The sequence below is a fragment of the Pholcus phalangioides genome, unplaced genomic scaffold (assembly GCF_987345545.1).
Source record: "Pholcus phalangioides strain wild (caught in Gottingen) unplaced genomic scaffold, Ppha-v1.0 ptg000004l_1, whole genome shotgun sequence".
Classification (NCBI taxonomy): domain Eukaryota; kingdom Metazoa; phylum Arthropoda; class Arachnida; order Araneae; family Pholcidae; genus Pholcus; species Pholcus phalangioides.
This window is the reverse complement of record NW_028301597.1, coordinates 44,400,333-44,688,690: the sequence shown is the minus strand read 5'-3', so window position 1 is coordinate 44,688,690 and position 288,358 is coordinate 44,400,333. Positions and strand designations below refer to the sequence as shown.

Here is a 288,358-nt window from a genome sequence, read left to right as displayed (position 1 = left end):
CGTAGAAACTTTAAAAATTCATAAAAACCGGAAAAATAACCGAAATAAAAAAAAGGCTTGCAGGGTTAGCATCGCTAGGTCACGGAAATTTCTTTAACACAGGGAAAAAACCTCAAAAACAGCCATTGAAACTTTTTCGCCAATTTCGAAAAATGTTAAAAAAAAACATTTTCTTTTTGTTTCGTTTTTGAATTTATTTAAAAAAAAGGAAGCCAAAACTATAAATATTGACAGTAGCCGGAAAAAAGGTAATTAGAAAAATTAATTTATACAGATAATCAATGTACTTGATTACAGAAGAAATAAAATGATTACAGCGAATAAGAAAATGATTATCCAAGAGGGCGCTGGAAGGCAAGTCGTATTGGGGGTGCGGGATGGAAAAAACTTAAGAACCCTTGACCTGAACCATTAAAATAACGTTAAAAAACTTTATGTGCATCGTAATGTACTTCTAGTGGTTATTTATTATGTTCGAATGAGAAAACAGGGCTGTACAAATTGCCCGACATGTCCAGGGCATGTAAAAAATTTTGACCGGGCATACACTTTTTTAGGTCGCTTAGTTCGATGCATAAATTTTTCATATCATACTGTATATTCCCAATTTTTAACGCTAGTAAAATTTCTGGAATGACGAGAGGCACTGATTTCTACTTGGATGACTTTCCAACAAGGACTTCCCGCTTCTTTTCTTTTGGTGTTGTTGTATGCAGTCGATGCCGTTTATAACGTTTTTCTCTATAAGTACGACTTACTTTCGTGGTCCTAAATTTCACTAATGCTCAACGAAATTTCCCGTCGTTTAAAACATTTGCCCCCTTACAACGTTTTTCCATGATGGTTTTTTTTTTTTTTTAAACATTATAAGCCGGATCGACTACGTTATTTGTCTCGAGATTATCTTCCGGCTCGTAATAATGAACCCGATGATTCCGAATCGTAAATTTCTTGTACCATTTTCATCGGCGTGGACTTTTTATTTATATTATTTTCTTATATATTTTCTATACACTTTTTTCTATTTCCACGTCAATTATTATAATCTGTTATTGAAACAATAGATTCAGTGAGTGCAGTCAGTTTTCAGCCAGTTTCGGTTCCTTAATATCGTAGTTTCAGTTTCTTTTCTTTTTTTCCCCATTAATTATAAATGCTTTTTCCTTAATGCCTATTTCAGACATTTTTTTAGTGCCTAAACTTCCGGGCTCTAGTAATTAGCTATGGTCTGATCATACTACCTCTTCGTACACACGCATCGCTCTGAAAGTGTGTTATGGACATTTTTACTTCATTTCTTTCCGCCACCTTTCGTTGGGCAAGTTGCATTTTTGTGACCTTTGTATTTGTAGCTGAATGGATATTTGGTGATCTGCTTGCTCACAGTGACGAAACTTTCTCGAAGTAGATGCCAACTCACTATGACCTGTCGGAATTATAACCGACTATATATAGGCTACGAAGACCCCAATAATTCCAAAGAGCAAAAATGTGTCATATGAGATGGTAGGGTTCATATTGAGCCGTTGAACATGTGGAACAAGTTCCACACCCAGACATGATTTTTTTGTGTCGAAAACAGAGAAGCAGTAATCTCTAAATTTCGACGTAGCAAGTTGGTGACATTCCGCGCTGAAATAGACTGGCACAGAACACTTTCTCAAACCAAAGTACTAGAGCTGGTCCGATTTATCGGTTCGGTTAATCTTTCAATTGGTAATCGCAGTTAAAAATTTTAGTTGAGTTAATCGACTCCATCAATTTGATCAAAATTCGATTCCAATTTTTATGTTTAATAAATTATAAAGTTTATTGACTTGACTAAACCGATTAAACGTCTTAAATTATGTTTCTATACAAAACAATTCCGATAACTGACCATATTTAAAAATAATGAATAAATGTTTTGATCAAATTTTCGACATGAGGAAACACAAGTCGATTCAACGGAAATTAGTGATGATTTCTAAAACCGATTAAAAAAACAAAAAACAAGATCCAAGTTAAGAAATTCTGGGATATGACAAGCATGTTCAGCATATCGTCCTTTTCATACCAGAGAACATGAATGTGCAAGTTTCCACTTTTGGGTTTATCAGCTTGTTGGATCACTTATTTCGTTATCTAAGTTTTACCAGAAATACAAATTAGCATCCCCTATTTTGAAACACATTTTAGGAGAAAAACTTCATTCAAAAGTCGTGGTTTCCTAGTTCTAGAAATTCGTGCATTCATGTTTCTGGTAATGGAGGACGATATTAACTAGATTTTGAAGCGGGCGCAACTTTATTTCTTTATCTATTTCTGTATTTGTTTACATCCATTCAGTAGACAGATGCGTGAAATGAATAAAATATGGTTTTTTTTTTATCATTTGTCTTACCACGGTCATTTTCTGCACATGAGGACTAATTAGACCTTGACCCACAATTTATTGTTGATTCCGAACGGCAGGCTTGTTTTTTTAATATTTATCGAGAGGTTGGTGCGCTGACCGCTCGATGGGGACTCCCTGCGGTAGCAATTTTTTCTGCGGTCATGCAGCCGTTTTTGTTGTACCCCTGTGTCAGGAAATTTTTTTTCTGACAAGGACGAACCAGGTACCGAACTCGCGACCCCCTCTAAACATCCTTTGATACTTTAGGCGAGTATCTTATCGACCAGGGCTACCGAGCCAAATATATTTTTATAGCATCAATTGATATCACACAGTTACCTAGGGCCGTAACTAGGATTTTTGCCGTCTGGGGCAAACATTATTGTGCCCCCCCCCCCACCAGAGCCGTCTTAAGAGTATCATGGGCCCCCGGGCCAATTGATTTTTCTGAGGCCCATCCAAACAACTAAAATTTTTTGTCTGGTAAAAAATTTCAAACAATGGGATGTAATTGAATTTACTAATTTGCAAAAGAAATTAATTTTTTATGCACATTGCATCTACTAGCTATAAACAAGAAAAAAACAATTTATGTGTATCAGTTTATATGAAGACGTGAACCCCAGGGTAAAATTTTATATATAGTGACTAAATTCCCGTTTTTCACTATATTGCTTATTACGGATACAAATCTGCGAGTTTTCTGTTTCTGGGTAATTCTACGGGTGCGGCTTATACGCCGGAGTATTGTCGCTGGTGCGGTCTGCGACGCTGCAGCTGACCATTATGTTGGCTTTTGAAGACTGGGAAGTTGGCCATCCCTGCTCTAAGGGAAGAAACTATTGGTCCTCTGTAGCTTAATGGTAGAGCACTCGCCTGCACTGTGAAAAGTTCGATTTCCCACAGAGGAATGTGAATTTCCTTTCCCAACTTCATATCCGCTTGGTTATCTAGGCTTTCATACTTCATATCATGAAATATCTCGTGGGTGTCCTGTACTTCCTAATGCGTCTTTCATCTCATCAGCCATTCATCGTAGAGGTATATAGTGTGTTCAGAAATCACTCTGTACCAGTTTCGAGAAATAAAATATTGTGTGTCATAAAATAAAAATTTTAAATTTTTATACGGATCCCAAACGGATGTCTTTAAAATCCCAATTAGAAAGTTGTTGCCCTTTCGCTGCTAAGGCCAACAACAAAAAAATCCATGTCCCCAAGTGCACTGAGATATTTGAATTCAAAAATTGGGAAAGAACATATAAACCATAAATACACTGCTGGCCACCGTAAATGCAACACCCTGAAGGAAGCATGCAAATAATATGAAATTTACAACATGCATTAGCGGAGGTGAGATATGCAAATGATTAGAATTTCAGCGCAGACGCACATCACGCGCGCCTGTGGCGCCACTTCAAAGCGCTATTTAAGGCATGGAGATTTCGACGATTTGAAGTACGGCAATTGTGTTTTTCTTGTAGTTTTTTCAAAAAAACGATCAATTATGCCTCGTAGAAAACAGCGATCATCTTTTGATCAAGTATCCGAGTTCGACAGAGGAAGGATAGTGGCCTACCGAGATTGTGGATTATCTTTCAGGGAAATCGGTAGTCGTGTTGGACGAAACCAAACAACTGTAATGCGGATATGTGATCGTTGGATGCAGGAGGGTACGACGGACCGACGTGTTCGATCGCATCCACCTCAGTGCACCACTTCACGTGATGACAGGCGTGTTGTGCGTATGGCAGTGACGGATCGCTCAGCCACATCACGAACCATAGCACCGCACATTCAGTCTGTACCGCATCATCCAGTGTCTGCGCGTACCATTCGACGCCGTTTACAGCAGAGTGGTCTGTCCGCAAGACGCCATTGCTTCGTCTACCCTTGACGCAGAACCACAGACGTCTCCGCCGCCAATGGTGCGATGAAAGAAGGATGTGGACGGCACAATGGAATGAAATTGTCTTTACTGACGAGTCACGCTTCTGTCTGCAACACCACGATGGTCGGATTCGAGTCTGGAGACACCGTGGAGAGAGGATGCTGAACAGCTGCGTTATGCACCGCCACACTGGTCCTGCACCGGGTATTATGGTATGGGGCGGTATTGGATATCACTCTCGCACTCCTCTAGTACGCATTGCCGGTACTTTAAAAAGCCAGCGCTACATCTCCGAGGTGTTGGAGCCAGTTGTCCTTCCTTACCTTCAGGGCTTGCCCACAGCCATATTTCAACAGGATAATGCGCGACCACACGTGGCACGCATTGTCCAAAGGTTCTTCGTCAATCGCCAGATTGAATTGCTTCCCTGGCCAGCTCACTCTCCGGATCTTTCGCCGATAGAAAACATGTGGTCCATGGTTGCTCAACGATTGACCCAGATTACATCCCCAGCTGCCACACCAGATCAACTTTGGCAACGCGTGGAAGCTGCTTGGTCTGCTGTACCCCAAGAACACATCCAAAGTCTCTTTGAATCAATGCCGAGGCGTGTGGCAGCGGTGATCTCCAACAATGGCGGCTACTCTGGCTACTGATTTTGGCAGGAACCACACTTCACAGAAGTCTATAAATTTAATCATTTGATGCTTGGTCAACATGTTATCTACAAAATAAATATTGTTGCGATATCTCTTGTCTTTCTTGGTGTTGCAATTTGGGTGGCCAGCAGTGTATTTCTTTCGTTTTTATGCTATTATATTACAACTTTCCTCAAGTTTTTTTAATTTAAATATCTCAGTGAACATTGCACTTCGAGACATGACATTTTTTTTGTCGGTCTTAGGAAAGACAGGGCAACAGCTTTCTAATCGGATTTTTTAGGTCAGGGCGTGCATATAAAAAATTAGATTTTTTATTTTTTAACACACATTGTTTTCACTCTAACAACTGTCGCGGAATAGTTCTTGAGCACATTTTCAGCATTTTTTAAATTAAAACCACACCTCTACAACGAACGGTTGGTGAGATAATAGACGCATTAGGACTTACAGGACACCCTGTATATTTTTGACGCACCACAAAGTATCAGAGGATCGAGCAAAATCTGCTCATAACGTATTAAAATTGAATACATTACACTATACATTTACATTACATTACACTATAAAAGTTTGATAAACTTTTTTTTATAAATTCATCCAATAAACATATCGTTTACATTCGGAGCAAATGTAACTAATAGGCTTATTGGTTGAGTTTTTCAAGTTTCGTAAAAGATCTTTTATCAAACTTTTATTATGTAATCCCGGCCTAACCACCATGATGCTTACTCAAAATTTGAAATTGCATGAGATAAGGCCGTAAAATCCTGAATTTAACCAATCCGTTTCGATCTCCAATCCTTTCAAGTGCGATTATAGTATAAACTCTACCGGTGAATACGGCTGTTAGTAGTATGTGTAAGTGAAATAATGCATATAATACAGCTATCATACAAGAGCTGAATTCATTTTTTAAATTTGTAGGGCTCTAAAGAATTGCAAGATCAAATTAAATTAATAATAAATAAAATATCATCAAGGAGAAAAAACTAGCAAGTGTAACACAGCATATATTATATATTTTTTATAATAACTCAATAACCATATCAAGACCACATAAACGGGAATAAATCAATAGAAGCTTCGATTGCAAACAAAAAAAAGAGCCCCGGGTGACCGAAAATATGACGTGTGTTAATTATTTGCAAATGCATTTGTACATAAATACATATCAATTTTCTTATTAAATGCTTCACATTAGTGCACTTTTTATTATCACTCACTTTTCATTATCACGCGCGAAAAGAAATCGTATCCAGTTCCCAGTTTTTGCCTCCGCCTTGGCCAAAATCAAGTCGCGAAGTAGTTCGGGCCTCTTCATCAAATCCTCGTATTGTTCGGCATTCTTGAATAATTTCAAATTCTTGCATATGAAAGCTATGGCTTCTTTCCTCACTTCGTTCGCAGAATGAATATCCGCATGAATTAATATATTCAAAGCATTCGATGCGTATATCTCAGAAATAAGACGTTTCTCGCAAGTATATTTCAAGTCGGATACCTGGTATTTGTTGGCCGCTTCCAGTAGAATCAAAGCGGACCGTGGCTTTAATTCGGGAAATTTGAATGTGTACAGGTAGGTGACCAGAGTTTTGACTGTTTCATAATTGAATTCAGTAATCTCGACCTTATTCTCGCAGAAATCGGGTGATTCCAACATTGCAGCGAAATAAGGTGATCTCCAGGACAAGATGCATTTGTGGCAATTGATTTCCTCGCCGTCGACCTTGATGATGAAATCGCTGAAACTGCCATTCTGTAAGAAAGATAGAAGATCCAGGCTTTTCGATCCGGGTAGGATTCCTTTTTCGATCGCGTAATATTTACACCAATTCTGCAAGTGCGTCCATCCCGATTTGAGTTTATCCATTATCACGACAACACTTTCAGAAAATGTTGGAAGTGACTCTAACCAGGACATTTTGCTTATTAAACTTTTCGTACTTGAAATGCTTGAAAAAGTGATATTTCTTCTCAAGACAATGTGTTATGAACAATCTGGTAACTCAGAATATTATCTACCAAGCGAGCGGATAAGTGATAAAAATTAGGGGTTACTTGAAAACAAATTTTATCGCCGAGCTACTCCACATTCTCTTCATGTTCAAAAAAAAAATCCCGAATACATCTTTTTTTTTTATGCCTTATGATATTTTGTGCATTCAATTTTAAACGATAAATTAATGTTTAACAAGAAATAGCTACAGCATAACTAGCAAAAAACACCTGGCGATGAACGGGTTTTCCCAATGGACTGGAAACATAGAAGAATCGGCAAACCATTATACATAAAGGGATAAAAACGTCCGAAACGCATTGTTTTGTGGAACCGCAGTAACCAAAGAAATTTTCTGATCCACAACCATTCTTTCCCGCATCACCTGTTTCCCTCAAATTTGCAACTTACAATTCAATTACCCAATATATTAACTTCCCACATCCCTAATACCACAGCAAATTTTTTCAAGACTATGTAGCATTTCATTCATCAACCATGTTTTTAGAGCCTATCGAAATAGGCGAGGTGGAATCTATTATTTCATCGCTTCCGTCGAAAATGGTTTCTGGAAACGACGATATTTGTCCTTATGTCATCAAACAAACAGCAAAGCAAATTTCTGAACACATCACTTTAATCTTTAACCTCCTGTTTCTTCGGAGACTTATCCCGATCTAATAAAAATTGCACGTATCTCATCAATTTACAAACCTGGCAGTCATTCAGATATTAATAATTATCGTCCCGTTGCAGTTTTACCGTGCTTTAATTCTGTTTTCGAAAAAATTCTTTATAAGAGACTTAACTCGTATTTAAATCACTTTAACTTAATCTCCCACTGTCAACATGGGCTTACAAAAAATCATTCGACGGAAACTACCCCCCTTCACGCCCTAAATTTCATACAGACAAGTTTTGATTGAAATAAGTTTTGCACAGGCATTTTCTTTGACTTAAGTAAAGCTTTCGATACTATCTCTCATAATATCTTGAGAACAAAACTCTATCATCTTGGAATTTGGGAACACCCATTTCAACTATTCGCTAGTTATCTTTCAGGCCGAAAACAATATGTACAAATGAATAACATTAAGTCACCTTTAATGCGTTGTGAAATTGGAGTCCTCCGGGGTGCCTGTTTGGGCCCCCTCTACTCTTTAGCATATATGTAAATGATCTGGTGGCCTCGATGAGTGATATTGAATTTAATCGGGGTGGTCTTGATTCGATTTTGTACGCGGATGACAAGTCTTCTTATATCCTCTTCCACAGTTGAAGAGTTATTTTTGTCACTAACCACTACTCCAACAAAATTTTCGATTGGTGTTGTTGCAATTCTTTAACAATGAACTACATAAAAACCAAAAGTATCTTATTTCGACAAATTAACAAGCCGATTCTTGTCATCCAACCAGTTTCCATAAATAACTTTGAAATTCAATACAATTCTTCAGTAAAATTCCTGGGTGTGATTTTTAATTCTCACTTAAAATGGGATGACCATATACATACCACCCGTATTAAACTGAGACAGGCAACGGGTGTCATTGACAAATTATCTACTATCATTCGTTGAAAATTAAAATTTTTACTGTACAACACTCATCCTACTTCCTACACTTACTGTCACTTGATTTGGGGTCGTACATCGTCCGAAAACCTGAATAATCTAGCCACCATCCAGAGACGCTTCCTGAGAACAATTTCTGATCATTTCCCCCTCCCATACTACTAAGATCCTTCCTGTTCATATACTCCATGATTATCTTCTTTCAATTTTTATGTTCAAAGCAATAAAACTACACATGTTCTCAGATATTATGCAACTGACTTCTATTAACCATGAATATAATACCCGTAGACGTAATGTACTTTACATCGCTGCGGCTCGCACTAATATGCTTTTTCAACAATATAAATACTACGGGCCCACGATGCTGGAATATGCTACCTGCCGCTTTAAGAGAAATCAATAGCCTACGCATGACCCGTCTAAAAATCTATTTAACACAACAGCCATCAGAGATTTAGTATATTTTTCTTTTTCCTGATTATAATAATAGCATCAATCTATGTTTTTTTTTTCCGACTTTTTCATTTTGCTTGTTTTTGCCAACGCTTCTTACCGACCACGGAGCTCGTCAGGACATCTCTATGCCCTTTTCTTCGTGGTGCGACTGTACATGTACAGTTTTTTTTCCTGTTATATTGTACAATGCTCTCACCTGTATCAATAATCATACAAGTTCTACAATGCACTGTATTATTTTCATGTACGGAAATAAATTGAAATTGAATTGAAAGTAAACATTTCACACAAAGGTCATTGTTGAGACCCCCAAGAACCATTTTTGCCCTGCAGTTTTTCTATCATTTCGGTACAACTCTGACGAACTTTTAAAATAGCCTATCGTTGAAGTTGGGTCTTGTTTGGTATATATGCAAAATCTAGGGCCACAACTGGGGGGGGGGGGGGGAAGCAGGCGGGTCTGATGCCCCGGGCGCTGGACCAGACTGCTTCTTCTAAATGGCAAGGGCTGTCAAAATGCTGGTTTGCCCCGGGTCACAAAGTATCTAGTTGCGACCCTGGATAGGTCTAAAATTACAGATTTATATAGAGAACATACACGCGGATAGAAAATCAATTTCATGGGGTGACTCTAAATTCATGGTACAAAATTTTAACTTGTCCAGTGTTTCTGACGTCATATTACGTCGGGAGTTGGAAAGAAGAAATAGAAACCCCATTCCTTCACTGCTATTGTTACGCCGCGTGTGCGCCTAGCACAGCAACGCTAAAACGTCTTGCGTTTGAGAGATTAAAAACACTTTCTTTTTTTTCACTCACAAACATCTTTTTTCTTGCTCGTCTTTGTCTGAGGGAATGTACTTTAAAATAAATTTATGAAGTGCTATATAAAATATATAATTCATTATTTTCTTAAATTATTTGTGTGTGTGTGTGTGTAAGGGTGGTATTACACTGTAAAAGTTTCGTAAAAGTGCTTTGATAAAACTTGAAAAATACAACCAATAAACTGATCGGTTGGATTAGCATGAATGTAACCCATCAGCTTATTCGTTGTGTTTATCAAGTTTTATACAAGCACTTTTATAAAACTTTTATATAGTGTAATACCGGCCTAATGGCAATAACTGTTGTTCATTTTTGTGACGTGATGTTACAATTCCTTCACTTACCTACTTTCATTCGGATCAACTCAATTGATTAGAAGCAGGGCCGGATCAATCATTAAGCACACTAAGCACGTGCTTAGGGCATCAGGAGAAAAGGGCACCACAAAAAAATGATCAAATAGTATATTGTTTTTAAATGTACAATTTTTTCCCCAGCATCAACATTTCAGTAGGAAATGCTAAAATTTTATCGAAAGGTTGACCAGGGTGGCAACTAAAAGAGAGCCGGGTGGGGGGTTCTGTTCCCCCGAGTGAAGAACCAACAAGGGAGTTTACTTTTTATCCATTAGAAATTATGGGGAAGAGGTGTGGAGGTACAGACTCCAGTCGGCAGTAAATTTTCGTTTCTAGTTGCGGCCCTAAGGATGCCACAAAAGCCTAGAAACTAAGTTAATTTCGAACAAGATTGAGATTTTGCTCTATTTCCATAAAGTAAGCCCAGAGCCGTCTCAACAGCATCATAAGCTTCCCCCTCCAGGAAAAACCAATTTTTCTGAGGCCCCCCTACCTAGCTATATATACCTACCTACCACACAATTTTTATAAACTCACTCTCTCCAAAATGTTTTCCCTACTGTTGTCGATTGGCACCATCTACTTTAAATATGTTTCTTTTCCCATTGGCAATTGACAACTTCATGTTTGAGGCATCCATTATTCCCATTTTTCATTTTCATTCGAAAGCCATTGATAGATGGCAGTAAAACACCAATTAAAAAAAAGAAATGTAAATCTTCTGTAACCACACATTATTTTTCTCGGGTTTCTATAGGCTTCATTAATGATGGAAAAAATTATCAGCCCAAAATAAAAGCCACGCATTGTAGGATTATCCATCAAATTGTTACGAGGCATTCCCGACACTCCAGGTTCCCGCCATGACAGGCACCGGGAGAAATGATTCCTCTGACCCCCCCCCCCCCCCATAAAAATACCTGCTTACCAATTTCCATACTTATACTAAAAAATTGTAAACAAACTAATTGTCATGGGGCGCAACAAAATCACTTGAGTGCTTAAGGCCTTCATATGGGTTAATCCGGCCCTGATTAGAAGTTCAGGGACAAAGCAAAAAAATCAAATCATGTAAATGTTTGAATTCGCCGTATAATTTGATATTTTTTCCAGCGTTCAGAGCTTCTTCCCCCCCCCTCCGAGATGGGTTAAAGCCCCACAACAGCACATGCCCCCCCCCCAAGCTCGCGATCACCATGGTGCTCCTTGAAGTATCAAGAGTGATTAATGCACCTCTGTCCGATTTCATGCTCGCGAGCACTTGATCAGAGCTCCGATTGAACACCATGTAAAAATTGCATTCAATGATTACAATTAATGCAGATTTCAGGTATATGAATGTCAAAGTTGCCGTAAGGTGTGCTCTTCGTTTGATGATGGGTATAGGCAGCGCTCGCCATTTGAGAAAGGTTGAAGACTCCCTGATCTAGGACAATGATTATCCAAATCAATAGAGGCCCACGTTATACAAAGAGATCTCTCGCTGAAATACCCCCTCTCACCTTGTCACTGAGAACTTTTATTCCATTACGAAGTGAAATACTATGCATTACAGTGTTTTATCCCCCCCCCCCCCCCCCGTCCACAACCCCAAGAAAGTCCGAAAACGGGGAATGATCGTTATGGGAAGTTTTTCTGTATAAGAAACTAGAGGAAACTATCGTATCTCGGTGGAAGGGGTCCCGCGTCTGATCTATGCCGCTACACAGAGCGCAAGAATTTGAAAGCTCTTATCAAAACTAATTGATCAAAATGAATCGACACTTTTCAATAAAAAAAATCGCATAAATGGTACATAAATATTCAGCCTTTGAATACCAACATCAGGTCTTGATTACAAGTCCCTACTGTGAGCATATTATTCTTTGATTTGTGCGTGCTTACAAAAAACTGATGTTTCATGCCACTCTCTTTCAAAGCTCTGCAGAAAACTATCAAATTCACAAAATATTTATTCATCGACGTCCCCCCCCCCCGTCTCCGAATACTGTAACATGTTATCAATACATCGTCTATTGTTGTGTTATGTCTTAAACTTTCTATTGTTATATATTTATCTTTACACAGAGATAGCATCATGAGAACCAGTTTTGAATACACACACGGCAAAAAAAATCGAACTCTAGACATCGCTTTCTCCCTTCCTTATTACCACGCATTAATGTAATCGTATCTTCCTTTTTTGGCTACGTTCAAGTTTTCCGTGCCATTTTTTTCAAAAACGAAAAATTCGACGGTGCTCACTTACACTTCCTCATTCATATAAGGTCTGCTGGTTACTGACAGCTTCTGCAGGTAGGTAAACATTCAAGCATGCGCTCTAGGATCGCCTACATACGTTCACCAAACCACGCTTTTCTAGCTTCATTAGTTTAAGCACGAAAAATTATGGCAGGATACTTTTCGAACAAACCTTGTACATTTGCACATATTCTTATGCGTATTTGTGGATATACTTTTTCATTCAATCTAATTCATCTTTTGCAAATCTTTCGCATATCTATTCATCTTTTGTATATCTTACGTGCCTTGTAGAGAAGGTCGGTGTCGACCTCCAATCCACCCCAAGAAAGATGGGCTTTTACACATGCAAACAGGACTTGAAAAGGACAAGACTGGTGACTCATCGTCTGTATATCCGTTATCACCAGTGCCGTCTCAACGTAAGGGCACACCCGGGTATGGTACGGGGGCCTCGAATGCTTAGGAGCCGTGATTAAGATTTTCGAGATTGAGCATGTAAATTGTTAAACAGGGATTTTCATTCAGCTATATATATAGCCTATATATATATTCCTAAACTTTTCATTCCATCGCCCCCTTCTTCAGAAATTTTTTTCTCTCATCGTCCCCAACTCAAGTGAACCCACAGGATCCTATGTTAAATCCGTAGCTTCTATCGCCCCCTGGACCATTCCATCGCTCACTTTGGGAAACACTGAGATAGAAGGTCTCAGACAAATGAATTGTGCCGGGAGGTCCAATAATGGCTATTGCTACACTAGCGCACTTTTTTATCATTCACATTCACAGAAACTTTTCAAATGTGGATTTTTTTTCTCAAAGCGATTCGGATAATTGGAGTTCTACTGTATTTTGCGTGTATGTTTTCATCCATCTAGTTGTATTTTTTCTCTCGTCTTGCCTCATCTTTTATGGAGGGAAATTGCTTAAATTGTCCAATGATGGCAGATCCTGTGGGCCGTCTCTTCGGTGTGTTGTGAAAGGTTTTTTTTATTTCCAGGTCAAAAAAATGTTTGCAAATTAATTTCCAAATCGACAAACTTCTGTGAGGACAAGAACCATTCAAGTTTGGATGTTACAGTGGGAAAAAACTCGAGATGTGTAATTTTTTTTCATAAAGTGAATGAAAATTCTCTCACCCTAAAACCAATTTTTTATTCCAACACCTGGTATTTCATACAACTCTTTAAAGCATGACTTTTTGAGCAATTCGATGCTTTATCTATATCAAGTGTTATTTACGCCTTAAATGCCTTATTTTACTACTCAAGACAGTGATCTATCCTTTTAATATACGTTCGATATATTAAAGGAAATCGATGATATGTAAATTAAATATGACAAAGAGATAACTTATCTCTGACAGAAAAAAAGTATATACATGTATGGTGAAATAAAATATACTTATACACAGTCTCTCAATTACATGACACTGCAAATGAAGTTGTGTCGCCATTAGATCGACAATGAAGCGAAGAACCGCCAAGATGTAGATTTTACTGGGTAATGTTTTTTCTCTTCCAATAATTCTCTTTGTGTTTTAGTTTTGATTCTGGTCGTGGAAAGAGATAGAGATAAAAAAAAAAGTACTTTTTTTTCTTCTTTTCTATTACGTCTGGAAGACAAACACGCACAGTATTACACATCTGAAGTGTCTCTAATCTCTTAAAAAACCGTTCGTTTTTGCTTTTTGGTTTTGCACCCTGCCAGTTAGTTTTTCTTTCAAACAAATTCATTTATTCTTGTAGTACAGTATATTCCTTGTTATTTGGGGATTAGAGGAAACATCAGTCCCTGTGCGATCGCGTGGCCGTTGTGGCGGACTCTCATCGCGATGACCCGAAACCGACCATGGCCCCCGCTCTGTCCCCATAGGGGATATAAGCTGGTCACCCAGAGGGTTTGGGCCCATCGCGATGACCTGGATTCGAACCCCACCTGCGGCATAGTCGGTTGTTGGCTGAAGTGTGTTTTCTGTCATTCACAACACTGAGATTCGAATGCAAGCCGATCTCCCCGTTAGAAAAAAGTGTCGCCACAGAGAGCATCAGACCTACAGCGGTGCAAATATTCAATCATTACACTTCACTCGAAGTTTGAAAAACAGATGGCAGCACACACTTTAAAAAAAAAATTCGCACGCAACACTGGGTATCCATTTGAACTCAGTTACACAAGTGCACACTTCCCGCACAACTCATTCGGTAGTAAATTGCCGTGATAGGAGCGGGGTGGCGCTCGGTTTGAAAGGACGACGAAATATAAATCATGAAAAATGTTCGTACTCTACAGTCGAACTCGTAATGAGGGTCCAGGTTCAAACGACACAGGGGTTGTCGACTGAAGTTAGTTTTCTGTGGTTTTCCAACTTCGAGGAGTGAATGCGAGCCGGTCTCCCATTTAAAAAAAAAAACTCTCTCCGCAGAGAGCAGGCAGACTGTCAATATGATGCTTGCATAACATGAAAACTTCAATCATCCACCTTTAATTCAAATTATGGAACACAGATAGCGGCACCAGCAAGAACACGGAAAAGGCACAACTGTAACAACATAAATACGTTAGGGGCATGCATATTCCCATACTCACACAACACATTCCGTCATGTACTGATTTGTTAGAAATTCCGCAGAAAAATGAGTACGAGGTGCATGTAGGTTAAGTAGTAGTAGTAGTTGAACTAGTACTAGATCATGGATATGATACGAGCATTTCTGAAACCATGTTTTGCTTTTAATTAATTTTATTTCAAATTTCGACCTTTTTTTTCACAAGTGATACGTCGGTTGAATTGTTTTGACTTCGTGTGAGTAAACTGAAAAAAGTGCTGAAATTCGAGACATGCTGAAAAACTATTCATATCATAATTCAAAAAGAATAACCTCATGTATAACCAAGCAGGTATCCTCCAGCATGCACTCATTGCACTCATTAAAAAACATCTTAAACTTCTATACAGAGTGATTCAGAAAAGATGGTATAAACTTTAAATGGCGATACTACACACAATTGTCATCAAAGAATGCATGGGTCTCTCCGCAAACGTTAAAACGGCATTTCTGTTGAAATTTATCGGGAGAAAAAGAACATCAATCGTGGAAATGTAACCTGGACAATAAGGATAAACCGTATGCAAATCTGCGTCACAGTGAATAAAAGGCGTGGACTCGGTATTACCAAAGCGCACCATTATCCCCCTACGTTACAACTGTTAGAACTGTTGCACGCTGGAATAAGTTCACAGGGCTGGCGTCCGTGCCTTTTATTCACTGTAACGCAGATTTGCAAACGGTTTCAACAGGAATGCCGGTTTAACGTTTGCGGGGAGGCCGTTTCGAAACGTGCTAGCGCGTTTGCGTTTCGTGTTAGACCATGCATTCTTCGATGACAATTGTTTGCATTGTGTGTACTATCACCTCTTAAAGTTTTCCCCATCTTTTCTGAATCACCCTGTATGATTTTAAACGGAACTGATAGATGATGTGTTTATTACTGTGTTCTATCACGTTTATCCAATTTTTATGACGTCACTTTCGATTTTCTCATTTTTATTAAATAATGGATACAGTGAAACCTGTGTTTAACAATACCGTCTATAACGGTAAACCTGCCTATAACGATATTTTCTTCGGTCCCGGCTGAATTCCTATTCAGTAGGAAATAGCGCAAATACTCAAACTGTATACAACGATAACCTGTCAATAATATTATGTAACAATATTTTTCCTAGGTCCCTACAGTATCGCTATAGACAGGTTCTACTATAAAACGAGCAAAGGTTAAACGATTTTATGTGACGGAAGTCGGTGACGTTTTTTGAGTGATGGAAATCTGTTACGTTTTTGTGTTACGGAAGTCGTTTACGATTTTTGGGTCAAGTTTTCATTTAACTCTTTGCATATATCAGGACCCATTTGACCCATAGGGACCAAGTTATGTGCATGTACCGAGAGGCTCCCGCATCCTACAGCAGGGCTCCTAGGCTGGAATAGGTGGCGAACACCCCATACCAGCTTTTTCACGGGGCCCCTCTGTGGTTAATTTATAGTGTGAAAAAATCAAAAAGTGATAAGAAACGTTCCGACCCCTGTCAGTCCTGCCCTTGTGGGGGTCATGCCGAGAGGTATGTAATATACATATATACATACCTCTGCGCACTGGTAATATACATATATCACCAGTGCTCCCAACACACAGGGTCAGGGTACCCGGGGGGATTGCACATATACCTTCATGGGGAAGTTAAAATGTTTCATTTCCAGGGACCCTTATTGATCCCATTGCTTTCTTGCTGCTTTGACACTGAAAAATTTGCGATAGCGGAAGCTCAAGGTATATCCGGTCTGGGGGGGGGGGGGGCCCATAAAATTTGAGAATTCGGTCACGAGTAATTGCGGGGGGGGGGGGAGGCCTGGATTTTATTCGTTGGAAAAATAAATACAAATGAATATTTGCCGCGGCCCTCACAGGGGTATACCCGATAAGCTTCCGAGTCAGGCGCCCTGTTTCTGTTTCATTTTGGGGGCCCTGGATAAATCTCATTCTTTTCTGTTGTTTAACATTGTAGAATTTTCAACAGCGGAAGCCCGAGGTAAAACCAGTCTGGGTCCCCCACTAAGAATCTGCGTATTGGATCCCCGCTACAGGATGTGGGGGGCCCTCGATTGTATTCGTTGTAAAATTGATAAAAACGAAAAATTTTCGTGGCCCCTCACAGGGGGGATGTCCGACAAGCCTCCAGGTCGGGGCCCCGTGGAAAAGTTGACAGGTTCCATTTCAGGGGGCTCTGGATGAACCCCATTGATTTGTTTTTGTTTAACATTGTAGAATTTGCAACAGTGGAAGCCCGAGATAGAGCCAATCTGGGGGGCCCACTAAAAATATGCAAAATGGTACCCCAGGTAGTTGGTTGGGGGCCCTGGATTTTATTCGTTGGTATAATGAATGCAAATAAAAAACTTGCATGGCACTCGCAGTGGGGGATGTCCGACAAGCTTCCAAGTCTGGGGCCCCATGTTTACAGGTTTCATTTTGGGGGCCCTGGATGAATGTCATTCTTTTCTGTTGTTTAACGTTGTAGAATTTGCAACAGCGGAAACCCAAAATAAATCCAGTCTGGGTCCCCCATTAAAAATCTGCGTATTGGAGCTACTGGGTGTGGGGCCCTCAATTTTATTCGTTGTAAAATTGAAAATGAAGGGGGGTGGCCGCCGAAGGTGGAGCCCCCCCCCCCTTCTCATCTCTCCTGGTATGCATATAAAGACAGTTTCTGCGGAATTTCTATTTTCTGAGGCACCTAACTTCTAACTTTTAGCCATTTCCTGTTTCAGCAGAACAATGCTCTTATACACATTTCAAAGTTCAGAAGGTGATGGTTTGAAGCCAATTCGGGTGGAACCTCTCTAGTGGTCATCGAGAAGTCCTTTTCTTAATCCTGCAGAGCACTTGCGTTGCATTGTGACTCGTGAAGGGAATAGAAATGGTACACAGTAGGAAAACAAACAATCTTATTGCAGTCATCAAACAAGCTTGAAATACGGTCCCACAAATAGTTATTTTTAATTTATCTCTATCAATGACATCACGAATGATGAAAGATTATAAATAAAAAATTCCTTTCTGATTAGAACAAAAAAAAAATTTGCCCATAATTTTCAATTGTCCCTAAAAATTCTTTTTAGATTTCGATCGTTACTGTAATTTAAGCAATTTTTCTGGAGCAGTGCAGCATTCATCAAAATTATTTTCCCTGGAAAACATTGAGTTTCACTTGTGATTATCGCTCTAAAATTTTCACATATCTGCAAACACGAGTTTTCAAGATATGACAGATTTTCCGTTGTTCTCAAACTTTTCCACTACTGTAGAAAAAATGCTGGATTTTTTTCAATGTGGGGGTTTTTTTTTTTCCTTTTCCCAAACAAATGACTTTTTTCTACGCCAGTGATTCCAAAACTTTTTGAAGCCCGACCCCCTTTTGACAAAAAAATTTATCGGTGACTCCTTACGTGAGGTGACCATATGTCCCGATTTTCCGGTTCATTCCAGATTTTTTTTCTAGTAAATATACACCAAAAACACTTTTCGGGACGCCTGTTTTTCTCTGTTTTAATTTATGTATAAATCTTCTATATATATATAAAATTGATTTTGTGTGTGTGTGTGCATTCTCTATACAATTTTAGATCTATCGTCGCCAAATTTTGCATATATATATATATACCAAACGGGACCCGACTTGAACGATAGGCTACTTTAATCGTCAAAGCAGAGCAAATGCCCGAAATGAGCGAAAAGCTGTTGGGCAACAATAGTTTCTCGGGCTCAACAATCACATTCGGAATGTTTACTTTGGTTAATGTGATTCCCTACAATGTGTTTCAGACATGTATTGTATATATGTTACAATGGTTTGCCATTTCTTTAATGCTGTCAGTATTATGAATAATGGTTTACATGCCTTTATAATGGTTTGTCTTTTTTTCAATCCTCTCAGTAATTTATGAAAACCCGGGCAGGTAGTTATGAATAAAATCAAATTATTTTTCAATATTTAGCTAGCGGGATCATTATGAAATTTCAAACTACCCATTACTTTCCATCACCCCCAACGTGGGCGTTAACTACCCCTTGGGGGTGATGGAAAGTTCCAGGGGGCGGTAGAAACTACGGGTATAACATAGGATCCTATGGGTTAGATTGCATTGGGGGGCGATGTGAGAAAAATATTTCTGAAGAAGGGGGCGATGAGACAAAAAAGGTTGGGAAACTATGCATTACACTATATGATAGCCTACATGGTAAGTAGCTGAGTAAAGACTTTTTTTTGTTTTGACATATTTTTATTTACGATGTGAAAAATAAAACTTTCTTATTTTGACATTATTTTGAAGAATTCTTCGCGAACTCCCCCCCCCCCCCTCCCCCTTTTGTTTCCTGGTTCATTGACGCGACCCTGACTTTGAGAATCATTGCTCCACGCTACCTGTTTTTTCATTCCTCTCAAATGTATATCTTTATATATATTTCCACTCTAAAACAATATTCCATTTCATCTGGTATTTTTCACCGTCCAACACTATATAATGATTATTCCTTTTTTCCTCCTACTTGTACGTCATCAACGGGAACCAAAACTAAACATGAGGAAGAAAAAAAAGCAATATCTTCATTTGCATTTTGGCGATTTCTCGCTGAAGCACACTTTGTATCAAGAAGAGAGAGAGAGAGAGCTTCCACTATTTCTCTCTTCTTCACTTTATATATATATTTTTTTCTTTCGTTACAGACTCTGTTGATGAAATTCAAGGACATTAGTTATTGGCGACATTTTGTATTAGATAAAAAACAACTTCGAAGGCAGAGAGGATTGAAATAAACCATTATACTTTTACCTTTTTTTATTCAAAGTACAGTACTTTCCGTGAAATAAGTATTTTATTCTGAAAGAATAAAAAAGAAGGTATCTCTACGCATATGGAATTGTTTTCCCACATGGAAAAGAAAACAGTGCTTTTGTTGAAAGAATTCGAGTACGAATGGACGAAATTGAAAAATGGGAAAATTCCCGGTAATCTGAAACTGAAGAGCGAACGCTTCAGCGACGGCGGGTGTCACTCTTGGTGCCTTGAGCTGGAAACATGTGATCATCCTAAAATGGTGAATGTACAACTTATCAGGATAGAAGGCGCGAAATCGGATATCTTCACCAAGTATACGCTCATTCTCAAGAGAGGTGAACATGAGTTACATAGAAGACATGGATCTCATATTTTTCGTAATGGAGAAAATAAATCCAGACTCCACAATTTTCCGATGCATTTTTTCGATACAAATGACGAGGTAAAAATTTGTGTGATTTTACAAGTTCAAAATAATATACAACCAATGGAAGACTTCGTGAAATCCGTAGATCGTCGTATTCAGAGAACAATGGATATGGAAAAATTACTTGACTTCTTAAGCGGTGGTGATTTTCACGACGTGGTCATAAAAGTCGATGAGGAAGAAATCAAATGCCACAAATGCATCTTGTCCGGAAGATCATCTTTCTTCGCCCCCATGTTCAAAGCTGGCCTCAGTAGGAGTAAAAAAACCGAGATCGAAATCACTGATTTCAGTTACGAGATCATCAACACCATGATAAAATTTCTATACACTTTCTAACGTCCAATATTAACGCTAGAATTAGCCTTGCGTCTCTTGGAAGCCGCCCACAAATACAAAATACATGACTTGAAGGAGGTCTGTGAGAAATATCTCATCTCAAAAATCAATGAGCGGAATGTAGTGGATATTTTATCACAAGCAGACGCGTGTTCTGCGGAGAAAGTCAAGAGAGAAGCCATGGATTTCTTAAAGAATAAAACAGTAATAAAGAGACTGAAGAGTGGTAAAAAAGATGAATCTGGGCCTTCTAAGAGATCAAAGCAAGACTAAATCGAAAATGATACAGTGTACGAACTCAATTAATTAGTCACTGCATTCAAATTAGTCAATTAGTTTGTTTTTTTTTTCGTTTAATGTGGAAGCGAGAGCAGTGTAATACTCAGAGCCGTAGCGTACCTTCTAGGGGCCCGGAGCAGATATTTTCTTATGGCCCCTTAAAAAGGAAAAATTATGCAAAATAAGTGTAAATTTTTTGTGAGGTCCCCATTCGGCTCGGAGCCATGGGGCAGTGCCCCGGTTGCCCCAGCCTAGCCTGGTAATACTCATAGTTTAATGAAGCTCGTTCATAGCGAAAGGTGAGGAAACCGACATTATATTTTACGAATTATACTTAATTTTCAATTTGTTTTGATACGTTCATTTTTTTTTTCTAAGTGTTCTTTGTTTTCGCTTAGTAATGCTAACAGAACGCGAGTTTCTAAGAATCAGAATATGTGTAATGTAAATGCATGGTAACAATATTATCATTTGATAACGATAATCAAATAAATTAATTTAGTTCATCCCACCTTTTTATTTAGATATCAATTTTATTTAATTTTAGTTCATAAACTGTGATGTGATGATTGTTGTATAGCTTTGGCGAATCAATAATTTGTATTACAATCAAGACCATAATGAAAAAATACCTCGACATTTTCTATCAATAATGTCAGTTTTTTTTTTCCGTAATTTTTTTTTTCCTTAGGGGCCATTCAAGTATTACGTAACCAGAGTTTTAGTCATTTTTGATCCCCTCCTCCCTTGTCAGCAAAATTTCGTCAGCAGCTTAGAATATTTCATATCTTTAAAACGGGGTGGTTGATGACGTAAGCAACCTTCAAACCCCACCCCTCCCCACTTGTCATCAGAAGTCAGCAAATCAGAAACCCCTTCCCCCCACCCCCGATGGTGACGTAATACTTGAATGACCCCTTATGGAATATTCATAATTTCTCTCACTTATAAATTATATTTCAATTTTTTTCTTCATTGAAATGAATAGTTTATGATACCAAAAGTACTGATTTTTGTTTTTATTTACTGATTTTGATTCCTCCACACCTTTTTATTCAGATTTGAATTTTATTTAATTTTAGTTCATAAACGTTTGATGAATATCAAATTTTTGATTATTGATGTATCTATTTTCTTAGACCGGGATCACACTGTAAAAGTTTGGTAAAAGTCCTTTTATAAAATTCGAAAAATGCTACCAATAAGATCATCGGTTGCATTTTCTAGAATGTAACCAACAACCTTATTGGTTAGATTTTCCAACTTTTATCAAAGGGATTTTATCAAACTTTTATAGTGTAATACCGGCCTGTCTCTATTTTATATGATTCAAGTTTTTTTTTTTTCCATAGTTTTATGCTCAAATATTTCGTGAAATCATTTCTATTCATTAATTTATATTCTTGTGATTTGAATCATAAGCTGTGTTAATAGTGCAGTAATGACATTCATAATCAAAGGTGAGCAAACCAATATGATATATTCATGGAATAGAACTTACTTTTTAATTTGTTTTTTTGATTATATATTTTTTTCATTTTTAAGTTTTACTTGTTTTAGCTTAATAATATGCTAACAAAACGTTTCTAAGAATCGGAATAAATATAATGTAAATGTATGGTGACGATTTTCTGTAGTGATTTGAAGTAGTGATTTTTTTGTGGTGAATTTTTTATGTTTGGAGTTTTTATATTTGGATTATTTAATAATCAGCGTCATGAAGACGAAATACTTAATTTTCTTTTAATGATATCAGATTTTTTTTTCTCACATCATGTGGATATTCATAATTTCATTTATAAATCGATCGTACTTATAGTTATAAATTATATTTCAATTTTTTTCTTCATTAATTTGAATAATTTCTAATACTGATAATAATGATATTTGTTTTTTCCTTATTTAGTTATTTATTTCAATTCCCCAAATTTTTTACTCAGATTCGAATGTTACTTAGTTTTAGTTCCCAAGCGTTTGATGAAATAAAAAATACTTGATTATTATTTATTTTTTTGCTCATTTATGTTTTTATGATTCAAGTTTTGTTTTTATACTTTTTTGCTCAAGTATTTCGTGAAATTATTTTACTCATGAATTTTTATGTGATTTCATCGAAATTCATGAAATCATGAATTTTTTTTTCAATCATTTTACATTTTTTAGAACAAGTTTGGCTTTTTTTTATATTATTAAATACAGTCAATTCACGATAAGTCGAACTCCAATAGCTGGAATATCTGTTTAAGTTAAAGTTTTCACTCAGCCCTAGAACTTTTTCCGTGCTTTAGTGTTAGAATTTTCCTTATACTCGAAGTTTTCGGGAATGAGAGAAATTTAAAAGGTAGCATTTTAGCAATGTAATTTTTTTTTTTAATATTTTAGCAATAAAATTTAGTATTTTAGCAATAGAATTCAGCATTTAAAAATAAAATTTAGATTTAGCAATAGAATTCAGCATTTAACAATAGAATTTGGTGACAGAATTCAGCATTTAACAATAGAATTTGGTGACAGAATTTAGTATTCAACAATAGAATTCAGCATTTAACAATAGAATTTGGTGACAGAATTTAGTATTCAACAATAGAATTCAGCATTCAACAATAGAATTCAGCATTCAACAATAGAATTCAGCATTCAACAATAGAATTCAGCATTCAACAATAGAATTCAGCATTCAACAATAGAATTCAGCATTTAACAATAGAATTTGGTGACAGAATTTAGTATTCAACAATAGAATTCAGCATTCAACAATAGAATTCAGCATTCAACAATAGAATTCAGCATTCAACAATAGAATTCAGCATTTAACAATAGAATTTGGTGACAGAATTTAGAATTCAACAATAGAATTCAGCATTTAACAATAGAATTTGGTGACAGAATTTAGTATTCAACAATAGATTTTAGCATTTAACAATAGAATTTGTTGACAGAATTTAGTATTCAACAATAGAATTCAACATTTAGCAATAGAATTTAACAGATTCCTCCAGCGGATTTGTTTACCTGCTTAATAAAAAGTGTATGACTTCCTCATGAAAGAAGATCCAAAAAAGAGAGAGACAGTCAAAAATCACTGCATTTTTCGACAGTAAACAATCTTTATTTATAATTCATTTCATTTAATACAGTATAGTTTATTTCTAAATATTCTCATTCAATAATTAAATATGATTAAATTAGACTAATTTTTTCGAATTTTTCCATCTTCAGTAGCTTGACATGTTTTACTGTTACGATATTCGTAATTAGCGCTGTGCTCGTATTTTACAAATCTTTTAAAATCTTTTTAAAATCTTTTTTTTTCCTCCCTTCTGAAATCGGAATTTCCGATAAGTCGAACTAACGATAACTCGAAGTTTTTCGTCTGCCGCTGCACATTCGACTTATCGAGATTTGACTGTACTGACATTGAATACGTGTTTGTATTTAGGCCTATTTATTTTTTTCAATATAATATAGAAATACAAAAAAAAACATTATCTTATTATTTTAAACATATCTCCATGTTTGATGGAGATATGTTTATGATTATATCTATATCACTTGATGTTGATATAGATATAATCTTAATTATTTATGATAATGACGTAACAGAGTGCACATCCGACAGAGAAAAATATGGTACTAAAGACAAAACGTGAATATTCAGTCGTTTTGCTAAAGTCAAATCTAAAATTATTGATCAAGCATTCAAAGTAAACCTTTCAATGAGCTCAAGAGTGCTATCAGATTTAATATGGTATAAAAATATATTTCCCAAATGGCGCCGTAACAGTGAACATATATATGGGAAAAACTTCGGTACAAGAACAAAAAAAATAGTTTTTCATAAGAAAAAAAATTTTTTTTTTCAAAATTTTAGAGTCAGTTTTGTTCATCTATGGCACATATATAAAATGTGATTCCAAGTATTTTGAAAAAAAAATTCCAGAGAGATTTTGCACCAAGTCTCTTTGTTTAACACTTTTTCAAGCTGGGACAGCCCGATTTTGAGGTTTTGCTACAAGCAATGATTTAAAAAAAAAAAATTAGGTACCATCCGAAACAAATTAAGAAACACCATATGACAGACAATTAAATGAAGTACTAGAGAGAACAATTAAAATTACCGCCAGAGTGCTCTGAAATTTTGTAAAAAAAAATTAGTCTCGGAAACAGTTCGTATACGTTTTTTTGGGGAATGACCCATAGGTTGAGAAAATAATTTCGATCAGCAAGGAAAGAATTCAAGTGTCTGTCGAAACTACAAGAAGAAATGTGCCATATATAAGAAAAAAAATCGGGACATCCAAAATTACGTGTGCAAATAGGGAAATGTCTCAGGAAATACGTGTCGTTGGTCATTTTATACAAAATGAATACATATGTTTGAGCGCGGAAGCCCAGGTCGATAAGATACTCGCCTAAAGTACCAAAGAATGTTTAGAGGTGTCGCGACTTCGATACACGGTTCATCCTTGTCAGAAACTTTTCTGACACAGAAGTACAACAGATAGGACGACCTGACCACAGAAAAAGATTGCTTCCTCAGGGAATCCCACGCCTAGGGGTTAGCCACGGCCGACTAGACATTCAAGGCCAGATAACTCCTCCGCGTGACGTCACATATTCCGTCTTTCCCCTTAGCTAAGGCTCTTCTAATAGGAAGGTTTTTCAAGGAGCTCTTTCTTAGGCGATACAAAAAATAAATATCCCTCGTTTCAATTTGAGAAACTCCGTTTAGTTTGGATGAAAATGCCCACATATATATCCAATTTTTTTTAACACTTTATCAAGAAACTATCATATTTTTCCGTTAAAAAAATGTTTTTTTTAAATAAAGTAAGATTTATTAAGGAATGACATCATTTTTGATCCGCAAATATAATTTTGAGCGAAATTAATACGAAAATTATCTACTATGATTACTCGTAAATTTATAACACATTTTAATAAAAATTATCTCTATAGTATTTATTCATGAAGAACAATATGCTGTTAAAGAAAATAAAAACTATTTCGATATATATAAAATTTAATTACTTGATTTTTGAGATTTTTCATCCTAATATCAGAAACTGGCCAACCGAATTTTGTTAACACAATTATTCTTGACCTTGGAAACTAAATTTAGTCCCATTTTATTAATATATTTCAAAATATGTTCATCATCACTCAATTTAAAAAAAAAGCTGCAAAAAACATTCCATGAAAAAAACTGCGGAAAAAAAACTAACACTTTAAAACATCATACTGTTTTTATTTCTTTACATTGAAGAATATATTACACAAAATTTTATTCCAACAATAAATTTTGATGCAAAATAGTGAATGAAATTGGCAAAGTCCACATTTCATTCAGTATATAAACTTCCATTTGCAAATTGGGTTTCTCACTATCATTAGATAATTACTATTTACATATGTGAATACTTAGATACATAAATTCTACATATAGAGATATATAAAATTCTTAATTATAATTAAATATACATATATTTACATGTACACATTTACGTTGTAGATTGATTCCAATCAAGTTTTTTTCACCTACAATCTTTCTTTTCCCAATTGTAAGCTTTCTTACATGCTCGTTAATAAAAACCTTAATTAGATATTACATAAAAATAAAAATTTACCTATATACATTTACAAATAAAAACACATGCACATATTTACTTTGTAGATGAAGTAATTCAGATCAAGTTTCTTTTCCATCTACAATTTTTCTTTCCCAACTTGTGAGCTTGTTCATATGTTCATCAATATTTGTTAATAAAAATTAAAAATTTACATGCATACATATTTACGAATAAAAACTAACTAAATTCTAAATTATCATCAATTAAACATCTTATATTTAATGACATGATTTAATTTTACATATAAACATTTATTACAATGTGCACATGTGGTTATAATTTAATTTTACATAGACACATTTACATTGTAGATGCAGTTCAGATCACGCCCCTTTATGTTGACAATTTTTCTTTTTCAAATTGTAGCTTCCAAATATGTTCAATATTTGTTCATATAAAAATTATAATTAGATATTTACTATATACATATTTACAGATACACATTTGCAGATAAAAACTAACTAAATTCTAAGTTATCATTAACTGTACACATATTTACATATATGCACATGTATATTGTAGAGCAAGTGCATATTACGTTGTAGATGAGGAAATTAAGATCACGTTTCTTTTTGTTTGCAATTTTTTTTTTCCAAATTGTAGCTTGCACACCTGTTCATTAATATTCGTTAATATAAAAATTATGATTAGGTATTCACATATATATATACACATTTGCAGATAAAAACTAACTAAATTCTAAGTTATCATTAACTGTACACATATTTACATATGCACATGTATATTGTAGAGCAAGTGCATATTACGTTGTAGATGAGGAAATTAAGATCACGTTTCTTTTTGTCTACAATTTTTTTTTTCTAAATTGTAGCTTGCACACATGTTCATCAATATTCGTTAATATAAAAATTATAATTAGATATTTACATATATACACATTTGCAGATAAAAAATAACTAAATTCTAAATTATCATTAACTATGGTACATATATTTACAGATGAAAACATTGAAGCTAACTAAATTCTAAACTATAATTAAATATACACATATTTACTGATGCACACCAACGTGATAGATAAAAAACCAAATTCTTGTAAATTTAAATTCATTTAGATCTAAAGTTTTGTCTGTGATCAAAATGTAATCATTAAGTGATCAAGTTTCATATATTTGTATTTTTCTTTTTTGACCTTTTGAGCAAGAAGATGCAGTTGCTTTTCCAGACTTTTTTGCCTTTAACTTATCAAATGTAGCATCATTGTTTTTATTTTTTGTATAGTTATTCAAACAAACATTGGCAAAGCTCTTGATGATTTTAGAAATCCCATCAAAGAAACAAAAATTGCATTCTGGGCAAGTTTCCCCCAAGTCAACAATCAGGCATTCTTTCAAATATAATTCAGTCAATTTGACTAAAACTGAATGCTGTTTGATGTCACATGAAAGAAATGCTTTCTCATATCGGGAAGATATAAGGGTTTCAAAAATTAAATAACAAACAGAAAGAGAAAATACAATATCAGCAGAAGGAATTTTCATTCCTCCTCTATTTATCATGTCTAAGTAACCAGAGTGAATTTCTCTTTCCATGGCGGAAGGCAAAAGTGCCAAATTGAAATCAATACTCAAATCAAAAGAGCCTGAAAAAAATTCCTTGCATGAGTTGCAAGTTAATTTCAATTTGTGAACACAGTAACCAGCAATATATGTTATTATGTCTGATTCACAATTTGTCATATTTTTCATGTCCACTTCTTCAACAACCTGTGAAAAAGAAGAAACGTCAGTTTCATTCATTTTACAATCACTAGTGAATTCACTGAAGAATAATGTCAATGACGTTTCTCCATATTTGTGGGAATGCAATTTCAACATTGACTTCACACGAAGCTTTCTTTCAGATTCCAAGACCTGTTGAAGGGAAACATGGTAATTTGCACCTGACAACTGCCGATATTGGGAAAACCTGAATTCGAGTGCATCAGTGTGGAATTTTGTTGTCAGGACATACTTAGCACCATCTTTTAGCAATCGCTTGGATACATCTATGATTGTTGAAGTGGTGTGAATGAGTGCAAGAAAGGTTTCTTGAGAAAGGCAACCATGTCTGGCTTTCAATTTCATGTTTTGCCATTTTGTGGCCCATTCAGCAAAAGAGGAAAGAAACATGAAATTTTCAGCATCCTCAGCTGTTAGAGGAAAGGAGTTTTCATTTCTTGTATGGGCGCCTTTGTTTTGATGAGATACATTCAAAATATCCCACCATCGCTTCACATATTTCAAGAACTTTATGGTGTCATCTACTTGAAAAATTCCAGAATTAGGTTTCTCTGAAAGTCTTTGCAGAGCAGCACAATTTGATTCATGAAATATGTTCACTGCGGGAAGAACATTTTGTCGCTCCATGCTTGTCGGATACAATGACTTAACATTCAATTTGAATGCATATTTTATAGTGCATGATTTTTCCTCATTATAAATTTTTCTTAATAATCCTAAGCGAGGTTTAATTAGTTCTTTTTCTCCTGAAGGATCTGGACAAACAAATGTTTTGTCAGCATCTAATTGGTTTAGCCAATTGTTTCTTATGCATTTCAGTATATGCACTGCATCAAAAAGTAAGAAGAGGTCAGCTCCATTTATTGGGTTGGCAATAACTGTAGGTGGTATTTTGTTGACATATGTGGAGTTCTCAAGATTGGCCAATGCTGTAAACATCTTTCTATTTACACTGTTGTTATCTGAAACAAGGGCACAGACTTCAAAACCAGCTCTAAAAAGTAATTCCAGAGCTTGTTTAACAAGTAAACAAAGATCTTCTGCAGACATTTTACATACAGGCACAAGAGCTATAATCTCTTTGTAGGAGGAAAAAACTGATGCTATCATGAATGCTTGAACAGAGGTGGCTTCTTTATTTTTTTCATTTTCAGCATAACCCATGATTTTTTTGCCTTTGAAACACACTTTTGGCTTCACGTGAATTTCATCTATTAGTAGGTTCACCAACCTTTCTTCATCTCCAAGCTTTTGACATTTCAATGTGACATAGTCAATATTATCCTTATTAATTGGGGAACCATTCAAACTTAAAACATTCATCAATTTTTTAAGAGAGCTAATGCATGGCAGTGTTAAAACATCAGAATTTAATAGTGCTTTATAGCATGCTGGAGATACAGTGTACAGATTGGAAGCAAAATAATATACATCAGTACTGTACCTGTGGCCGTGTTTATCTTTTGAAAACAACAAGAGCTGTTCATATAGAAACTTGATATGGCGATTTTTTGGATTATCTGTATTCTCAGAAGCTAGGAGTTGGAGACTTTCTAATGCTGCTTCATACCTATTCGGTTCAGCATAGTTCACCTGGCTATTCCTCACAATTGAAAGTAAATTTTCTAATTGACTCCAAAAAGAAAGTTTTCCATCATTTAACAAATGGCAATAAAGTTTGTCATCCAATTTATTTTCCCCGACAAAAACCTGAACATTTAAAGTTGACAATACTTTTAAACTTTTTTTTACTTTTGGTATGTCATTGAAACACATAAACAAAATGCAAACACATGACTCACTGGTTTTGAACACCAAAACATTGTCCGGCACTTGGATCTTGCTGGAGAATGTAGAATTGAAATCTTCAAAGTTCGCAATTTTATCATTACAAACAAATTTGCTGAGATTGGTTTCGTCAGCTTTTCTCAGTTTACTGTCTCTACTTTCTCTAGGTTGAGTAGTAGTGGTAGATAAATACGATGGGCAACCGGGAAAGATGGTCGGCACAGATCCCACTTTTAGTTTTGGTCGACGTCTTTTTAACTTCACCAGTTCACCATTAGAAACGAATTCATCGAAACGTACGATGCATTCTTCTGCGAAATGCCTTTCACATACTACACTACGGTGTGTTGGCAATAAGTCATTCCTAGGAATCTTCTTGATCCAAATCTCTTTCAATTTTTTTTCCTTCGGAAATTGGAACACGGAAAAGTATCCCGTAGTTCCGTCGTAATTGGAATGGCAAGAAGTTACAAAACAACGGTCAGGCATTTTTAAAAAACGAAGGAAAAAACCACGCTGAAACTATCTATTTAGTACTACTATACATGGCGAATGTCTTCTTCCTTCCCACAAGCAGCTACCGGACACTGGGACGGGTAAAATCAGGGGGTGCTGTAAAACCGGTTTTCTAGCTACTCTTTTCGAAAAATCAAGTGACGTCACCCGATTCCTCGCGCGACCGTCTCCCGTTGGAACACTGAATAAAATTACTGTTTTTTGATAATTGTTTTTGCATAGTTCTAATTCACAAAACGCTATCATTTTTTCAGAGTAGATGCCACAAATACCGCTAATTATCAAAATATATTTTTTTTATTTTTTGAAAGTTTTTTTATTTTTGACAGATTTTTTTTTTCGACCCATGTATGCAATGTTAAATCAATGGGAAGTATGCACGTTTGTAAAACCGAAAAGGGAAACGGAAAGGGAATTATCTGAATGGGGGAAAATATTTTCCCCATAAATGATGGCCTTTTGATGTTCAACGTTCAGTGGGAATATATTAATTGGAATAAATTTTCATCTTTTTCTTATAACTCGGCCTTACATTCGGAGCCGCAACTGCGTGAGAGCAGGCGGATTTGGTCTGAGGGGGGGGGGGGCGGCAAATTTCACCTCTCCTTCAATCAACATTACAAGCAGGGCCGCAACTAGATGCTTGGTCACCCAGGGCAAGTGCGCATTTTAGCGCCCCCTTGTAATATTGAAGGAGAGGTTTGGGAAGAAAATTTTCTCCCCCTCTGGTCCAGCGCCCTGGGCCATGGCCCCCACATCCTGGAGTGGGGCCCCTAGGCTGGAATCTTGTGCGGGCCCTTTTATGATGGATTTATAGCGTGAAAAACAAAAAATAATGAAAATCGTCCCAGGGCTGGAGCCTTGCCAGCCCACCTCTTGTGGGAGCATGCCCTGGGCACGACACCCACCAGCCCTCCCCCCCCCCCCCTAGTTGCGACCCTGATTACAAGGGAGCGCCAGAATATGTACTTGCTTCGCTGACCAAGCATCGGTTGCGGTTCTGCCCACATTACTTGTTGAACATAGAACAGGGCCTGATTTCCGCATGGGGAAGTGAAGCATTTTCCCTGGGACAGGACCGCAATTAGATGCTTGGTCAGTCGGAGCAAGCAAGCAAGTATTTTGGCTTGTAATGTCGAAAGAAAGGTCAGAAGATAAAATTTATCCCAGGATCCGGAGCACCAGACCCACCCGTTCCCCTCCCGTTTACGGCCGTACCTACTAGCTCCAAAATTTAAACAACATGCGTTCACTGATTAACAAAACGTCTTTGATCCAGGTCACGGATAACCCCCCATGTCTGATTTGGGCCCCGACATAGATGTTCAAGCTCTTAGGTTTGCGGGCCATATGGCAATGAAAACAGGGATAAAATTAATTTCAAAATGTTTAATTGATGCTCGGATAATTTCTGCATAGTTACTACTGCATCACAATCATTAGTGCATTATATAATATAATTCGATTTTGCATACGTGTTACCCAGGCGTGTACTTTTTAGCTGCGGGCCACAAACTCTCTCTGATACAATTATCGTGTTGTAAGCACTAGGTTCTTTCTTAACAACACTTTTTCGCGAGCCGTATGGAATCTCTTGTCATCCCACCACTATGGGTGGGGGACTGGTAGTCCCATATATACGGGACTCTAGCCCTTATGCGGATGGGGCAGTGGTTGTTGGATTGTATATTTATTAATTATGGGGGAGGGTGCTCAGCCCCTTTGTAAAATTTATTAGGGAGGGGGTCGAACTACCTCAACCCCAGGTTCCAGTGCCTATGGCCCGGGGGCAGGACCGGATTTAGTCATTCAGCGGCCCGGTGCAAGAACAGTTTTGCGGTCCTGGTGATAGGGGTTGGGCCCAGAGGTTAACTAATCTTTGCTCTATAAATCCACCGAAATTTCTTTTAGGGGCGTGGGAGGGTCTTCGAATTTGGATCCGTAAAAAATATTTCCGAGGAGGAGGCCCCAGTAAGTAGGGCCGTTCTAGCGCATGGGCAGACTGGGTATGGGCAGTGCAGGTGGTTACCATGCTTCACGTTTACGAGAAATATGTAAAACAATATAATGTCTAACAGGGCTGCAACTGGGGGAGGGGGTGCAGGCGGATCTGGTGCCCCGGGCGCTGTGCTAGAGGGGGCGCTAATTTCACTCTTTAATCTCTCCTTCAACATTATGAGGGGGCGCCAAAATGCATGCTTGCCCTGGCTGACCAAGCATCTAGTTGCGACCCTGATGTCTAATACTGTGAAATAAGATTTTGAATCGGGATAACTGGCGCTTTAAGTCTGATAGGGTGAGTCCCTTGCCCCGAGGGCTCATCACAGTGGCATGGCCCAAGGGCGTAGCGGGGGGGGGGGGACTTGGGGGTCCCACCCCGAACGAAATTTCTGGCTAAGCCCCTGGCATGGCCAATTTATGGGAAAGACCGGGCCAAATTATTTATCAGACCGGGCTGTAGGGGCTTTAGTTATCGGTCTTATGTTTATAAATATATAAAAATTTCTTGAATTTCAACCAAGAAAGCCAGATAAAAATCTTAGTCTGGGGGTCCTTTCAAAAATTAAGGCCCCCATCCAAGGATGTGGGGTGCTGCAGATTCACTACCATATGTGTGTGTATTTTAATAAATCGACGTATTTTTCATCAATGGATTCAATAAAATTTCAAGTTTTGCAGCTGCCTAATTTCGGCCATGGGGGACCGGAAGTTGTGCACGCTAGGTTTAACCAAACGTAGTATAAAGCAGGGTTCTTCAAAAAATGCACCAGAAGCGATATATGTGTATACATATATTGAGTATAAGTTCTTTGTTTCCTCCCCCCCCACAAAATATTGAAATGACGGGCCTCCCACCCCCATCAGAAAAAAAATGAAACCCAGCCCTTGAGAAAATATTGAGCACGCCTATGTGTAGTAATAAGACAATTTTCAATAAAAGTATCAGAATATTTTCGGTACAAATAGCAATGACATCTCAAGATGATGTGGCTCACCATTCGGGAATCACAGCCCCCCGTCTCACTGTCTTCAATATAATCCCTAACATATCTCGCGGCACTGCCGTGAATTCAACCAAATTATTAAACACTTTCAAATGTATCTAATATTTTTCTTTCCCTGTATGTTTTTTTCTCCGTAAAGACGCGTTCCTGATAATTTCCCTCTCATGGTTTCTAGAATTTCCCTCTCGTGGAAGAGAGAAGCTGCTTCCATTGACTTAACATTGCATACATGAGTTGGGAAAAAAATTCATCAAAAATCAAATAAATTTTTTAAAAATAAAAAAAAAATATCTTGACAATAAGCGGTTTTTGTGGCATCCGCTCAAAAAAAATGATGAAGTTCTGAGCGTAAAGATTATGCGAAAAAATTCATTAAAAACCAACAATTTTACATTATGCTCCCGTTTGAGTGGGTCATGTGAGGAATCGGGTGACGTCAAAACCAGTTTCATTCCGAAGCGCGCGCTTGCTAATACTTAACCTTATATATTCTAGAAACCTTGGGTAAAATGACGTCAGGTCACGTGACGCTCTGAGTTGGAGGGCCTTAATTGTTTAGTGGGCTATGGGTTAGCGCACCAACTTCTCGGTCATAATCGTCTTCGACGTCGTTGGGAACGGACGTGCTATTATCGCGCTCCGCTCACCGACACGCCAGTGCGCCATTTTGTGTCTTTCTTTGTGTTTTTCTTCGTTCTCGTGAGTTTTACTTAGCGTGTGGTTTATTGTTGGGTCATATTCTGCGGTGATTTTCTTTTTTTTTTTTTAGCGCACGTTGGATTGTGAGATAAGTGGTTTTTTTTTTTTTTATATTGCTCTCATTTTTTTTTAAATTTTCGTTGTGTATTTTCGATCGACTTATATTTATTTTTCTCGTTCGCATTTCATTTTCGTTGTTTTTTCGCCAGGTTCGCTCGCTTCTTTGATATAAGTTCGTAGGTTTTGGACGTTAGTGTTAGCAAACAGTGTATACTTTTTCCCGGGTACTCTCAATAACGTTGTTTTCCTTCCATTTGGGCCTATTGTTGTAGTGTTAGTGTTTTGAGATAGTTAGCTAATTCTAATAAGTATAAATTGTACTTCGTAGCTTAATACTTTTTTTAGAGGGTGTTGTATTCTTTATATACATATTTATTTTATTCTTCGTGGTTTAGTGCTGAGCATTCTACTTTACGTAATTTTTTCGTATAATCTCTTACGTATATTTTGCATAGTAATGTATTTTACATTATTTTAATTTCCAGTTAACGTTTCTCATTTTCGTATTGTTAAGTATTATTATTATTATCTAGCTTTAGCAATAGTGTTAGTATGCCTCGACCTCGACTAGTGTTGTGTAGAGCTTGCGACGGGAGGTTTCCCTGGTCTAGGGGTATAGTAGCTGATAGTTTCAATTGTAAAGGGTGCTTGGATAGAAAAAGGCTGGAACACGAGGTCGAAGCTTTACGGGAAAAAGTTAGGGTGCTAGAGGGTCCGGTTATAACGGACCCTCTGGTCGTCGAGCCACCTATTGATGAAGAAGCAATCTCCACGAACAACGACATTTTAGAGGGCGAATGGGTGGTCGTGGATGAGGTAGAGGGGGATAGTGATAGGGGTTTAATCATCGGCGATTCTATGGTTAGGGAACTTGGGAACCGAGTGTGTAGGGATTTTCGGGGTTTCGAGCGCTGTTGTCTTCCTGGGGGGAAGATTGGCAACGTTCGAGACGTTTTTCATCGCCGAAAGTTGCCCTTGCGGGTGATTCTGTGGGTGGGAACAAATCAGGTAGGAGCGAATATTAGTGAGTCTCTGTCAGAATACCGGGATTTACTATTATCCGCTAGGGAGGGGGGTTCAGATGTGGCAGTGATTCCAGTGCTGCCAAGGGGTAGTAGGGGATATAGGAGTAGGATCCACCAATTCAATATAGGCCTGAAGGACATTTGCTCCTCACTTGGGGTCACGTTCTTGGAGCTTCCCGCATTTACCGATAGGTGGCTTCGTTCGGATGGGATCCATCTAAATAAGAGGGGGGGGGGGTCTGGGAGGTTTAGGATAGTCTTAGGTCAGGTTTTTTACTCCCAGACCACGTAGTCGGGAATGCGGGTTAGTTAATGATAATCACAACAGTACTGACGGGGAATTATCCGCCTCTGACTTGGATGGCTTCTCGATTGACAACAAACCACCGGGCAAATTAAAATGTGTGTTAATAAATGCCAGGAGCTTGGGTAACAAGAAAGATTTTTTAGAAACTATGATAGTTGTGGAGGACTTGGATCTTATAGCCATTACAGAATCTTGGGCAAACGATGGGGATGAATCTTTCTTACACATCTCCGGATACGATACTTTTTTGAGAAATAGATCTGATAGGAAAGGGGGTGGAGTGTTGATATACGTGAAATCATGTTTGAAGGCTAGAGAGTGTAACGTGCAGAGAAGTGATATTGAAACCATATGGGTTGAACTTGAGAACAAAAGACGTCATAAGCTTATTGTTGGGGTTTGTTACAATCCACCGAATAGGGATCAAAATTATATCGCCAAAATGCATGATGAAATTTCCTACATGTGTAAGCGAAAGAGGGTTCTCATACTAGGGGATTTCAATTACCCGGGTATTGATTGGGAGAACCTTTCATCTGGAAATCAGTATGAAAGAGACTTTCTTAAGTTGGTGCTCGAAAATTTTTTGTATCAGCATGTATCAGAAGCCACTAGGGGTACTGCTATTTTGGATTTAGTTCTTACTAGTTCTGAGGATCTAGTTGAACATGTTTCGGTGGGGGAAGAGTTTTCTTCCAGTGATCATCGTATCGTCAGATTTCTCTGTAACTTTTCCTCGGGTAAGGTTGATAACAAAAGACTGGTTCCTTGTTTTCGGAGAACTAACTTTGATGTTTTGCGAAGAAGGTTAGCGGAAGTTTTCAAAGACCGGTTGGAATCAGTAGGGGTGGTAAGTCAATGGGAAGAATTTAGTACGAAGCTGTCCTCTGTTTTGCACGACGTCATACCCTTTGTTCGAAAAAAGCGTGTTTGTACATCACACCCTCTATGGTTCACGGATAGCGTGCGGAACCTTTATCTTGAAAAGAAAAGAGCATTCAGAGAGTATAAAAGTGGACGAGGTGACCTATCATTGTTTACTGATAAAAGAAGACTGTTGAAGAAAGCGATAAGGGATAGTAAAAAGCAAGTTGAATCTAGGTTGGCAGATAACATTGGCTCTGACCCAAAAGCATTTTTTCGATACGTCAATAATGGATGTAAGGGGACAGTTGGCCCCCTCTCGATAGGAGGCTCAAAAGTAGAGAGCAATGTAGGCATGTGTAGTGCTTTCAATGACTTTTTCGCGTCGGTTTTTAATGGAGATAATGATATTCGATATACGGGTGTTGCATGGGGTAATAAAACGCTCAACGATATTCAAGTGGAAGACGTGGAGGTCCTAAATCTTCTAAGAAATGTATGTGCAAGCAAAGCACCAGGACCAGATGATATCTATCCCAGGGTTCTCAGGGAAGGTGCTAATGAATTGTTGGGGCCAGTCGCACAGATATACAGGAGTAGTGTTGCTGAGGGTATCGTCCCGAGAGATTGGAAACTGGCTAACGTTGTTCCGATATTTAAGAAGGGTAGTAGAGAAGTGGTGTCTAATTATCGTCCAGTGAGTTTGACGAGCTCCCTCTCGAAAATTTTGGAAATTATCATCAAAAGGCAGTTTGTGAAGTGGATAGACGAGAATAATGTATTGTCGGATAATCAGCATGGGTTCAGGAAGGGGAAGTCATGTGTAACTAACCTCCTTTGCTTCTATGATTACGTGACTAAGGCTTTGGGTAAGAGCAAAAATGTCGACGTGGTTTACCTTGATTTCCAGAAGGCATTCGATCGGGTCCAACATGGCAAACTCTTGAAGCGTTTACACGAGATTGGAATAGGGGGAAACTTGCTGAATTGGATAGAATCGTGGTTAAGAGATAGGTCGCAACGAGTTATGGTGAACGGGGAATTCTCTGGTTGGACAGACGTCACAAGTGGAGTTCCTCAGGGAAGTGTCCTTGGCCCCATACTTTTTTCACTTTTTATCGACAAACTCGATCAGGGTATCGATGGAATTACTAGCAAATTCGCAGATGATGTGAAGCTAATGGGGGTAATCGGGAATGAAAGCGATAGGGAGTTGCTCCAGACCAACTTAAACAAGATTGCAGCATGGGCAAATGAATGGGGCATGACGTTTAGCGTAGATAAGTGCATGGTCGCTCATTTTGGTTCGAACAACCCATGGTTATCTTACGAGTTGAATGGTGTCACTATCCCGGATGCAACTAGAGTCACCGATTTGGGAATTCTCATTGACGAGCGACTTAAGTTTTCTGAACATTGTTCAGCGGTTGTCAAAAAATCGAATAGAATGCTTGGTCTCATTTTCAAAAAGGTCTCTTCGCGTTCTCCTAAAGTCATTCTTCCGCTTTTTCGAGGCTTAGTTCGTCCTGGACTGGAGTATGCTGTAAGGTTTTGGAGACCATACCTACAGAGGGACATAGACTTGGTTGAAGGGGTGCAGAGAAGAGCTACGCGTGTCCTTATTGGCACACAGGGCTTGAGTTATGAAGAAAGACTTCATTTTTTGAATATGTTTACATTGGATGAACGCAGGTGTCGAGGAGATATGATCGAAGTGTTCAAAATTTTCAATGGGATGGATAGGATGGACCATGAACTTTTAGTACACCGCCAATCGACTGCTTTTACAAGGGGACACCAGTATCGATTGGTGAGGGACAATGCAAGGTTATGGTGTCGCAGGGAATTTTTCTCTAATAGGGTTGTTAATAAATGGAATAGCTTACCCCCGGAGGTAGTAAATTGTAACACAATTGACACGTTTAAAAAGAAATACGATAAACATGTTGGGGTAAATCGAGAAGCTATCCATTCTTAGAATAAGACAACCATAAGTATTCTTTATGGGCATTGTATAATATTTTATCATGTGTATATATTGTTTGTAATTTGTGTTAATTGCATTTTTAATTGGGTTGCTGTATTTTTGAAACATATGACAACCATATTTTTATGGGCATCTTTTTATCAGCCACCTCGTTGGGCATTTTGCCTGTTGTGGTGTTGTATTTGTATTTGTATTTGTATAATATTGAAAAAAGGCTGCCGTTCGGAATCGGTAACAAATTGTAGGTCCCGGTCTAATTAGCCATTGTGTGCAGAAAATGACCGTGATGCGACAAAAATGATCAAATACATATTTTTATATTTTACCCATAAGGAGACGTTCAAGTATTACGTCATCATCGATGGGGGGGGGGGGAGGTTTCCGTTTACTGACTTTTGATGACGGGGGGGGGCGTTTGGATAATGCTTACGTCATCAACCACCCTTTATGAAAATATGAGTTAGGATTCAGAGGGGCAGAGCTGATGACGAAATTTTGCTGACAAGGGGAGGGGGGTCAAAAATGGCTAAAAATTTGCTTATGTAATACTTGAACGGCCCCTAATATAATTATCGTAATGTGAAAACTATATTTTTTCTAAAGTTTCAATAAATATTACACTAAAAGAAAAAATTCGCTGAATAATTCTGAAAAAATGTCGAGACGACCACAAGAAAATACTGGAATGTTCGATAAATCATAGGCTATATATAAAATAGTCACGATATAATATGATCGAAAGGCCATTGTAGTTTGTGCTGTCATCTGTCGGTAAGATGATGGAATTTAATGAATGTGTCTGTAAACAGACAGATCCTAAAGAATGGAATGTCTGCTGCCATCTAACATGTATTTATATAAATAACACTTCCTGAATATCGTAATTTTGCGATTAATCTATCCGTATAGTCCGCTCCCCAATTCATAGGTTCAGATCACGTCCTCCTTGAGTGGTTGTCGTCTGCTGGTTTTGCCCCTAGGTTAATCAATTTTCATATTTATTAATTAGGTAACGTTTTTGTTGTTAAAATATCATTATAATTATCATTCATTCTACAAACTCCTTAATGTATGTGGGAGAAGATTTTAAGTATATTAGAATATCTTATAATCAAACTAGGGATTAATTGTTAAATCCCCGTGTTTTATTTACATTATATATAAGTAATAACATATGTATATATAAAGAAGTACTGCAAGTAATTTACAAATTTGTGTGTTCAATTAAATTGTTGTGCTCATCCCAATTGGGATATAAGGTCATGTTATTTTCAACGTCATCATATTTGCATGCAGGCATCTTGAAATGTGGGCCAACTTCTAAATCCTAATGGAGCCCGCAAGCCTCTGAACTGTATATTTAGCGCTATCAAAGTGGGTCATGTGTTCAGGGCCGTCTTAAGAGCACCATGGGCCAAGTGGTTTTTCTGAGGCCCTACCAGGTAAATTATAGAAAATTTCAACCAAATCTCATTTTTGTGAGGCCCCTTTTCTCTTGAGGCCCGGGTAGGCCCATGCGTTAAGACGGCACTGCATGTGTTAAAGCTTTTTGATTTACTGGTGCCATCTCAACAGAATCATTGACCCCACCACCATCCGGACTGTGATATTTTGGGGGGGCGATCTTACTGGAAGGACCACAGGGCCGTAACTAGGCTAGGGCAAACAGAACGCAGTAGGGGGAGCTCCAAAAAAATTTACACTAATTTTGCATAATAACCCTTTCAAAAAGGGCCTGAAGGAAAAGTCTGGCCCTTGGCACCGAAAAGGCACAGTACGACCCTGAAGTACCACTCGTGACCCCACAAGAGTGGGAATCACAGGGCCAGGGATAATTACCATAGTTTTTTTTTTTAATGCAAAAAATTTACCATTGAAGAGTCCGCATAGAGTCTGCTTGGGGGCTAGTCAAAAATACAGTCTAGGGGGGGGCCCTGCTTCAGGATGTGGAGGGCCATGGTAAAACCTACTAACAGGGCAGTCTTAAAAGCGTCATGCTTATCCACACGCACACACAGCACACAGATAGTCTTGGTTTTTTGTGGCCCAATGCAAGAACAGCTTTGCAGCCCTCTAAACTAAGTTCCCCCTCCCAATCCCCCCAGTGTCCATGAGCTTGACGCACATTAGGTTAACATTGGCACCTGAGGATGACTATTAAACTGCTTAGCCTAGAGCAGCTCCTCCCTAGCATCTTCCAACCTACACTATTAAAGTGATAATATCCCAGAAGATACAGAATCCGATTTTGTCTGATCTGACAGTTATCCTAGAGCAGGGTTCTCAACCTAGGAACCTTGTGGAAATTATAGGACCAAATCACAAATGGACGGGAGCTCCTACAAACTTAAACACCTCATCCTTCTAATCTGATCACAGCTTGCCGCCGTCTCACTAAACAACAGATCTTGTACATTTATTTTTGATAAAGGAAAAAAAACGAGCTGAGTTGGGTTTGGTCATTGTAATTTATTGAATATTTATTGGTGATCATTATATTGGATAAAAAAATAACATGGTAGAAATAGAGAAATATTTGGGACCTGTCATACCAGTCATTATAATGGAATGATCGCTATAACGTATGGTTGTTATAACAAGGGTCGGCTATACTAATCTTGGTGGTTGGGCTGTTTCACATTACCATTAACACAAAAATAACCACAAAAAAGTGCTGAAATGAAGATTACCAAGTAGCCTATCTGTCACTGCATAATTAAATATTTACTTTCGAGGCAATAGCTTTTTGGACTAGCGTAATTGAGAATTATTTCAATTATCATAGTTTTAGATTGGTGAAGTTCTTACATTTTGTCAATATGTATACAAATGGCCGATCTGTTTCAGTTGTCTTATTCTTTTCAGGGTTCTAGAATGGTCAGGGTATGTTTAGGCACTACTACAAGACGATTTTAAATTTAAGTAGGAAAAGTGCAAATATCCCAGTATTACAGAATGCAAGAATTGGATTAGTGACAAGTTCAGAAATCCATTCTTCAGTACGTTACTTGTTTTATAATGGATGTGAAAAAATAAAATTAATTTATTTTATTTGACTTGTGCTATAAAGCTATTGGCAACTAACACACTAACATCATTTCTAGAGCCTGGAAGTTGAGGCACTAAAGATGGCCGAAATAGGCAGGTAAAAAGGCACTAAAAATTCTTAAAATATTTACTAAAAAAAAAGCATCAAAGCATTTATAATTTATGGAAAGAAGAAAAAATAATTAAAAACAGGTATTAAGGGTCGAAAAACTAACGGAAAAATTGGTTGCACCTTAATCCGTCTATTATAATCGTGGTTTATAATAACTGAATTTTTATCCGAGTTTAATTGATTTCAAACTTCGAATAAAATTTTAGTAGACCCTAAGGCCACCATCACCAGAAGCGGAGCCCATAGAGAAAATGATAAGTGGGGCTCCTTCGAGTTGCAAAATATTCTCATTTATTTGTTTCATTGTTTACGGAATAATAGTTATCATTTCTATGGTTGAAACAGCTACCCTGTTCTATTGTTGTGAAAAAATTTAACTTTTTTTTAACATTACCACACACGCAGGATTCTGGCCACACCTGTTGCACACCTCTGAGGGCGACTCTGGTAAATTTAATCGAATACTAAATATGTATGTAAAATAAATAGCCATGGTTGTTTGCAGTGCATTTATGATGTAAGAACCGAAATCAAAACATGGGCCCCTGGAGCCCTGTCTGCTCTTACCTCTCCTCGAGTGAGCCATGACGTGAACTGATGACCTCTTGGGGACAGTCATTGGTAAGCTGTACATATACAATGCTGTCCAATGCCTGAGTGTGGCATGTTATGTGAAACATGAGGGGAAACCTATATATATATTTTTAACATGGGTTATGTTCATCTGAAACAAAATCATTCACATGTAGCACCTTCTGGTCAAAGCAGAATTAATGCATGGCAACAACAAGTTCCCTATCACTTATTGGCATTTAAATGGGGGCTGAAGTAGGGGGGGGAGACTTTCTGATGATAGTTAATACTGAGAGTTGGAAAGTTTTTAGAAAGAGCAATTATATATTTTGTTCTCAATGCTCGAAATATCCAAGTTTTACAGATTATGAAATTCACTGATATAAACTTAAAATTGTGTTAAAATGGGCATTTATGGCAGGAAAATTTAAAAAAAAGGCAATTTTACCAAAAGTTTGAAAGTAGGAAAAAAAGACATTTATGGCATTTTGCCTGAACTTCTGGGCTCTAATCATTTCACTGCTGCTTAACTATTTCACATCTTTTTTTCGCTTTAAAAAAAGTATAGGTATTCAATGGCTTATATTAAAACAATTTTTCTTTAGAACATTATAAGAAAATTATTTTTATGGACCCATCAGGAAGAGAATTGTGTGAAATGTGCATTTTCTTATATCCTGCCCAGAAAGATGTTTTCCTCCCTAACATCATTAATGGTATTACTTAAAGGATATTACACTCTGATTATTTGAGAAGTTATATGGAATTCATTCATTTTTATTTCTGTTATTAGTAATTTATTAAGCTAATTTCTCTGAAGTTCTCGGAAATCGGTACATACTTTTTTTTATTTATGCTCTAGAGTTTTAAAATTCTCATTGATAATCTTTTGGAGAATATTCTCATTAAAGAGAGTATTCTCTGAAAAGACCTGTTAAGAGTTATCCGATTACCTTTATTGTCACTTTTCTTTGAAATTGTACTGGAGTGAACTTTAATAACATTTTTTTGATAGGAAGTGTCCCAGACTAACAAAAACAATAAATTTTTAACTACCTACCTATGTCTTTTTCTATGAAAAATCTTTTTTTTTGTCAAACTTTAAATAAAATTCATGTGCTTTTCCAAATACGATTGCAAAAAATTCTATGAGTACAGTTTTGTTATTATGGCAGTACATTCAGCTAGCAATGGTGCAGGTTATGAATTAAAATTTAAAGGATTGTATGATATGCTCATGAGTTACACTCAAATCTGTTAATATACATTTCATTTTAAATTTTGTCTATAAAGCACAGACAAATATATGTGATAGACCTTAGATTTTAGTTCATATCCCCAACAATATATATGTATCAGAACATCCTGTTAAAATTTTGTAATAGTATAATGAATAAATTTTTAGAAATGTTTCAAACTCAAGCGAAATGTCAAGAATAACATTTATCATTAAACGTGTTTGAAGTTTTCATTCAGGAATTACTTGTATGTAAAAACGCAACACTAAAGTGGACATAACTTTGATTCTGAGCTTAATATGAACAAAACAAGGCCTGTTTTTGAATCACAAAGAATAGGAATTTCATAAAAAATAAAATAAAAATTGATATTTTCTTTTAAAATGATGTTTTCAACCTAGTTGGATACCCTAACTTCACCTTAAAGAGTTTTATAGTGAATAAATATGTATAAAATAATACATGTTTATGAATACCATATTAAACATTAATTATCAAATTTCAAAAATCAACAATCATTAAAAGTAAGTTTATTATATTATTAAAAGAAAATTATATTTTGTTTGATTTTTCTGTAATAACTGTGAAAATATCAACATTAAACATCTCAATTCTCAGAGGATGCAGAGCTATTCTCCAATGGGTACCCGTAACTCTAATTATGTTCACAATAGTATGAATAGTAATTGATTGTTGCATTGTATATCAAGATATTTTTGCAATTATTGTGAAATGGATTAAAATATCTTACATCTGCCAAATTGACAATGAATATGATTGCTGAAGCATTTTTTCTCCAATCAACAAAATAATTCCATCAGCTTCACTGTTGAAAAGTGAAGGGAAAATCATGCTTGAAGCTGTATAGGAAAAAAAAGAAAACTTACGATGTGAATTTCAGCCCAAATAAGCATAGATCAGAATTCATTCATCACTTGGCAACTATAGATGGTATGCCTTTAGAGGGAATGCTTTCAGAACTGCCTAGATATTGAGAAAAATATGACTTTTTTTGGAAAGCCATATATTATAGAAAGTCAACAGAAAACAATAGTGCTGTCTTGTGGTGGAAAGGAACATGCATTGCAATGACTTTGACAAAAGTTGCAGTCTAAAATTACTGCAACAACAAGTAATTCATTGCTAATAAGAAAGAAAATAAATTAAAGTTTGCCGCCCTCAATACTAAAGTTTTAACAATTTCCAATATTTCAACTGGAAAAACTTGAGAATATATTATATGAGTGGTATTAAATTTAAAAAAAAAAAAAAATTGAGTGCATGACCATATTTCCATTGAAGGAAATAACAGTTCTATATCTTAGAATAAAAAAGATAATTATTTGAATAGCTTTCTTTGTCAATCAATTTCAAGTTTATTTTCTACTTTCAACTTAATTCTAAAAATATGGTTTATTTTAAAATGATTTTTATAATGTGCAAAGGTTTAAAAAATCCTCTTCTACAAATCCTTTATTAATCAACTGAAACCTTGCAGAAGCAATACATTCTGAGAATATCCTTCAGTTAAAAGTTGTCATTATAAGATTATTATACCAAAAATTTAAATTTTTAGTATTCCAGTCAGTGAAAAATGGATTACAATTCATAGTATAAAAATAAATTTATAATTTTATTTTTTTCATTATTTAAAATTAAAAAGAATTCTCAATTCTTTGAATTTTACATCCAGGAGAATATTCTTGTCCTTGCATTTCTATTTATGCCTTTTATCAATGTGTAAGTTTGGCCCTAATCTGTCCCTGTGCATATTTGAAATGGTATTAACATTTCATTTATCAAACAACTTACATGTGTTTTTATTAAATCTTCAACCCTGATTCAATCTCTGTTTTTCTGTGTATGTTTTATTTTAAAGAATGTTTATACATGCTCATTTCATATATTTTTTGAGATACCTTGAAATAGTTTTTCTTAAATAAAAGTTAATCCTTTATGAAACCAAAGCCAATTAATCCTCTTGTGAAAGCTTATAAAAAGATATGATTGCACAAGCTACATAAACATTCATCTTTGCTGCTGCTTTCAGAAGCTACATTAGCTACAATCATATGTGATACTCTCATATGAGAAAGACGCACTGTATGCTCATATAGTATGCTTTAAAATTTTCCTTTATGAATTGAATGATTAATTTTTTTGCTAAAGCTTTATTTTACCATTTTTAGAAAATGTCTTCCCATGGACCAGCTGATCGACTTGGGGGAATGAAAGAAAGTGTCTGGTAATCTAACTTTTTTTAACATTAATATTTGCATAAATATATATTAGATCTTCCTAAAAGTTTTGAGCATTTTTCCTGTTTTTTGATGAAATGATAAAATAAAAATAATAAATAATAAAATAATAAAAATAATAAAATGATTTGATGAATGATAAATGATCAGGATGAGTTTCATCCTGAATCTAACGGATTTGAAAGTAAAATCATCTCTGTATATAGGTTTTAAAGCATTAGTTCAACCAATGATTCTCAGCATAAAAAAAGTTGATTGGATTTCAGTTTCATTGGTGCCAATTAGGTCAAATTGCGGTAAAACAAATGACAATACAAAAATAAGAAAAAAATTTGTCCTTGTCATGTCAAGGAAGCAAAAGTGCAATAAAGTATATCAATAAAACAATGTTACATGAAATGTAAAACAATGACATAGATTGTAAACAACTATAATTTGTTGTAAAAACCAATGGCAAAAAATTTTTTTGAGATAAGACATGTTTTATTGCATCGACCATACTGACCACACATTCATATCACTTCTATTTGTTTTGTTCTCTTCAAAAGAGTAAAATAAATGGAAGTGATATGAATGCATGGTCAGTAAATGAATAAAACATCTGTCTTATCTCAAGAAATTTTTTTACATGAACAACAAAAAATGGTGTTTTTAGTGTTTCAGAAGCATGTGAGACACTAAACATGAGTAGTTTTTCCTTACTAGTTTCAGAAAATGTTTGTGAACTACAGTCCTCTAGTATATTTGCTAGGGTTATGTTCCAGGGGGGTTAACGGTTAATACGGAAAATCTGTGAATAACTCCAACCATAAACTTTTATTTTTAATGCATCTTGTACCATTGCAGACCTAATGCTCTCTGTGGCGAGGCTTTTCAACTGGTAAATTTTCTAGCATTCGCACCACAAAATTGGGAACCTCAGAAAACCAGCTTCAGCCGACCACCACTGTAGAGTTCAAACTCGGGTCCTCATGATACAAGTCCATCACCATGATCATTCAACTACCACAGCAGTTAAGGCTTTTCAAGCCAGGGTGACCATATAAAAAGTTAGTTTTGTATTTTAATAATTGTACAGCCCCTTGTAATATGAATGACGTATCTCAGGTCTGCACATAATTTGGTACTTTTTCTAACTGAAAGTATGCCTGTAGGATCAATGAACCTAGTACAATGTGACCTAGGGACTTTCCTTACTATCCTGTATAGTAGCAGGTGTAACTACAGCAATGGCTGATCGAATTTTAAGTTCTTTTTGCTTGATATATTTGACTCTTGATTCATTGATGGTGTAATAACAGGCAATCACAGCAATGAAGCTAACCTTTGTCGATATTTGAAATGTTTTTCAAAGTTTTTCACTTTTAAAAACATTTAAACAACATTCCTGTAGAAACATTTTCAGAAGCACCAAAGAAACCTACAGGAGAGATTTTTTAAATATTTATTTAACACACATAACTGGTACCTTCTTCCTATATGAAAATTACCACCGTACCAGTGTTTTCCAGAAAACTGGGACCAACTATATACTATCAGTAAAATATTATAGAATCTCTGCCGAGTCTTTAAGTGGCAATTTTTTGGTTTTCTTTAACTTCTGCCATTGAGAGATAGTTATCCCTTTTAATCCTCTTTTTCTTCCATCTAGATTAAAATTCACTAATTTAAAATATCAGAATTCGAAAATTCAACAATTTTTTTTATTAAGAAAAAGCAAGAGTCACAAATTTAAACAAATTAATTTTTTTTAAAATTACAATAACCATATTGGGTGGCTAAACTCCAACATTTTATCAGCTATACTGGACCCAAAAGTATAATATGCCAAAAACTGTGACATGCACGAATCAAAAGAATTTCAAGATAAGTGTAGAAAACACTAAAATGGGCATTTTTACTGCAGTTAAATTTTAAGATTTCCGGTCAGCTGAGGACTCATTGCAAAACATTCTGCTTTTGAGTCTATGGGAAATATTTAAAATACACTAATTACAATGAAAGCCATACTGAACATATAAGTAGACTCCTTCAAATTTCCGTAAAATTATTTTAGTATGATAGATTTATCGAAGAAGCTGGAAAAATGCCCAGAACTTTTGGGCTAACATTTTTCTTTTCGGGTATGTTTTTGAACTGCCTGCATTTTCAAAGTATGATTATTCGTCTTTTAGAGTCTGGTAGTGGTATTTTTAATTTTTTTTTTAATTTTTATTTATAGAAATGAAATTGAATTGATTGTTTCATCAAATCTCTAATTTCCTCCTTGTCTTAATTATTTAGTCAATTTTATTATTTGTATTGGCTTTGCGTATCTTTGTGTTCTTTTTAAAACTAAGAATGCCATAAATATTATAGGGTGGAATTTATACAAATTGCCCTTGAGCACAAACCCGTCAATCTCGGTCAAGGATTTCCAGACTTTGCTGCTCCTGAACATGTAACTAAAGCGCTAAGTGAAGCAACTTTGAACAGTAATGTCCTGTTAAATCAGTACACTAGAGGTTACGTAAGTAAATATATTGGATGTTTTATGGTGCATAATAAAATAAATTATTTAACAAAAAAGTTTACACTTGATGCATGTCAACCTTCTGTCGGACACAATATAAAAAGTACAATATAAAATGAGTTTGTGATGTGCCAGTCAGACACATTGTGCCAGACAGAGGGTTAAAACACTTAGAAATGGATTAGGATGTTAAATAAAAATTTAAAAATATTGAATTTCAGTTAATGTTTGCAATGAAACCTTGGTTATCTGATGTAATGATGAGTCACAATGTTCCTCTGAATTGGTGCCTTTTGAAAAATCAATCAGAAGGTTCATTGGTGTTTATTTTGCACTTGTGAGATCTCTGCCTTTTCATTATCGTCATTCGTTTTTGTTAAATGAGGTTCATTGTATAGCATATTCAAATAATTTTTTAAGAGAAATATGTAAGTTGTGTGTGTGTTACGCATTTGTTTACACATTAGAAAAGTGTAGAAAACATTTTTGTTGTACCTAATAAAAGCTTTAACCTGTCTCTAAAACTTTTTGTTGTATCTAAATTATATGGAAAATAATTTTCAGAAAATATTCCTGTATTATATCATTTATCCACTTGATTATTTGAAATTTCTTATTTCAATTGTTATTTATTTTGTTCTTGTTAAATTTTAAATGTTATAAATGCCAAAATTTAAAAATGTAAAATCTAGACCAGTGTTTCTCAAAGTGATTGATCAACCCCTCTCCAGGGGGGGTGGGGGTTGATGGAATGCCCCAAGAAGCAAATACAAGCTATGGGTATAATATAGCATCCTATGGGTGGCCTTAAGTTGATGAAAAAAAAAGTTTCTAAAGAAGTGGGTGGTAGAATGAAGTTTGTGAAACTTTGGTCTGACGCTAAATGACATAATTTCAAATTCAAATCCATTATCAGATGAAATCTCAATTTTGTTTATGAATTTTTTTTTACAGGGACACCCAAGACTTATCAATGCCTTGTCAAAACTATATTCCAAGCTTATTGATCGACAGCTCAATCCACAAAAGGAAATTCTTGTCACTGTTGGTGCATATGAAGCTCTATACTGCACAATATTTGGTCTTGTGAATCCTGGTGATGAGGTGAATTATTTGCTTTACTATTTTATTCATTGCAATGTGTTCTTATATGCTCGACGATTTTATGTATTCTCTGGTATTAAAACAGGATTTAATTTTGGTATTTAAAACAGGTTATTATAATAGAGCCATATTTTGATTGCTATGAGCCAATGACTCGAATGGCTGGAGGCGTACCAGTCTTCATACCACTTAGACCGGTGAGTCTTCGTTTTTTTCCCCCTCTTCTAATGGAAGAAATATATTGTTTTTTCTTATCCTCATTTATATTATAACTCATATATATTTTATATATATATATATATATATATATTCTACATTATTTGAATTCAATAATGTATTTATTGTTTTTCAGATATTGTTTAATAGAATATTTAATATGTACCCCTTAATTCTATATTTCCTGTTTTATAAATGTCATGATTCTGAATTACATTCTCTGATCAATACACACTTTTCGTAAATAGAAGTATAGTATATAACTTTAATAACTCATATTTTCTATTGCAACAGAGCAAGTCTGGTGGTCTCATTACTAGCGCTGACTGGGTGTTGGATCCTGATGAATTAGCATCGAAATTCAGCAAGAAGACAAAATTGATCATCGTAAATACTCCTCATAACCCTCTTGGGAAAGTGAGTTATTTTTTTACTTGTGTTATTGTATGAATCTCTATGAAAGTAAAAAATATGTTACTCATTTTTGAAAATTGAGTTAGCATTAAATTATAATTATAAAATTGTAACTTACAATTACGAACCATGACTGGAATACTGTTAAGTATATTTAAAATGAGAAAATTAAATTATATCAATTTATAACTTTTCAGTATAAAACTTCTAGTAATATTTTCTCTGTACAGTTTTCTTTGTATTTTTTATGTGTTCAAGTTAAAAAATCAGAATGCTCTCTTAATTCAGATATTCAAAAAAGAAGAGCTTCAAGTTATTGCCGACCTATGTAAAAAGCATGATGTAATCGCTGTGATGGATGAAGTCTATGAATGGATTGCATATAAAGGCACTGAGCATGTGAGAATGGGTAAAAACTGAATCTTCATTTTCTAGGCATTTTACACTTTAATGTGTATTTTGATGAGCTGGTCCAAGTTGGCAACAATTCAATATTCCCCCCCCTCTTCCCCCCCCCCCCCCATTTTGAGATATAAGCGTTTTAAAGATCCACTTTGTATGGAACTCTATGGGAGTCGGCTCACATTGCAGTAGGGAGTGTATAAACAGAGTTTGGATTCTGGGATATTGAGAAGTATTTTCCACCATTCTCATGGTGTGCATATAACTCCATGCACATAACTGTGCGTATTTAAGTTGTCATCTTGAAATAGCCTGTCGATTTCATCATTTAAATATATGACAGTTTTTGTTTGAGTTTTCATGAATTCAATCAGCTGTCAGTATTTTTAATCTTAATTTCAATTTTTCTTTACTGTATGAAAGCCAAATTAAATGCAAATTGAATTTGAAGTTGCTGGAAAGAGGGTAATTCAAAATCAGATTCAAAACTTTTTATTACAGTCTTATTAGCACCCGTGTACATAAAATGAGTATACTGTGGCAATCTTTTTGTATTCAACTGGCAATATTCTAGAATTATTCTGGAGCATTTTATTTACAACATATTGATAGAGGATCTGTAAATCTAGGTTGTACTGTATATATATATGATGAACTTATAATAATAATTTTTCTTTATGTAGCTACCTTGCCAGGAATGTGGGATAGAACAATAACTATCGGAAGTGCTGGCAAAACTTTTAGTGTCACTGGTTGGAAAGTGAGGTTCTAAATTTTGTGATCTTATTTGCTTCAGAGTTAAAATGAAAGCTGAATCTGTAGATTTGAATAGTTTATTTGTGCCATTAAATTATTTTGGGCTTGAAATATCTAGTTCGTAAAATGAATGTATAGCCTAAATTGTTTTCTAAACATTCTCTCCATTTCTTGACTTCTTTTCTACTACTACTTACCCATATATGCACCTAAAACACACAATCCTCTGCAGAATTTCTAACAAATTGGTGCATGCTCAGAATATATGTTCTGAGTGTATGTGGGGCTCTAATGTATTTACGAGTACATTGCTAGAGAAATGCATGTCTCTAGTGGTGCTGTCATCAGTCTATTTTGAAAATGGCAGATGCCAAAATTTTCGTGTTGTGTAAGTATTGCGTTAAAGGTTGGCTTGCTCTCTGCGAGGAGATTTTTTAAATGGGAGAACATCTCAGATTAGTACCCTAAAATTGGAAAACCACAAAAAATCTACATTTTTTTACATTGCAAGTTCTTGTTTATATTTATAGTGAAACATAGGACCTATAAAGTCAGGGAAAGTTCTTGACATTTTTCAAGTGTAAGTGAATGATATTTTGGTGATAAAAAATCATCCCCTTTCAATGGGTACCTTTTGCGGCCGTGTAGTTCACAGGATTCAAGATCCAGCTCCGTATAAAGTGATACAGTTGTTGAAATAGATGAAATATGATATTAGTTAAGATTATATATTCTTTTTGCTAAGAATGAATAAATACTGAACAAAAATTTAGCATTTCTTGCATTATGTTTGGTTAATTCTTATTTTGCTCTCGTCTCTGTAGCTAGGATGGGCATATGGACCTGAGCATTTGATACGTAGTCTGCAGCTCTTGCATCAGAATTGTGTTTACACTTGTTCAACGCCAGTTCAGGTATGAATACATTTCATTTCACATTCAAAGCGATTAAAAATATTTAATGCAAGTGGTAAAAAATATTTACTCAAGATGCAATAATTATATTGCATAGGGATACCTTGACTCATGAATGTCTTGACGTGTACGTAGTCCAAGATAAAACAATATCAGCTGAAAATGCTTCAACATTAAGAAAGCTGTTTGACTTACAAATTGAAAACATAAAGAAAGGTCACTCATCCAAAATTAATGCATGCCAGCTTGGAGGATTTAGGAAAAAGTCATGATATGAATAACTTTCAGAAACAAATTACTCATAATGGGTAAACCATTTCACCCACATTTAATGTTTTTTTCCCAACTTTCCTCAGTTTTTTGAATCCAAATATTTTAACAAATATTGCACTTAGAAACATGGATTTTTTTTTGTTGGCATCAGGAAAGATAGGGCAACAATTTTTCAATTTGGTTTTCAGGTACAGGGTGTCTGTATAAAAAGATATATTTTTTTTTATTTTGATAACTATACTGTTATGGTAGAAGTCATTTTACATTTTATGTAAATTATCAATCATTTTTAACTCATTGCGGAATAGCTATATTGTGCATAAAGCGTACTTGCTTCTTTTTATTGGCTGGTGAAGGGAAATTATCTCACGGATCGTGAGAACAGAAGTTTGCCCACATGCCCCCACCCTCAGACATTCCTTAGATGGACAAGGTCCACTTTTATTCTGAAAGGGTCAGGCAGTCCAAGTTCCTGGAAACTTTCCCTGATGTGTAAGGCCCGTTCACCACACTGATTGGCTCAAAGTCCTGCTCACGAAGTTCTTCACGATCTTGTGAGTTTTGCTTCTCTCGAGGGAATTCTTGATAAGTATTTCAATGTGTGAAGATGTAAACATTTTAATACTTGAAGAATACTGCAATTTCCTTGATTGTGTTGAGTGTTTGTTTTAAATTGTGAAATAGTTAAAAAGGCAAATAAATCAGTGGCAAATTTGCTGCTGATAGCAGGTGTAGGAAAAATATGAGGCATCATTGTAATATTGTTTGTTTTCTTTTTATATATGTCTAATTATTTTTTCTTTTACAATGCAAATTCTCTTGTCATAAAGTAATTATGAAGTTGTGAATTCTAATCGTCAGAAAAAGTCTTGATTCTTTTTATTAAAGTTTCTTTTTCATATTTTAAGTAAGAAGAGATATACTGATACACCCCCTTGCTACATGAATGACGTGTCTGAGTTCTACATATTATTTGGAGGATTAACGGTTCGCCAGTAAAGTGCTGTGTGTTCTGTTACCTATGCATCCTGTATATGGTGTTTTTTAATAAGCTCTTGCATTAAAATCATTTTCCTTGATATACCCATTTTTCATTCATAGGAAGCAGTTGCTGTTGGGTTTGAAACAGAGATAGCAAGATTTGGCAAACCTGACAGCTATTGGAAAGAGTTGGCTGACTCTTTGGAGCCCAAGAGAAACAAAATTGTTAAAATCTTAGCAGATGTTGGAATGGAACCTACTGTGCCAGAAGGTGGCTATTTCATCATAGCAGACTTCTCAAAACTTGGTATGGTACCATTATTTTAGTACATTGTGAATTGTTGTGTTTCTTAGAATATCTGTCACGGTACTTACATTTGTAGAAACATGATTATAGAGCTTTGTGTTGCAAACACTGATGTGCTCCCTATGTCAAGTTTTGTTTTGAAAAACGTTATTTTGAAAACTGTTGGAGAGATATTTCTCCTCAGCCTATAAAGATATTTAGGGGAGAGAGTCTTTCTGGATATTAGATTTGGAGACAAACTATTCAGAAAGTCTCTTTCCTAACTGTTGGCATTACCTTGAACTGCTCAAAACTGATTCTTAGTATTTCGCAAGCCTTTTATAGAAAATTGTAATTCTTTGCCTGATACACAATAAAGAAGAAAAACCAATTTTATGGCAAATTAGTTGGAAAAACACTGATTCCATATGCATCCACACGACTCCCTTGAATGGACGCAGACCATTTTAACTTTCAGAGGGTTGCTGAGAAAGAGGAACATGTCTGACCATTTTATTCATAATGGTGGACGTGGTAGTATTTCCTGATTACTTACGTAAAATCATTGGAAAGGCAGTTGAAAGCTATCAGTGTCTCATGTTGTTCACCATCAATGCCATATGTAACTCTTCTCAATCACTCTTTCATCTTCGTGTCCTTTTCACATTCATTTTTTAAACACATCATATGACATCTATATCTTATTCAAGAATTAAAAATACAGTAGTACTGCTTTTGCTTATACTTCTGTTAAAGTAAAACTAACATTAAAGCAGTTTTTTATTGTTTTAGGCTAATTTGTGTTTTTTTATAAGCAGAGGTGGCCTCGGTCGTATCCACCTCAGATTATCCAGACTCTACCGTATTTAAGATTCATTTCTATAAACAGATGTTAAGAATTTGAAGATGATGGTTGTGTGAATATTTTTAAAATTCCCTTTTTTATTTCTTTAATGTACAATTTCCATTTTGAAAAAAAGAGTGTTGCAACAATTAAGTGTTGTCTCAATCCCTAAAATGGCACTTTGTAAAATATTTTCCACCAGTTGTTTATTCTAAAATGTATCATACTTTTTCTTCTAATTAAGCTGCTTATATATTTGGATCCAAGTCTCTTGTAATATTCATTATTGACTGATATATTATTTATTTAATTCATGATACTTCTAGATTGTTAAATTGCTTCTGTTAAACTCATCTTTGCATTTGAATTTGAATTTTCAATCATTAGAATGTTTTGTAATGAAAACTGTATAATTCTCTATTCCTTCTGTACAGGTTCAAAAATAGATACTTCCAGTGAAACCGGAACAAATGACTACCGATTTGCAAAGTGGTTATCTAAGAATAAGGTTAATTGATTGAATTTGCATATAATTTTCACACTCAATGTATGCATTACACTCAAATGTATGAACTTATTCATAAAGTAAATGTGTGAGAAAATTTTTTTTTGTTACTTTTACCAGAATTAAATTGTTAAAGTATGTTATCAACTAGTGCAGAAAAATATTGTCTATGCATGGTAATTATTCTTAAATTGTGATAGTTATAATGCTTTTCTTAAATAATTCATGTATATTTTTGTATGAATTAAAGGTTATCTAATTGATTAAAAATTTTATCACCCATCAGAGTTTTCCTAGAACTTTTTATTATTTTTGTCAGTGTGCAATACAATCATATGGCAATGAAACCCTCCCTGAAGTTTTTTCCAATTTAATGGAAAATGTAAATGAACTACGTTGATTTCTATTGCTCATCAGTGTTATTTTCATTGCAGAAACTCCAAAGCATACCAACAAGTGCTTTCTATAGCGATGGTAACAAGCATCTGGCTGAAAATCTGATTCGATTTTGCTTTTTTAAGGTGAACAAAACTTTAGCTTTGTATCATGTCTATTAATCTCAAAATTTTGTTACTTTATCCATTAGTCAGAAAACCATTGTACAGTATAACATGTCACAACCATCCTATTTGGAACAGAGGATCAGCTGATTTGAACAAAATCTGGTTTATTGAGAATTGAAACACAAAATTAATTGCATAAATATATATCTTGCTACATCCAGCATCACTACAAATCTGCAAAGATTTGCCCAAAAGCGATGTTCAGTCTTTGGCTATAAATATGCAAATGGAGCTTGGCAAGACAGTAATGTTAGGTCATTATCTATCTATACCAGTGGTTCCCAACCGAAGAGTGCGAGAGAGCACTTTTGTGAGATGAAAAAAAGTTATAACATATTTACTATTCAGGAAAATATTAAAATGATAAAAATTGAATTTTTCAATTCCTTAAAAAAAATATGAATCATACCGATACTTTGGCACCTCAACTTCTGACTTGCATTGTAAAGGTTTATTTTTCGCTTAGCGATTGTACTTGTTTTCCATTTCGGTTGAGAAAAAATAGCATTATTTACTTAAACTATTTTGTGGTTTTTTTGCATTGTTACTTTGTGTTATTAACATGCTGAGCTTAGATTTGATACTATCATAAACACACTGCAGAAAAAATGTCAACAAACATTCAGTCAAGTGTCAAAGAAACATAAATTTATAGTTGTTGTGGTTGGAATCAATAAGGGAAGAACTATTCATTGAATCTTTTTTTGCAAATCCCAAAAAAATTTTAAAACATGGTATAGGTTTTTTTTTAGTTTTGTTTTTGAATTAATTTTCAAAAAAAAAATTGTAGTGAAAAATTTTTAATCCAAAATTAAATATCAGCCATATCCAAAAAGACATTAAACAATAAGTAAAAAAAAATCGTAGAAATTAATTATTGGTAATTAATGTAATCAGTTATAAAAAACACTGGAATTTTCTTACAAATAAAAAATGTATTATCCAAGGGGGTGCCGAAAAGAAAAAAGGTTGGGAACCACTGATCTATACTGTACTATAAAGAAATTGTTATGTAACAATGCTGTAGGGATGAAAGTAAGTATCATTACACAGGATTCATAATTACAGATAGAATATATTAACTGTGGGAAGTGGGCCATGACTGGAGAGTAATCTATATATATAAAATTGATTTTCTGTGTGTGTGTGTGTGTGTGTATGTTCTCTATACAAATCTACAATTTTAGATCGATCGTCGCCAAATTTTGCATATATACCAAATGGGACCCGACTTGAACGATAGGGTACTTTAAAATTTCGTCAGCCTAGGGCAAATGGCCCAAATGGGCAAACTGTCCGGCAACAATGGTTTTTCGGCCTCAACAATCACTTTCCGAACGTTTACTTTGGTTACCGTGGTTCCCTAGCAATGCGTTTAAGACGTGTATATGCCTTTACAACGGTTTGTCATTTCTTCAACGCTGTCAGTAAATGTACAATATTTATGCCTTTATAATGGTTTGCCACATTTTCAATATACTCTCAGTAATGAGGCTTTTTGAATAGACGTCATAATCATCATCAGCATCGCTTTGAGAGTCAGGAAAAGGGTGATCCTCATAGAAATCAGTGCTAAAATTGACGATTTTACTGTAGAAATGCGGGAATTAGTGGGATTTTCCGCCCCATCAATAATTTTAAAAATTGTATTGAATTCTCGATTTTTAAAATATTGAGTTCGCTTAGAGATATACGAAGCCCAGGAGATTAAATACGAAGTAATTAGTCGGACCTACATTTGAGTTGGATATTCGAGCAATATCATTGATTTCATTTATATCTTCTCAAGTATGAAAATGAATGTCTCCATATTGTCTCTTTTGATATTTATTTGCATAAATTCATGTGGGTTAGGATAGTTTAAAATTAGTTATGAGCCCGTGAAAAGTGCATCGGAAAAATTCCACAGCTTTAACTAAGGATTTTTGGAAGCTTGAACAGACAGATGGATAACTTGAAGTTCAGGGGGGGGGGGGGATCGAAATACCTAGCGCCCCTTGAAAAAAAAAATATATATTCATTTCTACGTTTCTGTGTAAATCTAGATTTGTTTATTTCATGAATCGCGCAGGTCGCCATATTGGTTAACTTGGACACGGTTTGTATGTCCCTCAAGAAAAAGAGAGGGAGATATCATGTGATCCAAAAAAGCCTCATTGAAGAAAACCCGGGCAGCGCCGGGTATTATAGCTAGTATTTTTATATAGGTGATTATAGAGGGTATCGTTATGCAGAACTTTCATGTTCATCCAATTCTATCAGTGTTTCATGGTGAAATAATTTATTACACGATGCTTTAGAAAATTGACAAATTAATTTCTTCAAAAATTAGATGATTGTTTATACTATATCAATAAGCAGTTCTATACTAAACATTGTTGTGCATACATACTATAGTAACACGTATGGATACATTGATTAAGGGAATAGATTTTTTTCTTGATGCTTTGTTTAAAGAAAGATTAAAATTAGATTGGCTACACTGTAGTCCTTCACAAAAAAGGACTGCAGTAGAGCCTATTATACTATACTCATTTGTTTGAATAAATTTAAACAAATCATGTTAACCCTTAAAGCGGGTTTTAAAATTTCTCTGATCCACATTATGACTGCCAAAATGGAAATCACAACCTTTTAGAAATTGTCAATTATTTGCAAGAAGAATATTTCTTTTTTCAATTTTGTGTGATATTGCCCCCGCCAAAACCAAGAATAATAATAAAAAACAAGGAAGATAAATGCTTTATTTTTTCCCTGCTACTTATTATGTACACATATTCCTATACTACATCGAAAAGATGGGGAGGAGTCCTTTCTCTAGTGTTATCAAACTTTGAATAAAAGCTGACTCCACTCACTGGGAAATGAAAATATGCTAGATGAAGAAGCCCACAATAACTATCCAGGCTTGTTGTTGCCAAGATGGTTTCAAGAAAGTGAGATATTTTGTGATTGCCAAAATAAAGTACATCAAGTGAGACAATATATCTCATCATTGCCGCTCAGGTGACTCAATTTGTTTAGGTTTTTTTTTCTACTTTAAAGAGGTCCTTTAATACAAATTTTTCATCCTGATAGTCATCGATCTGATATCTATGGGAGATGGTGGGAAAATAATTCCCAGTTAATAGCTCAATTACAGAAACCCATGTTTCACAAATTTAAACCTAAAAAATACTAGGGAAAAAATTAAAATGTGTGCAGTGAAAATTGAGTTAATTTAATTTTTTCCAAAATATTTACTGCTTGAAAATGAAAGACTATTAAAAAAATGTTTCTTCACTTACAGGAAGACAGTACATTGGACAAAGCAGCTACTATTTTGGAAAACCTAAAGAAATCTATCAAAGATTGATAAATTAAGTTTTATATCATGAACTTTTTTGATACTTGGTAAAAGTTTATTTTTGACTATTCAATAAAGTATAGTTGGTCTGTTACGCATGTTTGAAAATTTATTTCTCATCCTGATGTCAATTGACATTCTATGCCACTGCAAGTACCAATTTTGTGGTAAAACTATTAGTGTGAAGGAGTAACAATTTAATAATTTCCCTTGAAAAGTGTAATTTAGCCAATCATGCTAGTAATCAGCATAATTTTGAATTTATTTATAATTAGGTTTTTTCATACATGTGAGGGCATATGCAGGATTGCTATTGATGAAAACATATTCTCAAATTTTTTACATTTGTGCCACCTGTGCTTGATCTTGAGGCACATTAATAGTAGCCTAAACCACTGTGATGTACTGCTTTAAAATCATCCCTTAATTACTATTACTAAACATTACATAGGCTACACATTCCTTTGCAGAATTTCTAACAAATCTGTACATGCAGGAACATGTTATATGTGCGGCCTTTAATGCAGTGTGTGTGTGTGCATCATGGTGAGCTGGAGATATTGACTTGTGTGATTATTTATGCTTTGAAGTGGTGGTTTTATGTGGGAAAATACCTACCAAACTATTCTGGGGAGCTGCAGATAAATCGTGAATTGGACAAGGGAGCTACAAGAGTTTGAGAACCACTGCCTTAATTTATTTATATTGTCAAAGTTGTGCTTGTTTCGTGTTCTTGATCCCTTTACAACAGCTGCAATTGTGAGTTCTATAATTGGAGCAATGTCTGTTGCCATTGCTTCTCAGTTACTTTCCCAAATGGTAAAACGATCTATGTTGTTCTCAAGCAAAAAAAAAATTCTTTTCAACTCAGTCGTAACTTCTCTCTGTGAAGTTTGAAAATCTTCATAGGTCGTTATGCTTTCAAACCATTTAATTTAGCATGACACCATCTTGTACTAAAGTAAATTATAGGTTTTAAATCTTTTGTGTTTGATTTATCTATAATCATTTGAAGGGTTCTGTTTAATTAAAATATAAATGATCATACTGCAAAATGAAATGATCCAGGTATCAGATTTTATTTCCATCTAATTGATTTTGATAATCGATGCTTAACTGGCATAATGAGTATATTTATGTGAAAAAAACTTTTTGAATAAAATGTAGCAGAAATTTTTATTATTATTATTTTTTTTTTTTTTTGTCCTTGCTACTGATTCAGATGACGACAGCATTGATACAAATTGAACTTATTTTGAAAAATTTATTTCGGTTAATGATTTCGAGTGAAGGATTCTACTGAAGTAGTAATTGGTAGATATACACCTCGAAAATCCCATCACATCTATCTTGTTTGTGATCTGATCAACACATTATTAGAATGAATAAAAAAAGCCCAATAGAGTGACAGAATCAGGGCTGCTATTAGCAACAAAACTAACTTTAGTGTCCGGGGCAATATCCGTTTTAGCGAGTCGTCTTTATTTTTAAGAAATATAAAGTAAATTTAGCACCCTTCCTGTGGTCCACAGCTTGGTGTATCATACACGGGGCCGCTACTGAGGGGATGGAATTTAGAGAAGAAATAAGAAATATTTCTTTAATTAAGGGGTGGAAGCAGTCGGGTCTTTTGCTCCGATCGCTGCACTAGAGGGGCACCAAATCCACCCTTTAACTACTGCTTCCACATTACACGGGGGCGCCAAGATACGTGCTTGCTCCGGGTGACAAAGTATGTAGTTGTGGCCCTCCCCTAGTTGCGACCTTAGACTCAATCCAAATGTTAATAATTCTAATAGGAGTAACAAAAATGGGATGTTGCTCATACGTTGATGCTTTAATAGACTAGTGCTATCAACCTTCACTACTAAAAGAAAAAAAAAAATTCATTGAATTCTTGTGAAGAACAGACGCGTCTTTGTTTATTACGTGTTAGCTAATCATCTGGATGATGAAAGAAAAGTTGGAGCTGTTTGTTGACCTTCAAGATCTGAAGGTCATGGTTTCCGGGTCGGATAGTGAGAACGGAATTAGGCTCTCTTTCTCATTAGGCAGTGAGGAACATTATGCTCTTCATCGTTTTCTTCTATGAATATCCAGTCAAATTATGAGGAATGACCTCAAAGACTTCACCGTTAATCACAAGCGTTATTTTCAAGAGTGAAGAAAAGTTGCCTAACTGTCATCCTATACGATGGAAAGACTGAAAGCATAGTTTCGGGGAAAACGCATTCTTTTTCTGAAACTTTTTTCCTTGTATTCAAATATATATTAACACCAATTTTGAGAATTCCTTAGATTATTAAACGCGCCAAAAAAAAAAAAAAAAAAAGATTATTAAACGTTGACAGCTGTTGAATAAACGTAACAAATAAGGTTAAAGTAACGAGAGTACTAAATAAAGTTTAAGAGGTAGTTTCGATTTTATTTTTCCATGTATCGCAAATGCGCGATATTTTTACGTGTGTGTTAAGGTTAAGCCATAAGTTTTGCAATTTTTACGTAGGAGCTTTAGAAGCGCAGACAAGATTATATCAAAGCTATGCTTAGAAGAGGTATATGGTATACTCGTTACCTCCTATAAGGTAGGAGCGACAAAAACCAGTACGAGTATATCACGTGACCGAAGCAAATCAAAACTAGAAAGGGTGGAAAATGCTATGCAGATATGAATTTTGTGTTGCTAGGCCCCTTTCACGCGGATGCTGGTCCGGATCCGCATGCCCTTTCACACGAGCACTAATATCTTTAGACTGATTTTGTTTTCACCCAGTGAACGCCATACGTGGCTAGCGCGTTGTTTAATAAAAGTATTTAATTTTTTTTTTAGTTTTATTCATGGTTTTCTCTTCTCTTGGTTTGAAATTTGTGCATAAAAACTTTTTTTTTTGTAATTATTTTTCTCCTTCGCCCCTGATTCAGAGAGAGCTCATAGGATATGGGTATAAAGGGTCTAGGTCAATTCGTCGCGATCAACTTGTCGCGCGACAATTCGTCGTGCTACAAACTCGTCGCGGTACGAATTTGTCGCAGAATTAGTTCGTCGCGGTACAAATTTGTCGCAGAGACAGTTCGTCGCGGTACGAATTTGTCGCAGAATCAGTTCGTCGCGGTACGAATTTGTCGCAGAGTCAGTACGCCGATCAAATTTTCAAAATTCAGTTTTCATGGTATTCATGCCACACTTCCCGCTTTCTGGCGGGATCTCTATTTCTCGCAGCGAGGGGCGTTGGGCGAACACACGAAGATGATAGATAAGTTATGATAAAATAAATTTTCAAAATTAAATTTTCACCGTATAAGCCGCACTCCCGCTTTCTGGCGGGATCTCCATTTCTCGCAGCGAGGGGCGTTGGGCGAACACACCAAGATGATAAATTACGAGAAAATAAATTTTCAAAATTAAATTTTCATGTCATTTCCATCATTTACTGTAGTGGTTAATGTTGGTGGGAGTCTCGATTCCACATGGGACAGATACAAGTTTACACTTAAAGAGAGCCTCCGCTGTACTGTAATTTGGGGAATATCATAAACACCGACATTTTTTTACAGAATTTTTAAATTTTATCATAGAAAAAATTATTTTTTTAACATTTACAATAATTGTATAATAAAACATTAATATCAATTGTAATTTTAATTTCGATGTAATTTCGATGATTTTTTTCGAAATGACAAAAAAAAAAAAATTTAATAAACTGTGTGCATTTCTTGATGGAAAAAAACTTTTCTTCATGTTTATTTTTTCACGTATGAGACAAAAAACCTACATACAGATCGCGTGACGAATTGACTCTGCGATAAATTGACGTCCCGACGAATTCGTTACACGACAAATTGTCACTGCGACGAATTGGCTCTGCGACGAATTTGTACCGCGACGAATTGGCTCTGCGACGAATTTGTACCGCGACGAATTTGTACCGCGACGAATTGGCACTGCGACAAATTGATGCTCGACGAGTTGAGCGCGACAAGTTGAGTTCGACAAATTGACCGGCTACGGGGGTGGGGGACACACCAAAACTATTCAAGTGCTTAAGGCCTTCAAACGTCTTAATCCGGCCCAGAGTGAACGCCGTAAGTGGATAACGTTGTTTAATAAAAGTATTTATTTTAAAAGTTCAAAAAAATTAAACAAAAAATTTAAAAAATAAAAAATATTTAAAATTTTAAATATTTATATTTTTTAAATGCTGTGAAAGGGCATGCGGATCCGAATCCGCATCCGCTCTGTGTGAAAGGGGACTTATATTCGTAATGAATTACAGAACGGCTTATAATTTTACGTGTTACATAGATCGCAAATTTTATAGTGGTTTTTTTTCTTTCACAAATAAAATTCCATTCCCAATAGCGGCTACATTTTCATGGTCCCGTCAGTGGCCCTTGTTGGCAGGTTTTATTGTATAAAATTGTGAAGTATGGACAGGGGCGTAGCCAGAAATTTCGTTCGCGGGGGGAACCAAAGTGACAAAACAATGGATTTGGCCATCTTTTTCCCTTTTTTGGGTCATTTTCTCACATTTCGGGGGGGGGGGGCAGACCCCCAAGTCCCCCCCCCCCTCCCCGCTACGCCCTTGAGTATGGACAAAAGGCAGTTAAAGTTGCTATATCTCCTTTATCTCAGAAGGAAATGAATGGATGGGTAGACGTATGTGGGTACATACTTTTGATGAACAGGGACCTTCATATGGTGTTTTCAAGGGTATTTATGGCAAATAATTAAATAAATTCCATGCAAAATCATGTTTAAAAGTAGCCAAAGATGTGGACGAATTCCACCCGGACCCGCATCGTGTGAATATAACTAAATGTACAAAACCTGTACGTGCGGATGCGAAGCCCACACTTAGGTTTTGACACATGCGGACGCCATCCGGACCCGCATGAACACCTCGAAGTTGCGAGCGTATTCCGCATCGTCTGAAAGGCTCCGTATATACCAATTGTTAAAACTTCTCATCCGCATGCCCTTTCACACAAGCACTAAAGATGCGAGCGAAGCGCCCGCATCTTTAGTGCTCGTATGAAAGGGCGAGACTGATTTTTTTTTCACCCAGTGAACGCCATATTGTGGAAATGTCGTGGAAAATACGTTGAAAAAGTCGTGGGACACTTTTCCCACTTTTACAGGTTCATCTGTGGCTTGAAGAAAACTCTGTTAGTAATTGCGTCAACCATTATATAACTAGTAGGTCATATAATTTTATTTTTGGATCAATAAATCTTCTTTCAAGCAAGGGGTGATGAAAACCCCTATTTTTTCAAAATAAATGATAGGCGTATGTAATCATTTAGGTTTCTTAGAATTACTCTCTCCTACGATGTCCTTCGAGTTCACGACCTCTTGTTAGCAGGACGGCGGGAAGGCACTAAAGCAAATCATTGAGAAGTCGTAAGTCGTTGATAGCTCACAAGAGCCATGTCCATATTAAACTCTTGAATGAAGCGTGATTTTCATGCGGTATTCAGTTTCAAAATACCGCCCAATTTGCGAGTTATTTTCTATTCCTCCTTGAAAAAATGAGCCCCTCTTTATATGTATGAAAAAGCCATCTCGTATCTTTGAACAACTAATTCAAAGCTGGCGGGAGCTCATGGCAAAGTGTCAAAGGGAACGCTTTCAGTAGAGAAGGAAAGAAGAGATAACATATGTAGGGATGGTGGACCTTTGAACTCTAGATGCCTACCCAAACTGCTTAAAGGAAAAAAAAATAATAAAGGATGAAGATAATAAAGACTTTAAAAAAATGTAGAAAAAAGTTGGGGAGAGCACTAAGGAAAGAAGATTGGTAGACTTCTAAGAAACGTCAAGAAACGAAAGTTTAAACCGACTGTCCCTTCCACACATTGACGTCAAGAAAACAGAACGAAGTATTGTGTGTTATCCATTCCCGTGCTACACTTTATATCTTTTGACTCACAGAAAACATGGGAGTGTTAACATCCTACAAAGTGGTATTTGTAGTGTCTTCTACCCTTTCCAGCCCCTGGCACAGTGATTATGGAAAATAGATTGTAGTCCGGAGATCTCAGCAAGAGAAAACTTCGAAATTTCACGGCTGATCGTTATCTAATAATTTTTTTGTTGTTGTTGTTTATTTTATATCCTTACCTATTCTTGACCATGAACTTTAAAGGTGTGAGATTTTTAGTGTGTTTTGTGATCGCTTCGATTTTTAGTGGATTTATTGTGATTTCTGTGAGTTCTCAAAACTATAATTATGGAATTCGTGACGGGGACGAGGAGGAAATACCTCAGGGAGCAGCGACTTTGGCGTTCGTGTTTGATATAACGGGATCCATGTACGACGATCTCGTTCAGGTGATCGATGGAGCGGCTAAAATATTGAATACTATACTTGCGAGGCGAGAGAAAACCATCTACAATTATGTTCTTGTGCCTTTCCACGATCCAGGTGAGTTGTTTGTTCATTCAGTCAAGATAAAATTTTTGAGGGTTATATTAAGCAAATGAGGTACCCTGAATGCTATTACATGAGAAAAAAAATTTTCAATATTAAAAAAAAATATGAGATGTTGCACTCTTAAGAGAACGCACTCTATTTTTATGTGTGTAATTTACCTAGATTCGAAAATTTAAAAAATGTAATTTATTGTTTGCCAAATTACTTTTCTACCATTGTTAGAGAATGCACAGCAGTATGTCTCCACACATGGGTGTTTCCCTCCAAAATGCAAGGGTCAAATTCGTTCTTGCTTGGCTTGTCGAGAAATAGATGTGTGCGTTTGAGCTATTCTGCTGGTGATTATGGAAACTGCATGGACAGTTCGCAAGTAAAATTCGAATATTTAGAAGTTGCTTAAAAGCATCAATGCCGAAACGAGCTCAAAATATGAAATGCCTTTACATAAAAAATATTTTTTAAAAAACCAATGTAGTTTGAGAACAACACTGTCAGATAAAGGGGTAAGGCTGGGAATCGATTAAAATATGCAACTGGTTAATTAAAAACAGTTGATTAATCGACTGATTAATATAATTTTCACTCACCAGTTATAACAAACTTATTATTAATAGTGTAATGTTAATTGATGCTATAATTAATGATCACGGACAAAATATCTCGTCCAAACGCAAGTGGAAGAAATTCGTTCCAGCTCTCCTGGTTTTTTTTACCTCTTTTTTTCCATCATCGCGAAGCTTCATTGTAACCTTATGTATGAACGGAAGTTATTTTCTCTCTTTCCGTTTTTTCTATACTCCTGAACACATAGCGAAGGTAGAGGACTAAAGAGTACTCTCTTTTTATCCTTATCTACTACACTGTTTTTCCCATATATTTCTATACCTACTCTATTCCTGTTCCTTTTCTTCTTCCTTTTCCTAACATGCGCGAACAAGTGAAATCTTTTTTTCAGAATTATAGCCGATACTGCTAGTATAGAACGTCCCAATTTGTTGAAAAAGCCTGTACGTAAGGGGGGGGGGGGGGGTTAAGACATTGGAGGAGGTATTGAAGCTTTTATACCTCCTCTAAGGTTGAGACATCTAATCGGTTTATAAACTATGAAGTTTAAAACTATAAACTTTAAAAAAAAAAATTTTGTCGAATTTTAATCGGATTGATCGAGTCGTCGTTTAACGGAGTTAAAAATTTTAACTGCTATTAACCGACCTGATTAATTGGACCGGCTTTACTGACCATGCATAACCCGATCTATCGCCAGTGCTTATTTCTCGCATGGGCAAACAGGGCCCACAAATTTTCTGTGCCCCGAAATCGGCTGTCATTTGTATTTTAGTCTTTGCCCCCCTCCCTTTTTTTGTAGAGTATTGCCACTAATTCGTCCTGTTGAATTATTGAGTATGCAAAATAAGCAAAGGCCATTTATAGTATTTAATGTAATCATACCTAATTGTCACACAATAATAATCTGTAACTATATGCTTCAAAAGAATGTTATTATACAGATTAGTTCGAATTGTTTGCCCGTAGGACTATCTCTGCAACCGGTGCCTTTAGGAGAATTCTTTCAATTACAAAAAAATTTCAAATGACTTATGGTTTCTTAAGAAATCGTAATATATTTGAGGGGTCCTATACATAGAAAAAATAAAGAAATTAACTTCTTATACAGACCCCGTGTGATAAAAGAATATAATTAGAAAGTTTTTGCCCTGTCTCTCCTGAGCTTCAATATATCTCTGAGATGGGAAGCGGGTTGTGCCCGGTCCTTCAATGTTCAATGTCTCTCCTGAGGCCAACAAAGAAAATTCCACGTTTCTAAGCTCAATATTGCTGCGATATTTGAATTCAAAAATCGGAGAAAATGTGTGAAAGAACAGCATCAACTAACGGACAACGCTTTTTTCCCTCAGTTAGCTGTAGGTAACTTGGGTATACTTTAATAAAATTTCTATTGTTTATATTCCAAAACCAATTTTAGGTACTCTTAGTGATACATATGTATGATCTACGTTTTTTTGTTGGAACCTTCACATTTATCTTTTAATATACTCTACATTGAAAAATATTTGTTTAAATAAAGAATTTTTTATAAAGAAATAATGGCTTCTATATATTCAAGGCAGGTCAAACGAAACTTTTCACCGGTGGGGGGGGGGGGGGGAGATGGAAATACCCTCATTCTGTAAAGTACAGTATTAGCCCTAATTGTCGCGAGTTCGATACGTGACACAATAACCGCAGTACATGATGAGCCACCGTATTTCATTGCTACTGTAAGTAGTCCCGTAGTACCAAATAGTAACTTTTTTCTCCAGTACCTAGGGGTTGATGCACTAGCCTCTCGGTGAAAGATGAAAGAAAAATTTTGTAGAACATGGCCGTCAATCCGAAAGATACCCAGGCCACATCGCCATATGGCAATATCGGCTCATTGTCCTCACGGCCGTTCCAATTCAACTATAAACTTTAATTGTAGGTCTAATCAGCCCTCGTGTGCAATGAATGAACGTGCCTCGTGTTCATTCATTCCCTGGTGTGCAGAATATTGACGGTGATGCGACAGTAAAGTCTCTCCCCCTGAATTCGGCACCTAAAATGCAATCGGGAATTTGGACTCATTTCCTGGGATCCCGAAAGAAGAATAAGGATGAACTAGATCATATTTTTATGCTGAATTAGACACGTCTAAGAAATTTTTATACTGAATTAGACAAGCCTAAGAAATTTTTATCACAAGAAGCATGCATTTTAGAAGCTACAATCAGTAAATTTTGAATTAAATTAATCGTATTGATGAATAAATCATTAAATTAATGAGATTCGCACAGTATATTTAACCCTTTAAGCGGCAATGGCGGGATATCTTGCCTACTTTAAAGCCTCTTATTTTACCATTGACAAACCGAAATATTTTTTAACCACTTTCGTCCTGTATCGCTGTCTTTGTACCTGCTAAAAATCATAAGAAAGCCTACTCCATTAAAAGAGATATGGCATTTTACAGAGGATTCAATTAGTTTTGTGCCGCTTAAAGAGGTTTATTATAGTAAACCACTGGAAGGTTATATATTTATTACATTACATTATTTCCAACAATATTGCAGAACAGTTTACGTTGCGACAATTCTTCTAATTAATGAAAATATTATCATATATGTAATATATTTTAATTATAATAATTTATTAGCCGCACCTTTACTAAATAGTATTTTAGGCTTTATTGGTAATCCGCGAGATGCATTCACACCCCTCCCCCCAATTACATAGTCATGTTTTGGATTCGGATCTTTAGTGAGAATAAAACAAATTATTTGTACAAATCAATGTTATTAAAAAATTTTCAGAAACCAATTAATTGAACACAACATAATTATCAATTATATTAATAAATAAACTTTTAAATATGACTAACTTTATAATATCAATACTTTATCTGTTATTAATGCTTCTAACTTTACTTAAAGTACTCATATGTGATAACCGGATCCCAGGATTGGGTTCTCTATTTCCCGCTTTCCCGGGATTGAGAAAAAACAGGGAAATCTTAATCCCTATTCGACTGCAATGACCAAAAACATAATACGTACCTAGTTCTAAGCTCTAATGAAGGGATTAAGTCAGCGCATTAAACTGCAATCGAAAAAACTCGCCTCCTTTCACATTAGTTTGTGGGGGGGGGGGGGGGAGTCGATCTTATCGATAAATTCCCTTGCAAATGTTTTTTGACAAATATTTTTCGAGAAAATCCTTTCATATTCCGCATATAATCGTAAAATGCCCGGAATGAAAAGAACGTTCATTATCTTGATGAAACCCTTTCTGACCTCCATTCGAAAAAATGTAGCATTCCCGTTCTAAATACTTTTCTTTTCGAAGAGTTTCTCGATGGTCATCAATTTTCCAATCAGCAATAAACGATAACCTTGCTATTGAATAAACAAGTCTTGCTTCACTTTATTTATCAACATCCATTTTTAACATCAGTCATTCGCGCAATGTTTACTTCAATGAGATTGAACTAATTCGCGATGAGATGAACTAGCTCAATTTGTAGGCATAATCTTTCGATATTTGTAGGCAAAAGGAAATACTGTAGAGTTCCAAAAATAAATCTAATTTTCTTCGTTATTATTTCTATTCATCACTTTAATACCAATAAAATTTCTGTTTCAAACCCAAAAGTGTGATTTTAAAAACATCATTATCATAATATCGTAGCGTCAATCAGAGAAGAGGGGTCCCCCCCCCCTTTTCATGTGAGATTTGTTTGCTTTTTTTTCATTTGGCGATTCTTTGCATATGTTACTGCAAAGCTAGGGTGACCATACGTCCCGTATTTCCCAGGACAGTCCTGGTATTTTCTGTTTTTTTTGGCTGTCCCGACTTTTTGGCAAAAGTGTCCCGGTTTTTCCCGTATTTTGCACGAAGCCTACTCGAATTTTGATTCTTTATTGAAGTCAAAGATTGAAATAATTTTTCAACTCATAAATTATATTATGATAATTACTACTATAAATGAGAATATTAATCTCCCACATTTGTCTTTTTTTTCGTGGAATTCATTTTAATCCACTGCAATTAGAAGTAATGCTACATTAACCACCATTGTGATTTTTCCGTTGTTTCAACAATATTTGGCGACTTTGTTCGGTTTTGGCGTCGTTTTTGGCAATAATTGGCGATGTCCCGTATTTGGGATCCCAATTCCCAGTATTTCTCTCTAGGAAATATGGTCACCCTATGCAAAGCCCAAAGTGCGGCCAATTAGCGAATTGGTCAAAGTCCGATTTTCAGAAATCATTTGGGCTTTAGCCGGCTAGTTCGCGAAGTGGCCGTATGTCCCTGGCTAAAGTTCGATGTGCTGATGTAAGATGGTCCAGTGAGTACCAAATCCATTTTTCTCATTGCCAGCGTGTGGTGCATGGCTATATACAGGGTGTCCTGTAAGTGCGGGTAAAACGGTTTTTGCGCATTTAACGCTGTTCTTTCCCGAATTTCCTCCGTTTTTCGAATTCGAATATTTCTGTTGATATTGCACTTGGAAACGTGGATTTTTATTTTTTTATTTTTTGGCGTCATGCGAGACAGGGCAACAACTTTATACTTAGAAGTTAGAGCACAGGGGAAACCGTATAAAAATTTAGATTTTTTTATTTGTGGCACACTGTAGTTTCACTCTCCAAACTGGTACAGGGTAATTTTTGAACACCTGTTGAGCATTTTTCAAACTGGAATCATATCTCTATGACGGACGGTTGATGAGGTAAAGACCGTGCTAGCACTTACAGGACACCGTGTTGTAACTGCATCGAATCTGCTCCATGTGACGACAGAAAAAAAAAAGAAGAGATTTTAGATTCCCCGCGGTATTTCCAACCCCATATAATGTGTGTGTGTATCTTTCTCAGATCTAATCCTTCTATTACATACTGTACATGGAAGTGAGAAAGAGAACGCGTAGATGAGGGCAAAAAAAGCAAGGTACTGTACATCTCTTATCTCTGTAATTCTCTTATCTCATTATTTATTGTCTACTGTTCTTCCTCACCCCCCCCCCCCCATTGCTTTTTTTTTCTTCCTTTCCTTTTTTTAACGTGTGAACAAGACTACCATATTTATCGCCTATACGTCTAATACAGATCATTCAAAGTTATCGCCAACAGCTTGTACGTGAATGGGGTTTACAGACACACATAGGCCTACAATAATAAATTCGTGTGGCCCTCACATCGTCCTTGAATAGGGCCTGATTTTTAACAAGACCGCAGATTAAGACTAGGTAGTAATTGGCTAATTTAATTACTAGGTATTAAATTGCCTATGGCGATAGACCTGAGTTGTGCTCGGTTTGAAAGAAAAGAAAAGACCAAGACTTTTAGTGCTCCTTTTTTATATTGATTTTCAAGAAAATTTTTACAGTTTTAAATATTGGAAAAATATAAGATCTATACTTAAATCCCCCCAAAGCTCTGTGAGCCTTTCTCATGGGGGGGGGGGGGTGCCTCATGGTCTCAACAGCACCATGACAGAGCCATCTTAAGAGTATCATGGACCCCCGGGCCAATTGATTTTTCTGAGACCCTACCAAACAAATTCTCGAAAATTTCAACTAGATCTAATTTTTATGAGGCCCCTCTTCGCGTGAGGCCCGGGTGGGCCCCATGCCTTAAGGCGGCACTGCACCATGAACTCTCGGGAAAATAGATTCTCTGGGCATGTCTCATCATTATCAGACTTGAGATACCGGCCATCCCAATTCAAAATATTTTTTCATATATTAGACATTATTTTGTTTTGCTTATGTCATCCTTGACATGAGGCTCCCAATTTACTGGCCTATGCCTATGCGTTTAAGATGACCCTGCAGTCTGGAACCTCCTCGGAAAATTTCTTTGACGGACCCGTATTTCGAGTCTTTTACAACTCCTTCCCGGTGAATGTATAGAGCAAAAATGAGAGTTAATCTCTGGTCCTAATCTCCATCATATCTCTCGTTGACGGGGCGAAGCGGCATGCATATAAATATTGTAGGGGCCGCAAAAATATTTTCGCACCGGGCCACTAAATGACCAAGTCCGGCCCTGATCCCTCGTTTATGTATGAGATGAATATGAAGATTTTTGATTAACATGTTGATTTGAGCAAAATCGGTGTTTTCTTAGGTATATTTGAAACACCAATATTGGTTTCAAAGTACTGACTGAGGCAACTCCTCAAAATATATATTTTTTGGTTGATTTTCATCTATAACGACTCTATCACATAACATATTAATTCATTCAATAGAACCACTTGATAGCGGACGCTCGTCATGGCTCATAGGGACCAAAAGTTTCATACCCTTTCGTGAAGTGTTTGCGAAATACTGTATAATGGAGCCATATTTCAAGGTATATAAAAAGTGTTTGTTATCGGAAGCCCCACTGTGTGTGATAAATCCTAGTTTCGATCAGCAGCTCAGGTTTCTTTCCTCCCGATTTTGATGTATGGAGAACACGGCAATATGAGAATAATGTTTCGTATGCATTTGTTTCAGAAATTGGTCCAGTTACAGTAACAACCAATCCAGATGTCTTTCAGCGCCATTTACAAGACTTATATGTTCAAGGAGGGGGTGATTGCCCTGAAATGAGCATCGGTGCAATAAAATTAGCTCTGGATGTGTGTCTTCCCAATTCGCATATTTACGTGTTTACTGACGCTCGAGCTAAGGATTATTACTTGCTAGAAGATGTGCTAAAACTCATTCAACGGAAACAAAGTCAGGTATGCTTTTTTCCCATTTTATAACCTATGTTTCGCTAACATTTCAAAGTAGGGCTGTGTGGCCACTCAACATTCCAAATTGAGGTATAGATGGATTCAACAAGTACCGTGACCATATTTTTTTTTTGTACCCCATACAGGATTTCAATGACTCATTTTGAAAGTTATTTTTCCAAAGTGTGTTTCATCATTTTCGAAATATATTTTCGATATGATAAAGATCTTATACCTTCCGGATTGCGTCATTTACCACAATTTAATTTAAGACACGTGGAGTGGAATGTCTTCTCAAATGAGGACGTATCATAATCTCCAGCGTATCTAGGAATCAAATTCCATTTATTGCCGCAGTTTCAGGGTGACCCAAAAAAAGGAATTTTAGAATCATCAAATGAATAATAATTGACGCAATGTTATCTTATTGGATCATGATGAAAGTATGGAACTAGAACGAAATGAAAAGAAAATTCCCGAATTTATTAAAACTTTCCCACATGACAGTGCTGTTCCTAGTCAGTTATCGACTAACTCTCTGCTCCCGAATCCCTAAGAGAACAATTTCCAATTTTCACATACGTTATGTTCACGTTGTACAGATTTCAATACGCTGTTTAGACTTCTGAGTTCCAGTGTTATAGAACCAAGTTTATTTAACAATTATCATTTGCCTTGTTTTCATCTCTCGAACAGCCATGGGAGAGAAATTTGCTTATGCGTCTGTCTATTTATTGCGCACCTGCTTCTTTCTTCAGGTCGTGTTTGTGATGACAGGAGATTGTGGAAACCATTCACATCCTGGTTACCAAGCTTATGAGAGGATAGCTTCTACAAGTTCGGGACAGTTGTTTCATCTTCGCAAATCCGATGTCGATGAGGTAAATACAAATGTTTTTAGGAATCTGTAGTAAAAATTTGTATTATTCAAGAATAATTTAACTTCAATTTCATTCATTTCTTTAGAACTGTGCTTTATTTAGGAAGTCTATAATCGAATATGCCAACTCAACAAAAAATAGTAAACGGAATGACATACGAATTTCATGATTTCTTGATTCTTATTCTATGCAAACAACGGAAGTGAACAACGTTTCAGTCTATTAGTCGAATATGCGAGACGACTACTACTCGCGGGCCACAAACTGGTGTACTTATCAGGTTACGTGGATTGATATTTTTTTTTATAAAGAACGCCTTTCGTGTCCGTCAGGTGTCAGACCTGAGGTTATGCATCCCTGATCTACAAGAACATTGATTGTAAAACTACCATTTCAAAGAAAAATCATGAAATACAGTCAACCCTAGTTTTACGAACATAAATCGTTCCTGAAGTTCATTCATAAACCGAAACAATTTCTCCCAAGGGAGTTTCAATGTAAATTCAAAATAATTTATGTAATCTGTTCCTGGGTCTCTGAAATTTTCTTGTGTGGAATTTTGCAACAGCTCCTGTGCAAACGTAAGATCAGGACCGTCTTAAGAACATCATCCCGGACCATGTGATTTTTCTGAGGACCTAACCGGCGACTTCTCGAAATTTTCAACTAGTTCTCATTTTCGTGAGGCAACTCTTCTCTTGAGGCCATGCCCGAATGGGCCCATGCACTAAGACGTCATTGCTTAAGATCGATAGAAATCATTAAACTAACACTGAAAAAAATAACCATTATGATAGAGATGAAATGAAAACGATGATAGGGCCATGTTCATGGCCCCCACAAGGGGGGGGGGTTGACAGGACTCTAGCCCTAGGGCCCGGGACAGTTCTCATCATTTTTTGCTTTTTCAAGCTATAAATTAACTACAGAAGGAGCCCGTGAAAAGTTTGACCGTGGGGGGGGGGGCGCAAAAGATCCCACCCTAGGGGCCCCGCTACAGGATGTGGGGGGCCATGGCCATGTTCGTTAATATTATCTACAATCTCAGTGTAAAAGCCTTGATTGCAACGCAATCTGGCCGCAATATCCTCCATGCCAAATTGATGTTTCATCTGTAAATAACTTGCTGCCAAACTTTCTGAATAATAATTATGCAATTTAGAATGAATAATAATTATTTATTTAGAATGAATAATAATTATTTATTTAGAATGAATAATAATTATTTATTTAGAATGAATAATAATTATTTATTTAGAATGAATAATAATTATTTATTTAGAATGAATAATAATTATTTATTTAGAATGAATAATAATTATTTATTTAGAATGAATAATAATTATTTATTTAGAATGAATAATAATTATTTATTTAGAATGAATAATAATTATTTATTTAGAATGAATAATAATTATGCAATTTAGAATGAATAATAATTATGCAATTTAGAATGAATAATAATTATGCAATTTAGAATGAATAATAATGTTTTCCGAAGTAACTGACAGCGAGTTTTGTAAAACATATCTTTGAAAAGGTTGTTTGATTGTTCATAAAGTTTGAAGTGACTTGTTGATCGATGGGGGGATAAAAGGGGTCATATTTGGGGACTGAAACTTTTCTCTTACTTAATCGAATTCTTCAACCAACAAATAAAAATGAAAAAATTGCCTTGTGGGGGTGCCAGACTTCTGAAATGTAGACCTAAAATTCAGGATCAAGTTCATTTTTGAGTATTACTACATATTTATATTTTTGAGTATTACATTTACATATTCTTAACTCTTAAGGCTTGCTTTTCACCGATTTGCGTGCTCGCAAAATAAATTATTCGCAAACAGGGACGTTCGTAAACCGAGGGTTAACTCTATTTTGATCACCATTAAAGATTTTGTATTTCGGCGATTATGCTGAAAAGTTGAGAAAACCTCTTTTGAATATTTATCAAGATTTTTTTACAACTGGGCTAAAAACATCGATGATTGTTAGACATTCGACGCTTGTTATAACGACTCGAAGTGACCATTCCATTACAATGACTGATGATTGGATAGGGGCGCAACTGGATACTTTGTCAGCTGAAGCACGCATTTTGGTGCCTCTACGTTATTTAGAAGAAGCAGTTAAAGGAATTCAGTGCCCCATTTAGTCCAGTGCCTGAGACGCCACACATACCTGCTCCCATCCGTAGTCGCGGCCCTGTCGTTAGATAAGTCCCAAACGCTTGATATTTAACGACTATCCTATATGTTTCTTCTCAATACATATGCACTGCTCAAAACAATTAGGGGAGCACATGGTTTTAACAAAGATGTATACCGATAAGTAACATAAAATGAATCATCCATAATTTAAAGCCTAGCAGGAAACGGAAGAAGAAAACTTCATATGCAAATCAAAGTTCATGACGTCAAAAACTAGAAAAAGGAGATAAGGGCAGAAATCGGGATGTTGCAGAAACGTCTGTTTTACTGCCGTAACTGTGAAATTCGATTGCGCAGTATTTTTTTTTTGAGACAAGGTGACTTGAGGATGTCTCAACAACGTGATTTACCGGAATCCATGGCATGGCGTGTTATAGGTAGACTGGAATCCGGGCAAACACAACGTAGTGTCGCGGACGCTGTTGGAGTCGCCAGAAGTGTTGTTGCAAGGCTGTGGAATCGATTCCAAGAAACAGGAAATGTTAGACGTCGACCAGGGCAAGGTCGGCCACGCGCCACTACAGCAACTGATGACCGGTATGTACGGTTAACAGCCCGTCGAAACAGAACATAGAATGCTACGCAGCTGCAAAGACGGTTGCTCTTGGCAACAGGACGAAGGGTGTCCAGCCAAACAGTACGTAATCGGCTTCATGAGGGAGGGCTCTATGCACGTAGGCCAATGGTCTGCATTCCGTTGACCCCACGCCACCGTGCGGCCCGAAGAAGATGGACTGCTGAACATCGAGATTGGGAGCAACATGATTGGAGCCAAGTGCTGTTTACAGACGAGTCCCGATTCAGTCTGGAGTGTGATACCCGACGTGTTCTGGTATGGAGAGACAGGGGCACTCGAAATAACCCCGTATTCGTTCGTGAAAGGTCACAATACAGACGAGCTGGTTGGATGGTATGGGGTGGAATCAGCATAGGCGGACGTACGGACCTGCATATCATTCGGAATGACACTTTGACGGCCCGAAGGTATGCAGACGATATACTGCGACCTCATGTCATCCCTTACGCTGGAGCCATTGGAGATTTCTTTGTTTTCCAGGATGATATACCCGCCCGCATAGAGCTCGTCTGGTGGAGAACATGCTTGAAGCTGAAACAATACAGCGTATGGAATGGGCAGCGTGCTCTCCTGACCTGAATCCAAACAGTAATAGACGGCCTTGGTCGCGCAGCAATGCGTCGTCCGAGAATGTCCCAAACATGCTCGGACGACGCATTGCTGCGCGACCAAGGCCACCTGTTACTGTCCGAGACTTGCAGATTACACTTCTTGAGGAGTGGAACAGTATTCCCCAAAGTCTGATCGATAACCTCATCGCATCCATGGCAAACAGGTGTACAGCAGTCTTAGCTGTTCGAGGAGACCACACGCCCTATTAAAACTAATGCATCATGTCTAAACAGTACTTACTTTTTTTTATCGTTTACATGTAACCAAATTGTTGCCCTAAATCATCTTTTCATGTTTTTTCTTTATTTTAAAAGAATTAAAGCTTAATTCCAAATTTTTTTACGTCTTTTTTCTGTATTGCGCATTGATACGCGTGTACTATCCATTGTATGCCAATACGTGGCTGTCTCGCACGGTTTTCTTCACTTTTTTGCTTGCTCCCCTATTTGTTTTGAGCAGTGTAGTTATCCGATATATATAGGCTACATCAGCCATAATAGATATTATTAAATAGTAGACCTACTATAACTGGTGTAGGCATAACTTCCAGCATGCACCGCATTTTACTGGCTAATTGTTACATGCTAGAGGCATAGTTCCAATTAGTAGACGTATTCAAATAACGTGCTGAACTCAGATGCATCATTCATGTTACAAGGGGTTGCATAGGTATTAAATTTAAAAAAATAACCCAATCAGTGGCGTCGGAGCCGGGGGTGCAGTGGTTTCTCGAGCACCCACGGTAATTTGTGGCTCGGGTCTGAGCACCCCTAGAATTGATTGAGAAATCGTCAGTAGGGGCAAAAAGGGGCTTCTGCCTCACCGCAGCCGCCGCAGCCGCAGCCATTCCCCATTCCGCAGCCACCGCATCCTTCTATTCCGCAGCCATCCCCCACTTTTCCGCAGCCAGCACCTGAGTCATTTTTTTCTGTGATCTTGAGGGGTCTTTCTTAAATCAAACTTTAGTGACTGACATCAAGTCAACGCAGCTGTAATGACGTCAAAGATTTTTCAACGCTGCCCCCATTCCGCAGCCACCGCAACCTTCTATTCCGCAGCCATACCCCACTTTTCCGCAGCCAGCACCTGAGTCATTTTGTTTAGTGTGATAAGAGAATCACTTCTTTCTTGATTCAGAGGGATCTTTCCTAAATTAAACTTTAGTGTCTGATGTCAGGGGTTGCGTTAGCAAGCTAGATATTTAAATTTCTACCAGGGATCTTTCTTAAATTATCGTTTTTTAACTTAATTTTTTTTCTGTCGTTATTCTAAGAGGGCTCAATTATTTTGAAATAAAAATTTCCCAAAATTATCGTTTTTATTTTTAGCCACTGCAAGTCGTGTGGGGTCGTTCTTGAATTAAAATTTTTCATATCACCCTAAAAAGTTTTCCCCAAGTCTCAACGATGATGTCACAACACTCCGTGATAGGATTTAGAAGGATCTTTCTTAAATTAACGTTTTTTAACTAACTTTTTTTCAAAGAGGTTTGATGAGGGCTTAAATTATTTTAAAATAAAAAATTATCGGGTTTTTTTTAGCCACTACGATGCAAGTCGTTCCTAAATTAAATTTTTTATGTCACATTTTCTAAGGTTCCAAGTTGTTATTCTAAAAGGGCTCGTCATATATGAAATTATCTTTTGGAATTTCTTATTTCTATCTCAAGTGATGAGATTTTTTTTTTTTCAAAGAGGGTGTCATTCCTAAATTATCGTTTGGAATTTTTTTTTTATCCCCATGTTCAAATCTGACTTTCAACCAAATAATGCGATTTTTCACAAGAGGGGACTCGTTCATAAATCAGCTAGTAAAAATGCATGTAAAAAGACTTTAAATCTTACGCAACAAAATATTTGAATAGTAATATATATATATATAATCACCACTTTATATTTTTGTATACGTCCTTCCAAATTAACGTTTTCACTAATACCATGATGTCACAACACTCCGTGATGGGGTATTTTTCAAAGAGGGGTTGTATCGTTTGGAATTTTTTTTTTTTTTTTTTTTTGTGAAATTCGTCACAACTCTGACCTCACATCCGTCCCTAATGTTCTATACCTTTTTTCTTTTTTTTTTAATTTCATGCCCATGACGTCGTCAGGTCATTATTCTGAAATATTTTTTTTTCACAGGGGTCGTTCTTGAATTATCGTTTACGCGTCGTTAAATTATCGTTTGGAAAACTTTTCATTCTGACATGTTTTTTACCATCGTGTAACTTCTCTTGAAATACGAATTCGTTTACTTATCTGAGAAAATTTTCCGAGCTGTAAAATAAAAGAGTTACTACAAATGAATTGCAAAGTCTTTTTTACAAATCAAGTTTTCAATTATTCAATATTTTAAATAATTTTCTTCAATCATACATTTCAAATTTTCATAATTAATCAAATAATTCTCCGTGGCGTTATGATTTTCCACTAGAATTTCAGCGATGTCATGAAAGTCAAAGCATGATCGTAATATTTGTAATAATGTTAAGTTATCAAGCAACTGCGTGCCCAGCTGATAGCCCATGGCGCATCCACGACAACTAGATATTTTTTCCCCTACGAAATCATAACTTCTTTTAAACTTCCGACTATAGCAACGGTAATGTAGAACTTGTGTTCATCACTTTAGCTTGATTTTTTCTTTTACGCTAACTCTTCTACTATTTTTTCCAATGACATCCTCTCTAATGTTCTGGGTACAGTAACATAAAGTTAATTTTTGTTGGAAAAACTATAAATTGCGAAAGAAGGAGGGAAAGCTCCAATACAATTCTTCCATCTACCGAGATATCACACTTAGTACGAGAAGAGGTCAAAGAGAAATCGAACTAGCGCAAAAACACTCTTGATCGCTATAGTTCATTCTTTCTTAACAGTCAACCAACAGGTAGACACTTTTTGCTTTCATAAAAAATAATATATATTTTTCACATGCATTTGTTAATCTTGAAGAAACCCCCGCGACGTTTTAGTGATCTCACAGTCAAATAGTGTGATAAGACAAAATATTTTATCCGAATGTATATGATTTCCTGAAGTAACAAAAAAAAAATTAAAGGTCATCTTTCAACGAAGAGTCAAGAATCACTTACCATGGTGGATACTCATTCATCGTTTATTGAGAGCATGCAAAAGAGTTAGCTTACAGTGTTTAGTACTAGCTTCAATCTTTTACCTGCAAACTTACGCATTTGTCAACATCGGGAAAAAATAACAGCGAAGAAGAAGATGCTATAGAAACAATAAAATCAAAAATATAGTAATACCAAGAGGCTTTGAAATACTTTTAACATATATTTATTTTTATTGATTATTCTAGATAATTTCTTTGAATCGTATCATCTTCCACCCAACTCAGCATTATCATCACCGCGATTCATTACTGGATCTCCATTTGGATTTACCCACATGTTTCCTCATTCGTAAAACGTTCTGGGTGCAGCTGTGAATCTGATAATATCGGGGTGGTCGCCTTTGATGGCGAACTTGAGATGTCGATTAAAAGAAAGTCATTGGCTGATTCACGATTATTCGCCCAATCTCGAACCCGTTGTTGAGTCTAAAAATGAAACATTTGGGGAAAAAACCCCTTTTATTTTAAAAATAGATAAATTTAAAGAATAATTTTGCTATTTTTTGAGTTTTCCTACAAAAAAAATTTCAATTTTAGTGATGAGGATTATATAGACAACCGAAGAAAAAAACTTTTATTTTGTTTTATTTTTTTTATGTCCTCCTAGTATCACAAAACAGTTTGTGAAACTATGACGTTGAAATTGGATAAATCGTGTCGATCAAAAGACGTCTCGCACTTCGATAGTATGTTTAAAATGTTGATACTAATAGGAAAACAATATTTTGTAGCATCGATTTTATTTTTCTATTGAGCATAAAAAATAGTTTAAACAAAATAATTGAAGAATTGTGTGAGGAATATTATGTTTATTACAACTGACTACATTCGAGACACTTTTAAAAATAGAGCAGTCTGTACAAAACGTATGTTTTTAACTATAATTCAGAGATATTTTTTAGCTGTTACACATTATTTCATCGAAATTAGCTTATTTTTATACTTACGCTGAACATTTTACACTGAAAAACTAATGTATATAGTCATTTTTATACACTACGGGGCTATAGCAGTTGTCAATTCAATGAATTAGAAGTTCTAAGATATGCTAAATATTTTCGGAAATATGTTAATTTTTATGAAACAATACATGAAGTTTGAAAGAAAAGAAATTCAATATTTTATATTTAAACACTTGTAAAATACAACTGAGTATATAGCCAGTTCATTGCAGTTAGTATCACCTGAAAACCACGACTAAAAAATTTCATTAAAATATCGAACATACTTTTGAGAAGATGAGTTTTGCACGCAGTGAAGTAACGAAAAACACGAATCTTCATGAACACGTTTAAAAATTAATTGAGACCTATACTCTGGTTGAATTGACTCAGCTAGAATTTTTTTCATCACTTCATATGTATAAGAATAAAATAGTTGTGTATTTCTATGAAAAAAAAAAAGAAAAAAGAATCGCTAATTTCCATGATATTCGTCATTTGAAGATAGTCACAACCTTAAGTTCACATCGAGAAACGTTCATAACGTTATATAGATCGCTAATAAATGAGAGATGCACATCACACACTCCTTATTTTTACCTTTAAAATCGAAAACGATGTTAACTCTGTTGGATAATTTTAACCGCTTGATGGGCGTACATCATTCTTCATGCATATTTAAAATGCAGGTTAAACACAACCCGATAAAACCGACACCACCGATAATTCTTTTCATACTCTTTTAAATTTTCAAGACAAGAGAGGACGGAACTTTTTATAATTAAAGACTAATACAATGTTGTTAGAAAGAAAGTCAAAATTAACAGGAGAACCATATAAAACAATTGTTTTATTTCACAGTAAGAATCGATAAAACGGAATAAATTGAAAACTATATCAATTTTCCTTTTTTTTCTTCGTTAATGAATTTCCCTCCTCAGGAGACCTTTTCATAGATGACTGGGCATTCCCATCCAAGGTATCACATATCTCATGTTATGTTCTCATTCTATGCTCATTTCAAACTGAGCGAAGTCATTAAGTAAATCACACTCATGCTGCATATTGTAGAAAAGCCTAGAAAAATTCAGCTGAAATGTGAAGAAGAAAATCGCTGTCAAATTGAGGTGAGTATCCCGACACGCTCTCGCTGTTTAAACTCCCAATGACAAGTAACGCGAATAAAAAATGAATACGTACGGAAAATCGTGACGTGGAATACAACAATTTCAATTAGAGTGAAATTGATTCGAAGTATATTTTTGATAAGAAAGTTGCTGTCTTTTGAAAATGTCACTATCTTCATAAATCCGTAATTGTAATAGTTCAACCTCTCATAAGAAAGTCGCAAGCAGACGTGAAAAAAATTCTTCACCTCCATTCTTCAATTGGCATATATGAAGTAGTTGCATATCACACGACACCTGCGAGAACACTATGTATCGATCACATATTCAGAGACCCTCGCGAAGAATGGTAATGAAAATTTTCACAACGTTGAACCTCAGCGTGAAGAAAATTCCTCTTCCGTGCGTCATTCAGATCACTGTATAGACTTTTTCCCCCTTCACATCTCTGCTTCTACACTCCACAAACCAATATAGCACACATTTTTTTTAATTAATTTTTTTTTCTGTTTTAAACATTTTTGTTTTTTCAATTTTTTAATATTTTAAACTCTTCCCCAGATCTAGTTCTTACATTTTAACCACTCCCGGAACGCTAAAACTTTAGCTAAAGCACAATGGCCCTGCTGCTTTGGGTGATATGAACATGAAACCAGACTTTTCGAAACATTCATCGGGGAATCCAATAGTATATAGGATGGAAGACCGAATTGTCGTTGCAAAATTTTCGCTTTTTCTTCGAATTTCACGAAAATCGTATGATAATTTTCATTTATTCGGACCAAGTCTGCTACAACCATCTCGTACGGGTTAAAACCCAAGTACCGCCCAAGGTTGCGTATGTTTCCATACACCCATGAAACCTGGGAGAATTCTCCATCACTTAAATCGTGAACACTAAATGATGCCTTATAAATGTTATGATATGTCTCATCTGTTTCCAAGTTAGAAAAACTTTATTCCTTAACAATAAATTCTCGCGATCTTAACCTATAACACTCAACATCCGACACGCATGCCACAGCAAACAGGAAGAAATTTACTTACTCATAGAGTGTAGAAACAGAGATGGAAAATCTAAATACACTAGCTGGAATCGAACGAAAGAAACAAGGTGATTACAGTTTATTAGACACTCGATCAAATATACTTAGATTAGGCCAAGCTGACGAGTTCCGCTTGTATAGAATTATGCTAAAATATCAATCAAACTTCAACTAATTTGGGGGGGGGGGTGTTATGCCGCCATTGTAGCCGTAGTTAACATTTCAACCCTAAGTGGCTAAGAATAGAGGCATTAGTTAGTCAGTCACACGAGTGTTTGTCCATCCTTACGTCTCTCTTTTGATTCATATACCAATGTGTGTGATAATCAAGTGAAACCAACAGATCCGTAATATGCAACCCCTGATACGAGTTCATGAAGTGAGGGGTGCTAAACTGAGATAGTTGTAAATAGTCAAAAAAGTGGGTGATAAGAGGATCGAATGATAAGAGTGAGTTGTTATCTCGAACGTACTCATGCAACCTCAACCTTCCTCAGATTCCATCACACATGATGTGTAGTATGTGTAGAGACAGATACATAAGCTCATTGCGAACAACCGAGAGTGCGTGATGAATTAAGTTACAAGTGTTTTTACAGAGGGGAAGGCTGGTGCGTCAATACCAAATCATTACCCCATGATGATGATAATCAGAAGAAAAAAAAAAATAGTAAGAATTGTAATCGAAATCACATCAGACACTAATCAACAGTGGACAGTTTTAATCGCAATATGATAGAGCACAACTTTTTTTTTATTGCAATAAAAAAAGTTAAGTAAATGAAACCAAGGAAGCAAAAAATAAATAAATAAATCTCTCTTCACACCAATTCCTTATACACTGTATTGCCTTCGCCTCATATACACGCAAGCTAGCAAAAAAAAAAAAAAAAAAAAAAAAAAAGGAATTCATTAAAATGCATACAATGCATTACGTCTCCATCAATCAATCAAATGATTGATCTACGTACACCTTTCAACGTTGTTTCACACAAAGAAAAGTAAAAAAAAATCAGTTTCCTACGAACAAACTCTAGCTGTGGGGGAAAAAAAAAGAATCAGCATGCATCCCTCTCTCAATTTTACTCTGCTGAATTTTGCTGAAATCACCGTTCTTTCAAAAACTTACAAATTTTACGCTAAATTCCCGAATTTTACGTAGCAGTATTTTCAAATTTTTGTTAAATGTTTTGTTTGTCAAATTTTTGTTCAGCGACGTTGTACCATTAGTGCTTCTCAACGCGGAAACCAATGGCGGGGGGGGGGGGCGACACCAACTAACAATCAAAGAACCGTTCTTTGATTGTTAGTTGGTGTCGCCCCCCCCACCACTTTTTGACACTTCGCCACTTTTTTGACTATTTACAACTATCTCAGTTTAGCACCCCTCACTTCATGAACTCGTATCAGGGGTTGCATATTACGGATCTGTTGGTTTCACTTGATTATCACACACATTGGTATATGAATCAAAAGAGAGACGTAAGGATGGACAAACACTCGTGTGACTGACTAACTAATGCCTCTATTCTTAGCCACTTAGGGTTGAAATGTTAACTACGGCTACAATGGCGGCATAACACCCCCCCCCCCAAATTAGTTGAAGTTTGATTGATATTTTAGCATAATTCTATACAAGCGGAACTCGTCAGCTTGGCCTAATCTAAGTATATTTGATCGAGTGTCTAATAAACTGTAATCACCTTGTTTCTTTCGTTCGATTCCAGCTAGTGTATTTAGATTTTCCATCTCTGTTTCTACACTCTATGAGTAAGTAAATTTCTTCCTGTTTGCTGTGGCATGCGTGTCGGATGTTGAGTGTTATAGGTTAAGATCGCGAGAATTTATTGTTAAGGAATAAAGTTTTTCTAACTTGGAAACAGATGAGACATATCATAACATTTATAAGGCATCATTTAGTGTTCACGATTTAAGTGATGGAGAATTCTCCCAGGTTTCATGGGTGTATGGAAACATACGCAACCTTGGGCGGTACTTGGGTTTTAACCCGTACGAGATGGTTGTAGCAGACTTGGTCCGAATAAATGAAAATTATCATACGATTTTCGTGAAATTCGAAGAAAAAGCGAAAATTTTGCAACGACAATTCGGTCTTCCATCCTATATACTATTGGATTCCCCGATGAATGTTTCGAAAAGTCTGGTTTCATGTTCATATCACCCAAAGCAGCAGGGCCATTGTGCTTTAGCTAAAGTTTTAGCGTTCCGGGAGTGGTTAAAATGTAAGAACTAGATCTGGGGAAGAGTTTAAAATATTAAAAAATTGAAAAAACAAAAATGTTTAAAACAGAAAAAAAAATTAATTAAAAAAAATGTGTGCTATATTGGTTTGTGGAGTGTAGAAGCAGAGATGTGAAGGGGGAAAAAGTCTATACAGTGATCTGAATGACGCACGGAAGAGGAATTTTCTTCACGCTGAGGTTCAACGTTGTGAAAATTTTCATTACCATTCTTCGCGAGGGTCTCTGAATATGTGATCGATACATAGTGTTCTCGCAGGTGTCGTGTGATATGCAACTACTTCATATATGCCAATTGAAGAATGGAGGTGAAGAATTTTTTTCACGTCTGCTTGCGACTTTCTTATGAGAGGTTGAACTATTACAATTACGGATTTATGAAGATAGTGACATTTTCAAAAGACAGCAACTTTCTTATCAAAAATATACTTCGAATCAATTTCACTCTAATTGAAATTGTTGTATTCCACGTCACGATTTTCCGTACGTATTCATTTTTTATTCGCGTTACTTGTCATTGGGAGTTTAAACAGCGAGAGCGTGTCGGGATACTCACCTCAATTTGACAGCGATTTTCTTCTTCACATTTCAGCTGAATTTTTCTAGGCTTTTCTACAATATGCAGCATGAGTGTGATTTACTTAATGACTTCGCTCAGTTTGAAATGAGCATAGAATGAGAACATAACATGAGATATGTGATACCTTGGATGGGAATGCCCAGTCATCTATGAAAAGGTCTCCTGAGGAGGGAAATTCATTAACGAAGAAAAAAAAGGAAAATTGATATAGTTTTCAATTTATTCCGTTTTATCGATTCTTACTGTGAAATAAAACAATTGTTTTATATGGTTCTCCTGTTAATTTTGACTTTCTTTCTAACAACATTGTATTAGTCTTTAATTATAAAAAGTTCCGTCCTCTCTTGTCTTGAAAATTTAAAAGAGTATGAAAAGAATTATCGGTGGTGTCGGTTTTATCGGGTTGTGTTTAACCTGCATTTTAAATATGCATGAAGAATGATGTACGCCCATCAAGCGGTTAAAATTATCCAACAGAGTTAACATCGTTTTCGATTTTAAAGGTAAAAATAAGGAGTGTGTGATGTGCATCTCTCATTTATTAGCGATCTATATAACGTTATGAACGTTTCTCGATGTGAACTTAAGGTTGTGACTATCTTCAAATGACGAATATCATGGAAATTAGCGATTCTTTTTTCTTTTTTTTTTTCATAGAAATACACAACTATTTTATTCTTATACATATGAAGTGATGAAAAAAATTCTAGCTGAGTCAATTCAACCAGAGTATAGGTCTCAATTAATTTTTAAACGTGTTCATGAAGATTCGTGTTTTTCGTTACTTCACTGCGTGCAAAACTCATCTTCTCAAAAGTATGTTCGATATTTTAATGAAATTTTTTAGTCGTGGTTTTCAGGTGATACTAACTGCAATGAACTGGCTATATACTCAGTTGTATTTTACAAGTGTTTAAATATAAAATATTGAATTTCTTTTCTTTCAAACTTCATGTATTGTTTCATAAAAATTAACATATTTCCGAAAATATTTAGCATATCTTAGAACTTCTAATTCATTGAATTGACAACTGCTATAGCCCCGTAGTGTATAAAAATGACTATATACATTAGTTTTTCAGTGTAAAATGTTCAGCGTAAGTATAAAAATAAGCTAATTTCGATGAAATAATGTGTAACAGCTAAAAAATATCTCTGAATTATAGTTAAAAACATACGTTTTGTACAGACTGCTCTATTTTTAAAAGTGTCTCGAATGTAGTCAGTTGTAATAAACATAATATTCCTCACACAATTCTTCAATTATTTTGTTTAAACTATTTTTTATGCTCAATAGAAAAATAAAATCGATGCTACAAAATATTGTTTTCCTATTAGTATCAACATTTTAAACATACTATCGAAGTGCGAGACGTCTTTTGATCGACACGATTTATCCAATTTCAACGTCATAGTTTCACAAACTGTTTTGTGATACTAGGAGGACATAAAAAAAATAAAACAAAATAAAAGTTTTTTTCTTCGGTTGTCTATATAATCCTCATCACTAAAATTGAAATTTTTTTTGTAGGAAAACTCAAAAAATAGCAAAATTATTCTTTAAATTTATCTATTTTTAAAATAAAAGGGGTTTTTTCCCCAAATGTTTCATTTTTAGACTCAACAACGGGTTCGAGATTGGGCGAATAATCGTGAATCAGCCAATGACTTTCTTTTAATCGACATCTCAAGTTCGCCATCAAAGGCGACCACCCCGATATTATCAGATTCACAGCTGCACCCAGAACGTTTTACGAATGAGGAAACATGTGGGTAAATCCAAATGGAGATCCAGTAATGAATCGCGGTGATGATAATGCTGAGTTGGGTGGAAGATGATACGATTCAAAGAAATTATCTAGAATAATCAATAAAAATAAATATATGTTAAAAGTATTTCAAAGCCTCTTGGTATTACTATATTTTTGATTTTATTGTTTCTATAGCATCTTCTTCTTCGCTGTTATTTTTTCCCGATGTTGACAAATGCGTAAGTTTGCAGGTAAAAGATTGAAGCTAGTACTAAACACTGTAAGCTAACTCTTTTGCATGCTCTCAATAAACGATGAATGAGTATCCACCATGGTAAGTGATTCTTGACTCTTCGTTGAAAGATGACCTTTAATTTTTTTTTTGTTACTTCAGGAAATCATATACATTCGGATAAAATATTTTGTCTTATCACACTATTTGACTGTGAGATCACTAAAACGTCGCGGGGGTTTCTTCAAGATTAACAAATGCATGTGAAAAATATATATTATTTTTTATGAAAGCAAAAAGTGTCTACCTGTTGGTTGACTGTTAAGAAAGAATGAACTATAGCGATCAAGAGTGTTTTTGCGCTAGTTCGATTTCTCTTTGACCTCTTCTCGTACTAAGTGTGATATCTCGGTAGATGGAAGAATTGTATTGGAGCTTTCCCTCCTTCTTTCGCAATTTATAGTTTTTCCAACAAAAATTAACTTTATGTTACTGTACCCAGAACATTAGAGAGGATGTCATTGGAAAAAATAGTAGAAGAGTTAGCGTAAAAGAAAAAATCAAGCTAAAGTGATGAACACAAGTTCTACATTACCGTTGCTATAGTCGGAAGTTTAAAAGAAGTTATGATTTCGTAGGGGAAAAAATATCTAGTTGTCGTGGATGCGCCATGGGCTATCAGCTGGGCACGCAGTTGCTTGATAACTTAACATTATTACAAATATTACGATCATGCTTTGACTTTCATGACATCGCTGAAATTCTAGTGGAAAATCATAACGCCACGGAGAATTATTTGATTAATTATGAAAATTTGAAATGTATGATTGAAGAAAATTATTTAAAATATTGAATAATTGAAAACTTGATTTGTAAAAAAGACTTTGCAATTCATTTGTAGTAACTCTTTTATTTTACAGCTCGGAAAATTTTCTCAGATAAGTAAACGAATTCGTATTTCAAGAGAAGTTACACGATGGTAAAAAACATGTCAGAATGAAAAGTTTTCCAAACGATAATTTAACGACGCGTAAACGATAATTCAAGAACGACCCCTGTGAAAAAAAAATATTTCAGAATAATGACCTGACGACGTCATGGGCATGAAATTAAAAAAAAAAGAAAAAAGGTATAGAACATTAGGGACGGATGTGAGGTCAGAGTTGTGACGAATTTCACAAAAAAAAAAAAAAAAAAAAATTCCAAACGATACAACCCCTCTTTGAAAAATACCCCATCACGGAGTGTTGTGACATCATGGTATTAGTGAAAACGTTAATTTGGAAGGACGTATACAAAAATATAAAGTGGTGATTATATATATATATATTACTATTCAAATATTTTGTTGCGTAAGATTTAAAGTCTTTTTACATGCATTTTTACTAGCTGATTTATGAACGAGTCCCCTCTTGTGAAAAATCGCATTATTTGGTTGAAAGTCAGATTTGAACATGGGGATAAAAAAAAAATTCCAAACGATAATTTAGGAATGACACCCTCTTTGAAAAAAAAAAAATCTCATCACTTGAGATAGAAATAAGAAATTCCAAAAGATAATTTCATATATGACGAGCCCTTTTAGAATAACAACTTGGAACCTTAGAAAATGTGACATAAAAAATTTAATTTAGGAACGACTTGCATCGTAGTGGCTAAAAAAAACCCGATAATTTTTTATTTTAAAATAATTTAAGCCCTCATCAAACCTCTTTGAAAAAAAGTTAGTTAAAAAACGTTAATTTAAGAAAGATCCTTCTAAATCCTATCACGGAGTGTTGTGACATCATCGTTGAGACTTGGGGAAAACTTTTTAGGGTGATATGAAAAATTTTAATTCAAGAACGACCCCACACGACTTGCAGTGGCTAAAAATAAAAACGATAATTTTGGGAAATTTTTATTTCAAAATAATTGAGCCCTCTTAGAATAACGACAGAAAAAAAATTAAGTTAAAAAACGATAATTTAAGAAAGATCCCTGGTAGAAATTTAAATATCTAGCTTGCTAACGCAACCCCTGACATCAGACACTAAAGTTTAATTTAGGAAAGATCCCTCTGAATCAAGAAAGAAGTGATTCTCTTATCACACTAAACAAAATGACTCAGGTGCTGGCTGCGGAAAAGTGGGGTATGGCTGCGGAATAGAAGGTTGCGGTGGCTGCGGAATGGGGGCAGCGTTGAAAAATCTTTGACGTCATTACAGCTGCGTTGACTTGATGTCAGTCACTAAAGTTTGATTTAAGAAAGACCCCTCAAGATCACAGAAAAAAATGACTCAGGTGCTGGCTGCGGAAAAGTGGGGGATGGCTGCGGAATAGAAGGATGCGGTGGCTGCGGAATGGGGAATGGCTGCGGCTGCGGCGGCTGCGGTGAGGCAGAAGCCCCTTTTTGCCCCTACTATCGTCATTTCCATATAAAGCTCAAGACGAGCACCCACAGGTTCGAAACATTTCCGACGCCCCTGGACCCAATGTCCTAACCCAATGAGGCTTTTTGAATAGACGTCATAATCACCAGCACCATCATTTTGAGGGACAGGCACAGGATGATCCCCATAAAAATCAATGTTAAAATTGTCGATTTTACTGTACAAATGCGAAAATTTAGTGGAGCTTTCCGCTACATCAATAATTTTAAAAATTGAATTTAATTCTTGGTTTTCGAAATATTGAGTTCGCCTTGCAGCAGAGGCTATTTCAGTGCTACCACTCCATGGACGGAGATACGGGGGGAGGGGGCCTGGGGTGGCATTGCCCCCCCCCTGCGTCAAAGGTGGAGTCGACTGATCTAATGTAATATGTATACATTTATATCAATTGGCATCATCATCATCATGCTCCCCAGACTTCCAAGTCTACCTGCGCTTATGCCCCACTCCCGAAAAAAAATTGTGAGGAAGCTGAGCTCCAACAAAAATTCATGAATATACAATGAAATGCATCATTCCGTCTTCTGCGTCGGGCTGTAGATGGCAGTTTTCAGCACCCCCCCCCCCAGTGTTTTCTTTATGTCAACCCCTCTGGGTTTGAGAAACATACAAACCATATGCAAGGTAACCAACAGGGCGGTGGCGGAATCGTGGGCATAGGCGGAGATAGACTTGGAAGTCTAGGGGGCACGATGATGATGATGTCAATTCATATATACATAAGATCAGTCGACTCCACCTTTGACACTGGGGGGGGGGGGGCAAATCCCCCGTCCATGATCCTGGTGGCTCATGCCAGAAGGAAATCTAGATTAAAGAAATGTTGAAATGAAATAGATTTTTTTTTCTTTGTGGTAGGGGGTGGGTTAAATATTTTGAATTTTTGTGAGTTCGCCTACTGAGATCGCTTGTGAGTTCGCCTGTGAGATCTGCCTACTTTTGTTCCAAAAAAAAAAAAAGCTCCGATTAAAAGCTGCGGATTTTGTTCAATGTCATTTATGGGCCACTAGAAATTTTTAAAACAATCTTAACTATATATTAACTATATGAATCGATGCCGTTGAACAATAAAAGGCAATACGGAGATGATGCATGATTCTATTTTCACACGTGTGAAGGTATAAATGAAACGTTGAAGTCAATATTTAACTCAAAAGTAATATTTCAGGGCGGCCGTGACTAGGATTTTAGCCGCTCGGGGCAAACGTTATTTTTTCACCCCCACAACTGTAAAATTAGATAAATTTTTAATAGTGTTCCTTGTTCCCACCTAGGCTGACCATATTTCCTCGAGAGAAATACGAGAAATTGGGATTCTAAATACGGGAAAATATGGGACATTGCCAATTATCGCCAAAAATGTTGCCAAAGCTGAACAAAGTTGCCAAATATTGCTGAAATTACGTAAAAACAATATGGCAGGAAGTGAAGCATTACTGCATATTGCAGTGGAATAAAATGAATTTCACGAGAAAATACCTTCATAAAGATAAATGTGTGAGATTAATATTCTTATTTATAGTTGTAATTATCATAATATAATTTATGAGTTGAAAATCATTTTAATCTTTGACTTCAATAAGCAATACAAATTAAAATAAGTTACACGTAAAAAACAGAAAAACCGGGACACTTTTGCCAAAAAGTCGGGACGGCCAAAAAAATAGAAAATACCGGGATTGTCCTGGGAAATACGGAACATATGGTCACCATATTCCCACCTAAAAAACTGCCTCCCCTAAACTTTTCCGCGCTGGGCAATTTCTCCCCTCCCCCCCCCCCCCTAGTTACGGTCCTGATTGTTTTACACTGAATTTTATGGGCTTCGCATCTCTAACTGAACTCAATATTTCAAAAATCAAGAATTTAATTCAATTCCTAAAATTACTGCTATGGTGCAAAACTCCATACTGAATTTTCACATTTCGACAGTAAAATCGGCTATTTCAATATTGATTTTCATTGGAATCACCCTTCTCAAAGTGATGCTGATGATGGTTATGACGGCAACAAAAATAGCCTCATGCTCTGCAGTTGACAAAGAGTTACGGTCGTCTTGACGGCTTCGAAAGTGGGAGCGGGAAACCTTCGTGGGTAAAGGACAATGGTTAGTCAAGTCTTTCACAGAGTAAAATGAAAGCACTTGATAATGCCAATAGCGCTAATGATTTTTCAAGACTGAAGTGTTCAAAAATATCAAATTCAAGCCAACACAACTAGAAGCATAAAGCCCTGAATAATAATCAAGTCCAGTCAAGACAACTCAAGGAAACCTCTAAGAATTGTTTATAAGGTTTTGTTTTATTGAACATAATCATTGAAAATCTCAATGCTGGTTTCTCTCTGGCATTTATAAGTGAGAAAAATGGAAGCATCCTCAGTTGTATACAAATCAGCTCGAGATGGAGAATTCCATCGCTTGAGGAACTTCTTGCGTCACAGACCACCAGAGGAAGTAAATAGTCTTGTTTCAGCTGTTACGCTTGGTTCTACGCCACTTCTGATAGCATGTCGGAATGGACATTTAGAAGTGGTATGTTACTTGGTGGAAAAATGTCACGCAGACATCGAGCAGGTAGGTGTAGTGACTTTCGCTGGAGATGTGACCATAGGTGCATCTCCTTTGTGGTGTGCAGCGGCAGCAGGGCACCTCTCCATTGTGAAAGCCTTGATCGACTATAATGCCTCTGTCAACAGTACAACAAAGAAAACCAATTCAACTCCATTGCGTGCTGCATGTTTCGATGGGAACTATGAAATAGTGAAGTATCTCGTTGATCACGGTGCAGATATTGAAATCCCCAACAAGCATGGCCATAATTGTTTGATGATAGCTTGCTATAAAGGGCACTTACAGATTGTGGTATTTCTGTTGCAGCGCGGAGCCGATGTTAACAGGAAAAGTAAGAAAGGGAATACCGCTCTGCATGATTGTGCAGAATCTGGTAACCTGGAAATAATGAAATTTCTATTGCATCATGGAGCGGTAATGGATGCAGATTGCCACGGTATTACGCCACTTTTAGCAGCAGCGATAACTGGCCATGCTGCTATTGTTAAATACATCATCTATTCGATACCATGTGCTAAAAGTGCGCAGATAGAAGCATTAGAACTTTTAGGTGCTACCTTTATGGATAAAAAACGAGATATGGCAAGAGCTTTTGATTTCTGGAGACATGCTATGAAGCTGAGGTATGAAGATACTAACGCTTCCGTGTTGAAATCGAGCTATAAGTCACCGATTTGTAATTATATTAATGCCACAGAAGTGACATCAATTGAACAACTAAACGAATTGATGTCTGATCCCAATGCAATGAGGGTGCAAACTTTACTGATAAGGGATCGAGTTCTTGGGCCTGCTCATCCAGATACAGCACATTCCATCCGTTTTAAAGGAGCAAATTATGCAGATGATGGAGATTTTGACAGATGTATACAATTGTGGATGTATGCTCTTGATGTACAGCAAACCATTCTGGAACCTTTGAATCCAATGACTGTAAGCAGTTTTATAGCTTTTACTGAGCTCTTCTCTTGTATGATGTCAGATTCATGGGTACCAACAGAAATTTCACAAGTAGTTACTTTTCGTGCTATTATGAATGTTTTTCGCAGAGCTTTAAAAGAAATGAAGACGGCCTTGAGGCATCCGCAGCTTGTGAGCAATGAACATGATGACACTTCTCATCATACTCTGAATGTAACGATGCATCTCATTGGATTTATGTGTAAGTTACAGTCCCATTTATCAAAGGATGACGATTTTCATATGAAGCAAATGATATATAAAATGGTGAAAATGAATCTGAGAGGTCCTAAAGGTTGGACACCTTTACATATAGCTTGTTTTAAAGACGATTCCATATTTCGCAAGTACCATATCTTTCCCTCCTTAGAAGTTGTAGAGCTGTTACTAGAGGTGGGTTCATGTCCAAACGCTATAGATCTTGATGGCAATACACCTCTTCACATTGCTGCAATGAATAAACCATCGGCTATTAAACCAGTTTTTGAAGCGCTCTTAAACCAGGGAGCACATCTTGATTTACGGAACATTAGGAGGAAAGCTCCTTTGCAACTTTGTAATGCCTCTTGTTTGCTGGACATACATCCTCTTCAACATGTGAATCTCCAGTGTTTGTGTGCAAGTTTAATACGTGATTTGGGCATCCCATTTCATAATGTAGTTCCTAAGAGCGTAGAAACGTTTTTGGAAGCTCATTGATATTTTTAATGCCTGTTAACTCTAAATTCTGGCAATGAAATTCATTCAAGACAAATTTTGTTTTAGTTATCAAATTTACAGAAAATTGTTTTTTAAATCTTTTTCAAAAGAATTTTGATAATTTTTTTTTACTTATAATAATGCTGTAAATACGTATGTAGAGCTGGACGTATATCCAGTGTATGGCAAAACAAGAAGTGACGTCAAGTTCAGAGCCGGGGGGCAAGTGTCGGGTTGCAATAGAAACTAGAAAATCAGTGTTGGCACCTGAAATTTTCCAAATGGGGGTTGCTAAATTAGAGTTAAAAGTGACAAAAAAATTATGAGATATTATGCTACTCCTTTTAACATGGGGGGAGTGGGAGTAAAATAAGACATCATTTAGGATTATATTTTTCTTGAGCTATTCTTGGCTCCTATGAAATTAGGCTGGTGCCTAACTATTTTTCTGGTTTGTCTAGGTAGTACAGAGGTTGATGATTCGAATCCTGCTTTTATAACTCTACTATTTTTTTCCCCTTTTAATTTCATCTTTTTTTTTCATTTATTATGTAAATCTTTTAGATGATTACTGATTTATTTTTGTTTTTCACTTGTGTTCAAAACTTGTATTCATATTGCTGTTATTAAGCGTCCAGTCATTCTCGGAGGGTCGCCTTGGCATGGACCTTCTTACAATTGATTCATTTTTAATTACTTATATTCGCGGGTGATACGCTTGCTGTGTGGGGTGACAGATCAGTGAACGAAGCACACCCATTGGCTCTGCATGAGCCGTCATGCCAAAATAAAAGCAAAATCACCTTGCACAAATTGTAATACAGATGTGATAATTTTTCAAAAGATGCAGCAAGCCAGTGACATGACTTAACCATTCATCTGACTTATTAATTTCTCCAAGTGCTACCCAATTTGCCCTTTTTTTATGAAGATGAGCACGTTTTTTTTCATTTTTTTGGAAGTCTCATATTTTAAAATATAAATGTGATACGTAAAGGAAAACTGAGGACAACTTGTTGATTTGAAAAGTCACAAAAAAATGTATTTTTATGTGGCAGAATATATAAAGTAGCCTTTGTATGGCCCTGTTAGGGAGAGGGTCCTCTTCATCAGATATAGACATTGGGGGGGGGGGGAATGTATTGAGACGTAATATGATACGCCAAAAGTGATAGAGTTGGAATCAATATGTTCCATGACTAAGAAATGCTGCTGAGTCGGTTTTATATGAATCCATAGCAACTGAACCTTTGCTAAAAGACAAAGCAGATGTATTTTCGGTTCGCTAGCAAATCCGAATAAGTGCTTGGGGATGCGGCCTTGCAAAGCATGGCCAAGATAATAGTATAATTCCAGAACTTTGAATATAACTGTTCAACTCCATCTATAGTGGTGAGATAATAATGAGAAGGTCTGTGCAGATGGTAGTAACTGCTTCATAAATTATTCCGCCATACCCATGTGAGAAAGACTGAAAATCAGTGTGACATCATATGCTGTCATAGCCAGGTGACTGGTTAATTAAATCTGCCGTATATCAAACATGATGTCTGGTGTGATGTGCCTTTAAAAGATCTGGCAAAGAGCGTGATGTCACTAGCAACGCTTTGGCTGTACACCATATAAACGTCTTAATGCTCATACTTATCCTTCTCTTTACAATAATCTGTTTCTTATGAAAGAGCTAATCCATTTTTCTCGCAGTAAATTACACTGAACAACAAAATTTGACTAAGTTTCTCAGAGTGAAGCAAAAAGTATTATGTAATTTGGTGTGCTGAAGATGAATTTTTCCATAAAAGAGGCTGCATTGGCTCTGCAGTTTTCTCTGAAATTTGCACATTTATTACTTACACACTAGCACAATATATTGAAACACAACTTAAGTATATAGAAAACTAAATAGATATGCAAAATATATATAAATACTACAAATATATAGAAACTTCACCAATACATAGATGCACAACATCAATAGGTACAACGTAATTAATACACGATTTATGTATAAAAAGTGCTATGCAATACAGTACTTACAAAAGAAAATGTATTGTACCATAATTCATTTATCAGCATCTAAAATACGTCGCTTCACTTTGCATTGCGCTTGGACTGGACATACGGAGCATCTCTGGGGCTAGCTATAAATTGCACTATATATATATATATGTGAACAATGTGTGAAGTCACCTGACGAGAGAGGGAGTATGTCAACACCCCACACACACACAGTGATTTGCATATTGTAACGGTTCATTCTTGAACTCCGGATGCAGGAGCGTTTTAGGAAGGAAACGATTTCGGGGAGGGGCCATTTTGGAATCTCCCTCTTCCAGCCTAGATATTATGTATTAGAGGGGTAAATCATTAAAACAAGGCATGACATGAATAAAATATAAAGTACAGGTATGCTTGAAAATATCTTGAAAAATATAAATTTGGAAAAATATTTATAATGAAAAATCAGGATTAAATGACAATTTGAAATGAATAATTCCAAAACTAGTGAAAATTCAGATTCAGTGAAAAATAATTCCTTGATTAACGAAATATCATAATGAAAATTCAGAATTAAATGAAAATTGTTCCATAATTAAAACAGACAGAAAAAAATTAATCCCAGAACGAATGAAAATTCCGGATATACAGTCAATCCTGTTTATAATGTCTTCCCACTTAGTACAACATTTTCGTGGTCTCAACTCAAGTAATTCTCATTAGGATTTCCTGCTTACACTGTTTTTTCATGGCAGTTTTCTGACAACCATTATAAGCAGGATCCACTGTATATATGAAAATTCAGGATTATTAAAAAGTAGTACTGTTGTTCTATGGTTCTTACCCCCCCCCCCCCCCCATTTTCACACAATATGATAATGCTCATAAAGCATTTTATAACTGTTAACATAGTAATAGTTGAACACAAGAGCTAATAAAACTTTTTCATGGTGCTATTCAACTATTCAGAATTGATGGCAATTAAAAATAATCGCAGAATCAATGAACATTCCAAATTAAAAAATTCCAGAATGAACGATGAAAAATAATCACATAATGAATGAAAATTTAGAAGAAAAAGTGAAAGCTAATGGAAGAACATTTCCAGTACTACTACGTACTGATGAAAATTCTGAAAAAATTTAAATAATTCCATAATTAATGAAAAATAATTGATAAAACACTGTATTGATGTAATCAATGTTGATGTTAAACAATATTTTAAAGGAAAATGTGAACTCCCATCTCACACGACTATTTATTTTAGAATATTGCTCATGAATGAATGAATGCCAGAACTTACTGGATTTATCCTGTTGCCGAGATCTCTTCCAGCCCAGCTTCATGGCAGAGTCTGGAACATGAATATCGCTCAAAAACACCTGCCACGTATGAAGAATTGTGTACATGGGATACTAGAAACAGGCTCAGCAGCAGCTTCACATGCCTGCATACACATGCAATCAGTGAAGTGTCTCAATTTGCACTACCCTGATTTCTGTTGGATGCAGAAGAGTGTGCTGTGTTGAGACATGTGCTATACACATCTCAATTTGCGCCTAGCCTTACAGTTTTCCAACAGCAGTCATTCATTTTGACCATTTTCTCTGGTACTGTTGTTCTATGGTTATTACCCCCCACTTTTTACAATATGATAATGCTCATAAAGCATTTTATAACTGTTAACATAGTAATATTTTGAACACGAGAGCCAATGAAACTTTTTCATGGTGGTATTCAACTATTCACATCCAGCAGACCAAAACCATTCTGAATTTTATATTCTCATGTCAGATGCGATTTCATTGTTGTCCAGTATTGTTATAAAACAACGGCGTAAAATTACATCTAATAAACATATGCTTGCATTCATTGTTTTTGGCTAGTTTCAAAAATACAGGAACAGAATAGATTGGTTTTGTCATTACTAGTTTTGAAATTCAGGGACTGATTATGACTTCATGGGCTGATTAATTAAACCAAAAAAAAAACCCCAAAGTATTTTATCCAGTTATAGATATTTTTATTTGATTTAAAAAGGTTGAGAAACTTTTTCAATAGCAAATTCATGAAACCATGTTACCAGATTTTTTTTAAATACAGTAGAGCATCGATTATCAGAATACCAATCAACCAAAACACTGGTTAACCAAAAATGTTCCAGTCGGCAAAGTCAAATTTTTCAGTCTATGTGGAAGTTCGGCTAGCGGCTGATATTTTCAGCTCTGAAGGAAAAGAAAATTTTGGACTTCTTTTCCTAAACTGTAGGCTTACTTCAATGCCATTTTGAACTTGTCAAGCTAGGCTAGTTTTGTGTTATTTGTAAGGCATGAGATACAAAATATACACAGTTTTATGTTTAATATCACTGTTTCTTTTTTTTCATATTGCTCCTATGACACTGGTACAATTTTTTTCCATGAATGATTGGTTATCAAAACAACCACAGTCCCCAAATGTTTCACATAATTGTGCTTTACTGTGCAGTGAGAGATACCTTAGCTAACTAAGATAATTCATTCTTGAATCACGTTCATTAGCCTTCGAGGTGTCCCCATCCATTTGTGATTTGGTCAGCTGATTGCTTTGTGTGATGCATGCATATGGAAAAGATAATCCCTTAGAATGTCAACTATTCATTCAGTTTGATGCTGAGAAAGAGTATTGCACTGAAATAGTTCATGCTCTGAAAACATTGGCTATTTTTTTCCCCAATCCAAAAAAGCCCATTGCTAAGGTGTATTGCACTAAAAAAGGGTTACCGGGTGTCCTAAATTTCAGAAAATTTACCCTTTTGTCTTCCTTTTTAGGTTTCTAGAATTTTTTTTTTCTTAGGAATTTTTTTTCCTCTTTGACAATAAATATATCTCTTCATTGGCATGAGTGTTTTTTTTTCCCCATTGACCAATAGCAGTTGAAATTCAGTGAATTTTTTCGGTTTTTTAATTTTTAGTGGTTGGGAAAAAGTATTGTTGCGGCCAGTTTTATGAGTCAGAATAGTGCTGCCATCTGTGATTAAAATTGATGAAAGTGACATCACTAAAGGTGTGCATACAGGCATCCGTCTTTCTCAGTTTTCGAATTTGATAACCCTACACTTAGGTTAATACCTCATTAGAAGGGTTGAATATATCAGATTATGTTGACGTATACAATTCACATAAAATATAGTTTCTATTGGTTAAATCTTTCATTTTACATGAAGTAGTTCAAAAATATTCAGAAATAGAAGTGGCGGTATATCTGGAAAAATTTTCCCAAGTGAACATGAAACAGTAATTCTAATGATAATTTTGAAAAAATTCAACCATTGACAGAGTTGTTTTTTTGTTAGCTCATGCATTCACACCAACGGAAATGTTTATTAGACAAACCGTTGGTTGAGGCAAAAAATTTTTTTTTTTTTTTTTGCGTTTCACTGGAAAATTTGTAAGCCGAGGTGCTTTTTTTTTTTGTTAGCCAAGGTATCACTGTACAATCTGTAAGCTATAGCATACAGTTGAGGAAAATAAGAATGACCATCACATTCTGTTCCAATCCTTCATCTGTACTGGTGATATTTCATCCACCTAATTTGAATGCTTATATCGCTAGAATATTGTAAGTGCCTGATGATTATAATCAGAAATGTAATTTTTTTTTTCTTTGCATATATCATTTTGTTATACTTGGTAATTAGTTGAAGCCATTTTTTATCATAATTTTCTTTGTTCCATGATCATATTCACTATTATTATTACTGTTTTTTAAATAATTTTTCAAAGTTTTTAAAATTTTGTTGATTAAATTGTTATAAAACTCATTTTTCATTTCTATGTGCTTATTTTGTTCCCAAAGACCATTTAATGATATAAAAACTATATTAATTTATTGGGAATGCAGTTCCTGATCAAGACGTGTTATTTGATTCTTTTTTTGCTCAGGGGCAAACTTTTTTCTGGGGGTCACCTTTTGAAATATGGTTATGTTTGAAAAAAAAAAGGGGGGGCGGTGAGGTTGGTACCACAATGGGCATCAAATTATCAACAAAAAACAGAGTAGAGAAAACCAAAATTTTCATACTTTCATTAGCCTTTAACAGTTTGTTAAAAACTTGATCGAGAACAGTCTGCCTTGTAGATGTTTTCCAAAACTGAATTCGCTTATACGAAAGTCATGGTTTCTTCCCCCAAACTGAATCATCCAAAAAATTCTAAAAAGTTTGAATTGGATAAAAAATTTTAACATTAAATAAAACAGAAAACTCAAGGGGAATTCATAAAGGTTTGAATTATCCAAAATTTGAATTAATCAAGTTCTACTGTACATGAAACAGTGCATTCATACGTGAGTATCACAAAAAAATAACTTTTTAATTGCAGTGAAGGCTTTTTAAAGGTGGTGCTTACTTTTTTTTATGACCCTTGATATCTTTATGCTACACTGTTGGCTACAGTTGAGTGTCAAAGAATATTTTATAACCGATTAGTGTATAATGTACAAGGAAAAAAAAAATGACTGAAGAAACTGTGAAAGTGAATAATAAAGCACTATGGCTTCCTCTAATCCAGCGGTTCTCAACCTTTTTTGACTCTTGAAGCATTTCTGTATAAAATTTCTTTGGTGCAGCCCATAGACCTATTTTTTATTTATTCATCAAAAAGTTACTGATTTATTTTTATTTAAAAATATTTATTTTTTCAAATTTGCGTTTTCAATTTCCCCTCCCCCTTGAGCTGTCACTGAGCTTCTGGAGAGTGCACATGGAGCTCCGGTTCAGAACCACTGCTCTAATCTGATTCAACTTTGTGTTTATCATTCGTTTTCTTAAAAATAAAAAAAAAAGCTAAACACAATTACATTTTGGAAGTGTCTCTCTTGAAAATTATTCTAGAGACAACAAGAAATAAAATTTGTAAAAAAATATGCAAAGCAAGTGTACATTTTTTGTTGGGCGCCCATACAGGTTGAGTCCCGGTTTCCCTAGTGTAGGTATGGGCCCTGAATATAGACCTATGCTTAAGAGTTTTCTGCTATTAAAAAAAAGATTGTGAAATGACTTCCCCAGGATGTCATTAGAATGTTTTCCTTCTTTTCATATGAACCAATATTCTGATTTTAGACATACTCCCCTCTGGAAAACTAGATGTGCAAACTCCTTCGTTCGCTTGAATATCAGCTCTCATATATGAAGATCCTCTCTGTGCTATGGACACTGTATTTATACAAACTGATGTTTGGGAATTCCAGAAGAATTCATTTCCTTCAATTCTATTCAAATGAATAAATACCTCAAATTTGTGAACAATAGTATCATTATGACAATTGGTGTCTCAAAAGCCATACAACTTTAGTTGGCTTTTTTCCTTAAGCCCATGTCATAGATGACTACGTAAGAGCATAAATAAGTTTAGTGAGTGGAATAAAGCATTAACTAATATAATTTCTTTTTTCATATTTAAGAAAAAAAAAAGACCTCAGAGTTTTCTTGACATACTTTTTTCTTGAATATCAAATTCTTGCCAAGAATCATGATTCCCAAAGATAGAGATGTGGACTCGTCAGTCTGGCGCTCAAATACCACATTGCCAAGGAAGCCTTTGTAAAACTGCTCTGGGGGCCACAGATAAGCATTGATCAGGAAAAGGGGCGCCTCCAGTTACATTGCTTATATTTGTTGGCAGATTTTTGACTCATTGGCCCTGCTTATGGGTACCAGATCATACCAATATCTAGCTCAATGAAAACATTGATAAGGCAGTACATGATTTTTCTATCTCTTCTGCTCTACTTTCAACTCCATCCACTTTAGAGAGAATTTAAAGCCAGAACCAAAGGCATTCTTAAAACAACGTGGCTGAATCAATTACAAGCTTCTAGTTTACCTGTATTTTCTATGTTCCTCAATTTTGTTGATAAGACCTCTAGAAAGCTTTCCGAAAACCTGTACAAACTCATCTATGAATGAGCGCTTCTCAACTAATTCTTATGCACTATTCCGAAAGCAAACAGACCCTAACTGTTTCCCATTGATAAACTGATTGCTTCCTTTTCAGGTGCCTTTTTATCAAGGTTGATTAAATTTCCACTTTTAGGCTATTGTCATGACTTAAACAGGGGTGGGGGGGGGGGACTTCTACTTTTCTAAATGCTGCATCATCACTCATCACTGTGCAACGGAAGAGATATCCCACTTCTCCCTTCCTTTCCCCCCACCCTTATGTTTTTAAATTATATTCCTTTCAGCACTTGACATATCCCAGGTGCCAGGTCACCATGACGACTTAAAAGATTGGGAGTGGCACCCCTCAATTTTCTATGTCTGATCATTGAATAGAAGTCTGAGGACAACACAATATTTTTTCACTTTCTTTCTAAGATTTCCTCAATTTATATCAACTTGTCAAATCCTGAAAAGTTAAAAATATTATTTTGAACCATTTTTTCAAAAAGTGTTCTTGGCTCCTAAGAAATTTGATTGCCACCTAAAGTTTTTTTAGTATTTATCATATACAGCTTTCCTTTCTTGGTTTTGCTTTTGAAGTCTTAGCGCTGTTTAATATCAATGTTTATTTACTTTCTTGGTGAAGGAAAGTCTATCAGTCGCAGGGACAAGGCTTTGCTGTAACCAAAAACCGTGGCTTAACTTCATGTCCAAGCTTTTGGCAACAAATTTGGATTATCTGTATTTAATGAATCAGCGATAAATTTGGTAATCTTTTCCTAACCACACGTTAGAAGAAGGGGGGGGGGGGGAGGGAAGAAAAAATATAAAAGGAAAATGCATAATATATTTAAGGTAGACAAGCGTGTGTATTTTTAGAGTTCTCTTTCGCTCTTGCATGCATTATAGTATACCAAGGAGGGAAAGAAATGCAACTTCCGTAAATAATAGGGTTACTGTAACGTTTCCTGATGGTGAATAAAGAGGAAAGAAGTAACAGAGAACTTTTTGAATTTATTCCACTGGTGTTTTTTGGACGTAATATTACGCCCGTACTTGTAAAGAGGTTAAACAGAGATTGACTGTCAATAAACAAATCACGCTTAGAGAGCCCAACTGTTGAAAATAGTGCTAGTTTTCAAAATTATTCAGCAGCATATTTTAATAGCACCATAAAGGCTTGAATGTAAATTTTCATGCATTAATGCTTGTATTAATGTAAGTTTATTTAATTTGTTTTTTTATTATTACGCTTTCAGCTCTAGTTTTGAAATGATTTTGCAAGTGAGATTTGGTGATAAGGTATCTCAAAGATTTTCTCACTCATTAAATTAAAATAGTATATTTATTTCTGCCTTGATCTGTTTAATGTAGTCAGGGCCGGGCTTTGGAATTTCGCAGTCAGATGAAAAACAGCTGTGCTGTCCTCACCATGGAGCTTTCTGTAGTAAATTTATAGTATAAAAAAACAAAGAATAATATGATCCATCTCAGGTTGGAACCCAGTAATTTTTATGGGTGAGGGCATGACTATATCTGTATGCATGATTTGCTGTAGTGCGTTTAAATGCTTGTTGTTGTCACACAACATTATTTAATGTAATTTCAGGTACTGAATTTTGTTCGAGTATCATTGCAAGCCAGAAAAGTTAATTTATTTGCTATTGATCGTGATAAGGGCGGTACAAGAGAATTTCCTTTTGATGTAGATGGAAGTCTGCGGGAGTTCACAATTTCCGTGTCTGGAGAGAATCCAAGAGTGACTTTTATCGATTCTAGAGGTAATTTTTTTTCTCTCTATATTTACTTTTAATGTATTTCTGCACATAAAAGGTTTTTCCTTATTCAAAAACTTATTATTTTTTGATAGTCTTGAGGGTCAAAACATCATCCCCTCATGTTTTAATATACTGAAGGATTTGAGCATCTGAATGTGTGGTAAAAGCAATCTTCGCCACACTTTGTCTTTTACCATCGAAATGAATAGATATAGTGCCAATGTGATCACGTTGCTACTACTTCTATTTACACCTTGCAAAATTTCCTCTTCTGAATTTCTAACAAATTGGTACATGGCAGAATGTGTGTTCTGAGTAAATTCAATATCATTAATCAGTGAATTCAATATTATAAATTGAGAGTTTTTTATTACAAAAGATTACATAAAATTTTGAATATTTTCTTGCAGTTGCACTGGTATGTCATTTTATCAAAACAAAGCAGTGTTTATTTTTTATTATTTATTTATCACGATCAATAATATCTATGATATTGAACAGAATGGAGGCTTCATATATAGCACATTATCATATCTGATTACAGTTTTTATACTTATAAAAGTCAACCATTGTTGTAATGACACTTAGGTTATAACGACAAAATTCAGCTGAATCTTTGATGTCATTATAACCGTATGAAACCGTTTGACTGTATTATAGTGGGACATTAGCTAAGATTACTCGTATTCCTCCCTCTTTCAGTTGCATAAAAATTTAGTTTTAAGTGATCTGTGCAATCAATGGCATTGGAGCCGGGTGCTGTGGGTGCTCAAGCACTCAGTGATTCATGGCATGGATCTGAGCACACAATTGATTTAGAAATAAAATTTCCTACATAAAGATGAAGATGAGCACCCACTATTTTCAAACACTTCCGATGCCCCTGCTAACAATTGTTCATGAAAATATAGCATGACTGGCAAGCAATATGTTGAAAGAAAGACTTCCTCTGAGACAAGAGCTTTGAAATATTTTATCGCATTATACAAGAAAACATGGCAACTTGCTATTTTTAGCATACTTATATAATTCAAGATTTATAAAAGTTATGATAAATTCAGTATTGTTCTGTGTATACCCTTGATGTGAAATAAGTTCTGTGTATGTTTATAAGTTTAAAATAATTTTCAGGAAAAGTCGTTGATCGGACTCAAGGCTTACAAGAACTTCTAACACATAAGAACATAAGCATTGTAAATATAAGAGATCCTTTGCCAGGCAGATGGAAGTTGCTCGTTTCTAGTCAAGGTCCACACACTATCAGAGCTACTGGTCTCAGTAAGATAGACTTCATCCATGGTTTTTCAAGACAGCCCACGGCCAATTTAAAAGAGACATACCACAGGCCTTTGAAAGGTATTGAAGATTGAGCTGTAACAGGTTCTGATAAGTTTTAAAATATGTCAATATACAGGATTCCTAGCAACCTGGAAAGTCAGGGAAATGTAAAATATTTAACAAAAGTCACAGGAAAATATGTAAATATAAAATCAGGGAAAAGTTCTTTGAGGAGAAAATCTGAAACTAGAAAAGCAGATTAAAAGAAAAGCAAGATTAACTAGAAAAGCAAATTTGAAAGATTACAATTTTTAATTATCATAGTTTAGCGTGTATGAGAAACCCCTTTTCGCCAAAAATTGTGTCCCAAAAATAAGAGTTCTTATACATGGATAGTATTATAGATATATCATTTCAACTTTTTTCCAAATTTTTAACTTGAAAAATCAGGGGAGTTCCTTATGGATAAGGATTCCTTATGGATAAGGATTCCTTATACATGTTAAAATATGGTATGTTTCTTTCTTTTGGAGTTTTGATGAGGAAAAGTCAGGGAAATGATCATGCGAATTTTGCTGTGAACTTTCAATTTATTTCATTGAAAACATATGATCCATTGTGCACAAAAGTGATGCAAGTCATTGTCTTATGGAATAATTCATCCATTTCTGAATGAGTGCCACTGAAATGTGCTCAAATATTTAGACATGTTCAATACTCAGTTGACTGAAGAAAAATACGCCATTAAATAACTCAAAATTTACAGATATGCAATCGGTCCTCATAAAGGGCTAATCTTGAAAGTATATTTTTTTGATTTACACCACCTTTCCACGCGGACTCATGTTTATTATATCAAGTTTTCATGCTTCTAAGTGCGACTTCTTATATTTAAAATTCTAGATTTTTGTTTAATTTCTCTAACTGATCAATTTTTCGTATGATAATTTATTGCGAGCAATTATATAGCACAATTTTATTATTACTACTAGAAGTACATGGATAATATTATCGTTCTGTATTGCTATCATTTTTTCAAAGCATGGGTGGACCAGAAGTATATTAACGGGGGTGGGGGGGGGGGTAATAAATTAGCAATATTGAATGAGTGGAGCAAATTTGATAAAGAATTGGTGGTCAAAAAAACTAGATTAGAACATTAGAACTTGAGGAGTGCTGTAAATTTTTTATAGCCCACTAGCAGAGAAACCATAAATCCCCCCGGGCTAGACACGTACAACCATAATGGAAAACCTTTGTTTATAATGATTTCAGTTAATTTTATCTTTTTTTTTCCGAAGCACAGATTCCTTGTTTATAAGCATTATTTTATTTGTACAGTAACCCTTATATCACACATGTATTTTGGGAGACAAAGAAAACCAGGACATAACTAATGACTTTATCTAAGTTCTAATTTTAATTAATTTAATCATGGATTTATAAATAGAAGAAGAAGAAATAAAGATTTTGTGTTAAACTTTTGCTCTTGAGTTTTCAACCATTAAAAAAAGACTTATGACCAATTAAATATATTGAGTTTACTTTTTATCATTACCCATTAACAGGAGCTCCAACGTATTTACTTGTGAATGGAACAGATCTTCCAAAACCAGCTACATTCCAGAATGTCAAGTTGATTGATCTCGAAGGTAACAGTTTGCAAGACATTCCTCTCTTCAGATTTCCAGATTCAACTCTTTTTAATGCCACAACATTTTACCCTCCTGATGAGTATTTCTATTTGAAGGTAAAGAATATGATTTTTTTTTATTGGAATAAAATTTTGATTTAGATTACAAGAAATGGTTTTTTATTTTTATTCTGCTCAGATAATACACATTTTCGCTGGTCAGGGAAGAAAGGCTAAAATCAAACCATTGTAATATTACAAAGCTGTAAGACTATTATTCAATAAATTGAAAAAAAAGGCGGGTAAAAAGGAAAAATGCAGCATTTGACATTGGTTTAAATGAAATATACAAATATGGTTGGAAGATATTTTCTTTTTTGTTATTCACAGCATATGTATGCCTTAGCTGAAAATGTTTTGTATTGATATGTTTCAGGTAGCTGGAATTGATGAATTCGGATATCCAGTAGAAAGGATAACATCTACTGCAATTAGTGCACAACTGCCAGGTAAAAATATTAGCTTAGGCATACAACCACGTTCAAAAACTTATTTCATCACGGAAGAATGAATACAGATAGAACCTGTTTATTTGGTGTTTCCTTCAAAGTAACTACCCCATGCACTTATGCCTTCTTTGCCATTGTTCATACAAATATTTAAATACAGATTGCAAGCTTTTTTTGCCACATCCTCCAGTGCCTTCATCGCTGCTCGCTACACTTCTCTGAATTAAGCAAATTCTTTATCAGATGAAAAGGGAAAAGTTTGATGGGGCAAGATCAGGAGAATAAGCTGGTTGTGGAAGTATCAGAATGTGATGCTTTGACAGACAATCTGATGCCAGGAGGGCACTGTGAGTCTTAAACGTCTGCACGATTCAGTGAGATTCAATTGACCAGATCTCTCAAAAGCCACTACAAGGGTGCTCCATCATTACAATGTGTCTACTCACAGGTCTCCCTTGGTGTCAGATTACCTGTCAAAACAGATTCTGTTACTTCCACAACAAGCTTATTCCCCCTGATCTTGCCCCCATGTGACTTTTTCTTTTTCCCTTAGATAAAAAATTTGCTTAAGGGGGCAACGATTCTCAGGTTCCAAAAAAAGCTAAAATCGTCAAGCAGCAATGAAGGCACTAGAGGATGTGACAAAAAAAAGACTTAAATCTGCATTTACACCTTTTTGTATGAAGAATGCTGAAAATGCATAATTGCACAGGGTAGTTACTTCAAAGAAAACACCAAATAACAGGTTTGATATGTATTCATTCCTCCATAGTAACAAAAAATTTCGGAACGTTTGAACATAACAGTATATCTTACTGACAAGATTAATCAAGATCAACTTTTCCCATGCTAGTTATCTTGAGCCGTTTCTAAAAAATACATTAAGAATTCAGAAAACTGTTATTTTTAAGATGACCACGGTTTAATATATGTATGGTAGCTGACATAATCAACATAATTATACTTAAAAGGGGGGCAACCTATGGTTTTATTGAAATGAGCAATAAAAAATTTGCCAGAACCTTTTTCCATTAATTTTACTCTTTTAATAAAACTGAGAAGCCAGAAAAAGAAAACTGCAAGTACTTGCTTGTAATTGTTCAAATATAACTTTGATTTTTTTAAGAACAAAATATTTTTGTTCCATACTAATTTTTAATTGGAATTTTATTACTTTTTGTTTAGATGTACCTGAACTGAGCACAAGGCCACGGATGAGTGTATATTATGACCAAGATACTGATCTTAGGTGTTACATACAGTCTCTTGTGCCTTTCTCAGTAGCCTGGTTCAAAGAAGGAGTGCAAATAAGTGAAGAACAACAATATCCGTAAGTGTGTGTATGTATATATGTATATATAGTGAAAGTTTTCCTTCTAATCCATGAGTTAATACAGTCGGCCCTCAGTATTCGCAGATTTCATATTTGCAGTTTTCGTATTCGCTGTCTTTTTCCCAGTTTTCTGGAAAGAACTTTTCAATGCTAATTATCACTTTTATAACTCTTTATTTTAAGAACTCGTTTTTCCTCCGTAATCTCAATTTGGACATTCTGTCTTAAAAGAAAATAGAAGAAGAGGCAGAGAGTTCACCAATTTGTCATCCCCAACATACAGGTTTTTTTTTGTGAGCACGAGCCAGGATGGAGTGTTTGATTGTTTGCTGGGGAGACCAAAATGGAAGATGCATAGATAGTGTAATTCACTTTTTGCATTGAATAAACTGGTGGTTTCAGAAATGGTATGATACGCTGGGTTATTGATAGGCCATTTCTAAGTCAAGAGGGTAATCAGACTTTTTTGCAGTCAACTGCCGTTCTACTTTCCTTTTCATAGTGTCAACAAAATGGAAAAGATTATGCTTGACGGTGGATGAAAAAAAAATATTTTGAAAGAAATTATAATGTGCACTCTTACAAAGACAAATTTCCTAAAAGTAGGGGATTCAAAAAATTGCATTGAGTCCTCTAATCAAAGATCATTAAAAGATTATTTTTATGGTAAGAAGTTCCAGTAGTATTCCACCATCCTGGAAATTTTTCAGGGAAAAAGATTCGCGGAAAATGTTATCCTATATCAATTCTGTGGAATCTTATATTTTCCAAAATGTGGTGATAAAGCAAACAAAAATCAGTGATTTTTATTGGAATCGGCAGTAAAGGTGAATGACCCCATATTCCCCATATTTTTTCAAAATCTCTCCCATTTACAAATTTTCAATTTTACGAACTAATTATAAAGTCTGTATGGATTTGTAAAAACAAGTATCAACTGTATATTGCTATAGCTACATTATGAACATAAAATAAATATAATTAACCATTGCCGTATTATTTTATAGTAAATTTCAAATTAACACACACAGTTCTGGATCACATAACATCATACTAAACTCAGTGATAAAAACAATAAAATGATTTTTTTTGAATGTGTGTAAAATAATTCTTATGATAATATCAACATTCATATCTCATCTTTACAGTAATTTTAAAATAACCATATCAACTATAACATTAAAAATTTTTTTTTGTTTGATTGCATAGATTGGGTCTCACAGACCCGGATACAGATAAATCTTCCAACATTTCCAGAAAAAAAAAATAGCTGCCACAGTAGATAAATAAGTTTAAGTAGGAAATTAGCAAGAACTTCAAGAAAATAGTTCGTGGCACCTGTCGGTTAATAAGAGAAATACATGTACATGGGTCTCACTGACCCAACCCGTGCACTCATGGGTAATATATGTTGGGAGATACCTCCATGAGAAAAACACTGTGATATGGTTTATAAACTATATAATTTGAAAAATTAATTTGTACATACCTAGGTATGTAGTGTGAAATTTTATGACCCATCTCTGTATGTAAGGCCTATATCTTGGAAATCTGCTTATATTCTTAGGCAAACCACAGAAATAGTATTAACTGTCCCAGAAGTAAATATACTATCAGAGGGATGGTATTCTTGCAATGCTACAAACATTGCTGGGACTGCTTCAAGTACAATATTCCTAGATGTCAAAGGTAATTTTTTTAAATAAATTTTTAAAGATATCCTTTGATGATAATTGTGTGTTTGTATTTCAATCAAGATTTTACTGATCTGAAAATTTCACAGAGTAAAATATTTGAAATGTTGAGACAATGAAACATGCCAAGAAAATCAGTTATTTTTACAAAAATGTTAATAATTTTGAACTATATGTATTGCATAGTGTAATTATTTTTTTTGTGTGTTTCAAAATTTGTGTGATGAAATTTTTAATAACTTATAAATGTTTGAAATAATTTATTATATGTATTTATTTATTTGTGGTACACCCCAAATAATTTATAACCTTGTTAGATCTGAAATGCATGCTGAACAGTGAATGAGAATAATTTTTTTTCAGACCTGTCCAGTTTTCATAGACACCAGTGTTATTAAACCCTCGTTTACTTGTCGCTAATTTCGGTTAACTCATCACCATGAACAAGTTTGAGATAGAGAAACAGATAATTTCTATGGCTTACTTTAAAAAAATAGCTTGTTAACAACATTGCCATATGCTCAAAAATCACCATAAAAGCCTTACATTCCAAAACGGATCAGTTCAAGTAACAAAAGTTATGCTGGGGAAGTTCATTTGCTGACTAAAGTTTTTTAAACATTAGGGACTATTCGAGCTAGACCTGATTTTTTGCATGGGCTTCAATAATTTAGGGCTTCAAATTTGAACAAATTATATTTGTTGAAAAACCAGATATTTTTTCCAAAGTTGAGGTCTTCTAATGTGTGCTTTTCCCTACCCCGGGCCCTCCACACGCCCTTCAAAGTGGACTCTGTGTTCGAGATTACTTTGTAGTTAGCATGTGAAAGATTACCTTGATAAATTTTACCAAGATTACCTTGTAGTTGTTTCATGAACTTCTGATAAAGAATTAAAACACTAAGATTAAATTTCATGTGTATGTAAAATTGATGTGCAGTAGTTCTGTTGTGAAGAAAAGCTAATTAATCTAGCAGTTGCTCTGATTAGTCTGAATTAAAAATTACTAGTATAAACCAAACTGTACCAGTATATTTTAACATAATAAGTTAAGTAATAAGAGCTCTAAAAGGGTAAAAACTTCAATTTTTTCTTTTGCAATCTATGAATTTTATTAATATTGTAATTTTAATTCATATTTTAATAAATGTTGTTACTTTAAATTTATACAATTTTCACAATATTACGCATTGAAACTGACAGCACTTCGCTTAAGTTGTCATAATTTTTCTATAACATAAGGTGAGGATTTATCATACAGAATTTTTTTACCACCTATAAAATATAATTTTTATAGTGATAATAACTTTTTACACATATTGAAATCATTTGAATATTATGCATTTAATTTTTTTAAGTTTCATTTGTTCATCTTTCAATTTTTCTCTTTCACAGAACCTCCACCTGTGATCACCAAATCAGATAATGTCTCTGGAATAATTGGTAGTCGGACAGTTCTTCCATGTGACGCTTATAGTATCATAGAGCATAATATTACATGGCATCATTTTTTCCCGAATGATACAAAGAAAGGTGTAGCAAAGTCTAGCATGGTGAGAAATGATGCTCGCAACAAAATTTTCTCTAATGGCTCTCTTGTGATTGATAAACTTACAAAGGAAGATGAAGGATGGTATCGCTGCACTGCCACAAATGAAGGTGGTACTGTCAAGGAACTGATTTATCTTAATGCATATTGTAAGCACTTTTGCAATTTTCATGTAATCCATAAAATGTGCAAAATTGAATGTTTTATTGCCTGTATTAAAAGCAATCAAAAAGTGGAAAAAAACATTTTTCTTGAATATCCAAACATTAAGGTACAACTAATACAAATACAAATACAGCGCCACAACAGGCAAATTGCCCAACGAGGTGGCTGAACTTAAGAACATCATGGATCCCTGAGATACCTAATACTGCTACACCACACATGCACCCCCCCCCGCGGAACCCCCAACGAATCGGTACATGCGGGAATGTGCGTGTACGTGTAGTGAAACCTGACGTGAAGTTTTTTTTTGTTTCTCTGTAATGCTTGTTATGTGTAGTGCTGTCATCTGCCACCAGTTTTTCGAACTATGAGTGAAGTGTTATGATTGAATGATTTATCGTTGTAGGACTGTTGCTCTCTGTGGCGAGACTTTTTAACGGGGAGATCGGCTCGCATTTGCGCCTTGAAGTTGGGAACCACAGAAAACCAACTTCAGCCGACCACCACTGTGGGGTTCGAACCCGGATCCTCGCATCGCGAGTCCGTCACTATAACCACTCGACCACCACAGCGGCAAAACTCATCTCTGCCTCTACCTGGAGTCGAACCCGGGTCCCTCGATTGCCGAATGTTATAAATAAAATTTAAAAAAACATATCCACATGATTTAGTTTTGAAAACATTTTCAAATCTTAAAATTAATTTTCCTTTGTACTAATGTCCATTAATTTTAGATGAACTGTTGAAAGATTTTTGTAGAGAATCTAGTTTTTATGTTTTTCCATTTCATATTTATGAAGTTAAAATGTTGAAAAGAACACAAGAATTAACTTTTTCTATCTGTTTGTTAATGAGAATTGAATATATTTTTCCTATCTCTGCAGATTTACCATCAGTGTGGACTAAACCACCTTCTTTGAATTTTGTGATTGGACAGCAGATTAACGTGTTGTGCACTGCTGTGGGAAATCCTCAACCAACAGTCCAGTGGAAATGGATTCCAAAGCACAATGAAGCCTTTTTTAGTGGCAGAAGCAAAATCGTTGGACCTAACTTGATAATCAGTTCTGCTGAGCCAAAAGATGAAGGCAAATATGATTGCGTTGCTACAAGTATTGCTGGAAGCAAAACAGCTAGTGTTGTACTAAATTACATTGGTAGGAAAAATTCAATTTTCTGTTTTGCTAAAAATAACTTCTTTTTTTTCGTTTATATTTTCTGATTTATTTCCATAATTACTATATATCTTGATTATTTTTTTTTCCAAATCCCCACCATGGCTTTTTTTAATATCAACATTTCCCACATTCTAATCCAACCATCAAATTTTTACAATGGACTTAACCATTCCCAAAACTTTAAACCTATCTTTGCATTCACAGACTATTTCAAATTTAACTTCTTTCTTCGAACAATAACCGATTGAAACAACCTCCCATCGAACAGTTTCTGATTTCATTTGTAACGTACACTGTCATCTCTGTCAAATTTTACAACTGCATTCTCTTGTATAAGTTGCAGCCAAACAAATATTGTTCAAATAAATATATTCAATATATTTAAGTTTTAGAGCCTATTATGTTGTTAAATAAAAAAAATTTTAGTATCGATATAAACATTTAAATGAAAGAATTTTTTTTAGTTCTTGATTTTCTTTATATCATTCAGGCTGTTTTCAGGCTCAGGAAATCAAAGTAAATAGGGTTTCCTGCAATTTTCGAAATTAGACTCATTCCTAAAAAAAAGAAACAATATTAACTACAGATGTATCTATATACAGGGTGATTATATTGAAAGTTGCAATTTCAAAAAGCTGTAAAATAAGAACCACTGGTCAGAATGACTTTAAAATTTGCATGAATAAATACTCCTGAAGCAATGAAATGTGTTTGGAAGGGGAAAAAACTTGAAAATTTACCTACATAGGAGGCAAGTTATAAAATTTGTTTTCTGACTTAATTTATGAGATGTTTCCATGAATTATGAAATTTTGTGATGTTAATTAAACTGTCATTTTGCCTAGTTTGACTATTGTTTCCATTCTGTGAGAATTCCCGGTGTTTCAGGAGTATTCATGAAAATTTTCAAGTAATTCTGACCATTAGTTCACATTTTATAATATTTTTAAATCACAACTTTAATTGTAATCGCCCTGTATGCAACAGCAATTACATTTAGTGTACTGTATTTATATTTCTCTACATCAATTTATTTCTACACAAGATAGCTTTTTTTTTTATTCAAAAATATCTGTGCAAGGTTTTGTATGTTATGATTTTTTGTTACCCACAGCATAAGTATTCAGATGTATCATTATTTAAAAAGCAAGATTTTAAGTGGTAAGTTGTATCTTAGAAATGGGACAATAATGTAATTTTTTGTGATAATAAAATTGAATTTTCATAACTTTAAGATCAGAAATGTTGAAATCAGGCCATGTTTTACATAAGATTGATAGATTTTTTTCCTTTTCCTGTGAATATCAAACCCCAAATGAATATATATTACAAATTTATTTCTTATTTATATGAAAAATTAAATAATTTTGAGATATACCTTAATGTGCATTTTTCCCATGTACTTATAGAATTACCAGCAGTAACTCTTCCTGATAGAGAACTGGTAGTAAAAAATGGAGAGGTAGCTACACTGAGGTGTATTGCTGAAGGAATTCCAGATCCTGTTGTTTCATGGTATAGAGGGAATGTGAAAATACATCCACAGTCCTACATCCAAATTTCTGACGAAGATGGATCTTTGATTATATTGGGTGCGCAGGAAGTTGACAATGGCAACTACACTTGCGTTGCTTCAAATGAAGCTGGTGAAATGAATGGCACTATGGTATTGAGCGTGGGATGTGAGCAATTTTTTTTCTCTTTTTCTGTGTCATCTTCCATTAATTTTAAGCCTCTCAAAGACTATAATCATACTACAAAATTGTAATTATATTGAAATCACAATGGCCTTGAGATTTGGTGTTCTTTGTTACACAATTTCTGTAATTCATTGAATTTCACTTTTAATTTCATCAGTCGAAAAATATGTAATAGTAACAAATGCCTAATCTAAAATCTTTAAAGCTTTAATTTTTGTCTAATCTTAAATTATTACTTTGACCTGTCAGTGTCTTTGCTTCAAGTAACTGAAGTTACGCTGATAAAATATTTGCTAAAAATACATCACCTTGCAAGCAACAATTCAACTAATAAATATGAGTCTTGCTATATGAATATCAAGATATACGGAAGACTGGTAATCGAGGGACCCGGGTTCGACTCCCGGTAGAGGCAGAGATGAGTTTTTTCCTTCCTTAAAAAAAATTAATTAACATCTCAAATAATAAATATCTTCACAACATCCAGTCTTCCGTATATCTTGTATTAACAAGTGGAGAGCGACATTCATGTCATATATGAATATCACTTATAAGATTCATGTGGGATCTCCCTGAACGAATTGTGAACACCATCATTGAAGACCTGGTAGATGTGTGCTATATGTTGCTGCATATCATCTTGTTTCAAAAATGGTCGTTAAAACATGTTGAAGAAATCATGGGCTCATAATTTTTTTTCTGTGTCACATTTTTAAAAGTAATTTTCTCTTTTTGTGAGATATAACCAGAAGTATAGAGGATTCAGCTACTGCATCCTTATATATAGTATTTTATTTGGACCAATGTTTTTACGAGTTCACTTATTGAAAAAGAAAATGTGGACAAAGAAGTCAACATTATAAAGAATCACTTTGACGTGGTGTATTTGAGCTGTCTTGAATATTGATTTAAAAAACTTTTTGCTGTTAGTTTTCATATGACTATTTTTTTATTTTCTTTTATTATTCAACTTATAAAACTGATGTATGTGAATGTTTACCATTGTAAAAGACCACAAATCTATGAAAAGTGCTATAATATCTAAGAAAAATTGCTAATTCTTCTTTCATATTATTATCATTAGCCAAGCCCTCCATTGTTCCCTTGCCAAAGACCATTGCTTTTGAGATTGGGAAAAATGGTACCATACCGTGCATTGTGACTGGTATACCTGAACCTGCAGTGTATTGGCTGTATGAAAATGGGTCTGTGGTCATATCCAGTGGAAAGTATCATGTTTCATCTACAGGTCACCTCCACATCAAAAGTAAGTCATCTTTATGGGATACATAAGTTTGATGGTACAAATTTGTGATTTTATTTGGCCAATAAGTTTTATAAATTTACAAGGTGTGCATATTTATTGAAAAAGTTTTATTTTCAATGTTATCTGCTTTAATTTATACAGGACCTCTCTCACTTGTACATCATCTCATTTATATGTTTCTCTCAGTTATAAGATAATTTTCTGAGCTCTTTGCCAATAATATAGAAAAATGATGCTATTTATTTTTTATTTATATGACTCATTTTGTGAAGTACTTCTCAGTTATGAGTCACAGAAAGTCCAAATTTTTTTGCTTTTTCCCCAAAAATATTTTTCAAAAAGTCTAAACGATTTTCAATGAAGCTTTCATGTGTGTAACTAAATTTGCTAAATTTGTGTCAAATATCATGTTCTCTTATTTCCTTGGACTATATTCCTGTTTATGACTGACTGGCCATTAATCACAATAAGTTTTCTATGAAGGTTCTTTTCTGACAACCCTCATGGCTGGGTACCTAGTACCCATCACATCATCACCTTGTTCAGTGTGGCTTATCGGTATCAATTGATCAGCCCCCCCCCCCCTCACAGGTGCTTTCAACTGAAGGGCTTAGTTGAGTTTTGATGTGGTGAGAGTTTGGGGAGATAGGATTAAGAACTTGCAACCAATAGCAAGTGTCTCGGAAAGATTTCATATTTTTTAGTTTCGCAAGAGATTGCATTTCATGTTTGACTATTCATTGTAGCCTGTATTAGCTTCACTACATTTCCCATACCTAAAATGATTAAATTAAAGCAGTTATTGATTACATTTAAAATGAGCGAATGAAATTTTGATAACTGAGTTAACAGAACTATAAAACATTGCTTCTGAAATGCACAGGACAATGATGAAATATCAATGTGGAGGATAATTTAAAAAAAATTCAGGAACATTGTGAAAGTTTTAGAAAGGCTAGAAACTCCTTATTTTTTTTTAAATCAAATTTATCAAATCGAAAAGAGATCTTTCCAGGATAGACAGCAGCAAAACTAGTGTTTGATTTTGTTACTTTATATGATTTTGATGAAGAAATATTGTTTGATGTGTTCTGAGAATGATACTGGTATCTGTATTACAATTTAATGCACTTGCGTCTATCAATTTCCATGTCATAGGTATTTTTGAATGCATTTTTCCTGATTTTCACTTATACACCTCTCTCATGTATGCATTTTTTTTTGCTTGTTCCCTTGCATTGATGCATGAGTGAGTGATTACTGCATTTCTAATTTGCCAAAAATTATGCATATGTTTTCATGTGAAAAAAATTAATAAACTAATGTTATGTGCATGAATATAAATGAAAAATAAGTTTAAAAGCTATTAGGCATTCTTGAGGTTTGAAAAAATACTTATAAATTCCATTTAAATCAATACCCACTCTTCGTTCAGAACCAACGTGACCTATGGTATCAAAAATAGTCCATTTAGGACTTTTGTGTATCCATAAATGTGAGACATGACTTTGGCATTCATGTCTAAATACTCAGGCATTCATCCACTGAGGTCTATTTGATAATCATGTAGTCATGGTGTGTCAGCATCCTGAAGACACAGGTTGTGAGTGGTCAAATTTATGCTGAGCTCAAAAGCAGGCTCTTCCAGCTTTTGGTAACTTCCAAAAACCAGAGAGCTTAGTAGCTGTTATGATTTTATCAAATTTTCACCAATTTCAGCCCTAGTTTAGTTGTCTCTGGTTTGTATTAATTTTGATGAAATTTATTCCACAATAGCTGAAAATCTACTGGAAAACTATTAACTTTTAAATCAAATGCGCTAAAGAGTTTATATACATTCTGTGGTTCAGTTGGAAAAACGTTTACTACCATTTTATACATATGATTTTATACAACCAATCATATTTATATTTGTGTTTTAAATACTTAAATAATAAAATAATTTAAATAATTTTAAAAATTTTATAATTTTTACTTTAAATAACTTTTATGCTGAAAAAAAAAAATGTAATTTGCATTAAAAATCTATGCATATAATTTTTCTAGGCGTCAATCTGAATGATCAGAAGATATTTGTGTGTGCTGCTGAAAATAAATTTGGTTCAGAGCAACAAGCCGTTGAAGTAGTTGTTTCTGGGATAAGTAAGTAACATTTTTAATGTTTATTTCGTATGATTCTTTCTTTATATTTTGTTTTGCATCTTATTAACAAACACCAAAAGTGCATGATTTTTAAATTTTTTGTTCATTATACAGTAAAAGAGTTCGTTATAACAACAGTTCGCAATCAGAGGGAAGATTGTCATTATAACAGGTTTCTCGTTGCAAAATTTTTTTTAGTTTTTTGGATTGTAGAAATATTAAAAAAACAATTTTGATGAATTCACCTTTCTTTTTCTCTTTATTTTGAACTACTTTTGCTGAAATATACATCTTGAGTTAGTTTCTTATGTTCATGCATACACAATGTTGTTTGTATAACAAAAAAAAAGTTGACGATGGAAGCCAAATTTTTTTTTACTATTTCACACTTTTGGTTTCATTATTTTCATTCACATTTGAATAAAATTCGGTTTTGTTTCAATATTGCTAAGATTTTCGAAGATTCCAAGAAAGGAAGGGAGGTAAAGGATTTTTTCAAGACCTGCCCAACCAACACACCTACAGATAAAATTTTGTGTTTTTCCAACTCCTATACAGATAAATAAGAAGACAAGATACAGCATGTGTGGTTCTCTTATCTATTGGGAAATAAAATACTGACATACACCCCCAGTTATAAACACCTATGAATGGGGTGTAAAGATTTTTAAAAAATGCCACACTTTCTGGTCTATTTTAAGTATAATTCTCAGAGAAAGAGGAAAATAAAATACTTTTTGTGTGTGAGAGTTTCCGTTGTCATTGTAGTGAATGTGAATGAAACGTAATATTTATATTACATAGTCTAATTTTCATTCATAAATAACTCGTTATAAGCAAATATTTTTTGTATCTTTATCATTAGCTGTTGACAATCACTTGTGAATTACTTGTTATAGCAAGATGCTCATTTATAACAAGCATGTACTGGTTATAACAGACTTTTACTATACTTATTTTGTGTTAATTTTTCTCCCACAGAAAAGCCCAAGATAGCACCTTTTCCTAAAACAACAAATGTTTTAAAGGGTGAAGGAAAACTTCTCAATTGCATCATTATTGAAGGCAATCCCAAGCCTCGCATACACTGGATGCAAGGTTCAAAAGTTGTTGAATCTGGTTTCGATATTTTGCTCCACAGCAATGGAACATTACAAATCTCAGAGTCAAAGGAATTACATGAAGCTCTTTATACTTGTATTGCAACTAATGTTGGTGGTAATGCTTCGCAACATACATACCTTAATGTTCAAGGTAAATATTGACAAAATTTTGTACTTTCTTACAAATTTTATTGCATATTTTTTAGCCAGCTGAAAGCCTAGTTTATTATTTGAAATTCTTTTATTATGTTTATTCTTTTCCAAGCTAATATTATTCAACTTTTACTTTTCAAGAAGTAAAATGTAAATTATTTTCCTAGTGCTGTGGGCACATCTGCAAATGAATGTTTATTAAGATTTTTACTGTGAAAAATATTTTATATATTCCTACTTTTGGTGAAAAATGGTCTAAATTACAATGACAATTTAAATAGTTTTTAAAAGTGAACACGTTATGATTTTTTTAAAATTTCATTATGATTATTTTCTTGCATTTCTAGCTTCGCCACAAATTTCCACAGAATATCAAGAATTTTCTGTTGTTGAAGGTTCTTCAATAACTCTGCCATGCAATGTAGATGGAGATCCAAAGCCTGAAATCAGTTGGTTCAAAGATGGATCAAAGGTTTATTCTGGCGGTAACTACAGAATTAAAGCTGATGGAAGTTTGACTATAAAGTCTGTATCTGAAAAACATAAAGGACCATTTTCTTGTACTGCAACAAACATAGTTGGAACTTCAGAAAATACTCTTCAGCTTTTTGTTCTAGGTAATTTTTATTATTTTTAATAGTCAGTTAATTTCACTCGTATATTGTGCTATGATTAGAAATTTGAAAATATTGTCAGATTTCTGCATTTATAAACCGATATTATGAGGTAAACAAGTGTTGACTTGACTTGTTTTACATTTTTTGTACTAACCTAAGGCTTTAGAGTGACAAAAAATGCAAAGAGTTAGTGCAGAGGTTCTTAAACTGTGCACCCTGGTGTGCTGCCAATGTTTGTCAGGGATGTCACAGAGCAGTGGTCCAACAAAGATTGTTTGAAAAGATTCTTTGTTGAGAATTGTGCTTTGGAAAGCCACAAATAAGTGTTTATCAGGGTAAGGGGCTCCATGGGTGGAAAAAGTTTGAGAACCCCTAAGTTAGCTTGTTAGTTTTTTAGAGGTAGAATTTGATGCATCAAAAAAGACAAAAATAGACATGAATTGGTAGATATTTACAATGTAAAAGAGATGTTCATCACTAGGGCTAGAATTTTTGTGACCTAAAAACTGGTAAAAAAATGCTGTATAAAAAATGCATTTATCCCCTTTAAAAACTAAAAATATGCCCTAAAAAACTCCAAAGCACTGAAGGTTCTGTGACTTAACGTCACAGATTTTGGCATATTTTGCTTTGGGGGGAGTCTAGCGAACAGGGGTATAAAACACATGTACTTTTAACTGCACTTGTACCCCCTTGTGCTTTGAACTCCACTATTATGATTATTTTTTATACCAGTATTTCGGAGAAACTCAATACAAAATTAATCTCATTTTTTTACACAAAAAAAGATACATTTTATATATATATTCATACACATAAACAAAATAGATACATTTGACAGAGTCTTTCTAAATAATTCTGTAAAGATGTCCATTAATGGGGCTCTGTTTGATAATAATCTGTAAAATAATATTTCATATTTTCTCTTTGAAAAGTAAACTCTTTGATAGTAAAAAAGGGAGTTTTTTCAAGATTTCAAAGTAAAAAAAAATATGCTTAATTTTTTGTTATTTAAACCTATAATTTATATTTGTGAGACTTTTTTTATGTGTGTCTAAAACAAATACAAGAATTAGTTATTCAATATTGCATTTAATTTTGACCCATTGTTGACAATTAAATTTTTTCAGTCCCTCCAAGAATCAATGTGTCTGAGAAAGTTTTTGAAGTGATTGAAGGTGAATCAGTTACTCTCCCCTGCAATCCATATGCCATACCAGCTGCTGATATAAAATGGTACAAACTTGGGAGTGGACAAAATCTTGCCACAAATCTGAACAAGTTTACCTTGAATACAGGAAACTTGTTCCTAAAAACCACAGCCGCGGATACTGGACGATATTTATGTTCAGCTACAAATAAAGTTGGAAGTGCTAATGCCACAGTTGAGCTTAATGTTTTTGGTAAGTATATATATTTTTTTGACATTGAATAATAATTATGATAATGCACATATAAATTATTTTATTTACACATTATTTCTTCAGTATTGAAAAATTAGTGTTTCATGAATGTTTTTCTTACATGACAGGCTCCAACATTCGTTTTTATTTATGTTCCATACCAATTTGATCGATAACCATTTTTAGGATTAAGCAGAATCTGTTTGAGATTTAACTTGCTATTAGAACTTGAATACTTGATCAACTTATGTTAATTAAACCTTCTCAGCAGATCTCTTGCCTTACTTGATACTTTGTATTTCTTCAATTACGAGATATCTCACTTCCATAAAATCCTGTTATTTCAGAAAAGCTGAGCCCCCAACACTTTAATAATTTTGACTATCTCTGACCACACATTTTCCATTTCCCCTAACCTGTCAGATCAGCTGCAGGTGAGTGGCATCAGCTTTTGTTCACGTCTGTTCAAATAAGAAATAGACAAAGCTGACGAGTATTCAAATATTTGATGACTTAAAACAATATGGGGCAGCCCTGCATGGTTTAGTATTAGCAGTAGATTGTTAGAAATGGTCAGTCTGTGTCTCAAATGTGTGAATAACAAAAAAAAAAAAAGAATTTGAAATAAAGATGAAAAATCTTGATGTGTGTGTGCAACATGTGTGAAAGAGGAGTAGTGAAAGGTCCCTTCAAGAGTCAAGAAGGCATTGAAAATATTGATTGATTGATTTTTTTTAAAATAAAATCTTAGCATAGTATACATTATCTACTGTTGAACGTTTGTGGTGCTATGAATTGTCAGTATCTGGCATCGGGTACTAAATTTAAACTGTTTTTTTTAATCTATCACTATTTCCTAATATATCACTTGACATCTAGATATCTATTTTTCTTATGGTTCTTCACTTTTGTGCATTTTCTCATGTCTCAAGAATTTGAATATTCAATTGAATATATTTATTTCTTTCAATTTCAGTTCCTCCAAAAGTTAAAATAACATCTGCACCATTAAATACCAATGAAGGCCAAAAGCTTATCTTTGACTGCCTTGCTGTAGGTTATCCAGATCCTAAAATACGCTGGGAAAAAGATGGTGTGAAAATTAAGCAATCACCTAAATATTCTATTTCGTTTAATGGAACACTCAGAATATCAACGGTAAATCCTGCTGATAAAGGAAAATACTCATGCGTTGCCGAAAGTAGTGTTGGATCTGCTGCAGACAGTACACTTGTTGATATTTATGGTAAAAATATATTGACACTGTTATTTTTATCAGATGAATTAAAATTCGCATCTAAGTTTTCTTGAAACAATCTTGCATCGTAAGTTTTGTATCCTTACTTTCTATGAAAACACTCACATGCAATTAGATTATAGTTGATTGCAAAATAAAAAATATATTCCATCCGTTATTATTTTTTTTACTTCCTAACTTTTTTAAATTAATTCATTTTATTCATAGTTCCTCCAAAAATCAAACCAGCATTAAAAAATATGCAAACTGCAGTTCTGGGTGAAGAAGTTATCTTACCATGTAATGCTACAGGGCATCCAGAGCCTAGAATTACCTGGAGAAAGCATAATGCATTTGGTAATAATTTTCAAATATTCGAATTGAAATATTCAGCATGTAAAGGATGTAATCATATTTTAGTTTTTAAAAAATAGCCCTTAAAACCATAATTTACATACCGAACTTCTAAATTAAACTCAATTGATTATTGATAGCATTGAACATTAGCATATTATTTATTTCTTTAATCATATGTTTCTGAATGAATTTTAAACAGTGTACAAATAACATTAAAACTTTCCATGAAAATCTAAACTTTATTATGAATAACATTTGATATAACTTTTCAGAATTATGCCTCTTTTGTTGTCTTAGACATTAAACATTATTGTTGCATGTTGAGGTATATATTGGATGTTTCATGCAGTGTTCAAAAAGTAATGAAAGCTCTGAGTGACTCTAAAATTCAAATATAATATGAAAAGTAATCAGCAAATAATGAGATGTTCATCTGTGAAAGTGGCACTGCCACTGTTAAAGGCTTGTGTGTGAAATATATTTAATTATTTATATGTTATTTATGCATTATAACTCTTTTTTTTTTTTTCTCATTTGCTCTTCTACGTGCCAATTGAGAGAGTCAATGTGAACAACTTATTGTTAGTAAATTTTCTTTTAGGTTTTCATCAGATTCAAAATAATGCCTTGTTCTTCCCTTACATTCAAGAAGTAGATGCTGGTGTTTATACTTGCACTGCTGCAAATGTTGCTGGGTCATCAAATATGACAGTTGAATTATACATTTATGGTAACATTACACATTTACTTTTTTCATATGATATTCAGTAGGAATAAATACATTTAAAAATAATTCATTTTTTTCTGCTGCTGGTTATATAGAAATTCAATTATTATTTACTTATCTGGTTTGAATTTTTTTTTCTGCTTTAGATCACAATACCAAACTTTGATGTATGAATCTTATATATCATTTGACTTGACTATTTGTTATCATTTGAAGTCTTATGTATATCTGGATAAAAGTTTTGTAACTTTAAAAGAATAATTTTTAGGGCCCAAAAATATATGCGTGACAAAATCAAAAGCACTCCAGGTATTTATCTTGGGTCTAGACAGTCATTAATGTGTGCAGAGTTGGATGAAAAAACAACTTTGAAACTTTATTTACAACTTTGAAAAATTGCAATACTGTTAAAATGGCAGCTAGCTGTTTATTTTTGATTCACTGTTGATGTATTAGTAGACCGTATACATTGGTTTGCAATGATGCAGAAATTCATAAACAAATGTTTTTAGTTATATTTCACCTAAATTGTCAATTTTATTTTAAAAACAGGCAAATATAATTTTTTCAAGATTGTAAGAAACATTTTGTTTTTGACTTCTAGGTTCTTTTAGTAAACTATGTTCACTTTTTCGTGTATATTTACAGTGCCGCCAGTTTTCACTTCTGACAGTGTTCTCGTCAACCATGAAGTGATTGAAAATCAAGAAACAGTATTTGACTGTTCTGTCACAGGTTTTCCACTTCCAAGTGTCACTTGGTACAAAAATGGCAGGAATTTGACATTGAACAAGAATTCAAAGTATTTCAGTAATGATCAAAAACTTTTAATAGAAAATGTGCAGTTTAAGGATGCTGGCATTTATGCATGCAAGATTAATAATGTTGCTGGTGGAAACACAAGGCAGTTCACATTGAACGTACTAGGTTAGTTTGTTCTTTGAACTTATGTGATATTCTTGTTATTTATACTATACGTGTTCTAATCAATCGCAGTTTTTTAAAAATTTGGTATCACCATATTTTCTAGTGACTTGATACCAAACTGAAAATTCATTTTCAGCTCCTCCTAGTTTCAATGACCAGCTAAATCATGGGTCCAAGCATGTTGTTGATGTTAAGGAGAATGAACAATTGATACTGAATTGTTCTGTATCGGGCCATCCTCAGCCACACGTTAGTAAATTCATATGCTTTTTTTTATGTAACCTACCTACATATTATAGTGCAAAAAAATAAAATGTGAAATACTGTGCATATTTTTTTTTCTTTGCAAGTTTTTATTCTATTAGTACACTGGCAAATAGAAAAAGTTATGGTACATTGCATCATACCTCGTTTTTGCCCACTATATAAGACTCTGTAGGGACTTAGGATCCAGGGCTGTTTGATGGTTTGATTTAGGATCACCAATACAGTCAAACACATAAACTTGTTTTATTCCATACCTAACATTGTATATCTATGCTATATTCTTCAACACATTACATTTTTTTAATTTGTATTGAAACAAATTAGGAGGCCTTCACAAAAATCTTCAAATTTAAAATTATTAACTCTACAGATTTATTTACAACTTGAAAAATTCCATCTCATTGATCCAGTCTGAAGTCATCTATAATAAACATGTCTCTCTTAAAAAAGCTGTCACTAAAATGCATGGTTATTATTCATCATAATATAATGTATTGTCTTGTTTTTTAAACAGTAATATTTTAAAGAAAGAGAATTAACATAGCATTGTTTTGTCTGAATAAAAAATTTCATATATATTTTTACTGCCTCATATCATGTTTTTATTCTATCATTTTCATTGCCAAAAATAAAAAATATTTTACTTCATTAGGTAATTTGGCGAAAAAATAAACAACCATTTGTTACAAATTTGGTAACTGGAGCACAATTGGAAAAAAATGGAACTCTCCTCAAGATTCATCATACAAGAAGATCAGATGCTGGACAATATACGTGTATAGCTATTAACAAGGTTGGATCAAAGAATCAAGAATATGAAGTGAGTGTTTTAGGTCAGTGTAGTTCGATGTCATTTTTGTAGGATATTTGTAGGGCTGTGGGAAACAGAGTAGTTGGTTGCATTAATTTTTATTGAGAATGGAAAGAATATATATACATACTTGATTTAATAAACAAACTTGGATGGGGATATGGCCTGTAACAACGATTTTTTTCTTGATTTGTCTAAAAATTAACTTTATTATTGGGATCATAGAAAATTGCCACCCACTTCCGTCTTTGAGTTAATGTATTTATTTATGCACATGTACAATACAAATTATTATAAAATTGGCCATACTTAGTAAAAAAGAGAAGTTCTAATGTTAAGAAGTTTTAAGTTTTCTGTGTTTTTAAGGTATCCGACTACGTTGAAAACGTCATTTCGGAAGAAAATATGGATTTTCATTTTTTTATTTTTTATAAAAGCCCTATTTGTTGTGATTCCTAAATGGGCCTTGTTTTGTTTATATGATGCTTAGAATCAAAGTTACGTTCACTTTAGTGCTGCGTTTTTACATACAAGTAATACGCAAATAAAGACTTTAAACGTGTTTTACAAAGAATATTATTTTTGACATTTTACTTGACTTTGTGACATGATTTGTAAAAATTGATGCATTGCATCCTCACGAAATTTTAATGTGATATTTTGCTATATATTGTTGAGGTTATGAACCAAAATCTAAGGTCTATCACATATATTTTTTGAATTACAGTGTTTTATAGACAAAATGTAGCATGAAATTTCAAAAAATTCACACGTACTTAAACATATTTTGGTGTAATTGGAGCAATCCTTTAAATTTTGGATCATAACCTGCATCATTACTAGCTAAATGCACTGTGAAAATCACAAAGCATTTCATTAATAAAATTTTTTGCAATCGTGTTTCGAATATCACATGAATTTTGCCAAAAATTTGACATAAAAACGACTTTTTCATAGAAAATATAATGAATAGATCAAAATTTGTCACTGTTTTGACCATTTCGAGACACTTTCTATCCAAAAATGTATTTAAAGTTCACTCCAGAACCATTTTAAAGAAAAGTGACAAGAAAGGTAGTCAGATACCTTAAGCGTTCATTATTAATGTTATGAGAGATTTATGATCTTTTATGTTGTATATCTTAATCGTTTATTCTGCAAGTATTAAATTATTTGTTTTACAAGTGTTATTAATGGTGAAAATATCTTTTGGAATTGATTTTTATCTTTTATATTCATGTAGTGTAACACAATTAGTGCTCAGTAATATAATACGCATTACACTTGTGAGTAGAAATACTACTGCAGTTAAGGATTACAAAAGCGATGCTACACAAACTAACTTTTAATAAATTGAACATTGAAGGACTGGACACACCCCACTTCACATCTCTCAGAGAGATATCTAAGTGTTCCCGAAGGGTGGATGTGCCCGGAAATTTTATTAAATAACAAGTAACAGAGAGATGGATTTAGGGCAATCGGGCCCAATAACAATGATTAATTTAGAAATTCCGCATATAACATTCGTCGATCGTCTCTCGTCACCAGGAGCATCCTTGAGATTCGGTGAGCGTCTTCTGTTACCTAATATGTCGACATTCCACTCATGTTTACATAGTCAGTTCAGATTCTTGCATAGTCAGTTCAGATTCTTGCATAGTCAGTTCAGATTCTTGCATAGTCAGTTCAGATTCGTCCTCTCAGCAGCTTACGCTGCTGAGAGGACTGGATGTCTAGCCGTCATAGTGTTCGTCCTCGTTTAGATGAAAGGTCTTCATTCCTCTATTCGTGTTACAAATAGATGCAACTGCAATGAGCAGATCTACTACTTTTGGAATCTGGAATCGCAGTGATATAATCTGGTATCCTGGTGATCATTGTAAATAGAAATAAAAATCATATGCTGATTGCGTTAGAAGGATTGTTTTTACTCCTGACCAGACCTCCCCATACCATAATACTTGCCATTTTTACCCTCATATTTTTACTCAAGCATATTTGTATATTCCTGCATAACATTAGACGAATTGCTTGGACATTGAAATGTGGCGTGCGAGAAATCATACCAGAATAGGGACTGGATGCGCTGTCTGTGCATATGACTGTAGGCTCTTGCATCTGTTTGGCTCGTATGATGGCATTAAGTAATGCGTAGATCTCCACCTAGAATACACTGTTTTTGTTTGTTGCTATTCTTCGACTCCACTGCTCTGCTACCGATCCGCTAGCCGCCAGTATCACATATGCACTGCCAGTTGCGTTGTCAATTTTTGACCCGTCCATATAAATTAGCCGCCATTCTGATACTGTTCCCGTTGCCGCACCTTCCCCTCCCCATCCTCATCTGGTGCATGGCTGGGGCAATGCTGGGATAGTGGAGCCATTGAGCTTGGCGTTGCTCATATTAACTAGCCATAATGCGTTCAGCATTCAGCACAATGTCCTTGCCGATGTGTAACAGTCGTATCTTCTTGGTCTCATAGTCCATAAATCTGCTCAGTGCAGGACTGCCCGTTGCAACGTATAATACCTTGTTTGCCGTGGTTACGTACGCCCCAGTCACGTATAAGAGGAACAGGTGCTGAATTATGTTCAGAGAATGTTTCATTCGCTGGGTCGGTTCATTGTACCATGTGGCACAGCCATAAGACAACTGACATTGCACCACTGTTTGATACAGGATATTTCTGAAGTCCCGTTTCATGCCCCATTTAGGCCCTGCCAAACACCTTAGCCATTGCAGAGATTTCTGGACTTTCTTCGCTTACTGATGGATATGTGGCATAAAATTTAGTTTGCAATCAATATGCACGCCCAGGTATTGCAACACATTTGATGATCGTATTCTCATATCATCTATGATTATTTTAGACCTCTGCTTTTTCGTGTGCTGCCATAGAAATGTTGTCTTCTCAGTTGCCATATGAAGATAGTTGTCTGCCAGCTATTCCGTTAGCTTCTTAAAAGCTGCGTTTACTGTCCGAGCAATTGCTTCATGATCCTGCCCCGAAATGATGAAAACTAGATCGTCAGCAGAAGCTTGCAAATACACCTGTGGACCCCAATCTATTAGATCTCAAGAGTGTGTTCAGAACTAGTGATCATAGTATCGGGCCACTACAAGACCCTTGCGGACATCCCTTTAGTTGCCACTTTTCTGCTGCACCACTGTCTGTTGTCATAAAGATTCTGCGATTATTTAACATGTTTTCAGAAACGTTCACTACAGATTTCGATATTCTCAGTTGTTGTGCTCGCGTAACTGATTTATGATCACTTCATATCGTAGGGAATCAAATGCTCCTCGGATGTCTATTGAAACAATTGCAGGTAATAACCCTTCACTGTGAATCCTATGCATTTCCTGTAGTAGTGCATCAATGGCCTTCTCCGCAGAATCGGCAACCTGATAGCCAAACTACAGAAGACTCATCCAGTTGGTTCACCAGACGTTGTACAATTACTCTCTCGTAGACCTTACCTACCGTAGAGAGGAGACACATGGGCCTATATGATTGTAACAAAGAAGGATCCTTGTCTTTTTTTTTTTTTTTTTGAAACAGCAAAATTTTCCCTTTTCTTAAAATGGTTCAGGAAGAGTGATTTTTGCAATAAAATGTTGAAAACCTCAGTTATCGACGTGCTGTTGGCGGCAAATAATGCTTTTAAAATGGATGTATTGATGTTATCGTGGCCTAGGGCTCATTTGTTGTTTAATCTTCTTATTATTTGATATATTTTCTGTTGACTTTTAATACAGTATAACATTTAGATGCAATAACGAGTTGCATACTATTTATATTGTAACATTTGTTAATGCCATTTCAAGTGGAGGAAGTTTTGTGCTTTATTGCAGAAATTCCAAAGTGTCTCATTAAAATAAAATAAAAATTTTACCCACATTTTTTTAATGATAGGTTTCTGAGTTTGTGACCAAAATAATTTTAACCTAAAAAAAAACTTCCATAGTTAAAAGTCATTTTTGGTAAAAATATATATTTATTCTATAATTTTCCATATATTGTTAGCTTCTTATATCTTTATGAGTGATGTACAGTTATCACATGTTGTCAGGGGCGTATGCAGGATCGACCTTTGGAGGAAGCACAAAAGGATTGGGGAGCGCAAACATTTTTTTTTTAGAAGTTTTTGCATTACACCCTTCAAAAACATTTTAATTAACAGAAATTGGTTAATATATCATATAAAGGGCATTTTCTTCCAATATTTCAATTTTTTCATCAAAATATTTTTTTTCTAATTTTTGGTTGGCTTGGGTGAGGGGCACAAGTTCTCTGAGGATGCAGCTCCCCTGCTCACACCCCTGCATGTTGTGAACTGATAACAAAAGCAAACATTGTTGCACTAATGGTACATGTTTCAAATCTTGAAAATGACATTTTGAAAATTGAATTTGATTACTTGATACCTGAAAAACCAGATACACTCCCACGTTAACTATTCCTATGGGAAATATTACCTTATACCATGATATGAAATGAAAAAAGGAATGGTATAGGTCTCCCTATCTTATTATGGTCTGTTTTTGATCATACTGTATTTTTTTACAGTTGCACCTTTGATACAAGGTGAATCAAATATTGTGAAAGAGTCTCTCTTGAATGAGGTAGTAGATCTTACTTGTGCAGCTTCTGGACAGCCTGAGCCATTGGTACAGTGGTATAAAGATGACAAGCCAATTTATCCAGAAGATTCTGACCAGATTATTTTTTTGGAAAATGGCCAACGTTTAAGTCTTTTGAATCCAACTGAGCAGGACTCTGGATTTTACTCATGTGAAGCAATAAATTTGGTTGGGAGAGTAATGAAAAATATCACCTTGAACATTTTGAGTAAGTATAATTATAATGTATCTCTCTTATCAGTTCTAACTTAATAATTAGTTTTTATTGTAATATAATTACAGTATTCCTTATAGTAATCAAATATAAAAAAATAATTCAATATCTTCTGATGATAGTGTAATTTTTAATGCATGATTTGATTCTTTTGTAAGTTAACTCATGCTTGAAAAAATTAATGCCTTCATTTATTATTCTGGAAGTTTTGTTGAACATGAAGTTATGTTGATCAATTAAATTATAAACATACGTCTACTAATCCTTGTATAAGGTACAGTAAAATTTCAAAGTGAACACTGTGTGTAATGTTGATGAAATAAGTGTGCTAGTAAACCATTGACAAAGTGAAAAAAAACAAGATATTAAATATTAAAAGCTGATTATCAGTAAAATGAGCCATAATAGTGTTGAATGAAATATATTAATAACATTTGAACTGCGTTAAAATACATGTTAATGCAATATCTCTATAATTTGCAGTTCCACCTCACCTTGAAGATGAAGATATGGTCAATGAATTTCATGTGAAGCAGGGAGAGAAGCTGAAAATGAGGTGTCAGATATCGGGAACACCTCATCCTCAGATAGTTTGGACTAAGAACGGTCAAATTCTTCTTCCACATCCATCAAATGATGTATCTATACTTGATAATGGTCAAGAGTTGAACATTGGAGAGGTTCGTGTAGAAGATTCTGGAAGATATGTGTGCATTGCAACAAATAAGGCTGGTTCTCATGAAAAACACTTTGTTGTGGATGTCATGAGTAGGTAAAATTATAATTTTTATCTGTTTATTTCTTTTCTTTTTCTAAAGGTTGACTGAATTTAATACAATATGCACACCTGATTAATGCATACAAATGATTTGATATTTGTTTGCTTTCTCATCTGAATTTTTACAACTCAATAACTAAGTCCATCCTCATATGGGGAAACTGAAATTGGCGTATTGGCGACGAAATATCGAACGCGACTCAGTCACTTAGAGACTGGCATGCTAGTCGCCGCCAATTTTTGTTGAAGAAACCACCTCTATCATCCCTTCATATTTTCTTCATTCGAGTTTGGGCCCGGGGTAAACTGAAAATTATTTACTTATACATATACTCTGGATTGCTTATGAGTTGAAGGGATACTCAAAGAAAGAGATCACCGAAAAAGCATTTAATGAAATTTTGACCGAATTTCAGCTCACAGGTAAACACCTGGGTACAGCTAGAGGTTGAAGATGCATTGAATGTTTTGGATTAAAAAAAAACTACCTGCATCTTATCTTAGTAAGCAAATTAATAAATCTTGAGGTAAGATACTTATAAACAAGGAAAATGAAGATATTTATAAAAAATTACATTTCAGTTTTTCCTTTACATATTTATTTCTTGTTTCTTGTTTTTTTTCTTTTTTTCAATACTTGTACAATATTTTGGTCATGTTCTGACTCAGAATTGCCTGACCTTTCACATCTATTGTGGTTGCCTGGTCAAAATTCATGTTACATTTTTGTTTTTTAGCACCTCCCACACTTGAATACTATGCCAGACCAGGGACTTCTCAATTCGAAGCCACTCACACTGAAGTTAATGAGAAGTGGCCAATTCAGTTATCATGCCCAGTATCAGGAAATCCACCTCCAAAGGTTACATGGTCCAAAGATGCCATAGTCCTCTCCAACTCTTCTGGTTTTGGTTTAACAATACTTGATGGAGGGAAGTATCTGCACATTGAGCAAGCTGCATTTGAAGATTCTGGTACATATGAGTGCATTGCAAAAAACGATGCTGGAGAAATAAAAAAAAAATTTGATGTCAATGTTTTGGGCAAGTTTTTTTTAGTTGATTTTTTTTTTCATGTCATCAGTTTTTTGAATTCATGTTCAATAGATTTTAATTTATCCTCAATATTAATTCAAAGAAATTTAAGGAAATAAGAATAATATCTATTAGAAGTAAGGAAAGAAAAAAATAAAAATTGCCCAATTTTTTATATGCATTGTAATCTCTTCAAATGGGTCATTCTTCTTAATTTAGCAGAAAGCTGGTCTTTCAGAGAAATAGCTTTTTAAAAAAAGATCAAGTAACATACTTAGAAAAAGTTTTTGGACCAGAAAAAATTCGCTTCTATGGAGAAGGCCCTTAAGAGAGTTCACTATATATATTAAAGGAATTTGTATTATTATTATTTGTGGAATGTTTTTAATTTGATGTAAAAAATGGATGTGTTAATTAATAGTTATCTCTTTCCTTTTTTGTGCCAAATCTAATAAATATTATGATTTCATTACAGTTCCTCCAAGTATAGTAGCCACTGATCCAGGTCACATTCGAATACCGGAGGACAGTCATGTTTTGCTAAATTGTAGTTCTTCTGGTAATCCCAGTCCTTTCATCCATTGGCTGCAAGATGGTTCTGATATAAGTTTGGAAGATGAGACAGACATGTTTTTGTCAGCAGACAAAAGTGCTCTTATTTTCAATCAAGTCAAGGTAGAGTTGAAATTTTTATATTATAGTTGCATACAGTAATACCCCAAAGTTACACTATAGGTGGGACCGATGATATCTGTGTAAGTTGGGGTAATATTTTGTGGGCAGACAAAAATATAAATAATGAATTGGAACTAAAAATTTGGATAAACCCCTATCTTTTGTGGAAAATTACAATAAAAATGCAGTTATTATTGCACAACATACTAAATGAAAAGTAATAAGTTGTTTTTATAATGCTTCACAAAATGTTAAGTTTCCTCTTGCCTGCAGTTGAGTCATTAAAAAAACACAAGATTCTCTGAAATCAGTGCAAATGAACATATGTTTTGTGCTTCAAATGTTTTCATAAAACCTTGGTTTCGTAGACAATAAAACAACTTTCATTCATGGGTTGAAATTAATTAAGAGTAGAAGACCTGATGAACTTTCATTGGTGAACATAAACAAATTTTTTCGTGGCTGGCAATAACATTGGATTTCAGGCATGAAATCGATGTCATATTAAGCCGTAGACTAACATTTTTAAAGATCATGATGAAGTTTTATCTTCAACAATTTATACTGTAGCCTCCCAAAAATCAACGTAGTTATTGTTCTACTCTGTGTCTCTAATATATGTATTGTAGTTAGCATATATTGTTCTGATCGATCAAGCAATTCTTATTATCCTGTGATTATTCTAGAATTTGAGAAATGTGCATTTTTCACAAATAATCTCATGATCCTGAATTCGTGTAAGTTGGGGTATTATTGTACATCATTTGAGTATACATACTATTTTTTTTACCAATTTATTATACCTTAGCATTAAATTCAATTTTATGTTCTCTCCTCCTTTTAACTTAAAATCGGGAAATAGGCAAATGTTCCTGAAACTAAAATTTATTTTTATTTCATAAATGATAAACATAGAACAAATATAAGTTTCTGGATTGTTAGCCATAGTAGTCATTTTATTGCCTACAGTAGTGGTTGAAACAGTGCAGAAAGTCATAATAGTTCAATAAACCCTAGCTGTAAAAGCCTATCCTCTCTTGATAAATATCATCTTTTTGAATGATAGTTCCATTTTTTCTCTTTTTACTTATAAGCAGTCATTCTGCTCAATTATTAAAAAATCGAATGAGACTTTTTGTATTTTTTTAACATGAATTTGAAAAATAATGGAATAAACATATTAATATAATAAAAACATTTAGTTTTTACAATACCAAAACGCAAAAATATCAGAAATGTTTTTTAATGAATTCAATTGAAATCTATCAGGTAGATAGATTGCAAAGTTATTTTTATATTGTTATTTTTCTGTCTGTTATTCAGATAGTTTTTTTTTGTATGATATTGTTATTATCTCTAATTGTTACGATTAATTTTTTTTATTTTAAAGGTTTATCATTCTGGTCAGTATGTCTGTATAGTCACAAACATAGCTGGATCCAAAGAAAGAGAATTCATTGTTGAAGTCTTAGGTGAGTTTTTAAATTCTGTTATTTATGTTTTGCTTTAGTTTTTAAAATGTCAGATATTCAGTATCAGTACCATAATTTCTTGTTATAAGGTTTCTGGTTTCAGCTTATAAATTTTTTAAAACAAATTTTTGGCCTGCATGCTATTCAAGAAGTGACCTATCCAAAAACTTATTTTTTTCATTGCCTTTCCCCAAAAACGTTTTATTTTTGCCAATTCCTGTCTTACTGACCAGTTACAAAAAACATAAAATTGTTTTTAATTGGCAGATGTTTCTCAAATAGTCATATTTTGTTTCACAATGTTTTCTGGATATAGCTTTGAATATGAACAAATAGGAATTTGCCTTCCTTGAGCTTATTGTGAGTTTCGAGCTCTATCTCATCTGCTTTGCCTTAATTGGGAAATTTTAGTTTAGTCAGAGAAGCTTAATTTTTTTCTGTATGAAATGACATTTTCAAACAATGCTTTCATGCTCTCAGTTCTCTTTCAGGCAAAGAGAATTATCATTGTTATTTTTTAACTGAAAAGAATTTTTCAAAAAAGGGGGCAGAAATGAGGCATTTACTACTGTATTTATTGTAACACTTCAGATTCTATTTAAGGTTTTTTCTTCTGCATATATATAAGGGAATGGGATTAATTCCCCCTTTCCATCCTCCCTAAAACCTTGTCCCTCTTGCACTCTGTCTGTTGTAAGGATGACTCTCAAGAGGAATTTTGTGATTTTCTTCTCTCTGAGCAATGTTTTATTAATGGAATTAGTGAATGGCTGTCCTGTGTGAGGAACAAGTATCTGTTTGAGAATATTCTGAATTGTTAATTCTGGTTTTTCGGTATGGTAGCATAACTATGATTCAACGCATTCATTCAATCCAATTTACTTACTTTACATGATTTTTAAAAATTATGAAATTGTGCATTTTTAGTCTTTACGTGTAAGGAAAGAATTTCATCCTATGAGCTTTTTTAGTTGGAAATAATTTTCTTCATTTGAATATATAAAGGGGCACTGTTGAATCCAAAAATTAGACTTTCTCTTTGCTTAACAAATATATTTGAATTAATAATTTCTTCTTTGTTTTCATTCATTACTATAGGATTCAGTATTAACAATAACTGAAAATGAAAATTTCCCCCCTTATACCTTACATTTCAGAAACATTATTATTATTTGATAATATTTTCTGTAGACACAGTAACAAGTACACATTATTTGTATATACACACAAGTATTTTAACAAAGTTGTTTTTACTTATTGCTTTTTCCTTCAGTTGCTCCAGCATTTGATATTGATGATAGTAACTTGGAACAAAATGTATCTTCTCAATTGAACCATCCGGTAACTTTGGACTGTCCTGTGTATGCAACACCTCCTCCAGAAGTGAAGTGGTTGAAAAATGGAAATGAGATAATTCCCAATGTAGATAGAAATATTTTTATTCATAGTGGAAACACAAAATTAACAATACTCAGTGTGAGGAACTCAGACCAAGGAATATATTCTTGTCTTGCACACAATGAAGCTGGTGAAAGCATTATGAGTTTTCATCTCTCTGCCCTTGGTATGTAAAAATATTCAGTTTTATTATTTAGCATTACTGATGTAACTGCTTAAGTGTTCTACATTAATTTTTTTTCTACCTCGTCAGTCAAGCCTTCTGTTGACCATCGGAAAACAAAACCTACGTACAATGTCAAAGAAGGAGAGTCAGCTGTTATCAGATGTCCGGTGAAAGGAAGTCCCAAACCAGTTATTACTTGGTTGAAGGGAAACAATGTTCTGCTTCCTGAAACAAATAGTCATATCACTTTTTCTGAAGATTTACAAAGTTTGTCCTTGCAGCTTACAACTTTGAAGGATTCTGGGAAATACACCTGCATAGCTACAAATGAGTTGGGCTCTGCTGAATCAGAATTTAAAGTGAATGTTCAAGGTATGTTGTCATAAAAAAAAATTGAAAAAAATCTAATACTGTAATTGCTTTATTCTTGAAATTTTCAAATTGATTATTTAATGGAAAAATAACAATACAAAAGTTTAAAATTTTTATTCTGTGAGTATAAACAATGGTTTTGATACTACTAAAAAATTTATTTCTATCAGTTCCTCCAAAGTTGGAAGATGATGAGAATGCTAACATCAACTCTAATGATGTTTCACTGAGCAAGAAAACAAGCTATTCTTCAGTTCTGCATAAGCCAACTACACTGAGCTGTCCTGTTACTGGGGTGCCACCACCATCTGTCAAGTGGTTTAAAAATGGTCTACCATTGAATCCATATACTGATCCAGATTTATCCATATCAGCTGACGGGAAACACTTGAAAATATTCCGTACCAAAGAGTCCCATGCAGCAAAATACAAATGCAGGGCTGTAAATATTGCTGGAAAGACAGAAAAAGAATTTGTGCTAAGTGTACAAGGTAAGTTAAAAAAGAACAAAAAAAAAAACAAAAAAGTGAGTCATTTATACTAAATTGTTCTAAAACTAAATAACTGAAGAGATGATTTACAGTTTTAATGAGAATCTCTTGCTTCTAAATATGGATATTATGCTCAACCTATCTAAGCAGTTGAACTTACCTGAAATTTTTTAGTATCCTGACCAACAGATTATCAGCATATGATGCTTTTTGGAATATAATGACTAATTTAATTTATCATTGGCCAGGAAGTGTCCCTATTATCAAAAATATGGAACCTCGCCAGGATATGTTTTCAGCTGCCATGAAAATACATTGTTAATGCTATTATTTTCATATCTCATCAGGATTTTTTTCATTATCTAATTATCATGAAATTTTGTTTAAAGAAATTTTTTATTCTAAGAAGAATACATTTTTATTTTTTGAGCCGTCTTGTGTTGTCTCACTGATTCATACTTACTTGAATTCTTGTTTTTTTCTCTAATTTACATCATAGTTCCTCCTAGAATCGTATTGTCAAACAACATAAGAGGTGATACTGAGATAGAAGCTGATCTCCAGGAATCTATTCGAGCATCCGAGAATGACAGTATTGTTTTAGAATGTCTAGTCCATGCATCGCCAGAGCCTATAATCCTTTGGTTGAAAGAAGGGCATCTTGTGACCTCTGTTCCTGATGATGGCTTTCATATCCTCTATAAAGGGCAGCAGTTGAAGATCACTGATGTACAAAAACAGCATTCTGGTCATTATACATGTGTGGCTTCAAATATTGCTGGCACTATTGAGAAAGATTTTTATGTTGAAGTTCAAGGTATATATATATATATATATAAAACCTAGAACCATAAAGGAGCAAAACTGAGCACTATCTTAGTAGTTATCCTGGTGTAAGTAAAAAAGACTATGTTGTGACCTGCAAACAGTAGCTATCTTCCCATATCTGGCCATCAGATAAAAAGAATGTGGACCTCTGCCCTGTACATATTGGTTATTTAATTATTATTTCAATAACAGACAAATTTATATAGATTAGCTACTTTAAGCATGACCTTGATGTGCTGCATATCTCACAATACTTAGTATTATGACACATAATGGGGATTGAAATAGCATAACTTTTCAATTGTTCATGGTGACTTAAAATTTAGATAAATAATAAAGGGTTTGTTATATTTTCTTCATTGTCATTTGCAATGAATGTCTGGTCATACTCACAATCAGTGCTTTTATTTATTTTTTATGCATAAAAAGGTACCCATACTAACCATGAAGATATTGTAATAGCAACTTTGACACTTTCAACTAGAAAACAAGTGCTAGTACTGTGGAAAAAAAAACCTCCCTTTCTTAACCAAGTTTCCCAAGGTTGGAATCACGCCCCTTCTGCAATCATTCAATTTACACTTGTTAAAAATCATGACTATCAGGTTGTCTGAGAAAATATATTGTACCACTAAGATATTTTTGATTGTATATATTTTAATGCAAATATACATTTATGGTAACGTTTTTTTTTGTAGTTCCCCCCATTCTGAATGGTGACCCAGAAGAAATTCTTCAAGTTCCTCTTCATAGACCAGTGACTATGGAATGTGACATTGATTCCCCAACTCCTGTCACATACATATGGATGAAAAGTGGTGGTATAATAGAGTTTTCGAATGAAACATCTACCAAAGCACTTGATGGTGGTCGATCTGTCCAATTAATCAAAGCTGATTTTACTGATGAAGGTCGTTACACATGTATTGCAGCGAATGATGCAGGTGCAGCCCAAAAATATTTTGATATCCAAGTTGAAGGTAAGCTTTCTAGAAAATTTTTAGCTTTCTCTTACTAGATTCTTATTTATTTAATGTTTTATGAATGATTTCAAGTCCAGGTAAAACTTTTTTTTTAGTCATGACTTGCAATACATATGTTGTATTTATGAATAGAATAACTAGTTTATATTTTATTCATATACATTTCATCAACTATTTCACTCCATAAAAACTTGTTAAATTATGTCTCACTAATTGAACTTTTATGATAGTTTCTCTCATGCATCCTGGTGTTTTTGTTTCTCTAGCACCTCCATCCATATATAACACCAGTTTAGATCTAGAAGTCATGGAAAATGATACTGTCACTTTGACATGTTTCACTTTTGGAAATCCTCAGCCTAGTGTTATTTGGTTAAAAAACTATGAATATATTAAAGGAGGAATCGTAAGTATTTTTTTTTTAATGTCTTTAACCCTTAAAGCGGCAATCCCGAGATATCTCGTCAAACTTGATCTGCTTTATTTTGGTCACCCCAAAATACCTTGGGTTCTTAACACGCTTTTATTTCCAATGTAGCAATTATAAAACGCGGATCAGGAAAATTTTAAAAACTGCTTAAAGGGTTAAAAAGCTGACCAAAAAAATTTCCCATTTTTTAATACAGTTTCATTCAGAGTACTACATTCTATCTTTTACTTCATGAAATACGATATTGTTCAATTAGAGTCTGACTTAGACTGTCATTTTAGCTAAATAATCATGATAGAATCTCTTAATAATGATAAAAATCTAGAAGAGAAATTTTTTTAACTATCAATTTATGAAATAAAAATGTAACTAACATTTAATTTACATTTTCTTTTTTAATTGTTTTTATTGTGATATAACTATGTAGTTTCATGCTATTTATTCCCCCATGTTATTGAATATTTTAGCATGGTATAACAACACAATACATGTTATTTATATGTAATAATGTGAAGAACTTGTGTTTTAGTTCCTTCAAATAATGAAATCAGAAATGTGAGTAGAGTGTTATGAATCTAAAATATCTTTGAAATTACCACCATTTATCTTCCCTATACACCACCAAATAATTTTTTTTGGCATTGTAAAAGATGTGATGAATGAAATACTTCGATTTTCAACAAATGCATGTAATAATAATTTGTAATATTTCTCCTAGTCAGTGTACTTGAAAGAAAATAATCAAGTATTGCAAATAACTGATGTAAAATCCAACCACACTGGAAAATACAGATGTGTTGCTTCAAACAAGCTTGGTTCTGAGGAAAGAAGTTTTGATTTGTATGTGAAAGGTAACTTATACCTATTACTATTGATTTAATTGACTTACATTTTGTATAGTACAGTGAAACCTGTACGAAACAAAGCATCAACAGACTCAAATAACATTCCGTTTTAGACAGATTTCTGTTTTATAAAAGTGCAAATAGAAGCTCTAATAATTGAACAGACTATATTTTGATTCCATTTAAGACAGGACTTCATCTCATACAGTGTCTGTCTTGGACAGGTTTCACTATATTTGCAATTTAATAGAATTATGCTTTGATATCTCACTGAGATGAGAAGTGCGGTGTGTTTGGTCTTCAAAGTTAAATAGAATTGTTTTACAGTTAACTGTTTCATTTTTTGCTACAGGATTAACTAAGTAAATTAAGTTTGTATGATTAGATTTGTTTTGCTACTCATTCATAATGATAAAGCTTTTTTTTTTTTTATTTTAGTTCCTCCTCGCATTATTGAATATTCAGATCCAATTGTGTCTGTTGTTGTACATCGTCCTATTGAATTAGTGTGCCACATTGAAGCAAAGCCACCTGCTACTGTAAAATGGTTTAGAAACAGTGAAGTTATTGAGATTTCTCCTTTCATTCACATTTTGGAAGACAGTCAAGTTCTTCAGATTTCGAGAATCCAACCATCTGATGCAGGAAATTATTCATGTGAAGTTTCCAATTCTGTTGGCACTGCTAGACACAACTTTGCTGTTGAAGTGTTAGGTAAAAAAATATTCTGTATATTGCAGTTTGTGGTTTTTTTTTGTTTTTTTTTTGCATCTTTTAAGTTTTTTGTCCTGCTGAAATAATCGATATGTTTTTGAAATTATAAAAATAAATCTGTATTTCTGTTGAAGTTTTTATCTAGAATTATATTGTTAATAAAATAAGAGGCTTTTAAGGAGGTGAGATATCTCTCAATGCTGCTTAAAGGGTCAATGAACAATGGATCATTACTTTTTCTTTCTGCCATTTCAACTTGATGCTCATACAAGATCTTATAATGCACGTCAGTGATTCCCAACATGGGAATCACATGGGGTTCCGGGGGGAGGGGGTAGAAGCTACGGGTATAACAAGATTCTATGGGTTAGATTGCGTTGGGGCGATGGGAGAAAAAAAATTCTGAAGAAGGGGGTGATGGGACAAAAAAAGGTTGGGAAACTATGATGCACATGATATTCTTTGAAAAACAAAATCTGACGTGAATAAAAGGTACATTTTCAGAACAACAAGTATTAGAGGTGAAAAGGGAAATGAATTTAGTTATTAAAACTGATTGGGTAGAAACATCTTGATAGTCCATCCATTCTGAAAAATATTTTCACACTTTGTGTTATGATTGGGAAAATATTTTTTTAGTACAAAAAAAAAAGATTACATATCCTTAAGGAAAGATATTTATTATACCCAGTGTATTAAAAGTTTTGTATGAAATCATTAAAAAGATTTTTAATTTTATTCTACAGAAATTAATGAAATGTTATAAGTTAATAAAGATAAAGAAAAGTTAATAAGATGTTATATGCTATTACATAAAATCATTTAATAAAATATTTTTTATATTCAGTGCCTCCCCAGTTTGATGCTTGGGACAAAGGGACATCTGTGCATAATGTTATTAAAGAGGCTGTTACAGATCTGAAATGTTATGTAACTGGTAACCCAGTGCCATTGATTACTTGGATCAAGGATGGAAAAGTAAATTATTTTTTAAGTCCCTTTTTTCAGCCTAATTATTATATAGAAATACCCATGAAATGATAATCTATGTGAACTTGGAATCCAGTCATAAAAAATAATTTTTTAAAGATTTATAGATGAACTTATAAAGTAGCAAAATTCACATTTTTTCTACAAAAACATTATAAATGACCCCCCCCCCCTCCTTTTCCATTTCTTAAGATTTCATTATTGATAAATGAAATTTTCACACAACAGAGTATACTGTGATATTTTTTTCTAAATAAAATTTGTGCTTGTAGATTTATATGCTGCAATGTGGAGTTAGGTATTTACCATTTTCAATTCAATATGTGGAAGATATGTCAGTAGAGCTAGATTAATTCAAATTTTGGATCACTTTCATAACGGATCATGAACAGTTTCTGTTAATCAAGTTTTGGACATGGTCAAGAAATTCTGTAGTGACGCTGATCAGAACGGTTGAATGATGTAGCAGCTAAAATCAATTATTATAATTAGAAATTGGGAAAGAGTTTTGTAACTGACAAAATTTTAAAAATTGATAATTATTATCCTATGTTGATGATTAAGTTGTGATTTGTAGTCATTTTATAGATACAAGGTGGATTAATTTGATAATTCAAATTTTGGCTATATAGATGGCAGCACACACCATTATGATATGAAATGAGCATAACTCTAACAACATAAATACATTAGGGTCATGCATGTGCACACACACATGCTCCTGCATATACCAATTTGTTAGAAATTACCTAAAGGAATGTTTACAACGTATGTGTATGGTAGATTTATTTTGTTGAAAATTATTTATATTTAACAATTTTCAAACTGATACATTTCAATCAGAACAGTTCTGAGTAAAAAGGACCACTTCTGCAGTTATTTCTATTGCTAATGTAAATTGTAAAAAATTTCAAATAATAAAGAAAAAGTGTGAGGGTTTTTTTTTTAATTGATTGTTATTTTAATTTGTTTATATGTGTTACATAATCTTAGGTCTTGACTGGTAGTTTAAGCTCAAGATTTCAGTTACTAGAAAACCGACAAATTTTGCATATTGATAGTGCGGAAATTGATGACAGTGGAAAATATGCTTGCAAAGTATCAAACAGTCTTGCAACAATTGAAAAAACATTTGATGTTTTTGTTCAAGGTAAGAATACCTTCACCAATGCATTTAATGTTTTTGTTTTCATAGAAATTTTCTTTCTTTGTTTGCAAGAAAAAAAATTATATTGAATAATTGTAGCTTTCATGTATTTTTTTTTTCAGTGCCTCCAAAAATATCAGCTGATATTAATGGGGAATTGGTGGCAAAACTGAACCTACCATTGATTATACCTTGTAAAACAGATGGTACTCCTAAACCTACAATCTCTTGGATGAAAAACGGGCAACTGATTCCTCCTTTTTCAGAAACAAATTTACATATCCTGAGCAATGATTCTTCATTACTAATTCGATTTGCTAGTATTGAAGATGCTGGGCGATATACATGTGTAGCCTCAAGCTCTGCTGGGCAGGATGAAAGGCACTTTGATGTTAGTGTTTACAGTAAGTTACACTATACTAACATTAAAAACGTAAAGACTTCTTGGATGCAAATTGCTTGTTTTTTGTGCTTTATTCAATTCAATCAAGAATAGTCCACAAATGTAAATTAGAGAAGCCTAGTAGTTTATTTGTCAAAAATTTTCTGAACTAATGTGTTGATTTGATTGAAGCAATAACTAAAGGCAGAAAATAAAATATGGTTCAAGTAAAGAAAAAAAATGGCTGATCTAAAATTTAAATATATGGTATTTTCTATTACAACAATAATTGAAGTGAAATTTAGGGAGGGGTACCTCATTCCAGGTTTCAAATTTTTTGATATGAATAAGGAAAATATGAAAAAAATTATATTGAACTTGGAGACTGCAGTTCTTCTGTCTAGTTTAAATTTATAACTTTTTATATATTTGTTTCTTATTAATGCAATTCATAGAGAGTGTAAAATTTCAATTGTTTTTTTGTATAAATTTCTCTGGGGGGTTTATTGTGAATCTTGTACAAGGTGCTTTCTTATTTGAAAAGCCTTATTTCTAGAGTCCTGGTTTTTTTCTTTCCCATGTGGGAAGCATCCCCCCCCCCCCCCCCAAATAAGAAGTTTTCTACTTGATATCTTTATATTGTAAGGTCATGTTGATAAATAAGTGGGATCCCTCGTATTAATAATGTGGTTTTTTTAATCACTCACTATTTTTTATTTCTCTTAATTTTTGGCAAATTTTATTCAGAGTAGTAGAAGCAATTAATTACTATTATTGGTCAAGTGGACATCGCAGGGAACCAGGTTCAAACCTCACTGACAGTAGTGGTCAACTGAAGTTGAAAACCAACTTCAGTTGCAAATGCAATCCGATCTCCCATATAAAAAGTGTCTCCACAACAAGCAATCAGGACTACAATACTTAAAAATACACGTATGACACTGCAAGAAAAACTCAACTCTCTGAGTTCTTTGCTTCCGAATTCGGAAGACAAAGGCAGCACTACTTGAGCACATAATAAACATTCCTAAGAAACAAGGTTCACAACACATACAACTCATTCATTTGAAATTTCATTGAGGAATGTGGACGAGGTGTGTGTGTGGTTTAATAGTGGTAGTAGAAGTGATTGGTTTTTGAATATGATCAGGACTAACTTCTGTATTTCTCACGCTAGTTGAAAATTATTTCTGATTTTTGTTGCATTGATTAATATTAAAATTCTTCACCCTTACTGAAAAAATGAATTTATTTTATATATTCTATGAACTTATTAATGACAAAATTTTGTTTTATATTTGTGTCTTTATTATATTTTTGAAAGTGATTGTTTTATTTTGGTTACTAGCTCCTCCTTTCATAGACCATTCTAATTATTCTCCATATATGATGGCTATAAGCAACCAATCTCTTGATCTAAAGTGCATTGCATATGGATATCCTACACCTAATCTGGTTTGGAGTAAAGATGGAAGCCAATTAGGTCTTGGTGGGGGTCATTTGAATTATCAAATCCTAGAAGGTAAGATTTGATTCTGTTGTATTTTAAATGTTCCTGATTATGCACACGTAACTGTCAAAGGTGTGGTGTGTGCAATTTTGGGTAATTTTTAGTTACTGCAAATGTAAAAATTTGTCAATTTTCATCTACATCTTTATATGCGATAATAGAGTTGACCTTTTTCACCAATTTCTTTATTATTAAGGTTGTTTATGATTTTTATAGGAGGAAAACAGTTGCGAATATTCTCAATGGGAAGAATGGAAGTTGCTGAATATGCATGTACAGCTTACAACCAAGCTGGTTCTGATGAGATTGTATATGTTGTTGATATTTTAGGTAAAAATTATTTGATGGGCATTTTTCCCCAATCAGATTGAAATCAATTGTGATAGACTAGCTAAATTTAATGATTGTTTAATTATGAATCTTGAAAAAAACAACTAATATTTATTTTTATGGTCAACTAGCAGCTGTGTGGTTAGTTCACTGGTATTCAGTGTAAAGTAGTGTTGGTTTTTAAATATATATTTTTTTTCCATTGGTGTTTTTATTTTTAACAATCTAAGTTCACTCTGAACTGCAGAATATGATGTAATTAATCTAATAGAATGCAAAGGAAAAGAAGTTCATGGTCTGAAAATATGAGTCAAAGAAACTTTAAACTAATTTTGATTTTTTTTTTTGCAAAAGAAAAGTGTGTGTGGGAAGTGTATTGTAAATTTTTTAGTAGTTGATCACAGTTACTGATTTTCAGTCTCAATATACTATTTGTTAAATATGCAAAATTTAAAGTATATATTGCTATAGATACATGAATTGATATTGATCTTGTATATTTATAGAGCCACCAGCATTGAGTTCAACACTTCCAGATAGAGAGCTTAGACGCAAAGAAGGAGAAAACATTATCATCTCATGTCCTGTGTTGGAATCAGAAACTCAGTCAACAATTTCTTGGTTGAAGGATGAAGCAGTCATCACATCAGCTACAATTCTGCCTCACATATCACTTTCTGATGACCATAAACACCTGAAGATCATGAGAGCACAATCTACTGATTCTGGAACATATCACTGTGTTGTTAGTAACCCAGCTGGCGAGGCAAGGCATGAGACTGACCTTGTTATAATAGGTATACAAACTCAGATTTTCATTAATTTAAAAACAAATTAAATGTGAAGAAAAAGAGTTGTTAATAATCTCCAGATTCTGAGAATAGATCATGCCATTTGATCCATTACTGCCTATCAACTGACCAGTTTGGCTACTAACGTATGTGAAGGTGTAAATTTGAACCATTATTAAATTTGAACAACTATTTTCCAGTCCAATTGCTGATCTTTTGGATAGGCATAAATTTCAAAACTGAAATAAAAGAATGAAAAAACAGAACCTTTTAATTTGTTATACTCATGTGCATTATTTCTGTGCCAATGAATACATTGCTATCTAGTCATGACTTTCAACATATTGAGGCTGACATTTCAGATTGTTTCTCAGATTCGAAAGAAACTATCACTCAAATGATGTTACAGATCTAGTATAATCTCACTTTGATTTCTGTAATTTATAAAGAATATTTTATATTGATAGAGCTAAACTTTCAAATTGATGATTATTCATAGAACTTTCAGTAACATGTTCCTGAAAATTATTCTTTTTCATAATTATTACATGAAAAAAATTAAAACAAAAAAAAAGTTGTGTTTTAATTTTTCCGAAGCCAAGTTTCACATTTTGTGAAACTTGGTGCTGAAAGAGAAAAGAAAATACGAATCCTGTTTTAATGGATACTACAAAAGCAAAAATCTTGTAACAAAAACTTTTCTAACCCCTTAAACATGTTTACATAGGAACAATGCATTGCGAATTCCAATGTTAGGAAATGAAAAATCTGGTATAACAAATTCAAAATACAAGTTTCTGAGAATCAACCAAAAAAAGTACAGAATTTTCTAAAGATTATCCCCTAAAAATTGGTTTCAGATAATTAACTTACTCAACTGTTGCAGAACAAGAGTTCTTCTATGGCTGGGGGGGGGGGGGGGGGGGGTGCAAGAAGAAATTTCACCAATCCGGTGCATGAAAGAAGAAATAAAATCTTTGGTAAGCATTATATATATATATATATATATATATATACACTTTCAATATTTTTGAAAAATTGGGCCAAGATGGAACTTCAAATTCAAAAAGTATTTATAGGATCCCATAGAAAAAAAGATTAGACTTTAAAATTTTCCAGATGGGGATGTAGCTGTCTTTACAGAACATTCGTTCACGTCATTTTCCAAAAACATACATGGTTTCAAAACATTCATTTCTGAAATGTGCTAGTTACTAGCCCACTCATATGAAAAAAGACTGGAATTTTGCATGTGCTTTCCCGTGCGAAATCTTTGAGCTTTTAATCATTGCATGCATTTCAGTATGTGTATATTTTGAGGAATTTTTAGTTTCCTCAGCTACCACAAGACTTGTAAAAAAATACAGGTTATCTGCTTCAATTATGTCAAGTAAGTAAAACCTATACTAAAAAAAAAAAAATTCAATGCTAAGTTGGTTTGAGTTATTTTTAAAATTCAACTTAATATTTATTAGTGAGAACAGAGTAAATAATTTTTTCTTTAGAATCAAATTCCGCTACAATGAAACTTTTTTGATGAATGTTAAAATTCCTAAAATTTGAAATTCCTTTATAATAAAATTTTGTTATAATGAAGTGATTTCTTTAGACCCTCAGAGTTCATTATAACAGGATTCAACTGTATTAACAGAACTTTACCTGAAAATTTTGTTAACATTTATTTTAAATCAGTTTTTAATTACTAAAATAATTTTGTTTTCTTTGAAGTCCCTCCTAGAATTTCCCATCCAGTTGAGAAAGAAGTTAAGACATTCATCAAACAGTATCAGTCTCTCACTTTGGAATGTAATGCAGTCGGGTTTCCTCAACCACAAATTGAGTGGAAGAAAGACAATGAAACCATACCTGAAGGAGGAAAAATAGTAGGTTATTCATATGTTTGTGTTAATGATTTCATTACATTACATTTTGTGTAAGGCATCCATATTCAGTACCAATGATATATACATACCATTATTTTCTTCAAAGAATTCATTTGTTAAATTGAATATTTATTCATTTTAACTGAATTGTGCCAATTTTATCAATTTAACCACATTTATATATTTTTTCCTTTATCTGTAGAACTTTTCTGCAAACAATGTGTTGCGAATTTCAAATATAACTTCAAGTGAAAATGGGTCATATACATGCCTTGCAATGAATGAAGGTGGAAGTGATGAAAGAACATATCATGTTGATGTGAATGGTAATGCTCTTGGTATTTCTCATTATTTTAACCTCATTATTCACTCTTTGTGTTCACTCTGACCAAGTTTCCCACTTGGATTGATTACCAAATCTTCAATATTGGTTGCTCAATGAACGAAAAAACTATATGTCTGCCTAAGTCAAACGTCTTGGCAAGAATGAAGCGAAGCATCTGTGTGTAAGTCTTTTGCAACAATCTTATTGGCTGCTTGTAAAATGGAGGTAAACATTGGTCTATTCAAATTTTCTTTAAATTCCTGTATTCCCTTATTCGTTTGTATTTGCCTTATTCATTGACGATTTTTGAGTATTATTAGGCAAAGTCAACTACTCTTCCGTATAATTCTATTATTTCACTTGTGAAAAATATTTTAAAAAAATCAAAGAAATTTTAAATTTTAGTTGTTTTTTAAAAATTTCTTTGAAATTCTTGTTTTTTTAAAATTTTAGTTTAGATTTTTGTTGCTAATGAAAGTTTTAATAAGTTTAAACTTTCTTTTTTATAGTTGCACCAGTAATCACACCTCCAGCTAAAGGTCTGTTTATAACTGCTGTCCAATACGGTGATGTAAGACTCACCTGCAATGCAGGAGGAATACCTGCTCCCCAAGTTTTGTGGTATAAAGATTCTCAGATGATAGTCTCAAACCAAAAGCATTCACTTACTGAAGATACTTCTGTTTTAAAAATCTCCAAGGTTACTTTGTTGGATGCTGGAAAATACTCTTGCATGGCTGTCAATGATGCAGGCATAAGTGAAATAGAGTATTTGGTTAAAATTCATGGTGAGAGTCTTTAGTGTTTGAAAAAAAAATCATTAATTTATCTCTAAGATAATAGAAAGGTTAGAATTTACAAAATATGGAAATTTAATCTTTGATACATGGTGAAACCTCACTACAACAATACTTAATGATTTCATTATCGCAGCACTGTCATTTATGATACTCGATATGACAGTAAATCCTTTATTTCAGTTAGCCTCGCTACACTTCCATCTTGCATAAGGGACTTAGTGTCCCTTATGCAAGATGGAAGTGTAGCGAGGTGTATGGTGATTGATTTCATAAACAAGGCCATTAAGAAAGAATCATCAGATTTCAAAATGATTCTGCACTTGAAATCGACCATTAACAAAAATTGTTCATAAAATGTAGACACATTCTCTCCCTTACATTCACATATTACTTACCATTCTATTCTGTGTTTTTAATTTTTAAGAAATATACAATTTTGAAATTGGGTGATTCTCTCTAAGTTATACTGTACATGCACCAACTTGATATCATCCGCCGCATGCCAAAAGCATGAAAGTACAAATTTTCCTTTTTTTTTTAGCTGTTTGAATAACTTTTTTTGCTATCTAAGTTGTGCCTCGAATGTGGATGTGTATCCCTATTGAAACACGTGTTACAAAACATTTTAGGAAAATAACTTCTATAGAGTAACATGGTTAGAGTAAACATTCGAACGTCATTTCCCACATTTTTTTTTGCAAGGACATTGTGCATTCGTGATTCTGGCTTGACAGCTAATATATTGATTATTGTATGAGTAGTATTTTATAAAATTACATTGTATTATGCATGGCTAATTAGCTCAGCTGAATAATGCATTCTTTAGTTTTGACATATTCTTAAATAAAAATGAATTTCTTATGTGGAAGTTTTTGTTTTAGAGAATCTCTCGGGATGCCCCTATAGTTCATTGACATGACCTCCCCCCCTCCCCCCCGAGGTGGTCACGACTCAGGGTTTGCGTACCACTGGCCTAGAGTATGTGGTACGGTTTTGGACACTGTATCTTCAGAAGTATATTAATTTGGTTGAAGAAGTGCAACTAAAGCACTGGCGAGTATGCAAGACTTGATGTATGAAGAGAGAATTGACTCATTGAATGTTTTCTTTGGAACAACATATGTGTCAATGAGATTGAGAATGGACATCAGTTTCAATTTGCTAGGGATAATTCTAGGTTATTGTGTCTCAGAGAGTTTTTCCCCAACAGGGTTGCAAATGCAAGCAATAGCTTACCTTCTGATGTCATGAATTCCCCCCACAATAGACACCTTCAAAAGGAAATATAAGGTGTGTGGGCGTAATTGAGAAGCTACCATATTTGTGAAGAATGACAACCATATTTCTATAGGCAGATATTTTAGTTGTTTAGTTACTTTTTCTGACATTTTTGGGTGGCTGTATTTAAACTACCATAATTTTATGGGCTTTTTTCTAATACTATTTATTTTCATTTCTCCTTTTACTGTTTTCCAGCCACCTTGTTTGGCAATTTGTCTGTTGTGATTTCTAATTTTGCATTTGTATTTACCCATGTCTCTCTTAAAATTAGAATAACATAGTCTATATTCATATGCTAAAAAACATTTTTGACCTTATTCCAAGGGGTTTATTCTTATCAAAGTTGGGGCCTTCACATGCAATAACATGTTTTTCTCTTCCACATACCATGGGAGCCAACATGAAAATACTGTGTCGCTGGATGGGTTGGACTAGCTCAGTGATTCACAACATGGGGCCATTTGATTTTTAGGAGGGAGACAATTTGAGTTTTTTTATAAAAGCTTGAAACCTTCTGAACTCCCTTCATTTTTTTATATCAGTCCAAATTTTTAATTTTCGAACGATTTCTTAATATGACTGATTTCTTTTATTTTTCTCTTTCAGTGAAAGGGGTATGATTAAGGGTTCCTAATGTTTTGTGTTCCACAGAAAATTTGTACCACTAAGATAAAATTCACGGATCCCTTTACCAATAAAATGAAGACCACGAACTCCTTTAAAAATAATATTCAGTGTATAGCAATATAAAAACAATGATTTAATTCATCACAAACCTTCTGAAGCCTCTCTGAAGACCCCTGATTAATAACAACTGCTTTTGACTAAGTAAAAGTAGACAGAAAAGGGAAGGGAGCAAAGTCCTCTAGTTTTAAAATTTAAGGAGGCAAAGTGAAAAATAATGGTTCTCACATTTGAAGAAAAAAACAAAATTTGTTATGGAACTATGAAGTTTTTCACTGGGAAAGGGGGTGTACCCTGATTAAAGCACGGGGGATATCAGGATTTCAGATATGCTTTGGTGGGCATGACCTATAAAAGGTTGGGAACCACTGGACTAGTGCATGGCTGAATAAAGAGAGTCTACTCCATTCCAAAATCAGTATAATGTTGTCTGGAGCAATAATAAAAATTAACTATATTTTATCATTATTGCTGTCTTGTGAAAATTTTGATTTGCATTATATTTTTCAGTTCCTCCTGTAATTGAAAACATTGGAGTGCAAGAACCTAGTAATGTTGTATTCAATCATTCCGTTCGACTCTATTGTGAGGTACAAGGTCTTCCCTCTCCAAGCATCTCTTGGCTCAAAAATGATGAGCCAATAGAACACACATCTGTCTCTTACATTCTTTCTGGTGGTGGGCAATATCTTGACATAGAACACGTTAAGCAAACAGATTCAGGAACTTATACATGTATGGCCACTAATGAGGTGGGTGCAGCAGAAGCAGATGTTGTTCTTGCAGTTGCAGGTACGTGAATGTTTTAAAAAGCTAAACCATTATTGGTCATTTGCAATTAATCTTTCTGCTGAGTAATCAGGATGTATCATTTAAATTTTGGAAGTACTTTTCTTGTGCAAGTAGGATGAAGAGAAATAAAAGTTGTAAATAATTTTTGGTAAAGATTTAACACTAGAGTTCAGTCATTTTGACTGTTTTCTATCTTCTCACTCCATTTCCATAAGGAACCGGATTGTTTAGAATGCTGAAATTTTATGATTTGCCTTAAAAATACGGAAACATAGAGCTGCTTGACTGTCGTTTTTTTTTAAAATGGGCAAAGATATTTTTAGTTTAACCTAGACGGACTATGGCTGGCAATGTTATAGACACTGCATGCACAGCAAATATTTTGTCAAATCGTGTCATCAAATTTCTTTTCTAGTATAAATGTTCTAGCTTTTGCTAATTGAAAGATCTTACTTAATTGACCTTGCTAATTGATTTACCTTACTGACTGACTAATGATGAGATAAAAATTCTAGTTTGGCTAAAATATAGTAATGCGAATCACTGAACTGAAAAACTAAAGTAGAATATCTTATATTACCTTGGTGAAGTTGACAATAAAAAATCGAAAAGAAATTTCATGTGAATTTTACAAGGACCCCCTTTATATGACACCTGTTTAATGCATTTACACATAAGGACGTTAAATGTTGTGTTATCAGAGTACAAAAAAGGAAAATATTCTCCTACTAAATTCAATGCATCGATGCAAAAAAAGCCTATGTACTCTTAAAGTGAGAAAAAGATTCCTGAAACCATTGAGTTTTGCAATAAAACATAGTATGATGTTATAATGTTAATCAGATGACTCAAAAGCACTTTGCGTGAGTATCATTCATTTATCAGTACATGATTTCTACAACGTTTGACTTAGCATTGATAAATCCTTTGTCGATTTGTAGAAAAAAAAAATAAAAGGTTATTTTTTCCTGTTAAATATTAACTAAAAAGCATAATCTTATTTGTTCAGAAATAATAATTTTATTGACTAAAACAAAGAGTGTTGTTGTATCTGGAGAAAAGACATGTAGGATTTCACTATGCAATAACAAAACAAGTAATACATTTGGAATGGGTAAGAAATATGCGAGCATCAAAGTTTTTTCTAATGTAACAAAGGTATTGAAAAATATAGAGTGTGTGAAGTGCGGATGCAACTGCAGTTATGATGTGCAGAATATTGATATTTTTTATCAGCTATGCTAAGAATCTTTTGGGAATTTAATATAAAATTTAATTATATAAGATTTTATTTTAAAAAATAATATTTTTCATATTTTATGACGCCTGCACTCATACATACATTTAATGATAATAAAAATTTTGAAAATTGGTAGTATGTAATGAAAATCAACCTCTTGTCATTTTGACCAGTATCAGTCTTTCTAGGTAGAATGAAACATCGGTCCATCTAATATTAATGAAACTGAAATTTAATTCATGTTAAATTTGGTTTGAAGAAAATTTCAATATATTAATCTGTAATTATGATCCCATTATTCATTTTTTGATGGTAATTTCTTTTCAGCCACCTGGTTGGTTTTTATCTTTTTGGGATTTGGCTTTTGCATTTGCATAATAATTATCTTAAGAATATGCAATGATTTATTACATATTAAGTAATGAGTTATTAGTGTATTTTGAGGGAGAAAACATCTAATTTTATGAATGAAATAATGTGAATCATCCCCCCCCCCCCATTTGAATTTACAGTAAAACCTCTCTTTTGCGCACACCAGTGGGACAAAAACATTTGTCAGTAAAAGAGAGGTGACCGTTAATCAGGGGTTTGAAATGTGTACTTTTATTATACAAGAGGAAATTATTATCGGCCCTTAAAAGAAGGGTAACTGCATCTGAGGGTTGTCTATTAAAAGGGGTGTTTTTTTACTGTATTTTCCATTTAAAATTTGTTTGTGGAATCCTGTGATTTTTTTTAAAATATGGTTCTTTTTGAACTAGCTTGATTAATTCAAGTTACCAAATTCATTCATTATGTAGATTTCTAATTATTTTCCTCTTCCATTTCTAGTTCCTCCTGAAATGGGCTTTGGTAATACATCCTATAGCTATCAAGCCATTCTTGGTAATCCTGTAAGAATGGTTTGTCCAGCTCGTGGCAATCCACCTCCCACCATGACATGGCTGAAGAATGGATTTCCACTGACTGAAAATTCTAACATTCATCTTTTAGATCACAATACTGTCTTATGGCTAGGATCTGTGTCCGAATCAGATGCTAATGATGAATATACTTGTATAGCAACAAATACTGCTGGCAGTTCTGAACATAGCTTCAATTTGACTATTTTGGGTGAGTTTTTATGCACATATTTATTTATTTGTTTAGTGATTCACAATAGCAAGCTGTATTTGACCAGCATTACGCTACTAATGAATACATTTTGTTCTCATATTACGTGCTATTATGTAAATGACTTTATTTTTTGGAAAGTCTTGACCAAAAACTTTTTTTTCATTATAAATTCAAAATAAAATTATACTACGGTATGCCTTTCAGAATATATACAGTTTATATCCCTTGCCCTCTTAAGCTTTGAATCTATGCTAGTTTTTTTTAATCATTTCAAATTATTGTGTGTTGATAATTTTTTGATAATTATTTCCCCCACTATTCATGTCCATGATTCCAATTTATTTCAGATAAATAGCTAATGTGTACTTTAGAACCCTATCAAAAAAACTGGTTGTAAACTGAAATGTTATATTTTATGACGAATTAGTAAATTTAGAATTATTGATTTATTCTCATTATCATTATAGTTCCTCCTTCGTTTGAAGATTATGATGACATGGAGCGTTTGTCTGTCATTGTTGGTTATCCTCTGCTTATGAAATGCTCAGCAAAAGGGTTTCCGGACCCGGATCTAATTTGGATGAAAGATTACATCCCGATGAGAAATGGAAATTCCATAACACTGTCTGAAAATTCACTATATATTGCATCTACAAATACTCACCATAGTGGAATGTACACTTGTGAGGCAAGCAACTTGGCTGGGATTGCTACCAAGGATTTTGAAGTTATAGTAATGGGTATACTAGATATATATATATATATATATTTTTTTTTTTTCTGTCTGCAGACAATAAAAAAAATTAGTTTACAATAGCTATTATAGTTTTCATTTTCATCCACTCATTGTTAAAGTGTCTTCACTATTGCGAACAGTCTTCGAAACAAATGTAAATAAAGATAATTATTATTAGAACTCATTCTGAAAAAATCACATGAGAGCAAACTATTTTGTTTAGTCAATAAGTATAATATAGTATTGTATTGTTTTTTTTTAACTTGATGAATTAGTGCCACCTGAAGTGAAAGATAATGCTGAGTCTCCACAGTTTTTAACTTCACTTTTGGGACAGCCAGTCAAGATAAGCTGCAATGCATCTGGAATACCTGAACCATCTATAAGCTGGACAAAAAATGGTCACCCTATAGTTACAGATTTTAAATCAAACCTGCAGGTTCTTGACAAAGGAAAACACCTTCTCATTCGTCAAGCTACTCATAGTGATTCAGCTGGATATAGATGTGTTGCATCAAATTTTGCTGGAAATGCATCCAGAAGCTACCATCTCACCGTTTTAGGTAAAGTTGTTTTAACACAAAATTTTATATTCACATATTATATTAGTATTCTCCTCAGAGCCAGAGAAATGTAATTGAAAAAAATTTATTTTATAGTACTAAGTCAAAAAATATTTTATTTAAATGATTTATTTCCCATTTGGTCAGTGGGAGTTCGTAGTGTGGTTCAGATTAAGGAAAGCCAATCTTTTGCACAAAAAATTCTTCTGATTCTATAAATCAATGACAGTGTTCAAAGACTGAGAAAATCCATGAATTCTCTCTCATGAATTCATAGAAGCAATTAAAAAAAATTAACTGTTTTCAATCTACTTAAATTTTTTTAGGATAGTTCAAAAATTTCTTTAGAGCAACACACTGAATGATTCTATATAGGTACCTGTATGCTGGAGGTAAACAGCATCATGTGCCAAAAAATAGAGTGGCTTAAGATTTTTTTAGTATATCTTCCTATGGGCATATCTGGATATATAGGTATTTATATAGTCATGCAAATAAAATGTACCAAATGGTTGTATTTGCAAAATTAAGAAATGTTGAAACATGAGAGCCCAGACACAAGCTTTGATAACAGGGTATGTGAAGAAAACATGATTTTTTTTAAAATAAAAAAATTTGATTTTTTTATTAAAATTAACTGACTGTTTATTAATTCTAACAAATCATGTTAATAATTAAGAATGCATATTTTCATATCACCTAACAGCATTTTTTTTTCAAATTAATGAATAAACTACAAGCAAAAAATACAAACACCAAAACACCATCTGTGTTTATGTAACATGAAAGGTTGTTGAACCCAAATTAACTTCATGGATTAACATTTTTCTTGTAGAAAGTGTTTTTTATTCATGAGGCCTTCCCCCCCCCCCCTCAATGAGGCCTTCCCCCCCCCCCTCAATTAAAGTGAATGAGTGGAGGCAACTCAGTATCACACATATGATGCAGACATCTCGATTCCCCTCTATGTACAACCAAAGGACCATTCAGCTTCAATTAAATAAAACAAATTCTATATTGACAAGATTGTTTCTTGCACAATTATTAGACCGACTTGCATGATGTTGCTTAATAGTTAATATAATTTTTATTTTTTCACAGATTCAGTGAGTTTTGGTAGAAAAATAAGTAGTAAACTCAAAATTGTAATACAAAAAGTAAAGCCAAAAGCCCAGCAATTAGGGTATAGAATTCAAGGCTTTATACAAAAAATAATTCCTCTGTTTTTTAATCGGGGGAACCCTAGTGCCACACATCCATTGAAAATACTTAGTGCAGTTTAGCTAAGTTCAACTCCCTATATTTTTCTGCAATTTTTTCCATGTTCAAAATCTAGAAATAGAACATCTTTCTTTCTGCACTGTATCTAGGAATTAGTATGTATCTAAGAAGTTCAAGTCCATATTTAAGATTCCCAAAGAACTATATTTCTTTTAACCTTCTTTTCACCACATATCAGTAACATGCATACCATACTTAGTTACTTTTACTTCCATATTATTGAAAATATAAAAACAAAACACAAAATTTAAATTTTGTGATTTAAATCAATGATTTTGAAAAAAAATCAAGTGATTTAAATCATGATTCAAATCAAGCTAATTTAAATCAGCATACCCGGTTTGAGAATTTTCAAATTTCATATTGAGAATAAAAGTTTTTGTGTGTGTGTTTGGTATGAATTTTTTTTTTCCTAAAGGGAAAAAAGAATTTTTTTTAGTTTAAGTAGAATTTCTCTTTCAATTGACGATTCGATCAAAAACCCAATGTTTTTTTAATTTGATGTATTTTTAAATAGTTTTCTCCAAAAAATAACTTAAATATTTTTAATTTAAATTTTTTTTTAAATTTAAGAATACATTTGTAATTTCTTTACTTCTGTTCCATCATGCCTTTGATTTTTAATTGTTTGCTGCTTGTTTTGGGTCATATTCTATTTTCCAGAAAAACCATCAATAAAGAGTGGTCCATCTTTTCAGAAAGCTGTTATAGATTCACAGACAATTTTTGAATGTGAGGCTGATGGACACCCAAGGCCAATCATTTCCTGGCTGAAGGATGATAATCCAGTTTCACCCTCATCTAATTTTCAATTTTTAGATGAAAAGGCAGCTCTTATTATTAAAGTCATCAAACTGCAGGATGCTGGAAATTATACTTGTATTGCTACAAATGAAGCCGGCTCTGTGAGCAGAAGCATCCTTCTAAACATAGTTGGTAAAGTAACATTTGAATTTTTCCTCAAATCTTAAATTATATTGATTGATAGCTGTAAAAAAAATATGATGTACAACTAATTGCCATTTTCAGTCATTAAAATCTCAATCGTTTAATGACTCAATTTTAAAGCTTCGACATTTGTATAAATGTGCCTGTATTCTATTAACTGTCATTTACAAAGAATTGTCCTTTAGAAAAAAAAGTCATATTCTATATCAAGGTGGCCAGCAGCTGGCCCATAAGGTAATTTTGTGAGGTCCACGACAAGATGAAAAACCTATTATATTTTTTATGTCAGTTTCAATTGACGAAATAGTGGTTAATGTGAGAAAAAATATTTTTTTGATTTCTCAAAAACAATTTGTATTTTCAACACAAAACCTTTTTAAGCACACAGGTTACATGATTGATTTCAAAAACCTACTGTAGCCGTTATGCAAGTAACAGGAGCAGATTATCTTGCACAACCATCAGGGGTCAGTGATCTTGAAGAGCAAAATTACCATAAAAAATTTCCTTTTAAGTGCTAAAAAACCACTACCAGAAAAATCTCAGGAAAAGATTAAGTTCACCATGTTTGAAAAATCGGGGCAAAAGATACACAAACACCACATTTCTATTGCAAAGTGCGCATCTGGCCATTATGTTGGTTCTCAAACAGAGAGAAGTTGGCTACCTCCTGTTCTATATCATTGCCTAAAGCAGAGGTTTTCAGACATTGCAAGCCACATTGAAACTTATCACAAAGTTCGTGGGCCACCAACTCATAATGAGGTGTTTAGAATTGTAAGTTTAAATAGAGATTTACAATGGCTTAATGTAATGTATAGCCATATCTTAACAGATGAGCTAAAGGGGGCCACCAAGTTAAACAAGGAGCCTAAAATAATTGAAGACTTCATTTGTTCTGAAATTATTTCTTTTATTATTAATTTGAAGGGCTCAAGCCAAGTCAATAAACATTAAAAATGAGATAAAGGGATTGTTTTATTCCATGGTCAGTATAAGTGGCAGCTATCTCCTGTTGCAATATAAAGATAGCAATTTGAATTTTTTTGGCAACTGGAAGCTTTAACAATGAAGAGGCACGTGCAATACAAAAGCCATTTTCAGTAAATTGACTTAGCCTTGACTCTGAGCCTTCCAATTGTGATTAGTTTTGAAATTGCATTTAAATTACATTAAATAATTTTGATAATTCTGGAATTATTCCCTGAAATATATCTCAAAATTAATTTTTTCATATCTTGAAAATTTCAATAATTTTGCAATTATTTTTTTAACAATTATGGAATTATTTCTATCATGAAAATAGAAATTATTTCTTTTATTCATTCTCAAGTTATTTCTTTCACTAATTCTGAAACTAATTGTTTCAAAAATTATTTCAGTTTTAAAATTTCTAATAGTTTTAAAATTATTTCAGTTATTTTGGAATTATTTGTACATTAATTAAAAATTTTTATAGATTGTAAAATAATTCTGAAATTATCTTTTATTAATCCCTAAACTATTTCTTTTAAAAATTCTGAATTTTTTTTCATGTAAGCATTTCTGTAAATTCTGTAACTAAGTAGGTTTTTTGGATACTGACATTTCTGCCCTAAAATATATGAAATTGGGTGGAAGACCCCCAAAATATTTTTTGGGCTTCTGGGTCCCCCCAAACTTGTTCAGTGGCCGGCAGGCTTTATCAAATTATTTTTTGATTAAATTGTCTTTCAATCTTTTTAGTTATTTGTTCATGTTTGATGGGCCATGATAGAAAGCTCAGAAAGCCACATGATAAAGACACCAACCTTAAGTAATGAACTCAATATGACTCAAAGTTGTCTTAAAATATGAAGTAAAACAAAACTGTTTGTAGAATTTTATCACTACTTAATATGGCATACAAAAATATTGAACAAGCTTCATAAGCTTTGAGTACTTAACATTACAGAAGGTGAATATGAAGGTTTATCTTTGCTCTTCCCTCTCAAAATTTTCCTTCAGTGTGTTTTATTTTTAGGAGAAGTATTTGCCATTGAACAAATATAATTTTTTTTCCATACTATCATTCTAGCTCCTCCATTAATTGATAATATGGAAATGGACTTGAAAGTCTTGTCAGGAAGATCAGTTTTTCTTCCTTGCAGTACTACAGGCCATCCAACGCCATCTACAATTTGGGTTAAGGATTCTATTTTGCTATATAGCAATTCGAGTGAGTGACTGAAAATTTTTCATGGAACATCATGCTTTTCATTTCTTAAGAATATTTTTTTATTGTAATCATATACTTCAATTTTGTTAGGAAATATTTCCCACAAGCTTGTACTTTGTGATACTTTATACTCATTATTCAGTGAAACTCTTATATAATGATATTCAAGGGACTATACAGAAATTTATTATAAAGTATTTATCATTATAGATGGAATTCATTGAAACTTTGAAAAATATATCAGAACCAGAGAGTAATATCATTATAGAGTGTATCGTTATACAGGATTTTCACTGTAATTTCTTCATTATAAATTTTCTTACAAAGGACCCCCCCCCCCATCAATCCATTGAAAACTGATGTTATATTGAATGGTGGTTATTTTGAAAGGAAAAATATAAAGTATGATCACTATATCAAACGGAAAAAGATATAGGATATTCATTGTGTGGAAACATTTAGGACATATCCTATCGTTGTTATAATGGAATGGTTGCTATAGCTTGGGATCGTTATAGCAAATGTCGTCTGCACTAATATCCTCAGTTATGTAGTTATTTTATGACTTCTGTTTCAAAATGTGAATGAATGTCTGAAGATTTTGTTTTGCACACAAATGAATTTATTTAACTTTTGTTTTTTGTTACTTGATTTGTTTGAATATTTTTTATTATGAAGCATACTTAGCTATTTAAATTGCTTAGAATTTCACTAACTCAGAAGAAATAAAGTTTTTGTACGGTTTGTGATGAAAAATGAATCAGAGGTGACTCCTGAAGAGGATGAGAAGGCACTCACTGTCCTAGTAAATTTTTTCATTTATTTAATTTTTCAACTGGATTTGATATCAATTTTATTACATAAAATAAATTTGATAAAATTGGAAAATTTCAGAAAGCGCTAATTAAAAAAAGCATCCTGTGAAACACGAGTCATATGGTTACCCCATATATGGAATGGCAGGTGGGTCAAGCACCAAATGAGAGATCCTTGATTTAGTTGAAATGGGATAAAAGAGAAATGGGTTGGTCAGTCACACATATTATTGTACTCCTTCTGGGCGCTCAGGAAAAAATGCCTTTGGATATTGATGCTGCCATCCATCTTTTAAATTAGAATATAATATTATTAGTGACTGAAAATCAAGAAGAGTGAAAATTTTCACAATTTGCGATAATCGATTGTGAATAGTAACTGCCGAACCCAAACAATGATTTCCAACATTGAAAAATATTTGTTTGGTTCACTGTGCACAAGTTATTTATGTAAAGGTTGCGTTGATCGAACGTTATTAGTTTTATTGATGTACAGATGATGTAAAAAATAATTTCACTAAGAGAAATAGTAGATTACCCATTCATAATGAAATGTAAGATGATTTCCCTCCAGAATTTTCTGTAAAAAGTTGCTTAGAAATGAATCCATTCATGAATTGTTTAGATCATTGATCATTTTTGTCGCACTGTGGTCATTTTCGGCACATGAGGGTTAATTAGACCGGGACCTACAATTTATTGCCGATTCCGAATGGCAGCTTGTTTTTTTATACTAATTGAGAGGTTGGTGTGCTAACCCCTCAATGGGGGACTCCCTGCGGTTATGTCACCGTTTTTTTGTTGTACCTGTGTGTCAGGAAAGTTTTCTGACAAGGACGAACTGGGTATCAAACTCGCGACACCTCTAAACATCCTTTGATACTTTAGGCGAGTATCTTATCGACCTGGGCTTCCACCCCCGTGAATTGTTCAGTTCCCTAAGCTTTTTCAATAATGCGTTTGTTTTATTCAATTACATTACTTGAAGTTCATGGAGTGCTACTTCTACTTTTTCTTTGTAGAATTTGATATCATGCAAAATGGATCATTACATATTCACATAAGCTCTATAGACCTTGCTGGAACATATACATGTATCGCTGAGAATGAAGTTGGCATTCAAGAGGCAACTAGAAAACTCCACGTTTTAAGTAAACATCAATTTATAATTGCACTATTGAGTAAAAAAAATGTTTTAATTAGTGAAATTTTCAAATTTTAATAAATCAATTGAAACCAAATATTACTATAGCAGTTCTTAAAATGTTATAAGGGGCCGTTCAAGTATTACGTAAGCAAATTTTTAGCCATTTTTGACCTTGAACCGCTGTGGTGGTCGAGTGGTCATAGTGACGGACTCGCATCGCGAGGATCCGGGTTCGAACCCCACCGGTGCCACAGTGGTGGTCGGCTGAAGTTGGTTTCCTGTGGTTCCCAACTTCAAGGCGTGAATGCGAGACGATCTCCCCATTAAAAAGTCTCGCCACAGAGAGCAACAGGCTTACAACGTTACAAATATTCAATCATTGCACTTCACTCACAATTTGAAGTATAGATGGCAGTACTGAAATATCAAGCACAACACTAGCTACACACTCAGACTGTTAGGTGCACTCACTTTGTTCCAGACTCTGCCACGAAGCTGGGCTGGAAGAGATCTCGGCAACGGGATAAGTCCGTTTGCAGAGCCCCTGGTGTTCATTCATTCAGCCATTTTTGACCCCCCCCCCCCCTGTCAGCAAAGTTTTGTCATCAGCTCTGCCCCTCTGAACCCTAACTCATATTTTCATAAGGGGTGGTTGATGACGTAAGCATTATCCAAACCCCCTCCCCCCCTTGTCATCAAAAGTCAGCAAATCCGAAATCCCCCCCCCATCGATGATGACGTAATACTTGAACGGCCCCTAATTTCTGATACAAAATTTATTCTTTTTTTTTTACGTTTTCATTTATAGTACAGTAGACGTCTGGTTGCAGTGTAGGATGTATTTAAACCATCAAAAGTTAGTGACTGAGCCTTTATTTTCACTCTTTAGGTCCACCATCAATATTGGATACATTTTTGGATGAGTACACTCCTATTCAGGGTGAACACGCACTCTTGCAGTGTGAAGCAAATGGTATACCACCTCCTAACATCACCTGGGAGAAGAACGGATATCCTGTGTCTGAATTGGATCTTCGCTATAAGGTTTTGGTATCAGGTGAATTTCAAATATCAGTAGTGCAGCCTTCAGACATGGGTGTATATACATGTGTAGCAGAAAATGAAGCTGGGTTGATTACAAAAACTGCTAAGCTGATAGTATGGAGTGAGTACAATGAGTTCATAAAATATTCATTAAGTGAAATATTGTTATACTGCATTTTACATGTATATGCTCACAACTACATAAATTCATATTTATTTCAAGATGAAGTTTACTTTTAATTATGCAGTGGGATGCAAACCATAGTGCCATTTATGAATTATGTTTGATCTGAATTATCTTTGAATATGTCTCAAGATTTTGTTAAATGCCTTTTGTTAGTTTTTTTCAATCGTCATAACTTGATGTTTTCTTCATTTCAGTTCCACCACTAATAGATAAAACAGAAAAAGATCATGTGATAACAGTTAAAGGCAGAACAATAGAAATTCCTTGTCACTCAGATGGTTTCCCAATTCCACAAATCACCTGGCAGCACAATGGTGATGCTTTGTCCAATAATGTTGAAATTGAGCCAGATGGAACATTAATTATTCCAAACATTCAGGTAGATTTTTTTATTTCTTTCAGCAGCATTTTGTTTTGTTCCGTTATTTCCAATAACTTAAGTGAAATGCTTTAACCTCAAGCTGCATATGTATGTGGCTGCATACGGTGAAAATACTCCTGCGCACCCAAAATAATGAAATCTACCATGGGTGGACATGCACACGCACTGTTCCAATTCTGAGCACAGCAAAAATAGGTCCACACGTGTAAAATAAAAATGCTTTAACCTTTAATGCTTTAATTAGAGGGGATCTTGCATGTGTGCATTTTCTTCCTCATTTAGGCTATATACAAATAGCATCAATTGTAATTATCATATTTCATTAAGTTAATCACAAAATTATTCCAGTTATTTACTTTGTTACTTATCAAGTTATAATTAAAAAAAATGTGTTTTGTGTTGCAATAATTTTATGAGACATTACATCAAATAATAACCAAAAGCAAGATTTTAGTTACAAAACAGTAAATTATGAAGTTAAGTTAAAGTTAATTAAAAAGTTTAAAGCTTTTTTTATTTGAAATTTCTCACAGTGTGATTTAAAAACTGCTCTAAGTTTTGAAATTCAAATTTAATTTTTATTCACAGGCAGAAGACAGTGGCAATTATATATGCACAGCAGTGAATAATGCTGGACGGGACTACAGATTAGTCACAGTGAAAGTTAATGTACCTCCAACAATAACTAAGTTTCCTAAAGGTCAGGATATTTCTGTTGGAGACCCTCTATCTCTTTCTTGTGAAGCAACTGGAATTCCTGTACCAACTATAACGTGGCTACTCAACAATACTGAAATGGCAGGTGTGTCATGTATATATTGCTATTTTAATCATCTTATAAAATATCACTTTTTTTCGATTGTGCAAAGTTATAATTTTGACACATTGTAAATTTTTTTGTGAGTGCAATAAATTAAAGATTGACGGGGAAAGGGGGGGGGGTATAGAGACATCCTTAACTTACGAAAGAAAGTTGCTTGCATGAAAAGGACTGGTAAGAATACAAAAAAAATTGATATGATAAATTCACCAAAACAAGAAAAGACAAAAAATATATCCATTCTAATTTTATTCTGGAAAAGTAAAAAGTATTTTGAATCATTCCAGAACTGTCCCTGTAGCATTATTATGAAGTCCAAGACACTTGCCATGATACTTGCTTACAGTACCAAAGGATGTCAGAGTTGTCAGGAGTTCGATACCCTCTCAGTCTGTCAGAATCTTTCAAGACCCAGAGGCACAAAAAATTTTATACCAAGTCCTAGTACATTGCTACTGCAGGAAGTTCCACACTGAGTGATTAGTGTACCAACAAGAGACAACAAAGAATTTTAGATCGCTGCTGCTCTGAATCGGTTATAAGTTACAGGCTGCTAATCTAATTGGTCGTCATAAGCAAAAAATGATCATGATGTGAGGTGAAAATGATAGGATAGGTAGATTTATTTGCACAACAACACAGATTATTACGGAACTCCAGATATTAATACCTAACATTCATGTTATAAATACAATATTGACCAAATCAAATGATAAGATGAACATGTTGCGAAACAACGGGGTGGATGGACTGGATACATCGGCTATAAGTGAAAGACACTAATCGCACAAGGAAAAGCATGTCCTTCATCACAGTTTCATTTATGGGGGGTCATTCTACTTAACATGTTGCCAAGAGGTCAACTACAATATTCTTCATGCTTTTGACATAACCAGCCATTATAAAAGCTTCAGTTTAATATCGTAACAGAACACAGTTCTATTCTATTCTATTTTCTATTATTTATTTATTTTTGCATTAATGTAGATATACAGAGTGTTCTGTTAATGGACCGACAAACTCTGAGGGTTGTTAGTAGGCAAACAAAAATTGCATTGGAACATGGTGTTACAAACGAAATTGAGAGGGTGAAAATCGTGAAAAATGCATGCAGATTTTGACATTATGCTAGAATGACAAAAAGTGCAATAATGTAGTCTGCAAACGATTGCATCATGGTTTCTTCCATTTGAGAAGTGTGTACATTGCGCAGTCTCCCTGCATCTCTGTCTCACGCTGTGCTGGGTGGAAGGTCCCCGTAATCGATCAATCGTGACGAAGGTAGTATGGTGCGGACAATGCCTCATCGGATATTGCTGTTGGTACATCCTATGTGCTAAGCACCCATTGCCATCTGCTCAACCGTAAATCAGATGCATGTCAGCGTATTCCTCATTTGTGTAGTCATCCATCATGATACCATTGAAACAGACAACTAACTACTACACGTGCTTACTACTGCAATAGCGCTAATTTATGTCATCGGCAGCGCATGATTCTACCTCAGCATATGCGTTTTGAAATGCTGCTTACATCAGATATGGTGAGGGAACCCACAAACACATTCAGCGATCAACTGACATCCGCTTTTCATCTCTGGACTCAGAGCCTGCATGTGCTTTTCTTGATTTTCACCCTCTCAACAAGGTTTGCGACACAATATTCCATTGCAATTTTTGTTCCTCTTGATGCCTACTAACAATCCTCTGAGTTCGTTGGTACATTAACAGAACACCCTGTATTGATTACAATGCGGAGCACACAACGCATTTTTCAAAAAATTATCAAAATATTTATCACATGTCTTAGGCTGAAAAAAATGCATTGTGGTAAACATTTGTTTGTCATTGCATTCATTTTATGTAATGAATTTTATAATGCAGTGGTTCTCAAATTTTCATCACCCATGGCTCCCTTACCCAATTCATGATTTATCTGCAGCTCCCCAGAATAGTTTGGTGGATATTTTCCCTTATAAAAGGAAATACTTGCACTTTAAAGTATAAATAGGTACACAAATCAGCTAGCTCACCCTAATGTTCCTGACAACACCTCTTTTCAGCGACAACACACACTTTTAAAAAACACCTGCTTAATGGATGAACACTGTTTAAAAATGCGGAACTATATATTTATTATTTTACATTTTGTAGGCCAAGCTTCATCAGTATTTGGTTACAGTAAGCTCTTCATTGAGAGTGCCGGAAGAATTGATGGCGGTACTTATGCTTGTGTTGCCAAAAATGCTGCTGGTGAAAGGAAAGCTGTGGCAGCTGTACGAGTACGAAGTATGAAAATACATTTTTATTTATTTTTTTAAAAATAGGCTGAAATCTCAAATTTTTGTTGTGCAAAAATTATTTAATGTTTCTATTTTTACACTTGTTAGTGCCGCCTATTGTGCTAGATGCACCAGAGATACAGAAAGTTCATTTGAAGGATGCTGTTAAGATAGATTGTGCAGTATATGGAGATCCTTTGCCGAGCATAATTTGGCTAAAGAATGGACAAAGACTGCACATGGACCATCGCATCCAACAAGCACAGAATGGTTCACTTGTGATATATAATTCCTTGGTATGTTTCACTTTCTCTCACTAGATTTCTCATTCATTATAGTTATTCTTATAAATTTTGCATATTTACTTAGCCATTTCAACTTAAAAGTTTACATATTTCATTTTTTAATCATTTTGTTTGAAAAGTTTGGTTAACTTATCTATGAGTTCAAAGAAATAATAACAATAATAATAACGTGATCAGCACGTATTCCCAAGAGATCGTTACGATCTGTCCAGGGAATTTGTTAGTGTTAGTAGACATCCATGCCCGACCCAAGATTCGAACCCAGATCTGCACAGTCAGAAGCTAGCTCCCTAACCACTGGACTGCCAAGCGGCATTATAGTAATAAGTATATTAATAATAAGTATATTATTTATGTACTGTCTTGAATGAAAAAGTCTTTAGAAAAATAATTTCTTTATCTAGTACACATTTGGGGGTTTTCCCTTACTGTTTTCCAATTTACAATATTTCCATAATCAAGAGATGATTGACTGTTCTGAAAAGCATTTCTTCATTAAATGACGGCCATGAACATTCCAATCAGCCTTAATAATGTTCTATCATAATGTGTGGTTTTTTTTTTTTCATTCTCAAAGTTTATTATTTCTGTAATCTTTGTTACCTAGGATGAAGATTCAGGACATTATAAATGCATAGCAAGGAATGATTTTGGCTCAGCTGAGCGTGTAGCTGAACTTGTAATACGAAGTCCCCCTAGCTTCATAATTCAACCTCATAATGTTACTTCTGAATTAGGAAATAGCATAAATTTTAATTGTAAAGTTGATGGAGAGCCCAAACCATCATTGTCATGGAAGAAAGATGGCGAATTACTGAACGTAGGAGACCGATCATTTCTTTTTACAAACAGTACGTTGAGATTAGTGGCTTTACAATTACAAGATGAAGGTGTATATTCCTGCCATGCTAATAATTCTTTGGGGAATGCTTCTTCTGAAGGATATCTCACTATCAAAGGTATGGAATATATATATTTCTTATATTCTATACTTTCCTTATGTATAGATACATTTATGAGACTTAGAAACTTCTATACATAGAAGCTTGTATTTCCACACATCACTCACAGTAGAGCTAAACCATTATAATAAGGTTACTTATTCTTATCTGTTTTGTCGTTAATTCAACTATGTACTAATTCATTGCACAACTGCTTAAAAGACAAATGGTCTCTTTTTAAATGAGGCTGACAGGTGCTTGAGTCCTGAAAGCTTGATATAAATATTTTTTTCACACTATTAAATTAATATAGAATTAAGGGCCTGTCAGAAATTCTGTTTTGAGAGTCCATTGAAGACCCCAGGGCAAGGATCAAGATCATGAAATTACTCTCATTTGTAGGAAGAATGAGTTAGAATCAAACATACTCATTTTTGGCAAAAGTGAGAGATTTTGAGAAGGAATTTCGAAAATTTTTTAGCATCTTGGATTATCCAGAAGTTTCCTGTAAGTTTCAAGAATAGAGTTATTGAGACACTACATTCATGATATTGTTTGGATTTTTTATCTTATACTTTTTAAACCATATGCCTGATCTCATAAATGTGAAGGTAAATGATGAAAACCATGTACAAATCAAAAAATACATTTCAAACAGTAACAAAGATAATGGTAAATTTATTATATGTTTGGGAAATGTGACTTGGACTGTCTTGGATTCAAGTCAGAAACAAAGAACAAAAATGCTGTTAGAAATTTGGAAAAAGATGATTTTGAAAGTGTTATTGAAACAAAGAAAATATCAGTACTATTTTTATCCACAATTTTTTCAGTTGTTTATGTAATTCTGTCTGGCACATCACAAGCTTGTTTTTTTTAATCTTTTTTTATATTGTGTCTTATAGTGGGTTAAAATAAAATTTTTAAAAGTGCAATATATCATATTGATCTAAATGCTGCAGGATGTCTCATGTGAAAATGGCTCAATGTTTTAACATGCTTATTATTTCAGTTAATGGTATTTGGTCTCAGTGGGAAGAGTGGAGTCCTTGTAGTACATCATGTGGTGATGGTGTTCAAAAGAGACGAAGATTATGTGATAATCCTCTTCCTAGAAATGGAGGAAAAAGTTGTCTTGGCCCAGAAGTTGAAAGAAAAATATGCAGTGATACACCATGCTCAGGTAATTTATTGAACTAGCATACATAAATTACTTGAGGTAGAATGTTTTCTGCTTACAAATGAATGTAATTATGGCATATTCTGTTGATTTCCAGTGGATGGTAATTGGGGTAATTGGCAAGAATGGGACACTTGTAGTGTTTCTTGTGGTCAAGGTCAACGAAAGCGTACAAGAGTCTGCAATAATCCTCCTCCACAACATGGTGGTAAAGATTGCATTGGAAATTCTACTGATGTGGTATCATGTCTTCTGAAAAAATGCCCTGGTTGGTGAATTTATGATTTAATTCTTATACAAATTATCACCATTTACCTGCTTAATTAACTCTTTTTAAAAAGTTGTGATTCATTTACAGTTATATACCTTTTTTTTTTACAAAATTTGCCCTTAAAATTAGAAAATAGCCTTTGAAACTTGAAGCCTTGTTGAAGTTCTGATATTAAACTTATTCCCATGGAATAACTGAATTTTTATTGATTTTAGTGTCTAATTATTTTCACAAACATGATCAATAAATATTTTTAACCATATTGTTAAATTTGAATATAAGCATTTTTTTTGGTCAACTCAACTGTGATGTAATCATGTATTATGTTATATTCTGCTAAAATCAGCTTTACTGTATTCTGTTATGCACCAATTACTAGTTTGAAAACTACTTTGGAAATTTCATTTTTTAGAATTATTTATGTATATATATAAAACTATAATATATATATATATCAGCGGTTCTCAACCTCTTTTCACTCACGGAGCCCTTTTCAGTATATAATTTCTATGACGGAGCCCTTTTTGTATATAATTTTTATGGCGGACGCCTGTATACCTCTTTTTTTAAATTTATCTATTAAATTTACTGATTTATTTTATTTTCCTCGAGTCGCCGTAGATCCCCTGGGAATTGCACATGGAGCACCGGTTGAGAACCGCTGATATATACTATAATAATATATACACATATATATTTTTTAGTTCATGGTATGTGGAGCAGTTGGTCTGATTGGAGCTCCTGCAGTGTTACCTGCGGGTCAGGATTGCAGACCCGTAGGAGAGATTGCAACAGCCCACAACCTGCACATGGAGGCTTCCCTTGCATTGGATTTGACAGAGAAGAACAAGAATGCAACATGTCTATATGTGAAAGTAAATATTTAATTCATAAAGTAATTCATATTAATGATTATTTCCATCAAATAAAAATTTTGTTTCATGCTCTAGATTTTTTTAATTCACACATCATTTGTTAATATTTCTATTATCACTATAATAGAAATACTAATAAATAATGTGTTAATTAGAAAAATCTGAAGCACGCCATGAAACTATTTTCATTTGATAGAAATAATCATTGGTATGAATGATATTTATTCATTCTCTATTAAGTTCTAAATCAATTAATGATATATAAAACTGAAACTAGTTGTGAAGACTTAAAAAAAATTTCCTTTATAAATTGCATTCACACATGCATGGGTAAAAGTTTGAACTATATTTTACTACAGTATAGTACATTTTTATTCTTAACTCTTACTAGTTGATGGCAACTGGGGAAGCTGGAGTGAATGGTCATTTTGCTCAGCTTCATGTGGCGGTGGTACAAGAGAAAGAAAACGTGAATGTGATTCTCCATTACCAGCTTATGGTGGACGCAACTGTACTGGTTTACACTTTCAAGTGAACTACTGCAATAATTATCCATGTCCAAGTAAGTTCAGATTAATTTCAGTATTACAGTTAATGCTGATCATAATAGCCCCTATCGTTTTCATCAAAACGTTATATATATATGGTTATCGTTGTGTGAAAACATTTGAGATGCATCCTACAGGTCTTTGTAATGAAATGGTCATTAAAATGAGCGTTGAAAGCATCAACCATTTGTGAATTTACTTTTTAAATTTGACTCGTAATAAAATTAATAAAAAATGTTGAGATATATTCATAGTCTATATTGTGTGATATATAAACAAGTGGATCTCTCGCGTTTAATACATCATCAAGACCAGAAACATACTTAGCTGGAAAATGTCATAAACAGAGAAATGAATGTTCTGATAAAGGAAAAACACAGTGACTCTAGAAATGACTTCTTAGAAAAAAAACGTCTTGAGCAGGGACATCCTTAATGGGATTCACAGTAATATATATGTGTGTGAAAACATATCTTATGAATAAAATCAGTACGCAGTGAAGAAGACAAAAAAACTATATTTGTTTTTTCAGTCAATGGAGAATGGAGTCTTTGGTCTTCCTGGGGAGAATGCTCTGCATCCTGTAACAAGGGGCAAAGGAAGCGTTTTCGAACTTGTTCGGATCCATCTCCAGCAGCTGGTGGAAGGGACTGCATTGGTTCATCACAAGAAATGGAATCTTGCAATACATTTTTTTGCCCCAGTAAATTTTTCATTGTGTTAATTTCAAAAATGAAAACAAATGTAAATTAAGCAACTATTAAATAAAAGTTGACGTTTTTGAAAAGTTGCAAAGTGACGTAATAAAATTGAAAGTCTGTTTATAATTTTTTAAATATTTTTATGCAAGACTTATTTTCATTCGTAAATACATGAATATGTATTTGTATTGCAGTTGATGGTAAATGGAGTGAATGGAGCAGCTGGTCTTCTTGCTCTGTAACATGTGGTCCAGGAACAAGAATAAGAACACGATTATGTGACAACCCAGAACCACATTATGAAGGCAGGGACTGTGTTGGAGATAATACCCAATCAGAAGACTGTGGGGATGATGCATGTGAAAGTAATTATAATTTTTTTCAGGTTAATCCTAAAACTTTGGTTTGAACAAAGGATTGTTATTTATATTTGAAAACATTAAACTAACTTGGGCAACTTAAGTATTTAACTATTGGGGGGGGGGGGGATTATATGCCATGAATGATTTGATAGAATCATTTGTACAATGTTTTTACATGGCACTTTGTTTTCAGTTTTACCATCATATGCCATTGGTCATCTTATTGGGGCCATCAATGGATATGATATCGGACCATCAAGAATGAATACAAGCATATCTGAGATTGGCATGGAACAAGTGATTATATCTACTATGGACAAAACTCCAGAGAATATTGGTTTGTCATTTCCTTTTATAGTAAAATTTTATTTGTTAATTACCTTTGTTAAGGGGCGATTAAGTATTACGTCAACAAATGTTTAGCCAATTTTGGCCCTCCCTCCCTGTCAGGGATGGAGGTCACTGAAAATGGCGAATTTCGCCACCAGCTCTGCCCCCTGCCTCCTAACGCATATTGGTGGGATCAGAGACATGCGTGGCGGGGGCCCCAATGATCAAAAATTTATTTTTTAATACAAATAATTTTTTTTTAAATTAGCATTTCGGTAAAAAATACCTAGGAATTGACTTGGGGTAGATGCTTAAAGTCCAATCTGCACCTTCTCATGGTGCAGCCTGTAAGTAGCCATGTTTAACACGTGGTGATCGAATGCAGATGGGCTTCCTCCAACCCGCATTGGCACTAGGATTATGGCCAAAAACCCTTTAAAAAAGAAATATGAACTCTGTATATAAACTAAGGTCCTCAGTTCCCAGCAGTCTGTGCCCCTAGTTACTGCAGCGACCAGCAAGACATGAAGATGGAGGGTGCTAAGAATTTCTGGGTTGGACCAGGCTGCCATAAGATGATGACTTTGGCCATGTATAATGGACGATCTCTATCTTCAGAAAATTGTTTGCAGGAGTTTGAAAAGCTGGAAAGAATTAATTGGGACATCTTAGGCATCTGTGAAGTAAGAAGAAAAGGGGAGGAGAAACTCGAACTTCCAGTGAACATGTATTTTACTACAGAGGAACATATAATGGAAGAACTAGTGGGGTAGAATTTCTCATAAAAAGTGGAAAAATCACATCGTTGAGTTAGACAGTACATCTGAAAGAGTTGCAAAGTTGGTTATCTAAATATCAAGCAGATATCGGATACAGATTATACAAGTCTATGCACCAACAACAAGCTATTCTGAGGAAGAAGTAGAAGACTGTTATGAAGAATTTAGACGGAGAGTGAAGGAAATGGTGAAAGAGCTCAGTTGGAAGTCATGGTTATGGTGTACAAAAGCGAACAGTTATGCATCATGAATTTGTTTTTTAAGAAGAGACCTCGAAGAAAATGGACCTGGAGAAGCCCAATTGGAACAACAAGCGAGATAGACTACATCCTATCTATCTAATAAGAAGCATATGATCCAAGACTGCAGTGTTCTCAACAAATTCAGTACAGGAAGCAATCATCGACTGGTGAGATATAGAATAACGCTTAGCACTAGAAGGGAAAGAGTGAAGCTTGTATCAAAAATTCAAAAATTATCAACTGGCAAAGCTTCAAGAACATCGATATAGATTCCACTTAGAGCTGAAGAAATGATTTGATTTGCTATATACCACCACTGAAAGATGGACAAGATGCCACCATGATGAACAGAACTTTAACCACTACCCTAAAAAAAGTAGGAAAAGAAGTCGCTGGAGAAAAAGAAATCAAACTGATGAAGAAAATAACAAAAGAAACTGATGAAAGACCAGAGAGAATTTCAGATTAAGAAGAATGACCCTAAATCAAAAGTGGAATGTGTAGAACTTTGTAAGACAATACGAAAGCGGATTACAGAAGAGATGTCAATAAGTTTAATTGCGATATTGTAAAGAAAGCACTGGAAGAAAATGGGAACTTAAAATAAGCAAAACGAAAACTGTGTGTCGTGAGAAAGGAAATTTTTGCACTAAAAAGGAAAGGTGGAACCATCACAAAAGTTGGAAATGAAATTATTAGTATTGTTGAGGAATGTGGCAATACTCTATACAAACGTGAACAGGATTGGAACAGAGCGAAAGGAGCAGAAAGGAAAGAAAATGGCGCAGAATTTGTACAAGTAGCACATGTACTGAAAGCAGTCTACAAGGCTATAAGATGTATGAAAAAAGGGAAATGCCCAGGTGAAGATGGGATTTCAATAGACATTATTAAAGAAGCAGGAGAAGAATGTGACACAGTTCCAGAACACTTAAGCGATCTGTGACACATTTAGAGATGTGGCATAGTTTTAGAGAAATTAAGCGGCACCCAGTACGGTTCTACATCACTCAAGTTACTAGCGGCCCATTCCCAGTTTACCTAAGTCAGAGGTCCTCAACCTTTTCCAATCAGGAGCACTGACTGTACCTATTATCAAAAAAAAAAAACACCCTTGCGGCAAGTTTAACATTGGAATGCTTAAAATGACTGATTGAATGGAATTCTTCCAAGGTCTTAATTGGAACGTTGACCAAGTGCTCGTGAGCACGAAATCGGACACTAGAATCAACACTCTGGGTACTTTAAAGAGCCTAGTGGTGCTCGCGCACAACAGGTTGAAGATGCCTGACTTAAGTAAAGTGTGACATAATTACGAATTACTTGAGTGATGTGTGACACAGTTCCAGAGCACTTAAGTAACGTGGACACATTTCCAGAGCACTTGAAATTAATTATTTAATGGCATCTTACTCAGTGCACCAAAAACAAGTAAAATCTTTCGATAGTTTGTGGGCGCCTCAACTAATATTCTTTCTGTTGGTAAGTCCCGTACAGAGCCACTTTAGTGATCTCTAAATGTTTCACGATTTTTTCACAAAGAGTGGTTGATGACGTACGCATCATCCAAACCCCTTCCCCCCTTGTCATCAAAAGTCAGCAAATTGGAAATCCCTCCCTCCCCATTGATGCTGATGTAATACTTGGATGACCCCCTAAAGTAATTTTCATTAGAAAATAATTTCAGTTTTGTTTTGATACCAGAGATCATTTTCAGAATATTAGCATTTTACAAGCATTAAACTCAGACCCTTCAAATCTCTTATCTCATTGGATTGGGGAATTCTCAAAAATTGTTACATTCATGAGCTACTTAAATTTAAACTAGCTGAATTCAATAACATGTATCAAATACATGAACATGTACATTTTGTCAAAATAAATCATGCTTTATCCAGTTTGAGATAATTATATCCTAACGCTTGTTATTGTTCTCCTTACAGTCCCTTGGTTAAAAGTACTGGCTCCTCTTCTTGCTCCAATATGTTGGACTACTGCTTATGAAATTGGTGAAGCATTCAATGGGTATAGTCTGACTAAAGGCATTTTCAACAGAGAAACTCAAGTAGACTTTGGCACAGGTATAATAAATGAACACATATCCTTTTCTTTCATTTATTACTTTTTGCTAGAATGATTAAAGAAGAAATAATAAAATTTTGTTCACTGAGTGGTAACTGTTGAGTATCATTATATCTTCTCATGATTTACTGAAAGTTATGGTAAAATGATAATCAGTGATTTTACTTCAACACATCCAGAATTTTTTTTAGATATTTTTTTAAAGAAACATATTTTTTTCTTTCTGAGTTCACTTCAGCATAATATCCAGAAAATATTTGTTTTGTTGATATCTTGGGGTGTCTATTTCGATAAAAAAGCAGTCTATATATATCTACCATCCCACCTGAGAGGAGGAGAATTTTCTGAAATTAAGAGAGGCTGCTGATACCTCTACTCCAGCTCTTCATGCCTCAGTGCATGAAATAAAGAAGGCAGGGTTGTGTCTCCTTATTTGTGGTGTAGATAGTAGCATGCTTGCCCGGTATGCAAGAGGGCCTGAGTTTGGGCTCTGACGGAGACCAGATGACTTTTCCTTCCAAGTTCGCGACAGCATAACATCCAGAAAATATCTGTTTTCTTGATATCTTGGGCTGAAAAAAAAACCATCTGTCTCAGATAGGCATAGGCATACATAGAATTTTCTTGAGGGTGGGGCTTCAATTTTTTTTTCTTCTGAAGGGGGATTATGTTTGTTCTGCAAATAACGCTATAATTTCAGCTGGGGGGTTACAACCCCAAAACCCCCCCTTTTCGTTCACCAATGCAGATATGTTTTTGTTTGTCTTTCTGTAGTAAATAAATCTCATTATTCATAAAAGGTAAAAATAATTATCCTGCAGTGATTATCAGCATAAATATATACTTATATCTTGTAATAACTATTGCTGCTGAAACGCATGAATTTTTACCCATTTAAACCTTGTGATTAAGGGGTGGGGGACCTAACAAACTAGTCTTTTTTTTAATTCCTACGTCATTAGCTTATATATACAGGGTGTTGTTAAACTGTTTAGAGGAAATTAGAGGGGTGGTAGTACCTATCAAGACAAGTCACAATCCACTGAGTGTGTCAGAAAAGTAAAACAAAAACACATCCAATAAGCACAAATCTTCACTTCTGACGTCATTTTTGCTCCACTGGACTTCTTGTGGGGACACATGGAAGCATTGGTGCACACCTGTAGACTCTGCAGAAGATCTTGTTGCAAGAATCCTTTTTACACTCACAGACACAACAGACTATATCAATATGACATCAATACGAAGGTTTTTAACAACTGGCTGTTGCGAAGATATATTTCGGAAAGAGAGAAAATTCAACTGACCCTGTGGGGAATCGAACCCACGTCCTTTCACTTTCCGGCAGAACGCCCTAGACCACTAGACTACAGAGGCACAGAATCTCTCAATCTTTCCTTGGAGCTCGTGTACACTGAAAGGGACCGTACATGGACGTCCCTTTCAGTGTAGTCTAGTGGTCTAGGGCGTTCACCTGGAAAGTGAAAGGACGTGGGTTTGATTCCCCGCAGGGGCAGTTGAATTTTCTCTCTTTCCGAAATATATCTTCGCAACAGCCAGTTGTTAAAAACCTTTGTATGGTAGGCGAGAGTGACGTCATCCTTGTATATGACATCAATAGTCTACTAGAGGATGCGCTAGTCTTCCATTCGCAGATGTAAACTGTATAATAATACCCTTGGACATCACTTTGAGCATCTTTTTTGAGTCTTATGCTGATCTGCATGGGATTGGACAATGTCACGTCTCTTTTTTCTTCACTATTGAAACTTAGACAGGGACAATTACTATCAACCCTCTAATTTTTTCTAAACAGTTTACAAGTACCCACATGGTTTATATGGAATGAAATCATGCTATTCATCTACAGTTGCATTCATGAAAAGTTGGACAACCTTATTTTTGTTAAGATATTTTAATGCATGGGTACAATCGGTATGTGAAACATATAGATTCGATTCTTACCATCTAATAAAATACGTATCTGAGAAAATAATCCTGTAATGAAATCACATATACCTTGTTTATAACAAAAATACTCAAACTTACAAGATCAAAAAAAAATTGGATGATTCACAAGAATTATCAAACCATCAAAAATAAACATAATAAATAACATATTTTCAAGTGTCTGGTAGGGCACCTCATGGCTTTAATTACTGCACTGCATCTGCGCAGGGCATTGAGTCCACCAAATCCATAAAATTTTTGATAGATATTTTTTTCTCATTGCTGCAAAAATTGATATTTTTCATCCAGATTAGAAAATTTTGTAGCTTTACAGTGACGTTTAAGCACCTGCCATAGGCCCTCTATTGATTTAGATCAGGTAACATCTATGGCCATTTTAGAACTCATTTTTTTGGCAGTAAACCACTTCACAAATGTGTGTTTCAAATCATTGTTTTATTGAAAAATCCATCCTTGAAGCATTGAAGCATTTTAGTTTCACCATAGGATAACATGTGCATACTTAGAATGCCCAAATATTGTTTTTTTATTCACACCAAAGGACCAGCACCGGAATATCCAAAGCAGCCCCACGCCGTGATGTTACCACCACTATGTTTAACTGGAGGATATCTGATATCTCCTGCTGAATCACTGGTTTACTGGCTGCCTAATGTATCGTTGTTCACTCCATTCAAGCATTTGGAACTTGCACTCGTCACTCTAAACAACCTTTGTCCATTGTTCGGGCGTTCAATTTTGGTGCTTCTGAGCAAAATCAAGTCGTGCCTTTCTATTCTTAACAGGAATCAAAGGCTTCTGTGTGGGTCTTAGACCAAAAAGACAAGTTTCATAAAGACGTCACTTGATTGCAGAGGCACTGATAGAAACTAAACTTAAAAGTTTAGATATGGAAATGTAGCTTTGTTCATCTTGGATAAGTTTCACGGTTTGTTCTTTTGTTTCCAGAGAAATTTTTCTTTTATGAGGCATTTCCCTAACTTCCAGAGAAGTAAGAGAAGCAATTTTAAATTTTTTAAAAAATGAAAAACAGCTCCAGAAACAAGAAAAATTCACATTGTCCGACTTTTTTTGAGCTTTGAATGAATTCCTTTCAGGGAGCAGCACATTGTATACACTTTCTTTTCCTATAAAATTAACTCAGTCTTAAGAGTTACATAGATAGACGCCGTACAATGTAATTCCGATTTTCATAACATATGGACGTGTTAAAGTTACAGTGATATAAGTCACATTTCAACGATTTTAAGTCAAGAAAGCAATTTAAAAGTGCTAAACTGTCGCAGAAAAAAAAAAGAATTAAGTTACAACTTCAATAGTTCACCAATAAATTGTAAAATCACAAAAATTTTACATGGGACTATGAAAAAAATTCTAGAAAAATCATTTTCCTCAAAATGTGAGGATTATTGGCTTACACCACTGTGACTTTAACCGGTCCATATAAGCAATATAGTAGTCAAAATGTTAATATTTCATTTGTTGCTTACACATATTTCAGGAGAAACCTTATTTATGAGTCACGTTGCTAGAGGAATAGACAGTAATGGGGATCTACTTGTTGATATAGTTGTGAGTGGAGAAGTTCCCACAATATACCCTGGAACTGCCATTGTTGTTCATCCTTACACAGGTGCTTTTGATATGATTACTTACTATGTCATTGTGAAAAATAATTTTTTTTTTGCTATGATTGTTTCAGAAAAAAATTCCAAGTAAAACTCATTAGGTTAAAATTTCTATTGAACATTTCTATCTTCCTTTAACTTTTTGTATTTTCTACTGTGATGTTGCCTATAGTAGGGCTTGATGAATTGATAAATTTAGGCACCAGACAAGCTTTTTATGTGCCAAGCTTTTTTTCTTCCATTTGAAAAACTGTCCAAAATAGTTTTTTTTCACGGCATCAAAAATAATTCATGATCATTTCATTAATTCAGAGGATTATATACAGACTGGTCCTGGTGCCATTTATGCTTTCTCCATAAGAACATACAGTATGGAAGATTTTATCTTACCTTATTTCTGGAATCATACCATTTCATATGACAGTATACAAAAGAAGATGCCATTCAAAGTACAAAGATTACATGTAACTGGCATAGAAAGCTATTATGATGAAGAAAACCAGGAAATAAAAATTGTCATGTCTGCTGCAATAAGCAGAGGTAAGAAAAATCTATATATATATATATATATATATATATATATATATATATAAAATTGATTTTGTGTGTGTGTTTTCTCTATACAAATCTACAATTTTACTACCTTTTTTGTTCGTTTACCTGCACAATCACTTACGTTCGTATGTGTGCCTAAGAAGCAACTCTTTCGTTCTTGTTTGCAGGGCAGGAGTGCCACTTTCGTTCTTGTTTGGGGGGGGTGACAGACAATATCCGACCCATAGAAGTGATGCGCTTGCAGTTCAGTAAGAACTTCATTAGCGCAAGTCCAACGTCAATAACTTCGTCACTTAGCGCTTTTCATGTGCTCTTACACTCCTCACCATAATTACTTTCGAAGTTTGTATCATATCTATTAGGATTTTTTGTCTCTTCTCCACCACCGATCTTTTTAGTTGCCGAGAAACAGCACTTCAGATCAATCTTCATTTTGATACGGCTCCCGCTTCTTCACTTGCGAAATTCTGTTCCCATGTCCCGTTTTTGTGTTATGTGTATCTTTCCCTTCACGCGATCATTTTGCATACCAATTAATCGCGTAAAAATCTCGCGTGGTCTGTCTGATATGTACATTTCACGGTAGAGTGTGGTTCTTGTGCTATGTACATCTCTCGACAGAGTATGGGTTCCCGTGATCCTATTCGCCGTTTTGCATTCTTCCTGTGCTCCATTCAATCATGTAGTTTAAAAAAAAAAAATCTGCATGAGAATTTCCCGTGATAAAATGAAACGTCTAGATTTGACGTGACTAGATTCATTTCAATTTAATTTAATTTCAATTATGAAATTGAATTTATGAGTTTTAAATCTCATCTACATAAATAAAATTGATTGTGTGTGTGTGTGTGTGCGCGCGCTATGCAAATCTAAAATTTTAGATCGATCGTCACCAAATTTTGCATTTATACCAAATAGGACCCGACTTGAACGATAGGCTACTTTAAATTTTCATCAGAGCAGGGCAAATGTCCCAAATAGGCAAAAAACTGTTGGGCAACAATTTTAGGCCTCAACAATCACTTTCTGAACATTTACTTTGGTTACCGGGGTTTGGTTTGTCACTTCTTTAATGCTGCCAGTGTATGTATAATAGCTTATGCCTTTGTAATGGTTTGCCACATTTTCAATACTCCTAGTAATGAGCGATTTTTGAATAGACGTCATAATCATCATCAGCGTCATTTTGAGGGACAGGCAAAGGATGATCCCCATAGAAATCAGTGATAAAATTGGCGAATTTACTGTAGAAATTCAAAAATTTTGTGGGTTTTTCCGCCACATAAATAATTTCGAAAATTGCATTGAACTCTGAATTTTTAAAATATTGAGTTTGCTTAGAGATGAGAAGCCAAGGAGATTAAATATGTGAAGTAATTAGTGGGACCTACTTTTCAGTTGGATATCCAGGCAATAACATTGATTTCAACTTTTTATTTACATCTTCTGAAGCTCGAAAATGAAAATGTGTCTGCATTGTCTTTTAATATTCAACTGCATAAATTCATATGGTTTAGAATGTTTTAAAATTTATTATGGACCCATATAAAGTACATAGAAGAAATGACCACAACTTTGACTAACCATTTTTGGAAGCTGAATCAGGCAAATGGATAACTTGAAGTTCAAGGGGGAAATCAAAATACGTAGCACCCCTCGAAAAAGGGAAAAAAAACATATTTTCATTTCTATATTTCATTAAATCTAGATTTGTTTATTTCATGAGTTGCGTAGGAAGTCCCCATATTGGTTAACATGGACACAGTTTGTATGACCCTCAAAGAAAGGAGATATCACGTGATCCACAAAAAGCCTCATTGAAGAAAACCTGAGCTGCGCCGGGTATTATAGCTATTTCCCACAGCGCGACCCAACCCGCAAGGGTAAAAGGCTTATATCCCTGGAGGGACAGAGCCTGGGTCGTGACTGGTCTGTCAGGTATTATAGCTAGTTCCTTATAAAATCTGAAGTCGGATGTATTTGTTAGTATCAAGGAAAATGCATCACTCTTAAATATATTCCAATAAAACACATTCACAGAAAATTTAAAGTTTTCATGGTAGAATTTGGACTTATTCATAAAAATGGTATTTTAATGTACAGTAAAACCTCTCTTTTGGGGATACCAACAGGACAAAAAAAATTTGTCTGTAAAAGAGGGGTGATTGTTAATCAGGGGTTTGAAATGCATATTTCTGTTGTACAAGGGAAATTATTATTTGGCCTTAAAAGAGGGATGACCAAATCTGATAGGGGTATCGTTAAGAGAGTTTTTACTGTATATGTATAAATGTATAAAAAATTGCATTCAATATAATGTTTTCAATCCTCTAGCTACTCCTGAAGACGAGTGTCCATATGGATTTTTACAGGATATTGGCAATAGATATTGTAAAGGTATGTCTTAGATATATTTCATTTAACAAAATTAAGTGAGTAGTTCTCATGAGAAAAAAAAATTCCTTCAAATATATAAAATGCCTACAAAAATACCTTCCTATGAAAAAAAAAAAAGACATTTATGTTTTACTGAGAGGATTTGTTTGAATCATAAACATCTTCAAATATATATTGATACTTTGTGTGAAAAAACTTCAGTTGAAACAAGATTGTCTTGACAGCATCATGGGTCCCCATTCAAAGTGATGTTCTGCGGCCTCCTATTTAGATCAAAGTACCTGTGCACCATAGGCGGAGATAGACTTGGAAGTCTGGTTGGCACGGTCATTATTTCTGGGGACACGATGATGATGATGATGATGTCAATTCATATATGCATATATGACTCTGGGGGGCAATGCCCCACACCCCCATATCTCCGCCTCTGCTGCGCACCTACGAATCTCTATACTTACTGTAGAAAATCACAGTACCAAATCTCCCTATCATTATACTAAGATGACCTTGCACAAGAATGATTAAAATAATGTGCATATTAAAGGGGTAATATGCACATTTTCTGAATGAGGGTTATTGTTAAATAACAGATTTCATGAAATGAATAAAACCTCATTTTATCAAATTATTAATAATATCATTAAACCCACCAGCTGTTGATGTTATTGGTATCACCAATAAGGAAATAATATGTCACACACATAAATGTACAATAAAACCTCATTATAATGGACAGTTAAAACAAAATTGTAATAACAAGAAAGAGTGCTTATTTTTATTTGACACGTTTTACAATTCCAGGCAAGCAATTAAATATAGATTGTCTTGCATAAACATGGATGCACTGTATAACTAAACCACTCGCCAGCCAGAAAAATTAAGATTAATGCAGTATATACATACACATAATTTAAATTCACCCTATGTTGAAGGCTGTTTTGTATTTGATTATAATAAACAGTTTTTACAGCTTACTAGCATGCATTCATTGATGTACACCATGTTGCATTACACCCCGTATACGAATTAAGCCTATTTGTTATAAACCAGACTTTTATTAATACAAATATACAAATACAACGCCACAACAGGCAAAATGCCCAACGAGGTGGCTGATAAAAAGATGCCCATAAAAATATGGATGTCATATATTTCAAAAATACAGCAACAACCTAGACCTAACAACCTTTAGCCCCTATTAGTCCAATATAATGAGGTTCTACTGTACATGTTTTCATGCTTTCAATTGCTTTTTCATTTCTGTTAGAGTTCTATTTTTATTTTATTTTTTAATTATTTATAGATATTGATGAGTGTGAGCAAGAAAAGCCATGTAGCCACACATGTGTTAATTCCCCTGGAACCTTCTCTTGTCACTGCCCTCCTGGTTTAGCATTAGACATTGATGGACAGACTTGTTATGGTAAGTTGTATAAACAGAATTTTTGAATAAATAAAATAAATTATTTTAAACTCAATGTGCATGAAATTCAACAGTTCTGACCATACATAGAAAATTGAAATGAATTTAATTAAATTAATTTTTATGCACGGATAGAAAATATTACTAACAATTTAAGCTTGAAATTACATTTTATTTGCCTATTCATAATTTTTTTAATTATGGAAAAGTTAAAATAATCATAGAATGTATTGTACCTAAGTTATTTTTAAGTTACAGAATTGAACTTTTATGTAAGATGATATCCATGAATGACTTATAAAAATATGATCATGGAAATGGCATTACAATATATATATATATATATTGCACAGATTTTTTTTTTCTAAATTGAGCGTAATCTCAATTTCTACGCAGCAATTTTTTCTTCCAAATTTGAAGATTAATTCTTTGTTTGATTTTTTTTTTCAGATATTGATGAATGTGATGTTGGCATTGCTACTTGTTCTCATTCTCAAGAGTGTGTGAATACAGTGGGTTCTTATGAATGTCTTTTGATTTGTCAGAAAGGGTTCATACGTTCAGATGATAATTCATTTTGTCAAGGTACTCAACTTTCTTCTAGTTTGTTAGATGATAACGAATAACTTTATGAGACTTGCTCAAATTGAACAAGTTGCTAGAGATTTTTGGATTTTACTCTCAAATTAATACATGTGTGATACTTTTATCTGTTAAATTAAATTCTTTTAAATTTATCAATACACAACTTACATTCTCTATCACAATCGCAACCAACTCTTTCAATTTATTTATATTTTTTTGTGCATTATTATACTTGAAACTAACACCCAATCAGAATAAATTTTGAAGCATAAGTTTTTCACCCTCTTGTGTAAAAATTTTTCAGTTCCTTCATTGAAAGTATGGAAGTACACTCTGTTAAAACTGATATTTCTGTTTTGTTACAAATATCATGATGACGTGCTCAGAATTTGATTTTTCATTTCAGATATAAATGAATGTGATGAAGATCCAGAGCTCTGTAGTCATACATGCGTTAATACAATTGGAAGCTATTATTGTAACTGTAGTACAGGCTACCAATTAGTAGGGTTGTCATCTTGTGTTGGTATGTTTTTGATTGAAAACTGCAAATATCATGTCACCCATTCAATACTGCTCTCTATTTTTGAAACCCTATTAAAATTTCTAGATATCTTTAACTGTGAAATGTAGCTTATTATATAGGACATGTTTTCATTGCAAAATGCATCATTTATTCTATTTTTATTTATTCTGCACAGATGTTGATGAGTGCAGGTACCTCAATGCTCTTTGCAGTCACACATGTGTTAACACAGTAGGAAGTTATACCTGTTTGTGTCCTGAAGGATATGAGTTAATTGACAGACATACTTGCAGAGGTTGGTCATATTTACATTAGTCCTGCAATAGATTCTTTGATTCTTTTATTGCTCAGCATTCGTAGTATGAACTATAACAAAATATTTATTACCTCCTCATAAGCGGATACAGGCTTCTCAAACAAGGGATGGGGGCAAATCACAGAGGGTGTAGAAAGTGAACGGGTATTTCTATCTCTGCCCTTCTGCCTATGCTAATAACGTAATTTTTTCACTGAAGGGAGGGGAATCGCTCCCTCTGCCCTTCCCCTGTTCTGCCTATATACCTCATAACATAATAATATGTATAAAAAAAGACGTGTGAAAAATTTATATAAATGCCTATTTTATGTTCTTACAGTTTTCTTTATATTTTCCAGATATCAATGAGTGTGAAACTGACGACAGCCTTTGCCCACCGGGATTCGTATGCAAGAATACAGAATCTAGTTATGAATGCGTGAAACCTTGTGCAGTTGGTTTGATCAGTTCTATCAATGGATCTTGTATCGGTAAGAATGTTTTTCTTAATCAAGTAAAGTTTGTGAATTCAAGAATAAAAAAACTTGACAAAAAGCCTATTTTTCTAGCATAAATCAGTGTTAGAGTTCCATTGCTATCACAAGTTTACTCTAAATAATTAGCATTTTTTTAAAATTCATTTCCCTTCTGAGAATAGATAGCACACATGAAAAATATTGAATGTGGCCTAGAGTTATCAATTATCACATTGGACTTGTATATCAGTCTGGTATTTTTTTAATGAACGAGATTTATAAAATTCATTTGCATTTGTTTTCTCTCATCACCAAAAACTGTTTGCTAAAAAATTTAATTTTTTAATTTAAACATGTTTGTGTTTTGTGTTGATGTTTCCATGCATCTGTTTACTTTTAAATGTATTTAAATTTCAGATATTGATGAGTGTCATGAAGGTCTGTCTGCCTGCCATGCAAGTCAAATCTGCATCAATATATATGGAAGCTATCATTGTTCATGTAGAAGAGGATTTTATTCACAGGGACCTGGAAAACCTTGCCAAGGTTAGTAATTTATGCCAGCAATCAAGACTATAGCTGCCGTGCAGTCATATGGGCATAGTGACAGATTCACATCTTGAGGACCCTGGTTCAAACCCCACCACAGTTGGTGGTCAGCCGAAGTTTGTTTTCTATGGTTCCAAACTTTGAGATGCGAATATGAGCCCATTGGAAACTCTCTACAGAGAGCAACAGGCCGAAAATGTACAAATATTCAATCATTAAACTTACTCATAGTGTAAAAAAATAGTTGGCAGTACTAAAAAAATTCAGACAACACTAGATATATACTCAAACTGTTAGGTTCACATACACACTTCTGGCACAACTCATTCAGTAGTAAATTGCCCATGGTGATAGACAAGAATTGTGGTCAATTGGTAAGGGACAATTCTAGGTTGTGGTGTCACAGGGAATTTTTCTCTAATAGGTTGCTAATAAATGGAATAATTTACCCCCCCCCCCCCCAGGGGTAGTAAATTCTAACACAATTGACACATTTAAAAAGAAATACGATATAAACATGCTGGGATAAATTGAGAAGCGATCCATACTTAGAATAAGACAACCATAAATATTTTTTATGAGCATTGCATAATATTTTATCCTGTATATATAGTTTTTAGTTTTTATAATTGTATTTTTAATCGTGTTACAATATTTAAAAAAATTACATCTATATTTGTTATATATATGTGGGCATCTTTTTCTCAGTCACCTCGTTGGGCATTTTGTCTGTCGTGGCCTTGTATTTGTGCTTGGTTTGAAGAAAGAATTGAGGCTATGAATTTATTCATTTAATATTCATACATACCTTAGAATCTTATTTTATAGTTTCAAATGAATTATTTTGACGAGGTATACTTTGTACTAGTTGTAATTTAGAGAGAAAAGTAGTGAAACAGTAAAAAGTTATGAAGGTGTTTAACATCTGCTTGATGCAAAGATTAATTCAGGAAAGAAAAGTCAACTGCCTCTGTATGCAATCTAATCAAATCCACGTTCTCTCACCTGACAGAGCATGCTAGAAAAGTAATGAACCTCTTTCTTAGATCTTGTATGTACTGAATGGGACTGTACATGGACGGTCAGACCAACTCAGCTAATAGCTTGCAATTACTGGCACTGCTACCAGATGACATTATAAGACTTTGTAGCGTAGTAGTTTACACGCTCACCTGGCATATGAGAGGATGTGGGTTCGATTCCCAGCAGAAGCAGCTGCATTTTCTTTCCTGAATTCATCTTCTCATCAGCCAGGTGTTCAAAACCTTTGTATGAATAGGAGAGAGTGACATCACACACACACGTCCTCTTCAGTAAAAAGTTACTAGTATAAAAGTGTATTCACCCACATTAGTTCAGTCCCCAGATCGGTCTCAGTACAGGTCTTGGATGCACGTGTGACCTATCAGTCGGGCCTATTCATATGACAAGTTTTAGTGATTCATTCGTTTTAGCTATGTTTCGTAACTACAATGGCTGTTGCCGCAAGATGCAAAAATGAACTTTTTCAGTCAGCAAATGGAAAAGAAATATGATTGAACGGTGACCAGGCCAAGACTAGTTGATCAGATTCTGAATGGTGTTTGATATGACTTATTTAAACAAAGACAAGACATGTTTTTGGAATGGAACTAGGCCATGACTGATGGATGTGATTACACATTAAAAATGGCAAGAAAAGAATTTCAAAACTTTTTCCAGTAAATTACTATTTACTAGGGAGATTGTTTTGTATATGCAACGTTTTGTATGACTGTAAAGTGCAGCATACTTTATTCAATAAACTGTTCAGGGTTTTTAACTTTTTGTGTTCCACAGACCTCTTTTTACCAAAATGAAGAAAGTCATGAAAGTCCCCCCCAATTATTAAGATGAAGACCACAGGTGCCCCCTTATAGAATTATATTCAATATATAAAAGTGTAGAAGTGGAAATTTAATTTTCTTTGATAACTTCAACAATGTTATTTGTTTTCTCATCCAAAGCTTCTCCAAGGTGAGTCTGTGGACTTCTGGTTTACTCTGAAAACACAGTTTAAAACTAAAGTTTTTACCACAGGTGCAGGCAAAAAAATGTCTAGTATATTTCTGAATTCTGTAACCTTAGCTTAATTACTCTAGAGCAGTGGTTCTCAACCTTTTTTTGTCCATGGCCCCCTTTCAACCATTTCTCATTCCTGTGGCCCCCTTGCGAACATGAATAATTTTCTACTCCCCTTCCTTTCTCCCCCCCCCCCCGTTTTCCCATTACAAGATAATTATTCAAAAATTGTCTGAAGTGTAAATATTTTTGAATTTAGTTTGATTAATTTTTAATTTATGAAAATAACAAAAAAGCAAAATAGACATAATAGAATACAGTGAAAATAGAATAAATCCCTTGGGGTCACAAAGTGTCTGTATCATCGTAATGTTACTTTTTGTGAAGTTCATTGTGTTTTGTGTTTTTCTCAGTTTCATTTGTATGTTTTATGAGTTGTGTCAGTCCAATTGAAAAAAAATATATATATTTTTAATCAATGTAAACTCTGCGCTTGAATACGGCACAATGTCATCAAGTTGCAGAACTGGATGAAATTTTTATTATTTCCAAATTAGTTTTTTCGTGTAAAAGATTATGGTTTCATTGAGAAATGTCAAGCAACTCTAATTTTAACAAATACCATTATAATGGGAAAAATATCGTTTGAACGAAAACTTTTCTAATCCCTCGGATAGGTTTACATAGGAACAATATAAAAATCTGGAATTCCTTCGTAACGAAATTTCGTTATTACAAAGTGATTTCTCGAGTCTCTTGGAGTTCCGGTCTAATGGGGTTTGACCAAAGCGTATTAATAAAGGGTCTTTCATACGCTTTGGGTTTGACTGTATTTCCCGCCAAAAAAAATCTGACATTTTTGCAGTAAAGTAATTGAACTTCGGCAATTTGATCTGAAAACAGTCCTTTTTATAATGTTTATGTCCTTTTTACTTTTATAAATTTAGGAAGGAAACAAAAGGAAGAAAGGGTGGGGAGAAAAAGAAAAATGGCCAAGACGGGCTCGGTTGTGCGTAAATGCCTTGAAATTCCACTTGTGCGCAAGGGGATTCGTGCCTCACTCTCAGTTTTATGACAAAATTTCACATTTATGAGACGTATGACTACGGGCACGATATTAATCTCTATATATATATAGCTTTCAATATTAAAATATTTCATTTATACGAAGCACAATTTCAATTATTTTACATTTTCATTTTGATTCGAACTCCAAATCTTTGGCATTTAGACATTATTTCCAACTATCGAATCCAAGTAGTTTTTGCAGATTGTGAAAACGTGTGGCTGAATTGGTTTTGCATGCGTGTTATCAACACTAAAACCCATAAATTTTAGGTTGACAGATACAAAGAGACGCATGGAGCAGGTTATGGACATTTCAAAGTGAAGACTTACGTGAGAATTTATTGCACTTTTTTTAGAAATCAGCAGATGCAGTGAGTCTCTAATCCACGGATTTAAATTGCTTTAAATGTAGTCATACGCCTTTTTAGAATTTTTTTTCTAATGCCCACAACATTGTTCTTGCAGGATAGGAAAATTGCATTGAAATTATTTAGGATGCTGCAGGTCAGTTAAAAGGAAGCATTACAGTATCGATTAAAAGAAATTTAAAGATGTGGTGCCAATCTTGGAGGAAGTCCCAATACAGGGGCGGCTCGAGCTTACATGCCGCCCGGGTGCATGTGCCGCCCCCTACTGGCGACCCTGCCAGGAGGCTGATAGGGCTTCGGTGAAGGGCACCTGGAGATAAATCTCTTTTTTTTTCAGAAGAAAATCGCACATCATTGTTTACAGTGCAAAATGTGCGTGACCATACGTCCCGCTTTTGAAGTAAAAAATTTTTGTCTTTGGTAAAATAATTCTAGAACACAAAAAACATTCTTAATAAATGCCAGATAACTTAATCCTTGAAAGAGCACTTATTTTTGTGAGCCATCATCATGATGATATCAAGATGATATTTTACGGGGTAATTTTTATGAAGAAAATTTTTTCAAAGGTGTTTCTGGTATTCCGGGGGCCGGACAAGTGAAAAACCAAAATTTTCCCCGGCCTTCATTTGACTATTGTGGATCAAATTCTAAGTGAGGGTATGGCCCCCTAGGCTGGGATCTTTTGCAGGCCCTCTCATAGTTAGGTTTCTCACAGCCCCTTCTATAGTTAATTTATAGCCTGAAAAAGCCAAAAAATTATGAGAATTATCCCGGGCTCTTGTGGGGGCCATGGGGAGGGAACCAAAATGCATACATGGTCCTTGTAGTAGAGTACAGGGGTGGCGCTTGGCCATGCGACCCATTGCAGCCACACGGGGCACCGCGTAAGAGGATGCTAAATCCGGGGTGAATGGGTAAAAAAAAAATTCCATTGGCCAAAAGAAACCAAACTGTCGGCTCTGGAGGGGCGCAAAATCCGAAATGAAGGGCCGAAAAAAATGTTTTGTTAGGAATTGTTTGGATAAATTGTGTGGGTGGGGCATGACCACCTAAGGGTAGGGCTGACAGGGCTCCAGCTGGAGGCCTGGGACAAAATCCTTATAACTTTTCTTTTTTCACTCTATAAATTAACTGTAGAAGGGGCTTTGTGGAAAATCGGGCATGGGCCCCCACGAAAGATTCCCTGACGCAGGAGGTAGGGGCTATGGAGGGAGCAATAGGTAGGAGGCGCAAAAAATAAGTCCCACACTGGTACAGATTTTGTCTCGAGCTGCCCAGATAGCTTACATTCTTGTTTCTGGTATTACGATCAGATGCCTTTTCTATTTTCTCAACATTTCCGTTGTCGAGGTATAGTATGACTCAAAAGCGTGATGTCCTGAATTAATGTTAAATTTTGTTGTCTTAAGTAAAGTCTACGCTGCTGCCCCTTACAACCTGCTGCCCGGGTGCGCCGCACCCCTCGCACTAACTTCCCCTGTCCCTACATTATCACAGCAATGTAGTTTTAAAAAATTGAATTTCGCGGGTATTTTTCCTCATGTATGATTTGGTCTCTTGGAGTTCATTATAACTGAATTCGACTTTATTTCTTTTCAGCAGAGGTAATGGATTGGCACCCCCTTTCAAAATTCATAAAAAATACCCCAGAGCAATTATTCTCTCTATTCGTTCGATTTTTATAAATATATTCCCCATCTGACCACTCAGTGCTGGCTGAAGATAGCTTTGTTCTAAACTAGATGGCTATCTGTCTGTAATTGCATGAAAACGATGGGTTTTTTTACAATTTAGCTTTCATTTTTCACCCATCTTCTTCTTGGATTACATTTACTACCAGCACTCAAAACAATGTCAATAAATGATCAATAAATCTTTGTCTGTTCTCTTTGTGGCAACCCTCTTTGAATGAAAAGTCTGAACACACAATTTTCTGTCTTCTTTACAGTTACTCCATTTTGCTTAAATCTCTTCTATAGTTTGTGTCAGGGCCTACTATCACCCCCAAGTCGTAAAACCACGGAGATTACATGAACCACTTTTTTTATTTCCTTCCTCGTGTTAATGTTACTTGGATGGGGAAAAGTTACGAAAAAGATATTCTATGCATTTTGTTTGAAATTAAATTTTTTCAGTCAGAGTGACTAAAAAAAATTTAATGTCAAATTTCTTCGTGGCCCCCGTATCAGTAGCCATGGCTCCCCTTTTGCAAGATTTTCATCCGTGGCCCCCGGTTGAGAACCACTGATCTAGAGAACTAACTGTATGGAACTAGTTGTATGGATTACTCCAGTTATAAAATTTTGTATGTGACTTTGTTTAATTTGGGTTTTATTTTAGTTACACCTAACCAGGAGTGGTAAAGCAAGAATGCTATGTGTGTATTTAGGATTATAGCTCTCGTATCAATTTACTTCTCAAATCAGCTTTTATATCTTGAAAATTAAGCCACAATTTTTTAATGGGCTGTTGATATTGTTTGCAGATATTGATGAATGTTTTCAGCAACCACCTCCTTGTAATTACCAATGTCGCAATCTCGAGGGCGATTATGAATGTATTTGTGCACCTGGACATAAGAGATTACCAGACAGGAAGACATGTGTCGGTTAGCTTCATAATTTTTCATTCCTAATTTGTTGATAATTGATGCTTTTTTTGTTTTATCAAGTAATTTTTAATTTTTATTATTATTTACGACATTTTCTAAAGACAGTAGTTCCAAAGCAGAATGTTTTGCAGTAAATTTATTGTTTTATTGTTCTGTGACATACTTTACAGTTTTCGGCATATTCTGCATTGGGAGACAGCAGTATACATATTATATTCAGAAATATAACATATAAAATATAAGCTTGAAGGTTTTGTCTGTTTGAACAAAGCTGAGCTGGAAGAGATCTCGACAACGGGATAAGTCCACAGTGGCAAAGTTCTGGTGTTCAATTGTCTGGTTGAACAATCTTGTTTCTTTTTTTTTTTGTTTAAACCAAGTGATTTGATATCATGTAAATTTTTTTTCATTACTTTTGATTTGAAACAAAAATAAAATCTGTTTATATGAAGGACTAAAATACATGGATGAGGACGAGAATTCTCGTGCTTTCAGCCGAAGAAGAAACTGGCGAAGGGAGTTTCTGATAAGAGAGCCTTCATATCCATCAGAAAATAATGAGGATCTATGTCCGGAGGGTTATGCTGAGAGACAAGGTTCATGCCAGGGTATGCATTTATTTGTAACAATTTTCTGCCAATTAATAATATTCATAATTGAAATCATAGTTTCCAGTGAAAAAAAATTGCCCTATTCTTTCTGATACATTTTTCAATGCTCTGATCATATTTCTTTGCTCTAAATCCCTTTTTTTTTTCTTTTTTTTTTGTGCACAGATATCAATGAATGTGAAGCCCCAGGAATATGTCAGCACATATGTCAGAACACTCCTGGTAGCTATAATTGCTTATGTCCACCAGGCTATAAATTAAGTGCAGATGGAAAGTCATGTGAGGGTAAGACTGAGAGCTAATTCCTATTTTTAATCTTTTCTGTAAATATTAATTTCATAAGGTCTAAGACAATTTCATGGTCCGTGTTCCCTCCAATTTTGTTTTATCTGTGTGTGGTATGGCCATCCATATACACCATCCAGTGATTTTGCATATACAAAGAATTTTTTTTCACCAAGTGTACCTATGGGGGAAACATTGTTCATGATGACTTTCTCAATCTATTTTTTTTTTCATTTTCATAGACATAAACGAGTGCATTGAACTAAATATTAGTTGTGGTGCAGATAGAATGTGTTTCAACATGAAGGGCTCATTTGAATGTGTTGATACACCATGTCCACAAAATTATGAGCGTGATACATTAACAGGGTGAGCATAATTAAATCATATTTTTACTAAATGTAAGTTTTAATTTTAAAAAAAAAATTGAATCTTATGTGCCTGATAAAGAAAATTGGTAGGTTTTATTAAGCATTTACCTCATTAATTTTATGTGATGCAGGACTATTTTTAGTTATAGTGTTCAGAGTGAAAAGTTTATGCATTTATAATGGTATTGAAGAAAAATTTATTTCATTTCAGGCGTAAATGTGGTTGCATAGTATACTCTGAAAAAAATTGTCAATCAAGAACTCCCTTTGTTTAATGCATATACGTATCTCATTAGCACAGACAATTATTATTTTACTTCTCTATGCACTAATAATGATGTTAAGAACATTGTTATGTGTTTAACAAGTGTACATCTAATTGTATTGCAGTGGTACACAAAGTTTGTTAATGAGCAACAAAGCACATGTCTAAGACGTGTTTCTTATGATAAATAAAGCTTAATCAAAATCTATTTTACATAGGAATTATGAACAATGCATTGAAAATTTGCATCAAATTTCGATTTGCAGATTTCAATCTGCATTTTTGTCATCATGATTATCCTGTAGAGTGCATGTAGGCCTTCAACATGCTACTTACAAAACACGCATCTACGACTTTGACTTTTATTATGCAAGACAGATGGTAGCACCATTTAGAACATGAAAAATGTGTAAATCTGACATCATAAATATGTTAGGGCCACACATATACACACTTCATATACTAGCATGCACAAATTTGTTAGAAATTCCACAGAAGAATATTTAAAAGGTACATGTACAGTAAAGTTCATCATACCTCAGTTTTTTAAAGCTTTTTGAAATGAGAAAAAACTAAATGAAAATGAATTAAAGTTCGTTTTTTATTGGACCAGTAATAACATTTATTTTGTCATTTTAGGTACTGTAAGCTCACCTGTGAAAAAGCAAGGGTCAGCTGTCCAGAAGGTGTGAAGTTTGCCGACATTCTGGCATTCAAAATGGTAGCTCTACCCAGTGGCATCGAAGCCTATCAAGATTTAGTGAGACTAGTTGCATACGATAAAGATGGCATCCATCTTCCAAACACTGTTTTCTCGATAATTGAAAGTGATAGCAACATGCCTTTCAGAATTAGTTTAGAGAATGGCAAAGGCATATTATACAGCCAAAAAGAGATGGAATCGAATAGAGAGTACAAGATCAAAGTGAAGGCGCTCTCGTACGATTCCAGCAATCAAGCTATTTTGTATAAAACAAAATTTTTAGTATTCTTGTCTGTATCTAAGTATCCGTACTGATAACGGTGTTCACAAACAGAACTAAGAGAATACAAAGTAGGGTCAGTATTTTTGTTCTCTATCTGTTAGATAACTGAAATTCATAACATGAAGATTTATGTGATAAAATATATGTGTTAGATAGTATATACACAAAACCTTCCTTAAAATAGCTGAAAAACAAAAAAACTCTTATTGGAGGGATCAAATATTTATTATAATTTATGGTTACTTTTTTTGTAGTATTATCTGGGGGGGGGGGGAACAAAGGTATTTTTGACTCATTTAATTTATTAGTGGAGGTGTGGCGTCATGACCCTTACAAGTGGAAGGTTGACAGGATTCCTTCAACGTGGGGAGAATTGATTTTTTTTTAAATATAGATATGTACTATACAAAATTAATCAACTAAGGTAGAGAGCTTACCAAGAGAGAGATATCCATGTGCATTAACAAGCAAATTCAAACTTATATGAATATTTTTCTAATATTTTAATACTACTTCTGGTTGATGTATCAAGTGTCGTTTGTCATCAAATAGTTAGCGGGGGGTCCTTAATTCATATTTTTTTCTATTTCAGAATGCTAAATTTGGACTTCAAAATGCAGTTCAGTTTTTCCTATTCCTTAACAACCCAGAAAACAAAGAATTTCGGTACCTATGCTGTAGGTCAGGGCTGGACGAATCAAAAGAATCTAGTCCCAGAAAAAAGTTTTAGGCACCAAAAACATTCTTACCCAAAAAAGGGTCCAAAATAATGCATCTTTTGACTTTTTCAGGACTCTTATGTTGGCAGATGTGCTCCTATAAATTCCAAACATTTTGTGCTGCTCTCAGCCTGCAATTTAACTACACAAAGAAGTGCTCTAGTAGAAGTCTAAGTAGTACTTTGTGTAGCTACTTTATCTAGGCACTAATACTAATTTTTTAGTTGCCATGGCAATCTTTGATTTAGTTCAACCTTGATGTAGACTATAGAACAATCTAAAATTTTCTCCTTTGAGATAATTTGAACCTATAATAAATAAATTATAATCTTGGTTCCGAAGGAAACTTGGAATTTTTGTTTTTTATGATTATTTTTTAACTCTGGAACTACCTAAAATTAGTTTCAACAGATGAGTCAATAATTTAGTAAAAAATTTTTATAGCATCTAGAATCATTGTTGAGGTCTCTGTGAGTATTTAAGGTCTTTCCTAGCAAAATTAGCTGGAATTTTTTTAAGTTATGTCTATATTCTCATATACCGGTACATTCAAAAAGTTCAAGAACTTATTACGAAATATGTAGATGAATGAGTAATGAGTACAGATAGAACCTGTTTATTTGGTGTTTTCTTTTAAGTGCAATTACGAATTTTTGCTATCATTCACATACGAAGTTGTAAATGCACAGATTGCAAGCCTCTTTTTGCTACATCCTTTATTGCCTTCTTCACTGCATTTCTTTGGAAACCGAAAATTGTTATCATTTGAGGAAATTCTTTATCCGAGGAAAAAGGAAAAAGTCACGAAGATCAAGGAAATAAGCTGGTTGTGGAAGTATTAAAATTTGATGTGATGTTTTGACAGGTAATCTGCCACCAGAAGGGACCTATGAGTCCTTAAATGTCTGCATGATTCATTGAGATGCAAGCAATCAGATGTGTGCTCCATCACATTGTATCAGCTAACAGGTCCCCTCCTGGTGTCAGATTACCTGTCAAAATATCACATTCTTGATACTTCTACAACCAGCTTAGTCCCCTGATCTCGCGTCATGACTTTTTTCTTTTTCCCTGGATAAAGAATTTGCTTAAAGGGAACGATTCTCAGGTTCAGTAATGAAATAAGTTCTGGAACTTTTTGAACATTGTAGTAGTATAGGCAATGCCAACTGAGGAGAATAGAAGTTAGTCATGATTGTAACATTTTTTATTTTGTATTTATGTAATCAGTATAGGGATTTTTTTTTAAATTGTGTTTCACAGCTGCCTGTATCTGTACATTTATGCATAGAAAATACTACCAGACTACACGTGACAAAATTTATTGTGTTTTTTCAACATTGAAAGGACTGACAGAGTGTGTATTCATGTTTCAGTAACCATTAGCATGTATAGGAGGGATGTGATTTGAGTTTTTGCAAATAAAATTTTCAATTTCGTTCTTTTTTTCCCATTTCTTTTGCTTATAATGACTTTTTTCACACACTAAAAATTTCAGATAAATGTAAATATGTTAAAGCTGATACCGTATGATAGTATGTTATGTTCACTTGTCCCATGCCTGTGAATTCAGATAAGTCAGCTAGTAACTAACCAGCAACAAATGTGCGCAGATTTTCATGACCTGTCATTTTGATTGAACAAGGTCTTTATGATTGGTTAAGCAAGGTTATAGAGATGGATTGAAACAAGATATTTTATCTAAGACGGTTTGCATCATGGCGACTAAAAAAATTGGGATTGCCACCTAAAATTTTCTATATTTGGTAGATAAATTAGTCAGGACAACATAAAATTTTTGGAATTCGGGAAATGTGAAGAAACCATTTCAGAGTTCAGAAGCACTTTCAGTTTTCCTTAAAAATGGCACCAATGAGTGGCAAAACAATTGTCCAAGAGAGTTTTTCATTTCCAGCTTCAGGAAAAGCTATTGGCTCAAAAAAAGTGAATCCTTGATATAACGATGCTAGCAGACCAAGAAAAAAAATGCAACATATCACATGCCATAAATTTATATATGTTGCTGTTATCTTTTATAAATCTGTATTGTTAGTACCACCAAAAAATGAGTTTTGAGGGTTCATTTGTCACAAAAAAATTTAATTGATCGATTGATAAACAACAACACAGATGTGTGTATTTCTCCTGTAAAGATGCTTTTGGCGATACACTCTGATGTATCACATAAAAAGTAGCGATACCAAAAACTTTTCAATACTTTTGATGATCATGTGGCACTAAATACTGATATTACTAAACGTTCTTCAAAGGAACTAAAATATGTAAAGAGTTTACCCTAGAATATACTGTCTCAGAAACAGTAATATAGGTAAGGGAGCCCTTCTCAAGTATTATAATCAGCATTGTGTGATACATGGTTTTAGATTTACTGACTTTTGATGGGGGGTTGAATGATGCTTACGTCATCAACCACCCTTTATAAAAATATGAAATATTCTTAGTGGCATCTTTACTGGGAATCAAATTGGGGGTGTCTATATTTTCCCTGCCGCCAATGCTAATGTTACAATTTATCATGGATGGTGGATTGCAATACCCCCCATCTGTATCGTCTATGCTTTAATATGATCTGGATGATTGCTCACGCCCAGAGCTGTTGTGCAAGACAACTTTCTTTGTTCATCTCCTGGGAGGCTGAATCGTGTTGGAGAGCATCTTCTATTTATTCAACAAATGAAACAATTATATACACACTATGGAAACAATCTGTCAGAAAACATTGAGCACGAAACAATCAGGATTAACATAAGAGAAAATGAAATAATAAAATGTACCAAAAAAGATTAAGCACAGACGCTAATTTACACTAATTAGCTATGAACTATTATATACACACTATGGAAACAATCCATCAGAAAGCATTGAGCACTTGATCTGGATGAGAAAACAAGATGCAATGATTCACAGGACAGGCAAAGAAACTACTACTCATGAAAACAATTTTCTTGTATGATTTTGGAAAACTGACCAACTGGTTTGTGCGTAGGTGGGATATTAAAAGGGAAACTAACGTTTTTTTGGTGTACTAATTTACTATTCCCCTGAAATACTTGATCACACATGGTGTGGGCCCACCTTGCACTCAGAAAACAATCTGTAATCATTGGCTAGCCGAGAGTCTTAGCTATCTTTTAACGCATGGGATCACCAGGCCTGAAGAGAAAAAAAGGCCTTGCAAAAATTAGATCTGGTTGAAATTTTCGAGAGTAAGCATGTAAATTCACCGAGTAGGGTCTCAGAAAAATCCCATGGCCTATGATAATCTTAAGATGCCCTGGCCAAAACCTGACACATCAGCAATAATTCCATTAATCACATTGGTAGCTAAATAGAAAGGAATTACTTAAAATTGCTTATATGATTGTTTTTAAGCAACCATCTCGCCATTGACGACCACATCTACGGAATTTAGAGAAACCATGATGAAGACGAGAGCTCAATGCTTGGTACTTTGCACCAATTTAGCAACAGGAATCTATACCACTCCTTTAATTAATGCTTAATTTAAACCAGTAATTAATCAATTTAAAACAAGCTAAAATATAGTGTTCAATCTATAATCATGTGAAAAATACCTGTGCATGCATATCAAATTCACTACAGCAGTGTAACACAGTGGTGGTTAGACACCCTATGTATATTCTAGAAGAGCAATCCAAGGCTTAGGGGAATGGGTCGTAATGAATTTCTTAGAGAAATCTTGAGTTCTTAGCCTTCAAATAACATTTAAACACCCTGTATATTGGATATTTTTTGGGCTAAATTTCAAGAACTGCTATTATATAGAAAGGGGCTTATCATATAAAGTAAAGGATATTGCATTTAGAGGAGTTTAACCCTATAGAATACTAAAAAAAAGTTCTTAAAAACTGCATGTTAACTGCTTATACCTCTACGTCTCTGAAACACAGTTAGTATTCTAGGGTTAACAATAGATTATGGGCTATTTGAAAAATACTGTTGTGGGGGATTTATCATTATAACAAGTAATTGTAGCGAGATTTGACAATATAATCTATGGAGATATATTTTATTATAAGAAATTCAGAGGAAAATACTATAATGCTAGAAAAGAAAAACACATTTTTGATTTGACGATCAATAACGTTCCCTCCATCATGTATAAAAAGAAAATAAACCACTATTTTCACAAAGGAACTAAATTTTTTTTTTATTCATGCTATAAATATAAAAACAAGGCAAATATGTCAAAATATTTTTGTCATACTATAATTTGGGATAGATTAATTTTTTTTACGGTAAAAAGAGCAGCCATGTATACATACATGTAATCACACGTGAAGCAAATGATATCAATCAAGCAGCGATCAACTATTTAAAACTTAAGATTTTTTGCATGACAACAATCAGTATTTTGTAGATATTGTGGCAGTTTATTTCTCTCTCCTCCCATGTACAGAATCACATACATTTAACGTGTGTGAAAACTCTTAAACTACTATCATATACTTTGCAATACACACAAATTTCCCGTAGGTTCTATCCCCATCTTTGTTTCTCTGGATTTTTTTTTCTTTGAGCACCCCATTACTCTTTCCTATACTAGCATATGACTGAGGTTCTCAAACTGTACACCACCAACCTTTGTTACGGGCACAAAAGAGCGGCAGCCCTAACAAATGTTTATAAGCATTGATTAGGGGATGGGTGCAACATTTGAGGACCCTTGACATATAAACAAACATTCTACTGAATTTATGAATATTAAAAATTTTTATAGGAATTTACACAAAAATTGCCACGTTTTTAAGACAAATAAATCACACTGGTCGAATGGTCGACGCGTTTCGGCTCTTCAATGGAGAGCCGTCATCAGGACCTCGTGGTCAGAACTCACACGAATGAAGAGTGATGTTTACGTCTGGTCGTCCGAAGAGTTCGCCTTTGTATTTGCTGCGTCCGAGTGGTCTTTGGATGCGAATTGGGGAGCCATCTGTTGTAAAGTGTTGAAAGTTTTTTCACGACTGAGGTTAATAAAGCCTGTCCAAGCTGACGAAATAGGTGGTGTGTTTCGGACGACCAGACGTAAACATCACTCTTCATTCGTGTGAGTTCTGACCACGAGGTCCTGATGACGGCTCTCCATTGAAGAGCCGAAACGCGTCGACCATTCGACCAGTGTGATTTATTTGTCTTAAAAACGTGGCAATTTTTGTGTAAATTAAAACCAGGCAAAGTTACTCATTTTTTTGTGATAATTTTATAGGAATGTTTGCTTTGATTCCCTGGTGGTAATCTTTCAGAATCAACCAATCTTTAGACTCATCAAAACACATGAAAAAGTACAATTTGATAGAAATTCAAAAACCTACTTCTGCTCGAAATTTATCTCGCATAAAAGATTATAGCCACCTATTCAATTGCACATAAAAATAAACTGGTATAACATTTATTTAAATGCACTAAACCACAAAGTCTGACTTTACAGATAAAATAAAATTGTTTTTCAATATTTATTCATTCCAATGAGAAAAATCCTAATTTGAAAATAAAAAGTAATTTAATCAAAAACATTAAACATGGTTTAACCTTACAGAGAAAATGTTTATCTTGCACAGACCTCAATACAGTCAGCTGCATGTATAAGGTGAAAATGATCAGAATGATAAACTAAGGTCCCTCTGGAGCCATCTCAGTGTGTTAAAAAACCAAACTTTTGTTGCGAGAGTGAGATGATCTTTTCTTAGCCCAAAAGTAAAAAGGAAAGTCTTTTTTCTGGATATTATACTGAAGTGAACTTTGAACGAAAAGGGTCTCCACCGGGAATTGAACCCAGTCCTCTTGCAAACCTGGTAAGTGTGCTATCCGTATACACCATACCAGACACAACCATTCCTTTCGTATTTAAGCACTATGCATAAGCGCTGAGGTAGAGGCTCAGTAGCCTTCTTTAACTCCATAAATTGCCCCAGTTGGCAACAGTAGCAAGAGTGAGATTATTTTTTTCTCAGCCAAATACAATCATCAAAAAATTCATCACTAATGATGCATTTGGGGGTCATTCAATGAAGTTAAGAGTGACTACTGAGCCTCTACTTCAGGGCATCACATCACAGTACATAAATAAGGAATGGCCCTGCTTTTGTGTGTTATACAGATAGCATGCTCACCTGGTTTGCAAGAGGACTGGATTCAATTCTTGGCAGAGCCCAATAGAATTTTCTTTCTGAGGTACCTCAGCATAATATTCAGAAGTTTTCCTTCAAAGTTTTGTTTCTATGATTATTCAATGCGATTGACATATAACACACACACAAAAGTCTTGTGCAACAATTCCCTCATAAACGTATGATCATTTCTGGTGAAACTAATATCCTATTTCGAACATTGTGCATAATTGACGCAAGGGTAGATTAAAACCAAAACAGTAGTAAAAGAGAAAAATTCTATACATCGAACAGCGATAATTACTCTTTTATAACATTCAAATGATGGAAATGCTTATAAAAACAATCCATTATCACAAAAATATTAAATAAAGAAAATTTAAACAGTTCTCCATTTTTCTATAGCTATGTAAGGAATATTTCACCAATACAATAAGTTGTGTTTTAAACTCTTTCTTATCGAATATTTAAAAGGAGGAAAATGAGTATCTCTCTCTCTAGCTCCACTCACGAACTTTAAATGAAAAATTTGAAATAATTTTCCAATATATTATGGACTAAATCAAATAATTTCATCTCCCATGACATTATTATAATAATCCAGGACATCTGAAAGGTGTTTTCTTTGTCCATACAGCTACCAGACTTATTCTGTTGCCAAAATCTCTTCCAGCTTTGTGGTAGAGTTCGGAACAGTCCTCCAAAAACTAATGTTTCCTCTAATGTCTTTTATTTGGATATTTAGTCATTATATTTAGAAGAAAAGAAAAAACAGATTGCAACCCATCATGAGAAAAGAAAAATAAATGCAGCAAATTTAGCAATTGCTACATTATATACTTATTTAAAACAATTTTGCACTTAGTTTTATTTAAAACAAGTCCTTTTAAAAATAAAATGATACACTAAAAACATAATCAGTACAAAAAAAAATAAAAAAAAATTTGTGCACATACATAAAAAAAACTTGCTAAGAAATTAATAAATACTCAGCAAAAGTAAGTTTTTTGGAGCACTAAAAAAAGTTTAGAAAGGCCATAGCAGGGAGGGGGTGTAAGGTATTTCAATTTCATAACTTGCCGTGGACAGAATTCAACCACAAGAAACAGCCTTGGTCAACACAATTCGGCAAATACAGAAAGTGTAGCTTTGCCATGGGTTTATTACATGCAGTCAACAATCGCCCGAAATCATACTTATGTTTTGTGATGTCATTACACACTTGATGCAATTGATACCTGAATAATTCTGAATTAGTCAAAGAATAATGCTGCTAATGTTATTTCCAGGCACAAACGTCTTATTTTCAATTGAAGAATGAATAAATAAGATAACTTTTATGCTATGAATATATAAATTGTAAGTTAAAAAAAAAGGTGGAATAAAAAATTTCAGAAAGTCACTGGTTGAAAATCTGAGCTTTGTTTTTCAAAACTTTTTTTCATTATACAATCATCACAATGCATCTTCTTGATCAGTGGTTTCTAATCTTACACATATTCCAAGCATCCCTGGGAAAATATATACACAGGGTGAACATATCTCGGGCAAAACTTTAAGCAAAAATAGAACACGTCTATAAAATCAATTTTCATCAAACATGGCATGGTCCTAATACAAGTTGTGAACCACTTGACATGCTGTCATTGAAAGCATAAAGCTCCGGTTTTGCCAGTAAATCATCATTTATATTGTAGATTGCATAGGAGATGGAAAGGCGGAAATGTTCATTTCATGTATGATGCTGTGGAAGGGAATGTTATGGAAGTCTAGTGTGTTTTCCAACCAGTTGAAAACCCTTTGAAGAATTTCTTTTGTGTCTGTGCGAAAATGAGCTCCTGTGTGCTAAGAGTAGCGAGGATGCTACAAGAAACCAGTTTCACGCTCACGTGGGTGCAATCCCTCCAAGGGTTTGATGAGACATGCGTCTTGTGAGAAAAAATCCCAGTCGACTTCTAGAGCATATCCGTTCACAGCACCTTACATGAAATGAATTCCTGCTTTTCCACCCATTCTGCAATCCATGATAAAAATGACGGTAAATACCAAAAAAAGGCAGCATCTTATGTGTTCAATGACAGTATAGTCTAGCAGCTCACTGCTTGCATTGTGACCATTCACTATGTGATGAAAACTGTTTGTTTAGATGTGTTCTATTGCTCCTTACAGATTTGCCCATATGTTTGGATCACCCTGTATATTAAATTATACCCTATTACATAAGATTTGTTTTTTGTTATTTTACCTACTTTTCTACCATTATTGACAATTTTCAGCACACACTCCTGAATAGCTCATTATGTATACCTGAAAGATACACATAACCAGAAGTTTTAAACCACTGTTATAGATTCAGTTCACCTCAAATTTTAATTTGAAGAACTTAAACAGCTTAAAACATATGCAAACTAGGTACATAAAACAAATTCATAATACAGAGATGGTGTTCTTTTTTCAGCCTGTAATATGTTGAGAAAGAAATTTTTCTCCTTGTTATGCCGAAACAAACCTTTGGGAAAAAACTTAACTGTCTTCTCCGGGAATCAAACCTGGGTCCTCTTGCACTGCAGGAAGTGTAGTAGTGGACTATCTACAACCGCAGCATGCTATTAATGTGTGATATGAAGACAGGAAGGTTGTGTCTCTCGTGTATGGGTAGCACACTTTCCAGGTATGCGAGAGGACCCAGGTTCAATTCTCAGAGGAGATAGCTAATTTTTTTTCCCAAAGGTTCATATTGGCATAACCACCAGAAAAATTTCTTTCTCAACAAAATAGTATTTCAACTATCATATATTCTATCTTTGATTACCATGAATGCCATATTTTATGCCAACAAAATACTCTTTATACACTGATCATAAAAAATTCACAGTAATTGATTACAAAACATACATAACATCCAAAAACTGAATGGTTTAACTTTCATTGGATTCGCACAACACGATAATTAACTTACAACAAAAATATTCTATAATAATTGATGAGTTCATGAACCAGAATATGTGAGAAGGGTTGACCAAACGAAGCCAGTTTGAGTAAGGCAGAAGAATAGAATAAAACTAAGCAGTACGTCAGTCAGAATGCACTTGTGTTTGTCAGAATAAAGGTCTATTCACACACAAAAGTAACTGCCCATCTCGACTTAAAGTGATACAGCTAATCTCTCTGCAACACATTATTAAGATTGAGGATTCTGACTGTTTTTGATCTGAGACAAGCTGCGCGTGACTAATGTGTGTGTGAATGAAGTCTTTAGTTTTCATAAGCATGCGTTCATTTTGGGGGGAAAAGAGTATACTGTTTGTGCATAAAAAGCTTGGTTGCTCTACTGCAATGGCACTAATGGCATGCTTCAGAAAATCCATGATAACTAAGCTGCCCAGCATGCTTTCAGGTGGCTGCCAACTTCAAATTTCCATGTGGATCCAAATCCGTACACAAAAAAATAGGGAAATAATTTCTGAAAACAAAGATTTTTCCCCTTTCAAAAAAAGACAAATTACTAACCAGTATATCAAATTACCTGTCATTATCATCACTATTCTCAAATCAAACAGTACCAACAAAAAAATTATCATTGGGCCTGAAACGGGATCTATGGTAGATACAACTCATCTCACAAATTTTAAATAATGCCGAATTGAAGCTGGCTGTTTGACAAATTTTGTCTTTTCCTCCCGAAAACAAATTTTTTTTTGTCATTTGATGAAATGATGACATGCTTGTAATGCCATTTCGAGGATTAAAAACAAAAGCAATGGTTTTTCAGGTGATTTCTTTCGGAATGATTCTCCCCCCCCCCCCAAATCCAAAATGAATTTTTACAATCGCGAGCCCTGCTTACATATGCAAGATTGGGAGTTGCTTTGTGATTATTGTTTCCATGGCAACTTTTTTTTCTTATAAAAAATATTTTTATAAGAAAAATTATTTTTTTAATATGCCATTGCAATGAACAAAAGTCATCATTAACAGGGAGTACCTTATTCGCTATCTCAAGAAGTCACATAGATTGCTTTGTTCAATTCTGCTGCAAGTGAATGTTATACATTTAATCAACCCAATAATTCTCAATTTTAAACAAACCATAAATTATTATACACGGAAGCTTACATACATGCACATCAATTGATTCAATCAACAAATTACATTTTTCCTTACACTTCCGTATCCAATGGAAGTTATAGGCAGGGTGCACACCGGACCTATACAACAAGCGAGATGATCCGTAACATGAATAAAATCAACACATTAATATAAAATATGAAACGGTATTGATTTCATGCTTTTAACTAAACAGTGCCGATTTCATAACATATAGCTTGTTGTACTGGTCTAGCCTGACAACGGCCTTAGTATCTTCGATACAAGATTATCAGAAGATAAATTTGATGATCATAAATTTCATACGTTTGACAAATGAATGATCAATCGCAAGATTTTCAGGATGACAGTTAAAACATATCTCATTACATAATGTTTATCACAATAATGAGGCTATTTACAGCACCGCCATACTAACTAAAACATTCTAAAGTGCATCACAGAAAATACATCCCAAACTCACTTTCTTTTTTTATTTTAAAAAAAATCGGGGGGGGGGGGGGGTTTATGATAAATACTTGGGAAGGAAAAAAAAACCAACAGTGTAGAGTCTGAGCTTCACACAAATTTTATTACTATTCATTCAAGGCATATTCGGGAAAACTGCCGCTAAACGTTTTCTACGGGTGCGCTGCGGTTTCGATAACGAGGAAGCAATGGAACTGAAAGAAGGAGAATTTGATGAGTCATTTGTTTCATTTAGTTTTCCACTCAGTACATCATCTCTTTTAATAATACTCTGGGTGGCAACAGCAGGCTGGTTCAGAAGAGAGTCATTTTGCTTTTCCGGCGTTAAGGTATTAGGTAAACTGGGCCAGTCAGACTCCTTGAGTACTATATCGGTATTCAGCTTCTTTGTCGTGTTTCTCTCAACTTGTAATGGCACGAATATATTCTGCCCTGAAGCAGCCGGTGGTTTTTTGGTAGCGTTCTTCTGAATTTTTTGGTTAGAGAATTCATGGTATTCAATGGGATGGACATTTTCAGTGCGCTTCATGAGCAACTGCTCTGGAGTTATCTGACCAGAAAGAAACATCTCGTTCTGTCTAACAAATGACTCTGGTATAATAGGTGCCATGATAGCTGGGTGGCGAACCTGTTGTGGGGGAAAAGGCGGAGGGATATAAGATGCCGGAGTTCTCAATCGAGCTCCTAAATCAATGTCATTAGGACGATATGATGGAAGATAAGGAGAATTATAGAGCATGTCGTAACTACTTGCTGGCGGCAGAGGATAAAGGGGCTGGTGACTCCCTCTACCAGCATTCTGGTTGGTTCTACTGACGTTCTTGAATATTACAGCCAGAACATGCTCTGCTACATTTTCGGCGGCTTCTTCTTGAGTAGGACACTGAGCACTTGAAAAATCTTCGCCGTTAGGCATGGTGACGGTGGCAAACCACCTATCCGTCATGGCTATTTTACGATATTTATAGGTTGGGGGAGTATTATAAGTATCCAGACAGTAATTCATTAAGTGAGTGACACTCCGTTTTGGAGATGGCGCCACACACATAGCTTGTCCTTGTGTAGCAGGCAGCTGAGGAATCGGTTTCGGGTAATGAATCCCAGATCTCTGAGCATTTTCCGAAGCTGCCCTCAAAAGTTCATCGATTGTATTCTTACCAGGTTTTGGAGCAGGCTGATCCTTGGAGATAGGTGGCGATGCACTCACAGTATTGTTGGATTTCGAAACAAGCCCGGTCCAGAAACTCTGATACTCTTGGTTTTGAGCAACTGGAGGGACTGATTTTCTTTGACTTCGCTGTTGTGGACTTCTGTAAGATGCAGATGAAGCTACAGGCACTACAAACTGCCTATCAGTTGAATCAGTTCCACTAGCAATGGGTGGAGACACATTTTCTCTGGTGGCAGCAGACTTCAAGTTCATCGAGTCTGTTTTGTAGAATGGCTGGTTTAATGACTGATGCTGCTGATTCATTTTTTTCTTCAACAAACTTATGGATGCTGTCTGGTCTGAAGTCTCTGGCTGCTGATCTTTTGATTTTTTATCTCCCGAAACTGGTTGGGGATCGCGGTGCAAAGCCTTCTTATCATTGGAAACAGGCATTTTCCTGGGTGATTTCATTCTCGGTGACATTCGCTCTCCATGAGAAATATTAATCAAAGCAGACGGTGGCATGCGATAGCATTTTCCACCAGTTGAATGCAGTTTCATAGACCCAAAAAATTCATTGTCAAAAAGAACCTCATAGATGAAGTCGCACTGTCTGTCTGCTTCTCTTATCGCTATGACAGTGCCGCAATAGCCAAGAGGAACTGAGATGTTGTGACGCACATTGATGACACGATCAAACAGATGAAAAACAGCAGATGGATCTGGTATCACACATCCTTTGCAGTTGAATGGACTGTACAATGATTCTGGCTTCACAGGTAAGATTTTAGTGGGTGGTTTCACATCTTTGGTCGTTCTGTTGACAGTGTCTTCTATAGCAGAAATCACCCCTTCATCTAGGCTATTCAGTCCACACACCTGCCTATCTGCGGAAGTACACTGCTGAGTTTTCAACCATTCCGTAACTCTGTGGAGAACTTCTTTTCCATTTCCTTCGGGATATATATCTTCGAGGAAAGTATAATCTTGATTCGAGAATGGCATAATTTTCTCAAAAAACTCTGGAAACTCACGTAAATAGGCCCTCAAGGTCTCCAAAACCTGTTCAGAATACAGCCATTGGTTGTCCTCTGTCTTTTTAGTGAAACCGGCAACCTCTTCATTCTTTTTGTTGAATTTAAGATTCAGTCCAACATTAACCTTGTTCGGGGATATGCTTTCTTTAGAGCTGCTTTGGATGAGATAGACGCCAGTGAGACGTGCGACTAGGTAGCCACTAATCCCTAATCGCTGAGCCAATACATAACCAGGCATGTAGTTCTGTGAGACCAAGTTGTGCTTGTTTGAAATTACTGATCTCAGATCTGGCTCTTTTGTCGTCTCAAAGGAAACATGCATGCAACCTCTGTTTTTCTTTAAGTCGTTGCTAACGATGGTTCCCATGCAGGCATAATTCGGCTGTCCGAGCATAAACACGATCGAGCCAATCGGATATAGATCCTTGTAGTTTTTGCCATCCAACTTTGGTCCATGCATGGAAATGTCTTTCACGACTTGCAAAGCATAATCAGATGTACATTCTGTCCATTGCTTATGCTCAACCACTTTACCCTCTGATGTGCAAATCAATTTTGATCCTCTATAGCATTTCGCTTGAATAAGTATACCTATCTCACCAACGAAAATGCCAAGACGTCTGTGGTAATGCGACGAAAAACTTTTCGCTTGACATTCCCAAATAGTTTTATTAGTTGGAGTCTGAATAAACTTTCCGCTTTTAAATAAATAGGTGATTTCTTGATTGGAAACACTTTCTACGAAACCCTGTTCTAAATGTGGCCAGCCAACACAAACAATTTTCCCTAGCACAGAATTAGCAATTCGTTCAATGTCATCTTCAGGACTTTCGATAATAGTGAGCATCATATTGTCCCGCTGACTAACCATCTGGAAAACTTTCACCTCCTCATTGCTAAGTTTAGCGGTGTGTTTAACATGTCTCAAAGTAGGGAATCCACGAACATGCACATCGAGGTTCACATTACGGCATAATCCTTTCTTCAGCTGGCTTCTTGGTAACCTGAAAAAGTCCATATCCAACAACTGGGATCTTGAATGATCATCACTCAAGGGTGGGAAGTACTGAGGAAGAAATGACGGTTTACAGCCGCTACCCTTTTCACTATAAGTAAACAATAAATGGGGTCCATGCTTGTTTCTGTCCCTTTCATCAGAGGTAAGCTTACCATCTGCTTCCCTTGCACATTTCAACAAGAGGCTTTCATTTATGAACGGTATTAAAACTACCGCTTCCCACTCTTGTTGTTTTCCATTCAAATCAGTTTTGAAATCTTCGGGATAACAATCTATCAAAGGAGAGTCCTTCTGACACATCAATTCCTGATAGGATTTCGGCAATAAAGATTTACTCTGCACTGGTAAAACGGCTAACAACTGCTGGAAAGGAGCGAAAGCTTTGCCCATTTCAAACTTCATTTCCATGTTTTTGAAATTTTTCACATCAGATATATAAGGAGCATAATGATGGGGATAATACCAGCTCCAGGAGATGATTCCATCATAATAATAATGTAAATTCCATTGTATTGCTCGAACATAGCCTTCCGCCTGTTCTTGCAACTCTTCAGGTGTTATGCTATCAAATTCTAGTTTATTTCTGTAGTAATCCATTTTATGTTGACTGAATTCAAGTTCGAATGATGCCCCGTTCTCATCATCATCGTCATTTGATGAATCATACTCATTTATCTTGCTTAGAGAAAGTTCGCTGAAACCAAGACAGAGGAGCTTTTCCATACTATTATCTTTGCATTCCCCATTTTGCTCAAGATCTTCTCTTATTTTACTTCCAGGCACAGGAAAGTTGGATGATTCTCCAAATTTTTCATAGTCAAACTCAGACAGCTTCTCAAAAAATTTCTCAAATCGTTCCAGGTTTAAACTTCCGCTTTCATTGATATACCCACCCAAACTAGGAAGTACATCAATGTAGGTCTTGAAAAGGATAGGCAGGGCGTTATGATGGATATGCAATTGAGGTAAATGGGGAATAAAATCATTACCGACTAGAAAACTCATTAAAACAAAGTCATCTATGATTTTCTCAAGATCGAATTCAAATGTAATATGATCTTTGACGAGACCGAATTCGTGTCCAAGATAGTCTCGTAGTAACGACAAATGTAATAGATGAAATGTTGTTTCCTCTGGAGTAACTATTCTTTTCTGGTTCTCTTTCTTACCGAAGCGAACTTCTTCTCGAAGCAAAGAGAAATAAGGTTCGTGAGAACACAATCCAAGCATTATGAGATCTGCATCAAGACCGTAAAGACAATGCCTCGTGTTCGGGCTGTAATTGTCCTGAGACTTCTCGTACCGAATGAAATCCATTATTTTGTGTTCACCTTCCCCGGGAGTCTCGTGACCAGACAGGAACACTCTAATTCCTTGCCAAAGCTTGTCAGTGGATATTTTGAAAGCGACAAAACTTTTCAGAATGTTGTGAAGGCGACACATGAACTCTGTTCCCGGTGTGATACAGTTTGAATCGAATCGTGCTTCTGTGGGTAGCACCTGTCCCATTTCTTTAGCTTTTTGTTCGAGCATGATGGCAGTTTTAGCAGATCGAAAGCGCCTGCCTCTCTGTTGATTCATTTTAGCTCGAGGTGCAACTCCATCGACCGCCATGAAAAACACTTTCTTTGGTTGGATCATTTTGAAAAGGAAATCGATGTAGTAACAAATGTCTGCAAATATTTTTTCTTCCGAGATTCGAAAATGAGGATCGTCATCATTAGGGTGAGAACAAACATGTATGATTCCATTCATATCAAGGTAGAGATTGTCAAATTCTGGAATCTGATAGTCTTTGATGACTTCACTCAGGCATGGATACCTCTCACTGATCCAGCGGTAGAATTTTGGCACACCCATTGCTCCGGAGCACCTGCAATATAGTGAAGATTGTAAGCATGATTTTTTAAATTCTTCACATAACCATAAAAAATTTTAAAAATATAATATTTTAATTCTGAAATTGCTCATTTTTGATCACACAGGGCTTGCAAATCCCAGGCGACAGGTCACCACAGTGATAAGAAAGTTGGCATTGGTGTCTAACCTACTCGGCACGTGACTGCAGGAATGATGTTGGCAATACATCGCTGTTTTGGCGTGGTCAAAAACTTATTGACATAACAGTATATAGGCCTACAGGGTGTCCCGGAACTCCACGTCCAAACTTGGAGACAGGAGGTAGAGAACATCATTAGGAATCATAATTATATGGGAAAGCATGGGTCAGAAATGTCTCCCCTCAAGTGATAAAAGACAAAGACACAGTAAGGACACAATACAGAAAAAGCAGTGTAAAGCACTTTATTACCCCCCCCCCCTAAAAAAAAGTGCAATAATAGTTACAAGCATCACAGGAAGTGTTCAAAATTTCATCCACTAGCATTGATGCATGCATGACATCAACGCCACATGGATTGCAGAACATTTTCGATGATACCGGACATTTCACAGATCGCGGCAACAGCAATGGTAATTTGTGCCACCAAGTCCATGTATGAATCTACTGCCATTTCATAACCAATAGACTACAAAGCACCCCAGGGGGGAAAAAAATCAAGAAGAGATAAATCAGGTGATCTGGGGAGGGGGCTACGCGATGGGACCACCATGCCCAATCCATGTGCTTTAAGAGGTCACGCACAGTGCCACCTATCAATTTCTGACTATGCTTTCCTTTGTGATTGTGATTCCTAACGATGTTCTGTACCTCCTCTTTAAGTTTTTACGTGGAGTTCTGGGCACCATGTATATTGAGAAAGTGACCTTGGTGAAACGTTCCAAATTAGATTCACTGATTATCCCCCCCCCCTTTTCCCTACAAACTAGAAAGCTGTAAATATAATCTCAGGTAGACTATCTATTTGCCACAACTACGTGATAGAAGAGTATTGGTGCCAGAACATGAGAAGCCTTCCATGAAAAGTATGAGGGAGGTGAGAGCAGCTAAAGACCATTCTTACCCGTGCAAAACATTGTTTAGGTGTCTCTTTTGTATACGAGTAAGTGGCTCCCCCTCCCAAAACAAACAGCTGTTGCTGTGGTTGATTACCAACATGCAATTTCATCACCAAGTTTTGAGGTAAGAATTCTGTCTCAAGCTTCCCCTTTAACCATACATATCAAAGAAGGGTAAAGCTGAAGATTTAAGACCCCTCAGGTTCCGGTACCAATCCTCTTCTATCAATCACATAAAATTGTGATAAATAGTCTCTCTACGATTAGATTTACAGCTGGCTAGTTTATGGTAAATGAAAGGAATGATCAATTAATACAATGGAAAGGTGCGGATCCAGGAAAATGGGTTGAAACGGGTGGTTGTGGGCAAATTGTACAGGGCAGACAAATCATCTCATATTCTTCGGCTCTTGGAAGAAGAAATTGTTTCTACCCCACCCCCACTGGATCCATGCCTGAGCGAAGGCAGACATCCAGGGTTTAAGCTACAGTCACATTTTTCGCAAAATGCAAAAGAAGTAGTAGCCACTTTCGCAAAAACGCGTACAGGAGGTACGAAACGGGTAGATCATCAATCATTACATTAGCATTGTAGCATTTTGCTAAAGCTTTTCCCCCAATTTTTGTGTTTTTGCAAAAATAATTTTTTATTCAGCTTAAACCCTGCAGACATCTGCAGTGGCAGGAATCTCCAGCTATGAATGGAGTGAATGCATGCATCTTCAGCTGCGAATGAAGCCTAGGCAGATATCTTCAGCTGCGAATGAAGCCTAGGCAGATATCTTCAGCTGCGAATGAAGCCTAGGCAGATATCTTCAGCTGGAAATGGAGCTACGGCAGACATCTCTAGCTGTGAATGTAGTGGATGCAGGCATCTTAAACTGTAAATTAAAGCAGAGGCAAGCATCTTCAGCTGTGAATGAAGCCTAGGAAGGTATATTCAGATGGAAATGAAACCAAGGCAGTTGTCTCCAGCTCAGGGTTTAAGCTACAGTCGCATTTTTTGCAAAATGCGAAAGAAAATTTTAGAATGCGAAGGAAGTGGTAGCCACTTTCACAAAAATGCATAAAGAAGGTACGGAACGAGTAGAGATTCAACCATCAATCATTACATTAGTATTGTAGCATTTTGCTAAAGCTTTTCTCCCCCTTTTCACTTTTTGGCGAAAGGAATTTTTTTATCTAGCTTAAATCCTGCTCCAGCTGTGAATGAAGTGGATGCAGCCATCTCAAACTGTGCATTAAAGCCAAGGCAGGCATCTCCAGCTGTCATTGGAGTGGGTGCAGGCACCTTCAGCTGCAAATGAAGCCGAGGCAAATATCTTCAGCCGTGATGGAGAGAAGGCGGGTGGATAAAGGGTGATTTGCCGAAATGACATTGTGTAGGTGCATTGGATCATCCCGGATTTTAAGGGACAGAAAAGTTTTCCCTACATTATTCGGTTCTTGCGGGGGAGGGAAGATCGGATCTGCGCTTGGCATTGGGAAAATGTTTCACCAATTTTCATGGGATTCCAATCACCATCATTAACGTAATTCTAGCTCTCTAACTAAACGTGAGGTTGTACTGATCTTGCACGTGCTAAATCTAGCTGGACATAAACACAATGATAACTAGCGTATTATATGAGGTTTATTTCAAAAGATTTCATTTACCTCTAAGTTCCAAGATGAATGTATTTACACGTACACAGTGCCTACTGAACAAACTACTGAATTTTCACAAAAACAAACACGGAGCTATCACGGCTGTTGCCACGCGGAGAAAGTCATAATAATCATTTCTAGCGGGATATGTATTAAATTTCTAAAATTAACGGTCACGCAATATAAGTGATAAAACAGTAAAATTAATTTTAAATTGTAAATCTTACAATAAAAATTTCTTAAACCTCGTCATTCAAAGAATTTGAAGGACTGATTATGTCGTAAGTCTTGGATTTTTTTTGACGTCCAGTCAAGTCAATTACTTGGTAAATTTTACGATGCAACTCAATAACTTTACGATATATTTCTTTGATTTTTTTCGTCTTAAACATATTGTCTTATCTTAACAGCTTTATTTAGAAGTTATTAGACTAATTAACATTTTAAAAATTGTAAGTTTGGTGTTTCTTGGACACTAAAAACTCGTAAATAAAAAGACAAAATCTTTTGAACCCGGTCCACGTGCTAAAGAATTGAGTGTTAGGCGTTTTTATAACCAAGACATTTTGATTTTTCATGATCGTGTAAACATGCCGAGAAGCATGGATTCAAAGTAAGAATGCTTTTTAATTGAAATTATATGTTAATTGATTCTCAAGTTAATCAGAGCAACATGAAAGAAGTTGTGTTTCCGTAAAAAGTATTGTAATATAAATTTTCCACATATAGTGCCCAGGGCTTGTTCCTCATAAGTTCTTGCCCTGGGCAAATGTGATTTCTTTATGGGAGCGCTTATATGTAGTCTTTTTTGAGGCAGAAGCTTACGCAGGGAAGAGGGCATTTAGGCACAACCCAAATATTTATTGGCTACCTTTGACATTCGGGCTGTGTCTAAATGCCAAATGTAGTCAATTTTGGGGCACTGGACACTTTCGCTGGTTGCAGGGCATCGAAGTGTTTTGAACTTGTGGGTACTCGTCTTGATCTTTATGTAGGAAATTTTGATTTCTAAATCCAGGGCCGTCTAAAAAAGTATCATGCCCCCCCCCCATTTCCCTTACCATCTGACTAGAAATGCCTACCTACAAGTTCACTTGCTCAATCTTGAAAATCTTAACCATATTTCATTCTTATCAGCCCCCCCCCCCCTGCACTTGAGGTGTCCGGGTGGGCCCCATGCATTGAGACACCTTTGTCTGAATCAATCCTGTGGGTGCACAGACCCATGCCTTAGATTATAGTGGGTGCTCTATCACCCCCAGCTCAGATGCCACTGCCTGTTTGCCTATGTGAATGACAGCCCTCTCAACACAGAATCGTGGGCCTCCCTTTGATATTGTTGGGGTCACTCTACTTGACTACCAGTTTACAAGCTATAGGAAATTATAGTACCACATCTCATTATGAGACCCCCCCCCCCTTATGCACTCGAGGCCCCTGAATGGGGGCAAAAAAAAATGGCTTACCAGGAAGAACAGCACCAACAGGCTACAAAGTAAATCTCCAAAAAAAGTTGCCAAGGAGAAAAAAAGGGATTATACTCCCTATGGCTGTTCCCAATAGATACCTCTATAACTGCATTCAAATCTTGTTTGGAATCACCTATAGTTTAATGTTAAAATCCTCTATGATGAACTCCTCTGTAACAATATTTTTTGAGAATATTTTTAAACCCCAGTCACAATATTTTTTCATATTTTGCTCAAAATATCCTACAATATATTTTTACACTCATCACATATTTCAGTTTTTCCGAGGAAGTCTAATAATATAGATATTTGGTACCTACCACCTGCTTACAGAAAGTGTTGATGACGTTTTCTGTATCGTGTGATCTTGTATTTTGTATGATACACCAAAGTGTATTGTGATATACTTTTTTACAGGGTCAATATACACACACACTTATAACTGAATTTTGTTTTCAAACGAATTGAAGTATTATGTGGTGAATAAATACCCATAAGTAAATTAGTTGGCGATGTGGTACTAATAATGCTGATTTAGAAAAGATGTCACAGCATTATAAAATTGAGTTGCCTCTCAATATAACGATAATCACTCTACAACAGGGCTAGACAAATATAGACCATATAGGTCTAAAAGTCCTCATGTGGTGCTATGAAAGTTATTACAATCATTTCAACATTGAAAAATTAACTTTTCAAAAATATCATTTTTTAAAATTTGCTATTTGTATTTTTCCCCCCAATAAAAAATTGCTTCATAGTATCTCAAATTAAATTTACTAATTTAGCTATTCATTTGCCTATTTTCAGTGAGCGAAATCGTTCCAATAGATTAGTTGATGATAAAATAACCTTTGAAAATGATTGTGAAGCAAGTGACGAGCCTTCACAAGAAGAGTCAGTAGAAACTGATAATAAAAGGTACAATTTTAAAATACATATCTTCCAGCTTTATAGTTTGTTTATGATAAATAAAAACCTATTTTGTGTGTAATGATATAGATAAATCTATAGCAAATAGGTATGTGAGGTACAATATACAGTGAAACTATATATAGCAATAAGAGAAAAAGAATAAGATGAAGCAATCTCCACTACCAATGACAGTTTAGAGCGTGAATGGGTGGTCGTGGATGAAGTAGAGGGGGATAGTGGTAGGGGTTTAATGATCGGCGATTCCTTGGTTAGGGAACTTGGGAACAGAGTGTGTAGGGATTTTCGGGGGTTTGAGCACTGTTGTCTTCCTGGGGGGAAGATTTGCAACGTTCGAGACGTTTTTCATCGCCAAAAGTTGCCCTTGTGGGTGATTCTGGGAGTGGGAACGAATCAGGTAGGAACGAATATTAGTGAGTCTCTGTCAGAGTACCGGGATTTACTATTATCCGCTAGGGGGGGTGGGGTTCAGATGTGGCAGTGATTCCAGTGCTGCCAAGGGGTAGTAGGGGGTATAGGAATAGGATCCACCAATTCAATATAGGCCTGAAGGACATTTGCTCCTCACTTGGGGTCACGTTCTTGGAGCTTTCCGCATTTACAGATAGGTGGCTTCATTCGGATGGGATCCAGCTAAATAAGAGGGGGGGGGGTCTGGGAGGTTTAGGATAGTCTTAGGTCAGGTTTTTACTCTCAGACCACGTAGTCGGGAATGCGGGTTAGTTAATGATAATCACAACAGTACTGACGGGGAATTACCCTCCTCTGACTTGTGACTTGGATGGCTTCTCGATTGACACTAAAACACTGGGCAAATTAAAATGTGTGCTAATAAATGCCAGGAGTTTGGGTAATAAGAAAGATTTTTTAGAAACTATGATAGTTGTGGAGGGCCTGGATCTTATAGCCGTTACAGAATCTTGGGCAAACGATGGGGATGAATCTTTCTTACACATCTCAGGATATGATACTTTTTAGAGAAATAGATCTGATAGGAAAGGGGGGTGGAGTGTTGATACACGTGAAATCCTGTTTGAAGGCTAGAGAGTGTAACGTGCAGAGAAGTGATATTGAAACCATATGGGTTGAACTTGAGAACAAAAGACTTCATAAACTTATTGTTGGGGTTTGTTACAATCCACCGAATAGGGATCAAAACTACATCGCCAAATTGCATGATGAAATTTCCTACATGTGTAAGTGAAAGTGGGTTCTCATACTAGGAGATTTCAATCACCCAGCTATTGATTGGGAGAACCTTTCATCTGGAAATCATTATGAAAGAGACTTTCTTAAGTTGGTGCTCGAAAATTTTTTGTATCGGCATGTATCAGAAGCCACTAGGGGTACTGCTATTTTGGATTTAGTTCATACTAATTCTGAGGATCTTGTTGAACATGTTTCGGTGGGGGAAGAGTTTTCTTACAGTGATCATCGTATAGTCAGATTTCACTGTAACTTTTCCTCGGGTAAGGTTGATAACAAAAGATTAGTTCCTTGTTTTCGAAGAACTAACTTTGATGTTTTGAGAGGAAGGTTAGCAGAGAGAAGTTTTCAAAGACCGGTTGGAATCAGTAGAGGTGGTAAGTCAATGGGAAAAATTTAGTACGAAGCTGTCCTCTGTTTTGCACGACGTCATATCCTTTGTTCAAAAAAAACAGTGTTTGTACATCGTACCCTCTATCTATGGTTCATGGATAATGTGCGTAACCTTTATCTTGAAAACAAAAGAGCATACGGAGAGTATAAAAGTGGACGAGGTGACCTATCATTGTTTACTGATAAAAGAAGAGTGTTAAAGAAATCGATAAAGGATAGTAAAAAGGAAGTTGAATCTAGGTTGGCAGATAACATTTGCTCTGACCCAAAATCATTTTTTCGATACGTCAATAATGGATGTAAGGGGACAGTTGGCCCCCTCTCGATAGGAGGCTGTAGGTTAGAGAGCAATTTAGGAATGTGTAGTGCTTTCAATGACTTTTTTGTGTCGATTTTTAATGGAGATAATGATATTTGATATACGGGTGTTGCATGGGGTAATAAAACCCTCAACGATATTCAAGTAGAAGACGTGTAGATCCTAAATCTTCTAAGAAATGTATGTACAAGCAAAGCAAAGGACCAGATGATATCTATCCCAGGGTCCTCAGGGAATGTGCTAATGAATTGTTGGGGGCCAGTCGCACAGATATACAGGAGTAGTGTTGCTGAGGGTATCGTCCCAAGGGATTGGAAACTTGCTAATGTTTTTCCGATATTTAAGAAGGGGTAGTAGAGAAGCTGTGTCCAATTATCATCCAGTGAGTTTGATGAGCTCCCTCTCGAAAATTTTGGAAATTATCATCAAAAGGCAGTTTGTGAAGTGGATAGACGAGAATAATGTATTGTCAGATAATCATCATGGGTTCAGGAAGGGGAAGTCATGTGTAACTAACCTCCTTTGCTTCTATGATCACGTGACTAAGGCTTTGGGAAAGAGCAAAAATGTAGATGTTCTTTTCCTTGATTTCCAGAAGGCATTCGATCGGGTCCAACATGGTAATCTCTTGAAGTGTTTACACGAGATTGAAATTTGAGGCAACTTGCTGAATTGGATAGAATCGTTGTTAAGAGATAGGTCGCAACGAGTTATAGTGAACGGGTAATTCTCTGGTTGGACAGGCGTCACAAGTGGAGTTCCTCAAGGAAGTGTCCTTGGCCCAATACTTTTTTCACTTTTTATCGATAAACTCGATCAGGGTATCGATGGGATTACTAGCAAATTCGCAGATGATGTGAAGCTAATGGGGGTAATCGGGAATGAAAGCGATAGGGAGTTGCTCCAGACCAACTTAAACAGGATTGCAGCATGGGCATGGTTCGAACACCCCACGGTTCTCTTGCGAGTTGAATGGTGTCACTATCCCGGATGCAACTAGGGTCACCGATTTGGGAATTCTCATTGAAGAGCGACTTAGGTTTTCTGAACATTGTTCAGCGGTGGTCAAAAAACTCGAATAGAATGCTTGGTCTCATTTTCAAAAAGGTCTCTTCGCGTTCTCCTAAAGTCATTCTTCCACTTTTTCGAGGCTTAGTTCGTCCTGGACTGGAGTATGCTGTAAGGTTTCGGAGACCATACATACAGAATGACATAGACTTGGTTGAAGGGGTGCAGAGAAGAGCTACACGTGTCCTTATTGGCAGACGGGGCTTGAGTTATGAAGAGAGACTTCATTTTTTGAATATGTTTACATTGGATGAACGCAGGTGTCGATGAGATATGATAGAAGTGTTCAAAGTTTTCAATGGGATGGATAGGATGGACCATGAACTTTTAGTACACAGCCAATCGACTGCTTTTACAAGGGGACCTTTGTTTCAAAGGGTTGTTTAAAGTTTTGAAATATGTTTCAAAATTTTACAAAATACTCCTAAGAAATTTGGCTGCTGCATAATCACTTTATATTTATCAAGTCCTGGACTAAATTTGCCCATAAGTCAATATATAACACTCCTAAATGTGTAATATTTTTCTTTTGACACAATTAGTAAAGAAGAGGATGTGTTTTTCGAAGCTTTTGATTGCTTTGAAGATGATGAAAATGAAGAAAACAGTAAAGTGGTCAAGAAAGCAGCAACCCTAGAAGACAGGTATTGTGTTTGGTCTTTATTGTAATGAAACTCAGGCTATATTTTCTTTTTTTAAAAAAAAAGGTTGAATAAAAAAGACGATCATCAACTTCACAATTCAGATAAATTATTATTATACAATGAAAATCCTGTATAACGATACCCACTGTGATATTACTTTAGTACTTGCGCAGTTTCATAGTGTTAATATATTCCATCTATAACGATAACTCCTTTATAGTGATACATTTCTCCAGTCCCTTTGATTTCCTTTCTACCAGTATTCTGCAAATTATATTTTTGAAAATATGCAAATTTCTTAATGTAGATCATGGACTTTTTGCATTATGTTTAAAAGGAGGCGTTTTTGTTGGAGTTTTTTCCCTCAAAGTAGAATAATTTCTGTGGGGGAATTATAAGCCACCACCGATTACAGGCAGGAAATTATGGTATTTTACATATACAGTGATACCTCGGGTAACAAAGATGATTTCTTCCTGAATCACATTCATTAGCCAAAACACTATTTCACATAGGTCTCTATAGAAAATTGTTTAATTCATTCCAGATATGGCCCAAATTTCAAAGATAAGTTTTTAAAATACTAAGGAGCGCTATGAAAAAGACAAAAACTTACCAAAAGCTGAAAATACAAGCTTTAAAATTGGATGAATGAGAATTTTCAGGAAGATAAGATAATGAATATTATATTATTTTACACTATGTAACACAACCAACACCAGATTTAGTCTACTAATAACCAAGCTTTAGTCTACTGAAGCCACTTCACCAAACACCAACTCTGACCATATCACTATGTTGCAATTTATTGTCATTAATGAGATTGGTTGGAAATGAAGGCTTCTATTGGTGGTCGCCTCAACTTTGTTAGGGAAAATATCTTATCTATATCCTCACTTGGGATCGAACCCAGGACTGTGACAGCAACCTTCATTGGTGGCCGACAAGCATCTCACTACCACTCAACTTCTCAACTTATTTTTGATTTGGTTAGTGTGTTTGATACATGCAGATGGGAAAGATAAGCTCCTAGAATGTCCAGACTGTTCAGTTTGATGTTGAGTCTCTACACTCAATCGAGGCTCATGCTCTGAAAACTTTTTTTTTTCAATTCATTTTCTCTTAGCTGAATCTTTTGTTTTACATGGAATTATTCAAAAATGTTCAGAAAGAAAGGGGGGAGGTAAATCTTGAAAAAGATTCTTAGATGGGCATGAGTTAATTGGGCTCTAGTGACAGTAATTCTGATGATGAAGAGCACTAAAATTCAGCTCACAATGCAGCTATTTTATGTTGGCGTGTGGATTCATACCAACAAAAATGTTTGTTAGCTGAGGCAGAAAAATTTAGAAAAACATCTTTCTTATCCAAGGTATCACTTTATAAGTAAAATGTAGTCAAATCCCAATTTAAGGTCCACCTTCTATTTCTAAGAATGTTTGTCGGACATCACAGTTCAACCGCTTGTAATTGGTTATGGAACATTTGTTCACTGGGAATTTCTGGTGCTAATTATCAATTATGCTACATCTGGGTTTAGCTGTAATAATTTGTTTCTATACCTTTGATAGTCTGTTGATATGATTTCAAACCCTCCTATATTTCACATGAATTTTTTATGTATTAATTTATTTTTATTGAATTTAATGCATTTAAATTGAGAGATATTTTCAACATGCCTCAGCAAGGCCGTAGCTAACCATTTGAATTTAGGCCCCTTCTGGTCACCCTCTTCCAAGTGGACCCTGTGCAGGTGCACCTGTTACATCTGCCCAGTTACGGCCCTGTGCCTCAGTGTTGATGCTTATTCATGGCATATTAAAACATTGTGGGGAACATGTTTTTTTTGTTTTTCATTTGCCAAACGTTGATAGAGGGTCACTATTTTCTGAAAAAGTGAAAAGAAGCATTATTTTGGACCTTTTTCTTCAGGTAAAATATTTTTTGTGCCTGAAAAATTGTTCGGGCACCTAGTTTTTTTTTGCTGTTTGGATTTTCTAGTCCTCCCATAGATTCCTTGTGAAAGTCTTCTGATCGAGAAACTGTGAATATGATCAGTTGAGAGAAATTGACCAAGTACTGATTAAAGGGACCTTTGGACCTTTTTTTACACAACCCTTCGCTATAGGAAAGCAGGGTTTAAGATGGATAAAAAATTCCTTTTGCAAAAAAGTGAAAGGGGGGGGGGAAGCTTTAGCAAAATGCTACAATGCTAATGTAATGATTGATGGTTGGAAGACTACTCATTTCGTACCTCCTGTGCGCATTTTTGAGAAAGTGCCTGCTACTTTCACATTCTACGATTTTCTTTCGCATTTTGTGAAAAATGTGAGTAGCTTAAACCCTGTAGGAAAGCCATTATAAAAGTAGTGCTACACTTACATAGATCATAGCATTTATTATGTGCCTGATCAGGACATTATGAACCAAATACAAAAATTTTTGTCAATAAAGGAGCTTTCTGACCTCCTACGTTGTCTTGCAGATTGATAATGATAACTTTTAGCAAAAAAAAATGAGTCTGGTTCAACTGTAACTTCAAAATATGCAAGAAGAAAAAAAAGAATTCAGGTGAAAAAAAAGTATAACATAAACCAATGTTGTATACCAAAAAATGGGAAAGGTGGACAGAGGATCAACTTGTTTCACAGCTTACCATCCCGGGTGTATTGATAATTTCATTTTATTTAATTATTTGACTCAATTGATGTCTGGAATATTGGTGATTGGATAATTTCAATGTGATTTTCCTTATTTAGTACAAGCATAGAAGCTCTGCTACAAGGAGAAAAGAGAGATCATGATATTGATGAAGATGAGAAAAAGTTGTTTCCCAAGAAACGGAAAACATGTGATATTCTTGATGATATAAAGTAGGTATAACTACAATTTTGAAGATGTTCATTTAAAATTGTATTTGAAAATATGTATATAATATATGTATAAATATTTTTTAATTGTAATTATTGTTTGAAACAGTAATTATATATATATATTTTTATATATTCTACATGAAGAAGTGCAGTGGAATTGTACTGCACCTTAATGTATTACAGAATTACTTTATATTTGAATAATATTTAAAAAAAAAATTATGTATAAAAATTTACCTGGAAATTTTTTAATTCATTCATTGTTCTATAAGTAGCATTATTTGTGACTGATTTCACAGCTACCAAAGTAAATTATTTGGTTAGGAAGAGAAAGAACTTGAAAATTAATAGCTCCAATATATTTAATGAAATAAATAGCTCTAGAGTAGGCGTCTTCAACCTGTGGCCTGCCGTCGATACTTTGATGGCCCGCCAAAACATTTTGATCGATTGATGCAATATCATTCAAAAATAGGGTAAAACGAAGATTTCGACAAGAAAAAAGCCACCCAGCTTCATATAGACTTATAACAAGAACAGGCTGATCAGTGTACAGTATTTAGCTTTTTAATAAGGCCTTAAATGCAAAAGAAACCACACCGTATACTTCTTCACCATAAATGACTTCGCGTACATCCCATCCTCCTTGAGTGGGAGAAAGCAGAAATGAATGGAATTTCCATGTTATCATATTTCTTGGATGCATGGTTGGGAAAGGAGCAAGTGAATATATGCATCTTGATTGGTTGGAAGTAGGATTTGTACAATGTTGGTACAGTTAGTTTACTTGTGTTTTTAGTCTTTGAAGCTTTTGGTCAGACGGCTTTTAGACTTTAAACGAGTGCATGATGGCGAACCGTGATAGCAAAAAAAAGGAAAGTTAAAGAAACAGTGCAACTTTTTTTTTTCAAGAAAAGTGGTCATCCCTTTATCTTTTTATAGAACACAAGGCTAAAGCAGTTTGTCTCATTTGCAATGAGAGTGTAGCCATAATGAAAGAATAAATATTAAGAGACATTACGATACCAAGAGTAGTGCAAAGTATTTTGGATTGGAGGGACATTTTCAAAGTGAAAAGGTCAGATGAATCGACGGATGCAACAAATACAGTCCAAGCAGCCATTTTCATTTGTGGTATTGACAAAAACTTCAAAATTGTTGAGTTATCCAGTGTCATTGCACTTAAGGGTACAACATGAAGTTTTGACTTATATTCAAGTTTGGCAGAAACATTGATCAAATGTGAGTTGGACTTAGGCAATATATCTGTAGAAATACATAAGAGTATACGTAATATGTATCCAGAAATACGTAAATATGCATTCGTTCATGTCTTTTATATTTGTCAGCACTTACATATGTGAACAGTTTTTTAGTCGAATGAAGAATACAAAGTCAAAAACTAGAACACTTCTGACTGATCAGCATTTGGAGGATACTTTACGAATAGCAACAACACAAATTTAACCTAACATTGAAGCTTTAGTCAAGCAAAAACAACAAAAGCACCACATAAAACAGTTTTGCATTAATTCAGAAATTACATCTACCTGCATTTTTAATGTAGCGCGACTAATTTTTTATGTGGCTCTCGAGAGTAAAATGTTGAAGACCCCTACTCTAGAGCAACTTTATTAAAATGTCAAATTTAAATTAACTCTGGAAAAGAACATGACAATTTGAATCAGGTGACACTTCTGTGGCCCTCATGTGTTAATTTTGTTAATCTATGATCATTTTAATACTAGAATGGCAGGAATATCAAACTACCTAGAATGACGGCTGTTGTTATTTTGACTACTATAAGAAAGAATCAACATAAATTATTTTTCCTTACCAAAACTATTTAAAACAGTATATATTCAGTCTCTGACTTATTTTTGCAATAAACCCTTGTTCATGCGTTAATTTTTTGGAATTTTGGACAAAAGGGCTTGTTATGACAAACTAATCCAGTGTTTTGTTACTTTAACAAGAGGTTTGACTACTATTTTTTTCAGCTCTTGTAATTCATGGCTCATTTTCACTTGGCAGTCCACTGTCAATGTTTGAAGTATGATATGCTTGAAATTTTGCAGAGATTGCATGTGCAGAATGGAAAAACTATGAATAGTCACAAAATTCTGAGCAATGTAAAATATATACATAAGACAGCTTTTCTATGCCGATCGCTTTGTGCACTGAATGCATTTATTTTGTCAAAAACACTGACACTAATTAGTGGAGTAGTAAAATTTCATAATTTCTGGCAGAAATTTCCTTTGTCCGTGATTTCAATTTTGTGTATGCTGGTACTCAAGATCTAAATTTTCTCTGTGCTTACTAACTACTGCTATTAAACCAGACATGCACCTCGTCCATATTCCTCTGTGGAACTTCTAATGAATTGGTACATTGTATTTACTAACTGCATAATTATTTTTTTGCTCAGTTGAAAGCATGATATTTGGTAAAATAATGACTCCCAAATCATCCAGCAGGGCCCCTAGGCTGGGATTTTTGGTGGGGACCCTGGGTCCTCTCTATATAGTGAATTTATGGTGTGAACAAACAAAAAAAATGATAAAAAGTGTACCTTTGAATGGATCAAAATGGGTACTGGAAAACACTATGGTAGAACATCTGTTCCCCCAATATTAATGTTCGCATAATAATATCTATTTCAGCATGTTTTGCAATCATATTAATCAAATATCTTTATAGCTGTCAAAATGACTGCTACCGTCGTTGTAGGTAAAATTTAATTTTTCCACTAAACTAAGAGACCTAAAACATTTGTAGTTTAGGAATTGAAGAGCTAATAACCTTAGGTAAACTGTTTGGATGAAATCACATGTCAAAGTAGCTTTGCGGTCAAAATGACTGCATCCATCTTTCTAGTTTTAAAAAAAGCTTATACAGTAACAGCTCATTATCGGTGGTATTCACTAACACAGCTTAAACTACAATTTTCACAGGTGAAAGGATTGAAGATTAAAATGGATTGGTTAAATTGGGTATTTTGATGAATCCTTGTTGATCGCTAATCCTTGAACCTGCGATTGTAATTTAAACTCTTTCGGTGAATACGGCTACATATCTTGCATGTCGGATATGAAAGAAAACTGTGATATAGTTTAATTTTTAACACTGTAATTCTACTAAAAGGTATAAAAATATATGAGTGTTTATTATAATGAGAAACTATATATTGAAGGACTGCTGTGTTTTGAATATATTTTGTTTATTCTGGCTAAATTCTTTTCAGATTCTGATACTTTATTCATGCTGTTTTTTTTAAATTTATTTAAATATTGTCTGAGGCTTTCATGGCCGGCGTTAAACGACTTGCAAACTGTTTCCGGGTTATTAGGCCATGGTCTAGGAGATTTTCTTCCTGACGTTTCGCCCACATCTGTGGCAGGCATCATCTGAGGTTAATTCGACGTAAGTCTCTGCGGCAAGCGAGAAAGGCTTCGTACATCTACTGTCATCGACTTGTTCTCTATATGCATTTCTGAGACTTGATTGGCCGCAGAAGAACCGCATTGGTTGGCTTGTGTGGATGTGTTTTGCGCCGATTGGCTGCAAGTGGTGTCTGGCGACGATTGGCTGTCGAGGTCATTTTCTCTCTGGCATTCATCGGGGGCACATCTCAACTCTCTGCGGCGCTGAAGTACCGGGACCCAAGTGGGATGCACCTTCATCGTCTCCTCCTTTCGATTCATGTTGTGGTGCTTGAATATTTCAATGGCTTCTCTATGAAGACGAGCATGGTAGTGCACCTCCGACGATATTACCTCGGTCTTTTCAAATTTAATTTTGTGGCCGGTTTCCCACATATGTTCTGCAACGGCTGAACTTTCCGTTTTACCCAGGCGGCAGCTCCTCTGGTGTTCCTTTATTCTTGTAGCAGTACTTCTTTTTGTTGTTCCTATGTATACTTTTTCACACGAGCATGGAATCCTGTAGACACCTGCCATGCACAGCGGGTCTCTCGGATCTTTTGCCGAGCGTAGCGATTGTGCTAAATTTCTGGTGGGTTTGAAAATGGGCTTGACGTTGAACTTTTCCAAAACTTTACCGATTCGATCGGTGACCTTCCAGATGTAAGGTAAGTAGGCTTTGGCTCGGGGTTCCCGATTTCCTTCGTTACTATTGTTGTTACTTTCCAGGCGCGGTCGTATGGCTCTTTGAAACTCTTTTACCGAATAACCGTTAGCTTTGAAGGCCTTCCGTAGATGGATCAGTTCTGTGTCGAGATGTTGCGGCTCACAGATACGGTTAGCACGGTTTACCAGTGTCTTTATCACGCCTCTCTTCTGTCTCGGATGGTGGTTTCACTTCTTCGCACATCAGAGATTCATCACATTTCATCCAGAAAATAAAGGATCTCCAATTTTCTCCATCAACCCGTATGGTCAGCTTCGATGTGGTGTCGCTCTTCACAAAAGTCCCTCTCAAGGACGTCATCTCACATATCAACGACATGTTCCCACATGATATAGCGAACCTGTTTCGCCACTGCCTCACGTCATCCTACTTCATCTGGAATGGCAGTATATATGAACAACTTGATGGTGTAGCAATGGGCAGCCCCCTCAGTCCGGTGGTGGCCAATTTATTCATGGAGAGATTTGAAGCTGAAGCCTTACGGTCTGCCCCACTAAGCCCTTTGGTATGGCTTCGTTACGTAGACGATACATTTGTGTTATGGCAGCATGGGGACCTCGAACTACAAAGATTCATGGAACATCTCAACAGCATTCACCCAGCTATAAAGTTCACAATGGAAACGGAGAAAAATTCACAACTAGCGTTTCTGGATGTTCTGGTGAACAGAACTGACGACAACCGCTTAGGGCATAGTGTTTTTAGGAAACCGACGCATACCGACCGGTACCTCCACAAAAACTCCAACCACCATCCGAGACAGAAGAGAGGCGTGATAAAGACACTGGTAAACCGTGCTAACCGTATCTGTGAGCCGCAACATCTCGACACAGAACTGATCCATCTACGGAAGGCCTTCAAAGCTAACGGTTATTCGGTAAAAGAGTTTCAAAGAGCCATACGACCGCGCCTGGAAAGTAACAACAATAGTAACGAAGGAAATCGGGAACCCCGAGCCAAAGCCTACTTACCTTACATCTGGAAGGTCACCGATCGAATCGGTAAAGTTTTGGAAAAGTTCAACGTCAAGCCCATTTTCAAACCCACCAGAAATTTAGCACAATCGCTACGCTCGGCAAAAGATCCGAGAGACCCGCTGTGCATGGCAGGTGTCTACAGGATTCCATGCTCGTGTGAAAAAGTATACATAGGAACAACAAAAAGAAGTACTGCTACAAGAATAAAGGAACACCAGAGGAGCTGCCGCCTGGGTAAAACGGAAAGTTCAGCCGTTGCAGAACATATGTGGGAAACCGGCCACAAAATTAAATTTGAAAAGACCGAGGTAATATCGTCGGAGGTGCACTACCATGCTCGTCTTCATAGAGAAGCCATTGAAATATTCAAGCACCACAACATGAATCGAAAGGAGGAGACGATGAAGGTGCATCCCACTTGGGTCCCGGTACTTCAGCGCCGCAGAGAGTTGAGATGTGCCCCCGATGAATGCCAGAGAGAAAATGACCTCGACAGCCAATCGGCGCAAAACACATCCACACAAGCCAACCAATGCGGTTCTTCTGCGGCCGATCAAGTCTCAGAAATGCATATAGAGAACAAGTCGATGACAGTAGATGTACGAAGCCTTTCTCGCTTGCCGCAGAGACTTACGTCGAATTAACCTCAGATGATGCCTGCCACAGATGTGGGCGAAACGTCAGGAAGAAAATCTCCTAGACCATGGCCTAATAACCCGGAAACAGTTTGCAAGTCGTAAATTTATTTAATTTATTTTTTTTCAGTCCAGAAGAATTTTCTGCAAGAATAAAAATTCATTCAGTTGAAGGTATAGAAGGATGCCTCCATGAGGTATGATCAATTTGTTTCTGGCATATATTAAAGAATGCATAAAATATGAATTGATATTTAAAATATATGCATCTGTTTTTTGTTAATATAAAAAATCTAACATCTACTTATTACTTATGAAATCTGTAAACAAATGAAGTGTTCAGTCAACAGTCCATGTCATTTTTTTCAAACTTTAGAGGAGACACAATGAAAGTTATCTCTGAATTAGGGAAAGTTTTCTGTCCTGAGAGTAACATAGACCATTATTGCATCTCGAAAGGTAACTGAAGAAACAGTGGACACCAATTAAGAACTCACAATTGTGACTGTATAAAGTAGCGTAGCAACATTGTTGATTTCTGCAGGAACTAATTTCTTGAGGAACGTGTAACGGAAGCTATGTGTAACATTATTTAATTTAAAAAAAATAATTTTGCAAAAAAATGTAACAAACTGTTATTTGACTGAATATTTGGAAAGAAAATCTTGGTTACAAACATGACAAATATTTCCTTTTTTAAAATTTCAATGGCCATTTATCTCTTATTTACTATGCAAAATCAGCTTAGGTTGGAATGCATTTGAATTAATCCACCATAGTGATAGAAATAAGCAAAAATGTTGTTTCAAGAAAAATTTAATTTAAATCTGAAATTAAGATATATTTTGAGTTCAAGAGAGAAAGCACTTGCACTTCTCATCTTATTTGATGCTACGATATATTTTTTGTAGAATTTTTTCAAGTTGATTGATTTCCTCTTGTTCTCTATTTTTATGTTTATTGTTCTCTAATCTGCATTTTGATTCATCAGGGAAAATTTTTTCTGCTAAAAAAACTCATGCTACTGATATCATAGAAATGATTTGGCTTTTGTATATTGCAGGTTGCAGTTCCACCAGGAATGGAATTTGTCATGCCCAGTCGAAGTACTCTTTTAGACAGAACGCCAGCTAAGGAATATTCCTTTTTGTTGGATCCTTTCCAAAAAGAAGCAATCTTATGCTTGGAAAACAATCAATCAGTGTTGGTTTCTGCACACACATCTGCAGGAAAAACTGTTGTTGCAGAATATGCTATTGCTTTGTCTTTGAGGGAAAAGCAGAGAGTAATTTACACTACTCCAATCAAAGCTCTCAGCAATCAGAAATTCAGAGAATTTTCCACTGAATTCAAAGATGTAGGTCTAATGACTGGCGATGTGACCATCAATCCTCTGGCCAGTTGTTTGATAATGACCACAGAGATTCTTAGGAGTATGCTTTATCGAGGATCTGAGCTGCTGAGAGAAGTAGCCTTTGTGATTTTTGATGAGATACATTACATGAGAGATAAAGGTGAGATATGTACAGCTTTTGAAATGTTATTCAATTGAAAAAATGCCATAATTTTTTGGAATTAGATGGAAACATTTTACCTAGTGAAAAGTTCAGTAAATATTTCAATCTCATCAAATAATATGTTCTCATTAAGGAAATAAAATACAAAAATGTGAAATTTTTTTTTCTATTCTCATAGAGCGAGGTGTTGTATGGGAAGAGACCATCATTCTTCTGCCAGACAATGTCCATTATGTGTTTCTTTCTGCAACTATACCCAATGCTACTCAGTTTGCAGAATGGATTTGCCACTTACATAACCAGGTACAGTAAACCTCACATAATACTCGCCTCCGAACTATGGTAACCTCTGAACAAAATGACCTCATTTTCTGGAACACACAACACATCCCATTGGGTTAACATTAAGCTTGACCTCTGAACAATGATTTCTTAATAACGGTTGCTTTTGGAAATTAAAGTGAAAGAAAAATGATGCATTATTACATAAGAAAAATAATCCTAAAGACTCGCTTTGAAAGAGTTTTCCTTCCTGGAGATTCCTTCCAACATAAAAATAGCTACAAGTACTTTCCTATGTCAGTGGTTTGTGAAATGAAGGTTCCTCAAGTAAAGATGCTAACAGATACATTGGATGCATTCCAGAAAGAACAAAGCAGAATTTAGTGTTTGAATTGGCTGTGTCGTAGACCAGAGAGCCCTTTTCCATGCTGACTAAGGTGATTGGCAGGGTTGGATTGACTAAGGTGTCCGGGTAAGCACTAATTGAAAATACTACCCTAGAAATAAAAAACAAAAAATAGCTGATTACATCGGAAGATGAATCCGATCCAAACAATGCATGTCCCAGAATACAAGGATTACAGCGTAGCTGTATGCATTTTTCTTGAAATTTTTATGAAATTAAAAATAGAAAATCACAAATAAAGTTCATGAAAAAAATTCTCATATCTTCAATGTGAAATAAATGTCGTGCTAAAAAACAGCTTCTTCTAATTAATTATAGCATAAGTTGTCAAGTCAATTTAACATAATTATGCAAGCAAGCAATCAAAAAATTTAATGTTTTCAGAAATACATGGAACCGCCTAATAACGGTAACCTCTGAATCAGGGCTGTAACGAGGCAGGTGCAACAGGTACACCCACACAGGGTCCGCTTGTAGGGGACATAAATTTAAATTCTTGCACAGGAATGGCTAGCTACGGCCCTGCTTCCAATAATAGCCACATTTGCTTGGTCCTGTTAAAGGCTGTTAGGAGGTTCCACTGTGCTTCAAGTAATCACTAAAATGATATTTTATTCAGCTTTTTCCTTAAGGAACTATATATTATATTGTGTATTTTTTTTATATATATAGCCTTTTATGAGATAGTATTTTCTCATGGTACTAATGATGCTATTAATACATTGAAACTTGGATGAGAGAATGGATAATGTGTATTTGTTTGCAAAGGAGAAAAAAATCTTAAGATATCGACCACAAATTTATTAATTATGTTGGCTATAAACATCCAATATCCATCCAGATCAGTCAACTCTTAAATCTACATTACTTTATTGATAGCACTAAGGTTTACTGTATACATTAACACTTGGAGTTAAATTATGTATGGTTTATCTTCCTTCATTGAGCCTCGCATTTGTCCAGGAGTGCTTTTCTAATAAATATTTCTTTTGCAGTCTTTTACTTTTTTTTTTAAACCATCGTTATTAATAAATAATTTATGCCATTTATAATTGCACCTGTAATATGTTGGCTTTATTTGTATCACGTTTCTGTAGATCATAGCTTGAATCATGACCAGAAACTTGCTCATAAATTCATCTGTTTTCTTTTTCAGATTATTTAGCAATTAAGACATATTAAAATATTAGAATTTTTTGATATTGTTAACTAGTCGTGAGGTTTTTGTTTTAATGCAGTTGTACCAGTGTGGTTATCTGCATTTGAGGTTATAACTTGTGGTTTTGGCAACCAGAACTTCAGACTTCAAACACTTTATAAAACAATCTTTCAATTCTAAAAAACAAAAAACTATTTGTTAAATGTTAAACATCATGGTTCTCAGAGAGTCAAACTTCAAATGATATTATTCTTATAAAATAATGTGTTTATTCTTTTCTAATGATAATTGCCAATCATACCAGACTTGCAAAACTTTATTATCAAGGTTTTCCAATTTGTGCAGTGATTATTTCTGAATAGTCTTTAAGTTTTAGTTTGTGGCTAAACTATTATTTTATTATTTGTTTCAGCCATGTCATGTTGTTTACACTGACTACAGGCCTGTGCCTCTACAACAGTTCATATTTCCAGCTGGTGCAGATGGCGTGTTCTTAGTTGTGGATGAAAAGGTAAAGTTTAAAGTATACAGTGTTACTTTGAGTTACATATGTCTTGACCTGTGTGTAATCCAATTTAGAAATAAAAAAGATCTGAATATTCTTCAAATGGCAAGAAAATATTTGACTTTCAAACATAGGATGAAAAGCTCATTCAACACATCTATTCTCTGGTGCTTGTTATAATTTGAACATGGTTCGTACGGTCCTTGAAAACCTTGAAAAGTCCTTGAAAAAAAAAAGTTCATTTTCAAGGCCTTGAAAGTCCTTGAAAATAAATAAGAGTCCTTGAAAATAAATAAGAGTCCTTGAAAAAGAATTTTTTTTTTAAGAATTCTGTGAGAGTCCTTGAAAAATTTGTGTTTTCCGAAATAGTTTTCGCCACTTTTTTTTTTTTACTTCGTAAGTGACATCCTTAAAAAAGTGAAAAGCACAGGGAAAAAGCCTTAGTAGCCAATAACCCTGGATAATTGGATTTAAAGCACGTTTTTCCCCATTATTATAAAGCCGGGTTTTCGTAGGAGCAGGTTTTTTGTGCCGCGTGCAAAGTGAATCGCCCAGCGTGACACGCCGTCCACTCACCAATAATAAGAAAACAAGTTCGACTGTTTTCCTAGAGAGCGCAACAAGCCTCACACGGCAGTGTTTTACGTCAGGCGTGATTGGCCGACTGTTTCTGGAGGAGTCAAATGCGTTGTGTGCCACTCGTTTTACCGATCTTCTCTTCATTTTTGTTTTCTTTCACTTCCCTTCATCGAGCTCGATGCTTTCCTTCAAACCGGAGCATGCAGATGACAGAGTAGCTGATAGCAGGGCCGTGAGCTGATGCGCCACGGTAGGAATACACAAACGCGTAGTGTGATTATGTAAAACGTTTCTGTCGACGCGAAATGATACAGTTCGGTTCATGCGGCGCCAAAAACCTATGTTGGAATGTTTTTTCCCTTTTTATTCTCTGTGCACGTGGAACCGCTCGGCCCGATGCAATATGCAAATCGCTGACGGCATGCTCTCACCCTCACGGGAGCTCGGCTTTGTACTGTAGGCTGGTTTTTTTTTCCGCGTCTATGTCGGGATTGTATTTTTTCTCCCTGAGATTGCCGGTTGTTATTTGTCGGCCGTTTTATTTATTTATTTCTTTTATGATCGTAAATGATCTTGTTTTTTTTCCTTGCAACTTTTATGGAATAAAAGCTAGAGTTCAAAATGAACTTCCGATCGTTGATTTTTTTCTTCAGCTCAGTCGGCACACTCTGACCCCCAACAACCAACCAATACCTATTTCTAGAGTAGAAGTCCTTCTGTTCTAGAAGGTATTGCAACAACCCACTTCTAGGAAAACCCGGCTTTATGGTAGCATGTATCCTGTGATCATATGTAGACGTATTTGGAGTCGTTGGAAGTCATTAAACTTTTGTACAAGGTATTTTTTCTGGAGGACTTGAGAAATAAATATCTTAGAAAAAAAAGTTTCATAATTTTTGCCGAAATAATTTCAGCCTTTCGGTCCGTAATGAGCAAAGCTTCCTCTGATTACTGTCAACTATAGGCGGAGATTGACTTGGAAGTCTGGGGGGGGGACACGATGATGATGTCAATTCATATATGCATATATACATTAGATCAGTCAACTTCACATCCCCCCCCCCCCCCCGTATCTCCGCACATGCTGTCTAAGGTTGTATAAGGTTCTTTAAAGAAAGAAAACAAAAAATGAGTAACAAGTGTGTATACTTTTAATTACTTGTGTAGCTGAAAAATCCCTTCTATCAAAATTGGTTGCTGAGTGTGCCAGACAAAAATGTCGCCAAATGCAAGCTGTACTTCAATGGGTGAATCGGCGCTGAAATCCATTGAGCTTATATTACTGGAGGGAGTATGACGCAGGGCCATAACTAGGATTTTTGTATTGTCTTGCCGCCCCCACCAATTCGGAATTCGATAATTTTATAACGGTGTTCACCTAAAAATTGCCACCCGGGGCAGTTACCCCCCCCCCCTCCCGCGTTCTAGTACCGGCGCTGGTATGACGTCAGTGGTCTACATAATTACTTGGAAGATCACGTGACGTGTTGAATGTCGGCGCATCTCCGTTATTTTCTAATGGCATCCATAGTTGCTTAAAGGAGTTTAAAACAATAAATGAAAGAAATAATTAAATAATTTCAGTATCGATGATATAGTTCCAAAATTAATGAAAGAGATAGTTCCAGAATTAATGAACGAAAAAATTACAGAATTAATGAAAGAAAGAATTACAGAATTAATGAAATATAATTCCAAAATTAATGAAATATAATTCCAGAATTAATGAAATAATTTTAGAATCAATAAAAGAATTCAGCATTAGCGAAAGAAACAAATCCAGAATTGATGAAAGCAATTATTCCAAAAGTTATTAAAAATTATTCCAGAATTGATGAAAAAATTATTCCAGAATTGATGAAAAAATTATTCCAGCATTAATGAAATAAATAAATTCAGAATTAATGAAAGAAATAATTTAATCTTTTTTTTATCTTTAGAAGAGTTCTTTTTTTTAGTCTTTAAAAGGAAATTAATTGCAATATTTAGAGACTAAACTACGTTTCAATGAGGAAATGGACAGGTACGAACTGTGTTATTCAATGTGTCATATGTTTTGTATGATATATATGTGTATGTGGCCTCCTTTATTTATTACAGATGATGTGAAATAAAGTAGGTAGAAATGTAATCTCTGAAAGTTTTAATCAAAATTAAATATGCGCCTATTCATGTTAAAAATATGCTTTTGTAAAAAAAGTCCTTGAATTTTTAAGTTTTACCTTGAAAAGTGCTTGAATAGTCCTTGAATTTTTTTTCGTTGGAAGAGTACGAACCATGTTGAAGATGACAACAATATTCCGACTGTATTTGTCTTGTTAGCAAAATTTTTATTTTGCGTAGAATAATTCTATAACAATTATTATTTTACTGCATGGTGCTAATTTATTTTTTTATGGATATTGTGGAATGTGCATTAAAGAGATCATTATTTTGAATGGAAAAATGGTGGCAGACATGATTTTTCAGGTTATGAGTAAATTTTGGGAATGAATTAAACTCATTATACTCGAGGTATCACTCTATTTGAATGAATGAAAAAATTTTGGTGTTCATTATACAATTATTTTGATTATTCCAGGTCTGGTAATTGACGTTTCACTCTATGTTAAACTGTTTGAGGAATAATTTTCTTCCAATTATTGTTTCAGCTGCAGTTAATATTAAGAAACATTTTTGAGTATTTCACAAAAGTTTCGAAAAGACATACTTGGCTATATTTAGTTCAGTAGCTTTCGAACACTATGGCTTTATAATCAATCCATCAGTTACTGCGTTACTTAATTTCTGTTATATATATTAATACATAGATATTAACTTACATTATTTCACTTAGGGTAACTTTTTAGATAGCAGTTTCTCTAAAGCAATGGATGCCCTTCGACTTGTTTCAAATACAGGCTCAGGACCTGCTAAAACTTTACGAACGAGTGTCAAAGGTATGAAGGTGTAAAACAATAAAAATTCTGTTTTCGGTATTTGTATTCTGTTATGGTATTTTCTACATATGAGTCCGAATTTTATATATGCAATGTGCATACTTTTTTTTTTTCAGGTGGGGATAATATCTACAAAGTTGTAAAAATGATCATGGAATTGAGTTATGCTCCAGTCATTGTGTTTAGCTTCAGCAAAAAAGAATGTGAAGCATATGCAGTACAAATGGCAAAGTTGGATTTTAATACAAGTAATAATTGGGAAAATACTCTTCGTTTATTTCAAATATTCTACTAGGATATCTCCTTTTCAAGTAATCTTGAATGGCAGTGTTTTTATTTATTTGTAATTACTTTTTGTTAAAAATTGATATTTTAAAATTTATTGAAGTATGTTTAGCTTTTCACTATAATGTCTATGGTATCTTTTTTTAGAGGAAGAAAAATCACTTGTTGAAACAGTATTTTGGAGTGCTATGGATGTTTTATCCCCTGAAGACAAAAAACTTCCACAGGTATTTTGGTTATTCCTAAGTTATTGTTATCTCATCATCACATGTCACAGAACAGGGAATATCTTTTTTCCATTAATTTTAGCAGTCATCAGTTTGAAACTTCAATGCATATTTCAAGTTAATACAATCCTGCGTTTTTATCATTCATGATTACATTGAATTGGAGTAATTTTGAAATGTACAGCATAATTTGATATAACGATACTCTGTGAATCAAGAAAAAATATCATTGTAGAGGTATTATATTGAGAGGCAGCAGTTTGACATAAAAAAATATAGACATTTCCAAACAAGATGGAAAAATGTTGTAGAAGAATTTATCGTTATAAATCGAGCATCCATCATTTTAGCAAGGTTTCAGTGTATATAGTTTCAAAAAATTATTCAGTTACATCATTTGTCAACTGGAAAATTGGCTCTGCCAAAATACTCCTTAGGTTTAAATTAATGGTTTTCTCCTTTTTTTTTAATTTTTTGGCACACCAGAAACAACATTCTCATAGCAATTGATGGCAGTAACTTTTTTTTTGTGCATGTATCAAAACGGTTGAAAGCCGTTGGTTTGAGTGACTCCATTTTGGTTCGAAGCTTAAGCAGTAAGTGTTACACTCTGACTTATCATCTACTTTGTTTAGAAGTGCAATCCTTCCTGTGAATAATTTATGTTTGGGTAGTATTATTATTAAAAGTTGTGGGGGAATTATTTCTCATTCTTGATAGAAAAGTTTTATTAGTATTAGTAAAAGTTGCAATGAGTTTGGATGCAAGCTCAGTATTGTGGCTTCTGGAAAATATGTGATTTTTATTTGTTTTAAAATCATTAAAAATCTTTTATTTACAGTTTGACAGATTATCAAAGTCACTTGACATTATATTTATATTTAGGTAGAGAATGTGCTTCCTTTGTTGAGGAGAGGAATTGGTATTCATCATTCTGGTCTTTTGCCGATTCTCAAGGAAACTATCGAAATTTTGTTCTCTGAGGGTCTAATAAAGGCACTCTTTGCCACTGAGACATTTGCCATGGGTTTGAATATGCCTGCTAGAACAGTCCTGTTCACTAATGTCCGAAAGTTTGATGGCAAAGATTTTCGATGGGTAGTTATTTAATTTTTTCTTCATTCTGTTCACATTAGTGGGAAGAATATGTGATATAGTAATTAACCTGTATAGTTTTAGCCACAATCCTGAGTATTTATTAAATTTTTCCTGTAGATAACAGATAATTTAATTCCTGTAGATAACATCAGGTGAATACATTCAAATGAGTGGTAGAGCAGGTCGGAGAGGTCTAGATAAAAGTGGCATCGTTATCATGATGGTGGATGAGAAGATCTCAGATGCAGCTGCTAAAGATATTGTGAAGGTAATTTTTTTTCTTCAAATTTTAGTTCATAATTTTGATGTGTGATTTATTATTTTTTTAAAAGTATTATTTATTCTAATATATGCATGTGAATAGGGGGTTTCTTTTGATTATGATTAAGATTCTCAAATAACAGCAATAACTTCTTAACAGAGGTTAAATAGTGATCAGAGCTTTTGGCGTCTTCTTTGCAATTGCTTAATTTGTTTTGGTTGTCTGTGTTGCAGATGTGCTGGGCCAACCTCGTTGGTAACTATTGAGGAACCAATATAACCCAGCAAACTAACACAAAATTTACTGTCTATAATTCGTATCAGCATTTAATCCTTACATTCAAACTTCTTGTAGTTTTCTGTATCTCCACTGATGAAATCTTGAGGAATGAAAGAAGGTTGATGGTCACATTTTTTAGAATACCTTAGAAGAATTTGATACCTTTTAAAAAAAATTATTTTTGTGGATTATTTTTAAATTTTATTTTTATTCAAACTTGTAGGGGAAAAAATGGAGAGGTATAGCAAAGTCACTAATTATTAGTTTGTAATTTATTATTAAATTCAGAGTTTTTAAAGGATAACTTGTAAACTACTAGAAGGAAATAATAGTATTTAACCACGATCCATGCTCCACATGATTGCTGTAAAGATTTGAGAACTTTGTTAATACTACAGTCGAACCTCGCTATAGTGAACTCCTCTATTATAGTGACCTTTTTCAGCGTTCCTAACTGAACACCTATTTAACTAATGCTATTTTAAACACTTATAGTGAGCTGAAATGTCCTTTTCACAGATTTTTTTTTTTTTTTTTAGTTTTTCAAAGGTAAGCTTACACATTTAGGATTTCAAAAGACAGCATTCCTTGACTTCTGTGTCAAATCCTTCACTTTCACCCTCTCCCCGCTGTTTCTAGGAATCCACTGGTCTACTATAAGTTCCCACTCTTTTCAAGCGATCCCTTGAAAAATCAGAACAATAGTGGAACAGACCTACAGGCCAATGTTTCTAGAATAGCCTAGAGGCATCTGATGTCCCCCCTCCTCCTTCCTACCTCCTGCTGCTGTCTTCATATCCATATGGCCGCTTCAGACTGAACAGACATTTTGCCATCTCAGCAGTATCTTTAAAAGAAATAGGTAAAAATGGTGAATTCTGTAAAGAGGAAAGTATTTTCGATTGAATAAAATAAAAAAATATCAAACATATTGAAGATAAGAGCCAATCAGGCATAGCATACCTTCTTGGGGCCCTGGGGCAGACATTTTCTTGAAGGCCCTTTATAAAGGAGGAAAAATGCAAAATAAGTGTATATTTTTTGTGACACCCCCCCCCCCCCCCCATTTGGCTCATTACCCTGGTTGCCCCAGCCTAGTTACGGCCCTTGAGCCAGCAATCAACAACGTACAAGGAATTTTTCTTATTGAAGTCCAGTTTTCAAAATTTGGAAAAATCGCAGCGCAATCATTGCTGCTCATGAAAAAAATTTGGATGGAGCAAAAACGCTGTCAGTCTGAAGTGAAAGTGGCTGCAAACATTCTAAATACTTTTTTTTCTATGGAAAATGTGGGCAAAAAAACGTTGGACTCTTTCCTAATCGCCAATAATAAAATTGATGAGCTGTACTTAAATTCCAAATGTGTTCAATCAAAAATAATAAATTTTTTCCATAGGATGTAAAAATAAAAGGAATACTACTTAAAAAAATTTCCCTTCTAATATTTGATTGTATATTTAGGTAATTAATAATTTATTAGTAAATTGTGTGCTATCGCAGCCAATGTTTTCAACAAAACCACCATCAAATTCTAAGAAATATCTGTGTTTCAATTACGAGTAATTTGGATATAGTGAACCTTTTGAGTTATAGTGAACTTTTTATTTGGGTCCACAGATGGTTCACTATAACAGGGTTTGACTGTATTTATATTATAGGACAAATTTTTCTCTTATCAATGTTGTTATCTGTGCAGAAAATTTATTAAAAAATTTTAATATTTTTCCCTCAACTTGTCTGTTATGATTCTGATATTTTTTTATTTTTTTTTGCAGGGCTTACCCGATCCAATAAATTCTGCATTTCATCTTACCTACAATATGGTCTTAAATTTGTTACGTGTTGATGATATCAATCCGGAGTTCATGCTGGAGCGATCTTTTTTCCAGTTTCAAAGTTATTCGGTTATTCCTAAACTATATGATGGTATTTATGTTTATTTATTTTCATTAATTAATGTAGTAAAAAAAGAAAAACTGTGTGAAAAATTACTCTGTACATTGGGTGATTAACTTTTTTAAAAAAAGAATTATTTAAGATAAAATATCTTTTTTTAGTTTTTTTTATTGGACAGAATAAATACATGTCTATGTTCATTTCTACGAACTCTTACAGAATTGAACAATTAGTTTGTAAAATTGAACGTTTGTGCTCTTACTCTTTGCAAGACGTTATCCTTAGTATCATATTTTGTAGTTTTTATAGGGCAAAGGCTGTTATTTTTGTTCCTCTCACAAGTATGTCAGCAATAGTGTTCATAATAGTACAATCAGCCAGTAGAATCTTGATTATTCAGACAGTGGTGGGAGAGCGGGAACATGAATAATCAAAAATCATGGCAAAACCCCTAGGAATAAAAATTCACTTTTAACACAACAGTTACCACAAAATAATTTGTGTATTGTTCAATGAAAAATTTATATTTATCAATAATTGTGTGTGTGGAATGACCTTGTTTACTACTTTTTCAGAAAGTTAATGTGTATATTCTTTTTATTTCCCACAAGTAAGAGATTTTTCACGGGAAAAAATTAAACATTATTTGTAACATAAGGAAGTCAACACATAGTTACGAAAACGTTTTCGTTGTTAGCATAGCAAAGACAAGAAAAGCTATGTTAATATGCATACTACTTCATTGATATTCTTCACTTTTAATGCCACGTGTCTGCTTGAAAATATTCCTCTCAGAATGTGATTTTATACTGAATTAGAAAAATCATACATTTCGATGTCACATCCAATAAATCAGTTTTCTGTGAACTAACCTTAAATATTATTCCATGCAAACCTCACCCACGATACAATCTTTGAAAACGACTACTATTACACTACTTCTGTTTTCTGATTTCATAAATTCTGCTTCTCCATTCCCAAGAAATTGATTCCAAAGAATTTTGGTTTCTCTTTTGAAGGATTTGTTCTAGTACACTGTGAGGGTAAATACCCCCAGTGTCCTCCAGCATCTGGTCCTCCACCGAGTTGGTAATGTGAGACACATCAGATGGAGTCAGTTTCCTTTCTGGATCCTTAGCCTGGACCCTGAGGGTGATGCCTTTCTTGGTAGCCTTGCTGTAGGAAGAGTCCTTGCAAGGCTTCTTGAAATTTGATTCTGGTGTGTCGCCAAGGTCCCTTCCACGCTTGCGAGGAATGACCCCCTTTGTCTGTGAGGCCTCGACAGTGCCCGATGCAGTTCCTGAGGGTCCAGGCGTGACAGCCTTCTCATTCCTTGCATCAACCTCTGCCAAGGTCACATTTGCCAGAGCTTTCTCCAGGTTACGCCTTTCTCTTTGGCGTTTCTTTTTGGTTCCCTTCTTCTCGTTTGCCGAGAGAAGTTGATTTCCCTCCACAGCAGGGTTCCTGGCTTCCGCTTGTGCTTCCACGGGTGTTTCCACACGTGCTTCCGTAGATGCTTCCGCACGTGCTTCGGCTCTTGCTTCCACCTCTCCTCCTGGTGCAGGGGTTGGATGCTTTGGGGATTGGCATCCAGGGGTTTTTCTCTTTTTTTCTTTGTTTTCCAAATTCATGGTCTGTTTGTAGAGAGAATGTGCGACCAGTATCCCTGGGTTTCCTCAAGAGGGAGATTTCCTAGAGCTAACTTCAGATTCCTTCATGCAGCAGTGGCCTCGGGAGAGCCCCCCTCATCGTCGAGCATTACCCCACCCAGGTGCCACCTGGATATACAGGACGAGCGGGATTATACACTAGTTGATAGGGCAGCCTCCCTGTTGGCTAGACAGGGTTCGAGCCCCTGTACTACCTGGCGGCCCAGGAAATGCTAAACCCAGTTTTTTACTTGCACCCTCTACTGCAGACATCCTCTGAGACCCCATTCCATCCCACACGGAGTTCCTCCAGTTCTTCTGATCGCACAAGGAAGAAGCTACCACTTTCTTCGTTCAAGTCTCGTTGCTTTAGCATACAAGATCTCAGGGGGCCCTGACTGGAGGTGAAGATAAGTGGCTTTGACTGAGCAGGGCCCACCGGACTTCGTCGAAATTACCCGCACCAGTCGAGGACTGAGTTTAGGGCCAATATCAACTCCATCAGGGTTTTTGACTCAAGGTTGTCGAGAAATCCCTGCTAGCCTTCTGCCCCCCGGCTACAGCCATAGTGCTGTTTCAAACTTGCTTTGATAGTTTGTTTCAAATGGGCTGGTGTAATATGTACAGAAGCATCCATATGTACGAACTTAGGCTGGAAAATCGCATTAGGTCTTTTCCCACCATTCTTAGTCATTAATTTATAGTCATTAATCGTTCACTCATCGTAGAGCCCTTTGTGGCAACAGTCATTACAACATCAAAGAACTTTTCAAGAATGTTTTCAAGTCTTTTGAACACAGGCATGTTCTTCAGTTTCATGCCATCTTTGGTTTAGGTTTTTTACCCCATTCAATAAAAAGAAAACTTCCTCTTACTGAGGAAAGTCAAGTTCTGAGAAAAGGTATTCAGCATGCCAGATTATGTGCAGGAATATGGTGGGGGGAAGTTCAATGTACTTTACGGGCCCATAATTAATTTTAAAACATCCTAAACTATGAATTTATGCAGTTGAATATCAAAAGACAATACGGAGACATTAATTTTCATTCTTGAGAAGATATAAATAAAAAGTTGAAATCAATGTTATTGCATGAATGTCCAACTCAAAAGTAGGTCCAGCTAATTACTTAATATTTAATCTCCCGGGCTTCGTATATCTCTAATCGAACTCAATATTTCAGAAATTCAATAAGATTTAGACAATTTAGACAATTTTTAAAATTATTGATGTGACAGAAAACGCCACCAAATTTCCGCATTTCTACATTAAAATCTGCAATTTTAATACTGATTTCTATAAGGATCACCATTTCCCTGACCCTCAAAGCAATGCTAATGATTATTATGACGTCATTCAAAAACCTCATTACTGGGAGTATTGAAAATGTGGCCAACCATTATAAAGGCATAAATATTATACATATACTGATAACGCTGAAGAAATGACAAACCATTGTAAAGGCATATACACGTCTCAAATGCATTGCTAGGGAACCACGGTAACCAAAGTAAACGTTCGGAAAGTGATTGTTGAGGCCCAAAAACCATTGTTGCCCGACAGTTTTTTGCCCATTTGGGGCACTTGCCCTGCTCTGACGAAATTTTAAAGTAGCCTATCGTTCAAGTCGGGTCCCATTTGGTATATATGCAAAATTTGGCGACGATCGATCTAAAATTGTAGATTTGTATAGAGAACACACACACACAGACGGAAAGTCAATTTTATATATATAGATATACATATGAACTCTATCTTGAAGGATAAAAAAAATCCATTTACTGTACTAAATCAATGTATTTTCACCTGTTTGTTTTTTGAAAATAAATTTCTACCTTGATGGCTAAGCTATGAAAAAAAAATACGGAAATTCCCATACTTTCTGGCAAATTTGGCTTTTTTCAGAAGGTGAAAGAAACTGATAAGAAAGAATACTCATGATAGTAATACAACCCATTGTGATGATAGATATTGTCAATCATAGGGGATTGATGGTAGGGGAGGGGAACAGTTCACTTACAAAATTTTAAAAAGTATTTTTATTCAAATGCTATTAAGAAGCAGTTTAACAATTAGTCTCTTGCTATTTTATATTCTCATTTTGATATATCTTACCACCTCACTAATTTACATTTGACGTATATGTTTTGAAAATTTTATATGCATCACTTCTCTGGTATTGTTTCGCTTTTCTTTGAGAAGCTAAGCACAAGATTTCTGGTAAGCGACATAGATGCTTTACTTATTTATCTATTCAAAATTTATTGTGATTTTGAAGATTGATTTATATATATTTAATAAAAATAAATACAATTTTGATGCACTCATTCGTTGGGACTGTTGCGATATCTCTGAGATCTGAAGCAGGGTGTGTACAGTTTTTCAATGTGAGAAGCTATGTTTCATGTGGTCTAAAATCACCATTTTTTATTATTTTCATGAATGATTGGTGCATTTGTTATTGGCGTACATTTTCATTAAATGAATGGTTCAAAATTCTATCATTTTTAATTTTCATTCAGAGTTAAAGAAATTCAAGGACGAATTTGAATCTATCAAGTTACACAAGGAAGATGAAATTGCATCATATTCCACGATAAAGGCAAAGCTGGCAGACCTTGATGATGAAATTCATTCTTATATTATAAAGCCTCAGTATTCTGTTCCTTTTATTCGATCTGGTCGAGTGGTCAAGGTGAATAACATAAAAATTAATATCAAATATACTAGTGAAACTGCTACACAGCTACATCAGATATTTCCGAAGTTCTGCATGTGTTTTTGTCTTGGAAATATAATGGACATAGTGTAAATTTCCTCTGCTATTTGCATGGTATGAATCTTGGCTATTTAAATTGTTTGAAGCCATTTTTTTATTCGCTTCTGTCTAAATTTGTCAAAGAATTGCAACGTAAGTTTATTTAGTGGGTTATTGTATGAAACAAAAAATGAAATTTGCATCTGTAGTAGAAGCTGTTACTTTGTTGAATAAGAACGTTATTTGTCTTGTTTTTCTATTAGGTGCAGAACAAAAAACATGACTTTGGATGGGGAATTGCTATTGCATTGAGAAAGAAATCTATAGCTGCCAGTGCACAGGATGTACGTTGATTCAATTATATAATTTTCAACTTATTTAGTGTCATCTCACTTCTCCACTGGAAATGTTTGTACAGTCAAACTTGGTTAACTCAAATTCCAAAGTCAGTGGAAAAAAAAAAGTTTAAATTATCCAATAAATTTATCCTGTATCTGTAAAATGACTACAAATTAAAACTCAATCATCAACATTTACATATGATAATAATTATCAATTATTAAAATTTTAATAATTTTACTGCTACATCATTACAATGTTCTGGAATCAGCCTCACTGCAGTATTTCTGGACCATATTCAAAGCTTGCACCATAGTTAATGATCATCAGTTGAACAAAACTATTTCTCAAATTTTGCTTATTGTTCTTATGCTATCAAAGAAATTTACTTTCATTAACATTTGCAATTTGTATTTTCCTATACTTTCCATATTCTTAATGATGATAAAAAGTTTTAGGTTTTGAATGGTACATTTTGATCCATAGTTGAACAACATGTTCAACATATCAAATGTCACACATTCTTGATATACCCCAGCTAAACAATGTTCATTAAGTTATCAAAGAAAAATAAAATACAGAAACAAATTTTCACTTTACAAATGAGCATTTTGGTATTTTCCTTTAATGACAATTCATATTTGAAATCACTCACTCGTCATTCTAACAGCTTTGCTGGATGCATTCAGCATGGATAGCCAATTTACAAAATTAGATCATGTAGTTTTACCAGTTTCCAAGTAGCAACAGCAATATTTTTTCAAACTGAGTTACAATATATCCAACACGAAAAGCAAATAAAATTCCATCTGGTGTGTTAGCATACAATGTGTGCTGTTTTCAAAGAAACAAGTACTTTTTTCATAAAAGTCCCTTTTAACGAGGGTTTACTTTTTGGATTGAAAAACGATGTGTACAATATGCCGAAATTATACCAGAATTTCAAACTTTTATCTGTTTTTAAAGATTTGATTTGTAGCAACTTGGTTGAGAGAAGTGAAATCTGACTTCATGTAGAAGTTTTCTGAACTAAATTTGCTCATTTAAAAATCGGGATCCCCCCCCCCCCAACTTGGAATTATCCAAAACATTTGAAAAAAATTGAATTAAACAAGAAATTTTTTAACATTAAATTCGATAGAAAACTCAAGGAGACCTCGTAAAAGTTCGATTTATCCAAAATTTGAATTTACCAAGTTCCACTGTATATGCTTGCCTTGCAACATTGAAGGTGCTCTTTGTTGATAACACATTTAATATAAAGTAGAACCTTATTTTAACGGATGTCACTTATAATCAGTTTAACTGTGGTAGTTTAAAATAATAATAAAGGGTGCACTTATTGTTATCTGATGAGTTTTCTACTTTTTGCATTTCCAAGCAAATGATTATAAACATCGATGTGTGTGTTATGTGTAAACATGAATGCGCTGCATGACTCATACCACTCGCCAGCCAGAAAAATTAAGATTAATGCAGTGTATATGTATATACATCTTTTCAATTCAACCTGTGGTGAAGGGTATTTCTTATTTGATTGTAATAAATAATTTTTTATACCTAACTACTGTACTTTCATTGATGTACACCTTGTGTTACATCTCTACACAAATTATTTGTTATGAACTCGACTTCCATTAAAAATGATTATTATATTATATATTTATATATTATATTATATATTTATATATTATATTATATATTTATATATTATATTATATATTTATATATTATATTATATATTTATATATTATATTATATATTTATATATTATATTATATATTTATATATTATATTATATATTTATATATTATATTATATATTTATATATTATATATTAGATTATTATATTAATGTAATTATATATTAGATTATTATATTAATGTAATTATATATTATATTATTATATCCCCCTATTAATCCAGGTTCCCCCTATTAATAAGGTTCTACAATACTTGAGTATTTGATAGATCATCATATGTATCTTTTGTTTGTACTTGTGTGTTTCACAATCTTTCTCATCAATACTCACAATCAGGGTAGACAGAGAAATGGAACGAGTGAATACATTGTGGATGTTTTGATGCATGTGGCAGAAGACAGTTGCCAAGGGTCAAGTACAGCTGGTGTCAGGCCGCCTGAAAATTCTGAAACTGGTGAGATGAAGGTAAATGTTGTATTACATTTTACATCATAGATTTAAATAATGATTTAATTATAGCATAGCTGCCAACTTTTGAAAATGAAAATTCGGGAGATTTTCACGCACACCCGTATTTTATGCTAAAACCACTCCCTAATAAATACAATAGGGATTTTTCCAAATAAAATAGGGATTTTCCAAATATAAAAGTTAGAGCGTAGGGAATAAAATCCCTACTCAAAAACTGAAGTCAAATTAAAATAGGGATTTTACACACATAAAAGTTAAACCCTTGGGAATAAAATTCCTACGCAAAAAACAAGTGAAATTGGGGGCCAAAACTTCAATGATGTAAAAATAAATATTGTGTTCAATCAGAAACGCCGTGAACAAACATTCTCCGCGAATGACCCCAAAATCATCGGAAGATGAAGGAAAACACCGTCAATTTTTGAAGAACACTGACTTTTTGTGACACTTGCTTGATGTTTTTTTTTTTCACTTCACGACTGATGATGGTAGTCTTTCCATGCCCGATGTTTATGTCCGTAACACAACTTGTACAAAAAGGAAAAGTCGGCCCTCTTCTGGAACGTTTGATGAAAGGAAATTCATCGGAATAAGTATCTTTAAAATAGATTAAATATGTTTTTGCTTATCAGTATTCGTGTTTTGTTATATCGCACGTTATAACAAAAGAAATTTTGACCACATGCGCGTGAGTATAATCTTCAATTATTATCCAGGACTATTGGCTGCTAAGTCATTTCCCTGCACGATAAGACAAACAACTTTCTTGTTACCATCAGAGGGTTTGTAAAACTTTCTTAAAAAGGGAATTTCCCCATTTACGACGTGTGACGTCATTTCGAAAGGGAAAAAAAGATGCCCCACAATAGAACTCCTTAATACAGAATATGAAGTATATGAAGTATATGAATATGAGTATATGAAGGCGTCTTACCCCACAAGAAATTCCTTAGGGATTGTTTTCATAAGCGGGGATTTTTTTTTAATGAAGTAGAGAATTTTAAGGGACAATTAGGGATTTTTTTGATTTTCGTAAAAATTCGGGAGATTTAAGAACTTTTCGGGATGTCGAGCGATGAAGGTAAAATTCGGGAGATTCCCGAAAAATTCGGGAGACTTGGCAGCTATGTTATAGGCTTACATATTTTCTACTACTACTACTATTAAAAACTGCTCATGCTCCTTGCAAATACAGTGAAATTTCAGATTATGAGTGATTCCCAAGGCAAGCAAAATTTTTTAAAATAAATTTTGATTTGATATACCAACAGTGTTTTGCAAGACAAGCGGAAGTTTTCGGACAGATTTTGACTTGATAAACAGAATATATTTTTTGCATTGCAAGTAATAGAGCACTAGTCTATATAAGGCTTTGCATATTCTGATTTTGATTGCAACTAAAAAGCCAACGGTTTGCTTTTTACTTATTGTGGGCAAGGCTTCCTTAATGAGTTCAAGGGTGAGGCTCAAGCATTTCTTGGAGAACTTTTTATTATTTTAATGAAAGACCAAATTATATAAAAATCATATTGTATGCATATGTGTTGCAGGGTTTGAGCTACGGTCACATTTTTTGCAAAATGCGAAAAAAGTAGTAGTCATTTTCGCAAAAATGCATACAGGAGGTACACAATGAGTAGACATCCAACCATGAATCATTACATTAGCATTGTAGCATTTTGCTAAAGCTTTTTCCCCCATTTTTGCTTTTTTGCAAAAGGAATTTTTTATCCAGCTTAAACCCTGATGTGTTGTATTGAGGGAACCCAGTGGTGGCTTAAGTGAGGCTGCTGGGGTTGTGATGCACCCGTACAGCAGCATAGCTTTTTGTTTAGACACATAAATTTTTAAAGTTTTGAAATAATAAAAACTCACGACACCATGTGTTTACACATTTTTCTAGTCATACCTTGGCAATGAAAATGTTGAGAATACTTCAGAGAACAGACAGGGCACAATGTGTGTGATGTAATGTAATCTATGTAGAAGGTATTGGTCCGTAGTTGTAATACCAGAAAAAAAGGACTATCACATGGAGCACTTATGTATTTTGGTTTCTCCAACCAGTAATTTTTCTGGAATGGTCAAATGAAGTCAAGGAAAGAATTCTGATTCTCACTTGTCCAGTGCCTGAAGCACCAGAAGCCCTCCCCACATACACACACTTCTAGTTTCTGCCCAGGCCCATTTTGGATTAGGTATTTTTGCAGTAACAAAGTTCAACTGTATGTTTAAATCAGTCTGCACTATATCTTTGAGAAAAATCATGGCAAAGAGACTGTTGTGGAACAAATCATTTGAGTCTATTATTTCCAATGGGGAGATCAATTAAATTCAACTCTAAAAGGAAGGAAAATATGATATTTCATCAATAAGAGCTGCAATGTGGATAAAGTTATATGACATAATTAAGAGGTGAGATAACCCTAGATAAAATAATGGGACAGTTTCTTCAAAAGCTCAAAATAAGGTCAAGTGTATTTTGTTTGGTGAACAATGGTCTGCAGTTGTGGATTGATAAAAAAATGCAGGTTTATCCCAGAGTCACTTAGGCTAAAGCCTTTTCAGCCTCCCACCAGGAGGTCTTTAGAGGGTGACACATGAGACTTTGCTTCTGGGTGGCAGGGGAGCTTGAGCCTTCCCTGATGAAACTTTTTAATAGTAGTTTAGGGGACCTTGTTTGATTTGGGCCCATTCGTTGAGACGTCACTGACCATGGGAATGACGTTTATAGCTCACAAGTATATGAAAGACTGTCTCACTCTCTTGTGTGTTAATATAAGCAAGGATTTCAAACTGAAGCCCTGCACTTCTGTATCATTTTGTAAATACTCCAACCTTCAGCATAAAATTAGTGAAAATACAATAATTTAAAATAAATCAGCCTACACTATATCTTTGAGAAAAATGGCAAAGAGACTGTTGTGGAACAAATCATTTGAGTCTCTATTATTTTCAATGGGGAAGTTCGATTTCATAAAGCAAGTATTTTTGATTACAAGCACATTCACCTAATGAATTTGGCCTATGCTCGTAAACCAAAGTTCTGTTGTATTCCTCTTAGGCATTTCTAATGAATTGGTAAATGTTAGATCTTAATGTTAATCTTATTCATGCCTCAGAGCAGGAAATCACGGAAAATTTATATTTTTCGGTGAATAACTCTGAAAGTTTGTTTTCACTTTTTTTATCTTAGGTAATACCTGTTGCTCTGAACATGATACGAGAATTGAGCACTGTCATCTCATTTTATCCTCATGACTTGCGTCCCAAAGAAAGTAGAATGAGAGTTCTAAAAATTCTAGAGGTATGTTGAAAATTGAAACTTAAATTGCAATTGGATCCAAAAAAACTAAAATAGTAACTTAATGGTTTTTTAAAGATTAGTGTGTATGCAAGTTGATTACTTAATTCTCCTTTACTGCATTTTACTGGCAAACCGTTGATCCTAGTGGCATACTTCCATTTAGAAAAATTATCCAAATAATACATAGAACTCGTATGTCATTCATGTTATGAGGGTTGCATAGTTATTAAAATACAAAAACTAACTTTTTATACGGAAACTGTTCTTTAAAAAGCCCAAATACAAAATTGTTGCCCTGTTTCTCCTGAGGCCAAAAAAAAAAACCCCCATGTTTCTAAGTATAGTATTCACAGTGATATTTGAATTCAAAATCAGAGGAAAGTTGTGAAAGAACAGCATAAATAGGAAAAGAAGCCCCACTAGTTTTTTTTGTTCGAAACGTGAAATTTTTTTTGTTGGCCTCAGAAGAAACAGGGCAACAACTTTCTAACTGGTTTTTTTAGGACAGGGTGTCCATATAAAAAGTCTGTTTTTATATTTTAGTATATTTTATATTTTTATATTTTAGCACAAGTGGGGGGGGGGGGGATCAAAATTTGCTAACGTAATACTTGAACGGAATATGAATGTCCGATCTGAGTTCTGCACATTATTTGGATATAACGGTTCACCAGTAAAATGTGGCAAGGGGTATTAAGTAATCAGCCAGTACATACATTATTTCCTACTTACCAGGCATCTGCACAAAAATTCCTTAGTAGCGTTTAAGGAATTTATTCCTATATTAGTATGTTGAGTGTTTTATTGCCTGCATTTTTGACATAAAAATGTAAATTTTTTGTTTCACTTTTAGGAAATCAAATTAAAGTTCCCCAACGGACTACCCTTATTAGATCCAATAGCTGATATGAAGATAAGAGACAGTAACCTGCGTGATTTATTAAAAGTGAGTTTGATTTCATCATTTTTGTCCATTTTGGTTTAAAAATTGATTATTTAGAAGATCTATTTATTATTTACCAATTCTATTGAGTATATATTTTGTTAGGGTTATGTTTTTTATATTGTAGCTTGTATTCTAATTTCCCTCATTATTTTAGTTTTGAGATATTCTAGCATTTTGATGTTGCAATATCTCAAAATCGATTGTATGAGATACCTTGTCTATTTATCTCTATAAAATCGGATGGCATAAACCAATTAATGTTTTAGTTTTATGACATTAATATGAATTTTTACTTTTATTTTGATCATTACAGAGGAAAAGTATGTTTGTTTCTCGGTTGAAGGAACACCCATTGAAAGATGATGCATGTATTCAGGATTCTGTCAGTACTTACAGAAAAAAAATGGAGGTAAATATGGATCTGAAAATATATCTTATTTGACTACAGAATTTATTTTGCTTAAATTAGCAAGCATTATTTTTAAAAATCTGAGAAAATTATATAGTTACATGGCTATTTGTCTGTGGGTAAAGATGTTCAAATAAGAGGTGAGGTAATCGATATGTGATTCATTAAATTGTTGTTCCATTCATGGATAAAGAGGATGTAAATAAAATTTAAAAACTGTGTTTAGAAAAGTGGTTTTTTTTACATTGTAATAGATTGGCTCGAAAATGAAGGAAGTGAAGGCAAAATTGAAAGAAGCTAAATCTCTTGTGAAAATGGAGGATCTCAAATGTAGAAAAAGGGTTCTCAGACGGCTGGGATTTTGCTCGGCAACCGATGTAATCCAGGCAAAGGGACGTGTTGCATGTGAGATAAGCAGGTAATGTTCTCACAAGCATGTGAGAGAGAGATGTTTATTATGATAATTCAGTACCATGAATGTTGGTTTTTGCTTTTTAAAAATGAGAAATTGATATTTTTTTTACTGTATTTGTTCACGTGTCCCAATTAGAAAAATAAATTGTTAAGCTTAAGTGGTGCACCTTTCCAGGGAAAAATTTAACTTTTATGTAATTACTCTTTCCTTGTATTGTACAAACAAATATTCATAGTAAAATGCTTGCTAACTGTTCAGAATCCATCAAAGTTCAATTCAATTACTTGATGTTTGAATATTTTGCAGTAATAATCAATTTTCATATAACACTGTTGTAAGGAAGAATGTTGTGTCTTGGTATATTGGTAAGTACACTTGCCTGGTTTGCAAGAGGACTTGGGTTAAATTTCCTGAGAGGAAAAACTTTTCTTTCAAAAGGCTGCTTTGGCATAATACCCAAAAAGTCTTTCTCAAAAATGTATTAGGTCAATTTAGGGTGCTGCCAAAGTATCTAGAGATCAGGAAGGAATTCTGCAAGATATTTTAAAATTTTGGGGAAAAAACAGCAAAAAATATTTCTTATACACAAACTTTAATTATATCCATACTGGCTTGATAAGCATAGATAAGCAAGTTCACTGGAAATGAAGGAAGTGAAGGCCAAAGATGACAAATCTAAAAACCATAATAAATCCAAAGCCATAAAAGTATTAATTATGAATAAAAAATAAATATTAATTATGAATGAAAAATAAATATTAATTATGAATGAAAAATAAATATTAATGCAATAAATATTTATCATGAATGAAAATTTGTAATATCCATATTTTTTTTATAATTTATTTATAATTGACTTTATTTAAGAGTGAATAAGAGGCAATTTGACTGCTTTGTAATTTGCTTCATGTGCATAAATTGTATTAAAAATAATTTTATCATTTTTTGGCTAAAGAATTCAGAGAAAAATGATGCAATTTATTTCTTTTGTATAGCAATTATCCATACATTTTTTTTTTTTACCATAATATTAAATGCAATTTTATTTATTTTAAGTGCGGATGAACTTTTGTTGACTGAAATGATGTTCACGGGTACATTCAATGACCTGGATGTTCATCAGACGACTGCACTTTTGAGCTGTTTTGTGTTTCAAGAAAAATCAAGCCAGATGCCAAAACTAGCTCAAGATCTCTCGGGACCATTGCGTCACATGCAAGACATAGCTAGCAAAATTGCTAAAATCAGTAAGGAATGTAGGCTCGAGGTGGAAGTTAGTGACTATGTTCAATCTTTCAAACCACATCTGATGGACGTTATGTATGAATGGAGCAAAGGAAAGTCATTTTCCCATATATGTAAAATGACTGATGTCTTTGAAGGTATGTATCATAAAATTTGTTCTCTTATTGCAACAGAAAGATAATACCAATAATGTTTATGTTCATCAGTTACCGTAACAGTTTTATTCATCATGTTCTTATTCCAAATATTATTTGTACTTTTTATTTTCAAAATAATTTTGAGATACTTCAAAATTTTTCTCCCCATTTCAGGTAGTATTATCCGTTGTTTGCGTAGAGTAGAAGAACTCCTAAGACAGATGTGTCAAGCAGCCAAGGCTACAGGAAACACAGAACTAGAAAACAAATTTTCAGAAGGTAAGTTATTCATTAATAGATTCACATAGATTTGTGTTGAGTTTAGCAAAACTTTTTAATAATTCTATTTATACTACACAATCATACTTGTTCATTCCTAAAGCCTTAGGCAAAAAATATTTTGTCGTCAATTAAAATGCAATTCAAATCTTGTAAATTCATATTTCCATCTTTGTTTTTGCAAGTACATAATGCATTTGTTTTGTGTACATACAAAAAACATTTTTCAAAATTGCCCTGCACTATGTTTATCACCAATAATTTTCCACATGTACGCATTGACCTTTTAATTGGATTACAGAAAATATCCTTTCAGGGTGGCTTTTAATAAATTTTTGGATTACTGTATATATTCATGTGTAAGCCGACTCGTATATAAGCCGGCCGACCCCCCCACCCCACTTCAGGACCACCAAAAACGCAATAAATTGAAATCCCGTGCATAAGCCTACCCCAAAAAAAATCTGTGCATTTTAGAGAAAAAAAATTATTATATTTTCATGCAAAATGAATAGCTTGCGAAAATTTACAATAGAAAATGATTCACACTTTTCAATCCGTTTCTTCTGAGTCTCAAAGCTTATCGTAATCCATTAGATCATCATAGGGGGTGCTGCATCTTCGTTTTTATCCTCATCTTGGCTGTCATTGCCATTGTCACTTTCAAAAAGGATATCATCTTCAGTTCCGTCCATCGCATTGCTGATACAACACTTTGTGAAGGATCGGCAGAAACAAAATTCCACGCCTTATGTACCCATTGGCACACTAGGCCAATGTCAGGTTTCTTCAAGACACCACTTTTTGTAGTTTTTTTTATCATTGGAACTCATCCATTCGATCCCCGAATTCCTCAAATAGTCTTTGAAAGGCTTGTTGATGCTCACATCTAAAGGCTGTACAATCAACGTTAGCCCACCTGGTATCAAAGCCAATGATGTTTTCTATTTCTTTGCTTAGGCTTTGACATTATAGGTTCTGTGGGGTTTGAACATATCCCATAACAATAATGCTGGTTTCTCAAACACTGCTACAAAAATGACTACTGATTGCGAGGGTTGATATTTTCTCATCAAAACCTGACCCGATTATAAGCCGATTCCTCGCCCCACTTGAGGAAAAAAAATTTTCACAAAAAAACTTGGCTTATACATGAGTATATACGGTATATCAATTGGGACTTCCTTCACTCTTCCTGCAAAGCTGATGCCAATTGAACTAATAGTACAAAACCACACATGCACCTCATCCATATTCCTCTACGGAATTTCTAATGAATGGGTCCATGTAGGAATGTGTGTGTATGGCTTATGAACCTAATGAGAAGTTTGTTTCTGTGGAATGCTTGTTATGTGTTGCTTGTCTTGTTATGTCAGCTGTCGTTTGTTTTCCAAATTCGGAATTAAACAACTTGGCTGGTTTTTTTCTTTTTTGTTTGAAGTTTTCACTCAGATCCAGAGCTTTTTCCATTTTATAGTGTTAAAACTTTCCCTTAACTCGAAGTTCTCTTCCTTTGATTCAAAGTTTTTCGGAATGAGAGAAATTTAAAAAAATAGCATTGAGCGATAGAATTCAGTATTTAGCAGTAAAATTTGGTAGATTCATTTGGTGGATTTATTTACCTGCATGCCAAAAGTGTTTGGCTTTCTCACAAAAGAAAGACAAAAATAGAGAGACAGAAATCACTGTATTTTTTGACAGAAAATAATCTCGCATACATTTTATTTATGATTCGTTTCATTTCTACAAATATCTCACGTATGCATCCGTTTCCATAATACTGTATGTACGTGTAATATTTATTTCTAAACATTCTCATTTAATAATTAAATATTATGATTGAATTAGAATAACTTATCTTTTTCTTATTTTTTCATCTCTGGTAATTCTTAAATAGCGCTGTTATTTTAATAAATCTTTCTTTTTTCCACTCGTCGAACTAATGATAACTCAAAGATTTTGTTGACTGCTGCACATTTGATTTATCAAGATTTGACTGTACGTTGATATCTCGAAGCATTTGACAAAATATAATTTATGAAGCAACTGGCTACAGTGGTGCCTCAATTCAATGCTCGGGTTGCTCTGGATTGTATGTACATGCAATTACCTGATATACCCATATGGAATTGAATTGTAATTTGACATTAATTTTGTGACAGATTAGTGTGCAATTGCAAGACACTAATTTTTCATAGTTTTCATAATGCTGTTTAAGTGAAGTATCCAATTTCATTTTATTTATTTCAGCAATCAAATGCATAAAGAGAGACATTGCTTTCGCCGCCAGTCTGTACCTGTGATATCCTTGGTGGACAATTTATGGTGTTTGTGACAATGCATTCTTTTATAAAGCAGGATTTTCACTTTTTTTCCCAATTCGGACATTTGAAATAGATGTTCATTATTCCTGATATTGTATTTAAAAATCTTTATTTTATCTCATTTTTTTTTGACAAGGTCATCAATCATGTCATGTGTGGATATGAAACTATTCGAGTATTGTACAGCCGCTTCACATTGAAGTTTTTTGTAAGTTAAAAAAAAATTGCATGTTTATTTGAAAGTGACATTAAATTACTTTTTTTTTTATGGAGCAATGCTAGTATTGAAATCATTTATAATGCTTGAATAATGATCATTTTTGGAATGAGATGGCTGATCATGTTTTCATGATCAGTATTTGCCAAAGCAGACTTGCCAACTCCCCTGATTTTAGGTAGGACATATTTTTAGCCATTCTTAATTTTTTACAGTTTTCTTCCACTCTCTGGAATTTGTAAAAATTTCTCCTGATATTAGGCAAAAATTTTATTTTCTCTCAATTTCAGCGTTAACTGCCTGTACGTCATTTTATGTTTTACGGGATGAAGAGTAGGCTAACTGATTTATTTCAGGAAACGAGTTCGCTGGCTCAAGCAAATTTCTCACTCATTAGAACCAGTGCCGTAACTAGGCAGGTGCACTGGCACAGGGCCCACTTAAAAAGGGCGGCCAAAATGGTCCATTTAGGCCCGAGAATGAGCCAGATGGGGCCTAACTGAATATTCTTACACAGGAATGGTTAGTTATGGCACTGATTAGAATGTTAGATTCAGCATATATTTATATTTCCCAAGCCTCTGTTTCATTAGTTCTGTCGTATCCTCAGAATCACCCTCACTGTATTCAACTATGTTTCCAAATCAATTTTTCTTTGGTTTGGTGTGGCACCGTGCGGCCAGTCTGGTTTCTACTTGCATTAGCAACCGCAATTGCCATTTGTTAAGGCAGCTGCGGTCAGGGCCAGCTTACCATCACCATGCCCCCCCCCCCCCCAGACAAAGTTCTATTCTAGGGCTCCTAATTAGCTGAAAGTGCCTGCTTATGCTTTCTTTATCCTGATCCTACTCTTGAAAATTATAGCCCCTAATCTTAAATCTTTCTCTCGAAAATAGCACAAAATCTCATTATCACAATAATGTCCCTTATCACACTTGAGGCTGTGGGCTGTGGGAGGGGCCCTATGTGTTAAGACGACACTGGCTGCACTTGATCTATAAGAGCAATGCGCTGCCGTGTGCTGATAGCCTGGAAAAAGTGAGCTATATGGCTGTATTGAAAATGAATGAAATAATGTTCTCTTCCCAGCGAAAAAATTACATTTAAATTGCACTTAAATTTTGGAGGAAGGGAGTCTGTCAGGGCTAGAGAGCCAATTATCAACTCAGGGTGCTACTAGATACCTCTGCTTTCATCCGAGCAAGCATGCATTTTACCTCCCTCATGTAATCCTGAATAATTAAAAAAACATTTAGCCCCCCCCCCCTCTGGTCCAGAACCTGCAGCACTAGATCCAACTGTCTCCTTCTCTTGACTTGGGAGAGAGAAGAGGGGTTCTGTGGGGAAATTCTAAGCTAGATGATTCTATGTCTGAATTTTTGAGGTCTTGGACAGAATTTTAAGCTATTTGCTTTGTTAATGTCAAATTTTATCAAGTCAAGACGAACATTAAAATCGAAGTCTTTTTATCCCGTTTTGTGGTTCCTAAAATTTACTGGCTGGTATAAACGCACTATTTGCTCCAGCCCTGACTAATAGTAATTGTCCTTATGATTTCAATACACTTGACTCAATAATCCAGCCTGTCCAGTAATCTGTCGTTTTCTTGCCAGTTTTTTATTCTCTCACGGACCAGTTTTTTACAGAAAAAAAAATATTTGTGCATGTTCAACAAGTACATGGACAAGATAAAAACACCAAAACAAACAAAGAGGAAGCAAAATGAAAAAATACCTCTGCATACGCTGCACGTGTGGCCTCAAGGGACTATATAATACTACCACTATATACTAAACCAGACATACACCTCATCAATATTCCTTTGCGGAACTTCTAATGAATTGGTACATGTTGGAGTGCCCGTGTTGTGAACTGAACGTCGTTTGTTTCTGTATAATGTTTGTTATACTTCCATCAATTTTTCTAAATATGATTGAAGATTTCACTGTTGTAGACTGTACATACTATATGCCCCCTATAAATATCTTACCTATGAGGGTTTTTGGTTCCTTGTGGATGTGTAGAAAAGAAAAAAATGTTACCACATGTCTTTGCATGCATCTGCTGATTAGAGAATATTCTTTATTGTTCCAACACATTGGGTCAAAACAGTTCAGTCTTTGCTTTGATTTGATTCTCGGTCTGCTTCATTTGTGTGTTGTCTGTATCTGTTGTTTCTCTTGTGTGTGCAATGTCATTGCAGTTGAAATGAAAGCATAAAACATTAAATCTCGTCAGAAGTAAATGAAATTATTAAAAAGCTTGAGGAAGGTGGGAATTTTGTTGACCTCTTATTGAAGAATATGCCCCCTCCCCACACCCCATGTAACCTGTTTTTACTCCAGTGGAAACAATAGCTTCGCTCTTCTTTTTTGTTATTTATGCAAACTGGTTTCAGTAAATTTTTTAAATACACAATATTATATAACTTCATATATAAATTTCATTTTTGGCTTTTATGACACTTTCTTTGTAAAAATTCGGCGTATAGTGGGTTCAAATGATTTGGAAGCATTGACATTTTCAAAGACCATCTTGTAATCTGGCGTACCACGTCCACGGTATTGCATTCAAACAATTATATTTGATATTCCAAATTTTATGAATTAATTTGAGGGAATCACATTTCCTCATAGAAATTTATTGCTAAAACTCTGAAGAGAGAAATCCATCTACTGAATTCACTTTTAAGTACCAGGTTAGATGTTTTGTACCAACTTATTGTTTGAAAAACCTTTTTGACTTTTGTCTTTCATCAAGAACTAGAAGGACCAACCAATTAATTAACTTCAATTTAATTTTAATTTATTTTCTTATTATTTTCACAATGCAGTAGATAAAGAATTAAAAATTAAATTTTTATTGGTGATTACTGCCATCTATCGATGGCTATCATGAACATTGAACGAACAGAGATCCAGAAAGTAGAACTCGTGCTGTCATCTATTGATCGATGTGACAACTTCAGGAAAACTAGTTGTTTATCATGATTAATAGAGATGGCAGCACTTTTTAAATTTTTTTTCACCCATTATTGCTTTTTTCTGTGATGAAAATAGAAGTTCAATGATCAAAACAATTCGGATGATGAAACATCCGCCAGAAGCTTTTTATCCTTATAGCTTATCTTTCGTAGTTTTTCCAGTGAGCGTTTGTGACCTTGCAATCTTTAGTCACATTCGTTTCACCTCAAAATGACGTCATCACTCAAATGAAGTCAATCAAAAGGTGCAAAACGCTACTACGTAGAGTTTTATCGTATCAATTATGCATGGGCATATTTTTGTTATTTCTCGGTGTTGACATTTTCCTCAGTGTTTACCGATTAGTCAATAAATAACCATCAGACGCGTTAATGATGATAACGAGACAGACGGTCGTTCAACGATGACTCTTGTGGGCATCCTCACGTCGGAGACAATCCATTGTCGGGGGTCGAGAAGATTGTCCGCCGTCCGTTTCATTTCCTTGTAGCGAGTGATGTCTGCTGAATCAGGTGATCAGTGTCGTCGCATCTCAAGAATCATCACCATTGGTAATCGTTTCCTTTCGAGCTACGAACTAGACGTCATGAACGGAAGATGGGCACTCTTAGGGACATCTTGTACGTCTTGAACGTCGTCAAAATGTGGCAACTGAAGGCTTGCATAGTTATAGCCCTGCTATGTCTAACTGCCATAGTCGGCCTCTATTCCCATCTCGAATCCGAAATCTCCAAATTGACTGCTACGAGGCGTGAAATAGGTAAGCCCGCTACTGGTGTTTATTGCTTATACAACAGGGCGAAGAGGAACTATATTATCTGAACCCTAACATATGTGGGAAGTTTTTCTTGATATCTTACTCGCTCTACTTGCTACATGTTACTAGATAAGTCCATAACTGTTTAGATCAGTGATTCCCAACGTGGGTGATGGAAAGTTTCAGGGGGTTGGTAGAAGCCCCGGATATAACATAGGGACACATGGGAGAAAAAAAATTCGGAAGAAGGAGGCGATGGGACGTAAAAGGTTGGGAAACTATGGCTTATATAGATCATGGGTCCAGGACAATGTGTCAGGAAAGGTGCATTGAATCAGACCATAATTTATGGGATAGAGTGAAAACAGAGTTTAATTACGCCTATGGGTACCAAGACCACGGGTTGCAATCCTAGTGCAACCCGTCGCATAACATAAGTAAATAATAAAGCTTGTTTGCTGCTCACTTGTTTTTTTATCCTCCTTTCTCATGGCACAGTACTAATCCACGTTAGAAATTTGAATAATCCTTAGAGCAAACACACGTGTAATAATCCACACGTGCATTGACAGAATTGAATGGGCGGTGCACTGGTATTACTGAATTTAAATTTACAAAAAATCTTGAAAAAAAATTCTGTGGTGTTTGAAGTTGCTAGGCCTCGGCCCAACAGAAGCAATTTGACATCATGAACAATGGGAGGGGGATCGGTTCTGAAATGCGACTGTGAGTAGAATATACAACAACAACACAGCTTGATGAAAGCAAAATGACACAAAGTTCAACATGAATGAATGAATGCCAGGGTCTCTGCCACCAGACTTATCCCGTTGCCGAGATCTCTTCCAGCCCAGCTTCGTGGCAGAGTCTGGGACAAAGTGAGTGTGCACCTAACAGTCTGAGTGTGTAGCTAGTGTTGTGTCTGATATTTCAGTGCTGCCATCTATACTTCAAATTGTGAGTGAAGTGCAATGATTGAATATTTGTAACGTTGTAAGCCTGTTGCTCTCTGTGGCGAGACTTTTTAATGGGGAGATCGTCTCGCATTCACGCCTTGAAGTTGGGAACCACAGGAAACCAACTTCAGCCGACCACCACTGTGGCACCGGTGGGGTTCGAACCCGGATCCTCGCGACACAAAGTTCAACAGTGCAGTAGTGCCGGAAATGTTTCATCCAATCGCTAACATACCAGTGAGCAAATATGCAAATGAGACATAAGAGGGAAATGAAGTGAAATCGCTGCAGGTATAACCACAGATGTGATTTCACCTTTACTTGGTCATGATCCCTTACAGCTGAATATAAATAATAAGAAAAAATGAATAAAGAAATACAGCAGGAATAGTGAATAAGAAATGCATTGGGAATATTTGTGAATCAAATAAAATGATAGTAGGACTCGGCTTTGCTGGGCTCTCGCTTCACAAGCCGTTATTATCAGCAACTTGATGCACCTGAACCACATTTGATTAGATCAGAAAGAAAAAATGTGTTTTTTTTACATCCCCCCCCCCTATTAATATTGTTTCACTAAGCAGGTTTAAAGATCTACCAGACAAAGAAGACAGTATAATCCAGTTGGAGCACAGAGAAAATAAACGTATCCAAGGAGCCACATTTAGCAACTTTCTGAAGGGCATCTGAAGTCCATGCTACCCTATGTTTGAAAGGTTTTCCTGATATCTTACTGTAGCCCTTGCTGCACGATGCTTCAGTTCTAAGAGTTTGTACAGTCAAAACGAGACCTGATTTGGAATCAAATGAAATAGAGCTTTCATAAAAAATTGAATAAAAGAAAATTTATATTTTCTTCTAAAACGATGTCTTAAACTTAGTTGAATAGCTTAAGAGATTTAGCTGTCCCTTAAAATATTAAATCAAATTTTCACATCCCATTTTTAGGACTAGAAGAAATAAAACTTTTCTTCATGGCCTGTGATAAAAATCAGTGTATAGTTTGTTGCCTCTGATCTTATTGATATTTTTGTTTTATTTGTTCCAGCAACTACATTAGCACAGATACAATGGGCAAACTTGGAACCATCGCAGGGCAAAAGTTTGTCATCACTATTGATACAGAACGAAGTTGGCGCAGGACATGAGTCTGATGCAACTTTCGATGGAGACGATGATATGATCATCATATACAACAGAGTACCGAAAACTGGCAGCACAAGTTTTATGGGGGTAGCTTATGATCTTTGTTCTCGTAATGGGTTCAACGTACTACACATTAACACAACGAGGAATTCACATGTTTTGTCACTCTCTGATCAGGTTTGTCAATGGTTGTCAATTTGTGGCTTTTATCACAAGTCATGAAATGTATAGTAAACAAACAATCATTCTCACGAACTTCATCAAATTTTTTTTTCGCTACCTTTTATGATTAATAGTATATTTTTTATTTGAATTTGATAGGTTAGATTTGTTCAGAACGTAACGATGTGGAGCACAAAGAAACCTGCAATATACCATGGACATATAGCGTTTCTAGATTTCGCTAGGTAAGGACAAATTTGAGTAAATCAAAGTTTTGCCCAACAGAAACTTTTATCAAAAATTTGTCAGATAATTTCTTAATCTGTACATGTAAAATAACATGTCCTGTCTGATTCATCATCATTAAGCTGAAACCAATGAAGCTATTAATATGAAATTTGGTTTTATTTTATAATGCGAAGACTCGCAGACCTGCCAACTCTCCAGATTTAGGTGGAGACTCCGGATTTTTCATCCTTCCTCTCATGTCCGTATTTGTTAAAATTTCTCGATTTTGGCAGAAAATTAGATTTTACGTGAGTTTTCACGTTGTAGTGACGTCAATGACTACTGTCGTCATTAGGGGAAACATCCATAGAGGACAGCCGTGGTCATTTCCATCGAGCAGCCGTAAAAAATGTCTTGATGACCGCATTTAAGCAACTGACAAAGACATGACTTTGTTTACATAGCATTTATCGGCAATCATTTATCAGGTTCATGACCCTGGTTGCCGAAATTCCTGCATAATCGTTATTGTATTCCATTAACAGTCGTGCAGTAAACACAAGTTTTTTCGTCTGCAGCTTTGTATTTTGAAGTTTTTTAAATTGTTTCTTCCTATTAAATATGTCTTCAGAAAGAAAATAAAACTATATAAAGCTTTTAAGAGTTGATATACCCAAGATTGCCAATCACTGATAGCATCCACGAAAGGAAACACTATGTTTTATGAACAGTATGTGTAGATGTGATTTCTCTCTTTATTCTGCATGGAAAGACTGACATGGAATTATATTCTGCTCGGGGGCAAAGTAGAGCCTGCCTTGGGAAGGGGGAGGAATGGAACTTTTTCTTAATTGATTAAAAAAAAAAAATTTCGAAAAAATATTTTGTGAATTTTTTTTGATCGAGTCTATGAGTGCCGGGGTGGGGTGGGGGGTACCCCCCTGGGGAAAATCTCCAGATTTCTGGATTCCAAAAGTTGGCACCTCTGGACTCACCCTAAGAAAAGGTTTTTTTTCAACATTTGAACTCCTAATGGGTCATGGGGGGGGGGGGGGTTCAAATGTTATCATGCCGAGTGAAAACCGTTGAAACTATAACAATGAAATTTGGTCAGTGGTTTCATTTTATTGACCACTGTTCATAACATTTTGAATTACCCTCCACAGCCAGAAGTTGCAAGGGTTAAGTTGCATTCTGTCAAAATGAGTCTTCAGCGGATGCTTTGCTGGTATTGCAATGTGCATCTTTATAGAAGTTGTTCTATCCACACACTGATGCTGTGAAAGTGCCGAAATGGTGTGGTTGCACATAATAGATTATACTGCTGGCCAAGTACAGCACTATCTACTTGCACATTTTGAACTTTTTTTTCGAAAGAAACTTCCATTGCTTCAGGAGTATCCATGCAAATTTTCCTCATTCTGACCACTACTTATTGTATAGTTTTGGAATCAAAACTTTAATTATAATCACCCTGTATGTAGCTGATTATTTTTCATAAATCTGTTACTACTATACACTAGAACCTTGATGAACTGGGCTTAACAGTGGAAGTATAAAAAAAACAACTATTGAATATTAAGACTGGAGATACACAGTAGGAGACATGCTACTTCTTATGGGGAAGAAAATAAAAATGTCTGAGGTAATGTAACTACTACTGCACTAGTCTTTGTCCTTTAGGGACAGCTGGTGTCTTTATTGGATTATAGGACCCCCTGCCCCTAGCATGATGGTGTCACTACTGTTGCAGCTTCTTTGTGAAGGGAAAAATAAACCCTGTGAGATAATACATCACTACATTTAGATGTGTGATGCAATCCTTATTCATGAATTTGCTAAAGATATAGAGCATCAGAATGTAGCCAAAGGTTAGAAAATGTGGTAAAAATGAGAAATTTTGGCTTCTATACATAACTTTAAATAACTAAGATACTCTTCATATGGAAAATATATATATATATTCAGGCCACTTTTATGAGACTTTTTAAATAAAACCACTTATACCATCTTATGCTATTAAAGATATATCATCAAAATGTACCCCAAGAATTTAAAATGTGGTAAAAATAAGAAATTTTGGCTAATAACGAACCAATATGGTATTTTTCGAGGAAAAAATTATATTTAGGCCACTTTTATTTGATTTTTTGAAAAACCACTTGGTTTAAACCAACGTGGTTTCTTCACTGTCATAAAAGGACTTATTTATTTTACTTGGACAGTGAAGTCACAGACAATGTTCGAAACTGGTTCCGATCTCAGCCAAAGGACCTCTATGAATAGGGTATTTATTTTTATATATTATTATTATTATTTTTATATATTTTATTATATTCACCACCTAGTAAAACAGTGAGACAAGTGCTGGTGTAGCTTTGGAGTTTACATTTGAAATAAACCATGTCATTTCATTCTGGCTCCTGTTCCATTTTTATTTGATCCGCTTTCATACTTTCAGTTTGTCATGTGTGGGGTAAACATGTTTTGATACGAATGTAAAACTTTTTGTACGCTTGTTCATTATTTTTTATAGAATAATACACTAAAGAACGTCGAAATTTATTTTTGCAGGGCCGTCATTTCAACTTTCTTTGGGGGAGGGGGGCAAAGTACATGTACTCAATGTATGTATATATTTGTATGTGTATGTATGTGTATATATATACCATTTTTAGTGTATTTTCAAAAGCCAGGGGGGCTGGCCTAAATGACGGGGCCTGTATTTTTGCCATGAAGTTTATCAGAATGTTTTCTTTTGTCTAGGTTCGGCATAGCAAAAAAGCCAGTTTTCATCAATATAATTCGCAAGCCATTAGATCGTCTAGTATCATATTATTATTTTTTGAGATACGGTGATGATTTTCGGCCGTATGTTGTCAGACGAAGGCAAGGGAACAAGATGGTGAGTTTATAATTAATTGTAGATTATTAGTTTTTTTTTCCTCAATGACCGCTAACAAATGATGGTGGCATAAATGCGCAAAAAAACATTCTAAAATTTTATGTTTTAAGAGTAATTTATTCCAGAAATCAGCACAGCAGCTGAGTGTCTATTGTACTATAAGGCATTAATTTCATTATGAAGTAACAAATCACAAATTAATTTCTTAAACAATGCTGCCTGACAGTTGAGTATTTCATGTGCTGGTTTTATGTAGTAGGCTAGGATGAGCAATTTGCATATTCCCCTTGAGCAGTGGTTCTCACTTTTTTCCACCCATGACTCCCTTGGCCAATTCATGGTTCAAATGCAGCTCCCCAGAATAGTTTAGTAGATATTTTCACTTGTAAAATGGAAGTTTTTACTTCTTTATCACTCTCCTTCAGAGCATAAACACACAAATCAATATCTCCAGCTTTTGACAAAGGTTAGCAACACTTATAGGAGCCGCAAAGCACACTTTGAAAAACACTGCTCTAGACAGATCATACTGATTTCTTGAGACAACTGAAATATACTGTTATTAATTTTTTTTAACTGGATTTTTGAATACTTCTGGTTTTATGTATTGATTATTTCTTTTCATGTGTTTGCAGACATTTGATGAATGTGTTGAAAAGAGGGAGAAAGACTGTGATCCTGATAACATGTGGCTTCAGATTCCTTTCTTCTGTGGGCATTATGCGGAATGTTGGTGAGGTTCAATACACAGATATAAAGGGTGCAAGGGTAACAGGGGGCATATGGTATTTTAATTGGCGAACCCCCATCGACCCTAGATTCATACTTCCAATCAGAAAAGATATCCAAATAATGTGTAGTACTCGGATATGTCATTTATGTTGCGAATGGTTGTATAGTTATTAAAATAAAAATGTTGACTTTTTATAATGATACCGTGTGCTGAATCCAATTACAAAGTTGTAGCCCGGTCTCTCCTGATGCCAAAAAAAAAAACACTTTTGTAAGTGCCATATTTGCTGAGATATTCGAAAAACAGAGGAAAGTTGCAATTAGAAACTTGTATTTTTTTTATGCCATCAAGAGAGACAGGGCAACAACTTTGTTATTGGGTTCTTTAGTACAGGTTGTCTGTATAAAAAGTTAGCATTTTTATGTAATGACTATACATAACCCCTTGCAACATGAATCTGAGTAGTACACGTTATTTGAATGGTTTTTCTGATTGGAAGTATGCATCTAGGATCAACGATTCGGCCATAAAATACTATACACCCTTTTATCTAATGCATCCTGTATAAATATCTGATGCTCTTTTTTTTTGTTTTTTAATTATTGCAGGAAAATTAAAGTATATAATTTTTATTGCTCAAATTATAAGTAAAATCTAGTCAAGGGTCTGTCCAGCGAAAATTTGGGTCTGTTTTCCATTCCCTTGACAAAGTACAAATGAATGAGACAATAAAGTTGGCATTTCACTTCTTTTGTGATAAATTAACCATGCTGAAAGAGCCCCTTGGCCAGGGTTGGTAAAAAAACCGGGTTTTTTTGGTTTAAACCAGGTTTTTTTTGTTTTATATAGTATTAACATTAAAAACAATGAAATTTCTGAAAAATCCTTCAAACTTCTAACAATTAACTAAAATAAAATGTTTATTAATGTAATTAACACTATTCCCATGCTAATTAATCAATAAATATTTATTACATTTTAACAAAAACCAACTTTTGCAATTTAATTATTTTTTGCTTAACTCAATGGATTACTGTGTGTTTGAAAATTCTTTTAATGTTATTATTAATCATATAATATATAAAGGTTTTTCTCCAGTTACTTTCAGTATACTTAATTAGGAAGCTATTTTGCAAAAAGTAATAAAAATTAGGTGAATATAATGTATTTAATGAAGCATAAATAATGCAGATTAATTAGCAATGATTTACGATATACAGGGGGATTATAACTAAGGTTCTGATTTCAAAACACTGTAAAAAAAGAATGATTATCAGAATGACTGGAAAATTGACATGATTATTCCTGAAAAAATTCAATTTTATTTGATAAAGGGGAAAAAAAACTTAAAAATGTAAAATTAATATCATCCAACATGTGGGAAATTTGCTCGCAGAATGGAAACAATAGCCAGTCATGGCAGAATACCTTAATTATAGCATTTCACGATTTCATAATTCATGGAAACATCACAAAAAACGATGTAATTGAACAAATAACTACAACTTACTTAAGAAATGTTAAATATGTTGTCCACTGCGTGTTCTGGCTATGAGGTTGAAAGCACAAAATTTCTTGTTCAACAACAGAATCGGAGTATGCCATGGTCATAATGTGGATGTGCTTGCAATTCCGCTTTATTAAACCACTTAATCTGACCACTGTTTATAACATTTTGAGGTACCCCCACAGCCAGAAGTTGCAAGGGTTAAGGTGCATCCTGTCAAAATGGGTCTTCAGCAGCTGCTTTGCTGGTATTGCAATGTGCATCTTTATAGAAGTTGTTCTATCCACACACTGATGCTGTGGAAGTGCCGAAATGATGTGGTTGCACATAATAGATTATACTGCTCGCCAAGTACAGCATCATCTACTTGCACATTTTGCACTTTTTTCTTTTGCGAAAGAAACTTCCATTGCTTCAGGAGTATCCATGCAAATTTTCAAGTCATTCTGATCAGTACTTATTGTATAGTTTTGGAAAATCAAAACTTAAATTATAATCACCCTGTATATAGCTGATTATTGTTCATAAATCTGGTACTACTATACAGTAGAACCTTGATTAACTGGGCTTAACAGTGTGTGTGTGAAAGTATAAAAAAAACAACTATTGAGAAAGTTAAGACTGGGAGATATACAGTAGGAGATGTGCAACTTCTTATGGGAAAGAAAATGAAAATGTATGTGAGGTAATGTAACTACTAGTACACTAGTCTTGGTCCTTTAAGGACAGCTGGTGTCTTTATTGGATTATAGGACCCCCTGCCCCTAGCATGATGGTGTCACTACTGTTGCAGCTTCTTTGTGAAGGGAAAAATAAACCCTGTGAGAATACATCACTACATTTAGATGTGTGATGCAATCCTTATTCATGAATTTGCTAAAGATATAGAGCATCAGAATGTAGCCAAAGGTTAGAAAATGTGGTAAGAATGAGAAATTTTGGCTTCTATACATAACTTTAAATAACTAAGATACTCTTCATATGGAAAATATATATATATATATTCAGGCCACTTTTATGAGACTTTTTAAATAAAACCACTTATAAAATCTTATGTCATTTAAAGATATACCATCAGAATGTACCCCAAGGATATAAAATGTGGTAAAAATGAAACATTTTGGCTAATAATGAACGAATATGATATTTTCCAAGGAAAAAAATGATATTTAGGCAATTTTTATTTGATGTTGTGAAAAAAACCACTTGGTTAAAAGCAAGGTTTAAACCAAACAACCCTGCCCTTGGCTATACATTGAATAGATCGAAGAACTCCTCCTCTTCTTCCAGCACTGTACTAATCTGCCAAATGTGTTTCTCCACAAAATACTAGGGTCCTTTGCCAAGTGATTTTCACCGTAAGGGTGGGGGACTTTTCTCTCTAAATTAAACTTTAATCTTTGAAGTTATTTGAGGTCTGACAAACTTACGCATTACATGAACTTGCGCTGATGTTCATATTTCTTGCCTGTTTCAAATTCAACTTGGGAAAATAAATCCCTTGGCAATTCTGGCAGTCTTTGGACAAACTTTTGAAAAACCACTGTTTCACATAATACACAGCCTTACAATTTTTTTTCCTGCCTGGAATTTTTGAACTGGTTTTTGACAATATTTGGTGTGTTGATTTGAAATATAGGAACAGTTTTTCTCTATCAGTTCCACCTTTTGAGATTCACCACAGCTAAACGGTGCCTTAGTGTTCTGGATCAAGTCCTTGAGATGTGTAAGAGCGCACAACAGAGAAGTTTCTAGATGTATTTACAGAACAAAGATACATCTGGAATTGCAGCAGCCATTCGAATGCAACACTTCTGTCATGTCGCACATACTTTACTGGCATGAATAAGCTTTTTCAAATTTCTGTATTTTGTTACAATATTTCTCAAATTATTTACATTATTGTACTTCGTGTTATTAACCTACCGCACTTAGATTTGATACTGTCATTAGCATGACTCCAGAAAAACGCCGGAAAATTTAATCAAGTGCCAAATAAACATAATATATACTGGGTGTCCTGTAAATCCTAACTCTGCCTATCTCATCAACCATTCGATGTAAAGGAATGGTTCCGATTTAAAAAATGCTGAAAATTTGTTCAAAAATCACAGTGTACCAGTTTTGAGAGTCGGTCTTTGGCCTTTTCGCTTCTCTGCCTTTTGGCTAAGATCAAAGTGTATTTTTGAGAGTGAAAATACAGTGTTATAAAATAAAAACAAATCTGGTGAGATTCAATACACAGATATAAAAGGTGCATAGGTAACAGGTGACATATTTATTTATACAATAATGTTGGCCGAGGCCTTAACATGAGAATGCAGTTGATGGTGACAGAAAAAAAGTTTTACATTTTTCGAAAATAAAAATGGCGTGGGTGAATCAACAACAGTGGAGGGGAGAGAGTTCCAGTTAGAAATAGTATGTGGGAAAAAAGCTAAATTTAAAGCAGTCGGTAGAATCAGAGATAGGGTTAATCTTAAGTGGATGATCAAGTCTACTGGAGAGATATGTTGACTTGGAAATAATACCGTGGTATCAAAATTAAAAAGGCTGTGGAGAATTTTAAAAAGCATGGTTAATCGAGAAAGAAGGCAGTGAGTATTTAGAGGGGGAAGATTAAGTTCACGTTTAAGTTCAGAGACAGATACATAGGAGGACCAACTGTCATAGATAAAACGGGTGGATTTATTTTGAATTGATTCCAGCTTCTCGGTATTGCTAGCAGTGTAGGGGTCCCAAATTTCGGAGGCATAGGAGAGGACTGGAAAAATATAGGTTTGATAACAGAGAAGTCTAACGTCATGAGTAGAGTGATTTTGATAGCGATGAAGGAAAAAGAGTTTATTGAGGCATTTTTGATAGATATAATCGATGTGTTTATTACAGCGCAGGTCTGCTGAAGTGATAACACCGAGGTATTTGTAATGGTAAACCTGGGATATGGGCAAGTTATTGAAGGAGTATAAAAATTCGAGAGGTGAGGTTTTACGTGAAATCCTCATGAGAACCGTTTTAGAGATGTTAAGAGGCATTTGCCATGTGGAGCACCATTGGGAGATGGAATTGAGATTGTGTTCGAGAAGTTCTTGGTCTGACTCGTGTAACGTGCCGATGATCCCCCGGCGTAAAAGTCCGTAGTCACCGTCACGTTATCTTTGTCATAAATGTTACTAGTCTGCAGCTGTGATCGTATGGCGACGATCAAGGCCGATCGTGATGTTCGCCTGCGATCGCATGCAAATGAGGTGACCTTGAAGCCGATTGGCTTGATCAGACACGTGCGGTCGGATGTTTTTCCTTTAAATACCGGCCGTACGTTGTAACAGGTCTGATTCCGCGTTCGTCTAATCTTGTTCTGTTCAACTGAAGCCCTCTAGTAGGACGATTCACCGTCTTACTACCGTATCTATTGGCCTTAGGCTGAATTATTAAAATGCAATAATCTACATTATTTGAATCCGTTTTCCGGCAGGTCCGGAATCAAAATATAAAACAATCTTCACAGTCAAAGTTCTTCATTGCTGATCGAGGTGGTCCGGCCCTCAACCGAGAGGCCCCCGGAGCTGATCGAGGTGGTCCGGCCATCAACCGAGAGGCCCCCGGAGCTGATCGAGGTGGTTCGGCCCTCAACCGAGAGGCCCCCTGGAGCTGGTCAAGGTGGTCCGGCCCTCAACCGAGAGGCCCCCCGGAGCTGAGCAAGGTGGTCCGGCCCTCAACCGAGAGGCCCCAGGAACTGATCAAGGTGTTCCGGTTCTCAACTGAGAAAACTCCTCTGGTATTTACGGAAAAGCTAACATCGGATGTCCGATCGCTGCACAGGTTGACTGTTGTTGATCATCAATTGGTGAGCCAGTATCTTTACTGCTAGTGTCAAATAGAGGGCTCCAAGATATACTAATCCATTGTTAAAATTAACTAACCCATATAATTAATTGAATAAATAATATTTCATGCGAAAGTTTGTTTCTAATTATTTTCCACTTGTCGTTTGCCACTTTATTGCTGGATATTTCGAACCGGGCAAGCAACTCCCATAAGGGACGTTGCACTCGTAGCTATGGTGCGGTAAATTACGCAATCATCAGCGAAAAGTCTTGTGGTACAGTTGAGGAAAGGGGGGTCGTAGAAAGGTTTTCAGGGAGGTCGTTAATGTATATTAAGAATAGAATTGGGGAGATTACTGGTCCTTGAGGGGTTCCAGAATTTACGGTGGCCAGTGGAGAGTTGTGGTCTTTGAAATGGACAAATTGTTTTCGATATTTTAAGAAGGCTTCTAACCAATTAAGTAGTTGGATGTTTATGCCGAGGGTGGAAAGTTTAAAAAGTAATTTATCGTGAGTTGCTTTGTCATATGCTTTTGAGAAATCTAAGAAAATGATGTCAGTTTGTACGTTTTTATCGATGGCTCCCGAGAGGTCATGGATGAAAAGGGCCAATTGAGAAGAGGTGGAGAGAGAACGTCTAAAGCCATGCTGATTAGGGAAGAAAAATTTTATGGAGTCAAGATGGGCGCAGATTTCCTTTGCTATTATGTGTTCAAGAATTTTACAGCAAGATGAGGTGATTGCAATAGGTCTGAAATTGAGGGGATCGGTAAGAGGCCCAGATTTATGGATTGGAATGATTTTGTTTGTTTTCCAGTCAGAGGGTAGAATGCAGGAATTTAGAGAGGCATTGAAAATGATCAAAAGATAGTCAGCGATTTCTTCAGCACAGAATTTGAGAATATAGTTAGGGGGTTCCATCCGGACCCAAAGAGCGAGTTTGAGTTTTTTCAGTAATTTAATGATGCCCTCCCTGGAGATAAAGATAGGGTTAGAGTTATAAATAGAGCCGGTGAATGAGTATTGTAGGGGGGTGGGATCCAATGAGAAAACTGAGCAGAAGGCTAAAATGAATTCCGTGGCGATATCCGCCGGAGAAAAGACGTCTTTAGTAGAGGTTTTGAGGGATGGGGTACCACACACACACAGTTAATTTGGGACGGAGGAAGTTCCAAAACTTAGGGATTGGTGGACATATGGTATTTTAACTGGCGAACCCCATTATATATATAGAAAGTTCTTGCCTTGTCTCTTCCAAGACCAAAAAAAATTAATTTCACATTTATAAGGGATATACTGTAGAACCCCTCTTAACAGACACCCCTCAGATGTGGACACCTTTCTTTTATGGCCATATAATAATTTTTCCCTGTATAATAAAAGTATGAGTTTCAAACCCCTGATTAACGGTCACCCCTCTTTTACAGACAAATGTTTTTGCCCCACTGGTGTCCGCAAAAGAGTGGTTTTACTGTATTTGAATTCAAAAATCAGAGAAAAGTTGAGAAAGAACAGAATAAACTAATAAGTGGTGGTGCTTTCCCACTTTTCTTCAATTTTTAAATTCAAATGTTTCAGCAAATATTGCACTTAGAAACATTTTTTTTGTGGGTCTCAGAAAGGACAGGGCAACAACTTATTAATTGGGTTTTTTAGGACATGGTGTCCATGTAAAAATTTATATTTTTTTTATTTTGTGACATACTGTATTTTCACTCCAAAACTGGTACAGGGGGATTTTTGAATACACTTTGAGAATTTTTTGAATTGAAACCATTCCTCTATGATGAATGATTGATGAAATAAAAGCTGAGTTGGGACTATGCTTTTTGGCACTTGATTAAATTTTCTGACATTTTTCCTGAGTCATGCTCACAACAGTATCAAATCTAAGTGTGCAGCATACTAATAACATGAGTAAATAATTAAAGAGAAGATGGAAATTATAAAGGATCCTAGGTTATCATGTTACAGTACAATAATATAAATAAACTGCAAAATACTTTGAGTATCAAAGGTGTTTTTTACTCTGTTGTAGTGGAAAACAAGTACAAATGTTAATCAAAAAAACTTTCGCAACATGAATTTCATGTGATACACTTCTACAAGCGAAAGTTAAATGATAAGGTGTCAAAATATTGGTATAACTCATGTTTTCTAAGAATCATTTTCTAATGTTTTATCATTGTTTTAATTTTCCTGAATAATCTCAGTCACCATATTGTAATTTTTTTTCCCATCTCGCATCCCCGGTTAAGAATCACTATAATAGAATGTTTGTCCTCTTGGATTGTGTGTGGTTTCAATGCTTTAGTTGCAATTTCATATTAACTCTGCGCATATCGAAGGAGTTGGGCTTTATTATGTGATGTTTGTGTTCAGTGTAAATGTGATGTCCATGAAATGAAATTTTGTTCATGATTTTTGCATGTGACACATCTTCTGTTTAAACAAAAGCTTCACTAAACCTTTGTTTTAAATGTATTTATTCATGAAACTGAACAAGTTTATCTCTTCACTAAAAAGGATGCCAGGAAATAAGTGGGCTCTGACACAGGCTAAGCACAATCTCGTTCATCAGTATCTTTTAGTTGGAGTTACAGAAGAGATGCAAGATTTTATTGCCTTGCTTGAGGCAGCTCTGCCACGTTTCTTTCATGGCGCCGTGAATCAATTCATTGCAGGTATTTCAGATGAATTTATACATTCTATATCTGCAAAAGTTTTTTTTTTTTAATTTTTTGGTCTCAAATCATGTACTAATATTTTCATGAATTCTAATGAGACAAATTTAAACACAGACAAACATATTGATCAGAATAGAATAATTATTAATTTTGTTGGGGGGAAAAACGAGGCTTGATTTATGCTTCATTTATAAATAATGCAGTGTGTGTATAATTTAGAAAATTGATTAAATAATTGCATTCCCGGTTAAATAAATATCAGAATTCTGTTGGGTTCATTCGGTAATCCTATAAGGTTCGAGCATGAATGAGCAGTTGCAATCTCCGAGAATATGAAAGAGACTAAATAATTCTGAACCTGAGAATATCAACCTGTGGGAAAACTTTATATTATTTATACTCCCCCCCTCCCCCCAAATCTCATGAGTGATCTCCTGAATAAGAAAGACAGTAGATAGCAAAGTCCCTAGGCCAGGGGTCAGCCACCTTTTTTGGCTGCGTGTCAAAATAAACCAAAATAATATAAATATAATGCCGCAACAGGCAAAATGCCCAATGAGGTGGCTGCGGTTGTGTGTATTAAGAAGTGGTTTTGGGTATATACTTTATATACGCGAATATAATTACACTTTATTTTCGGAACTCAAGTGGGTCTCTTGAAATTATGAAATTTCACTCAGTGACCTCCGGCTCATAGATTGCTGAGGCCTGCCCTAGGCTATTATCACTTGGTAATAAGAGAAGTTGTTATTTGTTAGTCTATATGTGTTTCAAGTGTTTGAATAAGCCACATGAATGAAGAGATTATAGCACTAATCTTATATATAAATGTGAAATATGTCTGTTCTTTATACAAATTTACAGTTTTAGACCGATCGTCGCCAGATTTTGCATATATATCAAACAAGACCGGGATTGAATCTTAGGCTATTTTAAAATTTCGTCAGAGCAGGGCAAATGCCTGAGAAACTGTCGGGCAACAATGATTTTGGGGCCTCAACAATCACTTTCAGAACGTTTACTTTGGTTACCGTCGTTCCTAACAATGCGTTTCAGACGTGTATATGCATTTACAATGGTTTATCACTTCTTTGATGCTGCCAATATTATGTATAACAGTCTATGCCTTTACAATGGTTTGTCACTTTTTCAATCCTCCCAGTAATTGAAGAAAACCCGCGCATTGCCGGGTATAATGATTAGTCAATAATAATGGATGATTATAGTTTATATATCTCAGCAATGCTAATATATGCATCTGTTGAGTTTAACCCTTAACCCAATGTTTCCCAAAGTGTGCATCGCTAACCTTTGCCAGGGTATTTATTTGTATGCCTATTCATATTTGAAGTGATTCTTTTTATAGGGAAAAATATCTGTCAAATTATTCTGGAGAGCCCCAAATTAACCATTAATTGGGCAAGGGAGCCATGGAAAATATGTTCGACTATATAAACTCAGTAGCTGGACTCTGCGTTGCCGAAATGAAGCGAACCAAGTTAGGCGAGATATCTTGTCATATTTCCATTGCAAGGGTTAAACTGCTTTATTTATTAAAATGTATATACATTTCATTGTCCCTATGCAGTGATACCTCGACCTGTGACAGACTCTCATTATAAGGATCCAGGTTACGAAAATAGAATACTTGTTAAAAATGCACTGTAAGGTTCAGGAGAAAAAAGGTTGGAAAAAGGCAGAGGAGAAACAGGAGTCGCAAGAGAGAGAAACGAGAACGATTTGAGACATTCGAAAAAGAGGGAGTGTGAAAGTTTGTACCGAAGAGACAGGACGGTTCCGTTGGAGGTGTTGGATAATAAATTAAATAAAGTGTTGTTTTCTTCTTTTGGGAGTCTAGAATCCAGTTATTTCGTCCTGAAATCGTAGTGGACGTACAGCCGAGGACCTATGACCGATAAGAAGTTGGGGGAAAGTTTTTTGGCGCAGTTGGTAGGATAGGATCGTATCTTCAACGAGTCAAGATTGTGAGCTGAATTCGAAGAAGAGTGTCCTAGCGACGGTGGAACCACCCCGGTTCGTATAGAGGGATAGCAGCAGCATCGAGCTCCCACACTGTTTTTTTTCCGTGAAGTCAACTCGACAACCGGTGCTGAGAGGGGCAATCCTGCATAGGGAAGAGAAGCAAGTGTTGTGTGGCAGTATCGAGACGATAAATAAAGATGGCGTATTTGGCAAAAGGTAACAAGGAGGATCTGGAGACCATGGCCGCCAACTTGGGGGTAGAAGTCCGACCGGAGTTCAACTTAATGCAACTAGTGAGTGCCATACAGGAAAATGAACTGTACAAGAAGCGACATGCAGAGAGATGCTGAAAACGATCATAGGCAATAGGAAAGATAGAGAAGAGATGGAGGAGAAGTGTAGAGATAGAGAGATGGAAGAGCGACGTAGAGATAGAGAGATGGAGGAGCGGCGTAGAGAAAAGAAGATGGAACATGAACTCGAAAGACAGGATCGAGACAGGAGCCATAAGAGAGGAGAATAATCAAGCTGGGTGCGGCAGAATCCCCAGCCGGGATTTCCAGAACATGATGCAAAAGTTCAGGATGGAAGAAGACATAAGTCTGTACCTGGTGCTGTTCGAGCGCAAGCTCTTCACATGGCCCTGGCATGGGAAGATTGGTTAGCTGAGCTCTTGGGACTTCTTCCCTACGAGATGAACCAGTTAATTGCCCGCAAGCCGGAAGAGCAAGTACAGGACTATAATCAAGTTATAGAATTGTTATTGCGGAGATTCAAACTCGCCCCAGAGAAGTTCCGACAGATGTTTTCTTCACGCCACAAAAATCAAGAGGGCACCTGGAGAGACTTCTATCACGAACTGTGTACTTATTTTGATGGATGGACGGCGGCTTTGGGGTCACGATGTTTGAGCGACTAATAGATTTAATCATCACCGATCAAATGAAAAAACGCTTCCTAGCAGATTTTAAAGAACACTATCTGGACGAATGGAGTGATATGATATCTCTAAGTGAGCTATCGGAGAAACTAGATAGGTTCGATGATGTGAAGAGGACTCTGGGGGCACCCTTCCCTAGTGACAGAACGAGTACCCCAAGACCTGTTCATCAAAATCCGAGATGGAAAGCCAGTGGAAACCAGAGGCTTGAGGGTGTCCTTCCCACCTAAAGCGACGATGGGTTCGCATACCAGAGAGAGAGCCGCAGTCACTTGTTATGCGTGTGGAGTAGAAGGCCATATAGCAAGGTTTTGTCCTGCAAGAGTCCAGCAGGAGCCATTGAGTCAGGCCCAGGCAAACTCTGTCCAGACAGAAGAGGGGGACACGATTGAATAAACTACAGTCCTAACAGCACATATCACGGTGCCGGCAGCTGGTGTTGGTGCAGACATTAACCCACCGCAGACCGTGAGTTTGAAATGTGGTCAGAAGACAATAAGAGGCGTAGTCGATTCCGGCACCAAGATCTCAGTCGTTAGATTGGATTTGGTTAAGATTGACGACAGTGAAGGCGAGGGGAGAATAAGGATCAAGTCCGCATTTGGCAAAAGTGAGATAGCCCCTCTGAAAATATGTATGATGAAGATCAGCGACGGCAAACACGGGTATGTGCCGATTACTTGCGCAGTGTCGAGTCGATTGATAAATGAAATGTTAATATGTCCGACGGCATACCACACACTCTTGGGAAATGTACTAGTTCTAAGTCCGATCAATGAGCCAAGCTGTAAAAACGGCGTGGGTACTTCATCTGCCGATTCCGGTGCTGATGGCAAACAGAAGGCCAACAACGGCAATAACAACGATTTTTGCATACCTAACGAAGAACTTGAAGAGAGGATCATATCCCAAGTTGAGAGCTACTTCACCGACTTCAACATCATGAAGAAAAACTTTCTGCTGAAACAAATTCGGAGAAACAAGGAGGGCTACATCAGCCTGAGGTTGGTCTCATATTTCAGGAAGGTCAAGACCCTGACCAAGGACTGGAGGGTCGTCCGGTACTGTCTCAGGAACTCGAACAAACTCCAACTCAACGGAAGAGGCTCTAAAGTGTGCTGGATTGTGCCCGTACCGGCTTTCGAGACCAGATGCGCTAAAATGATCCTGGTGTGCAACATGCCATCCGAGGAAATGACACCTGAGTCAGTGTCACAGTTTATATCAGAATATGGAGAAGTCGTCGACGTGGCAGTCATCAATCGAGGATCTAAGATACCGGATGTCTGTACGAGGCGATGTCTCTGCGTCAACGGGAACATGGTGAAGAAGACGTTCGCCCTCATCAAGTGCAAGACCAATCGGGACGCATCCGCATCCGAGGGCAAGGCCTCGCAGCTCAAGAAGATGAACTTGAAATGATACGACGATAGTCATGCTGTCATCAGGAGGAGATCGGCACCGAACCGGTTCCCGGCTAGGCAGGAAACGTCCAAGCAATTGAACTGGCGATTCGTCAGTTTTCGTGTCCATTTGCCAAAGGAATCAACAGAGCTACGAACCGGCAGTCGAAGACCGAGAAAACCAGAAGCCAACCGGCTAAATCTTCAATCGCCAACAACGGCGTGCCCAGGAATCAGGGCAGAAAAAAGTCATCCTTCTCTTATGTCGATGGTGACCACCACCTCATGAACTCTTGGATGAACAACCGTTATTTGCCATTCAAGGGTGGTATGGCCGCCGCCGCCAAAGTAGCTGCTGCTGTACGATACAACGCTCGCCTACCAGATAGCGTCATGCGTTGGCCTGGTGGACCCGAAAGGGTGATATGCAAGGTAATGCCGACGCCCTGTCACGGTAGCCGCGAGAAACCGAGTTACGCTCAGTTGATGATGAAGCATCATTATTATTTAAAAATGATGGATGTGCTTTTCGATGATGGGACGTGTAAGGTTCAGGAGAAAAAAAGTTTGAAAAAGGCAGAGGAGAAACAAGAGTCGCGAGAGAGAGAAATGAGAACGATTTGAGACATTCGAAAAAGAGGGAGTGTGAAAGTTTGTACCGAAGAGACAGGACGGTCCTGTTGGAGGTGTTGGATAATAAATTAAATAAAGTGTTGTTTTCTTCTTTTGGGAGTCTAGAATCCAGTTATTTTGTCCTGGAATCGTAGTGGAGGTACAGCCGAGGACCTACGACCGATAAGAAGTCGGGGGAAAGTTTACTTGCACCAACTTGTGAGTGAATATTTGGCTGAATAAGTTGAAGCTGACGACATTGTCAGACTATACTGTGTAGTCCAACGAATCACGATTTTTCATAGAAACCTATGGGAAATTATGTTTCAGCTTATGAAGATTTCAGCTAATGAACATGATTCTAGACTGAATCATCTTCATTAGCTGACGTATCACTGTATTTAAATTCTTGACATTAATCTCACACATATAAGCTATCAGGCAAGAGGTATGAAATGCGATAAACTGATAAAACATAACTGATTACTATGAGTTCTCCCCCCTTAAGCTAATGTTTTTCTGTCACCATCAGGAAAGAAATCTCATCTCCGAAAGACGTACAATAAAGCTGATCCTCTACCAGAAACTGTTTCGAAAATCAGAGCATCGAAAGTGTGGCAGATGGAAAACGAGTTCTACGAGTTTGCATTGCAACATTTTCATTTCCTTCGGAAGCGGACACTAACAATAAAAGATGGTCTCGTGATCGATAAAGGACAACAATTCATGTATGAAAAGATTCGACCTAGATGAACACTCATTCATATGTTAGATCATGTGAATTATCGAAAACAAACTCTTTAACATTGGGAACAAGCACATTAAGCACTAACTAACTAGTATATTTTATATTGTATATATCGTGTACAACATGTGCATCTTACTTTCACAATGAGCTAATATATATATTATTCCGAGCACTGGAAATTCCGCTTCACCATAGTTGTTTTGTATAAGATTATTACATGCACAATTAGTGATCGAGTTGTGTCAGTTGCTTGTCGCTTCTGTAAATGATTTTTTTATTTTTTGTGGTGAATAGTATTTCTTTATTCACAATTTTTTTAATGCCATAAATAATCCAATTATACTTCACATTCAAACATTAATCTTTGATTTAGAACTAGAAATAAGCTCGCAATGATGTTTTTCACACTAAAGCAATCAATGAGGGAAGGTCTGAAATTTTGTGGGACCAGCTTCTATATCATTTTACTAGTATTTTTATATTATCATACATTTATGATTTTGAACTACAAGTACATTTTATAATTTTTTTCTATTAAGTTCATATCTTGGCTGCATTTATTTTGTTAGAAAAGACTGTAGGGGGACAATTCATGAAACTTGCCACTTCAAGAAAGCAAAGTAAATTCTTTCTTAATATAAATATCTGTATAAGATAATTGTGATTTGAGTTCCTTATGCCTTGACTGTTTCAGACTTTTCTTTGATATGTCTACTTCAGGTTTATTTTATTTGCTTCAACATAATTTTTTTTTTTTTAATCAATGACAAGAAGTCTTTCATTAATATATGAAAAGTATTTCTACATTCATATTCATATATGTGTGGTGTACATAATGCCATGTTAATTTTACCTCTTGTGTGTTATTTCGATTTACAGTTATACACATATGATTCAATCTTGAGCATTTTATAGATTTCTTTATGCAGTGATATCTTAGCTAACAAAGATAATTTGTTCTGGAATCATGTTTGTGTGTTAGCTAGCCAAAACACAATTACCCATTGATTTCCATGTATGCTGGCTATGTTACCTGTGTGTTAAAACAACCCAGTCAAGTTTGTAGGTGTCCCTATCCATTTATGATTTAGTCAGCTCATTTCTGTGTCTGATATATGCAGATAGAAAAGATAAGCTTCTAGAATGTCTAGACCAGCGGTTCTCAACTTTTTCTAATGCGTGAAGCCCTTTTCAGTGTATAATTTCTATGGCGGAGAACTGCTTGACTCGAGGAGCCTTTTTTAGTATATAATTAATATGGCGGAACCCTTTAGGCCTCTTTTTTAAATTATGTATCAAATTTACTGATTTTATTTTTCTCAAACGGCTGCAGAGCCTCTGGGAAATGTACATGGAACCCCGGTTGAGAAATGCTGGTCTAGACCAAAGCTTTGGTCCAGGTTGTTATTTGATGTTGTGTCTTGCACTGAAAAGAATGCTGGCTCTGAAAACATAGGCTCCCTTTTCTACTTTTTTAATGCATTTCATATTAACTGAATCTTTCATTTTCATCTAATGATTCAAAAACTTCTAGAAAGAGAAATGGAGGTACATCTAGAAAGATTCCGAGGTGGACATGAGTTAATTGGGCTCAAGCGACTGTAATTCTGAAGAGCTGTGGCTATTTCACGTTAGTGCATGCATGCATCCATATCAACTAAAATGTTCATTAGCCTAATCCATATTCAGAATTTCTGCCAATGCAGAAAAATCATGAAAATAATCTTTGTTAGTCATGGTATCACTGTATTTGATTTTTTCCCCTTTTTTCTAATTTTTAAATAATTTGTGCATGACCAATAAGTTAAATTCTCTTATAATGTTTGTTATGGGCTTATATGATTTTCATATCTCCGTTTTTTGAATGTTTTTTTCTCTACTGATTTAATATTATGGCATATATTTTTTGTTTAGTTACCAATAATGGTAACTAATTCATTTAACTTAATTTGGGAAAAACGTTTAAATTTATTTTCACTTTTTTTTAATTTTCTTACAGCACTGAATTTCAAATGGGTTACCATTGTATCTTAATGGGCTGGCCAATTGGCCAGGAGGGCTTCAAAACATTTGGGTGTACAATCATACTAATAATAACAATTATAGCAAAAATCCTAGATAATGATGCCCTCTATAATGATGATTGCCTATACAATAATGTTTATTACTTTCTGGTCCTGATGCACTTTTCATAGAGTTAATACATTCTACTTTTAATGATAACTCCTTCATAGCGATATGTTAGCCATGTGAAATCGTCTTTTAATTATTGGTCACAGTTTTATAACCCCTCACTTTTACAAATGTTTTTTGATAAAATTATGAAATGTATAAGGTGGACATAAGCTTAATTGGTGGTGGCCAACCATTTCTAAACTCGTGCCAATATCCAGGACCATAAATCTCATTCACGTGTCACTTTCATGCTTTTGCATGTCATTTGCTTTCTATCATTGTTCTTGTTTAAGGTAGCCAGTTCCCCCTTAGTATATATTGGATTTTACTGTATTTTTAAAAATCTTCCAGTGTCCTGAAGAATTCTGTTATAGATAGTGAACAGCCTGTTATTTTAGTTTGTTAAACTTTTTTTTTTATAATTTTAATAGCTGTTTCATTGTTCTGTTATTTTTATCATTATTTTGCCATGCCATAGAAAGTCTATGAAAATTTCTTTCGTCCATCCGAAGAATTCTCTTTTAGCAGTCCATCCATATGCCAAAGTGTTTTAGACCCAGATAATTTTTTAAATAACTTTTGCGGCCGTTGTTAATTGAATGAAAGTTTCTTGGACTGTGTAATTATGTTGTCACTTGAACAAGCAAGATGCTGGGAAAGAAAAACCAATAAAACAGTGTGGCTCAAACAGCCTTAGATGCTTTCATACATCCTTTTATTTATTTTACTTATATTGTGAATAAGCTTTTTTTGTGACATATGCTTTCAAAAGTAGAACCTCTATCAACTGAGGCATATGACCAGATTATGGTTAGCTGTAGGCATATCTTATTCACTGTTATAGCGAGCTGAGTTCAAGCAACAAATGGTTATGTCTACACTGGTGCATTTTTTCTGCGATAGTGCAATTTTCACTGGCATATGTGACGTAATCGCTCCAGCATGACTTGTACTTGTTGAAAAGCAGCCATTTTTTTAGGCATTCCTCTTCCTTCTGCTTCACCAGGTGTGGATTTTGTGGACCAGTGTGGTAGTTTTTTAAGTCACCCAAACCTAATTTTGACATTTTATTAAGGTCTTATTGATGGAAATTTACATTGATGGTAGCTGTAATTAAAAAATTAAAAGAATATCTAGAAAAATATTTTTTTTCAGTCCAATTTCATATTAAAATGCATCGTTTTTTCCCCCCTTCATATTTTGGTGAGGAACTCATGTTACGGAGGACTGCTGTGTAATTATAACTCAGGAACTCCTTGCAGGTTCACCTCAATGCATAGGTCAATCCATATATGGCATGGGGACCTTAGAAGTGTTGCAGGGCTGTTTATGATAATGAAATCTAATGCTATGATTTTTTTTTAAAGTATGTATAGTTGGTGCGCCCTTGGAGTGTCACTTTTCCTAGTAGCCCATGGTGCTGTTGAAATACTTGATTCTTCCTTTTTCTAAGAAAACATTTTGTGGAGGTAGATGAATTCTTAATAAACTATTGTAGGATTACCCTTACCAGATGCAACACCCCCTTCAACAGTGTCTGTTTTTTGCACGGCCAAACGGAGCACATGCGCTTTGCTTTAATTTTAGAGGTCCCCAAAAATTGGCTTCTTTTAATCCCCCCCCCCTTTCCGTAGGATATTGCCAAACGTGGAATTTATTTTTATAGTAATTGTGTAAAATTGTTAAACAATTATACCTATAGAAGGCATATTCAACTTGTTGCTCGTGAGCACCGTAGTGCTTCCTGAAGTACCCAGAGTACTCGATGCTCGTGTCTGATTTCAGGCTTGTGAGAGAGCATTATATTAAGGCCAACATACTCTGCTACTTTTTATTATTGTGAAAAATAATTTTATTTTAAAACTCCAAGTTTTTCCCTCCAGTTATTATGAATTCAGTGCCCTGGTGTATAAATAAACACTTGAGAAAAATAACATTGTGCCGACTATAATTCTGAATGAAAAAAAAAATTCAAATATGTATGAGATTACAACTTAGCAAGTGAGAACAAAACAGAAGGATACAGCTGTCTTAATTTCTTTGACTTGACTATATTCGGGTAAAGTTAACGAACAACTTGGTTTAATTTTTACTTTCTTTCAAAGTTGGGCAATTTTGAACGATTTCGTCTATATTTACCATCTTTTATCGCATAATTTTCCCTCCCATTTTTTTACATTAAAATGTGGAAATTGTACCTACTATGGAAGTTGCACCTGAATTGAACGGTTTTGCCATATAGGTGTAGACTGAAAAAAAGCATGCCATTCGAGGCATACCATAGAGTTCAACGATAAAAAAAAAAGATTGAAAGCTGTTGAAAGAAGACACACTAGTGGGGAGATAGCTAATGGAAGAGAATTGGAAGCAATTTATGACTGTAGGATGAGGTTCAATCAAGAGAGTCGAAATGGAATATGATGTTTGGAATAGCAATGTTCCGAAATTGGAAACGACACAAAGAATAAATGAAAAATTTTGAATTAAAATCAACTCAAAAAAAAGTTTGGAAAAGAAAATGGACTTTAACAAAAAAAGGCCAATTTTTTTTTGTTCCATTGAGACAGCAATGTGCCTGACAAGCTGCTATCTTTGGAAAGTGATAATCTTCAGTGAAAACTATATGGTGGAGAATTGTTAATATGGTTGCTTTGAAAATTTTAGAAATGGCATGCTGAATTAAGATCTGGATATGTTCTGAGAAAAGCTACCATGAGACAAAATGTGTTCACCTATGATCTGTTGAGTTATAAATTTTCAGGGAATCACGTTCTATAGACTGAGGGTCTTGGTACCTGAGGTGACTATGTACCTGGCTCGCCCTAGTTAATTGAGGTTCTATCATTTATTTATTTGTACATTGTCTTTAAGTTGTTTATCGAAATTGGTATGTACTATATTGAGCAAAATATAAATTGAATTTGTATAAAATTTTGTTATTTAAAAATCTGTAGAATAGTTTAATTTGTTGATGTCATATTATTTGTAAACATATGTTTGTGAATTTTTTTAAATATCAACATAGCTAAATGTTACCGAAGGAATATCATTTTGCAGATATGGGGGTGTATATAATATATATATTCTTCATATATATAATATCGTGAGAGTTTAAATATTACACATTCCTGTTCTTTATGTCCATAGAATTTTTGTTCTATATATTTTTTTAAATCGTCATTAACTGTCTTTATTTTAGCAAGTGGAGGTAATACATGTTATTCGTAAATTAGTTTTCATTGTATGTTATTCGTAAATTAGTTTTCATTGTATGTTATTCGTAAATTAGTTTTCATTGTATGTTATTCGTAAATTAGTTTTCATTGAATCGTGCTGTTATTTTGTACATGTATCTCTGAAATTCATTTGGTCAGTGTTTCGGAGATTCAACATTGCATCCGAGCTAAAGCTCTGCATGGTCATAGGATTACCAGATATTCACAATTTTGGAGAAATTTCAAGTGCCCCCCCCCCCCCATACATTTTAATGATTACTTTTGTCCCTATTTCCAGAAGGGAGATTCTTCCTTTATTTTACTAATCAAAAACAAAAAATTTCACATAAAACATGAATATTTGTCTATTTGTGTTATATTCATGTGGCGCCATGATAGCAATTCCATTTTGGAAAACTGTTGCAAGTCTTTGCGAGTATAGCAGCACCTTTTGTAAACAGAGGCAAGTGGTTTCACAATGGGGGGCAGGGTTACCAGACATCTTTATTTATGACGACATGTTCTCGTTTACATGTCATTTTAAGCATCCTCGTATGCTTTTGAAATTTCCCCGGTTTAGGTTTCCGGACTTTTGTTTAGCAACAGCTAATGTCTAACACTGGAGGGGGGGGGGGGGAGGGGGGGGAATGATTATGCTGAAACATCTCAACAGCATTATAGGATCCCGTAAAAAGAAACACTCAAGGTCTCTTCTTCCTGGCTGAAAAATCAATCAATTGCTTGTTTATGTTAATATTGATTGATCAATGCTCCTAGTGCTGCCATCTATTTTTCAAACTATGAGTGAAGTGTTATAATTGAAGATTTGTACTGTTGTAGCCCTGTTACTCTTTTTTGGTGAATATTTTTAACAAGGAAATCCGGCTCACATTCATGCTTCAAAGTAGGGAACCACGGGAAACCAACTTTAGCTTACCACCACTGTGAGGGTCCTCGCGAGTCTGTCGTTACAATTAGGACATTACAAACCAAGTACATAAATTTTTGTATACAAGAGAGCCTTTTGACCAGCTACATAACCGATGGGGTAATGCACTTATATCCTTCATGGAACAGAGCCTAGGCCATGTCTGGCACTACAGCTACATAACCTTACAGATTGATAATGATAACTTCTATGAGGGAAAAATGAAACTGGTTTAAATTTAGCTTCAAAATGTGCAAAAAAAAAAAGAAAAAAAACTCAATGAAAATAATTTGATAACATAAACCAAAGTTCTGATAAATGTAAACAAATTTTTCCCATGTTTAATGATATTGATTTGTTCTGTTCTTTGCAAAAGTGATAACAATACCCAAATGATAACATTGTCCGTGATTCTAATAATCGACATTGACTAGTACAGTAAAGACTGCAGACTTCTTAACCGCTTTATATCTTCTTTGGGAACAGAGTAGGAGTCATCTTCTGGTTTGATGGTGGTAAATATTGTTCATGGATGTCTGGTAACCCTATCAGCATGCAAATTTAACCAGGAGCCTCTCGCATGTGTATGCTTGTTTTTTTAATGTATTCACTCTACTTATGTATCATCTGTGTTTGAATAATTGTTGTTTGTTTGTATTTCTTGTTTTTTCTGTGTGGTAATTGTATTATTTTTATAAAATCTTGGAGAAAAACAGGCTCGAAGCTTTCAATATTTACTAAATGAATAAGCAGCATTAAAAATTTCATTGTCTCAAAAATTCATTTATTGCAAGGAATGTAACACCAACAGATGAACTGAGTCTTATCACTCTGTCATGATTTTATACAGGTTTCCAGTTACTTGAAGAGTACCATTTACTGTGATAGATTTGTATAGCATATTGCGTAGTAAAGTATCTCTCAATATGATCTTTTAGGTGAAGGAGCACTCAATTTTTTTTTTGGTGATGCTGTTTTGTAGTTTTTCTTATGTTTATTTTTTATGTGAGAAATCAATGTCATGAATGTAGGACTTATTTTTTTTTCCTAAGAATTTCTCGCTGGGTATTTTTATCATGTTGAAATGACCTAGAAAAGAAATTTTGAAATTTGGTGCCATGTATTTTAAATGGTGATACCTTTATTATAGTGAAAAATGAGAGACGATTACTACTTTCTGTTCAATTTGAATTTTTGTACAAAGTAATGAAAATTGGCTTTTTAGAATGCTGTTCGGTAACATACATCTGTACACATAGGCCTTTTGTACTAAAGGATGTTCTGGAGCTTGTGAATTTGAAACTTTAGCATAGAGTGGGGTTCTCAAACTTTTTCCACCCAACAGCACCCCCTTCCCCTTAATCAATGGTTATTCGGGGCTCCCCAGAGCAGTTTAACAGTCTCTTCGAAAAATCTTTGTCAGGACCACCACACTGCAGCACCCCTGGCAAAGGTTAGCGGCACACAGTTAGGGAACCCCTGGCATAGAGGATTGCTATCTCAAGAATTCCACCCATACTGAGTGCAGCAATCTTTTAGGGACAAAAATTATGGAAAAAAATGCTAGATGAAAAATATTATGCTCCTCGTATCATTTCTCTGTCTCTCATTGTGTTTCTTTATGCTCTGTTTTTCAGAGGTGGTCAAACTGTGAGGGTTGTCTCTTTGAGGAGGCATCTTCAGGAAGGTGTAAGGAGATTCCAAATTTTCAAAAACTACTCAAGTGCTTAATTTTTCATGAGCATCATGTTGGTAAAATTATGACATAGCTAAGCCAAAGAGGCTTTTTAGATACTCAGTGAAGTTGCTACTACTACAAAAAAATTTAAAATCCCTGCTTTATGTCAACTACTGTATTTCACATTGAAAATTCAATTCCCTTGATTCCTTATAATCTTTTTGATTCCGGGGGGGGGGGGGGGTGTCCTGCTAAATTTTTTCAGCTTAACCCACCTTCATAAGGAGGTTCTTCCATGGGGTAAAGAAAATATCCCTTGGGACATTATGTTGGAAGTATGACCATTTATTGTAGGTTCCTCGATCGTGAACATTTAGGAATCCTGGCTCTAGAAATTCATTCCGTCAGGCATAACAGTACAGTTTAAATGGGTCTGTCACAATGGAATGCAGTTTTCAACATATTCAGGGATTTTAAATAACAGACAATAAAAAATAAACATTTTTCCATTCAAAATAATGAACCACAATGCAGTACCAGTGAAAAACAAAAATTTTAGAAATCGTCCTTGATTAATGTTTTTGAGAAATTTTGTTTTGCATTGGTCTATTTGAAAACCACGG

The 288,358-nt window shown here is 35.0% G+C and overlaps 7 protein-coding genes across 12 annotated transcripts; 5 read left to right on the top strand and 2 right to left on the bottom strand.

Annotated features, from left to right (window-relative positions):
• Positions 1-6,148: 6,148 nt before the first annotated feature.
• LOC149087659 (speckle-type POZ protein-like) lies at positions 6,149-6,850 on the bottom strand. Its single transcript, XM_089231939.1, has one exon. The coding sequence runs from the start codon at positions 6,848-6,850 to the stop codon at positions 6,149-6,151; it is 702 nt and encodes a 233-aa protein (XP_089088065.1).
• Positions 6,851-39,221: 32,371 nt separating this feature from the next.
• On the top strand, positions 39,222-58,892 carry Kyat (Kynurenine aminotransferase). 6 transcript variants are annotated; one of them, XM_089231568.1, is made up of 15 exons: positions 39,380-39,462; positions 39,750-39,895; positions 41,319-41,452; positions 45,614-45,669; positions 48,041-48,191; positions 49,149-49,298; positions 49,409-49,495; positions 49,809-49,931; positions 50,217-50,337; positions 51,014-51,090; positions 51,911-52,000; positions 53,375-53,561; positions 54,819-54,892; positions 55,324-55,410; positions 58,742-58,892. In XM_089231568.1, the coding sequence occupies exons 3-15, from the start codon at positions 41,339-41,341 to the stop codon at positions 58,805-58,807; spliced, it is 1,383 nt and encodes a 460-aa protein (XP_089087694.1). In that variant the 5' UTR covers positions 39,380-39,462; positions 39,750-39,895; positions 41,319-41,338; the 3' UTR covers positions 58,808-58,892. The 6 variants fall into 6 exon arrangements, with proteins under 6 accessions (XP_089087698.1, XP_089087693.1, XP_089087697.1 ...); XM_089231567.1 differs by lacking the exon at positions 39,750-39,895 and having other exon boundaries at positions 39,259-39,462; XM_089231570.1 differs by lacking the exon at positions 41,319-41,452 and having other exon boundaries at positions 39,386-39,462.
• Positions 58,893-64,683: 5,791 nt separating this feature from the next.
• On the top strand, positions 64,684-196,769 carry LOC149087656 (hemicentin-1-like). Its single transcript, XM_089231566.1, has 80 exons — positions 64,684-65,223; positions 72,275-72,504; positions 73,257-73,379; positions 104,042-104,213; positions 105,342-105,566; positions 107,057-107,238; positions 107,558-107,630; positions 108,816-108,960; positions 110,531-110,652; positions 112,053-112,355; positions 113,256-113,528; positions 114,959-115,231; positions 116,334-116,516; positions 118,563-118,658; positions 119,640-119,912; positions 120,262-120,531; positions 121,662-121,934; positions 122,911-123,180; positions 123,400-123,528; positions 124,130-124,258; positions 124,904-125,182; positions 125,319-125,431; positions 126,102-126,282; positions 130,835-131,116; positions 131,606-131,890; positions 132,638-132,943; positions 133,410-133,609; positions 135,000-135,081; positions 136,355-136,645; positions 136,733-137,017; positions 137,188-137,508; positions 138,008-138,325; positions 139,035-139,316; positions 139,586-139,725; positions 140,468-140,600; positions 141,033-141,308; positions 142,156-142,286; positions 143,292-143,448; positions 143,568-143,849; positions 145,176-145,349; positions 145,554-145,667; positions 146,174-146,464; positions 148,187-148,341; positions 148,544-148,667; positions 149,176-149,454; positions 151,942-152,223; positions 154,295-154,576; positions 155,047-155,319; positions 155,591-155,878; positions 157,823-158,095; positions 160,164-160,304; positions 162,142-162,270; positions 163,156-163,431; positions 163,692-163,876; positions 164,468-164,681; positions 166,853-166,987; positions 167,089-167,276; positions 167,893-168,244; positions 169,239-169,409; positions 169,504-169,674; positions 170,382-170,552; positions 170,944-171,114; positions 171,633-171,803; positions 171,996-172,166; positions 172,357-172,500; positions 175,458-175,595; positions 179,069-179,200; positions 179,508-179,735; positions 182,085-182,147; positions 183,451-183,570; positions 184,021-184,155; positions 184,562-184,681; positions 184,857-184,976; positions 185,336-185,467; positions 185,870-185,998; positions 191,966-192,088; positions 192,544-192,699; positions 192,868-192,987; positions 193,230-193,356; positions 194,263-196,769. Exons 1-80 carry the CDS (start codon positions 64,932-64,934, stop codon positions 194,639-194,641), a joined length of 15,927 nt encoding a protein of 5,308 aa, XP_089087692.1. The 5' UTR covers positions 64,684-64,931; the 3' UTR covers positions 194,642-196,769.
• Positions 92,248-96,293, top strand: LOC149087657 (protein fem-1 homolog A-like). The gene has a single exon (XM_089231564.1). It carries the CDS (start codon positions 92,646-92,648, stop codon positions 94,509-94,511), a length of 1,866 nt encoding a protein of 621 aa, XP_089087690.1. The 5' UTR covers positions 92,248-92,645; the 3' UTR covers positions 94,512-96,293.
• A 9,328-nt stretch (positions 196,770-206,097) lies between the features above and the next one.
• pcm (5'-3' exoribonuclease pacman) lies at positions 206,098-213,952 on the bottom strand. The gene is made up of 2 exons (XM_089231563.1): positions 213,872-213,952; positions 206,098-211,130 (listed from the first exon to the last, which is right to left on the bottom strand). Exon 2 carries the CDS (start codon positions 211,115-211,117, stop codon positions 206,168-206,170), a length of 4,950 nt encoding a protein of 1,649 aa, XP_089087689.1. The 5' UTR covers positions 211,118-211,130; positions 213,872-213,952; the 3' UTR covers positions 206,098-206,167.
• A 222-nt stretch (positions 213,953-214,174) lies between these two features.
• Positions 214,175-256,216, top strand: Mtr4 (exosome RNA helicase Mtr4). The gene is made up of 24 exons (XM_089231561.1): positions 214,175-214,475; positions 216,142-216,252; positions 219,793-219,894; positions 222,654-222,767; positions 228,662-228,728; positions 229,595-230,045; positions 230,227-230,351; positions 232,308-232,406; positions 235,816-235,918; positions 236,035-236,166; positions 236,351-236,430; positions 237,316-237,528; positions 237,671-237,796; positions 239,845-239,995; positions 244,135-244,307; positions 244,634-244,714; positions 246,748-246,876; positions 250,079-250,189; positions 251,043-251,135; positions 251,449-251,544; positions 251,799-251,962; positions 253,016-253,341; positions 253,516-253,620; positions 255,871-256,216. The coding sequence occupies exons 1-24, from the start codon at positions 214,453-214,455 to the stop codon at positions 255,921-255,923; spliced, it is 3,228 nt and encodes a 1,075-aa protein (XP_089087687.1). The 5' UTR covers positions 214,175-214,452; the 3' UTR covers positions 255,924-256,216.
• Positions 256,217-259,471: 3,255 nt separating this feature from the next.
• Positions 259,472-280,922, top strand: Hs2st (Heparan sulfate 2-O-sulfotransferase). Its single transcript, XM_089231562.1, has 7 exons — positions 259,472-259,905; positions 261,907-262,181; positions 262,326-262,411; positions 265,161-265,299; positions 265,935-266,032; positions 273,893-274,050; positions 279,524-280,922. Exons 1-7 carry the CDS (start codon positions 259,743-259,745, stop codon positions 279,742-279,744), a joined length of 1,140 nt encoding a protein of 379 aa, XP_089087688.1. The 5' UTR covers positions 259,472-259,742; the 3' UTR covers positions 279,745-280,922.
• The last annotated feature ends 7,436 nt before the right edge of the window (positions 280,923-288,358 follow it).

Coding starts and splice junctions, on each gene's coding strand:
- LOC149087659 (XM_089231939.1), bottom strand. CDS start 6,850: ATGTCCTGGTTAGAGTCACTTCCAACATTTTCTGAAAGTGTTGTCGTG.
- Kyat (XM_089231567.1), top strand. CDS start 41,339: ATGTTTAGGCACTACTACAAGACGATTTTAAATTTAAGTAGGAAAAGT. Junction 49,496..49,808: donor TCTTCATACCACTTAGACCG/GTGAGTCTTCGT, acceptor CTATTGCAACAG/AGCAAGTCTGGTGGTCTCAT. Junction 53,562..54,818: donor AGCAGACTTCTCAAAACTTG/GTATGGTACCAT, acceptor CCTTCTGTACAG/GTTCAAAAATAGATACTTCC.
- LOC149087656 (XM_089231566.1), top strand. CDS start 64,932: ATGAACTTTAAAGGTGTGAGATTTTTAGTGTGTTTTGTGATCGCTTCG. Junction 183,571..184,020: donor TGATGGACAGACTTGTTATG/GTAAGTTGTATA, acceptor TTTTTTTTTCAG/ATATTGATGAATGTGATGTT. Junction 193,357..194,262: donor GAGCGTGATACATTAACAGG/GTGAGCATAATT, acceptor TTGTCATTTTAG/GTACTGTAAGCTCACCTGTG.
- LOC149087657 (XM_089231564.1), top strand. CDS start 92,646: ATGGAAGCATCCTCAGTTGTATACAAATCAGCTCGAGATGGAGAATTC.
- pcm (XM_089231563.1), bottom strand. CDS start 211,117: ATGGGTGTGCCAAAATTCTACCGCTGGATCAGTGAGAGGTATCCATGC.
- Mtr4 (XM_089231561.1), top strand. CDS start 214,453: ATGCCGAGAAGCATGGATTCAAA. Junction 230,046..230,226: donor ACATTACATGAGAGATAAAG/GTGAGATATGTA, acceptor CTATTCTCATAG/AGCGAGGTGTTGTATGGGAA. Junction 239,996..244,134: donor TATTCCTAAACTATATGATG/GTATTTATGTTT, acceptor ATTTTCATTCAG/AGTTAAAGAAATTCAAGGAC.
- Hs2st (XM_089231562.1), top strand. CDS start 259,743: ATGGGCACTCTTAGGGACATCTTGTACGTCTTGAACGTCGTCAAAATG. Junction 262,182..262,325: donor TTTTGTCACTCTCTGATCAG/GTTTGTCAATGG, acceptor TGAATTTGATAG/GTTAGATTTGTTCAGAACGT. Junction 265,300..265,934: donor GAAGGCAAGGGAACAAGATG/GTGAGTTTATAA, acceptor ATGTGTTTGCAG/ACATTTGATGAATGTGTTGA.